Source organism: Acomys minous (genome assembly GCF_964271855.1).
Source record: "Acomys minous genome assembly, chromosome: 5".
Lineage (NCBI taxonomy): Eukaryota > Metazoa > Chordata > Mammalia > Rodentia > Muridae > Acomys > Acomys minous.
In genome coordinates, this window is record NC_140494.1 from 31,751,058 (window position 1) to 32,021,264 (window position 270,207).

Genomic DNA, 270,207 nt, shown 5'->3' on the forward strand with positions numbered 1-270,207 from the left:
GAAAATGGGTCTTTAGGTTGAGAAGATACCAAGACTAAAAGCTGGTGATGTCATTAGAGATCAACAAGAGAGAGTTGAGACTAGAAAGTAGGTTTGGGCCTGTGTAGGGCATCATAGGCATGGGGTATAAGCAACTGTCCTGTGTGCCTCGGTGTCGTATCAACCTTTTTCTGTGCTGGTCAAGAAGACCCAGTATCATTCTACCCAATCCTGGGATATTCATGGGAGTAATGAAGTAGTGAACGTCCTAATAACACCAGCAAGTACAGTCATGGAAAATCAATTTCATTACGAAAAGGATTAGACTTCTGGTTGGAATAAAACTCAATTCTTTGTAATCTGCTGCATCTAGCTCTCCAGTATTAGTTGTGTAATGGTCATGGTCTCAGAAACAGCAAATTGACCCATCTAGGCAGTGTTTCTGTATTCTTGCCTCTATCAAAGACTGAAGTCATTGAAGAGACAAAGAAAAGCTATGGAAGCACTTGGTGTGTAGGTATGTACAAATTCAGTATGTCCATACATACATGCATATGTATGTACTGTATGTGTATACATCCATGTATATGTGTGCATGTGCCCACCTGGTCACACCCACATGTGTAGACCAAAGTTTGAGGTTCAGTATCCTCCGCAGTTGCTCTCTATTTCCTGAGTCGGGGTGTCTCAATGCACTAGTGCTAGCTAACTCAGGCAGTCCAGATGGTGAGATTGGTACAAGGAACTGCCTACCTCTCCTCTGACTCCCAGCTCCAGTGTTACAACAGGCCTGTGGTGCCACACCCTGATCTTATCTGAGTACTGTGAATGGAACTCAGATCCTCATGGCCCAGCCACAAGCACTTTATGTACTGAGCATGCTCCTTAGAAAAAGACATACTCCAGGGGTGAGAAGGGACATCTCAGGGAAAGTTGACCACTCAGGCTTGGGGGAAGGGGACATTGCTCTAAATATGGAGACTGTGGTATATGGTAGGTAGTCTATTGTTTCACTACAGTAACTGAACAAAGCATTCTTATTTTATTTCAAAATGCAGATCAGAAGATCAGATGTGGGCTGGAGAGACTTTCAGAGATTAAGAGCACTGGTTGCTCTTCCAGAGGATCTTGGTCACAAGGTTAGACATTCCCAACAACTACATGGCAGCTGACAGCTTCCTATAACTCAGTTCCAATGGAACTGGAACCCTCACACACACATACAAGCAGGAAAAACATCCAATGCATATAACTTTACAAAAAAAACTTTTAAAAAATGTAGCTCTGATACTATCTTCCATTTAATATGAAGCAGAGCTGAATACATCTATCCCCACAAAAAGGAACAACAGAAGTTCAGTCTATAAGTTCCTGCTAGCTTACTCTTTTACTTATTTATATTTACTTTTATTTTGAGACAGAGTCTCACTGTGGAACCCAAGCAGGCTTGGAACTCACTATATTATCCACCCTGGCCTGGAACTCACAGAAATGCTCCTGCCTCTGCTTCCTGGGTGCCAACATTAAATGTCGCCCCCCCATGCCCTACTAATTTTACATTCATCTGTCTTTCTTCCTGTTGGCCCCTTTGCCAATAAAATTGGCGGTTGTCGGCTCCTTTGTTTTCATTATCTGATTCAGGCTGCTGATTTGTGTTTCACTCTTATTTGCTGGTCAACTGCATCAGGAGTTAGGTAGCCATTTGAGTGACACCTGAACCAAAAGAAGTAGCTATGTCCAAGACAGGCAGGGTCAACCTAGGTAACTGGTTTCCAGAAACCAACTCCTCAGAAAAGCCTTTGGGGTCTGACTAAAATAATGACTGAGCATTGACAAGAAAAATGTTCGGTGTCACCTCAGGTGTTAAATGTCATTTTGTGAAGCAACACTTTGTGACAGCTGTACTTGAGCCTTTTCAAACAAATGGCTGGTCTATGATAGGGAGCCATTTGTCAACACCCTTATCTTAGACACATTCAGTGAATGTTTGCAATAGCACCATGCAAGGGACAAAACTGCACTTGGCACCTGCAGAAGATAAGGAATAAAAAGAATTTGACCAATAAGATTCCCTGCCTCAGCTCATTCTTTGCCCTTGAACATGGAACAAACACACATGGTGACTCCAGGATACTCTGTGTCACAGGTAGAGTCAGTTCATTGGCACAAAAGAAAAAAATGCAGCTTTCTTGTGGATAAAATAAAGGCCCAAACAAGATGTCTCCCCCAGTACCTCTTTTCCTGCCATCAGAAACTTCTTGTAAGTCTATTGATCAGAAATGGATCATGCTCAGAAGATTTAGAGAATTTCTACAGAGCAGAAAAGATGACATTCACTGAAATAATGGTTAACTGTGACAGTTCCGGAAAGGAATTCTAGAACAAACACACAGCAGGAGTTTATCTTATGGAGATGATTTTGTGATGGCGGGAATTGATATGTCTGAGATCTCAAACGGGAATCGAACCCGAATCAAGGCCCTTTCCCACACGTCGCCATCTTGCTTCCACACGCCATGGCCTCCTTATTCCTAATACTTCTCAGGAGACAGAGGCAGCCTAGAGACCAGACATGCAGAACAAGACCCCGATATCACCACTGAGAGCCCAGCCCGTGAGTGAGGAGCACATCAAGCTTCCTAGAAGACCCATCACTGACCCCACTGCGCATGCACTTCCTGTGCTGAGCATGCGACCCTTCACGATTCAAAAGCAAGAAGGGTTCCTCCAGAGACCGCACCCCAACACCAAGCTTGTCTTCCCAAGATGCCTCCTATGCGGCATCTTCCCAATACGCAGGCACCATGCCACCACACAAACAACCTACAGGTGCCATCACTCTCTGGGAAGTATACAGGGCCTTAACTCGTTGTTGGGGATTCCATACATGAGGATTGTGTCTACATCATTTCCTCCTAATTAAATTACCTCCCCACCTTCTCATTTTCCCCACCACCTACCCCCTTCTATAGAGCACCCTCTTCCGCCACCACGGCATCTTTTTATTTTCCCAGTTTCTGCAGCTACTTCAGGTTATAAATTCACGTCTAAGGATTCAGAGATAAGATGCGTAAGGAGGAGAGAGTTGCAGCATGTGGTTTTCAGGGTCTGGGTGACCTCACGCAGCATGTGTTCTGCTTTCAGCCATTTACCTGCAAACTTCATGGCTTTGTTTTCTGTCTAGCTGCTTGTAATTCCATTGCATGGATGTACAACATATTCATTATCCCTTCATTAGATAAAATTCAATAAGGTTATGCTCATTCCCTATCTATTGCGCATAAAGAGGCAACAAGCACGTCTTAAAAAGTATTTGTGGAATAAGATATTGAATCCTTCAGGCCCGTGCTGAGGCATGGTGTAGCTGTCTCATTTGGCAAATCTCCTTTCTGGTTTTTGAGCATTTTCTACACAGCCAATTTTCAGATTGGCTACTCCAGTTTTCACCCTAGGAGCAGTGAATAAGGGTCCCTTTTTGCCCACACCAAATTTGTTGTCATTTTTTTTTTTCATTTCAGCCAACCTGACTAAAATAAAGTGAACTCGCAAAGTAGTTTTAATTTGCATTTCCCTAATAGCTAAGTATTTTGGACACTTTAAAATACCTTTCTTGGCCATTTTTTTTTTCATCTCTGGCATGTTCTGCCCATTTATAATTAGGTCATTTGTTTTCTTGAATGTTTGATTTTAGAATACTTTAAACATTCTAGACATCAATAATATATGAGAAGTATTTGTAGGCCTTAATTCTTGTGGGGTGAAGTGCTATTCAGAAAGCCCTTTCCTTTCCCATCTTGTCTGTGAATATAAAAATGAAATAGCAATTAGGGGACAACTTGGGGTGGGCTTCAAAAATACAAACATACCTCTTTCCCCCAGTGCTTATGCCCCAGAGGAAATAAAATGTATGCCAATGCAAAGGGCTGTCCACACGTGTTCTATCCATACCAACTAAAAACTGTGGAGGAAACAAATGTCACTCCATTAAAAAATGGATAAACAAAATGTGTGTTCATATAAATGACTATTTTTAGCTGCAAAGATATGCAAAGTACTGACCCCTGCTGCAATGCGGGTGGATACTATCTGTGTTTTCCTCCAGCATTTTAGCTTTGTAGGTCCCTCATCAATGTCTCTGTTCATTAGGAGGTGACTTCATGCAGGATGATAAATATGGGTACAATTTCATTCTCCTTGTGTGTGAACATACAGGATTTCCTCCTCTGTGTGGACTCCTGCAGCCCAGGGAGCACCGAGAACCAAACCAAAACTGAATCAGAATCATGGTTATTCTAGGGTGACCAAGGGCAGAGCCAAGTGACAAACTGTGAGACACCAGTTTGGGCAGAAACGCTGGAATCAGCAAGACACATGCCAACCATGATGAAGGCCAAGAGGTACCCTTAGCTGGAATATCACTGGTACAAATAGAAAAAGCCAGAATACTCATTTAATGACGTCCAGGATGCCATCGCATTTTCTTACTGTAATGTGGCAGGATAGACTAAATCTTATTTGCAGAGCTTCTCTCTACAAGTAACATGGAATGAGTAATGGAAACCACACTGTTCAAGGACTCTAGAAGAAGAGAAACGGCAATAGCAGTGGGAAGGAAAGAACTTACAAAAGAACATGCTGCAATGGGGGGTTGTTTTTCTCCATCGCTCAATTTGACTGTAGGCGCACCACATTCAAGAAATGAACTAGTATTTGGGTCCTGTTGTGTCTTCATCAAGAGAATGGCATGAAACAGACCCAAGAAGGTTCCAGGAAAGATGGACAGGAGTCACTATTTCCTCACACGTCAAACTTGTTTCCTTTTTCTAAGCTATTTGCCTTCCCAGCAACTGTTGATGTCACCTGCTTAGAATAAATATTGTACAGATTAACTGTATAGGGGATTATGAGAGCACTCTGTCCCAAACGTTCCCTAAAGACCTAGGTGGGAGGTTGCAGACATGACATTAGTGTCACTCTGGATTCAAGCCAATTCCAAAGCTAGTATCTTGACAATCACTGGCCCTACTTGGAGGACCTTGGAGTTTTTCAGAGGTTCTTGGAGACACCTTGGAGTGGACAGCATCCAGGAAGACAAGGAGTAGAAGGAAAACAGCATGCAGCGCTCCTTTCCTGGAGAGAGGGACTCAGTCCCCACAGTTTAGTGTTTCGGAAGGCTACTATCAGGAGTTCACAGGTCAGCCCAGTGTGTCACAGGACAACCGCAGAGATCAGGCTCAGCGGGGAGTCATGGATAAAAATCTGACTGATGCAAAATTTCCCAGAGTCATCAGATATTGCCATAGACTTCCTGTGGGTCCAGTGCCAGTTATCAAGGAAAGACCAACTTTGAAAAGAAAATGGTGGCTATGATGCATACATCAAAATGTGATACTTTCCACTCAGTCATATAGAGCTTTAAATTGTATCCAAAAATTCTTAGCTGATAAAAACAAGACCTAGTCATATCTGTTGTTCAGTCTTTATGTCTCTTGCAGCAGAGGCTGGAGTGACCAAGGCTCCAAAGCTGCTGCAGATGAGCCAGCACATGGGCTACCCTGAGGCTGCTCCTGCCCGTGGCTCCTCATTTGTGCTTTACACTTTCTTTTCAATGCTGACATTGCTGTCATAGAGTTTTAGAAAGGAACTCTGGAATATTCTGTAATTTGAGGTATCAAAGTTCAGAAATTTCAGCAAAATATTATTTGTGAAGTCTATTTTCCACCTCACTCAGAATAATTATAGGAATATGGGGATATTTCTGCATGTGCAGAAAGCAAAACACAAATTAAAATATCATACAGACGTGGAGCTCCTGTGCAAAGGGAAGGTCTGTGTGTCTCCCAGCACACAATGTGGGACCTGCCTAGGCAGCAAGAACTTGGGATCCTGTGCAGCTGGTCAGCCCTTCAAAAAAACCTGGGAGAAAAAAAGCAGAAAGTCAAACCCATCCCAAATTTTCTTCATTCCACTCTTGTCTGAAAATGTAAAGAGAAATCATTATTCGTGGACATCTAGGGTGAGTCCTCAAGAAGAAAATAGAATTCGTCCACCCATAGTTACACCAAGGAAAAAAAGAAAATATATGCCAGTGCAAAACCCCATACACAAATGTTCTATGACCATTATCCATAATATCCAAAGCTTGGGGGGAAAAACAAACAATCTTCCAATATATACTGGACACACAAAATGTGTGTCCACATGAAGGAGTATTTTCAACCCTGAAAGCAAGTAAAGTACTGGCACCATCTGCAGAAACGATGAACCATAAAAGCCTCTTCTTGACTACGCCAGACACAGAAGACTGCATGGTTTATGAATCTCTTTATGACATGTGTAGAGCAGACAAGCCCATTGAGAAAAAGGGGAGTTTGTGGAAGTGGAGAGAACGGGAATTCACACTACATGGGACCAACAAACCAGGGACAAATTGTGACCTGCTCTTAGTGTACAGGATCTAGATGACAGTGATGGATGCGTGACACTATAAAGATCATGTAGACACAGATATTCACCTTGAGATGGGAAATTTATGTTACATGCAGTGTGCTCACAAAAGTGATGATATATATTACAAATACACAAAGTACATACAAGGCCAAGATTGAAACCTGTGCCATCAGGGCCCACGGTGAGGAGAGTGGAGATGTTTATATGGAGACAGCCAGGTGCACACATGCCTGAGCTGGGTGTCCCAGGGAAAGAATGGCCCCACCTCTGAGGACTGGTTACTCTGGGCAGTGGAAGCTTTGCTAGAGGAGAATGCAGCTGTGGTGGCTCTAATACAGATGGTGTCAAACTGAGCCACACTGAGGCTCCAGGCACAGGTCTGAGCTCTTCACACCTGTTCCTCCTCCTGTCACTCTGGCAGAACCACTGGGACAGCACTTCACAGACAGTGGGTCAGATCACATGGAAGGCCCAGGAGCAATGCGTGCTGAGCTGCACGCTGTATCTGATCCTGGAGTCCGAGAAGGTGCTATTGTAGCAAGTTGCCAGGAATGCACACGCTGCTGATTGGAAACTTCACACCTAAGATCATTTCCATTGCACAGAAGCATCCTTGAGTGAAGCAGCTTACAGGTGTGAGTGGTTGCTGCCATGGAGATGGAAATGACAGGTGATGTTATACACTCTCTTAATAAGGGAAAGTAATTTCCATGCTGCCCAGAACAGCAGAGCTTAGAAACACAACCAAGCTTTTGAGTCTTCACCTGTATCTCTCCTCTCAGCCCTGGCCTCTTGCTTTGTATGTTCATCTCTGGAGGCATCAGGGCACCATGGCATGTGGGATGTGGATTCCTAGGTCCTAGGAGATGAATAACCAAGGCTCCCCCCCCCCCAAAAAAAAACCACTGCCGCATTTGATTAGGGCGAGTTCTCACATTGTTCAATGCTAGAGAGAGAGGAGAGAGGAACAGAGAGAGAAAGAGAGAGACAGACAGACACGCAAAGAGATAGAGACAGAGAGAGACAATGAGAGAGAGAGACAGAGAGAGAGACAGAAAGAGACAATGAGAGGGAGAGAGAGAGAGAGAGAGAGAGAGAGAGAGAGAGAGAGAGAGAGAGAGAGAGAGAGAGACTACGATAGAGGTTGTGAATTTGAGAGGAAGTACAAAGCAGAGGAACTGGGGGATGGAGAGGAGGTCCTGTTGTGAATGCAGTATGCATTTAGGGAATTCAGAAAAATGCACATAAATGTACATTTCATATGAATGCATAAATAAATGACATGGGAAGTGCAGCTTAAAGAAAACTTGCTCCAAGGGACTCAACAGCATGACTGAAAAGACTTCATTAAGGACCATGGGGACAGTCACTGCTGCCTTGGTGATGAAGGACTATAGTGAGAGAGCCATCTGAAGTAACACACACAATGCAGGGAAGGTGGGTTTGTCGCCAAGGGGCCCAGTGGGGCTCAGAACATGGACATACAAAGAAGAGGCATCAGAAATGAGGGGGTGCTGCTCAGCACAGCTGCAGGGCTATGGCTGCAGACAGGCCAGTGTGAGCAGATGCTGGGCCCATGGAGTAGGAAGATCCTGCTCAGAGAGGGTGTGTCATCAGACAGGTCTGGGGAGGAGGAGCTCCTGCTGTAAGGACATTCTGGCTCTTGACCATAAGTGGATGTGACAAGGAAGTACACAGGGGGACATCATGGGACTCGAGAGTGTGATGTGACCTGGGCGCACAATTGTTTCATAGATTTTGTGTGAACAAGTGTTTCAGTGACTGATGTGAGTATTGATGACTTTAGTTCCCCTGATTAAATTTCCTTCCCTATATCTCTAAAACTTGAGTTTCTTGGTACAATTTTAAAGTAGGATCCCTTTGGGCATGGTAAGGGTAGTTGTAATAGTTTTCTCCTATTTTATAGCTGTCACAGTTGACATGGGCCCCATGTTATTCAGCTATTTTGTTAAACTTTTATGAGTAAGTTTTCAGTGTTATGAGGAGAAACAAGCTCACAACAAAGACATTGATCCCCTAGCTCTTATAATCTTGATGAACTCCTCTTCATAGCTTCCCTGGCCTTTAGGTGTAGAAGTGGTTTGTAGATGTACCCAATGGGACTGGACTCCACCAACTGGCATTTTGGTTGGTTACAGTTTTCTAGAAATAAACAGATGCAAATACTTATATGCATATAAAAACAATTTATGAAAAATGGTCCATGAAGCTGAGGAACAAGGAGGGACACCTAACAGGGGTTGAAGGAGGGAAAGGGAGGAGGAAATGTAATTAAATTATAATATAAAAAAATAAATCAAAAGTAAAAAGAAGAAAGAGTAATATATGAAGGGCACAAGATATCTGCTTATTTAGGCAAATGTAAATGCTATGAGGAATTGAAACACTAAGGTACAAATGTCCAGGGAACCCATGTGTGAGCTTAGGTTTGATGAGGAACGCACAACCCTGCTGGAATGTGGTTTCCCAAAAGCTTCTGATTCCAATGGGAAAGTGCAACTAGGTGGGGCTGCTCAGCATCTTCCTGCCTCTATGCAGCATTCCTTCCTCCCAGGTGAGGGCAAGCCCTCTGGGATGCTGTCCTGCTGTTCTGCTCAGTGACAGGCCAGGTCCGAAAGCAGTGCTGAGGCAGCTCAGGGAGAAATGTTGCGTGTAAGGGTAGAGGAACACTTCTAGGGTCACATTGCTTGGCAAGAAATTGATGATTTTTTCCCAGAACCAAATGGAGCTGTTTATTCCCCTAGCCCAAAAACCTAGGGGTCCATCAGGTGATGTGGGATTTTGCAATTATTTGCGGGTTTAATATAAAGGTCATATGAAATAAGGTGGAATTTCACGAACTTTCAAAACATTGTTAAATAACAATTGCAACAGAGTACAAAATCCATCCATACAACTGGACTTATAAAAGTGTTTCATATGAAAATTAAATCTAATCAGGGTGTTATAAAACAAAAAGTTAACAAGATCTAGGACTGGCCAAATGACTCTGTGAACAAAGACAGCCCCCAACTGTTTATCATGGAAGGAATAGGTTAGACTGATTACCACAAATTGTTCTTTTATCTTAACTTGGGTGACATGGTACACATGGTTGCATATATATATACAGATGTATGAATATATATATATATATATACTACAAAAATGTAACATTGTAAAGACATCTAAAACTCAACAAAATAATAAAACAGCTCAGCAAGTGAGGACCAGGGACTGTAAGAGCCACTCCTCTGCATGCGATGAATGAACAGCCAATGAAGTAAACTAGAGGCCAATGGTACTTGTCCTCAGGAGACACAGCTAAAACCACTCCACACAGTGGGGAAGGAAACATCTGCCAGATGAGAAACAAGAGGCACCATGTGCCAGGGAGAGTCTGAAATCAGCACCCTTGGGCATGAATGGGGGTAAAGTGCAGTGGTGCCTGCTCTGTGGATCGTGGAGAAGACTGATGCAGAGAATTACACGCCCATCAGCTGCCCTTCTGAATGTGTGTCCAAGAGGACAAAAGGCAGAGGTTAGAAACACTTGTGTCACCTAGTGGGACAGCAAGCCGTGTGACTAGCAGGAGGCAGGTGTAAAGTCAGCCAATGGTCCAGCAAGGGCTGAGCAGATAAGCAAAGGGTGAGGTCTCCATATGGAGGAGGAACTCAGCCTCAGAAAACACGCTGTCTGGCCTGTGCATCCCTTAGAATCCCAAACTATCTAGTTCTAATAGCAAATAATTTTGAGCAGGGATGTGGCAGAGCCAAGCCGTCAGCCTGTAGCAATCCTCAAATTCACACAAAAAATAGGATTGGAGATGCAGAGTCTGGGGAATTTTATTTAGGGCAGAATTTCAGTTTAGGAAACAGACGAATAAACTCTGAAGATGTATGGGAGTGACATTTATAAGACAGCATGTTTATCACTAAGCACACTGATGCAAAGATCTGAAACTCTTAGGATGTCATTTCGGTTCAGACATACTGTACCACATTGAAAAAGCCATGGGCCTGATTTTATATTTGTTATTAATTGAATCTTAAGTAGAAACGAGATAATAAATAAGAATGCAATGATTGTTTTAATACTTTAGAATATGCTTAGCAGAAGTTCTTCAAGAAAGATCACACTAACATTTGCCTAAAACATGTTTTCTACAATGTACTTTATGTGAGTAAAGACTATTGAGAACATCTTCACTTTTCTAATCACTGCGCAAGGAAGCAAGATGGCGACTGTGTGGGGAAAGGCCTCTATTTGGCTTCGATTCCCATTTGAGATCTCAGGCATATGAATTACCGCCATCACAAAATCACCTCCATAAGATAACTCCTGCTGTGTGTTTGTTCTAGAATTCCTTATTTTATTTTAGTGAATGCCATCTTTTCTGCTCTGTAGAAATTGCCTAAATCTTCTGAGCACATTCCAATTCTGGTCAACGGACTTAGAAGAAGTCTCTGAAAAGTTTGGTTCTGTGTCCTAATAAGCCCTTTAAGTATGGCATGTGATGACAGGAAAGGTGGGCACTGGGAAGACATTCTGTTTGGGCCTTTGTTTCACCCATATGGAGTCCTCATTGTTAGTGACAATGAATTTATTGGACCATTTGTGGCTTATGTCAACTCAAATTCACTCTGTTCACCTCAGACTACAACAGGGCACATTCTCATGGATTCTTTGCCTTTCCTTTGTCTTGTCAAGCACCAGGTAAATGTCATCTCTATGCTTGCTGCTCTGAAAACTCTACTTGCCAGTGTCTGAGATAATTATGCTGATGCTTGGCCTCAGCCACAGAGAAGCCATTTGTTTGAAGAGGCTTAAGCTCAGTGTTTACATGATATTACCAACAAACACATGGGGCAAGAGAATCTTCTTTCCTGTCAGTGAGGAGATAACTCTGGAACTCAGGACAGGCTAAGTCAGCTGGAAAAGGGAACTCATCTTCCAACTACTAGTTGTGAAGAATGGTGATCTAGAACCTTCAGGTGACCATGAGGTCGGCTTGCAGGGTAAGCGACACTCCCTTCTTGAGTTTTAATAACATGCTTTAAGCACATATATGGGAATTTCTGCCTCCGTTTCTTTTCTCCTCACAGACTACCAGAGCCTGCAGAAGGCCAGAGAGCTCCTGCACATTTTTCCTGGCTGTCAATGACTCATGCTACTAAGGCTCCTGCTGTCAAAGACCAGCTTTGACACCACAGGATAAATGGAGGTGGGTGTAGAGTTGATGGGAGCCAGGGTTGATAGCGCATGGTGTTGGCCTTTGCTAATGGCAGCAGGCGGTTCAGGAAAAGGGAATGGGGAGAAACTGGCAACCAGAACAGGCCATAACTGATTGTATCTGGTGGGGGCCAGAGCTGAGAGCTCCAGGCATGGAGTGCTACTAATAGTAGCCAATGACTAGGGATTGTCAATGGTACCTATTAAGTGTTGTTGAAATAGTTATTAATTCTATATGGCTTTTATATGGTATGGCTAGTTCCCCAATAATTGAGACAGAAAACTATTGACTTGTTTACACAAGCTTTAAGCACAATAATTGGGCAAGTATGATTTCAACTGATTTTCTAACCCGGTCTGGCTATTTCCCAGCCATACTCCCAAATTCACCTGTCAATATTCATCCTGTCTGGGCTGGATCCGCTCCATCAGGCCACGCCTTCTCTCCTTTTTCCTTTTTTCTCTCTCTTTTCTTCCTCTATTCCTTCTCCTTCAGGCTCTTGGTCCGTACCTGAGACCTCAAGCCCAGGACCGATACTCTGCCTGTCTCTCTTCCGCCCAGTTACAGGCTGTCCAGCCTTTTTTCTTAACCAATGAGAGATAATTGTGGAGCAAAGTTTCGACAACAAAGACCAGCATACATGAGAACTGCAACCAGATTTGGGGGCCAGAATTTAGCATTTGTATATAGCACCACACCAACCCCCAAGAGTTAGTATGAAGAAAACTGAAGGAAGACCCATGTCCTTGCATCTGTATTGTGAGGCCCTGAAGGGTTACGAAAGTGTCATTTCATCATGCAAGCATCCTATGATTGCAGACCTGGCTACAGAGATGACTTCTACAAGCTGACAGAGCATCCAAGACACAGGACTGATGCCTCAAAAAAGGGTGTTAAAGCCCAATCCCCACCCAATGGAAAAGCATAAAGGGACCTCTAACTACAATAAATGGCAAATGATTTAAATATTGTAAACAAATGTGCATTAAAAATTTAAATTCTGGATCTGGAGAGATGGATTAACACTTGCTGTTCTTCCAGAGGACCTGGGCTCATTTCCCAGCACCCACATGGCAGTTCACAGCATTTTCTAACCTCAGTTCCAGGGAACTTGGTACCTATACAAAGACATATGTACAGGCAAAACACCAAAGAAAATGAAATAAAAATAATAAGGCAGTTATGGTGGTGCATGCCCTTAATCCCAGCACCTGGGAGGCAAAGCAGATGAATCTTTGAGCTGACTGGTCTGCAGAGAGTTTCAGGACTTCCAAAAGCACTGTCTCAAAAAACATTATATATATGTATATGTGTGTGTGTGTGTATATATATATATATATATATATATATATATATATATATATATATATATATTCTGAAAGTTTTACATATGTTTTCAATCCATGGTTGATAGTAACTACCTCAAAATAAGATTAAATTGTAATATTGGCCTGATGAAAACAAGAACCTTTCACCATTTCCCCAAGAACAACATTGCCACTTTCACTACCTCTGCACACTGAATTAATTGCACCTTTGACTAAGAGAAGACACCACAACAAAATAAGAAGCACACAGCATCAGTCTTTTAATGTAGGTTTTATAAAAAATTATGTACATCTTGTAAAAAGTGAAAGTTCAGAACTCATTGATACAAAGCAGCTTCCAGCAGTAGAGTAGCAGTCACATTTAACTGGAGTCAAATGTCCCAGAATTCAGACCGCAGAAAGGACCCTTCAGGGACCGAGCTTCCACGCCCCCCACAGCAGAGGCTGGTCTGTGAAGGGGAAAGGTCTCCTCTCTGCATGCCACGCCCCCCACAGCAGAGGCTGTCTGTGAAGGGGAAAGGCCTCCTCTCTGCACGCCACGCCCAGGGCACTCCTTCCTTCTCGCTGCCCAGCAGCTCACACAGTGGGGTAGATGGCGTATGTAGCAATTCCACAGTTGTTGTTCCGGTCTTTGGCCATCTTTATGTAGCCGCTCATGCCCCACTTTTCACCCCAGCTGGAAGAAGAGCATGTTGGCCGTTTAGTAGAAGGCACTCAGCACAGATGCCTCACTACACTACCTCACACTGACACGCAGAGACGGAGGCCACACGCAACAGGCAGGAGGAGAGAAGGCAGGACTCAACTCTTGGACACCACCTGTTGCATCACACATGACTGGGAATCACAGCAGAGAAAGGACAGAGCATCACCCACGCACATTTGGCTCACAACTAGACATGCTGTGGTTCAAGTTCCATCCTAACACTCCTTACACCATGTCGTACTGTGATTACCACACCTTGAAACTTCTTTTTCCAAATATGTGGGGTAAATTGCTGAAACCAGCCCCCCAATACTGCCTGCACACAGTGTTTCAAACATGAGTGTTGTGGGCTCTGTATACCTGTTCTTGACCAGCCAGTATTTCCTGCCATCTGACTCTTCACCATAGCCCACCACCAGCACAGCATGGTCCAGGTTACGGCTGCTACAGTCTGGCTCATAGTACATGCCTGGAAGAAAAAATCCCAGCAGAATGAGAGGCTCCCGTGGCCCACAGGTGCAATTCACCAACAGCCATGGAAACATTTTCAATTTCAGTGCAAATCAGGACTGAATCGGATTTGGCAAGGCTTGGGACATCAGCTCTTATGTAACCTAACAGAAGTAAAGGTTAGCGTAAATCCTCTGGGAAAACTCATAGGTGGAAGGAGGTAAGAAACCTCAACCCCCTGGAATCAGGAGTCTCCCCTAAAACTGATCTGGAAACGTGGAATATCTACGAAGGTTCAGCAACTTCAGAAAATCATTAAGCCATATGGAACCTGATTTTGCCCATTAAAAAACTAGGGATGAGCCGGGTGTGGTGGCGCATGCCTTTAATCCCAGCACTCGGGAGGCAGAGGCAGGCAGATCGCTGTTAGTTCGAGGCCAGCCTGGTCTACAAAGCGAGTCCAGGACAGCCAAGGCTACATTAAGAAACCCTGTCTCGAAAAACCAAAAAAAACCAACAAACAAACAAACAAAAACAAACAAACAAAACTAGGGATGAGCTAGTTCCCATGAACATGTATTTAATTAATGATTAATATATTAATATATAATAAAAATAATAATATATAAATTAATTAATAAACATTGTGTTTTTATTAATGCCAAGTAAAAATAGCACACAAATACTGCTCCTGTTGAACGTAAATGTCTACAACGGAACATATTTACATATCTTATATACCAAAAAGTCATCAAATCCCCAGGCTGTGGTGGAGCACCACCTGTCCCTATGACTGCTGGAAGGAAGCAGGCTTACCGCCTTTATAGAACCTGAAGGAGTGGTGACGAGTGTCGATTCCAACTGAGATGGGCCCCACAGTGGCCACGGCCTTCATCAGGGCATCCTCACTCAGTGGGACTCTCACAAAGCCTGTGACATTAGCTGCAGAATATTTAGGATCATACCTGCAGGGTCCATTCTTGGAAAGACAAAGGCAAAGCAACAACAAACATCATGGTTATTGCCATCCACCTCCTGGGGAGCACGAGTCAGGACTACATTTAGCTGAGTTGTCACCCACACAGGTGACTCAGCGTTTGCTGCTGAGGACCCCCAAGTGTATGTGCTTATCGCACGTCTCAGGACCCGACAAGCCGGTAGATTTCCCTCGCTGGTGGAAGCTAACTCTTGTGTCTTCAGTGACATGGAGATTCCTGTAGACCATAACTCTGTACAGTGGGAGGAATCCGTACTCCTTGTGCAATGCTTTACACGTTCTCCATGTGCCCAGCACAGTGACAGCTACATGAAAACCACACTTGGAACCCATGGGATCCACCTGCACAGGATGACACTTCCTGCCAGAACTTAGGGTTCAGTAAGAAGGATTCCACCAGGGAAACAAATTCTGGGGACAGAAGATTAACTTTGCAATTGTCCTGCTCTCTATACCTAGTCAGGAAAAACAACATCGTAGGGTTTGTACCTACCCGTGCTTCATATGCATAGGACGCCCCTGTGTCCAGGCCTCTGTTTTCCAATATATACTGGAAGGCAGACGCCATCAAGCCCCCATCGCAGCCTTGGTTGCCATATGACCAGGAGCAGTCCACTAGGTTCTGTTCACTCAGAGAGGTCAGGTTGCCTGTTTTCCGGAATATTTGTCCTTCTAGGGAACCAACTGCACTAAAAGCCCAACAAGCACCACACTTGCCCTAAGAAAAAAGATAAAGCTGTCACCTAGAAAGCAGAGCAGGTGTTTGGCAGCAATGCACATGACACAATAACTTTACAACCAATGGACTGTATGGAGCTCTACAGTCAGCAACACAAGGATGACATTTCCTCCCTGGCTTCCTGGTGGGCAGTGATGCCCGACCATGTGCCATGTCCTACCTGGTTTTTCACAGGGGTCACATAGCCATGCTGTCTCCAATCCACAGACTTGGGGACATCACCCAGCAAAGGCTCCTGGAAGACGCTCATCTCCTGGGGTCCCAGGCTTTGAAAGCCAGTCATCAATGCCCTGAATTCTGTGTTGGTCTTAAAGAAGAAGAAACCAGGTCATTGCAATGGGGGAGATGACCCACAAAGGACCCACGGGAGGAGGCATCACGTTGCGTCCCCCATGTCGCACTCACCAGATCCCCAAAGGCGTTCATCTCCAAGCTGAAGCCGTGCTTCCCGCTCACATACTCCTTGTTGTGCAGCTCGATCATCTTCCTGTTGTTTTCCCACACCGCTCTCTTCTGTCCCTCTTCACTCTGGAGTGAATGCAATGTGTGCTCGGACTCCGTGCCTGAAGCCCAACCCTACTTCCCTCCGTGTGCCCACTGCTACAGATGATGGGAGCTAAGTACGGGGCACACCTCTGGAAGCCAGACCCCATGCCAACAGTGTGGCTTGCCACCAGTGTCCATAAAGCATGCCATGTGGTCATGCCAGGGAGGGACTGGCTTCCACAGTGCAAACTCTCTATAAACTTGCCACAGCGAGGACCATTGTCTCTGTGCTGCCTCTGGACTTTTCTATGGTACCAACCATGCTGTATGTTTTCTCATGACTTGTCTTCCATTCCTGCCATTCAGAATCCAAACTGGGGTCACGTGTTGGGGCAGCTGAGATCATCCCCAAGCAAAGAGTTGCCAGGAAAAAAATTGGAATCATGCTTCCAAGACCTAGACATGATGAAGAAATGAGATTCTGATCATACAAACTCTTCAATAAATCCTTGTGGTTTTTTTTTTACATAAGAGATTAAAATCACTACGGTAGAATCCAATTATTTTAACTATCTTTCAGTGATTGTTGATATGCCTAAGAATGATGTTGGCTTACAGCACATAAATAAAAGAAATTCCATGAGTCAACCAAAATGAGGAGCAGCTGCCCAGGCACCCAGGATTTGGAATGAGTGCGCACTGTACACCTAGTTCACCATAGGGCCTGGATGAACTTGTGGTTCAAAGCTGAGAGCAACATCTAACTTCTTAAGAGACAATTGGCCCAGGTTTTGATCCATTGATAGTGAGGTCTCCTAAAGTAATCATAACTTATGCACAATATGATCCCTCATGACATGCAAAGAGATGTACAAGCCTTTGGAGGGCGTAACAAGACATTTTTTTTCTTGGTCAGTATGCATCTAGGGCTAGAATATGCCCAGGCATTTTCTCTTCTGAAATCTTACTGGAATGCCCTCCACAGAAAATATGGGAAGGAAAATATGAGGAATCCATCTGCTCCACAACTGTGATGAGCCTTTAAGAATTCTACCTAGTCTCAATGAGAAGTGTCCCATGGCTGACACAGGAGGCCCTAGCCACCAATTTAGGTGGCAAGCAAGATAGACCAATGCCAGATTTAGTCCTCTAAGGTTTGCATGGGACACTCCAGAAAGGACCATGCCAGAGTCATGCCACATGCTACTCTTGGGTACCTGCCAGATGAGACCAGAGGATAGTCCCCAACCTTGTTTGCAGGAGAATGATGTCCCCTTTTGCCTAGAGAGTGATGGTCATGGCAGCTTATATACAGAACAAACTGGTACTCCATGTGCCCCTATGACCAGAGGCAGTCCACTAGGCTCTGCTCACTCAGAGGTATCATTTTGCCTGGTTTTACATTATTCAGACTGCACATACTTTGTCTCCTGAAAGATCTGGTGTCCTCCTGGGCTTCCCCACCCAACCTCCTCTGCATCCTCCACTAAGGATGATACTGCCATTCGTGAGGGAGCTGTACCATGCTGCAAGGATGCTCTCTAGGTACTCCTCCAGCGTCAGTTCCCAGTCTGCGTGTTAGAGCTATGGGGCTCACCTGGGATGTCCAGCGGTGGGCAGGCGAGCTTCACAGTCTCTGGTCCTCAGAGGTTGCTGAGATCTCAGGCTCTGTCCCAGCTGCATGTGGATCCAGGCTTTAAAGTCCAAATCTGCAGCTCCAGGACAGTGTCCCTGCCCAGTTGCCCCTCCCTGCAATTGTCTGGGTGGGCAACTGGACTATACCTCCAGGCTGTGGGACACATACTGACACTGATTGCCATCCTGTCCTGGGGCACTGGGTGTGGGCTGCCTTGGTGGACTGTGGAGATGGGAGCGGTGGGTCCCTGTTTAGGACCATAGAGTGTGAGTCCAGTGACATTAGCTGAGAAAGTCCTGTTACAGAGAGCTTGGCTCTTGAGTCATGATAGAACGTTCTAGCTAACTGTGTGTAGTTTTCCAACCTAATGCCTCCTTTCCCTTAGAAGTGGAGATTTTGGTTAAAATCATAGGCAGCGCTGCTCTGTGAGCCATTGCATCCTAGCCTAGTGTCTCTCCTTTAACTGACAGCTGAGCTGGGCCTCCAGGTGGTTACAGACTCTGGGCTCCTTCTCCCCAGTGTCAGGGAGGAGGACAACTGGGTCTCTAAGAATCTTTAGGGGAAGGCGATCCCTGATCAGGGAGGAGACGGTCAAAGGCAAAGCCAGTGGCGGACCGTGTCCTGAGTGAGAGTGTCCTGAGACTGTGAGCACTTGTCACTCATCTCCTCCTGTCTTCTCACTCTGGGTCTTTCTTCTCTCAGATCTCTAGCTACAGCAGAAGTTGTGAGCTGTTTGCCCAAACCTTGGAGAAGAAATCAAAGTGAGCAGTATTGTGGATTCTTCTTTGATTTCACCTCTGAGTTTACATTATATTTTCTCAGTTGCTGCCCTAAGGTTGGAGTTAGGAGTGTTGCTTTCATAGCAGCTAACGCCACATGGGAGATTGGGTTTGGAAACTTTAGGTGAGGGAAACATAGCAAATAAACAATGTGAAGTAATAGCTCTTCTCATTGTCCAATTAAAGAAAATAAACACAACTGTTCTCACCCCTCCTTATACTCTAGAAAACAACTTTTAGTGAAATATCACTGTGATCTTTCTCGAACAGTCTTTACTAATCAGGTTCTGAGGTTGTTGTTTTTTTTTTAATTAAAATCTGTAGTCACATGACATTCTTAGCTGTATGATTCTGTCTGCTTAAGACTCTACTGATGATCTATTTAGAAACAAAATCAGACCTATAACATTTTCATGGTGATATGATAGACTTAACATGGGAAGTGACCTTTCAGGAGCACATATGTGAATCAGTGGCACACACAGTCTTGCAGCTGTCACCACCACTGGTCTTCAGAGTCTATCATTCCATATCTATAAACTGAAATTCTGTTCTCAGTCTCTCCTCTCTCATCCTGCATCCACCTCTCTGATTTCTGTGTTTGAGTTTGAGGCAGAAAGTGTGAATCCTCCTCTACCTTTCAGCCATGTGGAAAGTAAATTGCTATTTCACCTATAGAAAAAGATGTGACCATTACAACATGAACAGCTGCTTTCTGAGGCTGAATTCCTCCTCCATATGGAGATTTCATGCTTTACTTATCCTCTCCGCCCTTGCTGGCCCACTGGCTGACTTTGCACCTGCCTCTTGCTAGTAACATGGCTTGCTGTCCCACTAGGTGACACATGTATTTCCAACCTCTGCCTTTTGTCCTCTTGGGCACACATCCAGAAGGGCAGCTGATGGGTGTCGAATTCTCTGCATCAGTTTTCTCCACGATCCACAGAGCAGGCACCACTGCACTTTACCCCCATTCATGCCCAAGGGTACTGATTTCAGACTCTCCCTGGCACATGGCGACTCGTGACTCCTGTTTCTCATTTTGAAGATGTCTTCCCCAGCTATGTAGAGAGGTTCTGAGCTATGTTTCCCAAGAATCAGTGCTGTGGGGAATCTTTTCATGGTCTCAGTTTTCATTGGTTTCTTATTCACAGAAAATACTCTAATAATTCTTTATTAGTTAGTTTAGTTTTTTGTTTTGGTGAGTTTGAAGAGGTTTAAATTTTATATATGTATTTCAGTTATCCATATAAGGTGGTTACACACACACACACACACACACACACACACACACACACACACACACACAGAGACACTTCTTGTGTCACCAGTGAAGAGAACAACTTGTGGCAAGCCAATAGCATGTGGGTTCTGAGTACAGATCAAATTATGTTTTTTCTTATCTTTATGTTACATGAAAAAATCAATAAAAATTCCTCTTCAACAATGTGGCCCCTATTTATCTGCCTAAGTGGGTAAACAACCCACTTGGTTCTGGGAAACGATGACCCATTTCCTGCCATGCAATGCTACCCTAGACGTCTTCCTCTAAGCTTTCACCCAGCATTTCTCACTGAGTGTCCTCAGCACAGCTCTCTTAGCTGGCCTGTCACTGAACAGGACAGTAGGCCATCACCCAAGAGGGCTTGCCCTCACCTGGGAGGAAGGAATGCTGCAGAGAGGCAGGAAGATCCCAAGCAGACCCACCTAGTTGCACTTTCCCAATGGAGTCAGCAGCTTTTGAGAAACCACATTCCAGCAGGGTTGTGCGTTCCTCATCAAACCTAAGCTCACACACGGGTTCCCTGGACATTGGTACCTTAGCGTTTCAATTCCTCATAGCATTTACATTTGCCTAAATAAGCAGATATCTTGTGCCCTTCACATATTACACTTTCTTCTTTTTACTTTTGTATTATTTTTTATATTATAATTTAATTACATTTCCTCCTCCCTTTCCCTCCTTCAACCCCTGTTAGGTGTCCCTCCTTGTTCCTCAGCTTCATGGACCAAACTTCATGAACTGTTTTTATATGCATATAAGTATTTGCATCTATTTTTTCTAGGAAACCATAACCACCCATTGGGTACATCTACAAAACACTTCCACACCTAAAGCACAAGGAAGCTATGAGAAAGAGTTCATAAAGATTGCAAGAGCTAGGGGATTAAGGTATGGGTTGTGAGCTTCTTTCTCCTCATAACACTGGAAACTTACTGATAAAAGTTTACCAAAATAACTGAATAAACCAGGGCCCATGTCAACTGTGACAGCTATAAAATAGGAGAAAACTATTACAACTGCCCTTACCATGCCCAAAGGGATCCCACTTTACAATCAGACAATGAAACTCCAGTTTTGGAATGTAGGGAAGGAAATTTAATCAAGGGAACTAAAGCCATCAATATTCACATCAGTCACTGAAACACCTGTTCATACAGAATCTGTGAAACAATCGTGCGTCCAAATCACATCACACTCTCAATTCCCATGATGTCCCCCTGTGTACTTCCTTGTCACATCCACTTATGGTCAAGAGCCAGAATGTCCTTACAGCAGGAGCTCCTCCTCCCCAGACCTGTCTGATGACACACCCTCTCTGAGCAGGATCTTCCTACTCCATGGGCCCAGCATCTGCTCACACTGGCCTGTCTGCAGCCATAGCCCTGCAGCTGTGCTGAGCAGCACACCCTCATTTCTGATGCCTCTTCATTGTATGTCCATGTTCTGAGCCCCACTGGGCCCCTTGGCCACAAACCCACCTTCCCTGCATTGTGTGTGTTGCTTCAGATGGCTCTCTCACTATAGTCCCTCATCACCAAGGCAGCAGTGACTGTCCCCATGGTCCTTAATGAAGTCTTCTCAGCCATGCTGTTGAGTCCCATGGAGCAAGTTTTCTTTAAGCTGCACTTCCCATGTCATTTATTTATGAACTCCTATTAAATGTACATTTGTGTGCATTTTTCTGACTTCCCTAAATGCGTACTGCATTCCCAACAGGCCCTCGTCTCTCTCCCCCAATTCCTCTGCTTTGTACTTCCTCTCAAATTCACAACTTCTTCTTTCTCTTTTAATTATTATTGTGCCACAAACTCCAACTCTTTCCTAGTGTCTCCCTCTCCCTCTCTTCCTCTCTCTCTAGTATTGTAGAATGTGAGAACTCACCCTCATCAAATGAGGCAGTGGCTTTTTGTTTTTTTGTTTTGATTTGATTTTGTTTTTGTTTTTGTTTTGTTTTTGTTTTTGTTTTTGTTTTTGAGTCCTGGTGCCTTGATGCCTCCAGAGACGAACATACAAAGCAAATGGTCAGGGCTGAGAGGAGGGATACAGCTGAAGACTCAAAAGCTTGGTTGTGTTTCTGAGCTCTGCTGCTCTGGCCAGCATGGAAATCACTTTCCCTTATTAAGAGAGTGTGTAACACCACCTGTCATCCTCATCTCCACGGCAGCAACCACTCACACCTGTAAGGTGCTTCACTCAAGGCAGCTGCTCTGCAATGGAAATGATCTTAGGTGTGAAGTTTCCAATCAGCAGCGTGTGCGTTCCTGGCAACTTGCTACAACAGCACCTTCTCTGACTCCAGGATCAGATACAGCGTGCAGCTCAGCTCGCATTGCTCCTGGGCCTTCCATGTGATCTGACCCACTGTCTGTGAGGTGCTGTCCCAGTGGTTCTGCCAGAGTGACAGGAGGAGGAGCAGGTGCGAGGAGCTCAGAGCTGTGCCTGGAGCTTCAGTGTGGCTCAGTTTGACACCATCTGCATTAGAGCCACCACAGCTGCATTCTCCTCTAGCAAAGCTTCCACTGCCCAGAGTAACCAGTCCTCAGGGGTGGGGCCATTCTTTCCCTGGGACACCCAGCTCAGGCATGTGTGCACCTGGCTGTCTCCATACAAACACCTCTACCCTCCTACAATGGGCCCTGATGGCACAGGTTTCAATCTTGGCCTTGTATGTATTTTGTGTGTATGTTTGTATGTATGTATATGTGTGAAAATACTCCTTCATGTGGACACACATTTTGTCTATCCAGTCTATATTGGAGAGTCATTTGTTTTTTCCCCTCAAGCTTTGGAGATTATGTATAATGGTCACAGAACATTTATGCATGGGATTTTGCATTGGCATACATTTTCTTTTTTCCTGAGTGTATGTATGGGAAGAACAATTCTGTTTTCTTTTTGAGGACTCACCAGATATTTCCACAAGCAATGATTTTTTATTAAAAGACTGTTTATTGATACTCACAAGAAATGTATACCGGCTTGCACTCCATCATTCATTGGCTTATTTTATAAATATATTGAATTAAGGTATTTATTACCTTTTAATATATGTTTATTTTTGTTTAATTAATTTATTAAGATTATAACTCAGTTGTTATCCCATCAGTTGTATCTTCCCATTCATCCCTTCCTCCTGCTTTCACCCTATTCCCCCCTCCATAGGTCTATGACCGAGGGGGACCTCCTCCCCCCCTAAATGGTCATAGGCTATCAAGTCTCACCTGGTAGGCTGCTTATTCTTTCCTTGAGTGCCACCAGGCCTCCCCAACAAGGGGAGGTGGTAAAATATAGAGTACCAGATTTTATGTCAGAGTCAGTCCCTGGTCTCTACATAACTGTGGAGAATGTCCTGTCCATTGGCTCCATCAGAGTAGGTGTTCGTTGTTTACTATTGTATTGTCCTTGGTTAGCATAATAGTTTGAGCAACGCTGCCCCTGGGCCCTATTCCACCTGTCATGATGTTCTTCTTGTAGGTTTCTAGAACCCTCTGAATCCCTCTTTTCTCCCATCTCCTATATTTCTCTTCCCTAGAGTCCCAGGGGTATGTCCTTACATCTATCCCAATCTCCTGGTAAGTGAAAACTTTCATGGCACATGCCTTTTGGGCTAGTGCACAATTATAAGTGAGTGTATACCATGTAAGTCTTTCTGACTCTGGGTTAACTCACTCCGTATGATTATTTCTAGTCCCATCCATTTGTCCACAAACTTTGGGGTTTCCTTGTTTTTAATAGCTGCGTAGTATTCCATAGTGTAAATGTACCACAGTTTCTTTATCCATTCTTCAAGTGAGGGGAATTTTGGCTGTTTCTGCCTATTATGAATAAGGCTGCTGTGAACCTGGTTGAACATGCATCCTTGTTGTGTGGTGGAGCATTTTCTGGGTATATTCCAAGGAGTGGAATAGCTGGGTATTGAGGAAGCCCTATTCCCAGTTTTCTGAGAAAGCCCCAGATAGAGTTCCAAACTGGTTGTACAAGTTTGCATTCCCACCAGCAATGAAGGAGTATTCCTCTTTCTCCACATCTCGCCAGCATGTGGTGTCACATGAATTTTTGGTCTTAGCCATTCTGATGGGTGTAAGATGGAATCTCAGAGTCGTTTTGCTTTGCATTTCTCTGATGACTAAAGACGCTGAGCATTTCTTTAAGTTTTTCTCAGTCATTCAATATTCCTGTTGAAAATTCCAGAAACACTGTTTCAAAAAAAAAAAATATATATATATATATACTGTTTAAAATAGGAACACCCTTTCATTGTCAGAAAGACTCACATGGTATACACTCACTTATAATTGGGCACTAGCCCAAAAGGTATGTGCCATGAAAGTTTTCACTTACCAGGAGATTGGGAGAGATGTAAGGACATCCCCCTGGGACTCTAGGTAAAAGAACTATAGGAGATGAGGATATAAAAGGATCCTGAGGGTCCTAGAAACCTACAAGAAGAACATCGTGACAGATGGATCAAGCCCCAGGAGGGTCTGCTCAAACTATTTCACTAACCAAGGACAATACAATAGTAAACATCGAACACCTGCTCTCATCTAGCCAATGGACAGGACATTCTCCACAGTTATGTGGAGACCAGGGACTGACTCTGACATGAACTCTGGTGCCCCATATTTGACCACTACCCTTTGTTGGGGAGGCCTGGTGGCGCTCAGAGAAAAAATACGCAGCCTACCAAGATGAGACTTGGTAGCCTATGACCATATAGTTAGGGAGGAGGTTCCCCTCCACCATAGACCTAGGGGAAGGGAATAGGGTGAAAGAGGGAGGGAGGGTATCGAGTCTCTTCCTGGTGACCTGTTATCGTTCCTCTGAGTGCCACCTGACCTCCCCATCAAGAGAACGTGGTCAAAAATGGGGCCCCAGAGTTTATATGAAAGTCAGACCTTACTCTCCACTCAAAGGTGGAGAATGTATAAAGGGGGAGGTGGTCCCCCTCAGTCACAGCCATAGAGGAAGGGAGTAGGGGGGAAGCAGGAGGGAGCGAGGAATGGGAGGATACAAGGGATGGGATAACAATTGAGGTGTATATGAATAAATTACTAAAATATAAAAAAGAGAGAGGGAGGGAGGAATAGGAGAATACAAGTGATGGGATAATAATTGAGTTGTAATCTTAATAATTTAATTAAATAAAAATAAATATTTATTAAAAGATAATAAATACCTTAATTCAATATATTTACACAATAAGCCAATGAATGATGGAGTGCAAACTGGTATATATTTCTTGTGAGTATCAATAAACAGTTTATAATTTAAAAAATCATTGTTTGTGGACAACGAGGGTGAGTTCTCAAAAAGAAAACAGAATTCCTCCTCCTATACATGCACTCAGGAGAAAAGAAAATGTATACCAATGCAAAATACCATGCACAAATGTTCTGCAGCCATTATACATAATATCCAAAGGTTGGGGGGGGAAACAAATAACTCTGCAATATAGACTGGGTAAAGAAAACGTGTACCCATATAAAGGAATATTTTCAACCCTGAAAGCACGTAAAGTACTGGCACCATCTGCAGAAAGGATGAACCATAAAAGCCTCTTCTTGACTATGCCAGGCACAAAAGACTGCATGGATTATGAATCTCTTTATGACATGTGTAGAGCAGACAAGCCCGTAGAGAAGAAGGGCAGTTTATGGAAGTGTGGGGGAGGGGAATTCACACTACATGTGACCAACAAACCAGGGACAAATTGTGACGTGCTCTAAGTGTACAGGATCTAGATGACAGTGATGGATGCGTGACACTATGAAGATCATGTAGACACAGATATTCACCTTGAGATGGGAAATTTATGTTACGTGCAGTGTGCTCACAGAAGTGATGATATATATTACAAATTTACAAAGTACATACAAGGCCAAGATTGAAACCTGTGCCATCAGGGCCCACGGTGAGGAGAGTGGAGATGTTTGTATGGAGACAGCCAGGTGCACACATGCCTGAGCTGGGCGTCCCAGGGAAAGAATGGCCCCACCCCTGAGGACTGGTTACTCTGGGCAGTGGAAGCTTTGCTAGAGGAGAATGCAGCTGTGGTGGCTCTAATGCAGATGGTGTCAAACTGAGCCACACTGAGGCTCCAGGCACAGCTCTGAGCTCCTCGCACCTGCTCCTCCTCCTGTCACTCTGGCAGAACAACTGGGACAGCACTTCACAGACAGTGGGTCAGATCACATGGAAGGCCCAGGAGCAATGCATGCTGAGCTGCACACTGTATCTGATCCTGGAGTCAGAGAAGGTGCTGTTGTAGCAAGTTGCCAGGAATGCACACGCTGCTGATTGGAAACTTCACACCTAAGATCATTTCCAATGCAGAGCAGCTGCCTTGAGTGAAGCACCTTACAGGTGTGAGTGGTTGTTGCCGTGGAGATGAGGATGACAGGTGGTGTTACACACTCTCTTAATAAGGGAAAGTGATTTCCATGCTGGCCAGAGCAGCAGAGCTCAGAAACACAACCAAGCTTTTGAGTCTTCAGCTGTATCCCTCCTCTCAGCCCTGACCATTTGCTTTGTATGTTCGTCTCTGGAGGCATCAAGGCACCAGGACTCAAAAACAAAAACAAAAACAAAACAAAAACAAAAACAAAATCAAATCAAAACAAAAAAACAAAAAGCCACTGCCTCATTTGATGAGGGTGAGTTCTCACATCCTACAATACTAGAGAGAGAGGAAGAGAGGGAGAGGGAGACACTAGGAAAGAGTTGGAGTTTGTGGCACAATAATACTTAAAAGAGAAAGAAGAAGTTGTGAATTTGAGAGGAAGTACAAAGCAGAGGAACTGGGGGACAGAGAGGAGGTCCTGTTGGGAATGAAGTATGAATATATGGAATTCAGAAAATGGAAATAAATGTACATTTAATATGAATGCATGAATAAATGACATGGGAAGTGCAGCTTAAAGAAAACTTGCTCCATGGGACTCAACAGCATGACTGAGAAGACTTCATTAAGGACCATGGGGACAGTCACTGCTGCCTTGGTGATGAGGGACTATAGTGAGAGAGCCATCTGAAGCAACACACACAATGCAGGGAAGGTGGGTTTGTGGCCAAGGGGCCCAGTGGGGCTCAGAACATGGACATACAATGAAGAGGCATCAGAAATGAGGGTGTGCTGCTCAGCACAGCTGCAGGGCTATGGCTGCAGACAGGCCAGTGTGAGCAAATGCTGGGCCCATGGAGTAGGAAGATCCTGCTCAGAGAGGGTGTGTCATCAGACAGGTCTGGGGAGGAGGAGCTCCTGCTGTAAGGACATTCTGGCTCTTGACAATAAGTGGATGTGACAAGGAAGTACACAGGGGGACATCATGGGACTCGAGAGTGTGATGTGATCTGGGCGCACGATCGTTTCACAGATTCTGTATGAACAGGTGTTTCAGTAACTGATGTGAGTATTGATGGCTTTAGTTCCCTTGATTAAATTTCTTTCCCTACATTCCAAAACTTGAGTTTCATTGTCTGATTGTAAAGTGGGATCCCTTTGGGCATGGTAAGGGCAGCTGTAATAGTTTTCTCCTATTTTATAGCTGTCACAGTTGACATGGGCCCTGGGTTATTCAGTTATTTTGGTAAACTTTTATGACTAAGTTTCCAGTGTTATAAGGAGAAACAAGCTCACAACAAATACCTTAATCCCCTACCTCTTGCAATCTTTATGAACTCTTTCTCATATGTTCCCTGGGCCTTAGGTGTAGAAGTGTTTTGTAGATGTACCCAATGAGACTGGACTCCACCAACTGGCATTTTGGTTGGTTACAGTTTTCCAGAAAAAGACAGATGCAAATACTTATATGCATGTAAAAACAGTTTACGAAAAATGGTCCATGAAGCTGAGGAACAAGGAGGGGCACCTAACAGGGGTTGAAGGAGGGAAAGGGAGGAGGAAATGTAATTAAATTATATCAAAAATAATACAAAAGTTAAAAAAAAAGAAAGAGTAATATGTGAAAGGCACAAGATATCTGCTTATTTAGGCAAATGTAAATGCTATGAGGAATTGAAACGCTAAGGTACAAATGTCCAGGGAACCCGTGTGAGCTTAGGTTTGATGAGGAACACACAACCCTGATGGAATGTGGTTTCCCAAAAGCTTCTGATTCCAATGGGAAAGTGCAACTAGGTGGGGCTGCTCAGCATCTTCCTGCCTCTCTGCAGCATTCCTTCCTCCCAGGAGAGGGCAAGCCCTCTGGGATGCTGTCCTGCTGTCCTGCTCAGTGACAGGCCAGCTCAGAGAGCAGTGCTGAAGCAGCTCAGTGAGAAAGGCTGGGTGCGAGGTTAGAGGAACACTTCTCAGGTAGCATTGCTTGACAGGAAATGGGTCATTGTTTCTCAGAACCAAGTGGGTGTTTTATACACCTAGGTCAAAACATACGGGCCACATTGTTGAAGAGGAATTTTTATTGATTTTTTTCATGTAACATAAAGATAAGAAAAACATGATTTGATCTTTACTCAGAACCCACATGCTATTGGCTTGCCACAAGTTGTTCTCTTCACTCAGGTGACACAATACGTGTGTGTGTGTGTGTGTGTGTCTGTGTGTGTAAGGTCTGTGTGTGTAACATTCTTATATGAATAACCAAAATACATATATAAAATTTAAAACTCTTAAAAACTCACCAAACAACAAACTAAACAAACTAATAAAGAATTAATAGAGCCTTTCCTGTGAGTAAGAAACCTTTGAGAAATGAGACCATGAAAAGATTCTCCACAGCACTGATTCTTGGGAAACATAGCTCAGAACCTCTCCACACGGTTGGGGAAGACATCTTCAAAATGAGAAACAGGTGTCGTGAGTCACCATGTGCCAGGGAGAGTCTGAAATCAACACCCTTGGGCATGAATGGAGGTTAAGTGCAGTGGTGCCTGCTCTGTGGATCGTGGAGAAAACTGATGCAGAGAATTCGACAACCATCAGCTGCCCTTCTGGATGTGTGCCCAAGAGGACAAAAGGCAGAGGTTGGAAATATATGTGTCACCTAGTGGGACAGCAAGCCATGTTACTAGCAAGAGGCAGGTGCAAAGTCAGCCAATGGTTGAGCAGGGCTGAGTAGATAAGCAAAGCATGAGATCCCCATATGGAGGACGAACTCAGCTTCAGAAAGCAGCTGTTCATGATGTAATGGTCACATCTCTTTCTACAGTTGAAATAGCAATTTACTTTCCACATGGCTGAAAGGTAGAGGAGGATTCACACTTTCTGCCTCAAACTCAAACACAGAAATCAGAGAGGCGGATGCAGGACTTGAGAGAGGAGAGATTGAGAACAGAATTTCAGTTTATAGATATGGAATGATAGACTCTGAAGACCAGTGGTGGTGACAGCTGCAAGACTGTGTGTGCCACTGATTCACATATGTGCTCCTGAAAGGTCACTTCCCATGTTAAGTCTATCATATCACCATGAAAATGTTATAGGTCTGATTTTGTTTCTAAATAGATCATCAATAGAGTCTTAAGTGGACAGAATCATACAGCTAAGAATGTCATCTGACTATAGAATTTAATTAAAAAAAAAAAAAACAACGCAGGACCTGATTAGTAAAGACTGTTCGACCTGATTAGTAAAGACTGTTCGAGAAAGATCACAGTGATACTTCACTAAAACTTGTTTTCTAGAGTATAAGGAGGGGTGAGAACAGTTGTGTTTATTTTCATTAATTGGACAACGAGAAGAGCTATTACTTCACATTGTTTATTTACTATGTTTCCCTCACCTAAAGCTTTCAAACCCAATCGCACATGTGGCGTTAGCCACTGTGAAAGCAACACTCCTAAATCCAACCCTAAGGCAGCAACTGAGAAAATATAATGTAAACACAGAGCCAAAATCAAAGAAGAATCCACAATACTGGATTTCTTTGATTTCTTCGCCTATGTTTGGGAAAAGACTTCACAACTTCTGCTGTAGCTAGACATCTGAGAGAAGAAAGACCCAGAGCGAGAAGACAGGAGGAGATGAGTGACAAGTGCCCACAGTCTCAGGACACTCTCACTCAGGACACGGTCCACCACTGACTTTGCCTTTGGCTATCTCCTCCCTGATCAGGGATCGCCTTCCTCTAAAGATTCTTAGAGACCCAGTTGTCCTCCTCCCTGACACTGGGGAGAAGGAGCCCAGAGTCTGTAACCACCTGGAGGCCCAGCTCAGCTGTCAGTTAAAGGAGAGACACTGGGCTAGGATGCAATGGCTCACAGAGCAGAGCTGCCTATGATTTTAACCAAAATCTCCACTTCTAAGGGAAAGGAGGCATTAGGTTGGAAAACTACACACAGTTAGCTAGAACTCTCTATCATGACTCAAGAGCCAAGCTCTCTGTAAGAGGACTTTCTCAGCTAATGTCACTGGACTCACACTCTATGGTCCTAAGCAGGGACCCACTGTTCCCATCTCCACAGTCCACCTAGGCAGCCCACACCCAGTGCCCCAGGACAGGATGGCAATCAGTGTCAGTATGTGTCCCACAGCCTGGAGGTATAGTCCAGTTGCCCACCCAGTCAATTGCAGGGAGGGGCAACTGGGCAGGGACACTGTCCTGGAGCCGCAGATTTGGGCTTTAAAGCCTGGATCTACATGCAGCTGGGACAGAGCCTGCGATCTCAGCAACCTCTGAGGACCAGAGACTGTGAAGCTCGCCTGCCCACCGCTGGACATCCCAGGTGAGCCCCATAGCTCTAACAAGGCAGACTGGGAACTGACATTGGAGGAGTACCTAGAGAGCCTCCTTGTAGCATGGTACAGCTCCCTCAGGAATGGCAGTATCATCCTTAGTGGAGGATGAAGAGGAGGTTGGGTGGGGAAACCCAGGAGAACACCAGATCTTTCAGGAGACAAAGTATGTGCAGTATCAATAATGTAAAACCAGGCAAACTGATCCCTTTGAGTGAGCAGAGCCTAGTGGACTGCCTCTGGTCCTATGGACACATGGAGGACCAGTTTGTTCTGTATATAAGCTGCCATGACCATCACTCTCTAGGCAAAAGGGGACATCATTCTCCTGCAAACAAGGTTGGGGACAATCCTCTGGTCTCATCGGGCAGGTACCCAAGGAGTAGCATGTGGTATGACTCTGGCATGGCCCTTTCTGGAGTGCCCCATGCAAAACCTTATGAAGCCTAAATCTGGCATTGGTCTATCTTGTTTCCCACCTTAATTGGTGACTAGAGCCTCCTGTGTCAGCCATGGGACACCTCTCATTGATACTAGGTAGAATTCTTAAAGGCACATCACATTTTGTGGAGCAGGCAGATTCCTCATATTTTCCTTCCCATATTTTCTGTGGAGGGCATTCCAGTAATATTTCAGAAGAGAAATGCCTGTGCATATTCTAGCCCTAGATGTATACTGACCAAGAAAAAAAATGTCTTGTTACGCCCTCCAAAGTCTTGTAGCTCTCTTTGCATGTCATGAGGGATCACATTGTGTATAAGTTATGATTACTTTAGGAGACCTCACTATCAATGGAACAAAACCTGGGCCAACTGTCTCTTAAGAAGTTAGTTGTTGCTTTAAGCTTTGAACCACAAGTTCATCCAGGCCCTATGGTGAACTAGGTGTACAGTGCGCACTCATTCCAAATCCTCGGTGCCTGGGCAGCTGCTCCTCATTTTGGTTGACTCATGGAATTTCTTTTGTATATGTGCTGTAAGCCAAAATCATTCGTAGGCATATCAACAATCACTGAAAGATAGTTAAAATAATTGGACTCTACAAAAAACAAGGATTTATTGAAGAGTTTGTATGATCAGAATCTCATTTCTTCATCATGTCTAGGTCTTGGAAACATGATTCCAATTTTCTTCCTGGCAACTCTTTGCTTGGGGATGATCTCAGCTGCCCCAACACGTGACCCCAGTTTGGATTCTGAATGGCAGGAATGGAAGACAAGTCATGAGAAAACATACAGCATGGTTGGTACCATAGAAAAGTCCAGAGGCAGCACAGAGACAATGGTCCTCGCTGTGGCAAGTTTATAGAGAGTTTGCACTGTGGAAGCCAGTCCCTCCCTGGCATGACCACATGGCATGCTCTATGGACACTGGTGGCAAGCCACACTGTTGGCATGGGGTCTAGCTTCCAGAGGTGTGCCCCTTATGTAGCTCCCATCATCTGTAGCAGTGGGCACACGGAGGGAGGTAGGGTTGGGCTTGAGGCACAGAGTCCGAGCACCCACTGCATTCACTCCAGAGTGAGGAAGGACAGAAGAGAGCGGTGTGGGAGAACAACAGGAAGATGATCGAGCTGCACAACAAGGAGTATGTGAGCGGGAAGCACGGCTTCAGCTTGGAGATGAACGCCTTTGGGGATCTGGTGAGTGCGACATGGGGGACGCAACGTGATGCCTCCTCCCGTGGATCCTTTGTGGGTCACCTCCCCCATTGCAATGACCTGGTTCCTTCTTCTTTAAGACCAACACAGAATTCAGGGCATTGATGACTGGCTTTCAAAGCCTGGGACCCCAGGAGATGAGCGTCTTCCAGGAGCCTTTGCTGGGTGATGTCCCCAAGTCTGTGGATTGGAGACAGCATGGCTATGTGACCCCTGTGAAAAACCAGGTAGGACATGGCACATGGTTGGGCATCACTGCCCACCAGGAAGCCAGGGAGGAAATGTCATCCTTGTGTTGCTGACTGTAGAGCTCCATACAGTCCATTGGTTGTAAAGTTATTGTGTCATGTGCATTGCTGCCAAACACCTGCTCTGCTTTCTAGGTGACAGCTTTATCTTTTTTCTTAGGGCAAGTGTGGTGCTTGTTGGGCTTTTAGTGCAGTTGGTTCCCTAGAAGGACAAATATTCCGGAAAACAGGCAACCTGACCTCTCTGAGTGAACAGAACCTAGTGGACTGCTCCTGGTCATATGGCAACCAAGGCTGCGATGGGGGCTTGATGGCGTCTGCCTTCCAGTATATATTGGAAAACAGAGGCCTGGACACAGGGGCGTCCTATGCATATGAAGCACGGGTAGGTACAAACCCTACGATGTTGTTTTTCCTGACTAGGTATAGAGAGCAGGACAATTGCAAAGTTAATCTTCTGTCCCCAGAACTTGTTTTCATGGTGGAATCCTTCCTACTGAACTCTAAGTTCTGGCAGGAAGTGTCATCCTGTGCAGGTGGATCCCATGGGTTCCATGTGTGGTTTCCATGTAGCTGTCACTGTGCTAGGCACATGGAGAACATGTAAAGCATTGCACAAGGAGCACGGATTTCTCCCACTGTGCAGAGTTATGGTCTACAGGAATCTCCATGTCACTGAAGACACAAGAGTTAGCTTCCACCAGCGAGGGAAATCTACCGGCTTGTCGGGTCCTGAGACATGCGATAAGCACATACACTTGGGGGTCCTCAGCAGCAAACGCTGAGTCACCTGTGTGGGTGACAACTCAGCTAAGTGTAGTTGACTCGTGCTCCCCAGGAGGTGGATGGCAATAACCATGATGTTTGTTGTTGCTTTGCCTTTGTCTTTCCAAGAATGGACCCTGCAGGTATGATCCTAAATATTCTGCAGCTAATGTCACAGGCTTTGTGAGAGTCCCACTGAGTGAGGATGCCCTGATGAAGGCCGTGGCCACTGTGGGGCCCATCTCAGTTGGAATCGACACTCGTCACCACTCCTTCAGGTTCTATAAAGGCGGTAAGCCTGCTTCCTTCCAGCAGTCATAGCGACAGGTGGTGCTCCACCACAGCCTGGGGATTTGATGACTTTTTGGTACATAAGATATGTAACTACGTTCAGTTGTAGACATTTACGTTCCACAGGAGCAGTATTTGTGTGCTATTTTTACTTGGCATTAATAAAAAACACAATGTTTATTAATTATTTTATATATTATCATTTTTATTATATATTAATATATTAATCATTAATTAAATACATGCTCATGGGAACTAGCTCATCCCTAGTTTTTTAATGGGCAAAATCAGGTTCCGTGTGGCTTAATGATTTTCTGAAGTTGCTGAACCTTCGTAGATATTCCACGTTTCCAGATCAGTTTTAGGGGAGACTCCTGATTCCAGGGGGTTGAGGTTTCTTACCTCCGTCCTCCTATGAGTTTTTCTGAGGATTTACACTAACCTTTACTTCTGTTATGTTACATAAGAGCTGATGTCCCAAGCCTTGCCAAACCCGAATCAGTCCTGATTTGCACTGAAATTGAAAATGTTTCCATGGCTGTTGGTGAGGTGGTCACTGTTGGCCACGGGAGCCTCTCATTCTGCTGGGATTTTTTCTTCCAGGCATGTACTATGAGCCAGACTGTAGCAGCCGTAGCCTGGACCATGCTGTGCTGGTGGTGGGCTATGGTGAAGAGTCAGATGGCAGGAAATACTGGCTGGTCAAGAACAGGTATACAGAGCCCACAACACTCATGTTTGAAACACTGTGTGCAGGCAGTATTGGGGGCTGGTTTCAGCAGTTTATCCCACATATTTGGAAAAAGAAGTTTCAAGGTGTGGTAATCACAGTACGACATGGTGTAAGGAGTGTTAGGATGGAACTTGAACCACAGCATGTCTAGTTGTGAGCCAAATGTGCGTGGGCGATGCTCTGTCCTTTCTCTGCTGTGATTCCCAGTCATGTGTGATGCAACAGGTGGTGTCCAAGAGTTGAGTCCTGCCTTCTCTCCTCCTGCCTGTTGCGTGTGGCCTCCGTCTCTGCGTGTCAGTGTGAGGTAGTGTAGTGAGGTGTCTGTGCTGAGTGCCTTCTACTAAACGGCCAACGTGCTCTTCTTCCAGCTGGGGTGAAAAGTGGGGCATGGGCGGCTACATAAAGATGGCCAAAGACCAGAACAACAACTGTGGAATTGCTACATACGCCATCTACCCCACTGTGTGAGCTGCTGGGCAGCGAGAAGGAAGGAGTGCCCTGGGCGTGGCGTGCAGAGAGGAGGCCTTTCCCCTTCACAGACCAGCCTCTGCTGTGGGGGGCGTGGCGTGCAGAGAGGAGGCCTTTCCCCTTCACAGACCAGCCTCTGCTGTGGGGGGCGTGGAAGCTCAGTCCCTGAAGGGTCCTTTCTGCGGTCTGAATTCTGGGACATTTGACTCCAGTTAAATGTGACTGCTACTCTACTGCTTGAAGCTGCTTTGTATCAATGAGTTCTGAACTTTCATTTTTTACAAGATGTACATAATTTTTTATAAAACCTACATTAAAAGACTTATGGTGCTTCCTATTTATTTATTTATTTATTTATTTATTTATTTATTTTGTAGTGTCTTCTCTTAGTCAAAGGTGCAATTCAGTGGGAAGAGGTAGTGAAGGTGGCAATGCTGTTCCGGGGGCAATGGTGGGATGCTCTTTTAGTCTTAAAGTCACTATTCCAGCCCTCATCAGAGCTCTTTCCAGATTCTATGTACTCACTCACCATCAACCATGGTACAAATAATGAAAAATCTAAATGACAGTTATTGATATTTGAATTTTTTAATCCACACAAAATTTCAAGTTTAAATTTTTAAATTTTAATTCATTATAATTTATTCAGATTATATCCTGATTGTTATCCCTTCACCTGTATCTTGTGATTCCCACTCTCTGGTCCCTCTTCCACCCATTCCCCTCCCCTAGACCTCTGACGGAAGGGTCCTCTTCCCCCACCATATGATTACAGCCTATCAGGTCTCATCTGAATAACAGGCCTGCCCACCAAGGAGAAGTGATCCAGTCGGCGGCCCTAGAGCTCGTGCCAGAGGGGCTCCCCCCCCCCCCCCCCCGACAACTATGAAGAATGAGTTGACCACTGGCTATATCTGAACAACGGGTCTAAGTTTACTGCATGCATTGTCCTGGGTTGTGTAATAGTTTGTGCAGGCCCCCTGGGTCCAGACCTACGGGCCTCGATGGTCTCCTGTGGGGCTCCTGAACCCTCCAGGTCCTTCCATCCCCCCATCCTCCCATTCCACTCTCAGAGCTCCACCCAGAGTCCAGCAGTGAGTCCCAGCATCTCAAAGTTTAAATTATATGCCATTCTGGGCAGCGGGATAGCGCTGTGGGCTGTTCCCCTACATGGGGCCTGTGCCTCAGTGTTTGCTCCAAGCACATCAGAACAAAATCATCAATTTGTTTCATTCAGTGAGTTGTCTACACATTTTATCGCTCAAAAAATTTTTTACCATACATATTTCTCTGAATTTCATGTCAGGAGATATGTTGGGTCTGAAGGAAGAATGTACTACGATTCCAGGGAGGTTATTTATCTCCTACATCAGAGGGGAAATGGAATGTTAAAGAAAACATGTAATGTAGTATGATTTTACAAGCAGAGCATAAAATGTTCTCTCTATACGTACAATTCCTTTCCAAATATACGCATATATAAAGATGCATAAATTCTTGGAGGGTTTGGGACCAGCTGAAAGCGTGGTGGGGCTGGGCTGATGGCAGGAATGAAAGAAGAGTTTTCTGCCCCTGTCTTGACCAATGAAAGCAGTTGAACTAGATAACTTTATCATTTTTATTATTAGAGCAAGTTGTCACCATAACAATTCAAATAACACTGAATAACAAAAAAAAATATGATATTAAAAGCTAGCATTTCCAACACAGCTCCCACTTCCTCCCATGGCCAATGTCACTGTGAACAGTTTGCCATATATTCTTCTGTGTTTTCTTTAAGAATAAACACACACCTGTTTACCAGCTTCATAGATAGAGACTCTCATCGTATTTGCTCTATACTGATATTATATGACACACGTTGCTCTAGGTGTTTATTTTTGTACTCAGTGATGAATGCTGAACCCCTTCCATGTCTCTAGACATATAGTCATATCTAATGTTCTATGGTAAATATTTCATTACTTTTAAAAATGTTTAATTTGTGAGATTTGTAATACCGGTGCTTATGTGTTCACTTCCGAAAGAGTATGTTTACTCAAAAAGCGCTGGCCAGTCTTTGGTTATTGTCCATCTACAAAATCCCACACCATTCTCAGGAGACTACAGCCCCACCAACCTTAAACAATCCCTAACCACGGGTCACAGGAGGAGTTGAAAGCAAAGTCTTACCTAGCTTTCCTCAATAGATAGCCTTGTCCAAGCAGGCTGTCTTCAAAGATTACCTTAGGGCGGGGCATCTCAGAGGACAGCTATGGTAGGCTCCTGTGAGTACAGCGGAGTATTATTAATAGTGTCAGGGGTTGGCTCTCTCCCTCGGTGTGGGTCTCAGCTTGGGCCAGGCATTGGTTGGAAATCCCCTCGATCTCTGCTCTACCTTCATCCCTGCTCATCTTGTAGGCAGGGTAGATTTTGGGTCAAAGTTTTTGTAGGTTCGTTGGTGTTCCCCTACTTCCACTAGGAGTCCTGTCTAGTTACAGGGTGTCCACTTCAGGCTCCGTAACACCTGCTACTAAGAATCTCAGCTACAGTCACCACCATATCCTCCCAGAAGCATACTCTGTCCTGGGTCTCCAGCTTGTCAGAGATGCCTCCGCCCACCCTTGCTCTCCCCAGGTCTGATCTCCCAGCATAGCTATCCTCTTAGAGGCTACACCCAGCAGTGGATCCAAACAGATGTGGAGACTCACAGCCAAACACTGGGCAAAGCATAGGGTGTCTTGTGGGAAAGTGGGGAGACGAATAGAAGGACCTGGAGGTGACAGAAGCTCCACAAGAAGACCAAAAGAGCCAACTAACCAGGGGCCAGAGGGGCTTGTGGAGACTGAAGCACCAACCACGGACCATGCATGGACTGGACCAAAGCCTCTACACAGATGTAGCAGATGGGCAGCTCAGGCTTCGTGCAGGTCCCCTAGTAGTGGGAACGGGGCCTGTCTCTGACACAGTCTTGGTTGCCTGATTTTTGATCACTCTCCCCTGGCGAGTGAACACAGGGGAAGAAGATATGCTCAGTCCTGATGGGACTTGATGAGCTGGGGTGGGTGGGTAGTGGGGGGCTCCCCTCTTCTGAGGAATAGGGTATGGGGCGATGGGAGAAAAAGGACTGGATGGAGAGAAGAGAGGGGGCCATGACTGGGATGTAAAGTGAATGAATAAATAAAAGTTTAAAAAGAAATAAGTAATAGAAACAAACAAACAACAGCAACGAAACAACAACAACAAAGGTTACATTTGGGCAGGCTCCGGCCAGGCTCCTGAGTCTTTTGCTGGTTTCAGCTGTGCACTTCCCTGTAACACCAGGTTTCGCGAGGAGTCTTCTGAGTCAGTTAAGCAAAACTTGTGTTCCAAATACCTGTTAGGGCTTCGCATCTGATCACGTTCTTGCTCTTTCCCCCGCCATGCCCTAGTTGACGTCTGCTCGCTCTCGTCTTGTTTGTAACAAGGATCCAGCTATGGCATTTGGCCAGAACCTTCCTTACCTCTGAGGTTGCAACACGTGCTCCTCTGCCTCTGAACTACGACCATGCTGTAGTCTGAGTTAAGCCTATCTTCGTCCTCAGATCCAAGGCCCCATTGTAATGGTGCCTCTGTGTATCTCAGTGGTCCTTAATATATCTCCTTATTGTTGAAGGACATTGGTAACTCTTTTCTTTAGACCCTATACCTCATGGGAGCATCCTCCCTACCTGATTGCCTAAGTTCAGTTCTCAGAATCTATGTGGTGAAAAGAGAAGATGGACTTCTGCAAATTGTCCTCTGATCTGCAAGGGTGCACTGTAGCATATGTGTCCCCTCCAACACACACACACACACACACACACACACACACACACACACACACACACACACACACGTTTTTTTAAAAATCAAGCTAAAAATCAGGAAATGTAAGAGGAAATTTTCATGACATGAGATGTGGTTGTGATTTTCAAATATGACACAAAAACGAACAGTAAATCAACTGAATTTCATAAAAGTAAAAACCTTATTGCATTTAATGTTATAGAAAAACAAATGCTGAGAGAAAATAGCATTTGTCAGTCATAAGTCTTTAGGGCCAGTGTCTGGTGGACGCCTTAACATGGCAGAGGGCATCATAGGGCAAAAGAGCAACAGGAAGGTGAAGGCCAAATGTCTTTGCCAGGCATTCCACTCCCAATAACAGCACACTCTGGGACAGATTGGGACCAAGAAACACCACACCCAGAGAGGCCTGGAGGTCACAGCCACACCCATCAGCTGTAATAGCAAAATGCAATGCAGGAGATGGGGAGGGGGAGGCTGGACAGCCAGCAAATTTGTGATTTTAGAGCCAGAGGCCAGGTGGCAGTCAGGATTGCAAGACCACAATCTTTGAAGAGGTGGATTTGAGACTTGCACCTGTGCAGCCACAGCACCTCAGGTAACGTTCCTCAACCCCAGAGAGGAAGGCTGTAAGAGGGATTTGTAGAGGGGATCTCTCCCCCAGCAATGCCAGTGGAACCAGTAGGAGAGAGTGAACAGGCATATCCAGGCCTCCAGACCGCATGGGGCGGGGTCCCAGAATGTGAAGTCCTGTCAGGGCGTGGTCTGGCAACGTGAGACAGGAACGTCGGACCCTGCCCGTGACACTGAGATGTTCACTTCTTGCACCACCTCCATCAGATAATCTCCTCTCATCTCAATTAGCATGTGCAGGAGAGCGTGAAGCAGACAAGGGTTCCGCCCCTAACCAAAGGGCAACTGATACCTGCCGCCGGCAAAGCGAAAATCAGTTTTTTCCAATGGAGTGTCATTGTGCGTATCAAACACATTCCAGGCCAAGCCCATGTCCAGGATCAGCTAGCCAACACAGAATAAACTCAATGCTATTTTTATAAACTTTTTACTTTGTTTTGCTTTGCTTTTTCTTTCTTTCTGTCTTTTTCTTTCTTTCTTTCTTTCTTTTTTTTTTTTTTCTTTTTTCTTTTTGCCTTGCTGGTCTTTTGTCTGCCTGCTTTTGGGGAGGTGTGCAGCAGGGGGTAGGGGAGGGATGTTTCTTGCTTTTGTTTTGTTTCTTTTTTAAGGTGGGGGGAGCAAAGAGAACAAACTTGGGTGAGGAGAGAGGTGGGGGGGTCGGAGACAAGTTCTCGTTTTGTGGGGTTTTGTTGTTGCTGCTGCTGCTATTGCTGTTGTTTTCTTCTGAGACTGAAGGCTTTTGAATTACTTCTTTTCTTTTTTTTTTTGAGATCATAATATAACTATACCACTTGTCCGTTCCCTTTCTTTCCTCCCATATATACTCCTTCTTGCTCCCTTTCAAATTCATGGTCTCTTTTTCCCATTGCTTTACATACATACATACATACATACATACATACATACATACATACATACACACACACATACACACACTCCAAAATACACCCTGCTTAGTCTGTATAATGCTACCTGTTTGTATCTTTTCAGGGCTCAACATTTGGTATTAGATAACCAAGTGATGTGCCCTTCCATGGAAATGACTGTTTCTCCCACTCTCCACACTCATTAGTTGCTTGTAGCTTTTTGTGTCGTTTGAGGCTTCATGAGCTTTCCCCATGTACTTCAGTATGCCTTTTTGTTACCTTGACAGCCTTGGTTTCTTGGCTAAGTACACAAAGTTTATTAGAAGCATTGGCTTAATCAGACTTTCATTTCTCTTCCCTCTGTAGAGTCTTAAGACATGAGTCTTGCTCTCTGCTTGGCTCTCCTTTGCTGGGAGTGGCTGTTCTAATACTTGGATCATTTCAATGCTCAATGGCACAAGCAGGAGATGAAACACAGAGGAACAACATACAGTCTGGTTGGTAACCTGGAAATTGTCCCGAGGGACTCCAGTGAGAACAGCTCTTGCTGTGGGGAGCTTATGGCTGCAGTGTACGATCTAGGAGCCAGATCCTCCCCAGGCACAGCCTAATTGAGCACAGCGTGCACAAACATCCCTATTGCTTCTGGCCTCCAGAGTGGCTTCCAAAGTGTACAGCCATTCCTGGCCATGTGTCCTCTTTATCCGTGGCCACAGGACCACTTGGTGAGCTTAGGTTGGGTGAAGAGCAGAGGAGAGCCATGTGGCAGAAGAGCATGAAAATGATGCACCTGCACCATGGGGGGCACAGTGAGAGGAAGCACGTGTCACCATGGAGATGACATGGACCTGGAGATAGCAGTACGACACGGATGACTCAGTTCCACCTTTCTCCTCAGCTGTCTTTATACTGTTGCATCTGCTCTTCCTTGAAGACACTGAAGAATTTAGTCTGTTGAGGAATGGATTTCAGAACCAGAAACACAGGCATGGGGTATTCCAGGAACCTCAAAAGGAAGAGGTCCCCAGATCTGTGGATTGGAGAGAGAAAAGCTACGAGACTCCAGTGTAGGATCGGGTATGATTGTCACATTCTTACTGTCCACAGGGAAACCAAGAACGAATGGCCATCCCCATTTCATGGAGGGACACACTCAGACACATGACCTGCTGTTGACGTGTTCCTGTTGTGGGCGACAGGCCTTTCTACTCCCTCTTTAGGGTCTGTGTAATGCTTGTTGGGATTTTACTACTTCCGGAAGCCTAGTACAGAGGTTCTGGGAAACGGGACAGCTGTTCTCACTGAGCGAGCAGAGCCTAGTGGAATGTTCTCAACACAGTAAGGGCTGCAAGGCAGGGTTGGTGCACAGAGTCTTCCAACTCATGAAGAGAGTTGAAGGCCCAGACACAGAGAGCTCCTCTCCATTCAAAGTGAAGGTAAATGTCATTATTAGCCCTGCTCTGGTTTTCGAAAGGGAAACACTTCAGGAATAACACATCTGTTTCAGAATTGACACAGTAGATGTTAGAAGCCACGTCTGCCAACTGTCAGTTCTGTCATTAGGAATCATTACCGTCTGCGTGGGCCTGTTGTGAGCAGCTCAGCAGAGGTACAGTCCTATCGTTACTTAACAGGGAGCAAACACACATTAATCCATATTTAACACATTTCTCCATGATAAAACATCTTCTCATGGACTGAAGGAACTAGAAAGTGTCATTGAAGACAGAAGCTAATTTCCAGCTTAGATCAACCAGTGGCACTGAACTTCCTGGAGTGAGCTTAAAGAGCTGAGACTCACAGATGCTTAGCTACAAGGTGTAGACCACTGTGGCTCTAACTCATGCTCCCCCAGAGGGCGCCTGGAAGTTAATTGAGTCTCTTCCCCTTTCCCTTCAAATGGAAGTACCCAGCACGAATGACTTTGGTTTTCTGCTGCTAATTGCATGAGCTATGCGTTCATACAAGGCAATGAGGATGCTTTTAAGAGAGCTGTGACAATGGTTGGGGCCCGTTTCTGCTGCTGTTGATGGATGTGGGGTTTCTTCTGGGTCTATAAAGGAGGTTAGTAGGCTCTGGGGGGGGGGGGTTATTTATGTAGTAATGATGTAAAAGTTCCAGGACCTTCCAGCACAAATGGTCCTTTGAGAATTTGTTGGTACTTGGGTTCCACACAGCTGTTTCTTCTGGGTACACAGTAGTTGACCTGGTACACCCATTTGTCTTCAGCTTAAGCGTGGCCCAAAACGTAAGTATTGTGCAGATTCTTAAACCGCTACACTGCTAAATATAATAGCTTCATTGTTTAAGTTGTTAATTTGCGCCCCCCCCCAAAAAAAGAGCTTTTCACCTTACATTTAAACTTTCTCATCCAATGAACTGTGTTCTGTGTTGTCCTCCAAGATTGAACACATACAAGTAGAGCTACAGGCTGTCAGAGAACAGTCGTGAAGTTGGGCATGGTTCAACTCCTGGATTTACCTGGGAGACCGAGCCTACCTTGGGAAGAGTAGTGCAACCTATGTCAATAGACAAAAACCAAGGGTCACCATCTATGGCTCTCACCAAGCCCTTTACAAAAGGATGTGCAGTAGTTTGAACTGTTTTTGGTTTCAAAGTGGAGCTTATGTCTTGAGCTTTAATTTAAAAAAAGATAGATTCCACTTTCTTTTTTTTTTTTTTAAATTAATTTATTCATATTACATCTTGATTGTTAGCCCTTCCCCTGTTTCCTCCCATTCCTCCCTCCCTCCCACTTCCCCCCTTCTCCCCTCCTCTATGTCTGTGATTGAGGGAGACCTCCTCCCCCTATATATGCTCTAAGATTATTGAGTCTCTTCTTGGTAACTTGCTATCCTTCTTCTGAGTGCCACCAGGCCTCCCCATCCAGGGGACATGGTCAAAAAAGGGGCACCAGAGTTCACGTGAGAATCAGATCTCACTCTCCACTCAACAGTGGAGAATATCGTGTTCGTCGGCTAGGTCTTGGTAGGGGTTCGAAGTTTACTGCCTATTTTTCCTTGGCTGGTGCCTTAGTTTGAGGAGGACCCCAGGACCCAGATCTGCCTGTCATAAAGTTCTTCTTGTAGGTTTCCAGGACCCTGTGGGTCCTGTTACTTTCTTTTAAGTCTTTTGTAGTTTTTACATCATTTTTCTGAATTTAGAGATAGATGGCAGACTGTGTTACAGACAAGTACAGGGAGGTGCTTAGCTGAGCATTGGTTTTATTTTTCAGGCACTTACTATGATCCAAATTGCAACAAAACCCTGACTCACACTCTTCTCACGGTCAGCAGTAGCTCTGAAGGAAGAGAACTGGACAATAAGAAATACTGTCTGGTCAAGAATATGTGGAAACGGCTGAGCATGTCTACATCTGAACATTAAATGAACTTCCTGTTTGTAAATAGTACTTGGACAGGTCTCCAAAGGTCTTACACTCTTATATTAAACAGAGAACGACTCACACCTGATCATATTGCAATGATGCTACAGGTTTTCCAGGGCCATTGATGTTGTGTTGGTGCTGTTCCTGAACTAAATTCTGAACATTCCTCTTAATTCTGAAACACATCTACTTGGAAAGACATCCTATGCCGTTTCTTTCTCCGAAGTTTACACTCCCATGTAAGGTAATGTTTTGACTCAAGGATAGATGTTTATGCAGATTTAGACTCAATAACAGGAATGCCTGCCTCTACCATCTTTCCTGTAGCGCCCAGGGCAGGGAGTAGGGTACAGCACAGTGTTTGCATGGGGGCTAGGAAAGAGAGGCGCTTCAATCTTCACACAAAGTGGAGACGACTGGGCTTTCAGCTGGGATACAAAACGGGGCATGGCTGGCTGCAGAAAGATTTGCAGAGGCCTGAACACGTGTGGAATTGCATCAGAAGCAATATGTCCCTTGGTATGAGAGGATGCAGTGTAACAAAGAGGACTAGATTGGGGACAACATGCCCACTTAAGGGAACTCACCCTCATTGTGACCGGCCCTTGATGGATTGGATAGGACATAGGAATCACTTAAGACAAAGCTATGCCATGGCTTCTTTGACACATATTTAACTGTGCATAAAACAACTTATTTAATTATGAATAAAATTTATAGTTTTTTTTTAAAAGGTGAGAAACGTTTGATTTTAATAAAATGACTTTATGTATCAGCAAACATGTCGTTTAGTATCCAAAGACAAGCTGGAGTCATCACAGAGAAAGGAGCCTCAGTTAAGGGAACGTCTCCATAAGATCCAGCTGTGCAGCATTTTTCTCAATTAGTGATCACTGGGGAAGGCCTAGCCCACTGTGGGTGGTGTCATCCCTGTAGTCCTGGGCTTTATAAGATGGCAGGCTGAGCAAGCCAGGGGAAGCAAGCCAGAATGCAGCCTCCCTCTATGGCCTCTGCATCAGCTCCTGCCTCTAGGTTCCAGGCCTGCTTGAGTTCCTGTCCTGACTTCCTCCAATAAACCCTTTCCTCCCAAAATGCTTTGAGATCATGGTGTTTCGTCCCAGCAATAGAAACCCTCACTAAGATGGTACAGTAGGAAGCAGACTGGGTAACCTCAGACTCTCGTAGCGATGCACATGCAGATCTGTTATCTGCCTGCCCCTCGGGCCATATCTGAGCCAACCCATGACTGAAGCAACATGTTATGAAGCGACAATAAGGATAAACAGAAAGCACTCGAATAAAATAAGAAAGCCCTCACTTATTACACAGACAGAAAAACACAGAAAGGGTAGTTCTCACTTTCTCTGGAGATAATTACAGCCCAGTAAAGGTGGGAAAGTAGAGGCCATCAACCAGCCACACCAGGCTGACGACCCAGTGGTCAGTCTGTCATTGAGGGTGGACAGGATAACAGGGGGTTCCTCAGGGACCCCCCCACCAGGGCCTGTTTGTCCTGGGATCCACAAAGATAAGGTATAAACTCCTAGGCTTGAGGCTGGATTTTCAAATGGTGCTGGCCCCAGAATGCGGAAGACAGGTGTGCATCTAGGCAAGTGCCTCACTGTTGCAACAAACTAGGCCCTGGAGCAAATATCTTATTAAAAAGACAAATTTATTTGGCTCACAGTTCCAGAACATTCAGTTCTTCGTTAGTTGGGTTCAACACTTTTGAGCCACATAACATGGACTGGATGTGTGTAAGAGCAAAGCTGCTCACCTTGTGATAGCCAGAAGGCACATCCGCCTGAGCGATTGTGATTCCAGCACACCCTTCCATGGCCTGTCCCCAGTGAACTCACCCACATTTTCCCCCCTAGCCCCACGTCCAAGGTCTCAATTTTTCCTGGGAGCCTGTCTGGAGCCCAGCCTTCAATACGTAGACCATTAAAGAATATTTAAGATCCGAGCTGCAATCACAAGTTCGTGAATTGTTGAAGAAAATCATCCCATATGTCTTTGGATAAAATAACACTGTTTTCTTGACCTGTGAATTTTCAAAAGCCTCATGGGCCCACTGAGGAAACTATAAAGAAATGCAGTGCTTAGTGAAATTCTTACCTCCCTCTCAGGAAAGGAGGGAGGTACACAAGTTCGGATCTGCAGAGGCCTCTGTCCAAGTCCACCCATGATAGATAGACTGACTGTCTTCTTGCTTTTCTCTGAAGTTCAAAAAAAAATGTTATTTTTGACTGAAAATGACATAGATTGCATCTGGACTAATGAAATTCCTTGGGTTTTTATGATAAAAGCAAGCAGTGGTAAGGCAAGATCTTTGAGAATCCCATCCACTGCACTCCCCCCACGCCACACCCAAATCCCCTAAGTAGCCCTGCAGAGTCTGCCAGCCACTGCTTTGAACTGCAACCTTTGTGCTTCTTAGAGGATTTGCAGACACAGGAGACATCCTGGGCTCCTTCTAGTCTTCAACTGAAGGATAAGTAAGGCTCACCTGTGTGACAGAAGGCAGTCTGGTGTACACAGAGGCCACTAGCTTAGTTGTCAATCTCATTGAATAACACCATAACAGAAACACCCAGAATGCTGACCACGTCATGCTCGAAGGCCCCTTCGAGATGCTCCACAAGCTTTGTCTCCACCTCACGTGTCCTGGGCATCTTGTGGGCATTTTCATAGATTTATTTTGGTTTATCATGTAATAAGACATGGATGTTTACCCAGTCCATAGAAGATGAATCCATAGGGAAATTGTCAGATTTAGTGTAAGGGTGTTCAAGACATATCACAACACATACCTTCTAAATATTATCTCATTTACGAATGGTTATGCTCACTGAGCTAAGAATGACCACTAAAAACAACATATAGAGCAGGGCATGGTGGCGCATGCCTTTAATCCCAGCACTCAGGAGGCAGAGGCTGGCCAGATCGCCATGAGTTCGAGGCCAGCCTGGTCTACAAAGTAAGTCCAGGACAGCCAAGGCTACACAGAGAAAACCTGTCTTGAAAAACCAAAAATAAATAGATAGAAAGATAGATAGATAGGAAGATAGATGATAGATAGATAGATAGATAGATAGATAGATAGATGGATAGATAAAATGTTATCCAGCCAACTACCCATTTGCATCATGACTTACTGCCATTCAATGCTATGCAAAAATCTCCATGTTTATCAACAGATGCTCATATGCAACTACTTAAATAATTTAGGGCTAGCAAGATGTCTCCAGAGACAGAGATGCTCTGCAACCCTGACAACCTAAGTTGGATCCTTGGGACCCCTATAAAGGTAGAAGGAGACAACCAACTCCACAGAGGTGTTCTCTAGCCTCCATATTCATGTCGTGACATGTTTGTCCCCAGCACATGCATCATGCTTAGACACATGATAGTAAGTAATGTCTGCCTAAGATAAGATCCGAACTATGACAACACCAGCTGACATCCCAGTGTAGGTGGAGAAATCTCACAAAGCTGCAGGCAGTTAATGGCTGCCGACAGAAAGAGAATCAGCTCCTTTAGTGATTAGGCCACCCATAGGCTCTCCAGTCCCAGAAGGCTGGCCTTGAACACATGTACACATGGGCAACAACTTAACAGATTGTACTTCTATGTTTACATGTACATATACATAAAACAATGAATAAGACGCCATAAACTTGAGGAGTTGGGGTATACAGGAGAAGGGGAGAAGAGAAGAAGGGAAGAAATGATGTAAATAGAGTGCTCATCAAAAATAAATAAAAGTTTCTAGTCAAGAGAAATTGAGATGTTAGAAAATCTACAGTTTATACATGAGAAAAACAAAACTTCAGAAATCTCCAAATTTGACAAAAGCCCTAAAATTTCACATAGTTTTAGAAATGAGTGGGTCCTGAAGCTAGAGGCTCTTTAAAATAGCACTGGCTAGCCGGGCGTGGTGGCGCACGCCTTTAATCCCAGCACTCGGGAGGCAGAGGCAGGCGGATCGCTGTGAGTTCGAGGCCAGCCTGGTCTACAAAGTGAGTCCAGGACAGCCAAGACTACACAGAGAAACCCTGTCTCAAAAAACCAAAAAAAAAAAAAAAAAAAAAAAAAATAGCACTGGCTATGAGGACGGTTGGACTGCTTGAGTCTCCACGACAGTATGGAGAGAGAATTTCCTTTTGAATTTTGCTAAAAGTGTAATATCACAAAGTCTACCATATGTAAGGAAAGGGAGTCAAAGAGACTTAAAGTGTTGGCTTTATAAACACAATGAAATAAGGTTTTGCTTTGGAAAGCAGAGCATGATACCCTTTTTTTTTTTTTAATTAGAAGAAATGTTTTCCCTTCCTTGGTCTTAGCCATTGTGTGTCAGAATAAAACAAACAAAAATCAAAAAAATATATTTACATCTTTTTTTTCTCGTGTAATCAATTTTTATTTTTTTATTTTATTTTTTTAATTATTAATTTATTCATATTACATCTCGATTATTAGCCCTTCCCTTGTTTCCTCCTATTTCTCCTTCCCTCCCACTTCCCCCATTCTCCCCTCCCCTATGTCTGTGATTGAGGGAGACCTCCTCCCCCTATATATGCTCTTAGAATATCAGGTCTCTTCTTGGTGATTTGCTATCATTCCTCTGGGTCCGGGAAAAATATATTTATATCTTATGTGCAGTTCAAAATAAGTTAAAGGGCTGAGGGTGTCGGTCAGATGAGCATTTGTTACTATGTGTGAGGCCCTGGATTTTATCTAGAGTCACCAAAAAATAAAAAATAAAAAATAAAAATGTACCTGAAGATGTTTGTGGCAGCTGGATTTGTAATAGTGGGAAATGCCCTCATGGTTCAGAGAAGATGACAGGTAAGTGACAACTGCAGCACTTTGAACTGCTGTCCCCGAAAAGCTTCTAATGACATTGAAAACTAGTAATCCCATAATGGTAGGTTTAAAAACAGCAAGAAAAAAACAAACAAACATACAAACAAACAAAAACATACAGTCTGTATTGTTGGGCCATATCAAAATATGCCAAAAGATGGCTGAAAGGGGAAAACTGCAGCAATTTTTCATTGCCCCAGCATCTGAACGGCCCACGTGGCCAAGGGGGTCCTATGGGAGTCTGCAAAACACAGGCTGTTGCAAAGATAATGGGTTGCTCTCCGCAAACTGACAGAAGGGCCTCATTGCTGAGGACAGACACCTGCATGACTCACTGAACATGAAGAAGTAGAGCCGGTGCCCACATGGAGCTCTCACCCCACATTCTAGTGTCTTTGGTCTGGGAAGGTCCTCTGCGGGCTACTGAAAGAGACACAGAAACGCCAACCAGCCACAAGACCTCTGACCTACAATCTGTCCTGCCTCCAAGATACGTTAGGGCAATGGTGCCATGGGACTTCTGGGAGTAGTCAACCAATGTCTGGTTTGACTTAAGGCCACTTCCATGAGACAGAACCCATACCCAACACTGCTTGGGTATTGAACCAGAGATCAGAACCCAAAAACCTAGAGTAAAACCTAATACTACTGGTCTTTAAAAAAAAAAAAAAAAGGTAACAACAAAATGACTCCTAATGATACCTAATGATATTCTGCTCTACTCATAGATCAGTGCCTTACTCAGTCATCATCAGAGAAACATCCTCCTGCAGCTGACAGGAACAAATGCAGTGACACACAGCCAGACATTACACAGAGAAAGAGTCCTTGGAACACACAGCTCTAAATGGGATGTCTCCAGCAAATCCCTCCCCCTCAGAGCTCAGGGAACCCTTTGGAAGAGGAGGAAGAAAGAGTGTAAGAGCCAGAGGATGATGGAGGACACCCCGAGAACAAGACCTCCTAAATCAACCGAGCAAAGGTCACATGAACTCAAGAGACTGAGGCAGCAAGCACCAGGTCTTCTGCATATATATTATAGTCTTTATGGACCTCCTGAGTGTGAGAACTAGTGAGTCTCTGATTTGTGTGTCTGTTCTTGAGACTCTTTTCCTTCTGTTGGGTTGCTTTACCCAACTTCGATATGATTTTATATTGTTATGTTTGATTATTGTCTCTTAGAAGTCTGTTCTTTTCTAATGAGAGCTAGAAAGAGAGCTGAATTGGAGGGAGGGGATATGGGGAGAAACTGGGAAGAATAGGGGTAAGGGAAACTATAATCTGTATATTTTGAATGAGAATAGAGTCCATTTTCAATAAATGGAAAAACTAAAAATACATCAATGCGAGGCAGAGCCATATAAAGGGCCATCTGTGGTTAGATGACCTAATTAAAGCCAGAATTATGGCTGACTGAAGCATGCCACTTTGTCCAATTGAGTGCGTCAGAAATAGTCCACCTCTCAGTTGATGTTACTTGCAAACTCCATGGTTTCAATAGGACAAGATGGCATCTTCCAAAAAGATAGCTTGTGCTCCGAGTCTGTACTCCTTATGAGAAGAAGCTTATAGACTGCCATCGCAGCGTTGAGTGCCCAGCAGAGTCCCTGTCACTCTGGTGTCAACACTTGAGAGTGACTACACTTTGTGTAGGCCAGGGTCTGGGCCTTTCCCTGTCCTCCTCGCCACTCATGCATGTCCTAATCCCTTCTGACCGAGAAGTTGGGAGCGTGTGGTCACCAGCAAGCAATCACTAGGGCAAATGGCTCAGGGGTAAACAGCTAGGTCATCTACTAGGGGTATTCCAGGAATTCCCCATGGATCCCTTCCTGCCTGTGAAGGAGTGTGCCAGTAAGTTTTCTGTTACCATAACAAATACCTAAGATGCTCAACATATGAAGAGCAGAGGCTTATTGGAGGTTCAGAGTTGGAGTTCCACTGCTACTGGGCTTGTGTTAAGACAGAAGAGCATAATGCAGAACACGTAGGGAGCAACCATCTCTGACCCCCAATACTGGGGTCAGCTTTTGACATGGATGCTCGGGATTCACAGTCAGGTCTTTTAACTTGTGGAACAAGCTCTCTTACTCACTGAATTATCTTCCCATCCTCTCCTCCCACTGCTTAGAGGCAGGCTGTCATGTAGCCCAAGCTGGCCTTGAACTCACTATGTACCCAAGGATGACCATGAACTTCTTCTGATCTTCCTGTTTGTGTCCCATAAGTACTTTGATTGCAGGATGTATCCACACATGTGGTTAGGCACATCGAATGGTTCCAGCATCTTCTAATGGTACATGATCATGATGGGGCTCCAAACCTTTATGGACCTTTGTGGGGAAATGTCAGTTAGCAACTGCAATAAAAAGGTGATGATCACACCTTATCACCCCTTTTCAGGGCATCTTTTTGGTTCAGTCTCTGTTCAGAGGCTACACTGAAGACAAGGAGCCTCTTCCTGGCTGAAAAGCATTTCTGGAAGCTGCTCAATTGTGGGACTCATGGCTTTGAAGGCTTGGGCCACTCTTCAAGTCTTGACCTCTAGTACCAATGACAAAGGTACCTTATCAGCTTTCTTACCAGGCAGTGTAGGCCTACTGTTTGGGGGGCTTCCTGTCCCTGCAGGTAGTGTATGGCAGGTCTTCACAAACCTTGAGAATGACATAGCAGAGGGTGCCATTCCTCAGGAAGGCCTGAAAAGTCTATGAATCCAAGTCTGAAAGGGCCAAGGGGCCATCCCACATAGGAGTTCGAAGTAAAAAGAGAGCAAAGGTGAAAAAAAAAATCACCCAGGCCCTTTGTATTCCCTCTGCCACCTCTAGTTCTATAAGTAAACAAGCAAAGCCTGGTGCTTTCCAAGTACTGGAAATGAAAGGTTACCTGGATTCGAGGTTGGTCGATAACGTGGTACAGAATACCAGGAGTGGAAATCCAACAGAGAGCACAACTCCTTTTAAATCAAGGACTAACCAGTCAAATGCAATAAGCAACAGTTTATTTATAAAACAGAAGAAAAGAAAAAGACTTAATTATTTTACGACAGCTTATAGATTGAGTAAAAATACCAGTATTAATATATATGTATATACATAGTGCATATATATATATATGTACAGATGATGTGGTAACATTACATGCTTCTCAGGACAGAAGAATTAAAACATGTCCCCTCAATAGATTAAAACTTTGATCGCAATCTCAATCACAGTCTCTCTTTCAGACTTCCAGTACAGGAAGTGATCAAACCAGGGGCCTAAACGTAGAACCCCTCTGCTATGCAGCAAGGACAACGGGCTGCCATGGGTCATGAGCAGGGTCTTCAGCATTCTTAACACAGGGGTCTCCACAGCCCTACACTGTGTCACCTTCTACCTGAGATGAGACGGAGGGATGAGGCGTGACAGTCGTAGGTTTCACGTGTATGTTCACACGGGTAACAAAAGCAACTAAAAAAAAGGTCTTCTTACAGCAACACTGGCCATGAACACTCAGGGGAGGGGACTCCTTTCTCCTCTTTCCTTGCCAAGTAAAACACAGAGCCCCCTCCTTAGAAAAAGAAAAAAAGAGAAAGGGAAGGGAAAAAAAAAAAAAAACAACAACCCAAAACCAACAACTCAGAGCGAAGCACCTCTGTCGATGATCAGCACACAGCAAGGAACAGAGAGGTAGCGTTTCCGTGGTGACAGCTCCGGGCTGACTCAGATGATTTCAACACACCCTCTTCTGCAAAAGGCACTCACATATTGTCTGTTTACAAATCATACAGTGGGGTCCAAGCATGGGAGTCTCTCCTACAAATATAAAAGAGATGAGCTGAGGAGCTGGCACAGCAGAGAAAAGGGCAAGAGATACACATTGTGGATAAATGTGTCTTTCTTTTCTTTTTCTTTTTCTTTTTTTCTTTTCTTTCTTTTTTTTTTTTTAAAGGATAATCAATAAAGGAGTTTAAACATTTTTTTTTCTCACTGAAAAGTTTGGAATTCCAATTCAATTATGTGTAAGAAGCAAGGTCTGAGCAAGGATGAGAGATGGAGTCCAAAACACTGACAGAGGGACACCAGCTTCCCCACGTGGCCAAATCGGAGGATGTGGTCCACGCTGGACTAGGGAATGTGTGAGAGGGAGGGAGATGGGAGGCTGGGAAGCAGGGGGACACGGTGGAGGGTGTCTTCAGGAGCAGAAGGGATGCCCGGGGAGCTACACTGAGGATGGGTGACTCCCTCCCCACCGCCCTTGCATCTCAGTCCATACAGACCCTGCCCGAGCCAAGGCTGCCCTCACCGGGACACCACTGAGCTAATGGAATTGTAGGATGTGCCACTGTTACAGCTTGAGGCGTAGGCCTCCTGGCCACTGCCATCAAGGTTGATCTTGAACACAGAGGAGGCCTTCAGTAAAAAGTCCGCAGCATCTCGGCGTCCCAGCTCCCGAAGTTTGGATATCAGGATGCCCACTGTACTCTCAGGGTAGGAGGTCCATTCCTGTAGCAAGGCATGCACTGGGCTGGGAAGGAAATCCCTAGAAGCCTTGGTGTTGGTGTTGTGCTTGGCCACCATGTCCGGGAGGCCCAAGTTCATGGCCAGAAGGCACCAGTCTTTTCCCATGGGGTCAGGTGGGTCAAGAAGGCGACTCAGTTTCCTCCGGGTCAGGAGACTCAGGTCGGACGCGTGGATGTCCATGCCAAGACTGGCCTGTGAGTAGACATCATGACACCCAAAGCATGTGATACTGCTGAAGCTCTCCTTGTACCCTCCCATGGTGTTGGTAAGAGAGCTCTCCTTCAGGGTCTGGGCACGGAAGAAGTCCCGGGGCTGGTAGACCATGACTGGCTCATGGTGTTCCCGTAGCTGCTGGGGGCTCAGGTAGTGCTTCACCGTCAACAGTCCCGGCAAGGTGGTGGCCATGACATTCTCGATGGTGCTGCACACCGAGTCCAGCAGCAGGCAGCACTTGATCTTCTCTGTCTCCAGCCCTCGCACCTGCACCTCGATGCCCTGACCATGACTGACCAGCAGCACCAGCAGTTCAGCCCCACGGTTGGTGATCCTGCAGCCACTCACCCACAGACGGATGTCCGCGTCGCCCTCGGCGCTCTGTTGGTGTATCCACCGGCACAGGTTAACTTGGACTTTGTGGAAGATGCCACAGGGGAAGGGGGTGATATGCTCTACAGGGACAATGCGCACCCCACCATACACCATCACCTCATCCTCCTCATCTGCCCAGGAGCGCTGCAGGCTATCTGTTTTGATCAGAGCAGGAACATCCACCATAGTCCCACTGCTCAGGTCCCGGGCGCAGATGTCCATGGCGTCCAGTATCTGCAACAGCTCCTCCACGTCACTGTCTGGGACCAGGCGCTGGATGTCTTCCATGGTATAGCGGCCCCGATAATGGTGCAGGGCCCTGGGTGTCTCCACAGAGAGCAGCTTCCCCAGGACGTTGGTGCAGAGCCATCGGGGATCCAGCAGCAACACATCCTGAACCGTCTCACTCTGCATGATGTTGATCTGCCAGAGGGGAGAACCCACAGTCATCAGACAGAAAGGAAAGCCAGGCCAGACACATTCATTACCCAGAGATCAGGGGCAGGGGGGTGGGGGGGTGGGGGGGGAAGGGCACCTTCCACGGAGACAGACACACTCTGAGACAATGGATGCATCAGTAAACCAAACCTGCCCACCCCAAGCTGGTGCGTGACTATCAGGAGAATTTCTCAGAGCCGAATCCCATGGAGGTAAGAATTGAAAGTATGTAAAGACAGAAACAAAAGCAACAGCAAACCAAAGCAATAAAGAAAAAAAAAGATGAAGAAAGACTTGGACAGGAGGTGAGACAAGAGAATGGAAAGATTGGCTTCTGACGGGACCTGAGTCGAGAAGAAACCCACAAACGATAAAAGCAGCCAACAAAAGAGATCATCAGGGCAAACAGAAACCCCAATAGGAAGAGAATAAGCCCAGCCGCTGCTCCAAACCCGCGCTGTGCTTCTGGGTGGTGGTTGTCATGTGTTTTACTACGTTTTGTGTGGGAACAACTTGTCTTTGGAGACACTCAATGACTTAACGGTAAAATATGATGCTGTCTGCAAAGTAAATGAAAGAAGATGAGAGAAAGGAGGCCAAGGAGTTAAAATGTAAAGAGTTGGTCAGTGTCAGTTGTGGTGTTCAGTATGTGAGGATGCACGGTAGAGTCTGTAGTTTTTCTGAGACAAGATGTCACTCTGTGGTCCAGGCTGGACTTAAATTCTTCTTCTCCTTGCCCCAGCTTTCTGAGTGTTAGAATTATATATAATATATATGTATGTATATATATATCCCTTGACACCTAGCTTCCATGGTAATGGGATTTTCCCAGGAAAAGGCTCAGGATATTGTAACTAACATACTAACAAGATATAGTTTAAAGACACTAAACATTTTTGTATACAATTTTTATGTTTGCCAGTATGATAACCCCTCAACTGAAAGAGGGAACAAGCCAAGTATGACATCCAATGGAGACTACTTTCCATTTCTTTACAAGCACAAAAGTTGGAGAGAAAAAAAAATGTAAGGAAAAAAACAAAACAAAGCCAGAAATCCCTTTTCTTCTGGGCCTTTTTAGGATAGTCTATGAGTAATGGCGACTCCAGGTGGGCTTTCCTTGCAGGGAGCTCTGGCGCCACCTGCTGGCTGTGGGACTCTACTGCTCTAGTGTGGCTTTGGCCTTTCACGGCTTTCGCCTTTGAGCCTCAGACTTAACTTCCCCAGAGCAGTCAGTCTTTTTTCAACGGGGCATTGAGTGGACCTCCCTTTGCCACTACAAGGTAAGCAACTATTGTTACTTCTTTACGGTTGAGAAAAACAAGACTTGACCCACAGAGGAGGGAACTAAGGGGCTCGTGATTTGTAACCGGCTCGGGAAGGCTACAGCTGCACAGAACTGGCCCACACCACCAAGCTTTCCTCTCCTTTTCCCTCTTTCTTTCCCTCTTTATTTCTTAAAGCCTCAAGCTCAAGGGGAGAGGGCATGTGACATGAAATTAAAAGAGTTATACATCATTTACTTAGAAAATATCTGGTCTAGAACTATACTATAAGAGAAAACTGTGGAAGGAGAGGGAAGATGCCTTTCATCTCTAGCTTTGTCCCACCCCTGTCCTCTTCCTTGCATTCCATAATTTTGCAGCATTAATACTCAGCCAGACAATCAGATGGCATTTTACTGGGAGTTCGAAGGCTGGCATCATTGTTTGAGACCCTTCTGGACCACTAGCTCTCGACTCGGTATTAGTTTCCAAAATTAACAACCCAAGACAAATGCAAGCCCGATGTGACACCCAAAAATCAACAAACCCAGCTCCTGGTTTTTAACATCCTCCTCGGAACACACTGCTTCTCCCTGTTACTAATCACAGCTATTACTCCTGACCTAGCCTGGCTCATAAGGCCACTTGATTTCAGAGGAGGCAGGAGGTGATGGCCCTGCCATTTCCTGAGGCCAAGCACACAATGCAATTAGAACAGAGCTCCCATACTGGGCCAAGTGTCACACAACCATGAACAAAGACCAATTTCTGTCATTTCTGGTGGGCATTGCTTGCTGAGCGGTCTTTAAATGTGTGGTCCTGACTTCAGGGCACTCTGCATATCACAGCGTCTCACTGTCCACAGGCACCGTCTCCATAAAGACACCTTGTGGGCTTTTCTCGGTATGTGTCAACACAGGAGCATTTCAGGAGCCTCTCAGTTCCCTCAGAGCAGCTAGTCTAAGGCCACCAGGAAGAGCAGGAAGGCAGTGGGTGGCTAAGGGAGCGGCAAAGACCCAGTTACCCCAGACAAGAGCAACTAACGGGACCTAGAAGACAACTACAAAACAAACAAACAACAACAAAAACAGAACACAAGAGAGACGTGCACAGGGAATAGCTGATTCCACCTGATATAAGCATCGCACACACTTCACTTCTAGTAATGCAACTGGCACCCTGAGACTCTTACCAGAAGGTTCTATGCATGCAGGTCACACCCCAAACAATGCATCTAGCAGCGTGTTAACATCCTAGGACTTCAACTTCCATCAAGCCACACACACACACACACACACACACACACACACACACACACATACACACACACTGAACAATGGAATAACTTTCTCCTCCTTTTAACAACCAGGAAGCATATAGATTTTTGGTGCAGCTAAAATAAAGGAAAAGTGTGTCTTGCAGGTCAACTTTAAAGGAGAACCCCTCACTTGCCACATTATGCCTGTGTGCATAATTGGGCACGCACATGACAAAATCAGATGCATCAAACAAAGACATAGTCACAGTCAGCAAAGACTCACATAACCCAAGCCTGTCAATCAAAATAGAGAAACTCCCAAACTTTGTCCCCTGTAACCCAACTTACGCCTCTTTTAGGCTTCATAAAGAAGCCCCAGGCTCTTGAGCAGTTTTACTCGTGTAACCTGCTGTCACTCTGGTCAGTGTATTGCTTTCTGATCTGCACTATTGCTTTCCTTTGAAACCATGTGAGGTTTTGTTTTGTTTTGTTTGCTTTTTGTTTTTGTTTTTTTGTTGTTGTTGTTTTGTTTTGTTTTGGGGGGGGTGGAGACAGGGTTTCTCTGTGTAGCCTTGGCTGTCCTGGACTCGCTTTGTAGACCAGGCTGACCTTGAACTCACAGCTATCTGCCTGCCTCTCCCTCCCGAGTGCTGGGATTAAAGGCATGCTCATGTGAGCTTTTATTTCAAGTCCTTGAATAAAAGGCCCCAAACCCAGGGACATCTAGCCCAGACTCTGCCCGCTGGTAAGACTGCAGTGAAACAGAAGCAGACGACAGAAATTCTGAAGGCTTGGCGGGATGAGGAAAGCCTCACGTGACGAGGCATTATAGGCAGCAGGGTCGTTTCTGCTCTGCCACCCGGGGCTCAGCCACCTGCAGCCTCACCTCGCCCGTGCTGTGCAGCTGCTGTGCGATGCGCCGGAGATCATCCTCAGAGGCCAGGGGGTTCAGCTGGTCCTGCACATCGTATACAAACTGCTGCAGCGACATCAGCTGGTTCGGCCCGTTGAGCTTCCGCCAGGAGGGCAGCGTGGAGATGATCTTCTCACACAGGTGAGTCATGGGAGGGCAGCCCTGGACAAGCACGAGGGACAGGTTAGCCACTGCATAACTGGGAAGAGCTAAGAAGCTGGATGAGACACCATTCATCCGACCCAGAGGAAGAGGTCAGTGCTTTCCTGGCTCAGCACCAGGTCAGTTCCTACCCTAATGTTGTCCTTGGGCAGAATCTAATCATCAAACGCAAGGGGTTTGGTTTTACGTTCACGAAACAATCAGTCCTCCCAACAGCTTCCCATTCATAGAACCCTGCACCACCCTAGTCGGAAACCACACACCACAGAGGTATTACATCATTAATTACACAAAATGAATGCATCCTGTGTCTCCTTAACTCCACTCCTTAATTAAAGGAAGCAAAGCTGCGGGGCTGGAGGGGTGGCTGAGGGGCCAGAGCATCGGTTACTCCTGCAGAGGACTGGGCTCCACTCCCGATAGGAACAAAGTGTCTCATGACCTTCCCTAACTCCAGTTCCAGACTGACGTCCTCTTCGGATTGTCGTGGACACACACATGCATGTGGGCAAAGCATTCAAATACTCAGAATTTGGTAACAATTGAAAAAGAAAAAGAAAAAAAAAAAGCAAAACGGTCAAGAATAGATTCGGTCATCTGAGGCCTGACCCGCCTGACCTCAGGACTTGGGGTCAGGGTTGGTCTGCAAAGTAGCTGGCCATGCCATAGTCAAGCTCAGAGAAGACTTCCTGTTGCCTGAGGGATGGGCACATTGATCCAGACCTGGGAGGGGACCCTGGCTTCTACACCGAGTATCTGTCCCCAGATCACAGCTTGCTGACCTGTGAGACGGGCCTGCCAGACCACCCTCATACATATGACAACCGAGACATGGCGCCGCCCTAGCGGGAAAGCAAGGGACCGTGTGAGGCACAGGGGCTGGCGTGCTTGCTAGGTGAGGGTCTTCTGGGTTTCCTGGGGCAAGAGCTGGTGACAGAGGCCTGGGTGTCGAAAGAGGGCACACGATACAAGGTGGCCCTGGCGAGGCAGAGATGAGCTGTATCTTCAGGCAGGGTGATGGGAACCTCTCTGAGGCTGTCTCAGTCTCTTCCATCCTGGTGTTCTTTGTGACTTTAGCAGCCTCACTCTAGGGAATCCTCCATCTGCTACATGACTGACATCCTCCCTCATCTATGTACCCCTTTCTACTGTGTGACTTTTTTTTTCTGACAAAAATACTAATTTTCAAAAAGGTCTAATTCCTTTGAAAACCTGTTAGAAGGATTGCTCGGTCCTGAGGGACATATTCCCCAAAGTTCCCATTTGTGGTCCTTGTTATTCAGCCTTTGTACATTTGCAAGCTTTGGTCCAACCTCTTTGGGGATAGATCATGAGGAGAGTGGTGCAACTTATTTCATCCCAAGCAAATAGTCAGCTGTGCTGGTTCACTAAGTAACCATCCTCTCTACATACAGGGCCAAAGACCCATGTCTACTGTCTTCCTCAGCCACTCCGCCTCAGATAGGAACCTCACCGAGTGGCCAGACAGGGTCCCTCACTGCACCTAGAACTCACTGGCTAGCTGAAGAGCTAAGGGGTCCTCCTGTCTCCCTTGAGCCAACCCCCCTGGTGCTGAGACTACAAGTGCACCCCTACATGCTTGGCGTTTGTGGGTGCTGAGGACGCAGGCTCTGTTTGTGCCCTGAGCACTTTACTATCTCTTTGGCTCAGCGTCTTTGCTTCACAGAAAATGTCTATGGACACTGTGATAACTCTCCAAGCTGCCCTTAACTGTTTCGATCGTAAAACCTTTGAAACGTGTTTTTTCCTTCCACTTCAGTTTTAAGATGAAAATCCCAATGCCCTCCATCCTGCTCAGAGTCTGGGTAGAATTATGTGATAATTGTGTAAGTGGGGAAACGCAACACTCAATCGTATTTGACCTGCAATGAGACCACATCTCATCCAATGTGTTCTCGTCTGTTAGCACACGTCATTTGTTAGTGACTATTTTTCTTTTCTGAATTTGTCACACGTACTAAAATAAAGCAGATTAGAATTGCTGTTGTAATTTGTAAAAAGAAAATATTATACTTAGAGAAGCCAAGGAACACTCTAGAAACTTGATACTCTCTGAGGTGGCCCACTGTTGCCCATAACAACCACCTCCTATGCTGTCTGTTTCTCCCTCTTCCTGCCTCCCCCAGAGCAACAGCAGACCATCACCTGGATAACAGACCTTAGTCCTGGCTCCTACTGTCAACCTGTCTCCCTAAAAACCAACCCAAACTGAGGGCAGTACTAGGGCCAGCACTCTGACCAATGCTAGCATCTCCACAGTGGGGTCCAGGCCCCTCAGTGTGTACTCACCGAGACAATCTGACTGCGTATTTCTTGCAGGTGATTTCGAAGAACCTTAATGTCCTTAGACCCAGATGCCCCCGCATCCAGCACAAACAGCTTATTTGAGACATGAAGGTCATTCCCGAACCTACGGCAAGAACAGGAGCCACATCAACTCTCGATCAACTTTAGTGCTTCCGATTCAGGGGTCGGGTTCCTACTAGCCCCAGTGGTTGATGGGAGGAAAAGGGGGAGGGTCCTGGTGACCCTAAAGAAGCCTCTCAGTCCCTGACGTTGGGTGGACTCTGCTGGTCCCTCTGGGTGCTTGGGAAGTTGGTGTGCTCCCTTGGCCATATAAACAGGACTCTGGGGTTTCAGCACAGGTGCAGAAAATGAATATAGAAAGAGTCAGACCCTCGTGACGTATGGCCTAAGTGTTCACTTTCCAAGGGAGGGGATGAAATGCTGGGCATGGTGGAGGCCAAGACCACAAGCAGAATAAGAAAGGTCCAGCCCTGACCCAATAATATCCATGGAAGGCCTCTTTAGCTCTCGCTGATAACTCAAGACCTGAGTGCCAGCATGTTACAGGAAGCTGCAAGTTTAAATTTTGTGTTTTAACGATTCATGTGGGGGGGGGGGGGACAGAGAGAGAGAGAGAAACCTGTTTTTGGGTGCCCAGAGACTAGATCCCCTAGAACTGGAGTTATAGGCAGTTGTCAGCTCTGTGTATGGTGTGTGTGTGTGTGTGAGTGTGTGTTTGGGTGCCCAGAGACCACAAGAGGGCATTGGATCCTCTAGAACTGGCACTAACAGGCAGTTGTGAGCTGTGTGTGTGTGTGTGAGTGTGTGTGTGTCTGTGTGTATGACACCTGTATTTGGGTCCCCTAGGACTGGAGTTAAAGGCAGCTGTGAGCTGTGTGTGTGCATGCTGGGAAACAAATTCGGGTCCTCTTGCTGATGGAGCCTTGGAGCCTGCTATGGTTCGGGTGTGGTCTGTGCTCCAGAGTGCTGTGTCACAGAGGCTCTGTCCCTAGTATTGTGATAGGCTGTTAACAAGGCTACTTCTATGGGATCCGTGAAGTCTTTCAAGAAACCCTAATCCCTGGATCCCTTACTCCTTCGCCACCATGACGACACGTAGCAGGAAGTGATGTGATCAAGGGGACCTCCCGGGACTGATGACATGGAGTTTAGACTTCTCGCCTTCTAATCTAAATACATCTTTTCATTACTAGCTACTCAACCTCAGGTATATCGTCATAGCAATGAAAACTATTAATAGGTCATAAGTAAAATAGTTATTTCTATACTCCTCTATAAGAGAAACAAAGGGCATATATGATAATGCTGACAGAAAAAGCACTCTTCCCCCATCTCACCAGCAGGCCGCCCTCACCTGTTCCTGATCTCTTTCAGCAAGGCTGTATCCTTATCGTATCCAAACTCGCCTCCAGCAGGCCGAGGGATGTTCATGATGTCAGCATGTGTGGCCACCAGGACAACCCGGAGTGGGTTCTTCAGCTTGCCTCCGAACGCTAAAGGGACAAAGTGTAGCCTGTGAGAGCCTGGTGTCCTTTCTGACTGACCCTCCTGCCCCAGAGGAGTGTTGTGCAACCTGGCCACCCACAGCCTCAAGGGCTACCATTGCGGACTGTGGCTCCTGGTCCTGATCCTTCCCCAGAGCTCTCTCGGAAGATACAAGAGCAGAGTGCGGCACAGCAAACGGCTCTCGGGGGCTTCCTTAGATAGGCTTTGGCACGCAAGGGGAAGCTTGCAAACAGGGGCAGCCTTCACGGGAACAAAAGAAGCCTGAATGCAGCCAAATGCCCGAGCCAGCCCAGAGAGAAGCTGTCTTCAACTCACGTAGGCAAGGCTGCTCCTCCCAGGAGTGTTCTTTTTAAAGAGATATGACAAAATAAAAGGCCAAACAACACCCTCTGGGCGGTCAGCCCAGCTGATGTTATGAGCTGGGCTTTCTGGAGCAGGAAGCTGGACACTGAATATCGCCCTGGACCACGGACAGCTGCTCCTGCCATGGGCAAGGGCCATTCCATCACCCTCTCCTCCAGCCAGTGAGCTGAGGCCAGGCCACCTGGGCCTTTTCACCTGGGCCGCATGGAGCTGCAGACTGAGGGATAAGCCCTTCTGCTGATGAATGGCAGGCTACTTTGCAGAAGGGAACAGGACCCGTGCACGGAGGACCCCACTGTGCACCCAGCAATGACGACCTTGGTGATGAAGTACGGAAGAGAGAAATGGCTCAGGACAGCATGGAAGCCACAGCTGGGAATGCCATCCTGTAGGGCCTGAGTGTGGCCAGCAGGAGGACCCCCCCCCAATAACAGCATCGCAGGGGCAAAGGAGGAAGGACCTCGCTCACCTATGGGTTCTTCAACCGGGACCAGAGACTTCAAGAAACTAAGCCAGAAAATCACTTGGTTCAGCTGGATCTCGTAGGGCTCTTCTAGGCTGAAAACGATGACGTGAATGGACGTGGGATCATTGGCAGCGAAGTAGTCATAGCAACAAAAGTACACAGGGTTGCCAGAGAACTCCCATACGCTGAAGTCACCAACGCCTGCAGGAAGAAAACAAAGGCTGCAACATCCCACACAGCTTCAGTGGCTGATAGCACCGTTGTCAGGTCTCTGCACAGGGTTAGTGACATCTGCGGCATGGTCTGCGTAAGCGCACAACGTTCCCCATATCCAGTGCTCCCCAGCCTCTAACACACACACACACACATCCCTGTTCTCTCCTATGTGGGATGTTGCAGCCAACACTAGAACTTCAAAGAAAAGCCTGAGAAGCCAGGCAGGGGCTGTCACAATGGCTGGATCACCCGTGGAAGAGACCAGAATGCCTAGTGACCTCATGGGATGGGCAGCAGCTAGGGCTAAGGGAAGGTGGAGCTGCTAGCATCCTGCATCAGCTCGCAAGCGCATCGGCACAGGACGCTGGAGTTGGAGACTAAGGTTTAATGTCTGCTTTGATGGAGCCACGTCTGCCTTGGGCCAGCTAGCTTTTCTTTTCCGCGTGTCATCCTTTCGGACCTGGAAGGTTGGCCCCATCCCACCACTGTATCTTAGGGAAATAGCTAACTCATTTACTGACTCACATAAGTTCTTAGCTGCATGGAGGTTAAATCCGAGATGAGACTTGGACTCACTCTCTAGCTCAGGCTGGCTTTGAGCTTGTGGTAATCCTCCTGCCTCCTGCGACAGAGCCTGGTTTGGACTTGGACTCTGAGCTAAGATTTTTGGAGCCTGAGTGTGGTTCCTGCATGAGAGCCTTGCTCTATAATGTGGGGTGCTAAGAAGTGGGGAGCTACTAAGGTACAGTGGTAGAGGAAGGGTGGTGAAAGGTCACTGGAGGGTGGTACACAGAGGCCTGCCTAGGTGACATGAAAGCCCTTGTCTCATACACAAACAGACCACGCCAGAGCACTCAAAGAATTCCCTGTGTGTACGTCATGGCATTAGGTACAACTGTCAATGTGTTTAAACGTCACCTTTTTGTACTTAGTTTATCAAACTATGACGGGCTGTGCACGCCATTATATCTCCATCTAAATACAGCTCTACTTTTCAAAAGTTACTATTCAACCAGCCACTACTTATTAAGCACCTACTGAGTGCTAGGTGCTTCACTAGGTGCTGATTTATTAAGCACTTACTGAGTGCTAGGTGCTTTACTAGATGCTGATTTATTAAGCACCTACTGAGTGCTAGGTGCTTTACTAGGTGCTGATTTATTAAGCACCTACTGAGTGCTAGGTGCGTTACTAGGTACTGATTTATTAAGCACCTACTGATAGCTCCCAACCATGTAGTTTTGCCTTCAAGCTTGTTGGCCTGGGTTGGCCCATTACTAGTGTGCACAGGACTTTGTTTGGATGCAGAGGATACCACTTGGTAAAAGCTCCGTTTAGGTAATGACTTGAAGCTCTGAGGAAGGAAAACCCAAGCTCCTTCCCTCAGGGTAGGTGGGGCATACCATTCAAATACGCATTCTGGATGTCGATGGCTTTGGTGGACTGGTCATCAGTCGAGCAGTGTAGGTGGTGAGACGGGGCCACGAACACTTCCAGCATCCCTTTGGTGAGGCCCGGCTCGAACATCATGCTGCGGCTCCTCACGCTCACATTCTCACAGCCGGGGTACAGGTTGTTAATGCTCACTGAGACTGCGGGCCAGAGGATAAGAGTCAGGGCGTAGTGTGGCCATCCCAAAGCGGGCAGCCAAGAGGAGAAAGGTGGATGGGGAGGTAAGGTGGGTAAAGGAGGCAGACATGGGTCCAGGGAAAGGAAGGAGTGCAAGATGAGGAGGACTCGATACATGTGCATTTCGATATATCTTTCCATCCTTTCCAAGCCTCGCAGGACTACTAGGGATCCCCAGAAATGTCTCATGCCCAACACCTGTGTCCAGGACAACCACCTGAGAGGAGTGTAGGCTGAAGGCTGAAGCTAGCAGAGGGAGGCAGGCAATATTTCACAGGTGGCCCTTCCTTCCTACACCTCAGTCATGTGGCATGCACTAAAGGCCAGGACAGGCTTTTTGGTAGCAGGATAAAAATAATAGGCTATGAAATCACAGGGGGAAAAAAAAGTTGCCTACTGCCCTCTAGTGGTCAAAGGAGGCAGATTTGGAGGGAGAGCCTGTTTTGTTTTCCTCTGAGGGTCATTAGGCAGTTCCCTCTTTCTGTACAGACTGCAACATAACATCCACAGCCCCCCACGGGAGCCATAAAACAGAGCGAGACATGTAGCAGCCAGTGACAAGTGTATGTGAGGTCCCCACCAGCCTAAGTCACCCCAATGCTTGTCTCCCTTCAGGAGGCCTGCGAATTCCTGCCCTCATAAGTGAGGGTGGGTGTGCCACACCTCAGCTGCTCCCTCCCCGCCCTCCTCAGCCTTTGCCTCAGGGGCATCCTTCACCCTGGAGAATGCAGAACCCAGCAACTTCAGGAGCTGTGGCCACCACCTGGAGGTCCTTACCTGTGGGCTTAGCAGCCAGGGGCGAAGGTGGGAAGCGGGTAGAGTTGGTGGAGGAGAGTCTGGGCCGCCGCCTTCTGAAGAAACTCCTTAACAGCCCACACTTGAGAGATTCCACCAGTGTGGATTTCCCTGATCCCGAGTGTCCGAAAAGCTTGAGCTTGATTCTTGGCTGGAGATTCTGTGTGGGTCGGAGCTGCTGGATGAAGAGTCCTCGGTGTGTGTCCTGACAGGAGATGAGAGGCCGTTAGTCATGCGAAAAGTGAAACCCTGGGCAGGCTGCACCCGTGAGCCCCAGGCCTCCTGGTTCCTGGGTCTGCACTTCCTACTCGAGTTAGGAAACCTACAAGATGAACTTTATGACAGGTGGACCTGGGTCCTGGGGTCCTCCTCAAACTATGGCACCAGCCAAGGAAATTATAGGCAGTAAACTTCGAACCCCTACCCAGACCTAACCGATGGACACGACATTCTCCACCATTGAGTGGAGAGTGAGATCTGACTTTTACGTGAACTCTGGTGCCCCATTTCTGACCACGTCCCCTGGATGGGGAGGCCTGGTGGCACTCAGAGGAAGGATAGCAAGTTACCAAGAAGAAACTCGATACCCTATGAGCATATATATGTGGAGGAGGTCCCCCTCAGTCACAGACATAGGAGAGGGGAGTAGGGGGGAAGCAGGAGGGAGGGAGGAATAGGAGGATACAAGGGATGGGCTAACAATTGAGATGTAATATGAATAAATTAATTAAAAAACTAAAAAAAAAAAAAGAAATACATTATTTTGCTGTTTCCACAGAAATGTTTTTAAATTCGGGAAAACACAAGGCATTGCAGTCACCATTCTGGTGCGTGAGGTTCGGGGACCATGCAGTCAACCATCTCTGCTCTCTTACTCGAGTCCCAGCCCATTAGCAGTCACTACCTGGCAACCTCTGCTCTCTGTCCCTGGATCTGCCTGTTTCCACGGCATCTGGATCCTAACAAATTGGGTGGGAAAACCTGTGAAGCATCAACTTAGACATGAAATAAGATGAGGCCTGTCAGACCAGCTAGGGGCCTGTTCCTCTGTGAAGAGAGGCTGTGGCATCGGTGGTACCGTCTCGGCATAAGAAGGTAGCGCCTGCCCCTCTCTGGGCTGTCAGTTGGTTGCTTGATGGCTACTGTCATGGTCCATGTAGGGCCTGTCTCTATTAGCATGAAAGGTCTGGTTCCTTTATGGCCATAGCACGGGGGCAGAGCCTACTTTTATGAGACTGGTGAGAAGGCACCGCAAACCGAGGCCAGCCAAGTGTGGTCTTGGACCTGTAGGAGAAGCATGTGTCTCCCAGCCTAGAACAACTCTGAGATTCACTCGTTAATTTTTCCATAAACACAGAGTGTTAAGCTCAGTGCTGAGAACCAGGCAACGTAGACGGTCAGATCTGGGATCTTGAAGAGATACAGTCATGTGGACAAACTGACGTCGGGTGTAGCATATGTGGCCTGAGTGGGATGTTTTTGTCAAGAGGCACAGCCCACTCAGAGATCTCATCTCAAATCTGTCCTTCATGCCACAAGGTCTCAACCTGTCCCCAACACTTGCCTCATTTTTATCATCTCGTGCTCTGTCCCTAACCAGGAAGACCTGTTTGAAGCTAGCACGTGCAGTATTGCACGTCTCCTCCTTCGTTGGGCCGCAGGAGTTTCCTCTCTGATGTCACCTAATGCCCATCCTGTCTCTTCGTCTCTAGCAGGCTTGACATCCCAGCCCCAGCACACGGAGAGTGAATAACAAACAGAGCTGGTACCTATTAGAGAAGATCCATGGCAGGACATCTCACCAGAGACGTGCACCTGGCTGAGTTCTAAGTCCTGAGATGCTCGTTCTCTGCTGACCTTTTCCCACTGTGTCACCATTGCTTTTCCCGTCAATTACCCCGTGCTACACAGGTGCATAGAACTCCTCAAAAGGTTGGAGCCAGCCCTTTCTCAGCACTGGTGGCACTGACCCCTGGTGGGCACTATGGAGAGATACATGTATTTAAGATGCTACAAAAAGAGATGGATGGCGTTTGGGCGATGGACGGAAGGTGTGCCTGCATACTCCTACAGTGAAGAACATTCTGGTTCCCCGGGACTTCTGAGCACCTGATCAGGATTTACACAGGAGAGAAATATTGTTTACAGTCGTCTCAGCTTAAGACTTCGCTGCATTTTTGCACATAACCTGGGGTGGGGGTGGAACGCAGAGTTTGCCAAGGTTACAAGTGTCTTACTAACTTGGTGGCTGGCTCATACGGTATTTACAACTTCCATTGCTTTAGTGCATTTATCTTGTGTGCATGTGTGCGGATGCTGTGGCACAAGTGCAGAAAGAAGTCGGAGGGCAGATTGTGAGGGGCAGTTCTCTCCTCCCACAAGGCAGATACCTTTATTTACCATGCCATCTCCCCGGATCCCATTAGTCATCTTTGTACCCCAGTGCCCCCGACCGGCTCTGTGGGGGATAGGTCCTTGGGACTGGGAGGTCTTGAAGCATTGGTGAACAGAGATAGGCAAGTGACAAACAGAGCAACCCAAGGTTGAGTTTGCGTCTGAGTGTATTTTGCAGCTAAGTAGTCTAGGTTTTTAAACCTACATTTCAAAAGCAAGGGGGGAGGGGTTGTGGTTACATTTTTCCCACAGAGCAGATTCAAGGAAGTCAGTGAGGAATCAGGCACACACAGTTCAAGTGCAGAATGTGAAGTTATTGTGTTGTCATATTTTGACGTATTCATTGAGACCCTTAGGCCCCTAGCAGCCCTGACACCATGCTGTTTGAGATTTCAGGAACTCCAAGGCCATGGCAGGCTCTCCCTACCTCACTAGCACTAGGCCCCACGTTCCTGCATGCTCACACTGCGACACATCATATTTCCCTGCCACTATTTCCCTCCCACGTTTCATCTCCCCACTGGTGAGCGTCTACTGGGAAATATTTGCATGGTTTTCTTGCGTAAAAAAAAGTCACTTCTGGTCAGTGAAACGCCATTACAAAAGCTATGCTGTGAACTCCACTGCTGACTGGCCACAGAAGCTGTGGCTCATCCTTCCCTTTGCAGGTAGGAAGACTGAAACCCAAAACTGTTGCCCAAGGGCACGGAGCAAAGCAGAATCTAACATTGGCTCCTTTATCCTTCCAGGAGTGTGAAATGGAGGCAAACGGAGGGGAGAGAGAGATGAAAACGACATGCAGACAGAAGGCAGAACCTCAGGCTGTGTGCTAGAGGCTCACACACAGAGGACCACACAGCCATCCACACAGCCCATCTCACTGAGAAGACACAGCCTCACCGGGGCACTGTCTCAGGCACAGTGTAGCTGTGAGGACTTCCTGACTTCAGAAAGACTTATAAACCATCACTAGGAAAGTATGCCATGTCACTTTGGCACCTCATTTTAGTTTGTTTCCGAGGCAAACCTATTCCCTGCTGGGAGCATGGTGGGTCACCTGCCTGTCAAGAGCGGCAGTGCTCTTTTCGGAATCTCTTGACAAGAAGCTACTCCTCGGTTAATAACTGACCTCAACACATTCTATTTTATCAAAGGAAGCAGCGTTTCGCTTAACTTACACCTTGGTTTTTCTGAGGCCCTGGAATCTGGGTGTCCACACAAGCAAACACATCTTCTCACTTCTCAAGTCAGGACCCAGGGACAACAGACAGGAGTGGATTTCCAAAAAAAAAGGAACCCTAATGTCGCCCGCTTCCTGCCTATGTTCAGATCCCTTTCATTTTCCTTTTCTGTCCACAAAGAGGTGGCAACTTTGGTTGAGAGGTTTTAGTGGTTCTTGACCTTCCTAGTGACCCTTTAGACAGTGTGGTGACCCCCAAGCAAAAAATTATCTTTGTTGTTGCTTTATAGCTGTAATTTTGCTACTGTTTTGAAATGTATTGTAAATATCTGTGTTTTGACGGCTTTAGGTGACACCTGTGAAAGAGCATTTTGAAAAACTAAAGGAGTCTGAACTCACAGGTCAAGAACTGCTGTTTTAGACCCTAAGCCAGAAGGACCACTTTCCTACTGAGATGCGCAGACCACACTACAGTCTTGAAAAGCAAAGCATCCTCAGGTGCCCTCGTGTCTGAGGGAATCCAACCTCATCTTGCAGGAAGATCCCTCACACTCTTCACTGTGAACCCTGGAGAATCTAAATCCAATGAATCTGACACAATCTTCCCCAGACAGAAGTTTCCGATTGCCCTCCACACAGGCAGCTGGCGCATTCTCACTTCCGGCCACCAGATGGCATAGCAGACACAAGCTGAGGCGCTCCGTAAGGCAGTTTTCACTAACCCAGTGCACTGTTTTCCTACTCTAAGGAAGGGCAACAGGCCAGCTCTAGGAGGTGCTATGCATGTTAATTGGTTTGAAGGGACTCACAATAGTCCACCAACGTGAACACATAGCTGAAGTGCTGAGACTAGACCTGACCGCAAACCCCACCTGGCCAAGCCCTCAGTGGCTGTCTAGGTAGAAGCTTGTCCATGCAGCATGGACGGCAGTCGCAAGCTGGGGTAACCGTGCTACTGCAGTTTTGCTTAGGTTCTATGATGTCCTTTAATGTGTATCCCTCGGGTCTGTGGTAGCGACTGGCGCAGGGGGGTCAAAGGTTTGGGTGAGTCCTCTGCGCAGGCTGGACATGATCTGGTAAGAGAGTACGCCTCCTGACACCAGGTGTGCAGGTTTATGAGGAAGAACCTTCCAGATGGCTGTGAAGGTGAGGTCTATAGGACAGTCACCCTCAGCATTAATGAGCATCCATCGCTTGCTTTAAGTACTTGCTCAGGAAGTTAATTCAACTTGTTTTCTTGTCCCAGACTCACAGAACAATTGGCCTGCATGGTCCCAGATCCCAGCCAAGGCTGGTACCACAGAGGCTTCCACTAGCAGGGGCCTCTGCCTCTCCCCCAGATCCTGACACCACAGCTGGAACCCGGCAGCTCCCTGGGTTTGCAGTTTTCTTTCTTCAGCAAGTTTCCCTTGGCAAATTAGCTTTCACATTACCACTGGGAAAGATGGACTAAACCCACAGGCTGGAAAGGAAGTGACCAGCAATCTGGAGAAGCCAGATAAGAGCCCTAAGAATAGACGCTGGTTTACTGCACGTGCAGGAAGCTGTTAGCCCCCAAATAGAAGGAGTGAGAATCCTAATTATGCAAATGTTCTTCACTGCTGGTGAATTTTAATTCTGGGCAACTCCCACTACTGTCTGTTTTCCAAGGCATTCCTGAGCAATCTTCAGTGTATTATGCTTAGGTTTAAGAGAAGTAGGCTCCCTTTAATATCGGCTTAAGGAAAAAAAAATATCTGGCTAATGTGACTAACCAAGTAAACCAAGTGCCCAAGCCATGATAAACATGGGCCTTGCAGAGACAGAGGTGATGAAAATGGACTTCGAAGCCAAGTCTAACACAGCACACTCCTGTGGCCTTCCTTCCCTTCCCTTGCATTTAGGTGAAGAGACTGGGTCTGGCTAGTCTGCAAAGTCCACACGGATTGGGTGCAGGGACTGAACAGCTGTTTCCTGGTAGAAATCTGCATGAGATAGAAGAGAGGACAGCTACCTCCTGTCCAGCCTCAGGGGAGGAGCAGCCAGAGGTCAACAAACAACAGCATGCTGGGAACTAGCTCCATCGAAAGAGAAGCCTCACCCTTGGTACCTACAGGCTCTTATGCTGAAGCAGTCCCACCAGACCTTACTGTAAGAGCCCAGAGTGATGTCATTGAGCTGGCAGGAGACTCAGAGCTGGTACCAACTGTTCCTAGCCCTCCATATTGAACTGAGCCAATGCAGACGCCACACAGCTCAGCTGGACCTTGTGTCCTTACCACTAATCCTGTAGTTACAGCCTTAGCTTGGGTCCCTAGCAGTTCTATCCCTTCCAGAAGGGAGGCTCCTGAGCCCCCCTGAGCACAAGGCTGCAAAGCCCTCCCTGGTCCTGTGTCAGTGATGAGCACAGTCTCTCTGACTCTTATGGTGGCTTCCACTAGTGCCGGTGACAGATGGCTTTGGTTCCATTTCCTCCACAGCAAAGGTTCAAAGCTACATTCCTAAGAAGTGAGAACACAGATGGTGGCTTTTGACAACTCCTTAGGAGCAAGTAAGAGAGGCCAATGCCCACCTCTCCCCTGGGTGGCTCTAACACAGCAGAGACCACAACATGGTGTGGAGAGGTCATACCTGGTTTTCAAAAAGAGAGAGAGAAGGAGACACTACAACAGGGGCCTGGAAGCCAGGGACCAAAATATTCTGCAAAGACAGGACTTGCCACCCACCGGCAATGCCAGGAGTACCCTGGTGAGAGGTACTGAGGAGTGTGGCGGGCCAGGCAGAAAAGCACAGTAGACACGCTGTAGCCTCCCTCTTCCCACACGGTACTCTTTTTAAAGTCTCTCCTCCTGGTGACCTAAGTGACAGCTGCAAACAAGTGCAGCCCCCCTGCCTTTCTCTGCAGGCACTGGAGGCTTCTGCAGCAAGCTGCTGCCCTCGCTCCTCAGTCCCCAAGGCTCTTGCTTTGACTTCTGAAAGCAAGTCTCCTAATGGGGCATCTCCAAGTGCTGGTGGTTAGGCAGTTCAGGACTTAGTCTTTCCATCTGAGAGAATGAAGTACCAGGACTCTGCCTCACACCAGGGGACTGAAGTCTAGAGTCATGTGAAAGACAGTGAAGGCAAGTGTGGGTCCTGTTGAACGACAATTCTATAAAAATCCTGCCTGAGGAACAGAGACCCCCAGCTCAGTACATTGGGGAGTTATCTGGCCTGCTACACGACAGGGTAGCTCAGCACAGACTCACTGAGGTGTCTCCATGCTGACTAGAAATGCACACTGCGAAGGCCCCGTGCCCACAGAAAGACCAAGGAGGCAGACATATCACGAGATGGGACTCTCAACTCTGCCCTAACCCCTCTCAGTTTCTTTGAGGTGAGGTTTCCCTGCATGAACATCCTCTGTGAACCTTGGGTATACAAATGACACTGCCTGCTACAGGACTTCAGGGTCCCCACCACAATCTCCATGGTCCATTATAGAATAGCTCTTCAGGGTGCCATGCCAAGCACGAAGTAAACCAAGCAGTGCTGTGTGCAGGTGCTGTTCTGAGGACATCGTTTCTCTCAATCTTTCAGGCCTCGTTATCGTTCTCTGAGGAGGCACCTCTTCCCACGGGTCAAATGCAGAAGCTGAGGCACAAAGCTGGTGAGCGATGGGCCACTTCATGCAGTGAGAGCCTCCAGGCCACGTGTGCTTGTTAGTTCTTATTAACTTGATATAAATTAGTCACCTCAGAAGAGGGGCCCTCAATCGAGGGATCGCCTCCATTAAAATGGCATGGCAGGGAGGCATTCTCTTGATTAACGATTATTTTGGGAGGGTCCAAGCCACTGTGGGTGGTGCTACCCCAGGGCAGGAGGCCTGGGGTTCTGAAAGAAAGCCAGTAAGCAGCACCCGTCCATGCTAGGACTGGGCATCATGTCTTCTCGAATGCTCTGTAATGGCTCTGCCAAGTGAGCTACACTCCCAGCCTCAGGGTAAGATTTACCTTTTTAATACTTTTGCTTCAACATCCCAAGCATTAAAGTCGTGTGTTTACTATCTCCTTGTAAGTATTTTGTAAATGCCAACCACCATCCTGTTCTCTCTGACCATTTGCTATGCACTGGTGTTGGTAGCCTGACGTATCTAATTTTTGCTACATTTTAAATAGACCTGCAGTGAACATCTTTGTGTGTTAAGGAATAGATATCTTAGCCAAAGGGGTTAGGGTGTTTTTTAAGTCTCTTGATTCATGATGTAGGTTGCAAACCTTACACCTGTATTTATTTATTTTCATGCTTTTTATATACTTTATAGTGCTGTGGTTTAATAAACAGAAGCTTAACTGATACCTGGGAACTCAAAACAAAAGAGAGAAAGAGGCATCATGGTCAGTAGTCTTCCCTCTCATGGGAGAGGGTTGGGAAAACAAGGCCAACACAGTGATGGGGGAAACATCAAACTAGTTTGTGTGTCTGTGTGTGCATCATCTGCATGCCCAGTGCCTGTGGAAGCCAGCAGAGAGTGCTGAGTCTCCTGTAAGCATGGGACTTTGTAGATAGTTGTGATCTGCCATGTAGATGCTAGGAATTGAACTCTGGTCCTCTGCAGTGTTCTTATCCACCAAACCCATCCCCCCAGGCCCCCACATTTGTTTTTGTGACAACTGTAGAAGAAACTCCATAGACACTTAGGCATGTGTGCCAAAGACAGGACAAGGGCAGATGATCTTTCTACGCCTATGTCCAATGCCTCTTTCCTTTTCCACAAGGAAAACACCAAGAACTTCCCACATAAAACCAGGCTGAAAACCTCAGGTGAAGGCTCACCTTTCGCAGTCTTGCCAGGAGCCCCGCTACGTGCTCATGCTGCTCTGACTTGGCGAGGTCCTCGGCCGTCTTCCCATCCTGTAGGAGACAGATGATCAGTGTCTCTCCCCTGAAAAGCAGAGCTGCTCGACACACTAGCTCGACGCAGAAACAGGCACAGCGGGGTTAGAAGAAAGGCAGGTAAGTAAGCAGCATGCCCTGGCCTGTTTCCACTATTTTATTTGGTGACTCAGGAAAGAAAGATACCAGAGCAAGGAATGCAAGAGTGTCCAGAGGTGACAACAGAGGGATGCTCAATCCACAGGCACAGTGCACACTCACTCTCTGGCTGACTGTTCCCTGCCTGAGCCCCTGTCTCTACTGCAGCAGCCACGAGTGTCCGTCTGCCTCAGTGTCACACATACAGACCTGGCCTTCAGACTACACCATGGCTGGTAACCACTGTGCCTTCCAAAGAGTGCTTAGTCTAGCACAGTTTGATTTAAGGTTGTTGACAAAAAAGGGCCCACAGCACTTTGATATTTGCTGTTTAATTAGAGACTTTTCACTGAGCTATAGTTTCCTATGGATGGATTTGTTCTTATTTCTGTACCATGGACATGCATATCTCCTGAGAGCCTTCTGGTCCAGACCTGACCCAGGCCGCAGTGAGGCCCAAGCATGGCCTCACATTCCCTCATGTGGACAGGAGCTGTGGCTCCCACATCAAGGGAGATAGATTCAACTTTCGGCTGAAGTTTTATTCAATCCTAAAATGCAATTTTCAAAAACAATAAGTCTATGGCTTCATAAGGCAAGACAGGACGTGAAGGCCTGGGACACCCAAAGTCTGTCTGCCTGCCAGTCTCCTAGGTCCTCAGCTCAAGCTGCTCTTGAGCTACACATATGGTCTCTCTGGCCCAGCAAATCTTAGTCCCGGCCCTACTGGACTGTGTAGTTCTCTGCTGTGGAAAGCCATCACCAGCCTCATACAGTGTTAACAACACCGCTACCGTCTACCAAGGAGCCAGCAACGTTCCATGACCTCTAGCTTGAAAATCCACCATGTCTCCGGATAATTCCATGTGTCTTCTGGGGACAAAGTTGCCAGGCCGAGAATGAATGCTCACTCCAGGCTAAAGCTGTGGTTCGGGGGGGGGGGGCAGATGGGGGAGGAAGGTGTAAAGTCAGGGCCACCCTATTCTTACTACGTCCCTAACGTCTTGAGATGGATCCAACAGGCTGGACTCCTCCTTTGCCTGGGCTGAACGGAGTTCCTTATTGGACACTGTACCCCAACTAAGAGGTGCCACCGAACTGTCTCGTGGCTTCAATTGCATGTGAGGCCTTCAGTGAGGTTGAGCACTGACTGAGGGAAGGGCCACAATAAGTACCTCGGGCTTTCCAAGGAGGCACCCAAGGCCGAGCTCTGAGGACATGCAGGTTCTAAGACATGGAGGTGGGCCTGGGTGTTCAAGGTGAAGCTGCAGGCCTGGGGCCCAGAGAGTAGACAAGGACGGCTGGACAGTAGGGCAGGTGTCCAGGAAGGAACAGGGCAGATGAGCCATGAGCATGCAGAGGAGAGGTGAGTACAGGGGAGGCAGGAGGGTGTCAGGACTAAGAAGCAGGACTAACAGGAGCCGCTGGCACTTGGTGAGCAGGAGAAGGCAGCGAGAATAAAAGAGAAATCAGAACATGGTCACATCCAGAGAGAGCAGGCACTGTGGAGTCAAGCTACCAGCTCCTGGGGTGGTTCTCAGGGTTGTTTCATGGCCTGGGTAGATACACAAAGGTCCCATAAATGGTTTGTCACACTTTGATCATGTTGATCACATGCTATTTAATTTTATTTTTGAGATAGGGCCTCATTATGTAACTCTAGCGGGCCTAGAACTTTCTATGTAGACAAGGATGGCCTTCCTCTGCCTCCTAAGTGCTGGTATCAAAGGTATGTGTCACCATACTTGGCGACCATAAATTTTGTTTTAGTTTATAATAAAGAAACACCTCCCGAGAGGTAACTGGTGCTTCTGCTGAGTCTAAGGAAAGTGAGGCTGGGAAGCACAAGTACTCAGAAATCGATCAGTCCCCGTGAGATCAGACCAGGAGACTAAAGGTGACACTAGGAGGCACTGTGGGGCCAAGTGTTAATTGTACAGTCTTCTCAGAGGCCAGAAAAAGTTCCAGTTCTGGCTGACTAGCCGTCCCATAGGGCAGCAACCTCAGGTCTGAAATGTGGCCCAAAAAAAAGATGTCTGTCAGCTCAGAACACACAAGGAACTAAGAACTTGGTAAACATAAGAAAATATGAAAAATATTAATAATCTCAAAATATTCCTGCTAAAATGATATCTTGCATGCAGTGTTGAAGTTTGTTTCTTCTGCTTCTTTTATGTGGCCGCTAGAAACTATGAACCGATAGACATGATCCGGGCTTTGTCTTTTGGCGATGTCTCCTGTGCATGCACAAACACAAAGTCATCACCACTCTAAGAGGAAGCCGCTTGCCTTCCGCTGACTAGGAGGCCAGAGGCCCACAGTTTCTGCTCAGGGATGGGAGGCTCTCAATGCTGTGTCTCCAGCATGGTCCCTGTAATCCTTACAGGAGTGGTGGCGACCAAGCTCAGGCCTCTGTATTTGGTGCTTTTCATGAGCCTCCTCCTACTCAGGTCACAGACTCCAAGACCAACTCCTGCAGAGAGCTCTGCTCTGCCCACATCCCAGCCCTAACTAACTCTTGTCTGTCAGCACTCTGGCTCCATCCAGTGACTACAAGTTTACTGTCAAGACTCTGAGCACTATCCCTCTCTCGTTTTTTTTCTAGAAGTTTCCCCGTGTCTTGGATACACCTGAGTAAATTATGAGGTTAAACGAAGGACTATGAGGTACAGACAGAAAACACTAAAGAGCCAGCCCCTCTAGAAGCTGGAAGAGGTGGGGAGACAGAGGAAGGTGGTATGAGCAGGGAGCGGGGGGAGCAACAGAGAGAGCCACTGTAAGAACGAATGAGCAGGGAGAAACACGCGCTCACGGGGGAACAAAACGGCCAGAAGCCACACACACTTTCGCCTCATAGCATCTTCAGAGTCACCCTTGTTTTCATCTTATCCCATGAGGCATCATCTGAGACAAAGAGATACCCTCCCTCTTTAAAAATGGAGATGAGGATTTATTGCAGGATAACTGTGGGTAAAGTGTGATGAAGGCACCTCAGGCTCAGCAGGCCCTTGGGTGGCAGGGGTAGGCGAGTGCCCTGAGAAGTGCACCCATCCTGTGCACAGCACTGTTAATGTCCGTGCCTGCAGAGAGGCCCGGCACTGAACAGAACAGTGTGGAGAGTGAACGGCACAGCAGAGACCGCCACAGGGACAGAAGCAATTGTGCTGCACTACCATTTGGAGGGCCACGCCAGGGGCTTGGGACTCTGCATCACGCAGAGCCAAAGACAATGGGTATACAGGAACGGGCATGGCTGTGCTTCAGGGAAATTTCATTTACAAAAACAAGCAGCAGGCTGGATATAGGGCTCTGTGGGCCAGCTTGGTTAAAGGCCTTGAAGATCTCCCAGAGGCTCAGGTGAGCTACCGCGTCTCCATGTCATCTCCTTCGTGGTAGGCTGTCAGTGAAGTGCAGATCTGTGAAGGCCAGGAGCTGAACCCACAAGCAATTAGCCCACCACTAGGCCAGCAACAACTCAGGCAATAGCTCATGGCGACAGTCAAACTGCCACCTCATCTCTTCCGCCAAATTCTTTTTATCATTTTATGAAATGTGAAGGAAAGGGTTTCTTCTGCTGGGGTAGGGGTGTGGCGGGGGTGGGGGGTGGGGTTGGGGGGGTGCTATGCCTGAAACGAAAACTCAGAGGAATGGACCACGTCTTGCTTAAAAGTAATTTTCAGGCTCAGCAGAAAAGGCAGACTCTAAACAGTAGAGACTAGCCCTTTGCCTCTAGGCTGCTCATGACCCCCAAGGCCACACAGGGGGATCCAGCTCTTCCCACAATGCACCAGGCCTCCTGTGCCCTGGGGCCAACAAGAAACACTTATGAAAGAGAAATCCATACGTGGAATAAAAAGCCAAGTGAGACTGTTGTGTAACAGTAAACAAAAGGCCAGTGCGAACCAGCAGGTCGCCGGCGGGAGCAGGGCTGGCGAGATGAGAGAAGGATGAAACATTAACTAGATATTAAACTGGGTCTGTGTGGGCAAATGTTTATGTAACTGCAGTGGAGGGTTAGGGCCTAATCGCAGCCTGTCTGCTTTAGAATGCAGTTGCCAGGCAATGCCTTTCTCCCCGTGCCCTTGAGGCATGAGAAGTTTCCATGGCTCGCTGCAGCCAAACACCTGCACCTGCCTGTACTCACCGAGGTCAGAGCCTCCACATTGGCGCCCATCAGACAGAGGTAGCGGACCACATCCAGGATCCCGTTGTTGGCTGCGAGGTGGAGAGGAGTCCGTCCATACTGGGAAGAGAGAGAAAAAAAAAATACCACAGGCGTTCTCATGGTTGCTTTCTGTGAAAGCCCTTAGTTCATGGCTGTCCCTGGGAGGCAAGCGGAGTTATGTAAGAACTCAACCGGAGGTTCTGGCTCCCACTGAGGCAGGCCTGCCAGGCAGAATATTTTCAAGCACTTGGACGTTGAAAGGCTAGCTTCAAACGCACCTTCAGAGGATGAGCGAGGAGGCTAGCGACTCAGTAACTATGTTTCCTGCTGTGCTGGCAGGGAGCAAGGCAAGCAGCAAGAGTGTGAACACCCAGGCATCCGAGGCGAAACTTTGAGGCCAGGCCGACTATGATCTTGATGCCTGTGGTTCTAAAGCTGTCCATCAACACCTTGGGGTACTGTACTGGAACCCCACGGATAGTGAAGGCTATCTTAAGGTCCAAAACATATGGGATGAATATGTCCTCCAAGCATCTCAGAGCCGTGGGACTCGCCGGTTGGCTTTCTGCTCAGTGACACTTTATCTTTGCAGGTCTGCCCTTAGGAGTCGGTGGCCGCTACACTAAATGAGAAACAAAGTCTTGAAAATAGACTCTGGAAGGCCAGCTCTGGAGTTAAGTGTAGCAGCAGCTCTTCCAGGGGACCTATCACCCACAGGGTGGCTCACAGCCATCTGCCACTCCCATTTCAGGGGATCCAACTTCCTATCTGATCCCAGCTGGCAGCAGGCACACACGTGGTGCACAGTCACACATGCAAACAAAATACCCCCACACATAAGGTAATAACATTTAATGTTTATGTTTTGAAAATGATCATGTAGAACAGGGAAGGGAAGGAGGGAGGAAGAGAGGGAGGGAGGAAGAGAGAGAGGGAGGAAGAGAGGGAGGGAGGGAGGGAGGGAGGGAAGGAGGGAGAGAGGGAGGTACCCAATCCCGGCCTCAGTCAGGGAAGCTGTGCAATACCCAGCAATGCACACTCCCTGGTGACTGTGGTCATGAAAGGAAGGCAGAAGAGCAGGAGCTTCCTCTCCACAGATGCTTTGTCTTTCTCAGAGGCTAAGCTGGGCTACCATGCTCCACAAAGACAACAGTGAGCCAGCGTGAACTCATTGCCCGGCAGGAGCCATGAATACAAATATGGAGACACAACAGAGGACATGACTGGTCAAGGCTTTGGGAATCTCTGCGCGCGCAGTGTTTATTTTTACATGGGTCAATGCGTTGTCATTTTTGTGTTTAATATAGAAGGAGGGTAGCCTATGAGGGCCCTGCCTCAGTGGCACATGGTGTCATCCCTTCCTCTCCTTCTCTCATATATGCTTAATAACTCAGCTAGGTTAACAAGCAACCACACCGACCTTCAAATAAAGCTTGAAGAAACATCACCACGGAGTGACAAGTCTCTGCCTTCTTAGTCTGAGAGGAGTAGGGTTTGAGTGGGTCAACCTTATCTCTGGAGGAGTCCAATCTAGCAAAACAGCACCATGGGAAAGAGTGGCAGCCTGCCCAGGAACATGGACGTCACTGTGCTATGTCCACTCTAACGGCTACCCAAGTGGGCCAGAGTTGGGTAGATAAGTGGGGCAGCAGTGGGTGCCACTTACTTTCTTGCATGTAACTTAAACATCTTTTTACTTCCCCACCTGAAGAAAGAGAGAGAAAGAAATGGGCAGACTGTGGGAGAGGGCGGAGGAGAGGGAGGAAGCAGAGGGATAGAAAAAGAGAGCCAGGGTGAGGAGGAGGCAGAGGGGAAGAGAGAGACAGGGTTTGACTATCATTTGTCATCTTAAGGTTTGCAGGATAGACTCTGTTCACAACATGATGTGGGGTTGGGGGGCGGGGGGTGGAACCTCTGAAAAGGTCAAGTCTGGGGCAGGTGAGTGACTCACCAGGGCTTTACCAGGAGTAGGTCAGGCCTTGAAGGGCTGGGTAGGTTCTAAAAGCAGCTCTTCAAAAGCCAAGTCAGCTTCCTCCCATGGCCCTCCCCAGTGTGATGCCATCAGGCACACCAGAGCACAGCCATCGCGTGCCATTCCACACAAGCCAGAACCTGCTGCAGATCACAATCTGACAGTGCGTACGAGGCTTTCCAATTGGCTGAGCTCAACGTAATGACAGAATCGCCCACCGAAGGCCCTCTGTGCTCTCCCACATTGTGCGTGATGGAAACACCAAGTTCATTAACCAGTGTGAGGAGGTTCCATCAAATGAACCAGGTTTCCGGTTTGTCCACTGTTGTGGTGCTGTGAATAGGACCATGGGCCTTATAATGCAGCTGGAGATCCCCCACCAAGCCACAGCCCAGCCCAGGCCAGTTGTTTCCAAACTCATAAACCTAGCCTTGTCTTGTTGGATGTTTATTTGTGTTGAAGACAGGCTCTCAGCATGTAGCCCAGGATTACCCAGACTCCCCATTCTGCCTATACCGTACAGGCGCTGGAGCACAGGTGCTGCCACACACTGCCCAAGAAAGCTGGACCTTTTAGTGAGCATGTTTAACAAGATTTTGCCTTTAGGCACAAGCTGAAACATGTTTTGCTTGTGTTTTCTGGACAGTGAGAACTGAACTCACGACTTCTTGGCTCAACCTGAGAAATCAGCTAGTGCAGCCCAAATGCTGTGCCTCCCCAGGTGAGATCTGTAGGCAGTTTAATGAGCACACGTTCGTTGAGGCCACTTTTAACTCACTGAGGGAATCCTAGAAGGAAAGCCATGTGGCTTCCCCCTTAAGCCACTTATGTGGATCAATTAAAAGAGCAAGAAGCAGCTAAAGTAAAGACCCAGGCTGTCGCCTTCTTAGGGTCCCACAGTATGAGGATTACCGAATTCAATTGCCACCACAATTAACCTACTAATATGCAGGAGGAATGGCCAGACAATTCTCCAGCTCTCTCACATATTATTTTACCTCACACAAATCGCCATAAAACCCCATGGCACCGCGTACACCGTCTGTACACAGACACTTCCCACAGTTAAAACTAGCTCCCTCTAACTGCCTTTTCAACATGCCCTTAGAAAAGTGTGCCCACATTTCATATAATTACACGCTGAAGTTACACCAATATTTAGGTGTTCTTATTTTGTACTGAAAATCTGGATGGGATTCAGTGAAATGCAGGTGAAAGCTAAAGTCCAGAAATCTGCACTTGGGGCTTTTTTTTTTTTATGGGCTGAGAAAACATTATTTATTTTCATTGCTTTCTTATTTATAAGGTGGCAGTACTGCCTTGGCTGGTTTTACCAGATTTGCTTAGTGCACATGCGTGCACATGTACACAAACGTGCTAGAAACTTTTGCCCACAGGCAGCTCAACAGAGACAAGAGAGTCAGCGCTCCCGGGAACCTTGATCCAACATGGGGTTCAGGAGTATTTACTTAAGGCTCAGTGCTTCAGAGGGGAGTCTACATTTGTACTGTGACCTCTGCTGACTCTTCTTGAAACACACGCATATGTATACGTGTGTACACACACAGGTGCCCCCTACTCCTGCATGTTCACACACACACACACACACACACACACACACACACACACACACACACACAAACACTCATTCATTCTACAAGCACAACTGTGGGAAGCCAGGATAGGCAAGAAGTGAATGCTAATGTCTCAACTTTCTGTTACTCAGCAATTGTCTGTCACAGCTCAAGACGGCACTGTCCTCCGGAAAGCGAATGCATGCGAGCGACAGCAATCCTCAACTAAGATGTGATGATAATGACAATATGGCAAGAACCCTCCACGCGTACCTTGTTTGAGATGTCCAGACTGCAGCTGGCTTCGCAGAGGGCCACCACGATGGGTGCGCTCCCATCTTTGCAGGCCACGTGCAGAGGTGTGTTGCCATGCCTATCTTGGAAATCCACAAAACACCCGTGGCCAAGGAGGGTCTTGATGACCTCCGTCTGACAGCGCCTCACAGCAAGATGAAGGGCAATGTGTCCATCCTGGAATCAAACCCAAGCCCATGAGTGTTGCTTCTGGCCTAGGCTTTCAGCCCAATCTCTCCCCCTGGGTGACACCTAGCTGTAACCAGGATGGCTACTACACACACGCAAGACCCTCAGAGGTCTTCATGGCTGGCCTCTGGAAGGCCACTGTGCAGAAGTGAAACCTGAGCCAGCCACCAGCTGATTCGTTTAGGCTGAGGCAGAAGATCAGTCAGAAAGACTCTCAGAATCGATAAGACATAACTAACTATTGGTAAGCCAGCTGCCGGTGAACAGATTTGAAAAACGCTTACGCGTTTCCCCAGCAAACCCTGCTAAACACCTAAGCAAACAAACTACTACTTTATTTTGCATCGGAAAAATGGTGAGAAAGCAAGGAGAAATAATTTCCCCTAGGGCTGTTGGATGCTCAGAAAGCAGATGCAACTCGCTTAACCTCTGCACAACACAGAACTTGGCCTGGGAATTAACAGCAGCCGGAAGAGGATGCCTGGGGAACAGAGGTGCTGAGTGCTAGGGGCGAGCAGAGCCTTCCACTCCATCTCTACAATGTCTGTGTGAGTTGCCACACTCAGCACACCGGACATCCGGGCTTGTGATGTCTACCTAACAGAACACCACTTCTGACTACTAGGGGCCCAGAGCAGGTACTCAGCCCAACCGTGACAAACAAGCTATGTCTCCAGAGAACCACACACGGTTCCAAGGCCCCACTCCACAAAGGGCAGTTGCTACATGAACTACAACACCCCCATCCTAACTGCACATGGCACCATCACAGTGTCTGTTTAAGTACAAGATCAAACAGAGCGTGCTGAATTTGCTTAGATAATAAGGGAACACCTGGTCTAGAAGTGAAACTGTGAAACAAATAATAGTGGTTTATTGTGTTTTTACGGAAGACTGGGTGGCAAAATAAACACCCACTTCTGCATGTGTCTAAAACCTGAGAGTATGCTGCCGCCACTGCCCCTGCTTCAGAGTTAAAAGGACTGAAACACTAGCCAAACTGCCTTGGTAAGTCATAAACTTAGTTACACACTAAAAGGAAGACCCTAAAAAATTCCAGAGAACCTTTGGAGCCCACGAAAAGAAGACTAATCACAGTATACTGAGTTCATGTTTGTTATCTCGGGGAGGCAAGTAGGCAAGCGTCGTGGTCTCTCCAGCCCAACAGATCACCTCACAGTGAGTGGCGAGAATTGCCCGCCCCCCCTCCGTAAAGCACCTTGTCAGAAGCGTTCAAGTCAGCTCCATGTTCAACCAGACACTCCACAATGTCATGGTAGCCCCTGGCGGAGGCTGTCAGCAGTGGGGTCTCTCCCTCCCGGTTCTTGATATTCACATTGCAGCCAACTTCACAAAGGGCTTTAGCCACAGAGTAATAGCCATGCCAGGCAGCACAGTGCAGAGGCGTTTCCTCTTCCTGGTCAAGGTCACGAGTGCAGAGGAGGAAAAGAGACAGGAAAGAAAACAGAGACCAAAGTCAAGGCCGTGGAGGTGGAGGACAGAGATTACAGCCAGTGCGGCAAAAAAAAAAAAAAAAAAAAAAAAAAGTAATCTGTTATTGCGTGGGAGTCGCTGCCATTAAGAGGCAGACTCAAGTGCTCTCCCTGGTTGGTCTGTCCCCTCAACAGGTATGCTAAGTGAACTTGGCTTTCTCAGCATATTACAGACACCACAGGAGCCCCACAAGGGCGGGTTCAGGCTGCTGAAGAGTGAGCAAAGCCCCCACCTGCGTAAACTTAGAACATTGTTTAGCAAAACAGCCTCTACTATTTGTCTCTCTAAAGCTATTACTGGCAGGGCAGCACTTCTCTGGGCAAGAATCCTTGCAGCAGTTTTTGCGCTTTGATTTCTGCCCGGATGGAACTCCAGGATGGGTCAGAAGAGCCCACAGTGAGCCAGCCAGCTATCATGAAGACCTTTCTGGAACTAGTCAAACAGGGGCTGGCCTGAGGCTCTAAGACGGCGGAGAGGTTTGCACTCCATCAGCATCATCAATCACGAATCTGTCTACAAGGTTCCCGGAGAAAGCAGTGCTTATATGGAAAAATTCTAAAGCAAGACTGGGTGGGGTTCGATCCCTGGTCCCATCACAGATAGCGTTAAGCAAGCCGTGGAACCTTCCTATGTGGGTTTCCTCATCTGCAGAGCAACAGTGCTTGGTAACACAGGGCTGTCCTAGGGATGAAACAGGTGAGTGAAGAGGGCGGAAGGGAAGCTGGCTGCAGAGTGCGGACTGAAAGTCAAGAGGCCTCCTAAGTCATCCGGGTCACCTGGCTGCCGCACAGCAAGGCCTGGGGGCAAGGATTTGTTGCCACAGCCTACCTTATCTTGGGAGTCAGGATTGGAGCCGAAGCTGCACAATAGCTGTACCACATCCGCGTGGCCGTAGCGAGCTGCCACGTGAAGGGCTGTCTCTCCAGACTGCAGAAGACATGGGGCCGCGATGTAAAGACCAGAATTCAAGACCGCTTTACGAGATCCAGAATACTGCATCTTGGTGGCACCTTCACACACACATCCCTCAAGCCATTTGCTCCCCAGTGATTAAGGGCAGGACCTGTCTGTAGTCAGGCAGCCCATAGGCAGCTAGTGTTGCCTCCTCACACCTGGTTCACCTTGTTACTGAAAACAACTCTGTGGGAATAGTAAGTTCCTTTATCATGAGGGCCATGTTTTACCTCCTTTCTGAACACACGCTTCTAGCCATTAGACTCAAAACTAACCCTCCTCACCACCCCCCACCTCTCTCTCTCTCTCTCTCTCTCTCTCTCTCACACACACACACACACACACACACACACACACACACACACACATACTATCCCCCTTTAAGAGCAGGCTCATCATCCTGCCGTTATTCAAATATGTAGTTTGATTTGTTAGCAACTTCCTCCCTTCACCGTCTTACCTGAGCTCAGAAACTTAGTGCTTACACTCCTGGAGATTTTTAAAGGGTTTGCTCCCTCTCTGTAACAAATACAACTCCGGATGCTTTGCTCATATCTGCACCTCCCCGTGTCAGGCTAAGCTACAGGAAAGACACTGTACTGTCAACAGGCAGAAAAGCTGCTCCTGTCCAGACCTTATTTGTCTCCTGAAGCCATGTGCAAAAAACGTCGGTCACCAGGCTGGTGAGTGGTGGAATCGGTAGGAAGTGGGGGCTGGTGGAAGTTAGGTTACAATAAAGGAGACAATGGGGGGAGGGAGGGTCTCTGTCTCCCTCCTTCCTGGCTGCGGTGAGGTGAACAGCATTGATCCACCAACAACGCTAAACGTTTGGCTTCACAATGAGCCCAATAACGGGCAGAAGCATCTAGGGCAGAAACTCCGACTTAAATACCGGGCTCAGCCATGGCCAAGCAAGCACAACAGTGACAAAAGAAAAACATTCAACTTTAACCCCTTGCTGGAGGATTTGACCCCCTAATCTTTGTCCCTGGGTTCAATTCTGCTGCACCAGGCAGGACATTCACACCAGCGCATCATTTCCTCTTCCTCCTCCTGAGATGCATAACCTCACCTTGTCTTTAACATCCAAAGGGCATTTGTTCTCATTGAGAAATTTCAGAGTGTCCACGTGGCCATGCCGAGAGGCCCAGTAGATGGCATTGGATCCCCCCTGCAGGAAAAGCAACGTGGAGTCACATCTAAGATTCTACTGGACCTGGACCACGCACCTTTAGAACCACAGTGCTTCCCTTCTTGTGTGCTAACAACAAGGGAGCCTCTTCCATTTGGCTCCAAGGTTTTGATAATTATACCACGGTCGTGTACCACATTAGTAGCAGAGGAGGCTCGCCGGGGAGCTGAAGGGGTTTTCTGTAGTATCTTTGCAACTTTTTAAAAATAGGTAAGTATTTCGACGTAAAAGAAAAACATATTTTTTGGAAGCCCTCGTATCAACCTCAGGCTAGAATTCCTAACAGTCCCCTCGGGATTTGCACAGAATGATTTAAGCCTCTATACAGGTGTTACCCCCCCCCAAACGCCCCACCCCTGAAAAAGAAATCCATGCATGTTTGAGACGTTTCTGCGAAATGATACAGCTTGCACAGAAGACCCGGACACATCCTCCAATGCACCCTAAGTCACCTGTGAACTACTCATCACCTGATGTGGCTGAAACACCATGGGGACAGTTGTTATTTTCCATTATCTAGACAATAATAAACAGGCAGACTTTTCCCCCCACAAACACTCTTAATCCACATTTGACTGGATCGGGGATTGAGCTCATGGATTCTCAGGGACAAATTACAGTTTTTATGGCAGCTGACGACAGAGCCATTGACTACAGACATCGACTGTCGCTCAGTGACATCTGCATTTATAATGCTGTCTATGCCAGGACACGTGTCCATGTCTGGATGCACAATAAACATGCAGGCTAATTAATTTCTGAATAGGTTAACTACACAACAAGAGTTTTCCCAAGTATAACTTGTAACACTGCTGAGTAAACGTGGCCTGCAAGGCATAAGGCGGCACAAGCCAGGAGTTAGGGATGCGCTTTCCCCAGTGGCGTCAGACTGTCATACAGCTCCCTTCTTATAGGAAATCTCGAAACTAGACATGCTCTCCCACTTACTGCCCTTACGATTAGGAGGACACTTGGGAACACGTGAAATGAATTCATTTTTAATGACACAGAATTGTGACCTTATCCTGGACATCAATCCTTGATCCTCGCTTTATGAGTAACTGTAGCATCTGGATGTTCCCACAGCCCGCAGCAATCAGTAAGGGAGGCGTTCCGTGCTGGAAGAGAGAAAGAAAATGCTCAGCTTCTCAGGTTTGTTAGGAGCGAGGCCACCCACAGGGCCATAGATACCCTCCCCACTGTACGCACAGCCTTCTCTACAAGCACAAAATGGCAGCGTGGGGGCAGGATGGGCAGGCTCTCCTCTTTCACATTTACACTCAAAGATGATGGTGTTTGTAGGGGAAAAGCCGGAATTTTTTTTTTTCTGGTTTTTTCAAGACAGAGTTTCTCTGTGTAGCCTTGGCTGTCCTGGACTCGATTTGTAGACCAGGATGGCCTTGAACTCACAGCAATCTGCCTCTGCCTCTGCCTCTGCCTCTGCCTCCTGAGTGATGGGATTAAAGGCGTGGGCCACCATGTCCTGCTGAAGAGCCAGAATTTCAAAGGTGCGGGAGCAGCTGGGTGTGGAAGAAGGGCCCTCAAACAAAAAAAAACTCCTTATTTGCAACTCAAATCTCTCTATCCAAAAAGGATTGTCCCACAGAATGGAGGCTCTGTTTGCAAGGTGGGGTCTCTCTGAACTTGAACTTCTGGGTGCACAGTCTGCAGGGCAACCCTCTAGCACCCCCTGCAGAGGAGAGTCAGACCTTGTTGGGCTGGTTGACGTCATAGCTGGACAAAGAGCCCAGGAGGTGCTGCAGGCCTGGGACGTTGTCATCGTTGATGGCATGGATGATGGCTTTCATCACAAAGGAGTCTTCCTCATCCTGAGAGAGATGAGGAAGGGATGTGTTAGCATACCTGCCTGGACCCTCATCAGCACTGTGAACCCCCGGCTTGCTTGTCATGGGGTACTCTACAGAAAGAATGCCACTTAATACCCAATCCACACAGTCAGGAAGGGAGCAGGGAGGTGAACACCCACCCTTTCGTGCTGCCAACCGTTAGCATTTCACACTTAACTGAGCCTGCCAGTCACCTGCACTGTAAATTGTTTTTAAGGTTCAGCTTTTGAACAAGAAGGCTGAGCAGCGCTATCCTCTTTGTCTTAGGAATCTGTCACAATACAGTAAGCACTGGGCAGAGGCTCCTTTGTCACATGAACTCTCGGGCTGGATAAGGAAGAAGAAAAACCACGGACCAAGGAAATCCACAGGTTGTTAAAAGAAGAAAGTCTCATTTGGTAAATTTTCCAATTATACACCTGACTTTTTTTTTCTTTTCTTTTTTTTTTTTTTAATTTGTCACTTGAATGTCTTCTTTCTCTAGGTCTAAAATGGCCAAGGTAAATTTTTAAGTGTTTGCATGTGGTGGGGGTGGGGGATGGGGAGGGGGGGACAGGGAGGAAGTGGCCTTAAAATGGCAGTGAGTGATACTAAAAACAGAGGCCAGGAGAAAAAAAAAAGACAAAGGATGCACTTCTAATTCCAAGAAAAGATAACTATGAAATAATGAACAAGTTTGTGGTCACCTTATTATAGCTTTCTTGCATGATATTTCCAAAATATAATACAGTAAAACTAAGGAGTGAGCTAGAAAAGCCCCCAAGAAACTACAGAGGGACTGAAATGTCAAAGCCTGTGAGGACAGAATGGAGAAGCATTTCTCTGAACTCCAGGAGGACTTCAGCAACATTGGCAAAGGGCACGAGTGAGTCAAGGCAGTAAGGTGTGGTCTTCTCTCTCAGGCCAGGCTAATGATTAGGAGCCAATGTGGCTCTCTGGCTTTTCTTCACCCTGTGTGTGTGTGTGTGTGTGTGTGTGTGTGTGTGTGTGTGTGTGAGAGAGAGAGAGAGAGAGAGCGTGCACCCGTGAGCGCATGCATGCGTATCTTCTTCCTCTTTTTCCTCTACAGTTGTAGGCTAGAGCTGAAACATTAGTGCAGAGAGTAGCTTCAGGAGAAAAGAAGAGCCAGTGTCTGCTGTCATGTGATCTCTGCCCTAGGAGTCCCTAGCTCTACCCAGGAAACACCAACTATTGGGTTACAGGCCAGGGTGATTCCCACAGAGTCACTGTGTCTGCCTTTCCTGGAGTTCCCTTCACCGTTGGTGAACAAAGCCCTGTTGTGTGGCTTGCTGGGGACACTCTTGCTGAAGTGAGAGGTGTCTGACTACATCTGAAGAGCTCATCAGTGATTAGGTTTCCCTTTGGACCTGGAAAAAAATTGGGATGCCATTCTCAAGGGCTTTGGACCATCAGGACAATGTCAATAAGCCAAGTGTATATGGCCTCTGGACTACCACGAAACACTGTCACTGTGCTGTCCTTGGTGTTGGTGGGGGAAGGAGGTGAGGGCTGTCCTTTTGTGTCACTGTGACTCCACATTCTCCTATTGGTAGCAATCAGGGTTCTTATGTTCATTGATGAGAACTAGTATAAGCTCTTTCTTTTTCCATTGGTTAATCTCTCTTTCGTGTGTGTGTGTGTGTGTGTGTGTGTGTGTGTGTGTGTGTGTGTGTGTACATATGCATGTACAAGCATGCCTGCCTGTGTATCTGTATGGATGCGTGCGTGTGTGTGTGTGTGTGTGTGTGTGTGTGTGTGTGTGTGTGTGTGTGTACATATGTGTGTGTACATATGTGTGTGATTACGTGTGTGTGTGTGTGTGTGTGTGTGTGTGTGTGTGTGTGTCTATACACAGTGTTGAAGGAAGAAGTAGTGTTAGAAATAGCAGGGATGGCAGCTAAGACAATGCCAAGTAAATGACTCAAAATCAAGGCCTAGAGGCAGGGCGGGGACAGAGTCGGCACATCTTAGGAGTAAGTGTAAGGCTGACACTTCTGTGATGTGGCGCTTTCCGGACTGATGAACAAACAGGACAATGTAAACAGTCTAAACGCAGTTCTGAGAGAAGCTGGCCAAGGCAAACAGGATGCTTACCAGAGTATCATCGCTTCTGGCAACGCTCATATTACTTCTGGACAAAAATGATCTGGATAATCTTTGGCACAGTGATATCAGGCGAACAGATTGCTAAAAGTAAAATAAACAAAAAGTCAAGGGGAGGGGAAAGAACTTATGAAGAAAGCATTGAGAGCATGCGCCTTGCCAACACCCCTCATGGTGGGGGGCAGGGCACACTCCACGGCAGGTCAGACTATCTGATTAGGTGAGCATTCAAAGGTCAGGAGCTCATAGAGAAACACAGCAAGACTCCTGTGTATTCACTGTGACCTGCAGAGTGGGTTGCCTCACGTCCCATCTCTCTCTCTCTCTCTCTCTCTCTCTCTCTCTCTCTCTCTCTCTCTCTCTCTCCCCCCTCCCCCCCCCCCTTTATTTTCTGATAGCCCCCTAGCAGGGTCCTCCTGGATCCAACACAGGATGCAAGGGCCTTGCTGTAAGCTCTCTGGGCCCAAATCAGCTAAAGAAATATATGTCACTGTCAATGTGCTCAGGTGGAAGAGATACTTTAGTCTGTAGCACAATTTCCTCCATATCATCAAAGGCAGAAATGACAGAGAAACGAGGAAACAGGAAGAAGGGAAAGAAGTGGGAAAAAGGAGAAGACTGAGACATAAGCACTCAGCCTATTGAGAGTCTAGTCATAGCTTAATGGGTATAACCCTGGATATATCCCTGGACCAGCCGGGCAGAGGAGGCAGGTGCGCACTCCCTCCAGGTTTGACATAATCTTGGGCACTGGAAGCCATGCCATCACCTTCTGATGCTTGAATTTTGATCATTTCAAATATGTCTGAACCAGTATCCCACCAAAGTCACAGGGAAGCTACCCACGGTGCAGAAGGAGAGGCCACACTGCCGGGGCCCCTTCCCATCCCAGCCCCCTTGCAAGCCCTGCAGGGAGGAAGGCGGATTTCTCCTAGGAGCTACTTGTCAGGAGAAACAGGTTTATTTAGAGTGTTTGTTACGGTTGGAGAAGTGTTCACTATAAGTTTATTGTATTGATTTTAAAATTTCGCCTTGGGGATGATCTGAGAAAAGAGCATGCAAAATTACATTTCAAGGAGAAGTTAAATAGCACTGAAATATGGTTTATGTTTGTCTCTGAAAGTAAGTAATAACAGCAGAGAAGATTACAGCGTGGACCTTTTTTTTTTTTTTAATGAATGCATTTCCTGATTCCCAGCTTGAGAAGACAAGAGCCCTGACCGGACCAGACAGAGAAAATCAAATTCAATGTGTTGGCATCAGCATCTTACTTTCCACTTTTTCCGAGCTGCAAACTTCTTGAATTTCTCCATGTTTACGGCGGAGGCTTTTCTACTAAGTGCTTGTTGTGTATCTTTAGGCTAAAACAAAAGTTCAAGGGAAAAAAAAATAATGAAAGTTGACTACAGAAATGGGTTACACGGCAAGGTTATCCCTCTAAAAGTCTTATACACCCGCTACCCTCAAATAGAATAAGGAGGGCGGGGGGCGCGATGACAGTCAAGATCCAGGAGGCAGGCTGGGAAGTAGCTCAGTCAGTGGAGAGTTTTCCTAGCATCTGGGAAGCTCTGAGCTGGACCCTAGTATCACATAAACCAAGCAGGGTGGTTCATGGCCACAACCTCAGCACTCAGGAGGGTGGAGGCAGAAGAATCAGAAGTTCGAGGTCATCCTTGGCTATAGTCACGATTGAAACTAGCCTGGCACACTTGAGACCTTCTTACAAATACAAAAAGAAGATCTAGGCTCAGGCCTCTCTACCTCTTGACGGTTGGGTGTTTTGTATAGGTGGAGCACATAGGACAGGAGGCGAGCTTGTGATCACACTCAGTTACGGTCTTCCACAGTGACAGTGTGGAAAGGACAAGATTCAGGGGAAGGCCACTTTGTGATTTCAAGTTGGGAGGAACCCTAGAGGTATGTGCATTTGGTCCTTCTAACAGCACTCAACAAGTTCACTGCATCTTGCTCAGTGGATACACTTAGGCACTGGAAGGAGAGGCGGAGCACCGCGGTCTTCTGTAATGACCACTGTTGAGGCCCATGGTTTTGTTTTCGACTACTAGGTACCTTTATTGTGAATTGGATCTCAGATGCTCCCAATGCCTTTTATGCTAAGGGCTTGGTGGCCAGCTTGTGTAGCTGCTAGGAGGGAGAGAAACTTTCCTAGCCTAGCGGAAAGAGGGTAACTCCTTGAAGGAAGCCACTGGAACCGTGGTCCCTTCCTCCCGCCATGCTGGCTGCCCTCCAGTCAGCCGCTCTGTTCTACCACACTCTCACTCTCATAATGAGACACTTGCTTTAGGCCCCCCAACAACAGTGCCCACTGACCACAGACTGAACATTAAGAGTGACAGAAGGTCAGCCTTCCCTTCCTCACAGGTCTTCCCTGCACTCTGCCACAATGACAGAAAGCTAACACACTCGTCCACCTCAGGCTCCTGATTTCAGGCTGAAGCAAATTCAGTGTCATTAGCCTAAGTGCAGAGAGGGAAGCAGTGTAAAGGTGCCCTGCGTCAGGGTTAGGGCTCCGGCAAAGGAGCAGCTCCCCTACAGTTGTATGTAAGAAGCATGTGGTGTCTGCAGACCTTCAGAGTTTTCAAAAGATTCTGAGATTTGAAAAAGCCAAACGATGGAAAATAACTCAAGTTTGAAAACGTTGCACGGACTGTAACCCCACAGGTGGCACCAAGCACGTCTGTTCGGGAGACTTGACTTCTCTCTGCTCCCAACAACTCGCTGTTCTCCCTCTGTAATCGCTAGACTAGACTCCAGTCTACCACTCTGTCTTAACCCTATGGTATCAGTAGCCAGCTAACACTGCAGCATGACCAATGCGTACTCACACCAATCTCTTAAAATGATTACAACCCCAACATAAGAAGCAACTCACCTTGATCCAAGGATGCTGCAAACTGTCCTGGATTGTCATCCTCTTCCTTTGGGGAGAGAAGGAGAACGAAGAAAAAAATAATCCCATGTCATTGAAACAATGCTAAGGTTATTTTCATGCTGGTTCCGCCTACCAAGCAGATACAGATGCAGTTTGGGGCCCGTGTCAAAAACAGAAAGGGGGAAGGGAGGGGGAGAGGGAGAAGGGAGAAGGGAAGGAGGGAGGGGAAGAGAGAGAAGAGAGGGAGGGAAGGACGGAGGGAGAGAGGGAGGGAAGAAGGGAGAGAGGGAGGGAAGGAGGGAGAGAGGGAGCAGCAACATAGGTCAGTCTCGATTTGGGTGAGCAAGTGGGAAGGCCCTGAATGCATTTTTCTGGCACTCTTCTTTTGACAGGTGGAAGAGCAAGGGACTGACAAGAGGTGGCCCCCACACAGAGCAGGTGGTAGTCTCTGGTCTTGGCCACATGAGGCTCCGCCTTACAGGAAGAGGGGACACTTACTTTGGATCCTTGACCAGCAGTCTTCTGATGAAATCTTTGGCAAGGGCACTGGTATTACGGAAGAATTCCTCCTCAAATTCGTAGTTGACAGCAGACACGTTCGCTAATGTTTCTTGCTTAGTGTCTCCAAGAAATGGGGAGGCCCCACTTAGGCTGTTTAAAACAAAGCAGGGCATTGACAGAACATTGACAACCCCCTCGTATGCAATCACTGCTTCTTCTGAGTCTCAAGTGGGGACAACAAACAGCACCAGTGCGGGCCCAGTCATTTCAGAATCCACCACACTTCAGAGACTACTGAACGGTTATGAACACAGGTGTCACCCCCATGCAAAGGAACCCTGCTGAGGGCTCTTCGGGGTTGGAGAGATGGCTCAGCTATGAAAGCGTCTGCTGTATGAGCATGAGAAACTGAACGTGGATTTCCAGAACCCACATAACAAAGCCAGGCATGGGGCATGTGGCCAGGACCCTAGCAGTGGATGGCAGAGGTGAGTCCATCCCTGAAGCGGACCAGCTAGCCAGTGTAGCCAATCAATGAACTTGAGGTTCATGAAGAAACCCTATCTCAAAAAAATAAAAGTAACAACAGAGTGCAGATTGATCATTCATACCCATGCATACATACTGGCAACACACACACACACACACACACACACACACACACACACATGCCATCATGCACACCATCACACACCATCACACGGTCATCTGAACCAGTGTATAGTTTAAAATAAAACTTTTCTCCCTATGTTCTCAGCAATGGACAGCTAGGATTTCTCACCATGATTATGTTACAATTCCTGGCAACTCGTTTTGACTGAGGGAGAATAAACCTAATTAGCATAAAATAAACATGCGCAGGATGAAGATGCCTAATGGAGAGCATGAGCAAGCTGAGGGGGCCAACATGATCTATGTATGTGGTTGCTCCCAGACAAAGAATGACCAGATGAGTCGTAGACTTGATACTTACAGAATATAGGTTATTACCCCAATGCTCCTGCACACAAAAATAAAAACAAAGCCAGGTTGGAGAACAGTCAAACAGATGAGAAAGATAACAACACAAGGAAGGGCATGCTCCTTACCACATGTCGGCCTCGAGACCAAGGGGCTCATAGTTGACTATCTCCGGAGCTAAGGGGAAATAAAGACACGTTAGCTTGGGAAAGCCGCAAGCCAACAGACTTTATCTTCACGTAGCAGGCAGAGGCACAAGCAGGGAATGGTCTTGGGGCCAGGGAGACTCAGCGGAATGTGGATGAGACATTAAGTGAGCACAAGAGCAAAGAAAACTCACCCACAAACTCTGGTGTCCCAAATATGTTTTTGAATTCATTTCCGAAGTCAATTTTATGGGCCAAGCCAAAGTCGATGATTTTGATCCGAGGTTTGGGCACATTTCTATCCAGAAGCATTATGTTTTCCGGCTTAAAGAGAGAGAGAGAGAAAGAGAAGTAAAAAAGTGGCAGAATGGTTCTTCGATCCTTAAGAAACAAACAAACAACAACAACAAAAAAAAAAAACAGAGAAGAGGCAGATGAAAGAGAGCACTGAGGATAACAGGTTTTGGCCCAGAGTCTTCAGAAGACAAGAATTTGAGGCCAGAAAACCCTGGGTGAGGAAACAAAGGCAGGAACCAGGGGCAGGTCTGAGATGTCTGCTCTGTAAGGTAGGCTCACTAGAACACAGCCCTTCTCGACAGCATAGGGAGAATGGGCAGCACTCAGTCATTCCCACCAAAGCATGGGCAAGTAGAGGCTGCTGCACCTGTCGTCTCCTGCCCTCTGGTGCGGACAGCTGTCCGGAAGGCACTTACTCATTGGCATTGCCATCTCCAGGATCAGAAACAAGACATCAAGCAGATGGGCAGTGGCAGAAATGCACCTTACGGTGTGTGTTGGTAAGTGCTGGGGACACAGACACGGGTTGGACGGCTCTGCTATAGTGAAAGCCACAGGAGACTTCGGTCCCCTGCAGCTCAGTGGCCTGCACCAACCTGTGGCTCCCCTCCAGTCAACCATTCCTTTCCATTGGCCCTGCGTTATCTTCCTTTTCCAAAAAGAGCACGCCTCCATGGCAGCTGGAAACGAGGCTCACCCGTGTTTTAATTCCCCATACAGCCCTGTCTCCAGCGAGGCAAAGACCCTGCACTTGCCAAGGTCAGAGTTGGGCTTGCTTGGTAGTAAAAAGAGTCAGGCCTCAGGCTTGTATAAAAAGGAAAAACACTCAAGATTCTTTCCACCCAATATCCACAGCCACGGGAGGATGAAAGCTGTGCCAGCCACCAGCCAAGATTAGTCCAGTGTCCAAGAGCAGGCATTGCATAAGGAGCTGGTGAGTAAGCCCCCTGACTCCTTGGGGGGCGGGGGGGCGGGCGGAAGGGGGAGGGGGAGTTCTGACTGTGACTATTGATCTCTGCACCACAAAACAGAAGTTGGACAGCCCAGCCACAGGAAGATATTATAGTGATTCACATGAATAATTCCATTTGTTAAACCACAGGAGGGAAGTGTCTTTACTCAGGGGGCTCAGTTTCTCTTGGCCAACAAGCCACAAAGGCCAGGGAGGCATACGCTTCCATCTGGCTTCCACTCACACGGTGTTACCTTCAGGTCGAAGTGGGCGATCTGAAGCGAGTGGAGGTAGTAAACACCACTGAGAATCTGCTTGAGAAATTCCGTTGCTTCCTCTTCGGTCAGAGATTCCTTCTCAGCCAAGAAGTCAAACAGCTCACCTCCTGCAACACTGAGAGCCAGAAGCTAGGGTTAACAGACGGAGATCCTCCTTCCATGTCTGCAACTTGCCATCTCATAGGTGATAGAAAACTTACAGACATGCTTTCAGGAAGATGTGCTGAAGACACGTACTTTCCTAATGTGCCACATTCACAAATGAGGGGATAGAGCCCAGAGAGGTTGTAGGAAATTAAAAAGGAATTGAGGTATCATTAAATCACCACACAGGTGCAGGCCTGTGTGGATACCAGAGAGGAAGTCTTCCTCGGCCTCTTCACCTTACTTTTTCAGACACAGCCTCTCTCTGAGCCGAGAGTCCTCACTTTGGCTAGACTGGTTGGCCAGTGAGCCCCTGTGCCCTGCCTGTCTCTACCCCACAGCACCAGGGTTACAGAAGCCAGGGGCCACACATGGCTTTACATGAAGCTAGGAATCTGAACTCAGGACCTCAGGCTTGCTCGGGAAGCCACCACTCCAGCCTCTAGTGTTCCTTTTACAGCATTCTAAACTGGCCAGGGATGGGGAGCTACACCCCACCTTTGTATAGAACCCAGAATAATCCATGCTGTCTGTTGGACAGTAAACAGAAGGTTCCTAATTTGTATTTCAAATGATTTTAAATTGATTTTTAGTATGATGTCATAAGGATATTCTTTGGTCTGGTATTTGTTTATAAGTGCATATGTACACATTTATAAATACAATTTCAAAATATATTTACTGATGAATTTAAGAAATATTTTATCAAAGAAAGAATAAGCAGGCTACCAAGAGGAGACTTGGTAGCCTATGAAATTATTGTGAGGCAGGAGGTTCACCTCAGTCATATACCTAGGTGAGGGGAATAGGGTGAAAGAGGGAGGGAGGGAGGAACAGGAAGATACAAGTGATGGGATAACAATTGAGTTGTAATCTGAATAAATTAATTAAATAAAAAACAGAAAAATAAAAAAAGAAATATTTTAGTTGCTATGAATGAATTTAAGCAAGACCGCAATGCACGTGGCTGGTGGAGGATTTATTGAGTCAGCCTGAACTGCCAGATAGTAAGCATACTGAGGGCCGCAGTCAGAGCCCAGAGCTGTTGGTGACTCTGGTACACTGCCCTCCCGGCCTCCAACAGAGTACCAGGCTCACAGTAAGACTCAAAACTTTTCTATTCAGCAAAGAGAACAAATTCCTCCAAAGCTCCACAGTGGTAATTAATGGTAAATCACAGTGCGCATTTAATACGAGTTCTTGTAAGGTAATCTTTATCAAGTTTACCCACTCACAACATTACAATTAAATGTGACTATGCACGTAAAGGCTATATTCTTTATTGTTCAGCAAGATGACTCCATAAACATCAGACCTCGAGAATCTACACCTATTCCATGGAAACAAGCTAGTGCTTGTGAGTTCCGTGTCTTAAAGGAAAGCTTCTCCCCACCACCTTCAATCAGAAGCTGTCTGCTTACACAGCTCCAGCTCCACTGAGCTCAGAACTGGGGACACCTTGGCAATGCAGATCCCAAACCTTTCCAACCTTCTGCTTCCAATAATTCAGACCGGAAAACTGAGCATCCCAAACACCAGAACCTACTTCTTCATTCATTCGTACATTCCTTATGTAAGCCACACTCAGTCACTGGAGGGCTGGTGACCAGGCCTGGGACTCCAGAGGATAGCAGGAGCCAAGGGAGGGCGTGAACCCTGTCAGTGAGGTGCCTGCCTCTCCCCACTGCACGCTCAGCCCAGCTCTGGGAGATACACTCAGCCCCGCCCTCTCAGCTCTGCAATGCTCTTGAGCATTATTGCCCTCCACTTCTCCCCACTGAAAATGTGATGACCTTTGTGTTACTGGGATCAAAACAACGAGAGAAGGAATCTCCCAAGTACAGGAAGTAGGAAAATACAGGAAAAATAAGAAACTGCAAAGGAGCCCACATGAAGAGAAAGTGATGGACCAGCCTGTCTGCTCCTCCAGCCTTTTCTGCACTCTCTGGGTTAGACGTCGCTGTGCGCCTCTCCATCCAAACAGAGGCCATCCATCCATACTGTGTACATCCAGACTCAGGGCATCCAGGTTAGGTTCTTACTTTGAGAAGTAAACTTTATGCTTTATTTATTTTATTCTATGTGTGTGAGTGTTTTGCCTGCATGTATGAATGTGTACCACATGCAAGTCTGGTATCCATGGAGACCAGAAGAGAGTATGCAATCTCCTGGAACTGGAGTTATAGACAGCAAGCAGCTATGTGGGTGCTGGGAACCGAACTCTGGTCCTACAGAAGAGCAGCCAGTACTCTTAGCCACTGAGCCATCTCTCCAGCACCCAGGCTAGACTCTGAACTCTTCCAGCTAGCCCTGCATCCTGAAGTTATCTCTTCTCTCTGAGCTTTGTTTTCCCATCATCAGTCGGGAGCAGCCAGCTGAGGGCTTGGGGTTACAGATGTTGGATAAAGATTAAACACTGCCCAAGTCCTAAACAATAAAAGAAGAAGGCCTCCTCCCCACAGTGCTGGATGCAGGATGCCCGGCAGGCCCAGATCTGAAAATTCTCCCTCAGCTGCCCCTCCGCTGGCCCACACCGGGGCTGGAGAAGAAAGCACAGTGGAGCAAACACAGCAGGGCCTCTCCCTGGGAAGGCATTGTTCCCACCTCCTCCTTGCCTTTCTTCTGAGCGCCCCACCTCTACCTGACACTGGCTATGCACATACACCTTTTCCTGCCCACAGTGTGCTGCTGCTGTTGGTGTCAGTCTTACTGCACCTACAGGGCTGGGTACAGCACACGGGCTGATGGGTTCTCCTAACTTCTCTATAGACCCTTGTTCCTGCCTGCCCCAGGCTTTTCCTACTGCCCCAGGCTTTGGGTTCTGCCCTCCTCAGTGGCTGGCCCTCCTCAGCACCTCTCTGCTAATCTAATCTTTCTTGTCAAAACCAAGCCTCTTACCCCCCAGGAGTTTCAGCCTCTATGAGGCAGGATCCAAAACGTGAGGTGATCCCAACCTGTACCCTGCGGAGCCACTGAGCCCCATAAAGACTCTGGTTCTTTTTCTGTAAGGGGGCCAATCACACTTTTTAATAGAGTTGTCGCGAGCTTTCCAGGCACATCTAGGCTCTCTGTGGTTAACAAACACTGATGCCTTTCTTCCTGCTTGGCTTCTAATTAAATCTCTCCGGAATTGGGATGAGACAAAAGCTGTTCCCATGTGGCCATCACAAACCGCACACACAGCACTGTGGGGTTGGAGAGGTATACACACATCAAGCCCCTATCACTCGGGTAGCTGGCTCTGGCATGGTGCTAGCCACTGTTTTCTTCTAAAGGTGGCTAGGCAGGACCTTACACCTTGATGCTATGCACATGAATCCCGCCATCTTCCCTGGAGAGGTGTTATCTACAGCTCCACTGCTACAGTGCCGCAGCTCCGTGACTCAGAAGTGACTATGTGCCAAGCCTAGGGTGGTCCTCACAGGCAAGGGGGTTCGTCCCACATGAATCTCTTCTGTAAGACCACATGCGTGGTTATCCACAGAACACACAGAGATGTCACGAAGTAGAACCACAGAGGAAACCAAAGAGTCCCAAGTGAAGAAAATCTTGGAGATGCATCATCCCACCCAGTGGAGAGCATGGACATCGGACATTGCCCACACACACATTTCCAGGACTCATGAGCAAACGGGAATAGCCATTTTAGGCCACTATAGCAGATACCAATGGGAACCGCCCATGCCCTGGTCCCTATGTGGGATGGCTCCGTGGGCAGTCCATTGACCTCCGCCACCCCAGAGCTCTTCTTTGCTGCAGAGAGACCCTGAACTCAAGGTCATGTCTCTTCCGGGAAGCTACCCAGTCCAGCAGCTGATCCACCTGGGGTCATGAAGCAGGAACTGCTACACTTATAAAAGACTACATATGAAATACTGCGCGCTTCGAGGCTGCACAGCTGCTTAACTCAGCCAGCTCATTATCAATGTGAGAGAGAAAAAGCAACATGGGAGTGATTGTGTGGGGCTGTGTTCCAATAAAACTTTATTAACAAAAGCCGGTGACAAGCTGTGTTTGGCTGCTGGACAGTAATTTGCCAAACCTTGGTACAGTGCCCAAGTCATCACAGCACAACCTAGAACAGCTCTCCAGGGAGACCCCCTCCCCAGGGCAATCCCTGCTTCAAGGATCCCTGCTGACCTGCTGCAGCTTAGCTCAATCCTGCACACGACAGCTTGCCTTTTCCATCCTGTGCCCTCCCCCTTTTCAAGTCCAGATCTTAAGTGCAGATGTCACACTCCTCCACCTCAGAAACCCCCCTCCCGACCTGCACCCCCACTAAGTTTGTGTGCTCATAACTAGAACATCCACCACATTGGTCAAGGTCTTGTTTCGTAGGCTGATCATCACCTGCTTTATTCTGGCTTTGTGTGAAAGTCCTTACCTTCCGGAGCTTTGGGACCACAGAGCGCAGAGAATAACCTGACCCCTAGGCCTAGAGCCGGGTCCTGGAATGCACAGGGGCACGGCTTAGCCACAGCTGAAGGGAGGCAGGCCCCAGTCTATGATTCACCCAGGACACTGCTTCCAATCTCATGTTGTACATGGCATGGCCCCGTGTTGTGGCTTGTCTGGGAAACCAAATGTCCCCCTGGAAAACAGACCCAGCACTGGTGCTCGGAAGGCCCTGGGTTTATCGCCATCATCCGTCACCCCATCACCCCGTTCAGTCCTGCATGCCTACTGACCCCTGCTCACACGGTCAGCTGCCTTCGCTTCCGTTTACGCTCTCATCAGCCTTCACAACAATGCAGGAAAAGCAGAGGCTTCGGAGATGAGCCCCCTACTTATAAAATGCGTAGTCGCTTATCAAAGTGACTGAAACTAACTGACTTCAGCAAAGGTCTGGACGTGTGCACAACGCACACTGTTTTAAGGCCCCTCCTATCTAAGAAGGCAGCATGTGGCTGGATGGTTGGCTGTGTTTCTTCTCACACAGTCCCCTCCACCCACATGCTCAGAGTCAGACCCTCCAAACAAGGCTAAGAAGGAAGTCAGTGCAGTCCTCAGTGCTTGGGCTTTTTGTTCCAAACGTTATGTTTTGCTTATTATGAAGGAAGATTGATGAAGGAAAAGGAGATGGGCAATCGTAGAGCAGACAGTGAGAGCAAACTGAACCTTCTTTATTAGGCCTTTGAGTTGGAGAGCTGCAAATTCCAATGCTAACCAAAAAAAAAAAGTGTGAACAGCAAGCTCACAGGCACTCTCTGTCTCCACCAATATGGGAACAGAAGCTCTCCCTCACCAACAAGGCCTCCTGAAAGAGTTCTTTACAGTACAATTTTAAAAGCACCGTGGGCTGCCAGGTAGGTACACAGTCAGTGGGTTGTAGGAAAATTCATTTTAAAGCTTCTCCCAATTATTACTTTGCAAGATTCCAGCCTCTAAATTAAACACGCCTGAAAGTCTCTGACTCAGTAATTGCACTGACTGTAACAGGATTCAGCTCTGGATCAGCTCCGGCCAGCCTACAATGCAGGACTCAGCTGCAGGCTGGCTACCAGACGTGGTCCTTTCTAAGGCAGTGCTGGATTCCCCCAGGTTGGGGTGCCTGTCTTCATCTGGTGCCACAGACCAAGTACATGTGGCAGGTGGGCTAGTGGCAGTTAACAAATTGGGAACCACATGCACTCTACTGTGGACAGGCTCCAAGGCTCGTGTCTGGGAGTAGCCTGCCAGGGGCCTGAATGGCCCCTTAGCACAAGAACTCCCAATGCTAACTGTGGCCTCAGGTGTGAGCGACTGGACCCTAACTTCACTATGAGTGAGGGAGGGAGCGATTCAGTCCTGTGGTTCTCTTAACCTAATAATTAGGGACACTTTTAAATGCAATTCCTTCACACCTGCTTTACTAGATCCCAGAATCTGCATTTAACGTGGTCTTTAAAATAACCTTGGTGCACACTGACCACACGCTTAAGACAAGGATGTCTCAGCTCCCATCTAGCTGTGACATTTTAAGATTCTATGAGCCTGCATGCATACACACATGTGTGCATACATGTGTGCGTACATGTGAAGGTGCAGATCCCTTGAATCCAGGTCTCCGTCTAGCCAGAAATGTGGCAGAAAGTGATGTGTGTTGTACCACTTCAGCCATGGTCCTTAAAACACCCCACAGGAGCCTTCATCCGCAGTCTCTTGATAAATTAGAACAGAATGTCTCTGTGACGGCTCAGGAGATGGTTTGCTGATAAAGGCGTTGTCACCAAGCATGATGAGCTACATTCAGTCCCTGAAAACTCACATGGTAGAAGAGAACTGACTCCCAAAAGTTGTCCTCTGAACCTCCAAGCACGTGTGGTCCACATGTACACATTGTGCACCCCCATAAATAAGTAAATAAATAAACGAACAAATCTGATTTTTTAAAAGAGATTCCTGTGTTCTACAGGCATGGATGAAGAATCAGTGATCTAGTAGTAAAACATGAGCAAAGTAGAAAACTGACAACAGTTCACAGTGGTCATCTCACTCATGGATGAAAAGACAGACTCATGGCTTTTTTTCAGCATCAAGAAGACAATGCCAGAAAAGCATCACGGTTCAGCAGCTGCTGCAGGCACCACCCATGCGGGCCAGACCATGCCTCTGAGCTGCAAAGAGGACATAGCAGCTATACTATGTCCTAAGCCACAGCCTAGGTCCCATCAGCTCCTGGAAAAGTCTCCTCAAGCTCTGACTGAGATGACCACACTCAAGCTCAAGGCCAGGCAATAGGATGCGATTAGCTGAGGCAGCTTCTTAAACAGAAGGCCACATGAGGCCTTAGCTAAATGAGGTACTTTTTAAAAAATCCTCACTTGAGGAAGTGAGACAGTTATAAAACAAGCCAACAAACCCAAACCCAATTTATTTCTCTCTTCCTCTTTCAGCAAAAGTCTCCTCTTTCAGCAAACAGGCTCTACACTTTATCTACCCACTGCACAGAGAGATCACCAGGACACGTAACCCTGAAAACTGCTTTGGGCTCAAAGACAAGCTGTGTGAGACATCTTCGGAGGAGATACCCTTCCTAGTTCCTGGGAGTCATCACACCAGGCCCGCTGCACCCTTCTTTCTGCGTGCTGCTCACACTGGGTAGGTGGTTGTCACACCTACAGTGGATTGCCATGAACCACAGCCCCTCCTACCCGGGGCTCAGAATACTTGCTCATTTTCTGATTCTCCGTTTGCATTTTCATTTCTACAAGGGATCAGGAGAAAGGACACATGGGGACAAGGAATGAATGGGAGAGCTGGCATGAAGTAACAGATGAGCCTAAGAATTTGTTTAAAGCTCCCAGAGATGACGAGGGAGCCCATCAGTTCATCTGGGGATCAGCAAAACTACAAAGAGAAAGTTCACAGTTCTGCAAACAGTGGCCTGGTGTAAGACATATATGGCCTTTCAAGATAGTTCTTGGAACCAGAGGATGCCCTTGAGAGAGGGACAACTGTTAGGAAAGGGCCCTGAGACAGGTGAGGCCTTCAGGGTTGCAGTGGTGTGAGGGGAACCTCAAGTTTTTGGTTATAGCCTCTAGGAGCTTTGGACCTGGCCTTCCGGGCCTCATTTGCACTGGAGGTAGGGAGGGAAGAGGCAGCTAAGGGTTCCAGGCATCTGTCAGGTGATGTCACAAGCAAATTCAGATGAGAAAAAAAAGCAGCCAAGCAAGCTTTCTTTCTAGCTTAGCTGCTCATCTGGGGGTGGGGGGGTGGGAGTTTGGGGCGGGGGCAGAGTGTACATTTAATTCTCAAGGCCCCAGGCTGGGCCACCATATCCACCAAACCCAAAGACTAAAGATGTCTTAGGCAGTAAGCATACCTTAAGAGAGATGTAAAAGTGGAAAATGTTCAGAAACTGTCACATTGTGAGTGTAGCTCAGCATTAGAGACTGAAGAACTGTAGGCCCTGGGTCTGTTTCTCCAGCACAGAAGAAGGGAGGAGGGAGGGAAAAAATGCACACACAAGGTAATAATGGCTATCTCCTCTTGAGAAATTTAGATGCAGAAATTCATAGTGTAGTTGGCCTCAGGAAAGAGGGAAATTTTGACCAGCAGGGTGTCAGACAGGAAGCCCATTAGGAAACACATGTCCCTCTGGGTACCACATCTTAAAGTTAAGTGGCTGTGTCACTGTGCATGGGGTGGGAGTGTATAGAAAGGTGGGGACCCTTGGTGCTGTATAACTTTCCCTGGGGAGATATAAATAAACATCTATTAATCTATTAAGGTACAGGTGACTGACCAAAGTCAAGACCAACCAAGTCCAACTTAGTAAACCAAAAAGTCTACTGGGCTTATCTACAGGAGCATGGGTGACTGGAAAACCCCAACATCACCACGTACTCCCCACCTCATCGTGGCAATGACATCATGAATGTTGCATCACAGGGTCCTACTTGTAGGTCGCCTCCCTCCCACCTCTGACATACTCCAGCACCTCCCAATAGCACTAGAGCCGGGACTGAGGAAATAGTAAAGGCTGGACTCCCATGTGAGGGGCCCCAAGATGGCAGTGGGTTTGTGTTATACTGAGAGGAAAAAACCATATCACAATACAACATGGTGCCCTAGCCTGACCCTAAAGACCGTCACGTCCAGGCAGAGATAGCCTCATCCATTTAACCTGGTGACCTAAATCAATGGTCATGTACAATGCCCCGACAACAATTTTCAGGAGCAGCACTGAGGTAGGCAGGACTGTGGAGGCAGTGAGTGAGCGAGAAAGCTGAGAGACAGGCTCCCCTTTGCCCTTGGGCCATGTAGAAAAGTACTCATTCCAGGGGAAATGAAAAACCCAACAGCCAGAAATCCCTGCAGCATATGCCAAGCCTCTGTTCGCTTTAATGGCTTCAGCCCAAGCTTTGGAAACCCACAGAAAGAATTAGGCCAATCGAAAGTGGGGCAAACGGAAAAGCTGGGGCAGCCAGACCTCTCTTCAGCTTGGGTAATTATAACCCATATTAGAACAAAAGGCCAGTGGGGCATACACCGAGCTAGGACGACCATTAGATGGAGGTTGATTCCCAGTGCAGCTTATCTTGTCTAGCTGAAAACAAGGGGAAGTGATTATCCAGGGCCCTGTGACTTCAGCCCTCCCTCCCAACTGGCTTGAACTCTGCAGTGAAAGGGCTAAGACGGCAGCAGCTGATGGTTCCTAATGATCTGGAAGCCCAGGCCAAAAGACCATCATCCTGTCAGAGAGCACGTGCAGCCAATGCAAAGGAGCAGGCTGTCCCTGAGACATGGATGTTCATACACGAGGCCCTCCCCTCAGTTTGAGGAGTGCTTTAAGAGGAAGATGAAAAGCTGGAGGAAGAGAAAGATTTTAGAACCGAGATTCGCTTGTGGTATGGAGGCATCCCATCACTTCCTCCCTGTTAGCCATTTGCGTGCCAAGAAGCCCAACCCCTGAGGGTTAATAACGGGGTTCAAGGCTGGGGCAGGAAAGGACTCACGAACCCTGAAGAGCAGGTATGGAGTGAGGAGAGCCTTTAGCTGACCACTTATGTTAAAAGGAAAGAGAAGAAGCAGCCTGCAGCCCTGCTCTGCTAGATGAAGCTGAAAGTAAAGCCAAGAAGAATGAGTGAGCTGAGCCTCGATCCCCCAACCTGCAGCCTTCAAGCCTCAGGGAAAGGTGGGCACACTGTGAAGAGATCTGAAGCTAAAACAGCCTCCCCAAAGCAGGGCAGCCTGTGACCAGGAGGGAGAAGACAACTGGGGAAGCTGAAGGAATCAGCAAAAGGCAGTACGGGGTCTGGCAGGGGCGGGGGTGGGCAGCAGTGGTCAAGAAAGGCAAAGTTCCATAGCTCCCTTCAGTCCCAACCTCATGATGTGCAGCTTTCAAGAGAACCAAGCCCTGTGACGTGGCTGTGCATGTCTCAGAGGAGGTGTGAAGAAATCATGGACACCACACGGTGGGCGGAGCCTACAGCCCCTGGACAGAAGAGAGACACTTGTACCTTAAGTTTCCAACCCCTTAGAGACCATCCCTTTCTTGGCTATAAGCAGAGGCTCCCCATAATGGAGCCAACCAGCTCATGCAGAGCGCACACCACACTAGAGAGCAGAACAAGAGACAATGACTGAAACCTTCCTTCAAACTACACACCCAAGAGCTCAGCCAGGTGGTCATCCACGACTCAAGTCATCCGCCTAAGTGAGTAAAAGTACCAATTACTAACATGAGGAGCATTTTTCAACCGGTCTGGCAAGAAAGGGAAAAAAAATGTTTAGAAACACGCACCCAGGGTTTTTATTTCTCAAGAGTACACCTGAGTGGAAAGCCGCTGCTGTATGTGATTTCATCTGTTGTGAAAAGCTAAAGCTGCCAACAAATGCTCTTGAATTCTCTGCTGTTGCCTAACAGGAGCTATCTGAGGGGCGGGGTGCCAGAAGAGCTCTTGAAATTTGCCTTGGTGAAGAAAAGGAAAGGTTCAAAAAAAAGTCATAAGAGCTCAATCTCAGGGAGAAACGAACAAGTGTGCCAGCGGGAGGAATCACCCTGAGAGAAGTCTCAGTGCTCCTCTGTGTCACAGGCACCAGAGGGAAGCAGGACGGGAGGTGTCTGAGGGATGCTGGGCTCCAACACCCCTCCCAATCAGCCCCCCCCCATTTTTCCTTGCCTCTTTGCCTAGAAGCATGACTTTACTCTGGACCTTTGTCTGGGCCAGCCAGGCAAATGTCTGTACCCCACACCAGTGCATGACCACGGGAATGCTCAACTCCTGCGCCGCTGGTTTCACCTCTAAGTCTGGCTAAGGAATAAATAGGCTGAGCAATGAATGACCTTACAGAAGGCATCGGGATCACGCCAACGTTGGAAGACAACCCATCTGCCAGGAGCAACTTCATCTCAGAACTTACTACCTCAGCCAAACCCAAAGAGCCAAAAGAACTGCGGTTCAACAGGGGATGAGTTTCAGACTGTCACAAAGAACTGTCCAGAGATCTGGGCACAACAGTGTGCATACAGTTAGTACCACCGTCCAATATGTGTAAACATGGTTAGGACAGTAGATCTAGGCATAACAGGGAGCATGCACACATATCAAAATATGTGTAAATATGTTTAGGATGGTAAATCCTGCATTGTTTTTTTTTTTAAACCATGATTATGGGAAGCAATAAAGGAAGACACCCATGCCAAACTCTGACCTTACACACATGCTTTCACCTACATATGTGCTCCCACATACACAGGAACACATGCAAAATACATACACACATAAAAGTTTTAAAATACAATGAATAAAGCCTAACCATTTAAATGAAAAATGACCTGCACTTGGAATGGAATCACACACACACATACACACACACACACACACACACACACACACACACACACACACACACACACACACGTAGAGAGTGGAGAGCTTAACACAATTTACCATCTTATGTGTCTAGAGGCCATGAGTCCCAAATCAGCACCCATCTCCATTGCTCGCCTGGTGTGGAGGAGTTCCCAGCATCCCTTGGCTGTGAGCACATCTCTCCCAGCATCCCTTGGCTGTGAGCACAGCTCTCCAAGCACCCTTGGCTGTGAGCACAGCTCTTCAATGCCCTATCTGCCAGCATCCGCCCTCCGCCTCAGTCTGCCCAGGGCCTTCCTATAATGCCACCAACCATACCAGGTTACTGCCTTGCTCCACTCCAACATGGCCTGGCATTAACTAACCACACTGGAAATCACCCTTTGGCCCAATAAGGTCTCATTCCCAGAAACTGTCTACTAAGAATTTCAATATATTTAAGCGTGAGGCATACGGCATCTACTTAGAACACATTAAAAAAGCACCAGTGTTTGGCTAGAACCATGGCTGAATGCTTGCACGCAGCTCAGCAGCTGAACGCTTGCACACAGCATGCATAAGCCCTGAGATGGATGCCCAGCGTGACACAAAGCCAGGCTTTCCCCACACGCGGTCCAGTGCTTTAAGCTGTTTCCTAGTGCCAGCTCCATGTCTTGTCTTTCCAGGGGAATCTGGAGCCTCTAGGGCTTTCCATCTCTACGTTCATCAAGGGACTCCATGAGGCCATTGCTCACATGAAATGTCCTCGAGTCGGGAGGTCTGCTAAGGCCACAGTGGCTTTCACATACTGTTTTAATCTGCTTATGAATATTATAAACTGACTGCACTGCCCACATTAAAATCCTAGGTTAGACTTAAAAAAAAAAAAAAAAAAAAAGAAACAAACAAAAAAACCCAAAAGATCTGGCCAGTCTGAATCCCAATCTCCAATGTGAACAATCAATCTTTGTGTTTGTCCCTTTGAACTACTGTTGACATACAGAACTGGGCAGCCACGGGTCCACTACTCCCTGAAACCTTCCCAACATGGAGGTGTTGTGGTTGCAGTGGCACTCATGTCCACCAATCAGCTGGACCCTGAGGATATTTAACATGTGTGGTCCCTTGGGGTCAGAAGACAAATGGAAGAAAAACTGCATCACTCTCCAAGAACCAAAATGTTTAGGAATGCAATGCTAGAAGCCAGTATCTCCGGCTCACACCATCATGCACACTTACAGACAGCATCATACATGGACCAAAAGTGTCTACCAGAACCCCGTGTGTTCCCTGTGGTGCTATAGGCTGGTGGCTGGGCCTTTAGGGGGTGCTAATTAGTAAAGGAAGTGAGGTCACTAAAGGATCCCCTTCAAGGGTACCTTTCAAGTTGCTCCTTGCTCTCTCTACCTACTTCCTAGCCACCATGAAGGGAATAGACACGCGTCAACACATGCTCACCTGTGTGACGTGCTGCCTATCTAGGTCTCCACAAGGCCGAGTCAAGCAACTGCCGACTGAAGACTCTGAAACTGTGAGTCAAAATAAAACCCTTCCCTTCCTTTCAAATCGACCACCTCAGGTATTTTGTCACAGCCATGGATAGCTCAATGCTAAGTTCTCTGATTTGGCTTCCCCAAGCGCCAGGTAACAAAGTAAGTTATAGAATGATTCAAGCACCTATCAAAGTTTAATAGTGGTTTAACCATGCAACAAGGTGGGTGGGCAAGAGCGCGGGCAGAAGAGATCTTTGTCTCGGCATGACTTAACCGGAGAGCAATGATGTGTGGAGGATGTGAAGTCGTGACTGCGAGATTTCGCCTATGGCTCCCTCGTGTGTGCACTCTGCACTGAGCTGCGGCAGTAGGTCTGCCATAAGAAAACTGTTCTACCATGGAGGGGAAGCTGTTCCCTCGAAGCTATTGTTCAGGGTTGCAAAGCAAGCAAGGGCAGGACCTAGCCCAGGGTCTGAGCACTGTGCTTTGAACACCAACAACAACAACAAAAAAATACTATGTACACTGAGGTCAGCAGAGGTAGCTTCTCAGATCCCTGCAGGGTGGTTCCAGAAGTGTCTCTTACTCTAGAGAGGGATGGTTGCTTCATTCTAGCTGGGCCTTCAATTGATTGAATGAGGCTCACACACCCTATGAAGAGCTGTCTGCTTCACCAGTTCTAACCAAATCGCATGTTGATCTCATTCAAAAATCACCCAGAGTGTGGGTGAACGACATCAGAGCATCTAACCAAATGTCTGAGCAGCCCTAGGACTCAGCCAGTGATGCATAATAGTGACCACCAAAGCTGCACATATTCCTGAGGGTGAAGAGGTGAGACCGTCAGCCCCAGGGGCTGCTGGGATCTATGAGGATGTTCCTAACCTTGTGAAGAAGAACCCATCCTTCCGCCCACTTCCAACCTCCTGCTGCTGCTCCGGCTGAACTTTCTCAAGTTGTACTAGAGGTCACCACACAGTTAGCAACATAAAGCTACCAGGCACCTAACCACATTCCTGCAACTGAAAACACCAGCACTGCCAGTGTTGGGGCTGACCCGGCAACTGAAGTTACCTGCTGCCGGAGAGGATGAAAAGTAAAACTGAACGATTCAAGAAACAAACCTGGCAGTTGCTTATAGGATTCCTGCAGGCCCCAGCAACCCCACTCCTGTGCGCTTACCCAGGGAGTGTGGAGCCTTGTGTTCATACGAGTCTGGGAGTGCTGGGGACAGCTTCACTCCTGACTGTGAGACACTAGAGACAGCCCAAATGTCCACTGGGTAATGGAAGAGTAAACCAGCCACTCCATCCAGGTGATGGAGTACCACCAGGCAGTTTGAAAAGGAGCAGAGTGTGTGCAAATCTGACACTGTGTTAAGGGAGCTGGTCTCAGAGCACAACATTTTGGGGGTTAGGACATGGAGATGGGTATGATTATAAACATAGCCCAAGGGATGCTGGGGTGTCCAGGAAGTGTAGGGTGAGCTTTCCAGAAATACGAGCTGGGAGTCACCTGACTAGCTTGTTCACTTCACCACAGTTGCTCAACCTTCCTCCAGGCATCATTTACTACAGCACACAAATTTCAAAAAAGGCAAAAGGTTAAAAGAGCTGTATGGCATCCAATTTCTATACAAAGAAAGGGAGTTGTCAAGCAGTGGGCGGGCACATCGGAACTCAGCGAGCTCCCAGGGAATGAATGGGACTTGTGACCACTGGGGGCCACCCAGGATCAGCTGTCAGGGCATGAGCCCCGCCCATCCCTCTTTCCTCAGGAGGACCTCCCAAATGCCTACAGAGAGCCTCTGAGAATCCTTAACCGGCTTCTTCCTCTCTCCTGCCTGACGGGCTGCTGGACTTGGTCACAGTGGGTCCCCACACAGCACACGCAGGCAGGAATCCAGGAAAAGGAGGCACAGGAGGTGGAAAGCAGAAACAGCTCAGAACAATGCTTGTCAATCAGCTGCCCACCACGACACTGGATGATGGGCAAGACGGAAAAGCGGCAGCATGCTTGAAGAATCCTGTAATCACGCCTCAGAGCTCAGCGTCAACTTCGCCCGCTCCTGTAATTAGCTCTGACAGTTGCACAGTTAAAAGCAGGGTGTGTGTGAAAGATTAAGAGGAAGGAGGAAAGAGAGATGAGAGAAAAGAGGAGGGAGGGAGGGAGGCAGAAGACAGTGGGGTGCATGCGTACAAAGTTTATGGAGAAACCCCTAAGTAATATGCTTACTGCAAACAAAGTTGAACCTCAGAAAGGAGATGAGCCCCCAAGATTTGGGGACCTTCCTGCAAATCAAGTGTTGCTTAGTTACTGGAAGCTGCTCTTCAAAACACCTTCCAGGCCCCTAAGGCTCAGGCAGCTCAGGGCTCATCTCAAGGATGGCCCCACTGGGCTAAGCATGGCCAGTGCAGGCCATGTCCCTCCCACAGTCTCTTCCAGACACACAGGGACACTCACAGCTCCAGGATCAGAATGACATCCGTCTTGTTCTCATAGACCTCATGCAGGGTGATGACATTTGGGTGCCGGATCTCCTTCAGGATGCTGACTTCCCTCTCGATGTCCTCTCGGCTCACACCCCGCCGGCTGGACTTGGTCCTCCTTTTCTTGATGAACTTGGCTGCATACTGAAGACCGGTGCTTTTCTCACGGCATTTCTTCACAACGGCGAACTGTCCACTGGCAGAGAAAGATGGGACAGCATTTAGGGTTCACTGAAGACAGAATCTGGGCAGGGACATAGCATGGGGACAAACAGCAAAACTATGATTGGGGAAGCTCAAAAGGTCGACAATTAACAACGGAGGTGGACAGATTTCCTATTGGGCGTGGTGCAGCTCTATTGCGCCTGTTCCTTCTGAACTATGTCACAAAGAAGAAAATTCATTCATTCATTCCTTATTTCTTTCTTTTTTTAGTTAGTCTGTCTTTAGTTAGACTTTTTTTTTTTTAGCTGTATACACTTTTTTCCTCCTATTTCAGGCAATCACATATGACCTGTTTCAACAAATTCTTTTTTTGCATGTCTAGACATAGAACCAAGAAAAGGGGGTTGGACTGGAGAGCAGAATATTGGTAGATAATATGCAAGACACTGTCTGTGGAGATGCATTTTCAGCATCAATAATAAACAGCACAGCGCACAGAAGAACAAGGCCCTCAATGCTCAGAGCCAAAGGGCGGAGGAGTGATTCCTTTACTCTGCTCATCTTCCTCCGACTCCAACACTCCTTTCCAAGGATCTCTGCAGTTCTGGACTGCTGTTCCACCCCCCCAAGCACTGAATCACCATGTGATCTAGACCAAGCCAATCAGCGCAGTGTATTCTTCTGGCTCCAATGACAGACATATGACCTATATAAGACCTTCCAGACAATAGGGAGACAGAGCATTTAAGACTCTTTCATGAATACTGAACTATATATAAAACAGCAAAGTGTCTACCAGCTATGTGGGATCACTAGGGATCAGCTTGTGGTTTAAGGGCACCCACTGTAAAGGGGTGCCTGTGGAGGGAAAGAAACCAGGCCTGTGGGAATACCACAGAGTGGCCGAACTAATGCCTGAAACCATGTAACTGGATTTTTCAGTACATAAGCCTTCTTACTAAAGAAGGTTGATCTGGGCCGTCTTTTTCCCACAGAAGGAAGCGTCCTCAGTGCACAGAACACAACAACCAGATCTCCTTCACACACATGAAAGAAATCAGAAAGGAAGTTAGCAGAGCAGCATGTGGCTAGAGAACAGCGAGGCTGCGACATTAAGTAGCACTTCCCAAGGACATACCGAGACACAAAAAGAAACATCTGGATCAATCTCCACCCTTTCCCTCCTTCCCCATTGAGAAAGGAAGGGCCCGGCTACCCCTCACAGGCTCTGTACATTTCTGAGAGCCTGCTGAAGAACAGCGAGTGTCTTTGCTTTATTGTCTCACTGAAGACCAAAGGGGGAAACCCAAACAAGGCATATTTTGATATTCAGGAAGGGACACTTCACCAAATGCACCTTTGCTTTAGCAGCAGAAGCCACTGAAGAAAGCACACACATACACACCACACACACACACACCACATACACATACAAACACACACACACATCCCACACACATACACATATACCACATGCAGTCACACACATACATACACACACACACCAAACACACATACATACTCACATACACACACACACAAACACACACATTCACACACATACATACACACTTGTGGGGCCCTGCTGGAATGTCAAAGTCTGGCATTTCTGCGTAGCCTCTGAACTCAGTTCAAGAACAATGGACTCCCTTTCTTAGGGGGGGTTCTCTCTTTGCCTGATTTGGGGGACCCTAGATCCCCTAAGGAGCCTCACATAGTCATCAGGGAAGATTACCTGGTAAGAATTTCCTGATAAGAAACTCATTCAGCAAGTACCTGGGTATTCCTGGAGATACCCACCCTATGCTAATAAGATGTCTTAGTGTCTGAGCTTTCAACCAATGATCTTTAACTGTACCTAGAGATTCTCCCCTGTCCAAAGGATAATTAAGTACTGATTTTTTCCCTCTTACGATAGGGGCTGTTTTGTTACACCTAGACATTAAGTATCCCTGGCACCTCTAGCCCCAGTGAATCAGACACATTCACCCTCAAACCCCTCCCCACTGCCCTCTGTTTATAAATCGCTGGTTCCCAGATGAAAGTAGGCTGGCTTGCCGTTTCACTGCACTCCTCCCCCACGACCCTCTGAGACTCATTTGTTCTGGGGCAGAATCACCACTGGGCGCCACGGGCTTGACAGCCAGTCACGCAGTAATGGAGGAGCTGCCTCGACAGCTGCTGAAGCTAGGTCCATCTCCTTCAGCTCAGCGCTGAGCACCCGTGAAGCACCTGTTGGGCCTGCATTTCACCATAGCTGCCTTCTGGCCAGTTTCAGGTGCCTGCCCACATTCTCTGTCATGCTTAGAATGGCAGCCTAACAAAGGGCTGGAACGCTTTTGGTATCATCACGGGTCTTTGGAATGCCTGAGTTTCCACTGATAACAGCAAGAGCTAATTGTAACACGAGTGGAAAACTCACTTCCACCCTCACCCCCCACCCCATCCCCCCCCCCCGTGAGATCAGAAGCCTCGCCCTGAGTACTCGAAGCTGCACTTGAGTGAGAAACGGAACCTTTGATCTTGGGGTTCCTGTTCCCATCTGGAAGCAAGCAGCACCTGAAATGGCCCACCGGATATGGAACCCAGGCCACCACCAGAAGATAAATGACACACACTCACACATACACACACCACAAACACATACATACACACTCATATATACACATATGCATACCACACACACTTATACATATGCACACATGAATACACACACTCACACACACCACACACACATCACACACTCACACATATACATACACATGCGTGTGCGTGCATACACACACAGGGATTATTTTTGTAGCATCTTTTGCATAATGGGTTAATCCCCATTTCCCCCGGCCTGCAGCCGAATCGAGCGCAGATACACTGGAAAGGCAGGATTGGCTGCTGTGAACTTGCTGGATTAGTCAAGAGACAGGATGTGACCATCTCAATCATTTTACAGCTTTCCTGGGAATCCAACACTGCTCTCCATTGATGCATGGTGGAGGGGAAGAGAGAGGAGCTTCCACAACCTGTGTAAGGAGCAGGTTTACACCAGCTTTAGAGTCCAGAGAAGAAAAGCCAAGTGGCCCTCACCTCACAAAGACAGCATCTGGCACCACCAAGCACACTCCAGAGGACGCAGGATGGAGAGGCCCAGCTGAGACAACCAGAGACTACCCCAGGCCCTAGAGACTGGGCCGTGCCTCACACATGGACACAGCGATTCAGCTCCAGGATGCAGGATCCAGAACAAAGACATAAAAAAACAACAAAAGCAGGAAACTTCTTGCAAAGGGGCTACAGAACCCCAGTGGACAGTGAGACTCAGAGATTCTCCTGAATGTAGCTTCACTCCACATTGCCCCAAGATTAGACAATGTCCGGAAAGCATTAGCCCTGAGGCCTATGATAAGACAAAACAGCCAGTGAGCTCCAGCTAGACAGAGCATGCGCGAGCATGCCCAGAGCAACCATGAGCAGGACATTCAGGGTTCATCCCTCAAGTGACAATGAAGGCAGCATACAACAAGAGAGGAAACGAAAGGCTGGTGGTCATGAAAGGTCCTATCACTGATGAACCCGGGGGACCAGCAGGTTGCCAAGAAAAACCCACACCCAATGACCTTCCTCTAAAAACACCTTTCCTTCCCTCCCCTCCCCCCCTCGTGTCTCTCTCTCCCTTCTGTGTCCTCTCTCCTTTCTCTCTCTCTCTCTCCCCCCCTACCCACCTTGGCAATCTGACTTCATCTCCCTTAGCTCCAGGAGTTGTGATTATGGTACACACCTTGTGTGGGATTTGTCATTTTCTGAGTGCTTCTTTTCTCTCCCACCTTCCCAAGGCTGTGGTTCCCCCTCTCCATCCTCTCTCCTGCCCTGGATGCAGACAGCCCCACGGGGTTGGTGCACACCACTTATGTGCAAGGCGGGCATCCTGAGCACCAGAGTATTAAGTGGCGTATACTGTGTTATAAGCCAATGGACCTGTGTAGCAGCTACAAACCCAGTCGGCCCACAAGCTATTAACACAGACTCATTTCCAATGCCACCAAGTGGCGATAATATCAAGATCACACTATTTTGAAACACTGCTGAAGCCGAGGGATGTGTTAATTTGCTTTCCGTTACTATAACAAAAGACCTGACATAAGTTATTGTAACAGCGCGGTCTGGTGCGTTGTATTTGATTGCTAATTATTTTGCTTCTCCAGGACTGCTTACTGACCGAAAATGATACTGTGAAACCTTGCCTCCAAAATTATCCCTGATTGGACAGGGCAGAAACTAGGTAGGCGTGGCCAAGGTTCACGTGCTTGGAGGAGGAGAGTAGAGGATCACGGGAAGGAGGGGGGACAGGCAGAAGAGAGAGGAAGGAAGCGGGACCACCATGAGTTAGCATGGAGAGAACCACGTGGCTGGCGCCATGGGTTTGGAGAGAAGCAGCCCAGATGAAAAGCATACGCAGGTGTTTATGGAATTATCGATGGAAGTAGCCCAGGTAGGAATCATTAAGGCAAATGGCGTGGAGCTGAGTGATAAGGAAGTAGTTTGGGGGATTAATATCTGCCAGGTAAATTAAAATTTATCAAGTGTCTGTGTCTTTTATTGTTTCTTAGCACCTTAAACAAAACCACTGTAATAATTATAGGCTTCTATAATAAAAATTATTAGCAGTTTATGTTTTCTGCAATAAGTTATAAAAAGAAGAGCCTTGCCTCATAATTTCAGAGGTCGCGCTCGGGCTCAGAGGTCTCGCTCGGGGCCATTATCAACTGGCCCCATTGCTCTGAAGCCTGCTGTGGAGCAGTGCCTCATGATGGGAGCAAACAGCAAACCAAAGCCTTTCACCCTGAGGACAGGAAGTAAAGGCCAAGGTCTCATAACCACATTTAGAGTATGTTCCCAGCCGAGCTGTGGTGGCCTAAGCCTGTAATCCCAGCACTCAGGAGGCAGAGGCAGACGTATCTCTGTGAGTTTGAGGCCATCCTGGTCTACAGACCGAGCTCCAGGAAAAAAAAAAGTAAGAAGGAGAGAGAGAGAGAGAGAGAGAGAGAAGAGAAGAGAAGAGAGAAGAGAGAGAGGAGAGAGAGAGAGAGAGAGAGAGAGAGAGAGAGAGAAGAGAGAGAGAGGAGAGGGAGAGAGAGAGAGAGAGAGAGAGAGAGAGAGAGAGAGAGAGAGAGGAGAGAGAGAGAGAGAGAGACAGAGACAGAGACAGAGACAGAGACATATGAGCTGCTAGCAAGCAGATCCTCGCTAAAGACCCCCAAAGTGACATTGTTCCTTCCTTCTTTATTGGGCTCTCACCTTGACAGCCAGCAGCCCCTCTGTCCTCTATTCACAACCAAATTTGGGGAAAGAGGGTCACTGTTGTATTTTTAGCTTTTTGTGGTATTTCACTATCATAGATGGTCTCCTGTGCTGTTTATTACGCCAAGAAGAGAGACGTGCCTCACAGAGAAAACGGGCATATCAGTTCAGCATCACTGGGGGAAAGGAGCTGTTACCTTGAGTTCAATGTCAATGAAGCAATACTGCACGTTAAATAAGGTGCCTGTAAGTGGAAATGCACATGAAAAGGGCTCTGCAGCGTGCTTGCAGAGATGTTGTGAACAGACTCACAGGAATCTAGAGCTGCATTTTCCTGGGAACAACAGCTCAACGCCTGCCACTAATTAACAGGCACAAATGTCCCTGAAAATGGAAAATTTTCATTCTGTCAGCACACTAGCATTCAATTGCAGCCAATCACTAGCAGAAGAGCCTGCTGCATTGGAGATGAACAGCCAATTGATTCATTAACACAAAACCTTTCAATTAAATGTAATTAACAGTGGCCATCTGGTGGGCACACAGTACTGAGATACATCCCTACCTTAAACAGTTTCATACGTTAAAAATAAAACCACTCAAGCTGCGGATGTGACTCATCGACAGAGCACCTGCCTAATGTGTGCAGGATCCTAGGCTGGCTCCCCAGTGCTTGTTGTGCAGGCCTAAGGACCTCAGTTCGTAACCCCAGCACCTGCGTAAGAAGCAAAAAGTTAAACAAGGTGGTCTCCAACCTTGATACTAAGGACTAAAGACAGAAGAGTCCCCAGAGTTTGCTGGCCAGCCAGTTCACTGAGACCCTGCCTCACAAAATGAGGTGAAAAAGCTACTGAGGAAAACACTTGATTCCACCTCTGGCCTATTATATGCAAACATATGCACACACTCATGCACACACACAAACACTATTCTTTTAAAAACCACAAATCTTATTAAAAAGAGGAAGACCTTCGCTTATAAAAAAAAATAACTGCTGTCAAGGTTCCCTGTCCCACGTATTAATATATTCCATTTGGCCATGACCCTGATCAGTAGTGTACCCACACCTCTGCAAGGCCCATGACTTAGATCCCTTGTGGACTGCAACAACGCTCTGATGATCTCTCCCAACAGTGAGAAAAACAGCACTCAGGAACATTTATTAAGTTTGCTTATCTATCACACATGGGTAAAGCTACATGACTGTCACACCAGCCCAAGTCCCAAAGCCCCACTCCCCAAGCCCAGTGGCTGGGCTGACACCCCACTGAGGGACAGATCTTTCCTGGGAAGCTGCCTAGGAGGAGAATGCAAGCTGAAGGCTTTGTAGATAACTCAGTAACTATCACCTCTCCCTCTCTGAAAACCAGATGTCTTAGTTAACTAAAATCAAAATCTGAAGATGCTCTGAGGAGCTCTGCAATAAAAAAAAAAAGCAATCGGTGTTTGTGTAATTGCTGAACAAGCAATCTGCCGGTTGGGCACACCTAATCAAAACAAATATCAAAAATTACCCAAAATCTTTGAGCAATTTTTGTGGCAAATCCTATACCACAAAACTTTGCTTCATGGACAAAATTATTAACAATGTTGCACAAAATATCACCTGGTCATCTATGTGTGGTACATATGAAACAAATGAATCTCCTGCTTCCTACTGGGTCCCATCCCAGGATTCATCACTGTGCCTCTGCGTGTATTCTGGAATCTGAAAGAAGAGGAAAACACTGGGCAAGGAGTGCAGTGTCTACGCTTGAAACTAGAGTCAGCATAAGCAGAATCTCGTGGCACACCTACTGGTGAAACTCTGGCCTTTCTGTAGGTCTTACATAGTTCACTAAACACTGAAAGAAAGCGAATCCCTAAAATTTCAATTAGCCCAAACAGGTCTAACCTGCTCACGGGGATGGAGGATGAAAGAGGTACCTCGCTCTGCTAGAAAGGTGTTAGAGGTGCTGTGGGTATGGCTGGGCGATAAGGACCCTTCCTCATCGTGTAGGGAGAGGTAGGTGGCAGAGTGGGGGAAAGGCAGAACGGAAGAAGTGTAGCGGGGAGGGGGAAGGAACAGAAAAGTGGGGAGGAAAAGAAAGGGGGAAGGAAGGAAGGAAAAGCAAATGGAAAAAAAGAAGCCATACTAAGCAGAGAAAAGGCACACTACAAGGAGGGGTGCTGGTGTGCAACCCAGGGCCTGCCCCGCCTCTCCAGCTGCTCCCCAACACCATGCTCCAGCCTGGCTTGGGGGTGAAGGTTCACAACTGTGACTCATAGGGAATACCGCTTTTTACCTTTGATTTTAAAGCACACCCACTATGAATGCGTGAGCAGCCTGTGTGGAAACTTACTAACGGCGGCCCCAGGTGGTTAGCATTCCCTTGGAACACCTTCTTGATGTAGTCCACACTGGGGACCACTTTTGGCCTCCCCATTAAGAAGCTATAGTGAAAAGCAGTCGAGATGAATGTCGGCAAGAGGAAAAGCTTGTCAGTTTTAAAATTCTTACTGTAAAGAAAGGAAAAAAAAAAAGTATGCGATCTGCTGTGGGGGCTCAGGGAAATGACCTGGAAAGTGAGGGGTCCCCTCATGAGCAAGCAGCTTAGGTTGCCATGACACAGGGAGTCACAGCCTCCCAAGTGGATAAACAGCATCCTGTCACCCAGGGAACCCCAAGGACACCAAGGTCAGGAGCAAGGCGGAAAAAGGAGCCTGGAAGGGGGTGGGGCATGCAAATAACACAGTGAGTGGAGGGGAGTGGGGCAGATTCCAGTGGCTGGGAACAGCAGCAGCCTAAGGTCAGGATCACACAGCAGAGCACCCAGAACACCTAGGGCTTAAGGCCAATAACAGTGCTCCAGCCTGGAGTCAAAGAAACTGGTAGGTGGCCAAAGCCCTGTCCTCAGAACTGCTGTTGGGTTGCTAGCTACTGGAGACAGTCCCTCCTGTAGCCCACACAGGCCTGGGACTCCTGATCTTCTGCCATTTCTCTTCCATCAAAACAGAAGGAAGGTTCCAGATCCTAGAGAATGGTTAGGGAAATCTGCTAAGCAGTCTTGATAGGCTGCTGTATGCAGGATTAGACCTGGGTTGTCACAACAGGGTGTGGTATGTGGCAGTTCCATTGCTTGAGGCTGTTGTTATCCACAAAACCCTTTTTTTAAAAAATGTATGGTTTGGTTGTGGTCGCTGTTGTTGTTTGACTTGGAGCATCTTGAAGTCTGGCGTTCTGGAGGTGTGCTGGGTCCTTTCTCCCAGTGACACTATTTGGAAGTGGGAACGGACTGTACCCACTTATGGGCTTTACGGCTCAATGCAGAAACACATCTAAGGCTGTCCCTAACGTGCTTGTGGCCGAGCCCCTCTGTAGATGGATGGAGCGAACGTAAATGTGGAGGTGGGAGATACCGGGGCAGTGTGGATCCTTCTGGAGCGCTGACACTTTAGAAAGTGGGGCTGGGCTGGGTCTGGCATCGGAGAGGAGGTCACTGCTCCCTTCTGGCTGCTGGTCAAAGGACTGCCCTGAGGAAAGGCGACTCCATGACAGTCCCGGCTGATGGAGTGCCTAGCATACCATGGAGTCTGCCGTGGTTTTCCTTTTCCGGTCAGTTGTGCTGGAGATTTTTGGTGGTGACTGAGAACAGACTACGATGAAGAGAACAGAGACAGAAGCAGAAAGTGTTGGACCCTGGCCAGCGGCCACACAGACTGGATTTGATTTTGGTTTTGAGGGGGAAGGCTTTTGGCAGTAACTGTGGGTTGAAACTACGACCTTGCTCATTGCCCCCCCCCCCCCGAGCTATAGCCCAGCCCTTTTAAATTTCATGTTTTGATACAGGGTCTCTCTAAATTGACCAGGCTGACCTTGAACTTGTAACCCTTCTATCTCCACCTCCCAAACAGCTGAGATTACAGGCTTGTGACACCACGTCCCACCAGAGCAACTCTTCAGGCCTCAGAGTAACAGTGGACCATGAAGGAGAAGCATGGGTCCTGGGAGGCCATTCCACACGCTACCCAGATGGGAGCTGATGGATGCAGTGCCATTTTTTTTTTCTTATTCATGCTTGGTTTGGTGGTTTGGCTTTATTCAATTCATTTTTTCAAACAGGAACTCTCTATGTAGCCCAGGATGACCCTGCACTCACAAACCACCTGCTCCCACCTCCAAAGCCCTAAGACAAGAGGTGGGAATCACCATATCTGTCCGGCTTACATTGTAGGCTCCTTTGCCTTGGGTACGTGCTGCCTAAGTAAACAAAACTGGCTCAGTTAAGGAATTTCCAACCCACAAGGGTATCCAAGACATTTCAAGAGAACATCAAATTGCTCCAAGACTGGGTGAACTACACAAAGACAGTGGGTCTCTAAGTCAGCTAGAGGCTGTGGTGGATCTTCAGTGCACAGCGCCACCCCAGGCACTTAACAACACGGTGCAAGCCTGGAGCTCATCTGTTTGTTTGTTTTTCTTTAAAAAGCCAAAGGAGAAGGAACAAAAAGTTATTACAAAATGTCAATCCACACAATCCATACAGGGTCTCCAGTGAACCAGACAAGCAAGCCCCACTCCAAAGGCAGTAAGCACCGCATTAGAATCACACTGGCCCCCGGGGTCTAGTTTCCTGTAAAGAAAATGCATCTGCAGATGACTGTCACATCGCCGTCACTCAGTGGACATGACCACATCACATGGACAGAGACTGGGGCTTCCTGCCCCAAGATCGCATTCCAGCCACGGGGATCAGGGCTGTGTGACTACTCTGAGTTCACCGTGTTAATCCCTTGAGCCTTTCCTATTACTTGATCACGTTGACTCTATCTTGCCGTCTCCTTTCAGCTACTGGGACAAAGTTAACCAGGCCAGAAGGTATAATCTACCCTGAACTCAGCAGGGCGCTCTCAGGGGAAAAGTGTGAAAAGGGAGCAGTGTTCATGTGTCTGCATGAAGAGAAGAGAAAGCCTGCCAGGAGCAGGCAGAAGCCTGCCAGGAGCTCAGCTGAAGTTCCTTATTCCAACAGGAGGAGGGGGGAAAAAAAAATCAGATTTCTTCACGGTGCCAAGACGGAGAACAACCGGCTGGAGGAAAGAACGTGCAAAGGCCTCAGTCGTCTGCTGTGCACAGCTCAGAGGTAACTGCAAGCACCACAGCTGCGAGCTAGGCTGAGATGAGACTTGCAGAGCTGGGGAAATGGCTTGGTGGATAAGAGCACTATGCATGCGTGAGGGCCTCAGCTCAGATCTCAGCACCCGCATAAAAGTCAGCATGACCACAGGCGCCTGTAACGCCAGGGCTTGCACAGGTTCGTACAGGGGGGGGGGGTTGTCCACGGAGGCTTTCTGGGCAGCTAGCCTACTGGAAAAAACAGTGACTTCCAGATTCAGTCAGAGACCATGTGTCAAGGGACTAGGGCAGAGGGTGGTCCTGTCTGAAGGGACAAAGGCATAGGGCATGTGGCCTCCTCCTCTGGCATACAAGTATGCACGTGTGCGCACACACGAAGGGAATCCCTAGTGTGTATACCACTCTGTTCTGGAACACATGAGTGGGTCTAACAAAGGCGTCAGTTTTCATTGTTCCCTCTCTGTTTAGGCAGAAAGTCAGCCTGCCTGCTCTTACAGAGAGGCTGATGGCAGAGAGTCCCACAGAGAACAATTAGGCCCATCATACCCCGAAAAGATCAGGTGCAAGGGGGTGAAGAGTCAGACCTGAGTGACTTGGAAGACATTCTGGTGCACCTAGCCTATGCACGGCTGTCAGCACAGTCGCATGGCCTGTAGTATGGTTCAACCATGCTCTGCTTGGGCCAATCTAGTTCTGCAGACCTGGACACCTGCAAGCAAAGGCTTCTGCCGCACTGTCCTGCTCCGGGCACTGGAGCCACAGGCTCAGGTCTGCAGGAGGCGGAATGGCTGGGTGACTGGCTATCTGCATGGCTAGGACAAATCCTTTCCACAGAGCTCTTGGCCCGGTCCTTGCCTGTGCTGTCTACTGATCTGTCAGCCTGGCTCTGAGTCACAGAGGAAGTCTAGGGGTAGTAAGGGACAGGTAGGAATGGAGAGGTTCACTTCAGGCCAGGGTAGGCTAGGCTGGCACACAGCTGCCCTGCTGGAGTTACAGAAGTTAGAGCCACTCTGATAAAAGTGAAAGCTGATCACCGGTGAAAGAGAATCCTGAGCTCCCCAGAAGCCTTCGCTCCATGCAAGCACAAGTCTCTGGAAGCCTCCCAGGAGGGCTGACCTCACCCAGGGATCTGATCCCTGCACACATGAGGTAGTGGTGAGAGCCAGGAACTGACTCTAAATTCCACAGCCAGGAGACTAGTGGGTGTCCAGGAGCATATGTATCTTAAGCCAAGCAATAAAGGAAAACAAAAGATAATTGGTGTGTATTAAACTTTCAAGAAACAATGTCTAAGGGGAGGGGGGGAGGACACGAAGCAAACCCAATGACTGTTCCTATGGAGATGCTTCCTAAAAGAAGGCATCTGACTTCTGGGAGATTTGAGACGATCATCTCGTTTTGATGAGCGCTCAATGTACAGAATCTGCCAGAGCTTCCAAGGAGCATAATCAGGCCCTGCATTGGTTACTTTTCTATTCCTGTGACAAAAACACCATGACCAAAAGCAACTTACAAAGAGTTGGGTTTGGCTCACAGTTGCAGAAGGGACAGTCAACAACAGCGAGGGAGACATAGCATCAGGCAGCCGGAGCAGGAGGCTAAAAGATCACATCTTCAAAGACAAGGAGTGAACCAGGAGTGGTGGCGTGATGCTCTAAACCCTCAACGCCCACTCCCAGAGATACACTTTCTCCAGCAAGGCTGCACCTCCTAAAGGATCCATGACCTTCCCAAACACTACTATCCACTGCAAACCACATGGTCAAACACATGAGCCGCCACAGCCCCAGTGGGAATGGCTGAATTTTGTAGCAATGGACAATCTAACAAGGACCTGGCATGCTTTGAGGGAGCGCACACGTGAGATGCCTGTTAGCCTGCCCTTGTCACTGGTGAGAAACTGAATCAGGGAAAGGTACTCTCCTTTCCCTGGGGTCTTGACAAGAAGCTGAACACTGTCAAAATCTATCAGAGTTATTTTATGTGTTTATGTAAATTCATTGAGTTCTTACTCTAAACGCTTATAATGTTCACTTCCTTATAAGCAAACAAATATGTTGAGGCAATGAGTCAATCTGACTCCTAGTTGGTAGCTGCTGAAGTCCGCCTGGCTGCTCTATCTACCTCAAACAAAATAACTGCATCAAACTGCCAGCTAGACTGACTGCCCTCTTGCCAGCAAAACCCATGTGAACACTCTGCAGAGCCTGAAGAAAACTGCACAACGATTGCAGCTGATTGGTCATCTCCTGAAGGCACAGGCTCAGCCAGGCCTGTTGCAGTTTAAAAGATTTAATTTATCATGTACACAGTGGTCGGCCTGCAGGCCAGAAGAGGGCACCAGATTTCATTATAGATGGCTGTGAGCCACCATGTGGTTGCTGGGAATTGAAGTCTGAACCTCTGGAAGAGCAGCAGCCAGTTCTCTTAACCTCTAACCCATCTCTCCAGCCCCTACCTGTTTCAGTTTATACCACCCATTCTGCTATCACAGGCCTGGATGGACCTGCAGCCATTTCCACCTAGCCCTGAGACAGAGCACTTCCCCCTCATATAGAGGCAGAGGGGCCGCTGTGATTAACAACTAGAGGCAAGGCTGTGATTGGTGCAAACACAAGCCTTCATTTGCATGTGAGGTGTGCTGTGATTGGCCCACACAGCTTCTCTGGATTCTGTGGTGAGTGGGCTGCCTCCCTGATGTTGCTGCATTAGGTTCGCTGATCTTGAGTAGCTTTTTTATTTTTTTATTTTTTATTTTTGACTACTTGAGTGGTGTTGGCCGAAATGGTTAAATGAAGAAAGAGGCAACGGAATAACAACAGTGATGGAGACAGGGAAGCAAGCAGTGGTAGCAGCAGGTGAGCAGCTGGCAGGCCAAGCTGCTAAGTGGGGAAGCACCTGACTGACAGCTGATAGAGTGGCTACAGCAGGAGCAAGGGGTGTGGCGGAAACAAAGCAGATAGACAGATGAAGCTGGGATGGAGAGCCATTTGTAAAGATAGTGGACTACAGGGTCTGCTTCCTAGGGCGGTCCCAAAGAGCAAACTATCAAGCTTTGAGGGACAAGACCCTGCCTCTGCCCAGGAGCTGGACCACTGGCCACTGTCAAAGGTTGAGCACTCCTAATGCCTAAGCCCACTGAGAAGCTCTAACACCAGCTATTGGCAGTGGCCAGAATTTCCCAGCCTCCAAGGCCTACACAAAAACTGTAACACTTCTAGAGCTAAGGTCCTAGCGTCCTGGGCCTGCACAGGGAAGTGACCCTTGTGGTGTCTGAGGGTCCTGACACTGCCTACAAGATGACTGTGTTAACACTAGGGGTGCCACCTACTGCTGCTCCCACCTGCTTGCCTGTTGCTCCTCTCCACTGTCAAAGAGCTGAGGAAAAGCTTCACTTCCCAAGCAGATGGTGAACTAATCACCCTGCTGTGAGGTAATCGTTCAGGAACAGCATTCAGTGTTCAGGGAAAATTCAAGTGCCACTCTCCTGAGAATAGAGAAAGCCAGGCATCAGAAGCAAGACCAAGCCAAGGGACTGAGGAGGGCCTAGCTTTGCTTTGCACTCTGGTTAGAATGAAGTGTGCTGCGGGCTGCGTCAGAGAAGCCGTGCAGCCCGGAAGCTCATGTTCATAGGCCCTGCATTGAGTGAGGTGACTTGCAGAGCCTTGAGCAGCACAAGAACTTGCAAATCTGTGCTTCAAGTGAAGGAGCGGGTCTCCAGTGTACCGAGGATGCAAATCAGGAAACGCAGAAGCAGGGGCTTCATCTTTCCACCTCAGTAAACTCTAGTGCTGGCAGAGTGGACACTTCAGTCCTAGTCCTTGGAATCCCAAGCTCTTGTGCTGTTTGATTGACTGGCCCAGTCACTAAAAAGAACAATAATTGGGTGGGGTTGTTAGTAGTAGTAGTTGTTGTTGTTGTTGATGTTGTTACTATTGCCTTAGAATATGAGAAAGAAACAGATGCAGAAACATCAGAAGACAACGTGTCAGGGGCCCTGGAATCATATTTTAAAAGTTGGGTGTCAGTGCTGGGATGAAGGTCAGTGTGCAGAGTGCTTGCCTAGTACTCACCAAGCTACAGGCCCATATAAACAGAGTTCAGTGGTCATCTTAGCACCTCAGAGTGGAGTGGCAGGATCAAAAGCTCAAGACCATCCTGGGCTTCATGTGACCCTCTCCTAGACAGATGATTGATTGATAGATAGATACATAGATACATAGATAGGGATACATAGATAGATGATAGATGGATTATAGGCAGACAGACAGACAGACAGATAATAGGATGTACAGTCACTATCTCCCTAACTCAAAATAGTCACTGTGAGTGCTTCTGAGTAAAATGGAATTGAATTTTGCACTTGGTCAGGTTCTGACTCTCTTAAACACATGTAATTAAGTTTCATACCGGAAAAATCTTGAAGACTTTACTCTTACCGTGGTAAAGTTAATCCAGTATATATACCCTTAGCCTATGTAAGTCCCCAGTAGTGTCAATTACCTATTTATAAAACTTGCCTAACCATATTTTGCTGTAGAATGTGGAGGACAGCTATGCAGCCTTCGTCATTGGGACACACACGTTTTAGTTTTAAGTAACAAATATCTATGAATGCACTGACTTCGGGACAGAGCTTCCTGGCAGAAATACACAGCGAGCCACAAATGCTGACAGTCTATGCAATTTAAAACTCTGTAGCCCCCCACCTCAGTGAAACAAAACAGGCAGACCAAATTACATTTTATTCCAATACTTCAAAATTTATTTATGTTTTTATTTATTTATTTTTCTAAACAGGATCTCATTGGATGGCACTAGGTGGCCTAAAACTCGCTATGTCAATCAGGCTGGCCTTGAACTCACAGAGCCCCAACTGCCTCTACCTCATGCACCATCACGTCTGGCATTTTCCCCCGTTTCTGCCTGAGTCCAGTGTGCATTTGCATTCACAGCAGGTCTTTACTCAGACTAGCCACACTCAGTGCTCAGTAGCTACAAATGACTGGTGGCTGCTGTGTGCAATAACGCAGCCTGAGAGGCTAATTTTATAGCTATAACATAAAACTGGGACACAGCACGAGTATTTATAGATGGGAGGTAGATGGGATCCTTGTGAGGTGGCTGAGATGTGAGCCACAGCTAATTCAGCGCCTTAGTCACCACAGGGGAAAGTGTGAAGGCCTGGGAGAGCCGGGCTGCGTATCCAGGATAATAGTCTCTAAAATGCATGAAAATCAACAGAGGAAGAGAACGAAGGGACGGCCCACAGGACGGGAGAAGAGCTTCACCAACTATAAAACAGGCGGCTCTAAAAGGAACTCAAAATTAAAATGAAAAAATGAAGCAGACCAAACAATCAGTGAATGGGCAAATGAGCTACATGGACCGCTCCTGAAAGTAGAAAGACCAACGGCCGATAAACACGTGGGAATGTGTTCAATACCCTTGGCTGCTAAATTAAAACTACATTAAGATTGTACCTCATCCCAGTCAAAACGGCTGTCACCAGGCACCAGTGGCCACAAGCCCTGGTGAGGATTCGGGTAAAGAAAGAGGAATTCGGCTCACTGGCTGTGGGAGCGTAAATCTGTGCAGCTCCACTGGAAATCAGGCCAGAGCTCCTCAAAAAAACTACTATGTCAGAAAGAGGGCTCAGCAGACGAAGGTACCTGCTACAAAGTCTGCAACCTGGGTTTGATGCACAGCATCCACATAATAGAATGAGGCACCTCCTGCAAGCTGGCCTCTGACCGCCACATATATGACATATATGATATCACAACACACACACACACACACACACACACACACACACACACACACAGAGCATAATTTTTTAAAGATTTATTTATTTATTATGTATACAGCATTCTGCCAGCAGGCCAGAAGAGATGGTTGTGAGCCACCATGTGGTTGCTGGGAATTGAACTCATGACCTTTGGAAGAGCAGTCAGTGCTTCTTAACCTCTGAGCCATCTCTCCAGCCTCATACACACACACACACACAGCTTTTTAAAAGCTGCCGTGCACTCCTGGGGACATCGCTCAAGGAATCTCAGTCATTATCCCACATTACGCCTGCCCATCTGTGTTCACTGTTGCATTAATCACAGCAGACAAGCCATGGAGCCAGCCTAGACGTCCATCAACGGACAAATGAGTAAAGAAAATGTGGTGTGTACATACAGAGGAGTTTCAGTCAGCCACAAAGAAAAAGGAAATTGTGTCACTGGCAGAAAAATGAAACTGGAGGTCATGTTAAATAAATTAAGCCAGGCTAAGAAATACAAACATTTCATGTTTTCGCTCATATGTAAAATCTAAATGTACGAGTCGGGGGAGGGGAGGGAGCCGCATGTTGGTGTGTGTTATATACATGACAAAGCAGAAAGATGGCTATTAGAAACAAGAAAACCTGTGTAGACTCAGAGGCTGCAAGGGGACAAATATAAGTAAAATAAAATGCTGTAACATTTGCAAAAATATCATAAGCGGTTGTTGAGGTAAGAAAGTGACTTTTTCAGCCCTTTATGTGCACTACGACAGTTTCCTTTTTAAATATACTCTGCCACTTTGCCTATGGAGGTCAAGTCATATCAGGCACAACGCAAGAAGCATGAGTGTGCTAGAAGGCGTGGGCCAAGTTCCCACACAACCCTCTCCGCCAACGCCTGCTGCCATCACCGCTGGTTCCTGCAGACTAGCATAAGGCTCCAAAAGAGAGAACATCAATTTATGTGCAGCAGTTTACAAGGCAATGCATGGGTGGCTGGCCTCAATGTGGGAGCAAATGCATATTAGAATTCGGGTGCTTTTGAAAGTTTGATCCCAAATGGTAAGTGGATTTTCCATACGATCTTGTTTCAAATCCTGTCAAACCCACCTCTTCCCCACACCAGGGCAAGGCAAGGGAAGGGGAGAAGTACAACGGCAAGTGAGAAAGGGAATCTGGAAAAGGGGGTGTGGGGCCATTTCTGAGGTGGTCAGGAAAGCAGGAAGTAGGTGCTGTGATGTCTTGAGCAGAGAGGAGGAAGTTAAAGGTGGATAAAGAGAATTTAAGAGCCAGTTTTATTATTCAGGGTGTCTGTCCTCTCCCCATGTGTCACGACTCCTGTGTGTACATGCTAGTTTATATTTATTCAGGCGACCACGTATGCACATGTCTATGTCTGTGTGAGTGCATGTGTGTATGCAGGCCACAGAACAACTTTAGGTATCATTTCTCAGGTGCCATCCACCTTTTCTTTTTTTCTTTTTTTTTTTTCTTTTTTTTTAATATGATTTCCTAGTCACTGTTCTATTGCCACAGTGACCAAGGCAACTCTTACAAGAGAAAACATTTCATTGTGGCCTTGCTTGCAGTTTCGGTGGGAGCATGGTGGCACTCATGATGCTGGATCAATGAGAGAGAGAGAGAGAGAGAGAGAGAGAGAGAGAGAGAGAGAGAGACAGAGACAGAGACAGACAGAGACAGACAGAGACAGAGACAGAGAGAGACAGAGACAGACAGACAGACAGACAGACAGACAGACAGACAGACAGAAAGGCAGAGAGACAGAGACAGAGACAAACACTGAGACTGGGCCTGGCATGCAATTTTGAAACCTCAAAGCCAACCCCCTGTGATATACTTCCTCAAGCAAGGCCACACCTACATGAGCCTATGGGAGCCGTTCTTACTCCAACCACCACACATGGTCTCGCACTGGCCTGGAGCTCCCCAAGTAGGCTAAGGAGGCCTGTCATCAAGCGCCAGTTATCCACCTGTCTCTGCCCGCCCAGCGCTAACAAACACACACCGCCATGCCTGGGTAGTTTATGTAAATTCTGTGATATAATCCAGGGCCTTTACCAACTGAGCCATCTCCCCAGCCCCCCATTTCTTAAGCTGCTATTTCCCTCTTGCTTGTCAAAGTCATAAAAATGAACAAACCTCTGGCATGGGACTCCCTGAAATTGCCATGGGAGTGCACGCAAGGAATGCTAATGCTGGTCCAGGCTGCTGAGGAGTATCCAAGGCAGCTGCCCGCATACCCTGGGCTGCTGTCAGTATGCAGTCGTTTGATGAAGACTGTCAGGCTCACTATGCTGAGAGACCAATTCTCTAAATCATCACAGAAAAGGGAAATCTATAAAATAACAAACTGCTCTGCCCTCTCCTCACTGAGGACCACAACCTCATAAACGTCTCTCCTCTCCTTTCCACTGTTTCTTTCCTTCTTCCTAACCGCATACAGAAAGGGAAAGGCACGCCATTTTTGACAATGCCCAAGCCTACCCACAGTTGACTTCGAAAGGATAAGTTCTAAGATCCCCAGGACCAACTACTTCTGCATGGAGGGCAGCAGGCTCCAGAGGCTACACTTAAAGCTGCAGAGCTGAGCATCCAACAAACAGCTCAAAGTCACTTCTAACAGGAAGAGCTGACTGAAACTAGGGGCAGCTGACAATGAGACACAACGGTAAGGAGAAACACAGAGCCACTGGGAAGTGTGACAAAAGCAACCAAAGTGTGAGTCTGTCTCATGCCCAACAGCACTCCTTGTTCATCACGCTGAAGAGCAGTGAGCGCTGTCAGCATCAGCATGTGCCCATCACCTCCATCCCACAGGCTGGGGTCACAGGCACAGGACTCTGTGATGGCCACTGACCCTTTCTGGCATACCTAACCTTTTAACATTTCACCTATGACCTTTTTTTTTTTTTTTTTTTTTTGGCTTCAGCCATGAACCTCTTCACTTTAAATCATTTGATACAATCACGGGAGCTGTCAAGATTTCAGCAACCTTTCCGTGTCGTTCTGCAGGCACACACTTCTAGTGTCACTGACAAGTGTAGCTCGTTAAGAAAGGAATGGAGCAGCCCCCTCCTGGTACAGGGCCACAAATAAACCTTCGTTAAAAATGGTAGGGTTGACCTCTTAAGTATCGTCGCTTTAAAGCACTTCTGAGTTTTCTATTGTTGTTTTTAAGGTTAGTGGGTTGTTTGTCTTACTGCCTAACTCTATACGTGGTCCCACATAGTCAAACCTATTATTATTTTAAGCCCAAGACTCTCAGAAAGAAAAAGAAAGAAAGAAAGAAAGAAGAAAAGAAAGAAAGAAAAAGAAAATGAGAACAAATCATGTTGAAAGCTGCCCAGGACCCTGGAGCAGGGCACGTGATCCCTGGCAGGTGCCAGGCTCAGGATGAATGGCTGGCTTGTTCGTGGCAGGTCGGTGAAGGTTTTCCACATCTGCAAGCCAGTTTAGTCAGGTAAGCCCCACAGCTAACTGTTATGTGGGCTGGTCATGTGAGCAAGTCGCTTTTGACCCAGAACAGCTTATCTTTCACAGGGCCCATGGGGAATTGGGGAGAGACAGGAGAAGGAATCAAATTCCAACCTGGTCAGAACCACACAAGAGCATGGGATTTCCGAGCTTAAAAGAGGCCTCAGGTCTTCCAAAGCCCACAGCCTCCGGGGCCACTTTTCTGTTACATGTCATGAAAACATACCATTTTCAACACATTGTCATTTCTAGATGTTGATCTGTATAAAATTAACTAAGAAAAAAAAAAGAAAAAAGAAAAGAAAAGAAATCACAGTCATCGTGGTCCTGCACACCAGTTCACTTGTCTGTGATTCAGTCATGCCTAGCTTGCAGTAAACCCCAGGCAGCCACAACCAATGAGTATCTCAGCTTCTCCTCTCTGACAAGCAGAAGAATCCAAACACAGCAACTGCCACTCTGGTGCCAGGGGTTTCTGCTGGCCACATTGAACAGTGGAGGGAATCAATCTGAGTTTGAGAAGATTGCACTGAAAGTGGTTAAGGAAAGAAAGAAAGAAAGAAAGAAAGAAAGAAAGAAAGAAAGAAAGAAAGAAAGAAAGAAAAAGAAAGAGAGAAAAGAAAAGAAAAGAAAAGGAAAGGAAAGGAAAAGAAAAGAAAAGAAAAGAAAAGGAAGTGGTTAGGGAGACTGAAACCAAGCAGCCAGAAGCAACTCAAGCTGGCTAAGTGCCTCAGCTGTCACCTGAGTCACAAGTTCATTTCCTCCTGCTGCCTGTAGGTGAGAGAGAGGGAGGGAGGTTAGGGGTCCACATAGGTCCATCTAATCTGTCTTTGCAGTAGAGTTGACACCAAGCTAAGCAGGGGGCACACACAGAAGTAACAGTCACATGTGCACATCCATCCAGTGTCTTAGGGAGTTTCCGGAACTAGACCCCAGCACTGCTTGCCCCCTAAAACTTCAGAGAATCTCTATGGAGCTTAGCCCTTTGATTAGGCCTGATCCAGGGTACATGTCTTTTTCTGAGAAGCCCCATGGCACCAAAAGGACGGACATCACAAAAGAAAACAGGGCAGGCGAAGACCTCATGGCCATAGTTTTTTTAGTGGGTGGATTATTTTAGGCAGGTCTCTCTTTTCAGCCTGCTTGTCCTGGAACTCACTGTGTAGACCAGGCTGGCCTCAAGCCATAACGTTAGTGGTGTTATATAAGAAACTCCTTCAGAGATAAGGAGACTCAAGGCAGAATAAGCTCTGTGTGATTTAACATGGAGATTCTAGTTTTCAAATTAAACACTGAGGCAAAGGGTCAAAGGACAAAACCATACGCACGAGGACAGGACACCGAGACCACTTCCTCATTCAGCTCGGCCTCCAGCCCATGCAACCCTGCTGTTGTCACACTGTGAAGTCCCTTTTCCATATAAAGCCTTTTATTCACAGATTCCAGAGTTTACGAGGAGGAAAACAGTGCTGGGGCATCGTCCTGCTCACCACTAAAAATGAGCTGACCAGACCACTATCCCTCTTGGTTCCCTATTTTCAAAATTAGGAACTAAAAGGAGCAGGTCTGGGACACCAGCCGGGGAAGTTCCCTAGCTGTGGGCCATAGGTAAGGAGTTTCTCTGCTCAGCTCTCACAAACGTCATCTCCCACACCCCATTCATCACCTTTGAATAAACGTGCCTCGTCACTGGCAGGCTCTCTATAAGGTTTCCATGATAACCTAGCTTTGACAAGAAGCTTCTGTCGAGGCCATCCCCTGGGTCTTTAGACAGGACACGTGACGACAGTAGACACCATGGTTGTCCTTCACAAGCCAAAACCCTTCCAGCAGCTGCTTTAGAAGTCGGCTGGGTGATACTATTTGATACATTCTCACTGGAATATTGGGCGAGTGGCTGGGTGAATGGACGCATGGAGGGAAGGGGGGATGGATAAGTGGGCAGATGAGCAGGTGGATGGATGGAGCGGCACATAGCTAGGAGACTTTGAAATGATCGCAGTCGTGTGTCCATGTCAGCAGCACATCTTTGTTGATTTGCTGGGTTGAACAGGAAAGTTGGACGACTCACTGTGCACAGACCAAGAGGAACATGTGTGGGAACCTGTGTGTGGCCTTGACCCTAGAGAAAAAACATTAAGTCCGTCTTCCAACACACCTCCTACTCATCGGGGGACCTGTGTTCATAGGTCCAATCAACCATAGAAATGACATAGGGGGTAAGGCTGCACCAGTACCAGGCAGGTAGCAGCACTGTTTTATGCTAGATTAGATGAGGGCCAGAGGTGAACTCAAGCATGCAAGAGGATGCTCACGGGCCATATGTACACATTACCAAGGGATTTTGCTGAGCACTGGCTCCTTTCAGCTTTACAGGGGAGAGGTGATGGCTTCCTGGAAGGAATCCTCCAATGGATGCAGAGGAATTCTGTATAGATAGCAGGAACCTGCCTGTCCATCCAAGAACCTGCCTGTCCATCCAAGAACCTGCCTGTCCATCCAACACCCAAGCAGGCAGGATGCAAAGGCGCCTTCCGCAGAACCCGGATGTGTTTCCTACCTTGAAACCCTCTCCTAGCAGAAGTTTCTCTACAAAAGTCCCCAGGCTAACTCTATTGGCCTGTATGACCTTGCCATTGTGACCACCTGGGGCAGCTTGAAGACGTTAAAGAGTGGGATGTCCTCTCTCTACCTAAGTAAAGCACCCTTACCTGGAAGTTATATCTTGAATGATTTTAACTCACTCTGTCCTTCAGTCACATGTCAGTTGCCAAAAAAAGCCAAGAAAATGGATTCTCTCCCATGTTTCAGGTGGGCCCTCGGGGCGAGGGAGGTGTGTGCAGCATGGTGTCTCATCAACAGGTTACATACGCTGTAGTATACAGAACAGTCTAATGACAATACTGTGCATGCTGTTTGTTATAATATCCCAGAGAACTTTCCATGTACCCTTTGAGATCCTGTCCTAAACGCCTCACCTTTCTACACAGATGTAGACATAAGTAGATTACAACACACAATGGAGGCCAGCCTAGACTACATAGTGAGTTGCAGGACAGCCAGGGCCGTGTTGAGAGACCCTGTCTCAAAAAAACAAACAACAGCAAAAAAGAATCACAACAGTAGTAAGGATAAAGCCTAAATACAATGGAGATGAGCTGACAGGAGGGCATTGAACTCCAGATGGTCTCAAATGGCAAAAGAAAATGAAAGGCCACCACGCCACTGCTGTCTGACTCTGGAAACTAAACATGTCTCCTAAGATTGAGTAAAAGGGAGATAAAACCGCAGCATACAGGGCTCTACAGTGACATCCTCAGAGAAGGACAGGGCCCAAAGCTCCCCCTAGCAAACTGACCTGTGGGTTGTTAGACAAGGTGACAGTTTGGGTCTGGGCTTTGGTTTCTTAAGATAAGAATGTCTGGCCAAGTTGAAGACATTATGTACTCTCTCATCCGAGGAGAGAGAATGAACCGGCAGGCCCTTATGGAAACAACTCCAATTCTATCCAACCCGAGCCTTTAGAATGTAACGTTTGGCTCAGTGAGTCAACTTCTAGGAATCTATCTTAAGGGAATTATCAGAAAAGCACCGAGAGCTCTTCGCAGGGCTCTTACACTTGCCACAGAAAACAAGAACGGAGTTAGCCGAGGTAACGGCTGAGCGAATCACAACAAACCCACACAGCGTGACCCGATGCCAGCTTCCGAACTGAAATCATCGCAATATAATTTTTGTCTTAAAAAAAAAAGGCACGTGGCTAGATATATAAGTATGATTTTCACTTATGTCACAAGGCAGAAGACTGGCAGCTAACACAGCAAACGCTGGCCTGGAATGGGATCTTGGAGACAGAAGGAGGGTTGGGGGGGAATCAGGAGGGTTGGGAGGGTCAGAGGGATCTTCGAGACAGAGGGAGGGTTGGGGGGGGGGGTTGAAGGGGGTTGGGAGGGTCAGGGGGGGGTGGGGGATGCCGACTTCCTCTTTCCTATTTCCTCTCTCCAGTTTCCTTCTGGGTTTTTTGGGGGGGTTTTTTTGTTTTGTTTTTTTCTTTTTTGATTTTGCTTGTTTGTTTGTTTTACTTTTGGCATTGCATGGGCTACACTTAAAGTCAGAAGGAGGCTGCCATCAGAGACATCAGATCACTGCAGAAAATGAGGTGTGGCCTGTGGGATTCAGTCTCAGCTGCTCCCTTATATCCTCTGAGCTCCGATTACAGAATAATTCTTCCTTCGATTCCCATCTCTGCCCCAGAGACTAAGTGAAGGAGAGGAGAAAAGAGACGAGAGAAAACAGCAACTCTTCTAAGTGGGACCATCTTGGTGGGGGAGGGGAGGTTACAGTGAGGTACACATACCTGTGGCAGCCAGAGGTCAACCTTGGATGCCATTTTTCTTTTTTTTTTTTTTTTTTTGGTTTTTCGAGACAGGGTTTCTCTGTGTAGCCTTGGCCATCCTGATCTCACTTTGTAGACCAGGCTGGCCTCGAACTCACAGCGATTGGATGCCATTTTTCAAGGTGCCATTCACCTTGTCTTTTGAGGTAGGGTCTCTCGTCGGACTGGAATTTGTAGATTAGTCTAGGTGGGCTGGCTAGCATCCCCTAAGGACCCACCTATCCCCTCCTCTGGGATCACAGACACAACCAACATGCCCTGAGTGGATCCTCGGGTTTGCACAGCAAGCACTCCACCTACTGAGCTATCCTACCTCCCCTGCCCCAGGGAGTGGAGTCCTATTTAAAGTCTCAGCCTGAGCTGAGGCCCAGAATCAGAGTGGGAGTGAGTAGGGGTTGGGGGCAGAATGCAGGGATACACGGTAGCTTGTACTTCTGAACCGAACCGTTGTAAATAGCTTTGCGTTTATAATGGTCCCCAGGGAAATCTAGGCTCCAACAAGGTCTGAGAGCAGCCCCAGCTCATGGATGATAATGTGCAGTCAGGTCCTCTCTGGACATCTGGTAAAGAACTGATGGCTGGGCCTCCAAGGCTGCGCGTGTCGCCATCAAGTGCTGAGGACGAAGCGCTGAGGGCTTGTGTGATTTCTGGAGCAGGAACTCAGGCCACTGGGCTTGCACAGTAAGCACTTTGACCAGCTGAGCCACCTAGTCTAGGCCTTTAATTCTCGTTCGTGTGGATGAAGGGGCGGCGGCGCGTTCGGTGCGGGAAGACTCTTGCTCTCGGCCTGCCTTTAAACACAAATTCTACCGTATTGTCATAGACTCTCCCTCGGGGCGTTGGGGGTGGGGGAGGTAGACATGTGAAGAATACAAAACCCACTGAAGTTTGGAACATGCAGAATGCCAACTAATGTTGAGTCACACTAAAAAAAAAACAGACACCCAAGTACCGCACAGAACCGGGTCCAGAAAAGCAAAAAGGCTGAATGACCAAAATCACTCATAAAGCCTGTGAGATGTGGCTGCGTTGGATTCAGAACTTACGGGATTCTGGCCCTCCTTCCTGGGGCAGGCCTGGGTCTCTGCCGCTCCCTCCGCCCATACAGTCAATCCGTGCCGCTGCTTTGCCCTGGACCAAGCACGCTAGGCAACTCCTCGGTGCCTGAGGCCGTCAGGGTTGTTCTGTTTTTAGTTTGGCACCATCAGGTTGAAGAAAATTATTTTTATTCTTCTCAGGGTACAGTGCCTTCTAAAGGGAAAACACGGTTTGCTGTTAGGAGAGGGAGAAGGCAGGCGAGGGCGAGAGTGGGTGGGTGGAGTGTGAGCTGCCAGCGCACTTATAAGTGTGCACCCTCACAGACACCTATCCTAAGTGTTTTCTAGGCAGCACACGAAGCAACTTAGGGCAGGGACTCTAAAAATGTATCTGAGTCTTAATTTCGACAGGATAGTGACACCTGGCCTCAACTGCTACAGTGGTCAGGAAGCTGCCACTTGAATGTGTGGGCCGGATCCAACCATAAGGACCAGGAAGGTTTAACTGGCCTGAAGACCCTAGTGAGGCATTTGACCTTTCCTTTGCCCATAGTCACTGACCTACCATTGTTGTGGTGAGGGCCTGGTCACTTGTCTAAGCACTCATTTTGTCGCCTACCTTGTGGCCATATGACCATGTTCTGGGCAACAGGGTGCCAGCAGGAATATCCCAGTGCCCGACTCCCACTGGGATGGCTCAGGGTATCAGCAGCCATAGTGACAATGACATCAAAGTCCTATGCTTAGAGGGGCAGAATGGTGCAAACAAATCCTACAGGACAGACAGATAAACTCCTATTTTCTGTAATCCACTGTTTTTGGTGGTGGTGGTGGTGGTGTTTGTTTGTTTGTTTGTTTTGCCGGGGGGTTGTTTTTTGGTTTTTTTTGGGGGGGGTTGTTTTTGTTTTTGTTTTTGTTTTTGTTTTTTTGAGACAGGGTTTCTCTGTGTAGCCTTCACTGTTCTGGACTCGCTTTGTAGACCAGGTTGGCCTCAAACTCACAGAGATCTACCTGCCTCTGCCTCCCAAGTGCTGGGATTAAAGGCATGCGCCACCACCGCTCAGCTTGTAATCCACTGTTATGCTGGGCTGTCTCTGACAAGCAGAACAAAGCAATCTAACTAAGTACCTTGTAATGAAAACACATCCAAAGCCTCACTCACATGGACAAAAAGGAGCCCTGGCACATTCCATCACTTATTACATTTCTGGACTTATTACATTACACAAAGCGCGGATGGCAGCTGGAATCATCTCCTCCATCCAGGTGTCTGAGCCAGCCTTCCTTCCAGCCATCTGGCTCCAGGTGCGGTGCCCACCTCTTTAGACACACTTCTCCCCTACCCCAGGCTCTTCCATCCTCCCATTGCCTCCGAGGTGGTATAAACAAATGGCTCTGCGTCAAGCACACTCCCCTGAAAGTACTATTTCTACCCAGACGCAGCCGTGTCAGCTCTTGGGTCACCAATGAGTACCATGCTGAGGATGTGCACACAGGCTGTTCCAAGGTAGGAAGTGTACTGGCTCCCACAGCTGCCCAGACCCCAAGAAAAAGAAAAGATACAAACTTGTGTGCACCCTTGTGCACACAGCACCATTCAGTTTTAAAATGGAGGCAGCATGGGGAAGGAAAGTTGGCATAAATTGCCTGGCTTTGTTCAGACCATAGACACTCTCAGGAGGCCGGTTTTGTTCAGTGGTCTAAAAGCAAAGCTTATGTCTTCACAAACTAAGTCTCAGAGTTGGGGTTTTTTTGGGGGGGAGTGCGGGGGGCTGTAACTTTTATTAGACTCTTGATCCGGACTAGCTATCCCCAACATGGGAGCCTGCCACCTAATGCATTCTGGGATCAGCAGCACCAGTATTAGAAATACAAGGCCTCAATTCAGCCTAGACCTGAAGAACTAGAATTTGCATTACCTGGAGCCTCACAGATTTACAGGCGCACTCAGTCTGAGAAATACCGGACTTCTACTCAGCCACTGCTGGGAATCCAATCTACATGCTTGCTTTTCATCTTCCTTTGTTAATAAAAATAAAATCATTGATTGTGAGATGGAGAGGTGGTTATGAGCACTGGCTGCTCTTCCAGAGGTCCTGAGTTCAATTCCCAGGAACCACATGGTGGCTTACAACCATCTATAATGAGATCTGATTCCCCTTCTGATGTACAGCATACATGCAAAGCACCCATATATATAAAATACATAAACAAGTAAACCTTTGCGGGGCATGGTAACACATGCCTTTAATCCCAGCACAAGTTCAGAGACCAGCCTGATTTTAAAAGCAAGTTTCAGGACAACCAGAACTATACAAAGAAACCCTGTGTCAATAAACCAAAACTAAACCAACCAAACAACAAACCTAACAAACAAAAGTTACTCATTAAAAGTGACAATGGCCATGTGAACATAAGACTGTATGGAAGGCCAACGGATGTCAGTTGTGTTCACATAATGCTAACATCGTTAGCTGCTACCTTCACTGGGGCATTATCTACTAACCCGCAGCAGAACCAATGAAGAAGAGAAATTAAACTCCACACCACCCTCCCTGATGAACAGAAGACACTGGAAATCTTGGTCATGACTGACATCCTGAAAGGCACAAAAAAATATAAGCACCCCAGCCAGGCGTGGTGGCACACGCCTCTAATCCCAGCACTCGGGAGGCAGAGGCAAGAGGATCGCTGTGAGTTTGAGGCCAGCCTGGTCTACAAAGCGAGTCTAGCACAGCTAAGGGTACACAGAGAAACCTTTACTCGAAAAACCAGAGAGCATAATCTCCGAAGAGAAAAGACAAAGGTGGTAGATGTTCACTAAACCACTGGGGGCCGCGAGTCCTGCATGAGTTCTCACACACTCCCTGCACATGGCTGCGCTTACAAATGGTGTGAGGCCTTCAAACCAATTTCACCCAAACTGAAGTGCAGTTGCAGACAGCTGAGCAGCCTCAAGATGCTACCCTCAATTAGTGTCTCTGGAACTTCCACAGAGAGGCAGCCTGGACAAGAGGGCAAACTCCCGATGTTCCTCTTTGAACCTCCTTCTGGATAATGTCTGATGCTCCCTCCCTCCCTCCCTCCCTCTCTCTCCCTCCCTCCCTCCCTCCCTCCCTCCCTCCCTCCCTCCCTCCCTCTCTCTCTCTCTCTCTCTCTCTCTCTCTCTCTCTCTCTGTTGTGGGTGGGTGGAGAATAGTTTCAGGACTAGATTCTGTGTGTCTTTAGAGTTGGTCCCCACAATGCCAGGTTTACCTTTCTTAGACTTTATTTATTTTTACCTCTTTTTGCAATATTGGGATTGAACTCAGGACCAGACCACCCCCCATGCTAGGAGAATCCTCTAACACACACACACACACACACACACACCTCTCTCTCTCTCTCTCTCTCTCTCTCTCTCTCTCTCTCTCTCTCTCTTTTTCTCTCTCTCTCTAAGCTCTGGGAAACAGCATTCCATGGTCAGAATTTCACAGGCAAACAGTTGAACTGTTCGCTCCAGTGTTCTCAGCCACTGACTTTGCAGAAAGGAAAGTCTGAGTTGCCCCATCTTGACCCAGGTAGCGGCCTTTGTTCTCCATGCACAATTAAGTCACTGTTGGCTTTGGATGCATGCGTGCCAAATACACAAAGCCTTCTATTCTGGGGCTTAAAGAAAACAGGCATTGGCATGAGGTGTTGCATCTTCCTTCATGTGCTGGACAATCCAACCTGAAATTCAAGTGCTAAACTTTCATCAACAAACAGAAGTCTCGTGTTCCAGTGTGGTTCACTGAAACCAAGAGGAACTCTGGGAGTGTTGACTTACTTATTCTTCGCTTATCAGCACGTTTAGGGGTCAGTTCCCCATGTAAGCAACAAAAGCAAACGGAGAACATAACACTTTATATAGAGGAAAATAAACACTTGCTCTGTGCTGTATGCAACCCAGACGGCTACTGTCCTTCCGTGTCTCCTGGTCCCTGACTCTGGGACTCAGTATCTATACACGTACGCAGCCATCTCAACATTTGGAGTCAGTAGCCTAAATTTCAGCCATGACAAGCCAGCTCCTCCCGTGGGAAAGGATGTCTTTGGGAAGCATGTTTCTCTCTCCCCAAGCAAAAGTGGTCTGCTTGTGTGTCACATGTATGTCGTGTGTGATGAGCTGTTTCTTTGCATAATAAATGAGTGGAATGAAAAAGAGCAATGGCCCAATGGGAAGGTGGCGCTCTCAGAGTAAACCACGTGAAACCAACTCACACCAAAGCCACTTGGGATGTGACAAACCTGGCTCCTTAAACATGACTTCTCTACCCCTGGCTACCGGGCAACGTTAACAGTTAGGCTGAACTCAGAATCGGAGTGCGAACCAGGCAGAGAAGCCTAGGGTAAGAATGACGAGTGCTTCACACTGGCACCAGAGGGGAAAATGGGGTCAAGTCCTTAAGACCCTGGTGCTATTTGATCAACCATGTTTGTGCTTTCTCTCCTGAAGTTGACAGATTCTTGCCTTATCACGAGATGACAAAGAAAATATTAACAGGTGACTCAGTTATGCAACGAGCAGGAGCAGAAGTGCAGCAAGAGAGTGAGATAAGAGAAGACTTGGCTGTGAGAAAAGCAAGCCCAAGGGTGGGCCCTGAGCTATCTTCGCCAACTAAGAACCGGAAATGCAAACATTAGGTTGTCAGAAATAAAATATGACATCCGGAAGTCTGGATGTGAACCCTAGTGTGATTTCGTTAACCAAAAGAAACTATGGCATTTCAAATGTATTTGCTATCGTCTTGAAAGTTGTTTTGTGTAGTCGTGTGTGTGTGTGTGTGTGTGTGTGTGTGTGTGTGTGTGTAAGAGAGAGAGAGAGAGAGAGAGAGAGAGAGAGAGAGAGAGATGGGGGGGAGTGCACCAGGCACCACATCTGGCTTAGGGAAAGCTGAGGAAGTGTCTAGAACGAGGCCGGATCTAGCAGCAATTCTCTCAGCCCCTCCTGCAAATCACAGCCTAGGACCCATGCCCCAGCTGACACAGGTAATGACAGGCTCTGAGCGCAAAAAGCACTTGTTTCCAAATCGGCTTCCTCCTCAAGCATTTGTCAAACATGGGCTTCTAAGGCTGAATCACAGCACTCAGAAGACAGAAGCAGAATTGCCTCAAACTCCAAGTTAGCCTGCTTTACATATAGTCCTGCAACCTGCTTTACATAGAGTGCTCAGACCAACCCCAGCTACAGACCCCACACACACTCACATCTGAGTGGGCCCCTGAAGAATTTCTATTTATTTCTCTCTCTCTCTCTCTCTCTCTCTCTCTCTCTCTCTCTCTCTCTCTCTCTCTCTCTCTCCCCCCCCCCCCGTGTGTGTGTGTGTCAGTATGTTTGTATGAGTGCACACATATGTAGAATTTGAGCACATGTGTGCAAATGTGTGTGAGGGCCTAAGACATCTAGAATGTTATTCCTCATACTCTACCCATCTTTTCCCTTGAAACAATCTCTTCTGGCCCAAAGCCAGCCAACTAGGCTGGGCTACAGCCAGAGCAAGCCCCAGAGTTCTGCCTGTCACCATTCCCCAGCCCTGGCTACAAGTGCACACCAGCATGCCTGTCATGGGTTTGGGGTTTGAGTTGATGCCCTACAAGTACTTTATTCAGAGAGCTACCTCCCCAACCCAAGTGTTTCTGTTTATTAATTGCCAATAGCACACCAGCGTGTGTCAATTTAGGTGCCTGAACTGCAGTTGAGTCTAACCGGAGGAAGGGCTTTAAAGAATCCTGGTTCCGGGGCCCTTAGGTTCTGACTCAGCTCCCAGGGCCAGGCATCTTCAGTTTAATAAGTGGCCTAGGTATGTCTGACTCACTGTGAAGCTTAAGTCAGGCAGCTGAGTGGGTGTGGTGGCTCCCTCCTGTGATTGCCACTACTTGGCAGCAGAGGCAGAAGGATCAAGAGTTGAAGGCGAGTCTGGGTTACATGAGACTCTGCAAAAATTGAAAAGACGGTGAGGGGGCTGAAGAGATGGCTCCACAGTTAAGAACACTCGCTGTTCTTCCAGAGGGCCTCGGCTGGGTTCTCAGCACTGACATGTGGCTTCAGTTTCAAAGCATCCAACACCCTCCTGTGGCTCCACAGGAACCAGGCATGCATATGGTGCGTAGACACACATGCAGGGAAGGCACTCATGAGTGTGTGTGTGTGTGTGTGTGTGTATGTGAGAGAGAGAGAGAGAGAGAGAGAGAGAGAGAACCAGCAGCTGAGGACATGGCTTTGTGGGTAAAGTGTTTGCTATGCAAACATAAAGACATGAGTTCATTTTTCTTTAAATATTTATTTATTTATTATTATGTATACAGTGCTCTGCTTGCATGTACACCTGCAGGCCAGAAGAGAGCACCAGATCACATTACAGATGGTTGTGAGCCACCATGTGGTTGCTGGGAATTGAACTCAGGATCTTTGGAAGAGCAGGCGGTGCTCTTAACCTCTGAGCCATCTCTCCAGCCAAGACATGAGTTCATAATCTCAGCGCCACATAAAAGCTGGGCCTGGCAATCTCAAGACCCCAACCAGTGGAGCAGAAATGGCTCAAAGTAAGTTCACTGAAAGTCACACACACACACACACACACACACACACACACACACATACTCACATATAAACACACACACACACACACACACACACACACACACATGCACACTCACATGCACACACACCTCATTAAACCTAAAGTCAGACTTCACTCAGTCTAGCTAAGCAGAGGCCCACTGGCAGTGACTTCCAACATGCTCAGAAGCTCTACAGGCAGCCTGGCTGAAACAGTGGGGCTTGTAAGAGCTGGGCTACTTACTCAAATCCAAAAGCGGGCTTCCTGCGCCTGAAAATGAGCCAAGTTAGCAGACAGTTCGCCCTCTACAGCCAGTTCTCCGTTCCTTAAAAGTCCTCTCTCATAGTCCGCGCATTTTGACAGTACCACGAGCACACCAGGCGAGTGTGAGGTCAGTGCTGTGGAGACACACCCCCCCACACATCCTCCGCATACCCTGGAGGAAGTGAATTACAACCACACTCTAAAAGTGGGCCTTGATTTTTGAGAATTACAAAACAGGACAGCTCAGTGGATAAAGCCTGGAGACATGAGTTTAATCCAGGGCTCCACATAAAGGGGTGAAGAAAAAGCAGATCCCACAAATGTCCCCTCGCCTCCACATATACTCATGCACACAGATCCATCAGTAATTCAAAAACTGTAAAGCTCGCACAGCTCAATGGAATTTTGAAAGGTTTTCAGAAAATGTCTGAAAATTTTTCTAATGACGTTGGTCCAGGGCACAATATGCATCGGGAGAGCCTTCCCCCTTGGGATAGCTTTCCGTCTGAGGTGGAGAACGAAGAGTACAGCTAAGCTGTAAATGTAATCCAAGGCCCACAGCAGCCCAGCTCCCACTCTCTTGAGCCTTGAGGTTGGGGACAGGGCAGACCTAAGAAGGTACCTTACACCATCACCCATCTCCCCAGGGTCTGCATTAACTCAGAACCGAATTGCTTCAACAGTCTTCTAAGTGCAAGTGCCCTCAAAGGAAATTAAGCCCCAATTACCAGGAAGTGTCACTTCCATCCGCTGGTTACCATGGGAAGCTTGAAGGCTATTTGTTGGACCTACGGCTCTGAACCGCTGTGTTTTTGAAGAACTGAGTCCAATCTCACTAGTTTAACACTCTGAACCCTAGCATTGCCAAAAGACTCGGGAGAGCTGGCAACGCTGGCCCATTGTTCCCGTGGGCAACGAGGACCACAGGGAGACAGGGCTGTCTCTGTGGGTGGCCCTGCCCCCTCTGGCTGGGCACAGAATGCCTCAGTCCTGGTCAGCTTCACCCAGCCCTGTTCTCCGCAGAGTCACCTCCTCACAGAACAAGAAGCTGGATCTGTAACCATGGTGTGATCTCCTTACTCATCGGCTCTAAGACCTTGGACAGACACTGCCCGCTCCTTGGAGGTTTCGTTTCCATAGTGCTGGTTTCCAGAGAACAGTGCCAGCTTCCTGGTGTGTCCGCGTGGACTAACAGGAACCGAATGCGAACCCCGAGCACGATGGGAGCAGCATTTGAGAAACAGTCGCTACCCCCACAAGATTCCTGAGCACAGCTCTGAACTCTTGAGGCACCCCTGGATGTGATGTCTCAGGTGTACCCTCATCCGTAGAGACCCTGGGGACCTCAAATCAATCATGCCAACAGAGAGATGTTGACAGCCCCTGGGTCCTGAAGGGGCTGCCAAACGCACTCAGACTGAGGCAGACCCCGCCATTACTTCCAGCATCTCCAGTCTGGCCCACGTTCTCCTGACCCACAGCTGGTCTTTCTCTACCTACAAGACACCACAGGCAGGGAAGACCTAGAGGAGGGGAGACAGACACAGGGCTGCCACTCCTCCTCATCTGTCCCCCAAGTCCCTCTTTGCTCTTATCAGCTTAGCGGACTGTTTGCATTCTGGCAGGGTTTCCCTTTGCCAGCACCAGTCACTGCAGGCTGAGGGAGACGGCAGATGGCTTACCCACAGCTAATGTGAGCCCATATTCAAGACAATCATCGGCTACAGATTGACTTGGCACCCACCACCGTGGGAGTGGAGAGGCCACCAAGCATTGCTGAAGTCTACCCTGTCCCTGTGACTTGGTCCATCATTGCTTCACCAGGAGGCAGAGTTCTAATGTCGGAATAACTTGTATGGAAAGAAACTCTGCATTTCATCAGCGGTCCGTCTACGTCTTCAGTGATTTCTAGAACGTTTCCCAGTAAATTGTAAAGCTTCGTTACTTGGCTTTCTGGATATTTTCCCATCCACCTAGGCAGTCAAATGTGTAGGAATCAGTTCACACACTTTCCACACTGACCCCTGAAAGGACATGCAAACATCAGCCCAGTCAGTGGTGGCCTCGTACAGTGACTGAGCCCTTGAGGTCACTGCTTTGGAGACAGCAAGCCATTAGAAATGCAAAGGGCACAGCATTAGCCCTTCTGCCTTTGGCCAGCGGCAAGTTTCCATGACTCTTGAAATCGCCTGCAATAGCAAAGCCTCTTCCACATGACTCCTTGGCTTTATATGATGACAAAGCAAAGCCAATTCCTTACTTCAGCTGAGATGCAGGCCAAGCATCTATAAATGCTCTGAGTTGAGCTCTCTGTCATCAGATAGAGTACACGAATTACCGCCCCAGACCTGTGAAAAACCATTCTTGACATGTCTCACTGTGCACACCCATCTAGTCTGTTTTCTTTGAAATAAGAGGCACCTACTGTCACCATATCCTGACACTTAGGGCTGGACCTTATCCTGTGTTCAGTGATCTCGGACAACCCTGCTTCCTCCGTGAGAGCTCAGGGCAGCTGTGGGATACCCAGGAGTGCTGGTCCCTTCATCTTTCACTGGAACCAAGAGCAAAAGGCAGACACTCTCTTGCCACACATATTCCCTTAGTCCTTTGCCTTCCCGCTCAGAACTGGAAACATGGTCACTGTTAAAGTACAAATTTTTTCTGGCGTGATTAGTAATTATTTCCTGGGTGAGTCAGAAGTGGGAACAGTCAAGACAGATATAAAAATACTCTGTTAAGGTAGAGACACCCTCATTAGGGCCTCACTCCTTAAAGGGAAGTTTCTACACCAGCCAATAGGAAGACAGCTGGGTACAGTCCCAGAAGCCAGCCAGGAGACTGTTCACAAACTCTCAAGAGTCCTGCAATGGATACAAGGTTCAAATCCCAGCTCTGACATTAATGCTATGCTCCCTCTGGCAAGATGCTTAATGACCCAGTTTCATCACTGGTTAACATCAAGAGAAGAAGTCTCCAGAGTGAAATGAGATGGTATAGAGACAGGCTTCACCAGAACGCCCAGCCTGTGGTGGACACCAGGGTGTGTACACAACTAGGAGCGAAGAGAAACAGCAAATGCACAGCAGTAGGAACCAGGAAAATGAAATGATTGAGGCAAAGAGAAAAATCAGTGAATTTCTAGTAGTTCTGCAAACAGATAAGAGTCAGTGCACATCTCATCCTTTATTTCCCAAACTGAGGCACAGACCTCTTAAATTCAGAAGCATTCAAGGACTTTACTGTCCTGTCCACCTTTCCACCACAGCTTCCACAGCTCCTATACTGTGAGAGCTTAATAAATTTGAGCCATGGGGGACGTAAAATATCACAAATCCATACACTTACACACTAAGGGATGTCCCAAAAAGAATGTGCCAATATAGGCTCCCGAGCGATCACTGCACGCTCAGCAGCTTCTGTGATGATGTTCCTTCTCCAAGGATGCTACACCCATGACACTGCTGTGATCATAACAAAAAAGGAGACTGTAGTGGTGCACACCTGTAATCCTAGCTCAGGAGGAAGAAACAGACAGATCTGTGAGTTCTCCATCAACCTGGTCTACATAAGAAGTTCCAGGCCAGCCTAGGCTACAGAGTGAGTCCCTGTCTCAAAAAAAACAAAAAACAAAAAAACAAACAAACAAACAAACAAAAACAGACTTAAAGCCAGAGAATAAAAACATAACCGTCTCACAAAAAGGAGCCTCTGCTTTGGACCTGCGGGCAGGCTGCTGCTGGCCTCGCCTTCCCTAACCTCCTTCAGATCACATCACTGGTCAGGAAGGAAGCAGAGGAGTTTAGGAAGTCAGCACTCAGCTTAGGCTCCATCAGAAAGCAGAGCAGAGCATCATGTCTGAGAAGAGCTCTCTTTACATCATTCTTCAAGCCTGAGGCAGAAAGCAGCCTTATTTTGCAATAGCAGCTAACTGGATTCCAAATCTGGACAGCTGACATGCTGTTACTGTGTGAGCCAGGCTTAGTGGGATCTATTAAGTTAGTTCCCTCTGGACGCTGCTTGAGATGCAGCAAAGTGCAAGGTGTTAAGATTACAGGGGCGCCGAGCGTGGTGGCGCACGCCTTTAGTCCCAGCACTCGGGAGGCAGAGGCAGGTGGATCACTGTGAGTTCGAGGCCAGCCTGGTCTACAGAGAGAGTCCAGGACAGCCAAGGCTACACAGAGAGACCCTGTCTCGAAAAACCAAAAAAAAAAAAAAAAAAAAAAAAAGATTACAGGGGCAAGCTCATCTCCTCCAGGTTACAGGGCAAGGCCACCACCACCACCACCACCACCACCACCACCACCACAAAGCTATAGGGACAAGCTCAAGCCCTCCAAGTCCACAGGGGGGAAACTCAGCCCCTCCAGGGTTGGGTGTGATCATGTGACTTATTTTTTGCATACATGGATGCTCGTATTCTCTTCTATAGGGGTGTGTGTGTGTGTGTGTGTGTGTGTGTGTGTGTGTGTGTGTGTGTGTGTTAGGCTGAGGTTGGTGTTGATTCCAGACAAAAACCTCAAAACCCAGTTCTAATTTTGCTCATCAACAGGACTTCCAGTGGGAATTCCAATGGCTTTGGTCCTAGACTTGGGGACATTAGACATAAGGCTGTTTGTTACAACGGCATGATTCAGCCAGTCCTAAAATTATAACTACAGTGAACAGAGACCTAACCTTCAAGCTTCTGTACTAGCACACAGGAAAGCTGCTTTTAAATAAGATGGTACCAGGCCTTTTGAATGGTAGTAAATACACACTCCATACATTCATAATCACTATTCCGTTTGTTTGTTGGTTTGTTTATGTGTTTGTTTGTTTTGCTTGCCTTCCTTTTGTCACTGCAAGCTGTCAGAAGGTACTGGGTGTAAGGCAGAGTCCAAGACACGCCAAGTTCTTCACCTGCCATGGGACCTTTTTACTGACTCACTTGATGAGCACTGCCAGGCCTGCAGTTCTAAGATGGGGTCATGTCTCCGCTGTCCATGCAAACACCTCATTGCAGTGCTGTTCCAGAGGAGGAACTGCCTAGGGACTGTGGCAAAGCAGGTGGAAGTCACGGGCTCCTTCCCTAGCTTCATTCCTGGTCCAGGCCCCCACCGCTGTCTGTGTCAAGTCTCCTACTCTCTCCTCTGGAATGCGAAAGCATCACCTGACTCTTTGCTTTCCACCTGAGGTCTCCGGGGCCTGATCTCCACGGCACCAGGAGCTTTATTCTCCATGGCCCTATAGCCGGGAACACGTCCCCAAAGGCCTCCAGATTCTATGACCTCATCTCAGAGAGGCTCAGAAAACCTACACTGGCCCCTCTTACCTCACTGAGCCCTCCAAGCAGCCTCCTCCTGCTGCTCTAGTCCCAGGTTCTGAAGAGCCAGGAAGACATCAGTCCCCAGATCTCCCAAATCCCTTCTTCTCACAGCCAATGAGGAAAGAGGAGATACAGCCTTGGGTACCATTGGAGCCATCTGCGATGGTGTGTCGGGGTGAGGTTTTTGTCTGGGAAGATTCATATGCTGGAGGCTTGGTACGCAGAGAGTGCTGATAGCCTAGGACAATAAATGGGTAGAGCTAAATGGGGGCTTGGAGGTCCTGTGGCACGTGACCTGAGAGGGACAGATGCGAAATTCAGTCTTGTATGAGCTTGAGTTAGTTCTTGTGAGAAGTCACAATGAATCTAAACTCACTCTGAGTAGTAGTGAGGGTACCATGCAACCTCACCTGCCTGATAGAAGACAGCAGACCCTCTGGAGAGCTCAGGCAGCCAACGGGACAGGAACATGTGCCTTTTGCCCAATGTTTCCATGTCTCTTTCCTGACTCATGCCCTGAAGGGGATGGAGGGGACTAGGAGTCTTAGTGATATCCTAAGGCTGAGGCTAAAGAGCCACAGTGTCAGCACTATTCACAGATCTCTGCCTCTGTAAAAAAAAATAAAAATAAAAAATAAAAGAATAAATTTTAAATCACTTGTTCAAACCAGACTTCAAGGGCTCCAGTTCCTAGCATCAGAACAGTGTGATCTGATAGAGTAGGCCTTGCCTCTGTAGAAAGTCAACCACCCAAAGAAATCAAAAATCAATAGAAAACCCACCCAGGCTGAATGCAGTTGGTATTTTTGATGGAATCACTTTGATAAAGTGTTTGCCTAGCAAACACAAAGGCCTAAATTCAATTCCCTAGCATCACATACAGTGCCCATGGCTTCCCACACCTATAATCTCAAAGTCCAAGAGATGGAGGCAGGTGGATAAATTCAAGGCCAGTCTGGGCTCTATGAAACTGTCTCAGAAACAAAGATAGGTAGATAGATGATAGATAGATAGATAGATAGACAGACAGACAGACAGACAGATGGAATAAATAATAGATGATGATTGTACTGGCTGGTTTTATGTGACAACATGACACAAGCTAGAGTCATCAGAGAGGAAGGAGCTGTTGAGAAAATGCTTCCGTTGGATCTAGCTGTAAGGCATTTTCTCAATTGGTGATTAATGGGGGGAGGGGCCAGCCCATTGTGGGTGGTGTCATCCCTAGACTGGTGGTCCTCGGTTCTATAAGGAATTGGGCTAAGCAAGCCAGGGGAAGCAAACCAATAAGCAGCACCCCTCCATGGCCTCTGCATCAGCTGCCGTTGCCAGGATCTTGCCCTCTTTGAGTTCCTGCCCTGACTTCCTTCAATAAGGAACAGCAATATGGAAGTGTAAGCCAAATACACACTTTTCTCCCCAACTTGCTTTTTTGGTCATGGTGTTTCATCACAACAATACAAATCCTAACTAAGACAAAAATAAATAGATGATAGAGAGATAAATTGATGGGTGGATGGGTGTATGAGTGGGTGGATGCGTGGATGGATGGATGGATGGATGGATGGATGGATGGAAAGAATAAATTTAGGAAAAGGAAGACGGAAGAGCACACAGAGAGCTGTCCATGGTAGACTAGATTACAGCGGGGGAGGGCAGGCAGGGATTTCATCCTATAGCTTCTGAGCCTGAGAATGCTACTCTAGTGAAATAAGGGGCCACAAAAGACAGACAGTGTCAGTGTTGTTTCAGATGAAGAGCCTCTGGTCACAAAGCACAGAAACAGAGAACAGAATGGCAGCTACTACAGGCCAGGAGGGACTTCTGTTTAATGGGGTTCCTAAATTAGTGTTTGTTTCTTTGGGTTTTTTGTTTGTTTGTTTATTATTTGGTTTTTCAAGACAAGGTTTCTCTGTGTAGCCCTGGCTGTCCTGGAACTCTCTCTCTGTAGATCAGTCTAACCTCAAACTCAAGAGATCCACCTGCGGCTGCCTCCAGAGTGCTGGGATTAAAGGGGTGCACCACCACCTCCTGGCTTAATGTTTAATCATTTCTGCAAGATGAGAAAGTGTTGAGTTATGCATATGTGAACATTTCCACAATGCTGAAATACATACTCAGAATGTTTAAGATGGTGAAATTTAAAGTTATGTTATATGACACCACAACTAAACACAAGAATAGAATTGGGCATGTAATTGAATGGAAGAATGCTTACCTACCATGACCAAGGTCATAGATTCATTCCCAACACACACACACACACACACACACACACACACACACACACACACATACACACACACATTTTAAAAGCTACAGGAGAAAGGAGAGAGAGTGGAGGCCTCTCCAGTTGAGCAGGGGCAAGAAACAGCAAGGCTGAGAGGTAGGAAGAGTGGGTGTGGCTCTGTGGCAGGCATCTGAACCAAGTCACAGAGTCTCATTGTGGGGCTTCAGGCCTCAAGCTGGGGCCTTTCCAATCTCCAGAACTATTACAGACATCTGCCTGCCTGCTGGTCTAGTCTAGATGCCAAGCAGCCATGGAGAGAGTCACTCCTTCTGTGGAAACTGCCATGATGCTCAGAGCATCCAGGTATCCAACAGGGCTCAGCAAGCCTCAATCTTTTCGGTCAGTCTGACCATGTGCAAGGCTCATCACCTATACAGGGGTTCTAGAGTCCTGAGAGAGCCCACAGTGCAGTCTTGTCAGAGATAATACAAGTCACCAGCCCACAATGGGACTACTGCAATTAAACCTTAAAAAACAAAAATGAAACTCACCTCAGGGGCCCTGGTCACATTTCACATTTGGTGCAGCCACATGGATTAGTGGGCACAAGAAACTGATTCTCTAACTTTGGAACGTTCTGCATATAGTAATGGTATCGTAGCCATCCCGTCTGACAGGTTCGCATCCCACCCCCCTGTTCCATCCTGCCTCTTGATGGAAAGAGGCCTGAGTGGGTAGCAGACGCAGACTCCCTCTGCCTTGCTTTCTTCACTGGAAAAACAAGGGTGATAGAGTCCACACTCCACTTACCAGGGTCCAACCTGGGACTCTTCAACTTGACAATGGGACTAAAGTTACATACATTCGATAGAATCCTTACTTCAGCTGGTCATGGTAACACGTGCCTGTAACATCAGCACTCATGATGCTAAGGCAGGAGGATAGCTTTGAGCTCAAGGCCAGATGGACAAATAGCAAGAACCTGGTTCAAAAAAAAATCAAAATGGGGTGGGAGTGGAAGACAAGACCAGACTTTACTTCAAACTTCCATTTTTTTTTTATTTTAGTCTTTTCCTAGGCTATCAATACGCCATTTGAAGCCCTCTCAGTACACTGTATGGCATCAAAAAGCTAGCAGCCAGCAGCCAGCAGCCAGCAGCGTGGCCATGACCAGTGTGCTGTGTGGCTAAGCTAGGCCAGAAGTCTAGTAGGCTATATGTGGTTGCTACATTTTCACTTAAGTCTTCAGCTCTCCACGTAGTAATCTCAACCTGAAGGGTATCTATGTTGCCACCTAGTTCGGAGAGTGAGTGAATCTGACTCGTCAGCACCCAGGTGGTGTGGGGACCCATGACAAATTCTGCCATGTCAGAAAGCCTGTGCTTAGGCTGTATGCTGTGACCTTCAAGTTGCTGACCTTTACCTCACGAGGTCTTGTGTTATAGGCTATCCTTAGACTATTTACCTTTGAAAGAAGTAGAGAAGTCCCAACTTGGAACCACCCAGAGGATCTAGGAAGTTCTTACAGGGAACTACTCAGAGAACTAGGAAGTTCTACAGGGAGCGATTTAGGCTATTGCATTCTTCTCCAGGGGCTAGGGTGAGTGAGATAAGAATAGATCCTATTGACCTTGCCCTATATATGTTCCTGCTAGTCGGCAATAAAGTGAATCTTGATCAGAAATGTCCTGACTTGATTCATTATTTCTCGCATCTCTGTATCCTACTTTCAATCCCCACTCCCTCTTTCAGGTGAACCCTGATTCAATTTTCCCCGCGGGCCGGGATCCGACAAGGTGGCAGCTTAGTTCTCTGAGTGCTGGCTGTTATTTAGTAGGATATAAGAGGGTCTGCTCAGCAGTGTGCCCGTACCTCACAGTCATGCCTGCACTTCTTCAAGAAAGGTAAACCCTCAGCTCCCAGGGATGAAAGATTCTCAATAAACAACTGAAATGAGTGAGAACCCATGCCCCCCCCTCCAAGGCAGAGGTGCTGTGGCCAGGCTCCACACAGTGGGGTTCACCCCCTCCTCCTGCCAATCAGGAATCCATTCATAGACAATGGGAGTGGGAACCACAGGACTGCGTGCAGCCCCGAGATGTGGCTTTCACAGGCGTGGAAAGGGTCCATGAAGAAGCCTGCCACCCTGACAAGGGACCCTTTCAGTCACAACCCCTTCTATGCAATTGCCTTGAAGACGGGAGAAAGCCAAGGACAGCTAATATCTAGGAATTGTCCATTTCTACATACATGAATGTTTGTATGCAATGTCCTCTCATGGCTCAGATATCTGCACACAGCGACAGACATCTCTCTGTGTGTATATACATATTTGTAAGAGGCACATTATTAATTATCCATTCTCTGTTAGGTTTGCCCATCGGTTGGTAGATTTTTCCTTGGCTTTTGCAGTGTCGCCCAATGGGCTGCTCGTGCCAAAAGAATTTAATCTATTGTGTGTAGCGTCTTCCTGTGATGCCTCAGAGAGAGCAACTGACAAGCCAAGCTAGATGAGCATCAAGCCAAAAAGACAGCAGTCACCTTGAGGTTCTGTAAGCTTCACAGGAGACCAGTCAGTCAGTGTGCCTTCTTCACTAAGCTCTCAAAGGCCAGGAAGAGGTGACAGCACTGCCAGGAGCGACCAGCCAGAACACTGGGCTCTTCCTCACAACTCTGAAAATTGAAACTAAAATGGAAGATTCATTGCGGCTGAGTAAACAAGAAGGCAAATACTCGAAGCATCACTAGTTACTTACCCAACAAAACAAGGGACTTTAAACATCCAATATACTTCCCTTCTACCAGACCCTCTCTCAATGGGTAACGCTTAAAACAAGGGGCGGGGACTCTGCTGCAGAGAGAATGAAACCACCCAAAGACACTGCACTATCAAGGGACAAAGTCGCATGAGTTTAGTTTAATGGTCTTAATTGGCTGCCTTTCTGATTCCAGAATCAGGCATTGTAAAAGGTCTTAAGGGACCCAGCAGAAGAGGAAAGCTCAGGAACACAGAAGGATTGTTTCAAATAGGAGATAAGAGGGTCTGCTCAGTGGGGTACCCACACCTGATAGTCACACCTGCGCTTCTTGAAGAAAGGTACCCCCTCAGCTCCCCAGGTATGAAAGATTCTCAATAAACAACTGAAATGAGTGGGGAACGCATAGCCTCCCCCAGGCAGAGGTACTGTGGCTAGGCTCCACACAGTTGAGTTTACTTGTTTCAAATAAGAAAATAAGAGATTAGTTAGAATTGAGTTTTGCAGGTGACAAGTATGTGAGAGGTTGCACATATATGTGGAGGCCAGGGAACATCTCACACGCCATTCCTCCGGCACCATGCTCCTCCCTTTTTTTGGTTTTTTGAGACAGGGTTTCTCTGTGTAGCCTTGGCTGTCCTGGACTCGCTTTGTAGACCAGGCTGGCCTTGAACTCAGTGATCCACCTGCCTCTGCCTCCCGAGTGCTGGGATTAAAGGCGTGCACCACGATGCCCGGCTCGCTCCTCCCTTCTTTAAAGTAGTGAGTCTTGCTGACCTGGAGTTCCATTGGGAGGCTGGTCAGTGAACCCTAGGGATCCTCCTGTCTCAGGCACTCCAGAACTGTATTACAAGGTTGGATACCATGGCCTCTTTTACATGGTTTTGAGGAATGAACTTGTTGCTTATTCACAAAGCAAGCACTTTCCCACTGAGCGCCCTCCCCAGCCCCTAGTTATTTCTCTGTGTGGGAACTTCACTACAATGATGAGAGACACTAGTGTATTTGGGGCTTTAGCTCGTCCTCCTTCCCTCTTATCCTGCTTTGCCAAGAGGTTGGACAAACAGCCTCCATTCAAGACTTTCGTTGGTGAGCGTTGGTTGCGAATGGCTCCATTTCGGTTTTCAGCCTGGTCTGTTGGGGACCAGTAGAGACTCTCAGTCTTTTCAAAGTGATGGTTGTGAGTATTCTAAAACAGTCTCCAAGACTGCCTAGACAGGAAACAGCTGCAGATCCAGTATCACCTTGAGGTTACAATTTCTTGATCCCATGACTTACAGGAAGACTGTACAACCTTATTTGGAAGAACAAGACAGGATATAGGGAACGAGGTGGGGAGGTGAAAGGTACAGGTTGGCCTCAGGCTCAGCCACAGTCTAAGTCTAAGCTTTCAGACTCCGCAAATGACTCTTGCATGTCCTTGGGCAGAAGTGACGCCACCAGGTGAGCTTCACTTTGAGCAACAGCACTGAGACCAGAGGCTTCATCAATAGAGAACTGACAAAGCCACTGAGTTTCAGTCACCACACCAGGCGCTGGGCCCTGGCCCTGAACGGCAGCTGGCAAGGAAGGGGAGGCTTCCTCTTCTCCAAGCTTCAGAAGACAGTTGCCCTTAAGGCCACCCCAAAAGCCACAGGCCACCCACCCACCCCGATTCCAGTGCTTTAATGTGTCTTAGATGCTCTTCTCACTCCACGGGGCCCCCTCCTCACGGAACAGCCCCAGCTCGACTCAGAAAGAGGACATGGCCGAACCCAAGCCTGGCTTTCCACCCAGGAGGGGAAACTAGCTCTTAATCCCTCATTGAAAACAAAGCAAGGAAAAGCCATCCCATCATCTCCTCCAGAACAACTCAGGTCCAGGAAGATGCCTCATCAATGAAGCCCCTATCGCCCAAGTATAAGGAAACAACACATCAAATGCCATGGCGCTAGGGAACAGCGGCAGAAGGATGGGTAGTAGGGCTTGCTGGCCAGCCAGTCTACACAAATGTGCAAAGTTGGAGTTCAGTGAGAGACCCTGTCTCAAAAGTGTAAGGGAGAGCCATTGAGGGAGACACCCAGTGCTGATCTCTGGCCTCCATGCTCACTGACATGGGTACACACACACACACACGTTCAAAAAAGGAAACAACTGGAAGCCCATCTGGCATGGAGGCTGCCTAGTCCACTGTGTGTCAGGGACCGAGAGAGCCAACTGAAGCTACCTGTCCAACACTAGCAGCATAAGGGACACATGGATGGTGATGACAGGCACACAGGCGGGCCCTGTAGGCAGCTCTGTGGCCTCTGGGGACGCTTGGTCTGTTCCTCATCGGTGTGCCTCAGTTTCCTAAACAGTAAAATCAGTACATCTGTGCTGACTACACAGGGCTACTGTAACGGGGCATAAGATGACACCAACCCAACGTGTGCTCAGGCACTTGGGTTATCATGAATGGACTGTCCACCGCAGATGCCTTCTATCTGGGACTCCTGAGAATGCAAACAGCTTCCTCCACTCCCAAGTGGTAATTAGGATGGCCCATTTACCCCTGCTGCTTCTTTCATAATGTCTCATTTTCCCTTTTGTCTTTTTAGAGCAAAACAATACCTCACAGAGACATGAACTGCTGACTACCTCCACTGCTCTAAGTAACAATTTCCCCAGGCACCGTTGAATCATATTGATATGAAACTCGACCACCTTTTAGCTAGCCAGTAATTGTTTATAGTGTGCATTCGCAGGGTGCCTACTTGATTTAACAATAAATAATCTTAAGACACATCTAATTTTCTGTGGGCTTTTAAAACTGGGACATGGCTTTTTAATTATTTGAGAAGGTTTTTTGTCCTTTTTACTATTGTGCTGTATTTGACGTAGAGTAGCAGGTGGTACCAGGGTCTTTCTGTTTTCTCTCTGGTCTCCGCATGGAAAGGAAAAGAGGGAAAGACCCAAGGAAAGGCAGATGTATTACTTTAAAAGGTTTATTCCAGGCTCAGCCTTGCTTCTTCATTCCACTTAAGAAGGGTACCAGTGGCCTCTCAGCATGGCTGGACCTAGGTCCTATGGGATGGTGAGCTTTCTACAGATGTGCAAACTCCCTCTGGCGAGAAAGGGATACTGAGGAACCCCCAGGCTCTGAGTCACCCTGTGAGGCTTGGGTGCATGCAGAGAGCTCTTGCCATCAGCTCTGTGGACTCTGGGGTTTGCAGGCTTAGTTGCTCTGCCAAGCCAACAAGCACCCTGGCTCGCAGAACCTCCAGAGAACTACGCATCCTCACATCATCACATTTGACAACAGCCATGGCTGGGAACTTGCCACCTGGCAGTGTTCCTCCTTCCTCAAAGACCTCTTGGAGCACACAGGAAGCAGGGACAGAAGCCCTGTCACTCTCTAGTGTCTGATGCGGTCACCCAGAAGCCTGGGCAGGAAATAGCACTGGCTTCAGTGTATCCTCCTGGTGTAACCAACTAACCAGAGGCCATCTGAGGTCATGGTGCTGTTCTGGGCAGTCCAAGCGCCCATGAAGATTCAGACTCTCTCAGGATGCCTCCTGGCCACATAAGCAATCAGTACACCCCTGCTGATGGACCCAAGGGCACACACCCCTGCTGATGGATCCAAGGGCACACACCCCTGCTGATGGACCCAAGGGCACACACCCCTGCTGATGGACCCAAGGGCACACACCCCTGCTGATGGACCCAAGGGCACACACCCCTGCTGATGGATCCAAGGGCACACACCCCTGCTGATGGATCCAAGGGCACACACCCCTGCTGATGGACCCAAGGGCACACACCCCTGCTGATGGACCCAAGGGCACACACCCCTGCTGATGCATCCAAGGGCACACACCCCTGCTGATGGACCCAAGGGCACACACCCCTGCTGATGGATCCAAGGGCACACACCCCTGCTGATGGATCCAAGGGCACACACCCCTGCTGATGGATCCAAGGGCACACACCCCTGCTGATGGACCCAAGGGCACACACCCCTGCTGATGGATCCAAGGGCACACACCCCTGCTGATGGATCCAAGGGCACACACCCCTGCTGATGGACCCAAGGGCACACACCCCTGCTGATGGATCCAAGGGCACACACCCCTGCTGATGCATCCAAGGGCACACACCCCTGCTGATGGACCCAAGGGCACACACCCCTGCTGATGGACCCAAGGGCACACACCCCTGCTGATGCATCCAAGGGCACACACCCCTGCTGATGCATCCAAGGGCACACACCCCTGCTGATGCATCCAAGGGCACACACCCCTGCTGATGGATCCAAGGGCACACACCCCTGCTGATGGATCCAAGGGCACACACCCCTGCTGATGGACCCAAGGGCACACACCCCTGCTGATGGACCCAAGGGCACACACCCCTGCTGATGCATCCAAGGGCACACACCCCTGCTGATGGACCCAAGGGCACACACCCCTGCTGATGGATCCAAGGGCACACACCCCTGCTGATGGATCCAAGGGCACACACCCCTGCTGATGGATCCAAGGGCACACACCCCTGCTGATGGACCCAAGGGCACACACCCCTGCTGATGGATCCAAGGGCACACACCCCTGCTGATGGATCCAAGGGCACACACCCCTGCTGATGGACCCAAGGGCACACACCCCTGCTGATGGATCCAAGGGCACACACCCCTGCTGATGCATCCAAGGGCACACACCCCTGCTGATGGACCCAAGGGCACACACCCCTGCTGATGGACCCAAGGGCACACACCCCTGCTGATGCATCCAAGGGCACACACCCCTGCTGATGCATCCAAGGGCACACACCCCTGCTGATGCATCCAAGGGCACACACCCCTGCTGATGGATCCAAGGGCACACACCCCTGCTGATGGATCCAAGAGCACACACCCCTGCTGATGGACCCAAGAGCACAGTACACCCCTGCTGATGCATCCAAGAGCTCACACCTGAGTAGGTAGTAGGACTTGGGAAGGGGGTTCCTATGGGTGATCCCCTCCATCTTCCCATCCTCGGCCACCATCATATAAGGTAAAATTCATTAAAACTGAATCTTAACTGAGGTCCTGGAGTGGAGCAGACGCCTCATGCATACCACTTACCGCTACGCTGTACCTTCCAGCTCCTGAATATTCTAGATGCAATGAAGATGGCACAAGTTTGGTATTACATTTCGTTTTGGCAACTGCTTCCAATATTTCCCTGGACTTTAATGATTGCTATCAGGCCAAAATAAAAATAATTCCTTAGGGCATTTGCTGGAGGTAACAGCCATTCTGTAAAGCACAGTCAGTAATGCAGATCCTAAGAGCATCACCTAAGAGCACTCTAGGGATAACTTCCTTTGCCGGCTATGGTGGTGCATACCTGTAGTCCCAGAAAAGGGAAGGGCTGAGGCAGGAGGACCGTGAGGTAAGAGGTCCTGAGAAAGGAGAAAGAAAAGCAAGCAAGGAGTGGGGAGGAAAAGAAAAAGAGGAGTCAGGGAGGAGGGAGGGAGGGAGGGAGGGGGGAGGATGAAGGGAGAGAGAGGAAAGATCCTTATAAATTACCGAAAACAAAATCAAATGCATATTTCCCAGGACCCAGTTATTCAGCAGTTCTTTATGTACAGGGCAACTTGCATGGAGATAAACATGCTGTCTCTATATATATAATACTTTGGAATGTGATTTTCTTTTCTTTTTTATTTAATTTTCACTTATTCTTAGGGGTGTGGGTACGTGGGTGTACGCGCGTTCACACACCACACACGCACGTGCATATCTGTGTTTTTGTGTCTGGGGTGTCTGTGTGTCTTTATGTGTCTATATATGTCTGCAGGGGTGGGGTGGGGGAGGAGGTCTGTGTGTTTCTGTGTCTGTGTCCATGGAAACCAGAAGAGATTGTTAGATCCCTCTGGAGCTCAGGCAGTTGTGAATACATAATCTAACATTATGTATTGGGTGTTGAAAACTAAAACTTGGGACTTCTGCAAGAAAAGTATGTGCTGTTGACTGCTGAGCTATCTCTCCAGTCCCTCTGGGCATATTTTGCCAGGCAAGTCATCCCTGTAGCTTGCAGAGTTCACGGCAGGGTGAGACTGATGACTGTTTTTCTCCTCTAGTAGAGCACACAGTATCTTTTGCCTTGTCTAGTTGAGATGAAGTTTCCACTGAGGACGGAGGAGATTTTCTCGTGTTCTATGACTCAAGTATGTGGTGCCGTCAGCAACAGGGTCTTGACGTCCAGCTATGGAGGTCACAAGTAGCAATGGCCATGACCTGGAATTGTTGTCTGATCAATGGGATGACGCTGGCTACAACTCAGAAAGATGTGACCTGTCTGGGGTTTTATTTGGTAGCACATGGTGTCCTGTTGGGGTATCATCCTTCCATTTAAATTCTCAAGTAAATGAATGGGACTGGAAATAATCATCCTGAATGAGACCAGACCCAGGAAGACTAGCATTGCATGGCTTCGCTCAGAGATGGCTGTGTTTCTTAGAGGTGAGGTTGCCGGCAAAGGGCCACTGGGGGAAGAGGAGATCTTTCAAGAGTTGGGAAATAGAGTTATAAAGAAGAAATGAAGGGAACCTGAGGGGTTAGAAAGGGTAGATGATAGGAGGACGAGGACGAGAAGGGGCCATGGTGGAGGATGACTAATACTAAGGGCCTATTGCGAAAGCCACATGGAGAGCCACTACTGCAGCCGCCTCCTAAGTATATACACAGATCAATATAAACAGACTTTAAATGAATTTTCCTCCTTTTCCCTAAAGGCACAGTCTCAACTAGAAAGCCCAGGCTGGCTTAGCATCCTCCTGCCTCTCAGCCTCCCATATACTGAGATCGCAGGCTTTTTCCACCACAGCTGACTCTGGGACAGGAGTCAACCATTCTCGAAGGAACTTCTTAACTATTGAGCTAGAGACTGCTTGGTCTGCAGTGAAGTTTCCCCATTTGGTTCCTTCTTTTCACTCTGCTGAATGCATTAAAACCCAGTAAGGAGCCTACTAGGAGTCCCTCCAAGTCCCTCCCTGACATGAGTGACAGATCACATACTTTCTCTTCTTCTTTCTCTCTTTGATTCTCTCAACTGTGAAATGTTTTTAATTTTTTTTATATATTTTGTATGTATATTATGTATATTTATGTATATTTTATGTATATGTATATATATGTATATGTAATACATTGTGTATTTATATATCAATTATTTTAATTAGCACTGTACATAGCATGCAAATATATCCACATATATGCAAATATATAAATATATACTCAAATATATAAAAACATATATTTATATGCCATGTACAGTGCTTAGAGACGAGACTGTATCAAAGAGGACAGACAGGCTCTACATTCTTATGGGACTCACAGTTAGATGGAAGATCACATAAACTGATAATCAGTGGCAATCATTAGATTAATTATGTCTTAATATAATTACTAAGTATATTATAGCAGCTAAAATGCACAATATGTTAACTAAGAGTCAGAGACTGTGCAGATCAAAAAGATTTTCAATCATTTAGTTCTATACTATGACATGAGAAAGCCAAGACAAAAAAATACCCCATAAAAGCTGGGGGGATTACTCAAATGGTAAAGCACACACTACATTAGTGTAAGGACCCAAATCAAATTCCCAGAACCCACATAAAACATGGCATCACAGCTCTGTAATAGCAGTCCTTCTACAGCAAAACAGAAGACAGACATAGGAAGATCCTGGATGCTTACAGGCTGGCTAAGCTGGTGTGCTCACTAGTGATCAACAAAGAAATCCTGTGTCAATCAAGGCTGAAGGCAAAGACTGACAGACAGACTGTCCTTTGATCTCCACACCATGCATGTGTGCCCCACAGTCATACACAGGAACACGTCTGTGCACACATGAACATGCACAAAAGAGTCAGACCACTAGGCTTGTGTTGGTCTCTTGCCTAGCTGCCCTATCAACAACACCCAGGACTTGATGTCACCTTTTGATGAACTTAGCTTTAAATGCTGGCTGAGCCCGTGGAACGGCAGCTGACATAGGTTCGCAGCATAGGCTTGGCTGGTGCTCAGTGCAGTTTCGTTTTAAGAGGATAATACAGCCCTGTAGAAGGAGGATGGTAACCCCACAGACAGGCACATGGTTGACTGCTCTGCTCACCACATCTCTTAAGGTCAGGGACTCTGTGGCAAACACCACCACCAGGAGCAGCATAGGAATGAAAGGGTGTGTTTCCACTTGCAGCTCTCAGTCCACACTCTATCGCTGAAGAAGACAGGACAGGAACTCAAAACCAGCAGGGACCCCGAGGCAGGAGCATCCTTGCAGAGCCGGTGGAGGAGGAGGGATGCAGCTCACTGGCTCGTTCCTCGTGGCCTGCTCATCTTGACTCCTTAGACAAACCAGGGCCATCTGCCCAGTTATCACTGCCCACACCAAGTATTAAAAGACACACCTACAGGCACCAACCTGGTGGCGACATTTTTCTTAGTTGAGCTTTCCAAATAACTCTAGCTTGTGTCAAGTTGACAAAAAAACAAAAAACAAAAAAACAAAAAACAAACAAACGCTGGGCATGGTAGTGCACACCTTTAATCCCAGCACTCAGGAGGCAGAGGCAGATGGATCGCTGTGAGTTCGAGACCAGCCTGGTCTACAAAGCGAGTCCAGGACAGCCAAGACTACACAGAGAAACCCTGTCTTGAAAAACCAAATGAAAACAAACAAACACCTAACCGGGACATCACTTAATTATAACACTTGATAAACAGCTGCTTCACAGAGGAAAGATTTATGTGGCTCAAGGTTTAACTGACCAGATAGTCATGACAGCAGAGGCATGGCAGCAGGAGCGTACAGCTTTTGACTCCTCACCTCCCCCATGTCTCCGGGGAAACAGGAACCAGAGACTAAACAGGAAGTGGGGAGAAGCTATAAACCTCAAAGCCCAGTGTGACCCACTTCCTCTTGTAAGGCTGGGCTTCCCAAGGTTCCACAGCCTCACCAAATGGCATCTCCTGGGGACCCAAGTACTCAAACGCATGGGCCTGTGAGGAAATGACACTGAGCCATGTAGTTTAAAGAAGCTAAAATGGTATGTTTCACCATAGGAAAACATCTGCTGATCTGTGTGCCTACTGCAGAGAGGTCACCATGCTGGTCTCTACCAGGATGCTTCAGAAACCAATCTGCAGCTTTTAAGTATCACCCACCCTATATTAGAGCTGTTTCCCAATCATGGGTGGGGCTGGAACATTTCCTCTTCCTGTAAAGTCCCTCTCCTCCTCATTTGTGAAGTGCTTGGCGAGGTTCAGAGAAGGATCCCAGGTCCGGAGAGTCAAGAGCTGCACTGAACAACCAGGTGGACATGAAGAGACTCCTGTATGGGAACAGTGACTTCCGACTGGCCGTCTCGTCAAGGCTCCGGGCTCCCTACCGAGCCTTGGAGAATGTGGGGCCACTGTTAAGGTCAGGCATGCCATACACAATATCACATCCCCCAGGCTAGCAGGCTGAAAGCTGAGCTGGCCAGGCAAGCCTCCTCCTGGTTGTCTTCGAATCTGATCTGGGGTATATCACAGGAACCTCCTCACCGTCGAAACCCCGCGGCTTACTGGCTGCAGAGATTATGCCAGAGGGTAGTTGCTCATCTAGATCCCGGCTGTGATGGTCTCAGAGCCAGCCTCGCGTCTGGGGCAGGCTACACTCTCCTGTGTCTCCTCTCAGCTCCTCGCTCTGGTTTGGTTACAGCTTCTCCATGTCACCGTATCAGGACCCACTCTGCCCTGAAAGAGGTCACGGTGCTCACTGCCTGCTGATACTTGGATGCTGAGGCCTGAGCTCCGCCAGGATTCTCTTCTCCTTTCCTCTGCAGTTGCGGGCATTTTTTTTTTTCTCCTTTCCTGTCATCTTTCCTCAATGGCCTGGGAAGAAAGGAAACTCTCCACAGCACCTCTTTTCCTTGCTGTCCCTGATAACAGCCTGTCAGGCTTTGTCTGTTCAAGAAAGTAACTCCTCAGGCCCCAGTGCCTACTCAAATCACGCAGCCCACTCAGGCCAAAGCCAGCTTCCCTGCCTGGCCACTCCTTTCTACAGAAACCACAACAGAGGCTGCTGTGTATGCTTTGCCTGGCTCACACTGCCTCCTGATCCTCCATGCGTGATGCACAGGGCCCTGTCCTGTTGGGAGCTGTGGGCACTCTTCCCCCAGGGAGAGAGGCCTCCCGACCTACTGGCCTCACTGTCCCTGAATTAAAAACAGAAAGCTACAAGAAGGCAGTTTGTCTCCAGCACACCTTGCCTCTCAGACTTCTCACGGGAGTCCTGCAGGATGACGGGAGAGCAGCTTCCAAGCGTGCTGCTACCTGTGTGCGGCAGAGAGGCATTTGTCTCAATGGGGCTGCCAGAGATTACTAACTTCAATTTGGTGGTCTGCTCCAAAACCATTTCTAAAGTTCATTATGCACTTCCTCACACCTCCCTCCAGAAAGTTTGGTCTGCAAAGGGCGGGGGGGGGGGGGGGGGGGCTCCTGGAAACTGAGAATTGCTGATAAAAGGTGCTAAGTGGTTTGGCGTAATAGCACAGGCCTCTAATCCCAGCATGCTAGTGGCAGAGGCAGGCAGATTTCCGGTGAGTTAGCCCAGCCTGGACTACCCAGTGAGATCCTGTCTCCAAAAAAAATAAAAACAAATAGAAAGATTTGTAACGGTGGTTAAGTGCTCTTAAAGGCCTCAGCTGGTCTGAGTGTTCCGTATTTGCGGCAAAATTAAAGGGGAGCTGACAGCCTATTCAAGGTAGGGAGGTAAATAGCCAAGGCAGCCAATCATGTGCTCCCAGTCGCCCAGGGAAACAGCTCCACCCACAGTGCTGAAGGCACTCAAGTCTACAAGATGTGTGCAATGGCTGGCCCACAGAAGAGCAGAGCTTAGAAGCACAGAGAGACTTTATACATCCTCTATCTTTCCAGATAGCAAAATGCTGCTCCTGCATTTTGGAGCGTAGGAGGGAAACTAACATTACGTCACTATTACGCACTTACTGAAAAAGTATTGCTACAATTTTTCCCAAATTCCCAGTCTGAATCCATCTCTTCCCAAGGAGAGGCCGGGAGAGCTCTGTCCATGGGGACCACCAGAAACATACTATAAACACAGAGGCATGGTGACACATGCCTTTAATGTGAGCAGAAGAGGGTCACCATGAGTATGAGGCCGGTTTGACCTAAATAGCAAGTTGCAGGCCATCCAGGGCTATCCAGTGAGATCCTGTCTCAAAACAAATACATAAATAATGTTTCAGTCACTAGCACTGCAAAATTACTTACTTTTAAAAGTGTACAGATTGTATCTCAAAAGAAATGCAGCCAGGAGGGGTGGCGCACACCTTTAATCCCAGCACTCGGGAGGCAGAGGGAGGTGGATCTCTGAGTTCGAGGCCAGCCTGGACTACAAAGTGGGTCCTGGACAGCCAAGGCTACACAGAAAAAACCCTGTCTCAAAAAAACCAAACAAACAAAAAAAAAACAACAACAACAACAACAAAAACAAAACAAAAAAAAAAAAACAAAAAAAAGAAAAAGAAAAGAAATGCTCGGTAGGTTTTACAGGAGATGTGTATAAACATACTACTCCCACAAATAAACCCAATATTAGTATCCATGTGTATACACAATTGTGCATACAAATACGCACATGCACACATGATCACATATTCTCATACACCACAAAGTATTAATTTACAGACATTTGTGACCTTCCAAGTGGGTGCTGGGATAGAACTACTCACCTATTAAAAAAACAAGGAAATCCTGAAATTTATGGACAAATGGATGTAACTAGAAAGGATCATACTGAGTGAGTTAACCCAGATCCAGAAAGACTCACATGGTATATACTCACTTATAATTGGACACTAGCTCAAAAGGGATGCCCCATGAAAGTCTTCACTTACCAGGAAAGTGGGATAGATGTGGGGACTTCCTATTGGGACTCTAGGTGAGAGAAGTTTGGGAGAATGGGAAAATAGAAGGATTCAGAGGGTCCTAGAAACGTACAAGAAGAACATCGTGATGAGCGGATCTGCACCCAGGGGGTCTGCTCAAACTACTGTACCAACCTAGGACAATACATGCAGTAAGCATTGAACTCCTATTCAGGTCTAGCCAAATAGACAGCACATTCTCCACAGTTGTGTAGAGAGAGCGGGGACTGAGTCTGACATGAACTCTGGTGCCCCATATTTGACCACTTCCCCCTTGGTGGGGAGGCCTGGTGGCATTCAGAAAGGAGAAGCAGGCTACCAAGATGAGACTTGATAGGCTGTGACCATATGGTGGGGGAGGGGGTCCCCTTCTGTCACAGACCTAGGGTAAGGGAATAGGGTGAAAGAGGGAGGAAGGAAAGAAGGGAGGGGCAAGAGGATACAAGTGAAGGGATAACAATTGAGATGTAATCTGAATAAATTTTAAAAATACATGAGTAGACAGTATAATTCAATGTGATGTACATCAAGATAGGAAATTAAGAAAATAAGTTGTTGGCAAAGTTCAGCTTGAAGTGAAAATTAAAGAAACAATTAAAAAAAGAAAGAAAAAAGAAAAAAGAAAGGAAAAGAAAAATAAATAAATAAATAACAGAAGCCACTAATTAGGATCACACAATGTCTTCTGAGTGCCCAGTTCTTAAAAGACCTCCGGCACAATATTATAATAAGGATCCAAGCTCACACAATTATGATGCATTAATTCTGGGCATTTAAAAGGGGACTCTTAGCTGGGTAGTAGTAGTGGCAGCAACAGTGGCACATGCCTTTAACCCCAGCACTTGGGAGGCAGAGGCAGGTGGATCTCTGTGAGTTCAAGGCCAGCCTGGTCTACAGAAAGAGTTCCAGGACCACCATGGCTATGTAGAGAGAGACTCTGTCTTGAAGAGCCAAAAAAATAAAATAAAATAAAACAAACAAAAAGGGAATCTTTCATATTTTTCCTGAGCTGGTATCACCTTACCCATAAACTGTACTGTAGAATTCCTCAGATAAGGACATGTGACATCATGAAAAACACAGTGGGGCATGGTAAAACAATCCTGAGAATAATTTTTGGGTCCATTATTCTTATTAACTGTGTCAGAATGCACTTCTGTCTTCAAAAAATAATGGTCAATGCATTTAAACACTGGGCTCAGGGTTGGAGGTGTGACTCAGGTGATTAAGTCCTTGTCTCACATGCAAGAAACCCTGGGTTCTGTGACCAGCGACATGTAAGCTGGGTGTGAGGAGACATGCCTGTGACCCCTGGGTTCTGTGACCAGCGACATGTAAGCTGGGTATGAGGAGACATGCCTGTGACCCCTGGGTTCTGTGACCAACGACATGTAAGCTGAGTATGAAGAGATATGCGTGTGACACCTGGGTTCTCTGACCAGTGACATGTAAGCTGGGTGTGAGGAGACATGCCTGTGACCCCTGGGTTCTGTGACCAGCGACATGTAAGCTGGGTGTGAGGAGACATGCCTGTGAGCCCCGCACTTGAGAAGTGGAGTTAAGGGGTCAACTACAACTACAAAGTGTTTCAGGCCAAACTGGACGTCATGAGCCCCTGTCTTGCATGCGGGAAGGGGATCAAAAACATCCCCATAAGACGTTGTTAATTGTAACTAAGTATGCGGAAGGAAAACTATATGCCCACTAAGCTGTGGGTGTCACCTCCTACTACACGCATCCCTCTTTCCTGTGACGCAGGCCTCTTCCTTACTGGATCTTCGGTTCTTCAGAGCCTTAGCTGAACCATTGCTTTGAGTGTAATCAAAGCTAAGTAGCATCCTCCAGTGTCTTTTACATTGCATCTCAAACTTGCTTCATACACCATATGCTATATCCTAAATCATAGCTGTTAAAAAACAACTCCCATAGAATGTCAACATGATTCACTGTAGGAGCAATGACATCACTCATTTTCTCCCGCCGCTATACAGTCTGATTACAGTATTTAATTATAGGACAACATGCTAACAACTAGCCAAGTTACAAGAAGCTCTGTTTGTAATTATGACATCATTTCACAGATGTCCATGGGCTCTGCCATGGTGAGGGTGAGGAAGCATTTCATTTGAGGTCTGGCGATGGCTCTGAATGCATTTACATTTAAATACAGACCCCCAAATTCAAAGCTAGGATCTGCACATGAGAGAGATGATACATTTGTCTTTCTGGACCTGGGTCACCTCATTTAGTAATTCCAGTTGCATCCATTTTCCTAAAAATGTCATAGTTTCTCTTTTTCTGCTGGATAGAATCCCGGTTTGTATATGCAACCACATTTTTATTATCCAATCATCAGTTGACAGACATATAGCTGTTTTCACTTCCTAGTTACTGTAAATAGCACAGCAATTAACCATGACCATGGACATGCAAATATTGTTGCCATAGGGTCCACTGGGCATATGCCTAGGAGTGGTATAGCTCGGTCATACTGTAGCTCTGTCTTAACCTTTTAAGAAACCTTCATACTGTTTTTTTTTTTTTAATATTTATTTATTTATTTGAGTGTTCTATTTACATGTATGTCAGAAGAGGGCACTAAATCCCATTATAGATGGTTGTGAGCCACCATGTGGTTGCTGGGGATTGAACTCAGGACCTCTGGAAGAGCAAACAGTGCTCTTAACCTCTGAGCAACCTCTCCAGCCCCTCATACTGATTTTCATAGTGGCTGCACCAGACTTACATTCCCACCAATAGTGGACAAGGATTCTTTCCCCAGAACCTCTCCAGCATCTTTCTCATTTGATTTCATGAGCGGAGATAAAAATCTCAAAGTGCTTTTGCTTTGTACTTTCCTGAAGGCTAACAACAGACAACATCATTTTAGTGCCTCGCCTGAAAAAAATACACAAGCAACAAATACCAACAAAATTTAATCGCATCAAATTGGGAAAACACTAACAAATATGCTACACACACACACACACACACACACACACACACACACACATGCACATGCATGCTCAATAGATTTTAACAACAAAAAAGCTATCACATTGGCACCACCAACAGCTATGCCAGTCACAACTGCACGCTGATATGCACACAAAAGATAGTTTGGGAAAGCGTGCCCTTGAGAGAGAGACTCAAGCACCCTTGACTCCATGTCAATCTGAGGATGAACCCACACTTCTCATCATCTGATCTCTGCTTAAACACCACAGGCCACTTCCAAATGTCGCATGATGCTCTGATGTACACCAGGCTGTGACCGTCCCTCTCCATCCCATTCTTCAGGGTAAGTGTGAGCCAGAAATTGATCCTCGGGGCTTAAGACAGGAAGCAAGACTCATTTAACTGAAAGATGGCTCCAGTGGTTTAGGGATCACACTATTATTACCGAGGACTTGGGTTCTGTTGCCAGCACTCCATACCTGGCAGTTCACAGACCATCTGCAACTCCAGCTGGGGGGGGGGGGGGTGGAGAGGACCACACACCTCTGGCCTCCACTGGCACCTGCCCTCACATGCAGATCCCATGCGCAGATGCATATTTAAAACAATTAAGAAATTTTAAAAACATCTCTCTTCATAGGTTCATGCAGCTCGCAGACTTCATCAGAGAAATTTCTTGGCACGGCGGATGGTGGTTAATGCAGAAAGTCGTCGCTGGTCGAAGTGCAGAGAGTAAGTGACTGTGGAGTGCTCAGCCACAAACGGGTCATCAACATCCCATCCCTTCCTCAAGGCTCAGGGACGATCTCAGAAGAGAGGGCAGAAAGATTTAAGAGCCACAGGTCAGGGAGGACCAGAGAAAAATAGTGTCTTCTGGAGGTGACAGGACCGCTTCACTGGTGAGCTCACAGTGTGGTCACAGTGTGGTCACCTGCACACGACATACACAGATCTAAGCCAGACCACAATTCTAGCATGAGTGAGAAGGGCTCATGGGCTCCACGCCCCACTGAGGAGCTGTGGATGGGCCATGGTTCCTAGGAGTGTGGCTTCTGGCCTGGCAAGTAGACCACCACAGCAGGTGGCCCCACAGCCAGCAGGACCTAGGAAGCACCAAGTGGAGGCAATGGGTCCTTAAATTCAAAAGTGAGGGCACTAAGTCAGAGGGTAGGGGCATGAAGACAGATCTGGGAGGGGCTAAGGGGCAAAGTTGAGGCAAACATAGTCAACATACACCTTACAAAACTCTCAAAGAAATAAAAACATGTATTTTGAAAAAAATCCACTAGTAAGAAAAGACTGATTTTTACTTATCTCTATTTTAATCAAAATTTACTTCAGGTTTTTTCCTTTATACTTATTTATGTGTGTGCTCGTTCTGCCTGTGTGTCTGTGCACCACATAAGTGCCTGCTGTCTACAGGGGCCAAGGGCGTCAGATTCCCAGGAACTGGAGTTACAGGCAGTGTGTAGCTACAACATGGGTGCCAGAAACAAACTCAAGCAAGTGTCCTTACCTGCCGAGCCATCGCTCCCGCCCCATTTCAAGTGTTTTTAATGGGTTAGATATACAGTAATAGCCTTGGCCCAAAGGCCCATCTGGGCTCTATTATTAAGTAAAAATAAATTGCAGGATTTTATATATATATTTATATATATATATATACTTATATATATATATATGTATATGTATATATGTAACGTAATCTCGTCCCCACAAGCACACAATGGGGCTGAACATGTGTGTGCATGTAGCAAAGAGTAGAAATGAGCACATGAAGGTAAAACGTGTCTTCAAAAAGGATGTTCTACTTGATGCTATAATTTCGTCTTTCCCTAAAAATAGGTTTGACACGTACATATGTAAATATTTTTGCTGTTTGAAAAACCCAGTGTCTTAATTAAAATGCAGCAAGCTCTGAAGTACATTCTTCCAAACCATGCTTGTTTCTGTGTGAGATTCGTTTTATTTTAAACACTGAAAATGGATTTCTGTGATCTATCTACTTCAGCCTAAATTGTTATTCAACAATTAATCATGTGTCAACTATGCCCTAAGCATGAAGAAGATAACGACACAGGCACTCAAAGGCTCACAGAGTGGGGGAGTCACGGCACAGCATGGCACAGCACAGCACAGCACGGCATGGCACGGCACAGCATACAACATCCTGTCAGCAACCATACTCGAATGACTTAACAGCAGCCGGGAAAAGGCTTGACCCCACTTTCAGGAGCATGTGTAACCTAAGCACCCTAAACTACACAGCTCTACATCTTAAATCAGAAACCAGACACTGAGCCTGGTGACCTGGAGTCCCTGCACAGTGGAGGCTATGGCAAAAGGATCCTGAGGGATTAAAAAAAAAACAACCCGGCTCACAACAACAATAATAACAAAACAACTGCCTTAAAATTCAATAATTATTTGTTTGTTTAGAGACAGGGTTTCTACGTAGTGCAGGCTGTCCTAGAACTCACTATGTACATCAGGCTGGCCTCACAGAGCTCTCCTGCTTCTGCCTCCTGAGTGCGAGCATTAAAGGCATGCACCACCACACCTGCCAGTAACTGTTCTAATATTCTGTAATTCTCATTTCCAAAATAACTTAATCTAAGCTAACACATAAAGTGTGGCTTCTCCATGTGGCTCAGTGGGGTAGCAAGACATAATTCTTAGGATTTAGACAAATGGGTCAGTACAGTTAATTCCCAAAACAGAATAAAGTCAGCACACTGTTTATAAAGATGAGCAATCCATTGCTGTCATGTGAACTATTTTACTATTTGATTTCCATTTCCATTAAATTAATGCTTAGTTAACGGGATGGAGAGTCTACGCTCTGCATCCACAGTTTTTTCTGCAGTATGTGACGGCTCTCAGAACTTCTGACCAGGAAGCTGTTGGCATAAATGCTGGGTCTTACTGGCTTAATGTTTTCAAAGAACTATGTTCAAACTTCTGCCCTGATAATAAATTTCGGGACAAATGAGCCATGTTGTCGGAGGCTTGGGAGCTTCATAGAGGCCTTCAGTGAGAAGATAGCAGTCCTGCAGGCGATGGCCACCCCCGCCTTCCCACCTACAACAGGACAGTGCTCAGCTAAGGGGGGGAAACACCCGGACAAGGATGACCATCCTCTCTGGATGCTGGTGGAATGAGAAGCGAAAATTACACCAGTTCTCTTCCTATGGCTGCTGTGTACAGGAGGAAAGTCTGTCGTTTTACAATGGACTTCAAAAGAGCAGACCCCACGCCATTCTCTACAGCTATTATTTGGCTCAATTATTAGACAACACTCCTGTGAGAAATTATCATCTTGGATTTCCTCTGCAAAGATCCCGAAAGGATGGCCTTGGTGCTCATTTAAATGCTGACACAGAGATTACAGCTTTGGCTTTAATTAGAATCCTTTTGACCTTAAAGTAAAGCTGGGAAGATACTGAAGTCTTTAAGCAGCAGCAGCTACAAAGCATTTTAACCAGTGAAACAGCTGGGATCCCCATGGGGTGGGGGAGGGGGAGTTGCAAGCTGCAGCCACTACTTTCATAAGCAGGATGGAACACACCACACTCCCCTCCCCCAGTTTGCCTGGGGCTTTGCTCTCTGATGTTTATAGCTTTAGGGGCCTGATACGGCCAAGCTGCAACTCCTTGGCCTGGAACCAATCTGGTCCCCACCATGGCTGTCTTCTAATATACGGATGCACCTTTTTTTTTTTTTAATAGCTGCTTTGGAAGCCTCCTCCATCAAAAGCAGGTTTAGACCAGCATCCTTTCTGGACTTCTCCAGGGCTTCCCTGAAGGCACACAAGCATACAAGCATGCACGCCGTAGCCAGCACATACACCTACACATAGAAACAAGATGCTCCACACATGTACATGGGTTTTGCATACATGCATGCACCCAGAACATGCATCATACACTCCAAACATGAACGTACAAATTCATATACACATCAATCCAATTCACACACACACCACTTACTACCACATGCTATATAAACAACATACTTATGAAATCATACACTGCACACGCCGTACACAGAAGCCACACAACAAAGCATAAACATATAGGCACTGCACTCAACACACACACACACACACACCACATCTGCCTCGCACACACAGCATGCCAAGCAAACAGGTTACACACTTTCTGCATCCAGGTTAGTAACAGCACATCTCCTGGGCTGCAGAGATGACTCAGCAGTTAAGAGCACTTGCTGCTCCTCCTGGGGACTGAATTCAGTTCCTGGCACCCACAAGGTAGCCTGTGACTGCCTGTAACTCCACTCCAAGGGACTTGACATTCGCTCTGGCCTCTGCACCCACACACGCATGCCATTCACTCACACATACTCAAAAGTAAAATATTTTTTAAAAAAAAGAGGGCATTTCTTTAACTTCAAATTTGTCGAAGTATAATTTAATTTAAAACAACTATTCACACCTGAGATGATAAAGCTCTACCAGCACATAAGCGAATCATAAAAAGACAGAATGATTAAAAACTGTCCCTGTTATTGCTTTACATTGTTACTGCACCCAGTTAAGACAATCAAAAACTAAATAAAGGTAAGAAATGTAGAATTCTGAAAAACAAAGGAAATGCTGTCCAATGCTGCCTTCATTTAAGACTCTGAAGGTCTGTGGGCTGGAACCAAGGAGCGGAGCCAGAACTTGATTGGAATGCTTTATTTATTTTTAAATTATTTATTGACTCAATTAAAACTATTGTCTCTAAAACATTTTATAATTCCCGTATGATTTGTGGACTTGTTCTCTTTTTTTTTCCAGCCAATTCAACCATCATAGTTTAGGCTCTTGGATTTTACATCCATCCAGACAGATAAAAGCTTTGACCGCCTCAGCATTTCTCCTGAGGGAAGAGTCTGTCTCACAAGCTCCCTCCTCTGAGCCACAAGCTTCCTCCCCCCACCCCACCCCCACCCAAGAGTCTCCTCACTCAGGACACCTGGGTTTGTAGACAGGGGCTGTGACTTACATAGTTGGCTCGTCCTCATATGAGGATATGAGGATGTGTTTGTAAACCCTCTGTGCTACGTGGACCCAAAGAGAAAGCAGGGAAACACGCTCAGCCTTGGAGGAACTGCAAGCTGAGACCTCTGTCCTTAACCCAGAGGCTGTTTGTCCCATGGCTCCTGACCCGGAAGTCACCCTGGGCCTCAACTGAACAAAAGGAAAGCAGGAAGGTGTGACCCTCTGTTCATTCCTCCTGGTGTAGAAATTGTGCAACATTTACAGGCAAGAGGAAGAAAACTGTAAACACCTAAAATTGGAACTGAAGATGGCTTGGTTGTACAGGGCATGCCTAGGACCTAGACCCCTTTAGGCCTGATCTCCAGAAATACCAAAAGAAACAAATAAAAACAAATCACACCAGCCTTCTACTGTATACTGCCTGCTCTCCCTTACCCCAGCAGACACAGAAACATATGAAAGGGCCTCAAACAATACCTCAGGAGAAAGGTATTTCACAACTGTCTCATCTATTTATTGAAGAGAGTATATATTTATGTAACAATTCTGCAAAGAATTGGCAAACATAGTTTATTTATGAGCCTGTATACCTCTGCCACATCTGCAGCCACTCCCGCAAAACAAAGGCACATGTGACTATGGCAGGGGGGGGTGGTGGACGGGACACATGTCAGTGAACCAGAGACAGGTTCCTTGACAGAAGTAAATCACCACATTAGAGTGAGCTGCACGTGGTAGGTTAAGAAGTGTCAGTCATTTGCAGTGGGAGATGCTGACCCTCTGAAGAGCAGATTCAATTCACATCCTTTTAAAAAAAAAGTCACGCCCCAGATGTGGTACAAGTTAGATCTGTTCAGTCCCTGTACAATACAAACACTGGGCACTAGAACCTGCCTGAAGAACCTGTGTTTGCCTGGGTGATGCTGAGGGACACCAGCACCGGGAAGAGACAGCCAGCTAATGGGGGTGTCTTTGTCTGGGCCAGCAACGACCACTACCATTACCACAGGCAGAACGCAGCAGAACCTCCCCTGAGCAGCACAACCACCAAAGAAAAGATGTCTCCCCTCGTCGATTATCCACCACACCCATCAGGAGCTTCAGCTTCTCATGGTAGGAACTAACAGAGGATGTGTTCCCTAATCTCCTGAACAGCAAGTGCCTTTGGCAGTGGAATCAATTATAGCAAAGTGGATCAAGCGAGAACACTCACTTCCCATTCTTCTAATAAGGGTCTGGACAGAAAGGCACATAAGTCAAAGCCGGTTTACCCATCCTAAGGTGCCCACTGATGGGATCTCTGGGTACACTTAAGCCTGTGCTTGCTGAGGTCCTCGTAATGACTCGGAACTCTAGGGAAGAGAGAGCGCTGGAGGAGGAGGAGCTATCTGGGGTCAGCATTCTTGTTAGCAGCCATAGAAAGAGACAGACGTTCCAAGCTGTCCCGACATAGGGATGGGTGTCATAAAACCTGCCATGGTAGCTTGTACTACGAGCAATCAGAAATGGTAAATGTATCAAAGAAATTATGGAGGGAAGAGGAGGAGGAGGGGGGAGAGAGGGGGAGGAAAGGAGAGGGGAGTTGGGGTAGAAAAGGAAGGAAGGTGAGAAAAAAGAAACTGGCAAAACTCCAACAGTACAGGTGGAGGCTGTGACTATGCATTTGACTAGACCTTCAGGGCAGGCCTGAGAACTGCTGTGAGAAAATAAGTATGCACAAGGATGTTAAGGATGGCCTGCCATTATGCAAAAGGCACCTCATGGGTCCCTCCCACAGCAGGTGGCTAACACCTCCCCTCCCTCAGGTGCAGGCTAGCACACTGTGGGTACACGCTCACTCCATCCCTAAGCTGCCAGAGGGACAGTCTTGCCTCAGGACACTGTGCTGGAGCAGGCCTAAAAGGCTTGGCACAACCACAGCCAATGTGTCCAGTGTTCCTCTGTGACTCTCCCTGAGGCAGGAAGGAATGCGGAGGCCACCATGGCCCAGAAGCCAAGCCTGGACAACCTGGCCCAAGCCCACATCCTCTCTCCCTGTGTCACATGCTTACCTGAATCTTAAGATCTATGTACCCTCCACATGGCTGTTTCAGCTCCCCTACGGCTGCAGGGCACACCTCTCCTAACAAAGTTTCCTCTTTCTTCCTCTTTCATTTCATCTTTTCTTTTAACGTTTATTTTATTTTTAAGTGTGTGTGTGTGTGTGTGTGTGTGTGTGTGTGTGTGTGTGTGTATTGCATGGTGCAGTTATTCTGGGAAGGCCAAAAGAGGGTGTCTGGTCCCCTGGAGCTGCAGTTAGGGGAGGTTGTGAGTGATGGATGCTGGGAGACCTGCATCCTGAGAACCACACTGGAGTCCTCTGTAAGAGCAGGGTGTCCTTCACGACTGGGCCACCTCTCCATCCGGCCTAGCAGGTCCTCAAAGCCTCTTGCTCTGTGAACAATCTCATTCCTCTACACATACAGTTTGTATCCAGGACCATCAACTTCTTTGTATATTTGAATTGTTTTCACAAGAGGGTGCCAGAAAAAGAGAGAGAGTGCGCGCTTTTCTTTTTCGTGAATGTCAAAAGGCTTTTCTAAATAGTGCTCTGTGTACTGAAGTTTATACTCTCTCACTGTTTAACACTTTCAGATTTTCATGTGTGATCAGAGTAAGAGCTTTACTACACAAAATGAAATGATTTGATACCTCTTAGATCTCAAAATTCAAACCAAACAATACAGGACAACAGTACGTACTTCGCCCTAAAGATAAAGCACAGAGTTGGCAAGCTTTTCCTGAAGCATCATAGACAATCAATATTCGTACCCATGAGGCCAGCACGGGCCCTGTCACAACCCTGGAGCTCTGCCATTGTAGAACAAAAGCAGTGACAGACAGGAGAATGGTACAGCTATGTCCAAATACAGCTTTATTTTTGAATACTAAGATAAATATTCTTATAAATATTGTATCACAAAATATTCTTTATATTTTTCCCATTTAAAAATGTAAAAAGCCCTTCCCTGCACACTGTCTTGCTACACAGCAAGAGCAGCCAGAGTTGACTAAAATCACTGGCTCTCGGCTGACTGCTGGTGAAAACTTGTCCACGGGACACGCTGTGACACCACAACATCCTTACTAAAATGACAGAGGATAAAGCATGTCATCAGTCCCAACCTGGCGAGCAGGAACACAGGTCTTAGCAAGCACTAAGCAATGCCTGTGTGGAAGGAGCAACCAAGCACCAGGCTTGTACTCTCAGCATTATGTGTAACACCCTGCAAAAAGAAGAAAAACGCCAACCGAAAAGGCACCTGGTCAAGACTCCTTTCTAAAAATGGGCTGCTAGGATTCTGGCCTTTAAGGCCTACAGAGGCACATGCAGAAGACTTCACCCCCAGCTGGTGGTACTGTGGGAGACAGTAAGAACTACAGGAAGGGAGAGTCTGGCCAAAGGAAGTCAAGTCACTGGGATATGGCCTTCCGGGGACACTGGGACCCCATCTCTTCCTTTCTCTTTCTCCTCCTGACCTCCACAAGTAAGCCAATCCCTCTACCACACACGTCCTACCATGATGACCTGCATTAACCAGGCCCAAAGGCAAATGACCAAAACATTTGGAAGGTAAGCCAAAATAAATATTGCCTTCATTTGTTTTTATGAGGCAGTCTTGCTATGTAGCCCAGAGTGGCCTGCAACACATAAGACTTAACTACCCAAGCCTGGCAAATTCTGAGATGCAAGTATGGTGCCATCAGGTCTCCCTCTCTCCCTTTTCAGGTATATCTCTTGGGGATTTTTTATTACAACAACTGGAAGCTGAGTGATGCCTCGGGGCTTCCTCTAAGCTGATCTCATCTATGAAATCAGGTATCTTGAATCTCAGCATTTGCAACATTCTGTGAACTTGCATTTATGCTCACTGTACCCACTGAGAGATTATTCTAGCCCATCAGCATCCCAACAGAGGCGTGTGCCTGCTGAAATGCCACCCAAAGCCTTTGCAGCCCCAGACTCGCCCTCGACCGTGCAGGCAGAGCCTGCAGATGGCTTCCACCGTAACTGCTCTTATTTTCTCTCTATTCTGTGTTCCCCAGTCACAACCTAATGCATGCTTAATAAGGCAAACACAAGAAAAGCCAAAAGGAAAAATTCAGGCCAGTTTTCAATTACCATGTCGCCTTTGAATAAGGCAAGTAGAAGGCCATCCCCCTCTCCAGAACACACGCTCAGAAGGGCCCTGGTGAATATGCCAACCCTGACCCACACAACACTGGACATGACAGCACTCAGGCCACCGCACCGTATAACAGAAGCATCAGATGTTTGGTTTTTCTTTTTTTTTTTTTTTTAATTATTATTACTAACATTTCAGGCAAAACTCTCCCTCCTCCTCCTCCTTCTCCCCTTCCCCTTCCCCCCTCCTCCTCTTCCTCCTTCTCCCTCTCCCATGGGGCTTAGGTAAATACTTTAAGATATATCCATGCCTCCAGTTGACTGTTCAGAGGGTAAGCGTTTCTGAAATGCATCAGCCTCTATTTTTAAAAGGCCCGATGCTAATGTTTGGCTCACAGCTGCTCCATTCCCTGGGGAAAAAAATTACTTTAAAACCTCCTTTGAAAGGAGCCTTGCTTGAATATGGAGGAGTCACCAGTCTGGCCCTCACGGCAACCTTTGTTCCAAAGAGGCTGATCTTCTAAAGGACCCCATAGGGACTTCCCAGGAGGCTTGTCCCCACCCACCACAGGACGGTTTGCTCTGCACATCCTCTTCAGAAGGCCCCATCCCTGGAACTGCAGTTAACACAAACAGACATTGCTTCACTCAATTTGTCCCCAGATGTCACAATCCCCAAGGAAGGTGGGGTTTAGAAGTGAAATAAAGTTGATCTTTTAATTTTTGTATTTGTCTCTGTGTATGTCTTCCCTGTGTGTGCATTCACATGTGTGTGTACATGCATGTAGACATGAGGAGTCAAAGGTAAGTGTCTTTCTAAGTCACTCTCTACCTTAGTTTTTTGACCAGTTCAGACAGAACAGCTAGCCAGCAAGCCGTAGGGACCCTCCTGTCTCGGCCTCCCTAATGTTAGGATTAGCACGTGCTGCTATGTTCAGGTTTTTACATGGGTGCTAAGAAACCTTAGGTCTCCACCCTTTTGTCTCTCCAGGCCCTAGAAGGAAATAACTGTGGAATTCCTGAAGATACAATACCATGGGCGGAAGAAGTTTTCACCAGTTATCAGAGGGCATGCCTGGAGCCACATACTAATAACTTTCTCCTCCAATCTCAAAAATGGGTCAAAAACAGCAGGTGCATTACCTGACCCTCAAAAAGACTAGTGTGGTCACTGTGCTTCAGAGAAAGCCCCCTTAAAAGCTAGCTATAAGTCAACCCAAGCCCCTTCCAGGGACGTGAGCTGGGATGGCTGGAGAGTGCGGACAGGGAGAGTCAGCTGCTCCGTCTGCCTGCTTCCTGCATTGAAGGGACATGTGCATGACTCAGTTTACTCCTATTTTGCCATCTTTGCAAAGAAGAAGAAGTACTTCTGATGGAGCCGTCAGTGGTAGCTTCTCTGAGTAAGAGACTGCTGAGCAAACTTGAAGGAGGTTAGTGCTAAGGGTGCGGGTTCCTGAGGGAAGGGAAGAGCACTTAGGAAGACAGACTAGATGGTGCGCGGTAGCACAGGGCTCCTACCGGAAAAGGTATCAGCATGTTTAGCGTAACAACGGTCTCTTCTCTCAGACCAAATAGAGACAAGGGTCAGTCAGCTGTCCTTAACTACCCTGCTCATGTGTTAACTAGTTTAGCATCGGGCTTGCTGCTTGAAATTCTCATCATCAAATGTGTCTGAAATACTATGGGGTGGGCTGCACACGTGCAATAGCAAATGTTTCTGAAACTCAGTTTTCCATTTCCATTTCCAGGTCAGCAGCCTGCAGCCTCCAAGGAGAATCAGCTATTTCTGCATTCTGGTCAGTAAAGGATCAGCTGCAGACAAGACCGTCGCCATGAGATCGCTTCCCAGGCTAGGTTTTTCTCCAGGCTTAATGTGCTTCCGTGTGTAAACGCTTAAGATGTCACTTGTAAGAATAAAGAGCTGGGAAGACTCGCCCCGGGGGAAGTCCCAATAACCCAGCCCAGTGTCAGCTCAAAAACAGCTCGGTGCTTAGAAAGGCTCCAAGAAAAATACAAGGTTGCTGTTTTAAGACGCTTGTTAATGGAAGTCGGTACTAAATGTGCATCCACTCAAGTGTCTTTTAAAGGCTTTGGGGATCCATCTGCAGATCACCCTCCTTAGAGACCTGGATTCAAAAGATATCAAATTCCAGGAAGGGAGTCCACCTCAGCTGGAGCAAGTTCTATTCTGTGCTTGCTAGGGCTTAGCTGCTGCAGGCTGTACCTGTGCAGAACACGGCCTTCTCCGCCAGCCCACAGAGCAAGGTGATGAAGCAGGAACTTTCCAGCAGCACCAAAAGCCATCGTGAACCCATCGTGCTTCAAGGACTATCACGGCTAGGTTCTGAGAGAACACACTCAGCACCACAGATCAGCAAGCTCCCTGGGCCTCTCTAACCCACTTTCCGTTACTATTACAAAATGCCTGAGGTGAGATGCTGATAAGATATTTCTTTAACTTGAAGACTGGAAATCTCCAAATTGGTGGCCCTTGTCGGCTTTGCCTCCGGTGAGGAGCTTCCTCTAGTTACATCTCAGTGGTGGATGGCACCATGGCAGGAACACAGGTGGGAGGGAGAGCTCATAGGGAAAGGCAGGAAGGAAGAGACCAGGGAAGGGTCAGATAAGCCTCCCTCTCTCTGGAACTAATCCCTTCCCATGAGGCCTGATCCACTCCCACATGACAGCATAAAGATGGAGCCCTGCGACCTTACTACATGTCACTGGCCCTGATTTATCAAAGGTTCTAACCACCAAAACACCACCATGCTAAGGACTGAACTTACAAGACATAAACCTGCCACGGGCCCTAGCCCACTTCATTTGACCCCAACACACTTGTTCCAGAAAAATGTAAGTCTTGGTCAAATGGTGATTGCCTTCCACACCCCTCTGGGCTTTGGGGGGGGGTGCAGGGGGGTGGTCACTAGAACACCAATACCACATCACCAGAAAGATATAATCTGCTAAGGAAGCCAACAGACACCGTCCTTGCTGACATTGGAAACCATACACTTAGCTTTTGGAGAGTGCAAATAAAATTTATTTTCATAATCCATGGACAACAATAATCAGAGACAATTAGGGCCTGGAGAAATGGCTCACAGGTTAGGAGCATTGGCTGCTCTTCCAAAGGTCTTGAGTTCACTTTCCCACAACCACATGGTAGCTCACAACTATCTACAATGAGAGCGCTGTATACATAATAATAAATAATACATCTTTTTTTAAAAAATCAGAGACAACTAACAATACCATGTGCCCCCCTTCATCAGTGTCCAGTCTCCTACCTAAGGTGCACATGCTCAGTGGGCCCTGCCCTGCTCTGCCTCCCCAGCTAGCAGGACTGTGGAGTCTTGCTGTTGCCTGACTTGTCTTTGGAGTAGAAAGCATCATAAAGCGATGGTTTAGTTTGGACTCTGCATGTTCAGAGAAATATTCGTGTAACATTTCCAAAGTTGCTCAACACCCAAAGAAGGTTTGTCAATCATGAGACAGCACAGTAGAAACCAGCTGGGGATTGTATAATGGCAAAAATATCCCCCAGCATGCTGCAGCACAACAGTGATACCACCACCATCACCATAAAGGGCACATGCTGCACTGTTACAAGAACTGGACAATACGTAAAAAACCTTTGCCCTCAAGAGAGATACCAAACACATCCGGTTAATTATCTAGAAGGCATCCCATCCACTAGTAGTGGGAAACCAAATTCCAGTACAGTTATCCCTGCTTACCCTCAGAGAACAAGACCCAGACCCCCAGAGGATGCCTGGGGGCCACAGGCAGCCACGGGAACACTCAGCACTGATTCTGCATCCACTACAATCTTCTTCTACACACATTAAGGTCACTTTATGAATCAAGCATAGTATAACACTTATATAGCTAAAAAGGAAGTAGAACTATTTAAAGATAATAAATCTTAAAATGCTGAAATTTGCTGAGCTTTGATCATGGACAACCGATCATTGTAATAGGCTATAAAAACCCACATGCCCCACAGCTGTAAGTGGATAAACTGTGCACAACGGAATACTATTTAGCAATCCTATGAATATAGGTGACTGTAAACACAAGCCCAAATGCTTAACGCCAGCCAAACTAAAAAAAGGATAAATGCTGTGATTCTCTTTCTAGATCTTTCTGGAAAGAGACAGATTACCAGAACAGAAAACTGACAATTATCTCCAAGGGGAGGAGGATGGCAGGTATACACAGCTTGGATGGGAAATACTGCATGTCAAGATCACAGGGCGGGGAGCAAGTTACGTGATTCTATGCATTTATTAAAACTCAGAATTGGGGGGCTGGAGAGATGGCTCAGAGGTTAAAAGCACGGACTGTTCTTCCTAAAAGGTCTTGAGTCCAATTCTCAGCAACTATATGGTGGCTCATAACCATCTATAATGAAATCTGGTAATCCTGGTAATCCCCTTCCAGCATGCAGGAACACATGCAGGCAGAATACTGTATAAATAATAAATAAACAAATACTAAAAAAAAAAAAAAAAAAAAACCTCAGAACTGTACAGTAGAAAGGATGAATGCTACTATATATAAGGTACACCTTGGGGCTGCAGAAATGGCTCAATGGTTAAGACCCCTGGTGGCTCTTGCACAAGACCAGGGTTCGGTTCCCAACACCCACATGGCAGCTCACATCCTTCTGTAACTCCAGTTCCCAGGGATCCAATGACTTTTTCTGGTCTGCATGGACACCAGGCACACACATGGTGAACAGGCATACATGAGAATAAGACACATAAAATAAAATGTAATTAAAAGAGACAGTTGTGGGAAAATTGAGCAGTAATTAGCAAAAAGCAAAGGCCAACAAATAATTTAAACAGCTGCTGTTTTAGTTAAACTGCACTTTGGCATCTTAAAAAAACAAACATAGAGGCTCTATCTACATGATCTCAGTAACAGCACACTCACACATGGAGATGGCTAGCGGGATGGCTAACTGAGCTCTCCTTTCTGCCCATGCACACAGCCACACTACAAGGAGCAGCCATGGACACATCTGGGGTGTTCACAGTGCAGGAAGGATGTAGGTCAGAAGACCTCCAGGCCCCCAGAGGTCATTCCAGTCTAGAGTCACTTCAGGTTCTATTGGGAGCCTAACTCTTCTGTCACTCATTTGTTCAACTCATTTCAGTGATGCACTGTGTTGGGCATAGTATAAAGCAGGTACACAAAGTTCTGGCACCAACCCACTCACACACAGGACGAGCTCTCCCACTTTAATGGCTTCCTGCTAAAGTCTCCTCTGAGCTATAAAGGATATGTGGACCTTGGAGGTGCACCAAACAGTTTGGAGTTTGGAAAGGTCTTGCTTATTTACTACAGTGTCCCCTAGAAACGTGTGCCTCCCCTGGAGGGCTATGAAGACGTGGTCCTGGCAGGTAACCCATCCCAGCTCCTTCAGGCTCTGAGAATCTTGGAATTTCAAGGTCTTGTGTATGTGCCTCTCACCCTCTTCCACATCAGCTGACAAACCACACAGCATTAACACTATGGTGCCTCCATGTAGAAAAAGCAAACTCCAAGCTCAAAGCTTTGGACTCTTCCCAGGTGTCCTGAAGGTCAGAGGATGGAGGACCAAACACCTGGAATGACAGAGAGAGGCTTTCACACAGCAACAGAAAGCAAACCAGAACATTGTGTGGATGGAACAGGAAACCACTTACTCATGAGTTCACTGACTTGCATATCCGCGGTGTAAACCTGGCCAGCTCCCCAGGAAGGGGGCCACGGAGAGCAGGGTAACCTCTGTGGACGCATCGCCTCCTTAGATGCAGAACAGGTAAGGGTCCTATCTGAGAACAGGTGTATGAACCCCTCATTCCTCGTAACAGGCTGTTCCAGCTCAGTGTGGGTGACAGCCATAAAGCACTAACCTTGCAGACAGCAGGCCTTCCCATCCACAGATGGAGATAAAAATGAAGCTGGAAGAAACAGACACTGAAGAGATAGTCCTCTCTTCTCTATGTGTCACTGCCTGAGGGCTGATGTCCCTGAGATGGCAAGGTCATGGCCAGCCAGTTTTGGACCAGTCCAGTCCCTCGCAGCCTTTTCCCATCATATGATCTTTACTTCCCAGCCAACCCTGTCCTCCTGGGGCAGGAACTGCAAGTACCCTCAACCAGCTCTGGGTTTCTGCTTGGGAGCCCAGCTCCTCCATTGCACCACTGTTCGCTGCTCTCTCGCCTCCTTGAGTCCAGGAGCAAGAATAAGACGATGCTCAAGATGTCCCGGGCCTGCTGGTGGCTGGAAAGAGCCAGCAGGCTGCTTTTTAGGAGCTGACTGCTGAGTATGAACACCGTTGGGCAAGACTAAGTCAGCCAGTCATGAAAGGACAATGGAAGCTAAAAGGACAGCATGAGCCACTGCTGGGGCTGAAGGCACAACCAGGCTCAGTGTAATGAAACGGCTCCATCTGAGGTACAATCTGACAGTGGTCAGTTCTCAGATGTGACAGCAAAAACTGTTAGGGAAACATGAATGGTGGTGGCGCATGCCTTTAATCCTAGCACTCGAGAGGCAGAGCCAAGCAGAACTGTGAGTTTAAGGCCAGCCTGGTCTACAGAGCAGAGTTCTAGTGAAGCCAGGGCTACACAGAGAAACCCTTTCTTGAAAAACATAAAAAAAGAAGGAGGAGGAGGAGCAGGAAGAAGAGGAGGAGGAGGAGGAAGAAAAAAAGGAGGAGGAGGAGACAAATTGTTAGAGAGTGGCCAACCATGGGTTGGTGACTAAAATAAAATGTAACCACTGTGCAAATACTTCTATCTCTAGTGTATATCACACACATTGTGTGCCTATGCATCTATGTATACAGCTACATATACATGTTTGCACACCCAGGTGAGCTACTCCTTACCAGAAATGCTAACAAGTATAAGGATTTCAAGTTGCCAATTTGGAAGAAGGGATGGATTTTGAAATATGTACATGAATTTTAGCTGCTAAACAGGTTAATTAAGACCATAGGAAATCTGAGATTTTTTTAATTTTTCAGATGTGGGCCTTTCCATTTCAAAGTCTGCTCCCTCAGACCTAGCTTCTTTGACATCTGTTTTCCTGATGTACCAAAGCACAAAACCACCACCAGCAGCAGCAAGGGTCAAAAAGAAACTAAATAAGCCACATAATTATTACCAATATCAGAATTCTCCCCTTCACACCCCAAAATTATCTGTAAATGCTTTCTCCCAATCAGCTCTTCCTGTGTTGTATCCTCCTGTCTTCCGCCCTTTTATTATCTATCCGAGGAAGAGAGGAGAAGGGATGAATGGGGCTGGAGGCTGCTAGGCCCCCTGCTGCCCCTGGCCATCTTCCCAGATCCTTCTGCAGGCTCTCAGAGGACACTTCATTCCCTTCTCCTGGGATGCCTGCAAGGGACTCCCAAACCCAAGCACCAGATTTTCCCAGCTCCTCACCTCACAGAGCGTCAAAGCTCTTTTCCCTGGATGCATCTTGGGGCGTGTCCCATAGAGCGCCTCAGTCCACAATTACACCTTGTGCTCTCAGAACCCACCACACACACCTTCCTACATGTCCTAGGATCCATTAAAACGTACCAGGAAACCCACTCAATACTAAGATCTTCCCTTATTGACACCTCAGCTTCAAACATGATTAAAATAGTGTGATCTGACAGGACTGCAGGGCTGGCCAATGGCTGTGAGATCTCAGAACACACAGGCTTACACCATGTTGCTCGACTCATCTTTAAACCTGAAGATATCCAGCAACCAGCCACTGAGGAAAGGATGGCCACAGCTGTGTGGCGCATGCATGCCAGGAGAAGGAGCCCTTATCCCTTCTGCAATAACAACAGGGTTGAGCACATTGCATTCTGATGGGGCTTGCCTCCTCTGTGGGACCTGGAACTTAAATGTGTTTGTTAGGAGAGTCACATGGTGAGAAAGACCACTGTGTTTAGGGAGGGATTCCCCCACCACCTTAACCACCCTCTAGCATTGTCAGCACAGAGCTGAGTGCTCGCTCACAAGCTAGTGTCCCCACAGGTACTCTGAGCAGGGAAGCATGTACAAACAGATTATGCTTTTGGAAGTTGTTTTCAGAAATGACTTCATTGCACAGTGCGGGCTGGCCTGATCAGCTGAGAACCGGTACTTCTGAGCTAGCATGTACATTCTATGGAACGTCTAGTGATTACAGTCAGCCTCCTTAGATCCAGCCTCTCTCAGGTCATACATGTGCTACATAATCAAGCCTATAACAGCCACATCTACACCAAACATGTGCAGGCCTTTTCCCCGATCACTGTTTCCTAGACAATACAGTACAAGACAAATTTTCATAGCATTAGCTGTTAGCGATAGCCTAGCAGTGATTTTCAGGAAGATGTGCATTCAGTGTGACATATCTTCCCACTGTGGGAGACTTGAATGTCCGTGAGCTTGGTTATTTGCAGGGGATCCTGGAACCAATCCACATGAAAACTTTGGTACATCTGCATGTGTCACATCTTCTTTGCCTGTGCATGCATTCATAGACAATAGGCCCATCCTGCTATCCCGGCTCTGTGGACATTACAGTGAACAACGGGCACGCTGAGCTTAGTCCCAGTGAAAGCTTATGGGGAGACTGACCATAGTCACTCTACTTTTTTTTTTTTAATAATTTTATATACATTGGTGTTTTGCCTGCATGTATGTCTGTGTGAGGATGTTAGATCTTGGGGTTACAGACAGTCGTGAGCTGCGACGTGGGTGCTGGGAATTGAACCCGGGTTCTTTGGAAAAGCAGTCAGTGCTCTTAAACGTTGAGCCATCTCTCCAGCCCTGGGTCACTCTTACTTTTAAGACTCCTAGGAATCATTGCAGCATTGATGAGGCTAAGACAGACAGGAAGACCAGAAATTTCAGCCTGTGAAAATCAGGTCTCCCAGAAACAGAAGGAGTCAAATGGTATATACTCACTTATATTTGGACACTAGCCCAAGGGGCATGTCCCATGAAAGTCTTCATTTACCAGGAAAGTGAGACAGAGGGGAGGACATCCTCTTGGGACTTTAGCTGAGAAAAGCATGGGAGAATGGGGAAATAGAAGGATCCAGAGGGTCCTAGAAACCTACAAGTAGATCATTATGATGGGCGGATCTGGGCCCAGGGGTCCTGCTCAAACTATGGCACCAGCCAAGGACAATACAGGAAGTAAACTTCGAACCCCTACCCAGATCTAGCCAATGGACAGGACATTCTCTACAGTTGAGTAAAGAGTGGGGGCTGACTTTCACACGAACTCTGGTGCCCCATATTTGACCACGTCCCCTTGATGAGGAGGCCTGATAGCACTCAGAGGAAGGATAGCAGGCTACCAAGAAGAGACTTGATACCCTATGAGCATATACAGGGGGAGGAGGTACCCCTCAGTCACAGACATAGGGGAGGTCAGTAGGGGGAAAGCGGGAGGGAGGGAGGAATGGGAGAATACAAGGGATGGGATAACAATTGAGATGTAATATGAATAAATTAATAAAATATTTTTTTAAAAAAGAAAAGAAAATCAAGTCTCAAAAAATCAAAACAAACAACAAATATGAAGAGCTATGGCTTCAGTCTTTCAGTTCAAAATGTCCTGGTTGTATCAATTAGCCAAGGTGACTGTCAACCTGCCACTTCTGAAGTACTTTCTCCTTGCAAGAACTAATGGCCTATGACTCTGACCGTGGGTACTGCCACCATCCAGGCAGTCATAGAGACATTCTAAAGAGACGTTTGTGTCCTCCTTGGCTATCAGACTCTTGAGACAACGGAGCCCAAGAAATGGAATTTTCACCCAGGAACCTCGTATGTGGAAAGGTTGAAGCTAAGGGGATCAAGTCTCTCCCTCAATGGTATTTACAAGTTGTTAGGCTGCCATGAAGAAGACTCTCATTAGACAATGGTGACAGGCTAAGAAACAACAGCTTGACCCAGTCAGCTTCTCTGCTTAAACCTAAGCCCGCCCCACAACAAGACTGGGGGCCTGAGGGTCACAGGATTTCTCTGTCCCTCTTCCCAAAACCGTCACATTGAACAGACTTCTTTGCTTAACCGCTTGGCTTATTGAGGCTGGGTGGCTCAAGCTGGCACAGAAGGGCTGCCGAGGCTCAGGTTCTGGCCCTCGGGAGTCCAATAACAGTACACACGTACCCATGTACAAACACTCAGAGTGGGAGCAGCACACACTTGCTTGAGGGGTCACTATGTTGATGCTCAAAAAAGAACTCTGTGCAGGACGTCAGATACAAACTCAGTACGGAAACAGAGAGGAGTCCAGGGAATTGACAGCTCAGATACCCAGCAGCCGCACCCACAGAGAGAAGGACAGCAGAGCAAGCAGGTCATCCTTTCCCCTCTATCACTGGGGAACACCCTTTCCTGGTTCTCTTCCCTTCTGCCCACCCTTCCCCCACCCAGCTATCTTTCCTTCCCTTTTCCCTACACAGGGCGTCACCCTGTTCCCTGCAGAGAATTCCTGTTACGTCCCGGGTGGTGGGACAGAGTCAGATGATGGTGTCACTTCCTCAAAGCGGCATGTACTGGTGGCTCTAGCTAATCCACTCCCTGAGTTGCCAGAGGGATGCAGTGTGCCCTTTAGCATCCCTGACCTGTGGACCACAGGGATAGAGTCCAGTTTCCCAAAGCAACCCCCCTTCCCCTTAACAGTCTTCCACGTTAGCCCCTCGCAACCAGCTGCAATCCACTCCTACATAAAGTGCCTTCCAGGGTTTTCTCAGTAGACCTGAAACAAGTGCCAGACCCCAGGGGTCAGCCAGCGGGAAGCACACTTCATCCTACCTGCCAGAGACCCTCAGTGTTGAGCAGGTTACCTTTAAAAGCCTCCCCCGCCCTTCCCCCCTGTATGGGGCAGCTGAGGAAACAATGAGACTGTGTGGGGCTCCCCATGGTTACCCCATCCCACTTGCTAGAAAGACAGAAAGTACAGAGTTATCCAGCTTTAGCTGAAAAAAAAAAAAAACGGTGAATCAGCCGGTACAACAGCAACAAGCCCACAGAAAAAGTAACTTGAAAGGAGTCATGAAAATCAGAGCGATACATCCCACTTTGGGAGACGACAGTTTGGAGCAAGGAAAGCCAGGGAGGGACAGGCCAGCCCTAGTGAGGGCCTCAGACTCCAGAAGCACACCTTGGCTTGCAGGGAACCCACCCTGCGCCTGGAGGCTGGCAGCAGGCAATGAGGGCTGGCCACAACCCAGCCAGTGCAGCTAGAGAAGGCAGTGGAGCCAGAGACCTCTCAGCCAACTTCCACACAAGCACAAGGGCAGAATCCGGGGCCTGTTCGGCCGGTGGAAAAGGGCCAGTTTATCCACATCCCTTCCCGTGCAAGGAAGAGCCGTTGGGAGACACTAGTGGGCTTCCCTGCTGCCCCAGCCGTACTTGGCTAAGTGAGAGGCAAGAGCCTGGGCCCATGAGGAACTGAGGCACTGCTGATATTGCAGGGACAGAGGGTTTCTGAAACTGGGAGGAACTGAACCGGGTGGGGCGAATTTTATCAGCAGCAAGGAGGAAAGCTCAGCAGGGTGGGCCCTGACACTAAGAAGCAAACAGGCTCGACTCTGAATCTTAGCTCAGACCATTAATTACTCTGGCACACTGAATTACGTGCGCTCTTGGGTTAATGTGTCAGTAAAACCTCTGTTTTATCAAGTCGGCTAATTATGGTACACAGGCTGAAGACCGAAGATGGCCCTGCCTGCTTTATCAGGAAACAGCCACAGGCGTCCAGACACGGTTTCTCTGTGTACCTTCTGAACTCCAACCAGTGTTGAAACAGAAGCCATGTGGCCCTGAACTCTTCAAATATTTATCTTCACAGAAAAAGTTTGCCAGGCCTGAAACAGAAGATCTCAAGAGGCACAGGTCTGCCGGATTCAATTGAGCGGATATTGCAAAAAGGCGCTCCTGGTAGATGCCCCGATAGCTAAACAAAATGCATTGTTCTTGCTTCTTAGTCATTATTACTCATTCCTCATTATTACTTTCACCTTCTCACCTAGAAGAGAACACCTTCATGTCCCTCCCATACATAGAGTGTCCGGTGCCTTCTTGACGGGGATGTGACATTTCCTGTCAAAGCCGAGCTGTCACTAACGCACTCCCAACCCTGATTCCCCAGACGTTTCGTGAATTGCCAGAGCACAGCGATTCTCACCCAGTGGCCTATCAGGCCTCCCGGAAACTGTGTGGGGAAGCTGCTGTTTTACTCTAACTTAATTCTCCAGCCTCCTGATTGTGTCTGTCCCAGTGAATCACTCAGTCAAATACTGAATGAGACCCATTCCAGGCCAGGTCATGGGCAGATGTGACCACAGGAAAAGAGACACAGACCTGAAACACAGATGTTTCTGGTCTTAAAGAAGAGAGAGACACTTTAAAGTTGTCACTCGGAGATGTAATTGACACAGCACTCTGTTTCTAACAGTCAAGGTTTTGTTGTTTTGTTTTCGTGATATGCTCTCAGTGGTGTTGACAAAAACCTTCTCAGAAACTCGGAGACTTGGTTTATACTTTTACTAAATAGGACATTTACAGCCTGGGCTGTATTTCTCTAAACGCCAAATAAATGTCTGAAAGACAGAAAAAAATCAGTTACAAAGAATCAGTTATTCCCACTTGAGACATTCCAAGTAGATTATAAAGGGCTCATAAAACTTACCTTGCTGGACAAATACTTAAGTCTATAGAAACCTAGCCCATCACACAAAATCTCACTGTACCTATGGTCATCAGTCTTTTATATTGATAGTTAAGTAAACACCTGCCACTGGCTGTGGGTCCCCCACAACACCTGCCACTAACTGAATTCCCCACAATAAACTCATGGAAAGCAAAGACGACAGATTTCATTGTTCAAAGGAGACCTCCCTCCAGCCTAAAGAAAGGTTTTACTTTTATACTTCTTAAAACCTGTCATGTTTAAAAGATGCCTAAAATTTTGCTCAGTATGTACGTAAATGATAAGAGTGATATTCTTGATTTGGTACAAGTAAAGATGATTTCATGCCTTTATTTTAGTCTCTTTTTTATACATCTGTTTATTTACCCAGACCCCCTACTTTGTTTAAACCAAGTTACCATATTTGAAAAGATTCATGTGTGAGATCCTTTAGGATGAAGTGCCCACTCCTTTTTTGCAGAGGACCCAGGTTTAGTTCCCAATACTCATGCTTGCTTTCACACAGTCTCCTGTAACTCCAGTGCCAGGGGATGGGCATCTGCAAGCATATACCTATTCAAACACAGGCACACACAGACACAGAATTGAAAATATTTAAAATAAAAATGAATCAAATGTTTCCACTATTTTAAGATTTAGGTGTTATAACTGTCTTTGTAAAAAGAGTTTTCTTACGCAGTATAACTTGGATGAAAGAGATTGAATCACACACACACACACACACACACACACACACACACACACACACACACACACACACAAACGTCCATTTAGGATTACTTGCACTTTAATTCTAATCTGCATGCTGATTCAGGTCACTGTCCAGCATGCTACTTGGACTTAATTTCATCCTCCTGATAGGAAATACAAATGCCAGGCACAGCCCCCCATGTTCATCCCTCTCCATCTTAGAAGGCGGCTGAGTTAACACCTATGGACTCTTGGGTCTCGTCCTCTACCTCCTTTTTTGGTGAAATCGTTCCCGGTTCTTTTTTAATATAAACAAAAGGCTGGAATGTAAGAATGTGGAATCCGAACTCAGCGGCAGGCCAGGCTGGAACAGCTGCAGAAGCCCTGACTGACAGGCACCCTAGAGAGACATTGTCTGCCAATCTCTAAATAGCAGACCTCCTGGGACCAAGATCTCTCACCTGGGGGGGGGGGGGGCGGGGGGAGTCTGGGAGCCCCACAACCAACTGCCCACCCTCTTCCCTGCCTGCTGCCTAGGAAGCCAGCCCAGCTGCAGGTCTGTCCTGTGACCCTCCCCACCCCCCCCACCCTCACCCCCACCCCCGCCTCCTCAGAGAGGTGTGAGGAAAGAACATCCATTTCTGCCCTGAGAGCCCTGATTTCCGGTCTTCTGAGCCCCAGCCACAGTCAGCCTCTGGTGCTGGGGTCTGAACTCTCCTCAAAGATTCGCCCATGCTGGTACCTATCTGCAGAAACTTTTCTAATGAACTCCATACCCTACAACAACCCACCCTAGTGTCCTTCCTTTGGACCCCTCCATCCAAGACCTTCCAGGAGCGACTGCACAACCATTACAGCAGTATGTGCACAAGGAAAGTAAGCCCAGCTTTGCCATCCAGGAGGGTGAGTAGCAAGGAGTCAAGCTGGCAAGGTCTCTAGGCCTTACTCTCAGTCCCAGTCGAGCAGTGACAAAGGGGACAAGCACTCAGGAACAGGCAGAACAAGGCAGAGGAAACTGCCCCAGTCCTTGAGTCTATATGTCCCAGCCCTGGACCTCCCAAGTTCAAATCCTTCTTTTAATACACTCCACCGAGGTTCAGAGACATTCTTTTCTTTTTTTGCCTATAGGACACGGGACCCCCCGTGCCTTCAGCCCCTGTAGCTGTCAGTTAAGACTCCTGAGTCTTGCTCCTGTGGCTGAATGGTTCCTATTGGATAGAGAAAGGACTGTGCGCCCATAGACAGCCATGTCGACAGGCATTTCTTTGTGTTACAGGCAGGGTTGAGGTTCCTCAGGGGCCTATCTATGCCAGGTAGAGCCAAGCGCAATGCACAGGAGGCTCCACCCAACAGAGGGCTCTGTAGACCACACTGAGGTCTGAGGAAGAGAATCCTGGGCCTGGAGAAAGTCATCGCTCTGGATGTTGAGCTGCACTCCTCACCAGCTCCTAGGCACTGGGTGGCTAGATGAGGGTTTTCAGACCCAGCCTGGGTCCTTTTCAGAGCCCCAGTTTTCTCAGCTGTAAAATGTTGACTTCTGCTCCACCTCCAGCTGTCTGGTGGTAGTCCCTAGTAAATCTCAGGCTCCTTGTGCGTTTCCCTCACATCTTAACTCCAGTTCCTTACAGGGGATATGTAGACAGACACACACTGCATATGCTCCTTAACGCGACAGTGTTCCTGTCTATCTCCGGCAGGAAGCTGGATGGATTAGTGGCGGAAATGAGAAAACAATCAAATCCTTCAGATCAGAATGACTTGACCAGACTCTAAAAAAATATTTCCACCTTTCTTTATTTCAATTTCTTTTTAAATATATATGTATTTTTGTTTGTGTCTAGGTGTTTTGCCTGCCTGTATGCCTGTGCATCAGGTGTGGGCTCAGTGACGACAGCAGCCAGAAGAGGACATCAGATCCCCTGGAACTGGAGTTCTAGATGTTTGCGAGCCACCATGTAGGGGGCTGGAGACTGAACCCAGATCCTCTTGAAAGAACAGCCAGTGTTTTAACCGCTGAGCAGACTCTCGCCCCTGCACAGCATGGCTGTTATAAACCATGGTTATAAACCAAAGACGAGCCCACAAATAAGGAAGAATTCTTTAAAGCAGTGCATCTTTCAACAGCAGGTCCCTAGACAAGCCATATGCTGCTTGAGGCCACTCAGCAGCAGCAGTGGGCATCACCAGCAGCTGGCAGAGCCTGGCCATTCAGCCAATCTGAACAATTCAGCCTTTCAACCACCAGCCTAATGGACTTTTCTTGGCAAAGGCAGAACTGAGTTGGCCAAGCACCCATTTTCACATCCCAAATCAGTAATGTGTCAGGAATAACCGGAGCCTCCGGATCTGTCCTGTGTCTCGCTTTCCGTGGCAGGTTTGTCTTGGTCGGGGATGCAGGTCCTCATCTGAGACTCCCCTCTGCATAAAGATCCATAGCAAACCAATCCAGTCTCCCTTCGTCAAACCCCTTGGGTTGTATCCGGCCGTTAAATGTAAGCTAGGAAAAGTATATCTACTTTAGAGAAGTTAGGAATGCCACATTAAGCCAGGCCGTAGTGGCACACACCTTTAATCCCAGCACTCGGGAGGCAGAGGCAGGCAGATCTCTGTGAGTTCTAGACAGCCGGGGCTATACAAGAAACCCTATCTCAAGAATGTCACATTTTTTAACAAATGAATTTAGATGCTGACATACCGTCTCAGTGTCACCAGGCCACAAAACAGGTTCAAGACCCCTTCTTACTAAGCAGTTGTTCCTGGCTGAAGGCAGCAGGATATTTCTTCTCCCTTTCCATCCTCTCCTTTTCCTCCGTCTCCCTCCCTCTCCCTCTGTTTCCCTTTGTAGCCCTTCTCTTCTTAGTAGAGCCCCCTGGCCCTGAAGTTTCCTGGCCCTTTCTTTCCTCTTACTAACCCTGAGGCTCACTGGTTCTGCTAGGCTAACTGGCCAGCAAACCCCAGGGATCCTGCCATTTCTGACCCTGCACTGCTGGAGTTATAGACACACCCCCCGCTGCTCACCCAGCTCCTACTTAGGTGTTGGGGATCCGAACTCAAGTCTTCATGCTTGCACAGCAAGCACTTTACCAACTGACTCACCTCCCTGGCCTGAACAGCTTTCTGCATCCCTTCCCAGGTGTACAGAGGAAGGGTGCTTTCCATCTCATTGATGAATCAATAAGATATTACAAGTTGAGTGTCACCTAGCTGTGACACTTGAGGCTGGAAATGTACCAGATGTCACAGATGTTTTAAATTTTGGAATAGTTGATGAGCTCACCAATTAATCTTTCCTCGTGTGAAAATCCAAAATAACACTTTGAGCATCGCGTCCATCATCTAGTCGTTGGAATTCCTGAACACACCAGATTTCACATTTTCAGACCAGTGAGGTTCAGTTGTAGTTTGTACCTATTAGTTCACAGGTGTCTAGGGCAACATCTGTGACACCACGTGTGAGTTCATCTCTAACCGTAGCCATCATCTGTGAGGTCCGTCTGCTACAAGACGCACACACACTCTGCAGCTCAGGCTCTCCTGTAAAGCAGCAGGCTTAACTCCATCCCTTTGCCATAAACTCACGCTCCTGCTACTCAAAACAAAACACAGAGGGGCTGCGGTGAGCTCGACGGAGAAGACAGTGCAGCACAGACCCTCTCAAAGGAGGACACTATCGGAACCGAGCCAACATCAACACTGATGGCTTCGCTTCTCCCCAGCAGAGCTCAGTGCCTATTTTTTAATTCTGTTACTTAAATGGCACAGACCCTGCCTCCTGTGCGTCTGGGCAACATACAGACCTCAAAAAGCGTCAACCTTCCTCAGGAGAGTCAGAAGAAAGGCATTGATCAGTCTCCTTCGACTTTTTCAACTGGAAAAAATCCCACACTGTAGGCCAAGCATAGGAGACAGTCTAGACAATTTTCTACTGTCAAGGAAAAGATATGGCCAGGGTTTTTGTGCATGCCTTTAATCCCAGCTAGCACTCAAGAGGCAGGGGCAGACCAGATCATCCTGGTCTACAAATGAGTTCCAGGCCAGCCAGGAATACAAGGTGAGACACTATGTTAAACTTTTCAAAAGAAAAAAAAAAGTAAAGATGGAATTTGGGGAGCTGTCTCAGTCAGTGAAGTGTTGGCCACACAGAGTTCGGTCCCCAGCACCCAGCCAGGCATGGTAGTACACACTTATAAAAGCAGAGCTGGGGAGGGAGGGACGTGTGGCTAGATCCCACGCCAGCCACACAGCACAGCCATCAGTTTCAGGTCCCTGTGAGAGACTCTGTCTCAAAACACAAGGTGGACAGCTCCTTAAGAATGAATGACCTGAATGACCTCCACACACAATCACACACCCATGTGCCTACATCCACATAAACATGCACACATGTGCACACACATACACCAAAACCCAAAAGTAAAAAGTGGGTTGGGTGTGGCTCGGTGGAACAGCCCAAGACCCAGGGCTCATCATCCAGTACTGAATGAAAGAAAGAAAGAAAGAAAGAAAGAAAGAAAGAAAGAAAGAAAGAAAGAGAAAACGAGAAAAGAAAAAGAAGTAGAAAAATACACTGCTGACAGAAATCCTCAGCAATGGACATCTGTTCATTCTTGCAAGTGAAAATAAAGAGTTTGAGTGACCCTTCTCCAAAATGACCAGGACCCTAAGTGTTTAGGATTTCTTTTTGTTGTTGTTGGTTTTGTTCTGTTTTCAGATTTTAAAAGACTTGCATATACATAGAGAGTTGGTTAATGAAGAAACACAAGTCTAAACATAAAATTCACTTGTTTCCTTCACATCTTGTACAAGTAGCCTAAGGTGCTGTGGGTGATGTATGCGCGATGCATGCACAGGGTGTGTGCTTGCTTATGCTTTCGTGGAGACCAGAGAAGGACACTGGGCATCTGCTCCATCAGCCGCTACCCTATTCCCTTGAGGCTGTTTCTCTCACTAAATTGGAACTAAGCTTGAAGCCAGTCCTAGAGATCCTCGACTTCTGCCCAGCACTAGGGTTACAGGACCACACCTTCCATTTTTCCTAAGAAAGGTACAAGTCAGGGAAGGTTCTTACTTATATCCTTACTTAAACTATTTTAGTAGGAGGACAGAAAAACTTTCTCTCCCCCACCTCATCCTAACTCCCCACTTAGAGGAATTCAGGAAGGGACATGAAGACTTGTTACTGGGCATACATTGCTATGCAACCTACTTGGAGGCCAAGAGGAAGATGCACTTTGCCCTTCTGTGTTATCCCCAGAAAAATCACAGCAGGTCAATCGACTGCCACCTTCCCCATAAGTACCCAAGTGATCACACATTAGTTTTGAGCTAGAATGACCATGAAATGAAAATACTGTAGGTCATTTAGGAGGCAGACCAGAGGAGGGAGACCAGAGTCTTCACACTGCAGTACGAGAAACTAAAATATAACCTAAGAGCTTTGTCAAGTTTTTAAAATACTAAACTATTACCTTGACTAAACCTTATGTTGTGTGCTGGTGTCACTGCTGAGCACAAGACGCAAGGGAAGGTGAGCCTCTCAGAGCATCCTCAGACCTGAGAGAACACTCACATTCAGAAGACCAAGGGCAGCTACACCCAGGGCCAGCTTTGGCACGCTTCTGTGAAGTGGATGCTGTGACTGAACCTGAAACATCTCCCAGGGACTGAGGAACTTTAGGGAGGAGGGGCCTAACTGAAGGAAGTAGTGGGTCACCAGTGGTGAGGCTTCAAAAAGCTGCGTACACCCTGACCTATAGCTGCAGCCTAGACTGGCTGCTTCCTGATCCACCAGTACCTGAGCAGGGAGGGCTGCCACACTTTCGGAACCAGTTGCCGTGCGCTCACATTCTCTGCTGTGGTGGGCTGAAACTTGCAAAACCATAAGCCAAAACCCTGTATGTGTTTTCATCAAGTATTCTGTCCCCGGAAGGCCAAGATAGCCCATACATTCAACCATCTTCTGCATTGTGTCTGTTGGGGTGCACAAGCATACTGAGCTGTCTGAGATACTGCTCTCAAATACCAACTCAATTTGGCTCTGGGAAAAGGGAAACCACCACAGCCTAAACATTATAGACAATAACTCAGGCCTGGGCCACAGCCCTCAGATGGTCTCTTGTCACGTACTAACCAGCTGTCTTAGGAAAGCTACTGTGACTAAACCCTGAACAGAAGGGAGGATGCTGAACACCCAGGCTCCCTCTACACTCCAGGCCCTGTGGCCTCAGGCTGCCTAATACCAAGAGAAGCCACCTGTGCCCAGTCAGGACATGGTTTTTGTGTGTGTGTGTCTTTTTGATCAGAAACACATCTCTATGACACCATGTCTAGGTTGGCTCAGCAACCGGCTCAGAATTAAGAACACGTTCCCCTGCTGAGTCAGCCGATAGGCCCTTGACTTTGTCTCACTGCACCCAATTCCCCCATGCCATCCCAGCACAGCATCTCAGGTGGTACCCTGAAGTGAACATTGTGCCTCTCCACCCATTCAGCCACCTCTCCCCACCAGACCTGGAGGGAAACAGTCCATGACTTCAAGAAGTGACAACTGCTGGGAGGCAGAGGACATGGAGCAGGAGATGATGCATGTCCCCGGGGAGCAGGAGATGATGAACGCCCCCTCTCCTGGATGCACTTAGAGCCTAGAATGAATCTGAGCATCCCTCAGTGTCCCCGGTTTCCTTAGTTCTCCTGAGGTGTGTCAACACAACTGACCTGTCATGTTCCTAGAGGCAGGATAATAAGACACAAGGCCAGAGCGAAAGAGCATGCATGCAGGCCGAGAAGGTCGGGGCCACAGACTCTGCTGCACACAGGCCCTGCCATTGGCCACACTGGCCCAGGGCCAGAACACAAACCTTCACCACCCTCACTCATACACCAGGCTCATGCCTGCCTTCCCACTATTTCGTACTTTCAATTAAAATGCCTATGGATTTTATGCCAAATGGGGAAGGAAGGTAATAAATCTGAATTATAAGCCTCTAACCACCGTCCAAGCCCAAGTGAAATACTTAATGCTTCGCTCCATTTGTTTTGCTTAAAACTGATCTCACTCGTGGAAATTCGGGCAGCTATGCTCCTCGCTGCTGGGTTGCAGAGAATGCAAATGTGAAGGCTTCACTTTCGTGAGCTGCAGCTTCGACACCTTCATCAGTGTCTGTCTTCATCCCTATCACGGCTCATTGAAGGCCCGTGTCTCTACTTCTCCCATTCAGTCAACCACCACATGTTCGCTGAGCATCTACAAGGTACCATCCATCTAACTCAGCACTAAGAATGAAGACACTATGAGAAAGTCTAAGGTTGTCACTACCTGAGAAATCAGGCAGGCTATTCCTGCGCAGGGTGGCGCCTGCCGTATTAAATGAACGAGATCAGGCGGTGACTATGTTTCGTAAATCCAGGGCCACTGACTCTAATTCACCTAAGACCATACATGTAGGTGTCCAAAACAGTGCAACGAGGAAAGCCTATTCTGCTTTAGCAGCCGCACTTTAAGTCCAGCTAGCTCTGAGCTTCTTCGCTCATGGATACATTGGCCTTGTGTCTTCAGCACACCACACATCCTGTAGAGAAAGGACCACAGTGACACTGGACCACAGAGCAGCCTCCAAAAGAACTCCCAAGCAAACTGCAAGGATCGCGATGAACAGTAATGTAAAACCCAGGGGCCCTGACCCTGCAGACAAGTCATCTATCTGGCTTCTGTAAACCATGGAGTGGCTGAGCCGTGCTTGCTGTGCAAGTCAGGGGGCTGGGAGTTCAAATCCCAGCACTCATACAGCCAGCCAGGCATCCCACCTACTCCAGCTCTGGAGAGAACACTGGAGGAAAGAGAATAGCTGAGGCTTGCTGACTGCTGGTCTACATAAGAAAATGTGGCCACCAGGCGTGGTGGCACATGCTTTTAATCCCAGCACTCGAGAGGCAGGGGGATCACTGTGAGTTCGAGGCCAGCCTTGTCTACAAAGCAAGACCAGGACAGCCAGGGCTACACGGAGAAACCCTGTCTTGAAAAGCCAAAGGGGAGGGGTAGGGCATGGGAAGAGAGGAAAGAGAGAGAAGAGAGAGAGAGAGAGAGAGAGAGAGAGAGAGAGAGAGAGAGAGAGAGAGAGAAATGTGAGCCCAGGTTCAAGGAAAGAGCCTGCTTTAAAGGAATAGGCAGAGAAAAGGAAGGCACCTGACGCTCTCACTGGACTCCACACATGTGCACAGGTAAACGCACCTGCACAAATACACATGCACCTGCACACACACACACACACACACACACACACACACACACACACCTCTTTGAAAAGCTATCGTAAAAGAGTTATTAAGAAAATAGGTTTCAGTAATACCAAGTAAGATCAAACCATGAAACAAAAGACAGTGACAGAGTCCCTCAGCAAAGCAGTGGATAAGGAGGTACCCAGGAAACTCATGGTCAAGCTCTGTGATGCCCAAGAGTAAAACCAGGGCTAGTGGTGTGCAAGCCAGCAGGCAGCTGTACACCGTCCCAGATGAGAGAAGACGCCAGGGTACACTGGGCGATTAAAATGACATAACATAACAGCAGCTGAAAGGTGCTCTCATCAGAACTCCTCTTGGAGAGCACTGTGCGCCATTAAAGGAGCACTATGCTCAGACTCTCAGGAAGAACAAGAAATGCTAGACCAACCTCCCATTAGCACTGAAGGGTACCAAAATCATCTGAAGAAAATGCCTCCCCAACCTCCTGCTTCTGTCTGGAGGGCAAAGTTCTAGCCCAGAGCTGCATTAATCTGAATCTGAGAAGCCAACCACAGTCAGCCACAGAAATGGTCTCCACCAGGACCATTTTCATATAGTGGCTCCTCCTCCTGAAGCAGGTGAGCAGGATAAAAATTCCTAAGGGGTCCATCAGCCTATCTCAGACACTTCCCCACCTGGTCAGTCCTACAGACCCTCTGTTTCTTCTTAGGCCTTACAAACTGTTGGCACACCTTAGACGATTTAACCTTCACAACTTCTATGAAATACACGTTGGGCTTATTGGTTATGACCTGGAAGGTCAAAAAGCCATGAAATTGCTAAGATGGGTTTTGGTCTTATCTGTCCAGTGGTTGGTCTCATCTGTCACTCCTGCAAAACCCATGGTAGTTTGAAAGTTCTCAGCAATCAACAAGAAGATCTACAGTCGTGGGCAATACACAGACACGTGCACACACATTCAAAAGTTGTACTTGCTCAGTTTTTCCAAGTAACATAACAGCAGTGTGTTCTACTGTCCTAAAAACACATCCTTTCTCTTCTGGGTAAGGATTTTCTCCACCCACTTATGCAATGAACAGCTGCATTTAAAGATTACTAAAGAATCCCAGAGATGGCTCAGGGGTTGAGAACTGGCTGGTCTTCATGAGTTCAATGCCAAGCACCCACATCAGGTAGCTCCTCGGTGCCTGAAACTCCGGCTCTGGAGGAGCCAATGCCCTCTTCTGCCCTCCATGGGCACCTGGACTTCCATAGCAGACACACAGGCTCATAAATAAAAGTTTTAAACTCCGCCTGCCAGTCTACTTAAGAGTTCTTCTTAGCAGTTTACAGCTCAGAGCTTAGCGTCACCCTACATTCAGGCCACCTACCTGCTTAGTGTCACCCTGTATTCAGGCCACCTACCTGCCCAGTTCCATTTCTCTGCCCGTGAGCCCCTCCCTTCCGCTACCAGTCTTCCAGAGACATACGATGACATCATGCATGTCTCACCTTTTCTATCTATGCACCTTTCATCAAAGCTTCTTTGGCAGAAGTAATAACATCCAAGACAGACTAAAACCATAGGACTTGGAAGATGCTTAGAAAAAGCCAATCGTGTGTGTTTCATCTTTTGGCAAAAACAAGAGCAGCTATCACAATAAATGGGTGGGTGGATGTTTTCTTTCTTTAAAATCCCAACTCTCAATTTCTCCAGAGTACCTCTTCAAAATTCCTAGGCCACATAAATTATTAAATAAATAAATAACTTATCAATTAGTCTTTCATGGAGAAGAGAAGGGAATTACATGCACAGAAATGTAGACAGAGACCAAATCAAAGCAAACCATTAGTGACAAATGAGCAAATCACCTCCGTTGTCATCACACCCACGCAATGAAGATCAAAAATCCACTTGCTAAGCACAAGGATGCCTCCCCTCCTTAATGCATAACTCATGAAAAGATCTTAAGAGAAACAAACTCAGTATATTTTGTTCATAAAACAATCACATCATCTAATTTTTACAACCCCTTTTGGCAAGATAATTTACAGAATTTGTCAACCTTACAGAAATTATATCAAAATCTTTTTTTTTCTACCTTTTTAATTTTTTAATCCCCTGAGACAATCCCACACACACATCTTGCTGTAAACCACAGGATGGAGAATGGTTGAATTCCTGTTAAGCCAAGTATTTCAACTGCACACTCTCAACCTCAGTCTTAACCACATCCATGAAATGTGATCTTTCAGAACCTTGCCTTATTCACTCACTATGATTTAAGATAATGGCATTGTCTTCCTAAGCACAGGATCACAGCTGCCTCAAGGCTACACTGGGCTTAAGCACTCTGTGTGGTAACTGTTTAGATCTTTTCATCCCTAGGCTATCTGAACAATTTTAAAGTTTGAGTTAGACATCTTTCAAAATCAAATTAGGAAATAGAAGATGTTGGTCTTTTTTCCTCTTTTAATTTCCTTTCCATGAAGAAAAAAAAAAACTTGGTATGAGGCTGTTGGGTATGTATGGAAAAATACAAAGTTCAATACACACTGTGCAAGAAACTGTAACTATGTTTATAAATCCTTTTGCCTACTAGAGTCACAATGCCAATACACAAATTCCACAAAACAAATTGTAATTTTTGAATGGTATGGATCCTGGGCTTTTTGATCACAGAAAGCAGAGATCAATACACTTAGTGCGTTAATGGAAAAAGACACCCAGTGGTCGTCAAGTGCTCCCAGAGAAATCTTTGTACACCTACACACTAACACACTCCATCCCGAATCACAGCTCCCAGTGTGTTGGTACGCCCTGAATCTAGACGGCAGCCATAAACGACACCGAAGCCACCACTACCAAGCCATTTATTCTTGGCTGGAAGAAGTTTCAAAATCCAAGGCCAACATCTGGCAAGTTCCACACCTACTACCAATCCTGGCTGGTGTTGCACTGAAAATTCAGCACAAGGGGGAGTATTGCATTTTAAATGCCCATTAATTAACTTATACTCTGCTGAAATCACACACTGGCGGTCCCTCCAGTTGCAGTTAGACTCTTAGCGACTGCCTCATTGTTTCAAAAGGGCGAAGGCTAACAGGAGTTAGTGCACACAATGAAGTCTGTTCTTGACCAGGGGTTCTGACCGTACTCTGTGCGCAGTAATTACACTGTAGGCTCCCTCTCCACCCCTAGGATCGCAGTTATTCCTGGTCCCTGGCCTTTGCGAGTAAGGCACTGTTTCCTCAACCATCTGAACGTCTCAGAAAAGGGCTAGAGGAATGCCTGGTTTAAGCAGCATCTGTTTACCGCCCCCCCGCCCCCCGCCCCCAACACACACCCACACCGCGCGCTTCCGCTACCCCTTCCTGGTACCTGCCCAGTTCCTCGCCGGTGTCGTAGTAGTCGTCCACGTTTTCCTGCCTGAACACAGTCATGATAGACTGTCACGCCTCACCAGAGCCCAGGCCACTCCGGCTCCGCGGCCCGAACCATCCCCACCGCCGCCGCGCCGCTGCGGGCCCCTCATGCACCAAGCCGCAGACCTCTGAAAGAAATGGGGAGAAGAATGAAAAGGCAAACCCTTAAGAAATCGGGGTCCCCGGGGCTCGGCCCCGATCTCGAGGCCTCCGGCGGGCTGGGACCACGCGCCCTTTGTTAAGCCCCGGCTGGGGGACCCCCACACGCCCCGCACTGCCTCGCCCCAGCCCCGTGCCTGCTGTCCCCCGGCTCCCACCTCCGCCTCCAGAAGACGCGAGGACAGCGGAGGGAAGGGACACAAAGCGCCTAGTCCGGCCACCTGTTCCCCCGCCCAGTGCGGGGCCGCCCTCCCGCTCCTTCCGTTGCCTGCGGCGGCCACTCACCCAACCCCGCAGCTCTCTCTCCGTGCACCCTGAGCCCCGCGGCGGGTCCGGGTCCCGGACAGCTCGGAGCGGCCTCCGCTCCTTGCCTCGGGCGCAGCTCGGCCCCGCGGGGACGCAGCCACCTCCTCCTAGGCCTCCTCCTCCTCCTCCTCCTCCGCTGCGCTCGCGGCTCCTCCCGGCTCCGCGCTCCCGCCCCGCCGCGCGCACCCCGCACACACCCACTCGCCCGCACCGAGCGCGCGCCCCACCTGTGACTCGGCGCCTGGCTGCCCTCTGCCGCCCGCTTCGAAGAAGCCGAAGGCTTTCGTCCCCAGATCCGCGTGGGTTAGGTGGCGTGCTCCGCACTGGGGGAAAAAAAACCAACAACAACAACAACAAAAAACAGCAGGTTTAAAGCATCAATAAAGTCCTGTCCCGGAGACGCCCACACCCTGATGGAAACGATAGCAAATAAATAGCTTATAAATGAGGTCGCTATGTTCTTCTGTGTTGACAACAAAACCCAGAGAAAATAGCAGGGGCCTCATCGAGTGGGGCGCCTCTGTGACAGATGTTTTGAGCTGGGATGAAGGCAAGGCAAGAAATTCACGAAGGAAAAGGTTGAGGTGTCAGAGGCCCAACGAAGCTTGAGAGTCTTGTCTGTACTGTCGTGGGCTGCTCAGCTGAAACACTGCGAGTCCAGCTTGAGCTGTATTAAGCGTACAATACACACCAGAATCCAAGACAGTGTGAAAATAAGAATGAAAAATGCCGTAAGGGTATCCTTATGTTAGTGACATTCCAAATAATGGGTCTATCAGGTTGAATAAAACTTTATTAAAATAATTATAATAATTACATTATTGTTATTATTATTACTATTTTACTGTTACAACAGTACGGATGTGCCTTGCATTAGGTTGCTGAGGACTGGGCAGTCTACACAGACACTCACGGTCCACCAGTGAAACCAGCATCCATTTACCATTTTTTCATTTAAGTCTCTCCCTGCGTTCCAGCTGAACAAAGTTCCTAAAAGAGTCTATCCTACAGTCTAGAGTTGCCAAAATTCATCCATGAACCTGCCGAGAGTTCAGATCCACACCACTGCTTTTGATTCAACAGATATTTTCAACTGAGGACGCTAGGGCCTAAAAGAACAAAGCAAAGCTAAAGAATGTTCCCCGAGCCACGTGTCAGATAGTAATCTTAAATATTTCTCCAGCTAGGAGTGGTAGCACACTCCTAGCTTTGGGGCGCGGAGGCAGGAAGAGCAGAAGCTTAGGGCCAGCCTCAAAGACGCAGCGAGTTGGAAGATAGGCTGGAGTATTTGATGGGGGTGGAGGAATCAAAGAATTCCTGCTGGCGGAAAAGAAAGAGCCCAGCAGACTTGATTTAAAAAAAAAAAATATGAGAGGTAGCGCTGGCCTAAGTGGTAGGTCTGAGAATTAGTACAAAAGGATCTTGAGAAGTGAGAAATACAACACAATTAATAACAGCAACACCCCTCCCAAAAAGTGATTCATTTGGAAAGCACACAAATGAATGTATCTGTTTTAAAAAAAAAAAACAAAACAAAAACAAAATTTTAAAATAAAATTGGTGTAATTTCTTTTCCAAGGCCACTAAAAGAATTGGATCTACTTGGGGCCCCTCAGGCTGGTCAGATTACATTTTTCTGGTGCCATGAAAAAGCAGCAAGGAATTTTGAGTTATAATTTTTTTCATCTAGTATCCTGAGGCCGTCTACCAGCTGAACAAGCTTGGGGAATCACTTAAGCGGATCTGCACTAATTCAGGCCAATGTTTTAGAGAAGGGGATTGTGGTAGTCTAAAGCAATGTCCTTAAACTATTTGGCTTTCCTCCAGTCAAAAAGGTGTTTAGTGCTCCTTTGCAGGAAGATGGGCCTCGCCCCTCCCTCACCTTGGTTGCTTCTAAGAAAATATGGGGGTAGACACACTGGTGGTTTCTTCCCACCAATATCTCTCTCTCTCTCTCTCTCTCTCTCTCTCTCTCTCTCTCTCTCTCTCTCTCTCTCTCTCTCTCTCTCTCTCCATTTCAGCCTTTCAATGAGTTTCCCTGGAACTGCCAAGTAAACAGATAAAGGCAGAGATCAGAGAAAGCATAGGAGATGCCCTAGCCAGTAGGCACCACCCACCCACCCACCCAGCCAACCATGAACAGCTAACAGCTCTTAGCTCAAGCCACCATTGTGAGGTGATCGTACAGTGCTAGGTAACTACATAAGAAAATCAGGAGAAGCTAAAAGAATTAGAAAAGTATAAAGAAAATGTAACTTTGAAAACACACCGGGGTTGCCGGGCATGGAGGCGCAGGGCTTTTTTAATCCCAGCACTCCAGAGATAGAGGCTGGTCTACAAAGCAAGTTCTAGGACAGCCAGGACTGTTACACAAAGAAACCATGTCTGGGGGGCGAGGGAAAGCAAACAAAAAAGAAGAGGAAAGAAAGAAAGAAAGAAAGAAAGAAAGAAAGAAAGAAAGAAAGAAAGAAAGAAAGACAACACCAAAGGTCAAGGCTGGACAAATTATTCTCTCAATGAATCTTTACACAATTATGGAAATTAGCTTTTTTCAGTTTGTATTTAATTTTCTTAGTCTCAGTTTTATCACCTAAAAACGGGGACAAGGACAAGTGAGATGGCTCAGCAGGTAAAGGCTCTTGCCATGCAAGCCTGACAAGGTGAATTTGATCCCCAAAAACCATAGAAGTGACTGCAGAAAGTTGTCCTCTGACCTACACACACACACACACACACACACACAAGTGAACAAAATAAAAAAATAATAATGTCTATGGGGACAATGGCATACTTGGGTCCTCTGAGAGAATCTAAAGAGACGATCTGTAAATAAGAGCTGTGTGCGTTATGGAATACGTCAGAATATTTGGCATTGGTGATGTGTAATGTTCTAAGCAAAAACAACTCTAAGGGACACATCTTGTTCATAGATTACGAGAACCTTCGTGTAATGAGATTTGAGCTGCAAAGGACATCCACACAAAAGATTGATTACAATACGTACTGTGACGATCACGAGGTAGACTTTAAACCACAGCACAGATTTCAAGCTATTATTTCATGGCTGCAATAGTCTGAGTAAAACAACTCGCTATAAAAATGTAACAGATCTCAGAGATTTATCACATTAAAGAGTCATCCCCTGTTTGCAGGGAATTGGAAAATTTCTGAGCTCCACCCAGGAGCGTAGGGGCTGACGGATTTATTGCACCCCAGTGTAGGCTTGTTGAGTGGTCTTTTCCAGACGAGCCGATGGAAACAGGGAATGCACAGAGCAATGTCCTGGAGGTTTGTTAGGTTTAAAGTTAAGGCTTAAATTTCTTCTTCTTCTTCTTCTTCTTCTTCTTCTTCTTCTTCTTCTTCTTCTTTTCTTTTTTTCTTTTCTTCCTTTATTAGCAAGATGGTGTCAGATCAAAAAAAAGATACTTTCAGGTTAGTTTTTAACAATGTAACTTTGGTTTTTTTATCAAAAGTGTACATTTTTAAAAGATCTATTTCTTTTTATTTTATGCATGTGAGTGTTTTACCTACACTTATTTATGTGTGCCGTGTATATTCCTGGTGCCTGTAAAGGCAAGAAGAAGGCATTGGTATGCCCTACAACTGGAATTACAGGTGGTTTGAGCCAAAATGAAGGGGCTGGAAACTAAACCCCAGTCCTCTTTAAGAGCAGCCAGAGATCTTAACCCCTAGGTCATCTCTCCAGCACCAAGAATAAATGATAATACCATACAGAAAACGTCCACACCTTGGTTCATTGTTGAACACCCCTTCCTGGGAACTGGAAAGATGGCTCAGCAGCTAGGAGGGTTTGCTGCATTTCCAGAGGACTGTAACCCACTTCCCAGAACCCACACCGGGCAGCTCACAACCATATTATCCAACACCCCGCTGAAGCCTCCAACAGGTGAGGGAGGGGCACGCTGGAGAGATGGCTCAGTGGTTAGGAGCACTGGCTGATCTTCCAGAGGACCTGGATTCAGTTCCCAGCGCCTCACATATCAGCTCACAACCATCTGTAACTCCAGTTCCAGGAGATCTGATGGTGTTCTCCTTTGGCTTTTGAGAACACCAGGCACACACTCAAAGGGCACAAACATGAGTGCAGGCAAATGCCCAGACATAAAACGAAAGAAAGAAATCGTTAAAAAAAAAAAAAAAAAAAAAAAACACTACTGCACTTATGCTGCTACAGTTTAACATGGGTTCCAGAAAGCATGTGGCAATTTTACAGAGCACAATCTTTGAGCAAGCACGAGTTACCATATTCACTGACTCGCTCCACAAGTACACCGACTGTGCATTAGATGCTAAGGATGCCCACAGACATCAGAGTGGCTTTTTCTCTCCCAGGGAATTCAGGCTGTCCGGAGAAGCTGCTGTGAATGAACCCACATGAAACTGTGCTAACTGTGACCCCCACCACCACCTTCCATAGCCCTTGTAGCTCTCTTCATCCTCATAGCTGAAATACAAGGCTATTTAACCCTTCCCTGTTCTCAGATTGATATTGGATCTGACCAGTGGAAAATCTCAGCCTCAGGCCAAAGAGCAGGGAGGAAAATAAAGACAGAAGAATTATTTCCCAGACCTGCCTGCAGGGTTACCTCACCTAGGGTCACACAAAACCGGGCCTCGCCTCTTCTGCATGGTTTTAGCTTCTCACTGTCTCTTGTTTCTTCAACCCTGAAAGCCTTGGCAACTCCACTCTCCCGGGTCCGTGTGTTCTGCCCTAACTCTCACGCCTCCCCTTCAGTCTTCCTAATATGAGCATCTCTCTGCCTCCTGCAGAACCCTGATGGCTAATAGAACAAGAAAATCATGTCAGGGGGCTGTGGAAATAGGCAAGTGTTAGATCTCAAACTTGGACAAATGGCCAACTGAGAGATGCCTAGTGACATATCAAAGCAGACTCTGGCCACCAGGTCCTCCCAGCATCCCTCAGTCCCTACCTGTTACCCGGTCCCCCTGGCTGACATACCCTGCCCCCTACCCTGAACTGGCCAGCCCAGGGGCTAGGCTGTCTTTACCCCAGCTGCTTTTCCCTATATATTTCAGCCAGTTCGGCTATGTGTTCCTTTTTTTTTCTTTCTTTCTTTCTTTTCTTTTTTTTTTCTTTTGGCCCTCTGGCCTGCTGGCCTTTGAGTCTCCCCTCGCCTGTGCCCTCCCCACTCTCCTCACATGGGCCAGCTCACAGCCTTGTCCACTCTTGACTCTCCCAGATGCCTGAGCCTCTGGCTATATCTCCCTCATATCTATAATAAACTTTCTCCTCCATCATACCTAGGACCAGTCATGTCCTCCTTTTTGTTTCTTTTTTCCCATTCAGCAGGGAGAAGTCAGGGGTGGGAGGAGTTCAGGGCTTTAAGGGAGCTGGCATTTAGTGAGACCTTTGAAAGATAAAGAATGAGGAGAACAGAATGGTAGATAATGAAAATGGAAGGTGGCAGGGCAGAAAGTCAGGGACAGCAAGGTCTAGAAAAGATGCAGAGGGTTCGGACTGTGGCTGTCAGGCTTCTGTAAGCAACTGGAACCCAGGCAGTGAGAAGACAGGTTACCATGAAGAAGTGATGGAGGGTTAGTGAAGATGAATCATGAGAAGCCGTCAAAAGACAGAAATCACAGGCCAGGGTCCTTTATCTCCTGGACAAAGGGATGCCCAGTTGACTTGGAGTCTAGCTGGGTGATTAGGTGCTGCCACCATACAGGCTGCTTTGAAAGAGTTTCCATATTATCTGCCGAGCCTTCTGCCTAGGCGTGTGTGTTCCCGCTGTGGAGACGCTATGGGCTTTCGCCTGCTGTGTTCCTGTGTCCTCATTTCCCTCTCACTCAGCTTCTGATTTTCATTCACTATTGAAATGAAATCCAGAAAAAAGTGCTCAACCGACACCCTCATTAGAATCGGACGTGCCAGTCACACTCACATGTAAAACTGGAACTTACATCCGCATTGATTTAGTGAAGAGGGTTACTTTCCCCACCCCCCACCCCCCATTGACTCTGCTTTTTCTCTTCCGTGGTGACTAATGCAGCTCTTTAAAGCCATCAGACCTAAGACCATCGATTTCTATTTATTTTCCTTTCAGCAGAAATTATGGTTAAAATATTTTCGGTCCACATCAAAATGTCCCCTTTTTTTGCGTGGATAGGTATTAAATATTGCACGAGAGTCAATCTCGATGAAAGCCTCTGGGTGTCCTGGCACGATCCAGGAAATGAAAGCCTCGTTACTCAGCCCAGTGATATAATTTACGGTGCCATTCATGGCACTTCGGTAGGATTTATAGAAACATAGCTTTTAAAAAAAGACAAACTTGCCATGAATTTTCCCGAAAGCTCTTGTCAGGTTGAAGATTTGCAAGGGGAGCAAACACCGTTGACGTTGTTGACGGTACTCAATGTAGCATCCTCAGGCCGGGAGCTCTGTTCACATAGCTCTCTCTGAAGCTGCTGCTGTTCTCTGTTCATACAGACTAGATTCAAGCACCCTCACGCGTATGTAATATATACACTGCCATGTATTTGACATTTAACTGTTTCTTCTATTTCTCTTATTTCTAAGAAAATGTTAATGATGAGATACTGTGTGGACATGCCCTTAAGCACACGCCTCGGGGAGGAGGGATCAGCACTGACTGCTCTGACAGTGGCTACTCATCTACTCAGCTTTCTCCTGTATCACGTGAACCCAGGTCTCAGCGGCTGCTCTCTATGGCTGATCTATGAAGCCTAGTTAGGAGAAGCAACAGCACTCACTGCACATGTCACCGGGCGCCTTATCGTTGGCAGGTAGGTATGGTGTCACACACAGTGCGACTTCACTATATAAAAGGTCTAGTTAAGACAGTATGCTGATGCCTGGTGATGCACACCTAGAGCCTCTATACCTGAAAGGCTGAGGCAGGAGGATTCTGAGTCCATCTTGGCTACATAGTGATTCAAGGCCAGTATGAGAGACATAATGCCACTTGTCTTAAAAACATGAAAATAGAAGAGTGAGCTATATAGGATAGACACTAACCATATTCATAACTGTGCGGGCCTTAAGAGTTTGGGATCACTTGGCATGGGCCAGTCACTAAACATCTGTCAAAGAAAGTGTGACCTAATTTGCCTTACTTTCTTAGGAAAGCTCTTCAAAGCAGTGAGTGTCTTCCAGATTTCTCAGTACAGCTTGGGAGGACTCACACCATGTGTATGCTGTTCACATCAATGGTTGTTGGACAGGGACCTATTCTTTTGACCAAGACTTAAATGAAAATTGCTTTAACTGTTCCTCCCTCACTTTAATTACAAATTCCTGTTTTTAAATATAATAAAGGCCTCACGGGACTGGAGAGATGGCTCGGTGGTTCAGAGCACTGGCTGCCCTTCCAGAGGACCTCGCTTTGATTTCCAGCACCCCAGATAACAACTCACCCCAACCATAACCCCAGCTACAGGGGATCAGATGCCCTCTATGGCCTCTGTGGGCCCCAGGCACCCACATGGTACACATACATGTCTGCAGGCAAACATTCATACACATAAAATAAAATATTTTAAAGGTTCCCCTCCCATAAAATAAGCAATGATCTTTCCCAGGTCATCTGCAAAGCCCACTTATAATTGATACAATCTTCAATAATGATGCCTATAACCAAACTAACAAACTGAGCTGTTCTGATGAAAAATGAGCCAGTACATGACAGGTGCCCGGAATCTGGACGCATGGTGAACCAGTCCTCTGGCTGTGAAGGACTAGACACACTATTACGTGCAACAAACATCCTTTTTTTTTTTTTTTTTTTTTTTTTTTGGTTTTTTGAGACAGGGTTTCTCTGTGTAGCCTTGGCTGTCCTGGACTCGCTTTGTAGACCAGGGTGGCCTCGAACTCACAGCGATCCGCCTGCCTCTGCCTCCCAAGTGCTGACAACAAACATCCTTGAATGTCCATCTACATCTGAAAGAGTAGATGAGGCCATAGCCCTAGGCCCATCGGGTTGCTGATGCCTGCTGTCTGAGACTGCTGGCACAAGAGGAGAACAGATGCCCCAAGACACAAACTGCTTCAGTAAGAGACACTGATAAAAAAATTCACCCGCCCACACTGATAACTACTCACAAAATGCATGAAAATTAGTTCTCAGGCTTTCTCCTAACATAGAATTGAGTTATAAGCATTTATTTAATACTTCGACCAGAATCTTCTAAATCAAGAAAGTTGTCTGGTTGGGATGTAATTGGATTCCAGTAGCTACTTTTTGTTCCCATGGAAAAACACCATAATGAGAAGTAACTTATAAAAGAAAGAGTTATTGGTCTTACAATTCCAGAGGGATGAGCATTCATCACAGCAGGGAAACATGGCAGCAGGAAGCTGAGGATGCGCATCTTCAGTCTGCAAACAGGAAGTAAGGAGAGCAAACAGGAAGTAAAGAGAGCAAACAGGAAGTAAAGAGATGGGAGAGCTGGAAGTGGAGCATGGATTTTAACATCAAAGCCAGCACCCAGGGACACTACCTCCAGCAAAGCCACACCTCCTAAAGCTCCCCCACAAAGCACTAGCAGCTGCCAGCTGGGGACCAAGTTATTCAAATTCCAGAGCCCGTGGGGGACATTCTCATTCCAAGCATCACAGTGCTCGGTTATCCTGCAGAAGGCCCTGAATTTGATATGCAGCACTGCATAAAGCAGGTGTGGTGTTGCGTGCACACAGTCCCAGCACTTCAGAAACAGAGCTAGAAAAATAAACTTTTAGGTCATCCCTAGTTTCTTAATAAGTTTGGGCTACCTGAGATTCTGTCTCAACAAAAAGAAACTTTCCTATCCTGCTCCACTTCTCTGGAGGGAGTTTCCTTTGTCCTGTGCCAAGCACAGAGTAGGGGGGGCCCACTAAAAATGAATGGGGAAACTGCATCTCCATCAAGGAAGCAGTACAGCATAGCTATCAGCAAATATAATATGTAACAGTGAGATCTCACTCTCAAAAACGTCAGTGGGAAGACAATTGAATGGAGGCTATAGACCAAGACTGTTCAGAAAGACTAAAGACATAAAATAAGAGTTGGAAAAAAACCAACATTTGCCTGAAGGAAATGCAGGGGCTCAACACAAAGGGAGAAGATTTATGGAAGTTCTGGGTCTCACACAAATGCTCGGCTCTGTGCTGGGTCTACAGACTACATCCTCCTGAAGTTCATCACTTCAAACTAAGAACAGGGTTGAGGCACTCTAGTCCTAATAGGGAAAGAGAGCTGCAGGCTAAGAGGTAGACAAGAGCCAACGGTGGTGGCACACACCTTTAATCCCAGCACTTGGGAAGAGAGGCCAGCCTGGTCTACAAAGCGAGTCCAGGACAGTCAAGACTACACAGAGAAACTCTGTCTCAAAAAATAAAAATAAAATAAAATAAAATAAAAGAGGTAGACAAGATATCCCTAAGGGAACAGGTTGTGATTAAATGTTTTTGTTGAGACTGTTCTATGCATTTGAACAATTTTACAATTTTAAAAGATGTTTTAAATTTCATGTACATGCATGTGAGTATACATAAATTTGGATGGATGTACATAAAATTGAATGGATGGATGTCATATTTGGGGGGTAGGAATGCCTTCAGGGACCAGAAGAGAGCCTCAAATCTTCTGGAGATAGAATTACAAGCAGTTAAGATCTACCCAAAATGGGTACTGGGAACCAAACCTAGGTCCTACAGAAGAGCAGCAGGTGCTGTTACCCACTGAGCAATCTCTCCAGCCCTAATTTTACATTTTTTAAATCATAAAGGATTTTTATTTTATTTTAAAAACTCAATACTAAGCCATATCATAGTTGGTCATCTTGATGGATTTTATTGTTGTTCCTTTTTCCTTTCAAGACCACTGTGACATTTATACAATGCTCATCTGTCTTTCTGAGGACTCCACAAAGTAGGCAAGGAAACTTCTGGAAGATAAGACTTTGTTGCATGATATTTGATCACACTATGAACCCTGAGATTGTGTTGTTGTTTACTGGAAAATCCTATTTTTATTTGTGGTGTGGCTCAGTCCTAGTACACACCTTCATTCCAAGTGCTTTCTGCTTGAAAACAGGATTAAATAAAGTCAGCCATAGGTCAAGAGGTGGAGCAAGAAACCAATTGACAGGGAGTAGACATAGGAAAAAAAAAACGTAGAGAGTAAAGGAAGTCAGGAGGATGGATAAAGAGGCACTCAGCAAATAGAAGGAAAGATGTTTAGTTTGAGGATTTTGGAGACAGAATGGTGAAGGTGGATTCCTTCTTTTGGGGACTTCCGCTGAGGAACAAGACCAGCTTTCTCTGCCTTTCTGAGCTAGCGTGCTTTCACCCCAGCATCTAGAGTCTTTATTGGTAATCTCAAACAATTAAGATTTCATTACAAACAACAGGACTTTGTAGAATATACTTCAGCTGGGGAGACCTATGTTCTACATTTCACTCTACCTTGGAGCTTTGTGCAAATGGCATGGCTCTTCTTCTTCTTCTTCTTCTTCTTCTTCTTCTCCTCCTCTTCCTCCTCTTCCTCCTCCTCCTCCTCCTCCTCTTCCTCCTCTTTTTTTAATTTTATTTATTTATTTTTTTTGAGACAGGGTTTCTTTGTACAATAGCCCTGGATATCCTGGACTCACTTTGTAGACCAGACTGGCCTCAAACTCACAGAAATCTCTCTGCCTCTGCTTCCCAGTGCTGGAATTAAAAGTGTACACCCGCACACCCAGCTGGCATGACACTTCTTGATGCCAACTCTGCACCCATTTTTTAAACATCGGTAACAGATGGGTAATATAAGCAAGTACAGCAGTCTAAAAAGTGTGTGGTCCAGAATCCACTGGTGTGTAATGTTCATCTGAATGGATTACCAGTTGGTCTGTTCGTTTGTTTATTTATTGTTTTTTTTTTTTTCAAAACAGGATTTTTCTGTGTTACAGCCTTTCCTGTCCTGGACTCTCTTTGTAGATCAGGCTGGCCTCGAACACCGCCTCCCAAGTACTGGGATTAAAGGTGTGCCACACCATGCCCATCTTAAATTTTTATTTATTTATTTTTGAGGCAAGATCTCACTATGTATCTTGGCTATGCTGGAACTCACTACACAGATGAAACTGACCAGAAACTTACATAGATCTGCCTTCTGTTTCCCAAAGCTGGGATTACAGATGTGTGCTACCGGTTTTACTGTGGCATACATTACTTTTTTGAGAAATCTATAGTTTCCAGACTGGGCAAAAGTTACAAAGTTTCCTTTATATAACACTGAGTCAGCACATGGCAATGTCCCCCGCTGGAAAACCTACCCTCACCCATCATCACTAAGAGTCCACAGTTAACTTCAGGATCCCAGCTTTCTGTGTACCAAAACGCTGGCACAGATTCATATTGTGAACTCATACAATGCTGTGGTTTAAATAGGTATGGCCTCTGTTAGAATTCTCCTTCAGTCTGCCTACCTGTGATGTCATTGCTTACCCGGTACGGGGGCATGGCCCTGGCCAGGACCATATAAAAGGACAAACTCTCCACCTGGTCTCTCTCTCTCTTCTTCTCACTCTTCCTGTCTCTGTCTCTGTCTCTCTCTCTCTCTCTCTCTCTCTCTCTCTCTCTCTGGGGTACCCTTCCCTCCTTTCCTCCCCCCCCTCCATACTCATTTAATAAACTTTCGTACAACATAATATCTGGCATCTGGTACCATCTGGTTTCCTTCTGCTGCCTTTGGATCCAGATGTAGAACTCTCAGCTCCCTCTCCAGCACCATGTCTGCCTGCATGCTGCCATGCTTCCCGCCATGATGACAATGGACTAAACCTCTGAACTGTAATTAAATGTTTTCCTTTATAAGAGTTGCCATGGTCACAGTGTCTCTTCACAGCAACAGAACCCTAAAACACCGTAGTGGGGGCCTCACAAATGCTCCAAGTCCTCTGTATGTGCCCAGTCATTTCTCTCTCTTCTCTAGCCTGCAGAACCATTGATTTTATGACAGTTTTTGCTCTCCCACAATATCATATTACTGAAATCAAAGAATGTATCATCTTCTTAGCTTAGTAATATGCTTTTAAAATTCCTCCATCTTTCTTCAAGGCTTGATAGCTCATTTTTTATTGATGAATAATAAATATTCCATTCTCTGACCTGCCTGAGTTGGCTTACCTATCACAGGTAGGTCATCAAGTTTGGTAACTATGAAATACAAATGCTAAAAATATCCACGTGCTGAAATGCATTTTCGACTTAGTTGGGTTAAAAAAAAAAAAAAGAACAGGTTGCTGGATCGCACAACAAGAGTGCATTCAGCTCTGTAAGAAAGTGGCAAAATGAGCCACACCATGTTCAATGAGAAAGGAAAGAGACTTCCACAGCCTTTGCCAACACTGGTGCTGCCCGTGTTTGATTCTGGCCGTCCTAGCCATCGTGCAGTGCTCTCCGTTGTTGTGGTTGGTTATTTCCTGTTGGTTTGTGGTGGAAACATCTTTTCATATCCTCGTTCACTACCTGTCCATCCTCGTTGGTGAGATGTCTGTCTTTCAGGAGTTTAGCTCGCTACGAGCTCCTAAGCTGTGCGGAGCTCCTCCTCAGGCAAACACCAATGTTCTGTGAGAAAAAAGTGTTCCACATTGTATCAGCTACTTTTCTGTTCTTGTGGTGAAACACCATGTCCAACAGCAACTTTAAAAGTTTCTTTCAGGTTATACGTCCCTAACAGTAGAGGAGGCCAGGCGGCAGAGGCAGGAACCTGAGAGATCACATCTCAACCTCACGTAGGAAGCAGAGAGCTGGAATGGAGCGAAGCTCGGGACTCTCACGGGCGGTCCCAGCAAGGCTTCATATCATCAAAGGGCCCACACTCTTCCCAAAAATCACTGCCAACTGAGAACCGAACGTTCAAAAATACAAGGCTATGGGGACGCTTCTCATTCGAACCTCTCCACACATGGTCTCTACAAGCTGGAGGAATTCTAAAATAAGTATCCAAGGGCTGGGAGGATGGCTCAGCAGTTAAACGCATGGCTGTCCCGAGAACCTGAGCTCCGTTCCACACTGGGCAGCTTACCTCTGCCTGTGCCGCCCAGCATCAGAGGCATCCCGCATCTCTGCTGCACACGCACGGGCTTCCTTCTGCTCCTGCCCTCATTTCCTAGGCAGCATGGCATGACTGTTACGAAGCATTCTTATAGCATAACTAGTAGAATCAATGGAGAAGGAGATAAAATGGGGTCCCCGGGCTCCACACAAGCTACAGAGGCAGGAGCAGCCAGGGATTTGGTGTCACAAAAGGCCCTGGACACAAGGTGTTACTGGAGCTGCAGCTGGGGTTTTTTTTGTTGTTGTTGTTCTTGCTGTTGTTTTGTTTTTGTTTTTTGCCTCCTCACCTCTCTTCCTGTCTCTCTCCTTTGGCTTTTGATTATTAAATATATGCTCACTGAAAATGTAACAGTTCTCTTCACAGAGCGGCTCTCCGTGGCGCTGAGTTAGATCTGCTGGCTTTGAAATTATAGAGCGCGCTGTTTAAGAAGCCCGTGCGAACGTACCGACTTCATGTCCCCTTTAAAGTATGAACTGCAGCAAGCTTTCCTGATGACCAATAGGTTGTACAGCTGCCAAGCGTCAGAGAAGAAAAATGCCCTGACTGTGTTAGGTTTTGCTAGTGTAATATTCATCCCACTTTGATCTCTGATTACAACAGACTCAACAACAAATCTTGGGAGGGGGAACATTGTCATTGTAAGTAGTGCCACTGGGTAGAATTCTCAGTATTCTGGATGTAGGGTGGAGATGACCAAATATTGTTAAAAATCTTCCCAGGGGATAGAAGGCCTTTCAATCAGAGTTCCAGGGAATGAACACTGGTGTTCTGCACAAATGTGTAACCTGGGAACCGCAGCAACCATACAGCTCCACAGAAAAGCCACATAGGCCTGGAATAATCACTTTTCAGAGAAGATGCAAACTGTACTGAGCATCACTGGATTGGCCACTTAAAACGAGCGAGTTTCAATAAAGCCTTAAAAAGACACAGATGTTCTCCAGAGTGATGCTGCAAGTGTTCTTGATTCTTTAAAGGGAGGACTGCTCAGTGCTGCAGAACGCAGCACCAGCTACTTAACTGACTGCTAAGCACCCTTAAGAAAAAAAAAATCTCCCAGATCTGTGTGAGAGTCCTTAGAGAAATGGCAGAATTACTACTCCCTCAATATTATAACAAATCTGTTTAAAATAGCTGCCCACACTTTATGCTGAAGGATGTTATCAAATACAATGACACACAAAAAAACATTTTAGTAAAGTACAGTTGTCTTGCCAAAAGCCATCCTCATCTGATGTTTATACCATAAGGAGTTTGGGGGCAAGAACGTATTCATCAAACCGTTACCACCACCAAGGCCACAAACATGTTTTTTAAAAAACATTTCTTCTTATTTAATGGAATGTGCTTATCTGGAAGCAAGGCTATTGATAAAGTACCTGAAAATAGACAAGATGCCACATACCAAGGACTAGAAACACGCAGACACCTGAAGAAAGCATCTGTTAATTGGCATGGGAGACTTTGCTTGGCCTGTCACAATCACAGGGCTTAGCTTAAAGAGTCACATGTGAGTCACTGGCAGTGGGACTGTCAGAGCAACCCCTTAGGCTGCTGATATCAGGTCCCATGGTCCCGCCTTCCCACAAAGCTTTCAAATCAGTGTCCTCAGCAACTAGGAGTGGGTGTCACATGTCCCTCAATCCATGTGTTTGCTTGTGAGGCAGTCTCATTTGGTAATCTAGGCCAACATCAAATTCATGGTTCCCTGCCTCAGCTTTCTGGGTATGAGAAGCACAGAGTGCAGGGCCACACATGATTGAACAGGCAATTTCAGGAGAATTGTTTCTGCTATGTCCCATGATGTGGACACATGGTGACTGAACTGTAGTGAGAATTCTAGAATTTTGTTTTCTTTAAACACACACACACACACACACACAGAGAGAGAGAGAGAGAGAGAGAGAGAGAGAGAGAGAGAGAGAGAAACATTAAAGGATATGTTTTAGTTTTAATACCAGGAGTAGAAATATGGAGCTGTTTCACAGCAGCTGACTATGATTTGCCTCATGTTCTAGCTTTTGCCAGCTGCAGATAGTTTCTGTTGATTATGCGACGTTTGGAATTCTGCAAATTTTTCAGAAGGTATAAATGTGAGAGGCCCTTAGGTGGAGTGGGTGGTTGTTGGTCATTCAGAGGGGGCTGTTTTCAGTTTGTTAGTGGTTGTGCTCAAAGAAGAAACAGAAGAAACAAATTAGATTTTAAAAATCTCTCTCTCTTTCTCTCTCTCTCTCTCTCTCTCTCTCTCTCTCTCTCTCTCTCTCTCTAAGATGAACCCATTCTAGGCTGTGGAAAGTTGCTCCGAGTCACAAAGACTACGGCTTCTTGAGTTGAGTATCATCTGTCCTGCTATTGGCCAAAGTGGTGACATGACTTGGTCACAGGGCCAGATTCCCAATTTCCACAAGTGTTTAAAAAAAATGGTAGTCATTCTTCTTTGTGAACAGGGACAATGGAAAGGTGTACTCTGAGGCATCCTTCTGGACCAGGAACAGCCACTTGGTCAAGGAAATCCACAGGGTCTCTGTCATCATGACAACTACATGGGTGACACACATATGTAAGCTGTTGCTCGTGGCTTGGGTGAGGGTGGGATATTCTGACATCAGGTGTGTTATCTGTAACATATGCTCTTGCAGATACTTTGTACATAGAGAGAGGTATTCACATGCCACTGTGTCTTGGACTTCCATCTTGTCTTTGACAGGTTTGCTCCTGTGTATACCAAGAGAGCTGGCCTATCGCCTTCTAGAGATTGTCAGCCCCAGTCAGAACAACAGAACTACAGATATGTGCTGCTGTACCCAGCTGTGTGTAGGTTCTAGGGATTCAAGTTCAGGTCCCCATGCTTGCAGGGAAAGCCCTTTTCCCACCGAGCCATTGCCCTAGCCCTATAGGTAACACTTTACAGGCAATGAGTATTCTAGGCTGCAGACCTAGGGAAATGTGCCCCCCCCCCAATACACACAGTCTTGTGAAACACAAAATCATATGTACCCCTGAGTCTTCCTACTCATGTTGGCATCTTCCTCCTGTGTCCCTGTCTTGCAGCTGTTGAAACTAGGGTGTTTTTTGCTCATATTCTGCCCCAAGCTCCAGGTTTGCTCTATTCTCATATCCAGGAGTGAGTTTATGAGCTCTGTTCCTTACACTGTGACTCAGTGGTCTGGACCATCCTGCTCCATTTCAGGGATTTCTGCATGCTTCCAGGGGAAACAAAGCTGGGGCCTCTGTTCTACAAACAACCATCATCTTCTCTCTCTCTCTCTCTCTCTCTCTCTCTCTCTCTCTCTCTCTCCTTTAAAATTTTTCTTCTGACAAATTCTCATGTAGCCCACACTGGCCTTGACTTACTGTGTATCGAAGGCTAACGGAGACCTTTGCATATGGTCCTCCACTAGGACCATCCTGCTACCTCAAGCAAGTGTGAGCATCTTTTTATGGAAGTTACCAGAGATTTGAGGCTGCATGAATACTGCTGAAGCCTGCCTAAGTGCTGCAGAGTGACCGCCACATACATCACATCCCTGTATTTAGCTCTAGCCGCTGCATTAGCATGTTAAAGACCCCCACTTTTACGCACACACACACACACACACACACACACACACACACACACACACCTAGAGTCCTCTGTGTGGCTAACTGTTTTAACTTGTTGTGGCTTCTCTGTGAGATCCCCTGCATCTGGGCAAGCTGCATTTTCACCTTACATCTTTGCTGCCACTTTGATGAAAAGAGGCCCCCAGTCAGTGTCTCGACTCTGCCTGTAATTTTACATAAATCTTATTACATCCGATCAATCCTGTCAGGTCCCCAGGGGGCTTGGAAACAGCTGCCCAAGCATCACCATTCTGCTGTAGAGCTTGCTGTCAGGACTGGATTCATGGCTTACCTTTTGCCTGGTACCTACCCTGAGTCATTCGGGGGCTTGATCTCGGGGCCGCTCACTTGTTCCTGGAATTCAACCTCTGTAGATCCTTCTGTGTTCCATTGACCTCTATAAACTTACGCTCTGAACTTTTAAGAAGAGAGAACAAAACAAGAAAACAGAACCTGGTTATGATTTTGAGGGAGTGGCACAGGTACACAGGACCCAAGTGGTCTGTGTGGGTAACCGTGGCATCTTAGAGCTCAGCTCCATCCTGCGCAAACAGAAGCAAGTTGCTGCCGTTACACGAAACTTAGCTTCGTCCTTGGGGAAATGGGGGTGATGATTGCTACATGTCCCCCACCCCTGGCTGTTGCTGTTGCTGTTGCCAGCCTAATGTCTGTGGTCTGGTGACTATGTCTGCTGAAACTATGAGGGCGTGATTACTATGATTTATAGAGATAGCTATGATTAGGGTAAAAGTGACACTTGCAATTACAGAGTATCGTGCTGTGTGTGTGTGTGTGTGTGTGTGTGTGTGTGTGTGTGTGTGTGTAAATGCACACATGAGCATGTAGTACACATGTGGAGGCCAGAGACTGACACTGGGTATCTTCTTCAATAACTCTCAACCTTGGTAGTTTTTTTTAAAGATGTGTGTGTGTGTGTGTGTGTGTGTGTGTGTGTGTGTGTGTGTGAATGTTTTTCCTACATGCTCCTACAGTGCCTGTGGAGGCAGATTCCTCAGAACTGGAGTTATCGATGGGAACTGAACATAGGCCCTCTGTAAGAGCAGCGTGTGCTCTTAATGGCTGAACCACTTCTCCAGCAACATGTTTGTATGTGTATGACTTGGCTTGTCTGAATGTTAGTGTGGGTACCACACGTGCCTACAGTGCCTGAAGAGGACAGAAGACGGCTATAGGGTCCAGAACATTGAAGTCACATGTACCTGTGAGCCACCGTGTGCGCCCTGGGACCTGATCCCAGGTCCTCTTTAAGGGTAGCCTAAGGTCTTAGCTGCTGAGCTATCTCTAGTCCCTTGATTTGTTGTTTTTATCTGTTGGGTTTGTTGTTTTTTTTTTAACATTTATGTATGAATTATTTTGTGTGTGGCGGGGTGGGAGGGTGGGGTGGGTAAGGAGATGGGGGGGGTTGAGAGCATGAATGTAGAGATCTGAAAGACAACTTGCAGAGTTCAATTCTTTTCTACCACATGGCACCCAGGGATCAAACTCAGATCATGAGATTCTGTGGCAAGCATTTTTACATGCTGAGCCATCTTGCTCAGCAGACTTCCCAGCAATTCCCTAGGATCGGCGTCATCTATCTGCGGGTCTCCATCTCCTGGCACTGGGACTACAGGCACAGGGCCACCTTGCTGGGATTTTTGTGTTTGGTTTTTTTTTTTATTTGTTTGTTTGGTTGGTTTGTTTTGTTTCGGTTTGTTTGGTTGGTTGGTTTTATTTTTTTGAGACAGGGTTTCTCTGTGTAGCCCTGGCTGTTCTGAATCAAATTCTGTAGATAAGATCGGTCTTGAACTCACAGAGATCCACCTGCCTCTGCCTCCTGCGGGCTGGGATTAAAAGGCGTTTGCCGGTAGCAGCCCAGTTCACCCCGTTGGCGTTTTAAGTGGAGTCTGCGGTAAACTCAGGTCCTCGTGCTCGCACTTTGCGCCTGCGCTACCTTTTCAGACCGGTTGCCCTTTGCCTCCAGTTATTACGACCGCAGGCAGCTGGGAGGCTTAGCACGGGCTACAACATAAAGGTCTAGAAGAAGAAAAACAACAGATAGAGAATAACTTATGAGTTCAAATTCAGCCCTCAACCGGAACAGAAGAGTAGAGAGTTCTCAATTGCTCTGTGTTCTGAGAGGAACAGCTAGCTTTGAGAGGAAGGGTGGGGCAGCCCAGGCGCGCTTCAGAACTGAGGCGTGGGGAAGGGGAGCCCGGGACAGCCCATTTGAAGCCACACTGGCCTTAGTCTGTTCCCAACTGGGAACTGAAGGCGTGGTTCACAGTGTATTTTTAATTTTGTTTTTTAAAAAAATGTAGCTAAGAGAGAGAGCCAAGGAACTATTTTCATTTAAGAGACGCCAACTCTGATGTTGTCTTCTGTGTGGGAACAAAGTGCTGTTGTTTTCCTTCTTGCCGATCAATAACCAAATTCAGTCTCAATACACATTGCAGGTCGTCTGGTTTTTAGGGAGATTAACTTCTCTTCCCCACCTCCCTCTCAGCCTCTTTCCTCTCTTTCCTCTGTTGGGGATTGAACACGGGGCCCTGTTAAGCACCCACACTATCGCGAAGTGCCCCTCATCACAAGACGAATAAAGTCACCCAAGTCCTCGGGAATTTTCCCCTCCACAGTCGGTGTGTTCGTTTCCCTGGTGGATGACTGGGAATTTACTTTCACTGTCCTACCAACAGTTTTTACGTCTTCAGTTTAAGCCCCATACCTCTTGGTTGGATTTGAACATAGATTCCTGTTCAGCCTTCTTTCTGTTAGAAGCTGAGGCAGGATGTGTTGAACGCAAGGTTCACCTGAAAACAAAGTCAGAATCAGATAAGCCAGGTTCCCGGCCAGTGTGGTGCTCTGGTATTCCAAGCTTCAGTCTTTTCACTTATAAAATGGAATTCATAAGGTACCCATCTGTGGTGGTTTCAGTCAGCTCAGTCGTCAATTAATGGATTGGATTAAGAGGTGTGGCCAGGGGCTGGAGAGATGGCTCAGAGATTAAGAGCACTGGCTGCTCTTCCAAAGGTCCTGAGTTCAATTCCCAGCAACCACATGGTAGCTCGCAACCATCTATAATGGGATCTGGTGCCTTCTTCTGGTGTGTAGGTGTACATGCAGGGAGAATACTGTATAAATAATAAATAAATAAATATTTAATTAAAAAACAAACGAGGTGTGGCCATACTGGAGTAGGTGTGTTCCTGTTGGAGGAGATAGTTGCTGGGAGTGACCTTTAAGGTTCCAAAAGCCCACAGCCACGTATAATCTCTCTCTCTCTCTCTCTCTCTCTCTCTCTCTCTCTCTCTCTCTCTCTCTCTCTCTCTCTCTCTTCTTCCTGTGGATTGTGATATAAAGCTCTCAGCTACTACTCCAGCACCATGCATGCTTGTCTGAGGTTAACAAACTAACCCTCAAACACTCTAAGCAAGCCCCCTGTCTTTTATGAGTTGCTTTGGTCATGATGTCTCTTCACAGCAATAGAATGGTGACTACAATGCTATCCCATAGAGTTTTTGTGAACATGTGAGGTTCTCAGGTATGAGTTATGATTTCATGGAGGCAAGCATAGGACATTCAAACTGCCTGAATGGCCTTGCAGCCATCATGTGGTATTGGAAATATCTTCTAAGTTTAGATTTATTTACTTTTTTATGCATAGGAGTATTTGCTTGAATGCATGTATGTATACCTAGTGCCTGCAGAAGTCAGAAGGTGGCACTGGGTCCCCTGGAACTGGAGTTATAGAGAATTGTGAGCCACCACGTTGGTGCTGGGAACTGAACCCAGGTCCTTTGTAAGAGCAGCCAATGCCCTTAACCCCTGAGCCATCTCTCCAGCCCTGATATTGTGGCCAGCATCTCCACCTACAAAATGGGAATTCAAACTGTTTCTGGCCTATTATGTTAGTGCAGATGATTAAAAGGAATATTCCACACTAACAGGTTGGCTAACAGGACTTGGCTACTGCTGATAAAGATAATTTTCTCTTGGTCTTGTGAGAAAGTCACTAATTCCTTAGTCTTTTACCATGGGGATGATTTTCAGTCCTTCAGCTTTCCTTGGTTTCTCTTTGCCTTGACACCCGTGGAACCTTCTGTACCTCTCCTAAGCATGCCTCACCTTGGTTGTGCTACCCTCCCTGCTATCCAACCCAACACTGCTGTATGGAGGCGCTGTCATGAGATGTTGTGTAGCTAGGCAAACCTCTATAATCAGCTCCTTTTAGCACAGATTCCCTGGGTGATGTGGGTGTGCACTTCTGCCCAAGTGAAGCAGAAAGAACAAAGCCCAAAGTGCCTTGGTGAAGAAAGATTTGGCATCTGAAGCGCAGTTCTGGCTCCTGGTGTTTCCAGCCCATTGCCTGCCCTGTAAAGGACTCTCTCTAGCCTCTGCCATTTCACAAACCACTTGCATAAAAATAAATCATCAATACTCTTTTTACTATTGCTTTTTTTTCCTTATATGGAATCACATTTATTATATCTATTTTCCCATTTAAAAATGCTGTGTGTATGTGAATATGTACATTTGTATGTGCACATGTGCTGGAGAGCAGGGTCAACGTCGGAAGTCTTCCTCAGTCACTCTCCATATCATCATCATCATCATCATCATCATCATCATCAGCTCATCACCATCACCAGGAACAAGGTCTCTCACAGAACCTCGAGCTTTCAATTCACTTAAGCTGGAGTATCTAACCAGCAAGGCCTAGCCATCCTCCTGCCTCTGCCTCCCCGTGATTGGATCACAGGAGTGCTCACTGTCCTCGGTGTTTATGTGGGTACTTGGGGTACCACACTCAGGACCCCATGCTTTTGAAGCAAAGTGCTTTGCCACTGTGGCCATTTTCCTAGCCCTACCTACGTTACAATTAGAAAAATCAATATAAAAAAATGGGCACCTGTATCATTTCCCTCCAGGATGGAAGCTGCTAGAAGGCAATAGCTATCATGCAGATGTTTATGTATGTTCCAGTTAGCTCTGGGCTGTGTTTCATGGCAGAACCTGGGTTCACATTTGGCCAGTGAGTGTAAATTCCCCAAAGAGTTTGTAACATATTCAAATTAGTTGCCAATGTTAGAAGCAGAACTATTTCTCATAACAATTTGGGAACTGACTACATTTTGTAAGGTCAGTCTTGTAGGTTGGAAATATGGAGCTGTTACCCAGCACACTGACATAGCAGACAATGCTCAGTGTTTCAGGAGCATTTGTGATGATGGGACTCAGACTCAGGGCCTTTCCATTATTGATGAGAAAGTGTCTTTTTTCATTTCTTTCTTGCTTACTTTCTTTTCCTTTTAAAAGTATTTGTTAATTTATTATTATTATTATTTACATATTTTTAACACAAAGTTTCACTATAAAACCCTGAATGACCTAGAATTTGCTTTGTAGACAAAGATGACATCCAATTTGTAGAGATCTGTCTGCTTTTGCCTCCTTTCAGTCCTGGGATTAAAAGTGTAGGCAACTACACCAAACACCCCCTTTTCCCTTCCTTCCCCCCCCTTTAAATAATTAAAATTTTATTATAAAGAACGTGCAAATTAAAAAAAAAACACGTAGTGAGATTAGCCATATTCAAAGATTATAAGTCTAAATGAAGTTCCCTGCAGTTAGAGCAGCCATTCTTTTCATAAATACTTGAGATAATCAATGTTAGGATTCTGCTTCAGTTTGCCTACCTGTGATGTCACTGCTTACCTGCCACGGGGGCGTGGCCTGCCCTGGGCCATATAAAAGACAGACCATGTATCTCTCTCTCTACTTCTCTCTCTACCTCTCCTCTCTCTATCTCTACTCTCTACCTCTCTCTTACCTCTTACTTCTATCTATCTATCTCTCCACATGTGTCTCCAGAGATGGTCTCTGTATCGCCTCATTAAACCTCCTAAGTGGATCTGTTGTGTGGTGTGATCCCATCCCTCTGTACAGCTCCGCTGTCCACCTCTAACCTCTGTTGCACTTTTAATAGACACTGTTGCTAAACAGGAAGGTTTGTTTACACTGTACACATGCTGGGCTACTGAGCTGTGTCTCCAGGCCCAGTTTTCTTCTTATGGTTGTGGTACCCAATTTGAGGGCCCAATTGATACCTATTTGTCTGTCCAGATGTGCATGTATCTATGTATATATTTAAATAACATAATTGGATTGCTTATAACCTCAATGTTCTGCTTGCTGTGGTCCAGAACTAATGCCCTGCAAAGGTTCATGTTGACATTACCCGCTTGGTGGTCGCTGACCTATGGAACCTGAGAAGCTGAAAACAGAAGGAGGCGTTAGGCCACTGGGGGCATGCCCCTGAAGGAGTGCTGGGACTCTGACTTCTGTCCTTGCTCATTGATTTAGTGAGGTGAGCACCTTCTTCCATTGCTTCCCCACCAGTGTCTGCAGCACAACCAGCAAGGTGTGGAAACCAAGAAAAAAAAAGAAGCCTTTCCTCCCTTTGACTGCTAACTGCCTCAGGCATTTTGTCACAGTAACGGAAGCTGACTAACACATGTCCGTAAATTACCTACAACTTCTGCACTGCTTTAATTCCAGAGGGATGAAGGAGGCAGTGGACGGACGTAAGCTCTAGCAATGAGAGGTTATGGAATGGTGTTGACACAAGTCCTCCAAATAAAACCACAGCCTTGTCCAAAAACAGAGGTATGTCTTTATGCAATGAAGCAAGCTGCTCCATGTTGAGTGCCCCAGCAGCCGTGTATCTCCCTCTCCAACTGGCTTACCTCTGCCTTACTTACCTTACCCCACCCTGCTTAATACAATCATTCCAGAACCTTTTCAGATTGATTTCAAACTAGAACCAGGCTGAATTAACCCACCCAAGTGGAACGGCTGTAATCTGGACCCAGTGAAGAGACTTATTCTGTGTGTAGATTCTTCATGAAAGTCTTCCAATGCTGCAATTTCAGGCCCGTGTGCATCAGGGGCAACCCAGAGCCAAGGGTCAGGTCAGCTATTGTGGGAGTCTGTGTGGTAATAGAGAAACTGTCAGAAGGATTTCTCTCAGTATCCACCCAATTAACACACAGGAAGATGCAGGCCAAGGGAAGCATCCCATTGGGCAATGCGTTTTAAAATTATGATTTTGTTTTACACTGATAAATGATCATCATGTGTATGTGCAGGGTATCTGTTGTATGGTTATGGAAGAAATGGAACTGAGGGTGTCTGGTTATTTCTTGAAGGAGAGAAGAGGGTCTCTTTACCCTCTGAGGGCTTCATAACTGAGTCTGCAAAGTACACTGACAACAGACAAAAGGAGGAAAAACTACACAAATATATTCTATACATGGAAACATCACAGAAAAGAAAAGTGGATAATTTAAAACTCAGAGATATTTAAGAGACATGGGGGAAAGTGGAGCAATGTGGCAATGTAGGGGCAGCCAATGGCTTCCAGAAAAGAGGACAAGTGTGGCTGGGTGTGCTGCTGACTCCAGCTCCTCTGTTAGTCTCCTATAGTTGATGAGCACCTAAGGAGCTGACGACAGACAGCAAGCTCCTTTAGAGTGTCTGCCTTAGGTAGAGCAAATAAATCTGTTTGTTGCTTGCCAAGCAATGTCAGCTAAAAATCATTCATACAGTGATGGCCTTGTAGTGCTGTTGTTTTGTTTTGTTTTCTTTACATCTAGTCCTCAGCCTATATCTGCTTTGGGGTAATTGAGCCTACACCAAGTGGTCTCCAGCTGATGTCTGCCTCCTGGATGATGCCCTGAAACTTCATGGGGACCACAGTCACGAATCACACACAGATAGAGCTGCCATACAGATGCCTGGGCTGCCCGCTCTCCTTTCTGGCCTCTGGTCAGGTGAGCCTGACGCGAGAGTCCCTAAAGCCACCTAGCATCTCAGGGTGCTTATTTGCATGAATACTGCTTCCTGGGTTTGGGCTGCCAGTCATGGTGAAAAACAAATTTAACCAACAACCCTGAGATAACATGGGTATTCAGGTGCATGAGCCTGTTGAATTTAAATTAAATATCAAATAACAGTGAGGCAGTAAACACTGATCTTAGACTAGTTGCGTTTTTGTGGAGTGGTCAAATTTGAAGAGATATATTTTGTGTTACTTTGCAGATACTCCCTCCTAACTGGCAGTGGTCTGAATATACTTACAGGGACCCAATTGCATCTTGCCAAAATGTCTGTCCTGATTTGCTGTGGTTGCTTCTGTTTGGAAACCCCAGGCTCTGGTGCATGCTGAGTGTCTAACACTGAGCTGCAACCTTAGCTTGTTTTACATAATAAAGATTCTTCAAAGCCAGATAGCTGTCCTTTAGGGGTGGAGACAAGGAGGACCACAGGCAGCCACAGAACAAAGGAATTCCTTACTATTTGTGGACATTAGAGAGTGGAGGTTTTAGCATTTTAGTGCCTAGCAGGGTACAGGGTGCTAACTCAGGAAGCTAACTAGCCCTCTGTCATATCCGCCTTGGGGGATGAGTTTAGCTCTTTTAGGAAAGTACTGGGCTAGGTAAGATGGTGGCTGTGATTTAACTGAGCCCACCAGTTGCTCTCTGTGACTTCTTTAGCTTTCAGATCCATGTTCACGATGGAAATGCCGGAATGAGCTCATTGCAAGATGAGGTTATAGTTTGCAGGTTTGCAATGAGCAGCCATGCATTGGGAGTGGGGGAGAGAGAGAGGGGGGGGGGGGGGAGAGAGAGGACAGATTTTATCAGGTCTGTTTTGTTGTTGAAGGAGAGGAAGGGGTGGGATGTTGGGTCTCCCCTAGCTGGCTGGCCTCGTTGCCGGTGCACACTCCGCTCCGTTTAGCTCCAGATGGCTGGATGTGGTCCATCAGTGATGCTTTCTCCAGCCTTCAGAGGCAATCACTGAGGCCCATGCCCTGACGAGACAAGGTCTCCTCTGGTGGCTGGGGCCAGCAAGGGCAAGGTTGGCTTGACAGAGAAAAGAATGCTCAGAGAGGAGCAACAGTGTGCTGGGGTACACAGGCTCAGAGAGGAGGGGCATGCTGGGGTACACAGGCTCAATGTGAGGGTTCTGCTTCAGTCTACCTATGATGTCATTGCCTACCTGCCATGGGGGCATGGCTCTGCCCAGTGTATAAAAGGACAGACCTACCTCACCTCTTGCTCTCTTACCCCTTCACCCCCTTTCCCTCTCCCTTTCTCCCTCCTCCTCTCTGTCTCTATCTCCCTCTAGGGTACCCCTCCCCCTCTCCTCTTCTCTCCATGCACATTTAATAAACCTCATATAATATAATATCTGCTGCCTGATATCTTGGCATCTTATTATCTCTTTTTTGCTTTGTTTTGTTTGTCGAGACAGGGTCTCTCTGTGTTAGCCTTGGCTGTCCTGGACTCACTTTGTAGACCAGGCTGGCCTGGAACTCACAGCGATCCGCCCACCTCTGCCTCCCAAGTGCTGGGATTAAAGGCGTGTGCCACCACGCCCGGCTTTTATTATCTCTTATTGACTTATTTCTTATTATTGAACATAAAACTCATCCTTCAGGAATGTGACCTAATGTCAGATGTGAGACCTCTCCAGAAAACAACATGGTCGTAACTGTGCCATGTTCTGTGTTCTGGAACAAATAACTCAAGAGACTGTCACCCCACCAGCACACCTGTGGTGCTGGCCTGTGGCTTCCCTGGGTCTCTCCGGAGGGATACGTACCAACAGCTGGATGCTTCCTTAGCCAAACATGCTTGGGGAAGAGGGAACTGCACACAGCCATGTTCCTAGTGAAGGTTTGTGCTTGTTTTTGAGGCAAGGTCTCTGTAGCCCAGGCAGGCCTGGGACTCACATCACTCCCTGGCCTTTCTTTCCAAAGTGTGGGGATTACAGGTGGGTGCCACCATGCGGCTCTCCTGTGAAGTTTTTGATTCATAGAAAGAGTCTTGGAAATCTTGCACACGAGTGCACAAACAAATGAGGGTTTGGATTTTCACACAGAGAATGTTTTTGGCCAGCAACTGATGTAAGGAAATTTTCAGACATGCACGTGACACTCAGAGAGGTGTTGTTTGGGGGGATACCTCGTAATTAGATCCAAACCCTTGCCAAGCGCCAACGCAGGACTGTAATTTCAGTGTCAACGCCATACATGGTCTGAATCATACTCCGTTTTGTGTTTTCTTCTGTGCTGTTCAAGGCTTGTCTTGCCTTACAGAAGCCAAAACTTTCACTGGTTGTCCAAAATAGTCACCTTAATTTGCCAGAAGGAAAAGCCGGTTTGTGGGTCAAGCAGGGATACAAAGAGTCAGTGAGGAGGCTCGCGGCCTTCGCTCAGCCTCCTGACCACGCCCTTTCTCAAAGTTACTAAACTACCACTTAGCAACATATTCTCTGGGGGTTAGGGTGAAGGTGAAGTGGGGGGTGCCAGACGGTGACCTTTTGCTCAGTTAATGCTGTTTCCTTTTATCTCTGACTGCTTTCCAAGGGCCTTTTACATCTGCCTGTCTTGAGCTTACATGAGGAAAAAAATGTTGTTTTTCCTGATGTCAATTTTCTGGTTCCAAATATTCATAAAACATAGAATTTATAAAAATAAAAGTCATTCGAAAGCATTCTCTCTCAGCAACACCGCGGCCTCTGTCCCCTTGCTGTATGGGCATGTTATTAGCATTCAGGCACCTCCACAGCCAGCCCCAGGAACATCGTGACTGTATACACGCCATCACCAACGACACCGTTCTGGCTTGCTGTCTGCAAACCATATGTCCTCTCCTTACACATGCGCTGGGTCACCTTATAAGAAGACTTGTGTCCCTCCCTCCACTCCGCCTGTCTCTTTCCCTCCACCCTCACCCAAAAACTGTTTCTGTGTTCCCTTCCCTAATAAATCACTCACGTGAGACCTGCTGTGTGGTGTGACTTTGCAGATCACACCGCTTAGCTCCACTACCTAAACCTCCAAGATTTGGTGCTGTAGCTTGGATAGGTTCTCCCGGCGCCCATGCATCCCCAGCATGGGTAGAAATCACGCTGCCGGAAGCCTATTCCTGGTCCGCCTGCTTGCAGGCTCACTTTCTAGCTACCTGATTGTTACATTCCTACACGAAACATTGGCTAGATTGGTGAGTTCCTCTTCTTGGTCAATGTAAATGTTTCCTTAGGTCTGAGGGACTGACATATTCCTGCCGCCGCCCCCCCCCCCACACACCAGTAAACTTTTGATAAGGTACCCCCAACCACAGCCATCATGGCTACAGCAGGCCCTTGCTCTGACCTTCATTTAGGACCTTTTCCATTGGCCATCATGGTTTCATCTATCCCTACCTTTCTCACACCAAAAATCCTAGTACTAGATAAACCATGTCGGTCTGGCCTATATTTGCCTTTGGTTTCTTACCAGTGACTGACGAATCTCTGGAACAGAATTTACCACTTCCTTGAGTCAAACTTCGCTCTTGGGATGCCTCAATGAGTCACTGACTCCACCTCTCACCCATGGGAACGGTCCATTCATCCGTCATTCCACGTTCCCCTCTGGGATGCCTTCTGGAGAATCATAGGTCACTAAGCCCAGTGGCTGCTTTAAGGGCTTCTAAGCTTACATGCCGCTGCAACCAAAGTTGACTTCAATATCCCTTAGGTAACAGATCCAAATGGCCACTTAACAACACTTTAGACCCCAATAGTATACAGGACCTTTTAAAATTACTGCCAGGGATCTGGCAAATGGAAGGAAGTTCCCTATGTTCAAGCTTTCTCTTTTCTTCACTCCAGACCTTCCCTCTGTTCTTCTGGTCTCCCTGCTCAGCTCCTTCTAGCTATAAAATCTCAACCTCGAGAATCCTCTGCTACTTTTGACGCTGCTAACAAATCGCCCACTTTCTGGCCCCAGCCCACAGCTCCTTCCCCCTCTCCAGCTTCTTCAGCCTCCTCACCTCCCTCTCCGGCAACAGGCTGCTCTAATCCTACTCTGGCACCTACTCTCACCCCACCACTGGCTGCTTTGCAGCAACTAGCTTTGTCAAGGCTACTCCTGAGGTGTGTGCAGATCACCTGTCTGTTTATTTGGTTCCACTTGTCTGTGAATTTGATCCCAAATTTCTACCTAAGAGTCCAATTCTTCCACATGGCTCTCTTTCCACACGGACCTGCTCACCACTGGCCACCACCAACCCCTCTCCTCTCCCGTAGTAGTCCTGCAGGAGCCTCAAGCTCGTGCTTTCTCTGTTCTCTCTTCCTTTCAATTGACTCGATTATGGAAACTTGGCCTCATTCAAAGCCAAAAATTGGCATACCAAATTTCCAAGTTCTCACAGACAAATGATCCATAGATATCTAAACTCTGCCCTATGCTCCCAAAGCCTTTCATCTATAAGACTCTACTTCCCAACTCTTAAAAATATTTTCTTTTTGATTGCTTTACATTCTGCTCTCAAAAATAACTCTTATCTAAGGATTTGTATAATTTGTTTATTGGGTGTGATGTTTCAAATCTAAGTTCAACTCTGGTTGTGAGAGAGAGGGGGGGAGAGAGAGAGAGGGAGGAAGGGAGGGAGGGAGGGAGGGAGAGAGAGAGAGAGAGAGAGAGAGAGAGAGAGAGAGAGAGAGAGAGAGATCTATAGAAACAGATGTTTTTAAATAGCAACCATGTCAAGTCACATGGCTCGCAATCTGCCATGTGACTCCATCATCTTAAAATGATCATATGGTATAAAACAACAATTATAAAGCCTCTTAGTCCTAAGGAATACTCTGTTTATTATTTTATCTCCTTTTAGACTAAGAAAGCAATAAGCCTCATTTTTTGTTGGTATTGATTGTTATAGAAATTCAAAATTATATTTTTATAGCATGCTACATATATAATTCAACCCTGGTTCAAAAATATTCTTTATATGATGGTGAACTTACAAGGTTATAAAGATCTATTCAGATAAAAAGAGTTAATTTAAAATGTTTATCTAACTACTTATGTCTTTACTAATTCTTGAATGCTTAAATGAATGAATGCTGTTTCTTTGTCCTGTTGCCAGCTGTCTGTGCTCTGGGTTCACCTCCAGGCTTCTCGGCCAACGGATTTGATATAATAAATTCAAATGTAAAATTAAAATTATTTTACGATGTTCTACTGTATTTCTGACTCTGAAAATGGGTGATTTCAAAGATAGTTTTAAATTGGGTTATATTAATTCTAGAGACAGTCATTTGTTTACAATATTAGAATTTTGTTTATTATGCTCTAAATTTACTCTCAAAAGATTAATAATCACTGTCTTAAAATGTTTATCTTTGATTTTGCTAATGTTACTAACCCATAATATGGCTTTAGATTTCTATAAGTTATAGACTTTCATAAACTATATCATAAAGGAAACTGTTATACTCTCTTTATGGACTGTTTATAACTTTTAAGACTCCAACTTAACAGGGGTGAAACCTAAAATTCTAGTCTTTAATGATTAAGAAATGCAAGTTCATAGTCACTCATCTTATGAATGAGCAAATCCTTTAACACGTCCATAAATATATTTGTAGTCATGCTAAGAATCAGTGTGCTTGATTGCAGAATTAAGCTTTATTTAGACTCCTACACACATTTTCAAAGTTAAACAAGAACTAGAAACAGGCAAAGTTCACTTATTTAGATCTATTTGAGATAGATCTAACACTTCTCTGCAGAATATTCCATAATTACAGATCATTACATTCTGTTTTATATTTGCAAGGTGTAGTTTAGACCAGATAACTAAAGACAGACAAAGATTACTTAACTTAGATATGCTAACCCTCAAGCTTGACAGAGGTTTGCTGAATATGGCATTACATATATTTAAGTTTATTATGACATACAGAGATTGATTTGGGAACAATGACAAATGGCTTCAACTGTGAATTATGGTACTCTAGCCACTGGGCAAGACTGCCCCCAATGCCTCGCCTGCTCCTAGGGATCAGACTGAACTGTGGACAAACTTGACACCCAGAGAGTTGTTGTCTCACATTGCTGAAAATGTGAGACATTTTCTCTAGCTCTAGCTCTCTGGACAGCTAGAGAACAGGCAATTAGCCCCTTATTCCAAGGTAATCTACCATGTTAGCCTATTAGTCAATTCATTAGCTAGTTCAAACCACTAACTGCTGGATCTCTTACTGAAAGGGCAAATGGGTTTTCCTTACTCAGAGACCTTATATTTGAAGATAAATAGGCTTCAGGTGCCTTCTCAGTCCTCTTCATTGTTTAAAAATCAGACCTTAAGCGCCATTATTCCTAAAGATGCTACCGCTAGGTCTAGATACAGTCTACCTTGTTACCAGAGTCAAAAAGCAGGTCTCAGATGTAACACTTTACCATTCCTTTAGCTAAAGTAAAGTGACTGCTCCTAGCAGTGACAGCTAGGTCTCATGGTAAATAATTATATAGGAAGAAAGATGTAAGGCTTATGTAAGGCCTAGGGATACATTTTGAGGACCAGGACCTAAGAAAATAGCTTAGGGTCTAAGAAGGTGTTTTAAGGATAACAAATACAAGTGAAAGCCTGGGCCGTTGTAACAAGGTGATGCTTCAGATTTCTTCCTGTTGCTGTGCTACTATGGTATTAACACTGTTCAGAGCTTGAATCAGTGGAGTTTCTGATTTGTTAATCTAATTCTTGGGGGTGGGGGGGAATTCCATGATATGATCCACTGTCATAGTTCCAAGCTCAAGAGTTTTTAATTTCCTTTGATTTGTACAGACTTAAAATTGTTTCTCATTGTGCTAAATTTGTATACATTCAGTCTTCTGGGTAGAGGGGAAAAGCCCTCTTTCATGATGTACGTAGTTAGACTGAAAATCAAAATCAAGTGAACTTTTGCCTCTTCTACTTCATGGAAGGCTTCTGCCTTCACTGAGCTCACCTTAAAGAGTGTTTATGCTGATAACACAAAGATGTATATCTAGTGCCTTTTTCTACCATATGTATTTCACTATAGATTACAAACACCAGCAATGCTAACATGTCTAAAATTTATCTCCTTTGTAAATTTAGAAAGGATTCTTATATGCTACAGAAAATCCACCAAAATCCACCTCTCAGGTCAAATGGACTACAAGTAACTACAGCCTAAGTTTTCCTCCTGTTGCCTATTTACGAGGGTGGGATTCCTCCCTGTTTCCCTAGTTTTGAGACTCCCATCTCATAACTACCAATACCATGTGTCCAAAAGTTTCAAATGTGCACATACATACAAGGAGGAGGAGGAGGAGGAGGAGGAGGGGGAGGGGGAGGAGGAGGAGGAGGAGGAGGAGGAGGAGGAGGAGGAGGAGGAGGAGGAGAAGAAGAAGAAGAAGAAGAAGAAGAAGAAGAAGAAGAAGAAGAAGAAGAAGAAGAAGAAAAGAAAAGAAAAGATAGAAAAAGAAAAGAAAAGAAAAAATTTTCTCCCTAATTTACTTAACTTTGTCTTCGGCCCACACATAGGTCCCAGTATCGTGTCAGGCCCAGGTGTTTTCTGCATCCAGGACAGCACTGAAGCGGGTACCTCCAAGTGCTCCAGTCTAACCTGGCAGACTTGCAATAAGCTGAATCTACACTTTTCTTCCTAGCCGCACATGTTCTCATAGACCCTGAACAACAACAAAACAGCTGGCTCTCCCGGAACTTCACCAGCCCATCCCAACCCCATTTTCTTAGGATACCCAAAGATTTCATCACCCCCAGCTTCCTGCTGAGGAAGCATCCATTTTAGAACATAACACCCTCACTCCCACCTCACCTATTCCTAGTTCCTTATTTTTCTAATTAAACAAAAAGGGTCGGATATTAGCAATCAGGCACCTCCATAGCCAGCCCCAGGGGGCAAAGGCTACAGTAGGATATCAGGCATCTCCACAGCCAGCCCCAGGAACCTCATGACAGCAGGACACGTCATCACCAGGCACCAAGATGAAACACGTTTCTGACTTTACACAAGCCACATGTCCTGTCCCTGCACATGCACTGAGCCATCTTATAAGAGGACTTGTTCCTTTCCCGCACCTCTTTCCCACCATCCTCATCCAGAAACTGCTTCTCCATTCCCTTCCCTAATAAGTCTCCCACGTGAGACCCTCTGTGTGGTGTGACTTTACAGATTACACCGCATTGCTCGGCCGCCTAAACCCCAACAAGTATCCTGAGCAATTCTGTGGAAACCCACTCACATGTATTTTTCACCTCTACATCTACAGAAGTTTTACACACCATCAAGTTTGCTCCCTCGCAGGTTAGGTAGGTCCATACTTTACCATGTCAATATGAAATCTAATCATGTTAAGAAACATGGATTTCTATGGTCATTTCAGTGGCGTTTCTACATTCTCTCTGCTGAGTTAGTCATTTATATAATTGTTCCCTAGTGAAGGACATTGAAGTTGCTTCTATTTATTTGCCCGAGAGCAGAACTAAGAGGACTGTCTTTGCATAACCATTTTTATATTCATATATGGCACTGTTATTATCTTCCCTTTAAGGTCAGTCCCCAAAAGAAGGAATTCTGGCTCAAAACTTGTCCAGGGTGATGGAGAGATGGCTCAGTGGCTAAGAGCCCAAATTATCCTTGAAGAGAACCCAGAGCTACAGGTATTTCACAACTGCCTATAACTCCAGACCCAGGGAATTGGACAATCTCTGGCCTCTGTGGGTACCTGCGCTCACATGCACATACCACAGAGACATGCAAACATACAATGCTTAAAATTTGTAAAAAAAAACAAAAACAAAAACAACCCCCCGAAAAAAAACTCAAAACAGTTAAAGAAAATGTCACCAATTTATGTTCTCACTGAATTATAAAGCAGTCATTTCTCTCAACTGCAGTTATGCTAGCTTCAGCATCCTCTCTGATTTCTAATGCACAGTGGCTTTTCTCTCTGCAGATAGGGTGGCAATTGTTTCTAAGTAAGCCATGTGAAACAGATGGGCGGAATAGTTCTACCTTTAATGAGATACTCTTTTGTTGTCTCCCAGAATTCCTTCCCCTTAGTGCAATCCCTAATCCATAGGCTTGGCTGGGTCTGCCCACCTTTCTGAGTTTGGGCTGAAATTCTTCCTTTTCTATATCTTTGTTCAGAACGTAAGCATGCTCTTTCTGTACTCTGAGTTCTCAGAGATCATGAGTTCTCTGAGAAGGTTCCCTCACTGCCGCGTGGCAGACCTCCATGCCAGTAATGCAAACAGCACGGAGTTCCCTTCCCTCCCCCATCCTCCCTCTCTGCAGCTGCTGAGACCTGCCTGCTCTGCGGGCTTCCTTTCAAACGCCAATAAAATAGCCCTCCAGATTCCACTTAAGTTCCATACTAAATTCCCTATGAATGAGCCTAGGAACCTCGAGTTTCCTGATATCAGATATTGACCATTTTCTCTTTTTTCTTTGTAAACTGCCTATTTATATCTTTGTAGTGGTTTTACTAGACATGACCCCCATGGACTCATGTGTTTGAAGCACTGACCCATAGTGGGTAACACTATTAGAAGGTGTGGCCTTATTGGAAGAAGTGTGTCATTGCGAGGGGAGGCTTTAAGGTCTCCTATGCTCAAACTACACCCAGTATGGCTCACAGTCTCCTTCTGCTGCCTCAGATCAAGATGTAGACCTCTCAGCTCCTTCTCTAGCACCATGTCTGCCTGCGTGCTGCCATGTTTCCCATCAGGATGACAATGGACTAAACCTCTGAACTGTAGCCAGCTCCAATTAAATGTTGACCTTTATAAGAGTTGCCATGATTATGGTGTCTCTTCATAGCAATAAAACTGTAACTAAAACAATTTTTTTCCAAGTTTTAACTGAAACGTGAGTCGATCTGTTTTATAACACTGTGAGGAAACCTAGAAGAGTCTTACTCAGCTAATTGCTTCCCAGAGGCCCTTCTCACATCACCATTGTCCTAGTTAGAGTACTATTGCTATGATGAAACACCATGATAAAAAGCAAGTTGGTGAGGAAAGGATTTCTTTGGTTTACACTTCCACATCGTAGGCCATTATTGAAGGAAGTCAGGACAGAAACTCAAAAAGGGAAGGAACCTGGATGTAGGAGCTGATGCCGAGGCCATGGAGGAGTGCTGCTCACTAGCTTGGTTCCCATAGCTTGCTCAGCTTATCAGGCCCAGGGTGGCACCACCCAATATGGGCTGGGCACTCCCCCATCAATCACAAATTAAGAAAATGTCCTACAAGTTCTCCTACAGACTGGTCTTATGGAAGTATTTTCTCAACTGAGGTTCCATCCACTCAGATGACCATAGCTTGTATCAAGTTGGCATAAAACCAGCCAGCACAACAGTGGAAGTTGGATTAAGTTTCTAGCTGACTATCCATATGCCTGATTCATCATCAGAGGCACTAAATTTCAATAATGAGCCCATGGAAGAGATACTTAAGCAATATTCAAATGATAGTTGAATGCTTATCACTGTTCTTACCATTGGCTTTTTTGTTTATTTGTTTGTTTGTTGTTTTTTGTTTTTTGAGACAGGGTTTCTCTGTGTAGCCTTGGCTGTCCTGGACTCCCTTTGTAGACCAGGCTGGCCTCGAACTCACTATGATCCGCCTGCCTCTGCCTCCCAAGTGCTGGGATTAAAGGCATGCGCCACCACGCCCGGCCTTACCATTGTTTTATAAAGTCTTTCTATATTAAGGATATTCTTCAAGGTCTAATACAGACTATACTCCTTCATTCTCATATTGCTCTCTGTCACTCATCAATATGTCACTTACAAAGTCGATGTTTATGGCTTGTTAGGAAGACTAGATCACTATTTGGAGAAGGTAGAGACGTACTTTCTTTGCTGTTAACATTGTCTCAAATCCTTTTCTCTATGACTTTTACCCATTCCTGCATTCCATCTAGCACCTTTCCTAAGTCCCCAGCTCCAACATCAGCATCCCAAATGAGGCGGTTAAGGAGCCCAGTGATTGGAGGATTTAAACACTTTGAAAGAGAACTGGGTGGTGATAGCAAGCTATTGAAACTTGAAGGAAAGCCAGAGTGATACAATTGAAACTTCACATTGGGAGTGCATCACTATGGAAACAAAGGACAGATCTGGAGAAACAAGGCACAGCATGAGAGAATTAAGGAGAAAATTGATCAGGGAAAATAGAGACTGTGTATCTTTTGTTTTACTCTCAACTCATTTCTCAAGGCTCTGCATTAGCACCTGAGAAACATATTTCTGCTCTCAAAAGCAAACGTGTTTTAATTATGTTTATATGCTTAAGGCCACAAGGAGGAAATCCTTTTGGCAACATTGTTTGTAGTAACAGTGACAGGATCTCCGCAGTCTTTTATTTGAGAGGGAGTGGTTTAATTTAAAATACACATAGCTTTGAGATTTTATCTTCCTAAGTTAATGTTTTCCTCTATCTATTTACTCAATAAATATTCACTGAGCCATGGAATTAAAAATAAAGTTTACAATCTTGAGCAAATTTTGACCTGGTGTGTAGTCTCATCTCACATCCCCCAAGAGACAGTTCCCCTGTCATTAAATAACCTTGACCCTGAATTCCATTACGACTTACACACAGGTTTATACATGTGGGGATCCTGTAACCCCCCCCATCCTTTGACATTTGTACTGATTTTGATTTTTCACTGTAATAACTGATGAAACAAGAAGCAAATCTGTGCTAAGACATTTATGACTCACTGGCTCTGTGAGGGATCCCTAGCCTGACATACTTCAAATCTTAAACAAACAAAAAACAGATAAAAACCACAGCCCTAAAAGAGAAAAGATCTTCCCATTTGAAACCCTGTTTCCCACAATAGCAGAACAGGGCAAGAAATCCCTCAGATGTTAGTGCTTCTAAAGCAAGTGTTGACTAGAACATCACTTTGGAAATTAAAGCAAAGCAATGAAATGTCGCTGTTCAATGCCACCCAGTGAGAAGACCCTTGATAGAGAAGAGCATCTCTGATAAGAGAGGGAAAAGATGCTGGATCTGTGCAGTAAGGCCATATGTGGGAGAGCCATGTCCAGTTCTGAAGTGAGTTTTCCTCTGTGACATCAACCCCAGAGTGACATCAACAGTGGAATTAGGAGCTCAGAACCCAAGAGTCTAAGACACAGTGCGGGGGTTAATTGCCTTCATGGTCTACTGTCTCCTGTTATATCTTCTGTGGCCAGTGATAGCTTTCTGTCAAAGTGAGAGGCCTTATATTTTAGGAAGACTTGCACTCCTATTCATCATGCAATTTCCCAGAACATAAAGTCTCCATACATGGAGTGCATTTTATTTATTGAAAAAACATTAAAAATACATGTGCCAACATCATATTCCATGGGACTTGAATTCATCATATTTGTAAGATCCAAGTGTTATAAATGCTGTTGCATAGTTCATAACACATTTGCTCCAGGGAAAATTTCTCCATTACCCCACTTCTCCCTAACGATGAAGTGAGAAGGTCAGTGTCAAGACCTGGTTGAGCACTTGTGTCTGACTCTCATTTATAAAGAGGCTGGAGTAGAGTGGATGGTCCTTACCTCCCTCGTACATATGCATGTACCTACTCACAGTGTGGTGATCCACGTGTGAAATGTTGCCTATAGGCTCATGTGTTTTAATTCGTGTCACTAGCTGGTGATACTCTTCTGGAAGATTGTGGCGTATTTTGAGGTTGGAGTAACACTAGAGGTTTGATAACTTGGTCCCATTTATTGTCCGTTCACTTTCTGCTTCCTGACAGCAGGTGCAAAGTGAGCAGTCACCTCATGATGGATCCTGATGCCAGTCTTCCCTGCCATGATGCCAGTCTTCCCTGCCATGATGCCAGTCTTCTCTGCCATGATGGCACCTTCCCTGCCATGATGATGTCTTCTCTGTCCATGAAGGCATCTTCCCTGCCATGAAGGCATCTTCCCTGTCCATGATGGCATCTTCCCTGCCATGACAATGCCTTCCCTGCCATGATGACACCTTCCCTGGCATGATTATGCCTTTCTTGCTATGTTGACACCTTCCCTGACATAATGACATCTTCCCTGCGTATGGTGATTAAAGGGGCTCTAACAGGCCTGAGCATGGCAAACATGGTTCTGGCAGGCCTTGCCCTTCTGCCATGCTTTCTTACTTGCCAAAAACTATTAAATTACATTCCTAGAGCTAGACACAATGGACTATCCCCTTATTTGGCCACTTTCTCCCTTTGAGAGTGACTATCAAGGTCCAGCTATCAAAGTACTGACATACAGCAATCAAAAGCTCCCTTTTGGCTGCCCTAATTAACCTATCCAATCAAAATTAAACATCTCATCCAAACACAGGGTTTCCTCTTTTACCCTTATAAACTATGGGCCACAACTGTCTCCAGGACAAATATCGCTTCCCTTTTCCCCTCAGCCTCTATCTCCTCTCTTGCTTTTGTGAGGCCTTTGGTTTCAGAAACAAAAGCTGTACCACAGCCTTCTCCTGACAAGTTCTCCTCCCCTCCCTCTTCACATTCCTCCCTTCTGTCTGTCCTTTGTTCTCCATCTGTCCCTCGCTAACCTCACAGTTCTTTCTCCTTTCTGTTGGAGGTTGGTCTGATGTCTTTTGATGCTAATTACTGCTTGCTGTCTCTGTGACCCACCTTGCCTAAGAGCCTAACCTGTTTGACCAATAAAAGGTTATCACACCTGGGCAGGGCAAATTGAATGGGCATGGCTAAATTCCAAGGCTTGGAAAGACAGAGAGACTCTGGGGAAGAAGAGAGACCCAAGAAGAGGGGAGGAGAGGAAGATTGCACCATCATGGATTAGGTAGAGGAGAAGCACATGACCAGCATGAATGGAGAACTGGCCCAGATGGTGATAATTAACAAGTGTTTGGGATTATGGATGGGAGGTATCTTGATAGAAATTAGTAGAAACAGATGGCATGGGATTCGGGCAGGTATCCCACACCTGCCCTACTATGGGAAGTAGTTTAGGGGATTAATATCTGCCCCGCCCCAGGTTAATAAAGGCTATTTTAAAATCTAGCAGGCATCTGTGTCTTGATTTATTGCTAGCGGGTTAAAAAGTACTGCCATAATAATAATTATAGGCCTAATGATAAACATTATTAGCCATGCTGGTGCTTTAGGTGCTTTAACAGCAACACCTTTCCTTCTTCCCCTCCAAGTTGCATTAAAGTTTGGTGCCTAGAAGGGGCAGAACTAGATGACCTTGGGTGAATCAATATCTTCGGGCTCAGGGCTGGAGAAATGGCTCAGCGGTTAAGAGCACTGGCTGCCCTTCCAGTGATCCCGGGTTCAATTCTCAGCAACCACATGGTGGCCCACAACCATCTGTGATGAGATCTGGTGCCCTCTTCTGGTGTGCAGGTGTACATGCAAGCAGAACACTGTATATATAATAAATAAATCTTTTAAAAAAATATATCTTCGGGCTCTGCTCTGGTCTCCTTTTTCACTTTCAACTCTGAGGAGTCCCTTGTATTCATGGCTCAGGTACACACACACACACACACACACACACACACACACACACACACACACACACACACACAGAGCCAACTAGAACCAGTCTCTTCACCCTCCTGACACATGGCTTGTGAGTTTCTTTCTCCAGACTGGAGCTCACAGCCCTCTAAGGTGCTCTGGTCTGAACTATAAGCTTCAGCCTTCATTTGTGTGACCTCCCTCAGGAAACCTTCCTCCATGGCAGTCAAAGCAGCTCTGTCGTTTCAAACATGTACAAGTGCCCTCCTAGCTCTAGCTGTGAACACAGACTGCTCATAGAGGAAAATATTACCCAGGCATACCACAGAGGCATGTTTCTCTCTTAAAATAAGATGAAGATGGTTTAATGGAGAGAATAGGGTGGAAACACAACAAGCAGGATGACCGGCTGGGAAGCTTTGGGTCTGAGAGGAAGGTGCAAAACTGTGGGATCACTGGGACCAAAACCCCACTGAAAATAAGAGACCGAGTCAGGCGTGTTGCCTCCAGCTGAAGACACCAGGCATCCCTGGCCTCCAAGCAGGACGTGCAGCATCCATATGCCTGAGCCTCGGCATCAGCAGGGAGTCGTGGAAGCTTTACTTTGTAAAGGAGCTCAAGGCTTAAGAGCGGTCAACCTCACTACCCCTGACTGCTGGAGCCCAGGGATCTGCGAGAGCTGGTTCTCTAGGGAGACACAAAGGGGTCGCACTTCCTGTAGACCAGGAAGTAGCAAAGCTGCCCAACATGTGTCTGTCTGTTTTGTGCTGCTCTAAAAATACCTGAGGCTGAGGCTGAGCAAGATATGGAACTTTATTTTCTTTGTATGTGTGTATACGTGCATGTTTGCATGTGTTTGAACACGTGTGTGTGTGTGTGTGTGTGTGTGTGTGTGTGTGTGTGTGTCTAGAGATCAGAGGTAGATGTTCAGTATTTTCCTCCCTCCCTCTCTACCTTACATACTGAAGCAGGATTTCTTATTTGAAGTCAGAACTCATTCGTTTGGCTAGTCTAGCTTTCCAGCTTGCTCTAAGAGACCTCTGCCTCCACCTTCTAAGCACAGGGGTTATTGGTGGCCAATCATTCCTGCCCAGCACTTATGTGGTGCTGGGGATCCGAACTCAGGTCTTCGCACTAATACAGTTAGTGCTTTACCCACTGGGCCATCTCTCAAGGCTCAGTGATAGTTTTACTTGGGCTGGGCATGTGGCATGCACTTTTAATCCCAGAACCCAGGAGACACATGCAGAGATGAGTAGATCTCTATGTTTGAGGCCAGCTTGGACATAGTGAGTTCTAAGATAGCCGGAGCTACATACTGAAACCCTGTCCTTAAAAATAAGTCATAATTATGGAGAGTAGAAGGTCCAAACAACATGCAGCCGGCATCATGGTGAGAGTTGGTGACTGTGTCACAGCTGAGCAAAGACACACACACACACACATACACACACATACACACACACACACCTGGCTGAGGGCCAGCTCCACACATCATAATGTTCTTCTTGTAGGTTTCTAGGACCCTCTGGATCCTTCTATTTCACTATTCTCCCTTGCTTCTCTCACCTAGAGTCCTAATAGGAAATCTTCCCCTCCATGGGACATGCCCCTTGGGCTAGTGTCCAGATATAAGTGAGTATATACCATATGAGTCTTTCTGCTTCTGGGTTAACTCACTCATTATGATCATTTCTGGTTCCATCCATTTGTCCACAAATTTCGGAAATTCCTTGTTTTTAAAAGCTGAGTAGTACTCCATAGTGTAAATATACCACAGTTTCTTTATCCATTCTTCTACTGAGGGACACGTTCCATGTTCTGGCTATTATGAATAAGGCCACTATGAACATGGTTGAGCAAATGTTCTTGTTGTGTGCTGGAGCATCTTCAGGGTATATTCCAGGGAGTGGAATAGCTGGGTCTTGAGGAAGCCTTATTCCCAGTTCTCTGAGATAGCGCCAAATAGATTTCCAAAGTGGCCGTACTAGGCACACATGCATCTTTCCAGCCTGGGGGATAGTATGGCTGACTTTTCAACATCTAAACATTGGGGTATTTGGACTAGAGGTGACTCTTCATCACACATCTATGGGCATGGTCTAAAACCTTTTCTTGTCTTTCTTGGTAAATAAATACCTTTGGAGGCCTTGCTCATCTCCTCAGGAACAGCTTAGCAAAATAACCAAGATGAATTCACTGTTTGATCTTGAGGATTGTTTGTAAATGAAGACAAATATTGACTTCGCTTTTGAACTTGATCCTCGCAGTGCCCACATGACTAACCCCCTGGATAGTGAACACCTGTTATCAATGGCTGCTAGGAAGTGCGTTTAGGTAACTAAAGGTGACCTCTATTAACTTTACTTTGCTGTTTTAAACAGGGTTTTGCTTATCGGAAATGACTTTAAGACCCGTAAAGGGGAATATGTTATTTGTTAGATGAGTCCCAAATCAGTGTTTTAGGGGGAAAAGAAAAACAGACAAAGGCACCAATAGTAAGTAAAACTGTGACTTATTCTGATCCCCAGGCAAAAGGTTGAATTGAGATGGTTTTTTAGGATACATATGAGGTCTTTGGGTCTCCATCAGTATTGATTAGCTGCGGTGGTAGCCCACACTTGTCATTAAAGCACTTGGGAGACTGAGGCAGTGGGTCAGGAGTTCATTATCAGCCTTGGCTATCTAAGACCCTGTCTCAAAAAACAAAAATCAAGTAAAAATGGATGCTGATGTAGCAAGCAGCAAGGAAAACAGGGATGGGGTCTCTAGTGCTTACTGGGGCCCGACTACTCTATCAAAGGATTACAGTGGTTTTCAGCCTCCCTTGTTGACAGTAGCTCATCATGGAGGGCTGGTATGTGGAAATAAGGGACTCCCGGGCCCTCTCTCTGATGAGACGCTAAGTAGGTTTCAGGGTATACTTGAATTAGACTAATTTAATCTGAAATAACCATGGGCAAAAGAACAATTATATTCAAAGCTATATAAATCTCCGTATAAATTGTAGCTCTCAGACCTAGAATCTCTTGAGATTTGCATATTTTTCAGCCTTAATATAGAACATAAATTTGGCCCTAATTTATATTCTCAAAGTCTCCCATTGAAGACTCCTTAATTATTAATGCATGAAAACCAAGACCACACATGTATATTAATGGGTAGGCAGTTATTTAATTGCTAAATAATTTTCTACCTCATGTTTTAATTATGCATTTTATTGGCAGGTAGCTTTTAGACAGTGCTTTCTGAAAACAAGACTCCACTCACTAGCCACATTTAACAGAGCAATGAGGTATAGCAGCAAAGAATGGCTCAAGGTCACAGAAACAAGGAGGGTGAAGAGCTCAGCCCCCAGGGTGAGTCTCGCCGTGGTGCTTGGTTCTGCTCCGTTGCCTAGAAACTAGGATGCTTCCTCACCTGACAGCATCATCTCCGCAGAGCAGGCTCTTACCAGTGTAGACTTCTTAAGTGAAAATTCTTGTTAAACTAGTTCTCTGAATTATGTATATAGAAAAGAAAGTTCTAAGAAGCAATCCTACGTTGAGGAGATTCAGTTCTACACCGAGGTTTGAAAACTGAATTGTAAGAATCAGCTTAGGGTCAGTTTTGTTTCCCAGTCCCCTCCTCTGTGGCAGTTCTAAAAATCTGTTTGTTTTTAAAAGATGACATCAGACAAGAGTGGTGTTCTCCTTCTGGGAGAAACGGGAACAGAAGAACTTTGGAAAAGAATCACTGACAGTAATTATTTATTAAATTCCAGGACTACTTGCAGGATGTTACTTTAAGTATTGGCCTCAGGGCATACACCTCTAATTCCAGCCCTTGAGAGGTAAAAGTGGGAGAGTTAGAAATTTAAGGTCATCTTCAGCACTTCATGAGTTTTAAGTCAACTGAGGTATGTGAGACCTTGTCCAAAAAAACAAATACCGGCTCTCCCTGAGTTAGCTCGCCTTTATAGCAATGATATTACTAAGGTGGTTAGAATTTAGGCTCATGGTTTAATCATTCAACAACATCAATGGCAGATGACTCCATAACTTTAGGTTTGGGGTGAAACATCATAGAAGACTGTGTAGCACGGCAAAGCTAGACAAAGAGAGAACAAGAGGGACAGGCTGGGTTCCCACATCCCATGGAGGGCAATCCCACCCCTAGTGATCTTCAGACTTTTCAGAAGACCTCTGCTTCTAAAGATCCACAGTTTGCCCTAACTGTTCCATCTTGGGGTTCAAGTCTCCAAGACATGCACCCCTGAAACATGCTCATCCAAGCCAGAGTAAGTAACCTCAGACTTTGACCCTAGAAGCCTGGCATCGATTCCCCATCAGGAGAGGCCTGCTTCCGACTCGGTGGGGAGGAGTGCAGGGGTTATGGCCTGGACCCTGGACTCAGACTCAACTTCCTATGTCCATTGTACTCCTCAGCTGTGGAATGATACTCTGGCCTTCACTGACCACGGTGGGACAAATAGCCCTATTCATCTCATGTATAGAAGTGTTAAGAACCAAATGGCCACATGCAAGTGAGACACATGGCACTGTCTGCTGGCCCCGGTGGTGTTTATAAAGGCCATGGTTGTGATCGCTGCCTACAGGCCTAGGTGGGAGGCAGAATATTGTGGGGTGCTCCTGGAAAGGTTAAACTCTGGCATATCCACAGAACACACTGAGCTCAGTTTATTCTGATGGACTCCCTTTCTCAGCAGGGTTCACTCTTTACCTGATCTGGAGAACCCCAGATCTTGTAAAGAGTGTCACATAGCCCTGAGGGAAGATTACGGGCCCAGCCCTCTCCTGATAGAACCTATTTAGCAAGCACCTGGGGGTTACTTGTAGTACCCCCCACCCTATGCTAAGGGGATCCTAGCTTTCAGCATATAACCTATCATCATACCTAGAAGTTCTTCCCCCACTCATAAGATAATTAAGTCCTGTGTTTCCCTTCTTGTGACAGGACCCCTGTGTTACTGCATGTAAATGAGGTATTAAGTATCCTGACACCCATAGCCCCAGCAAATCAGACACATTCACCTACAAATCTCTCCCCACTGCCCAGGGTTTATAAATAAAGGTTGGCTGGCTTTCTCTTTCATGCTTGCACCATTCCTCCACCATGACCATCTGAGACTCCATTTAATCCGGGGCTTGACTGCTGGTCAGGACAGTCAAGGCAGCAATGGTGATGGTAGAGCTGCCTTGGCAGCCACGGAAATCTGCTCCATCACTGCCACTTTACTACCATGCTTGCATCACACCAGACCCGGCCTGCTTCCTCTGCTGTGTGGAGCATGGCACAAAGGGATGTAACACTTTTGGTATCATCACAGGTCTGTGAGTTTTAATCCTGGCTGTGAACAAATTTTCTGGCTCCATCACAATGTCTTAGGATGAATCACACACTCTGTTTGAAAAAAAGCCCTGTTCATGTTAGTGTTTGCTCAGTGGAGATAACTAGACATTATAAATATTTCTAATTAATACAAAGTTTTGTTTGTTTTGTTTTTTTTTTCTGTCATCAGTCTCATCTTAAAAACAAAGTATGGTTGTGTTGGAAGGACCCTGCTGTGTGAGGTTGCAGTTCTCCCAGTCTGGATAGCCATTCTGAGCTCAGGTGCAGGACTCCCTCTCCCCAGCAGAGCCTCCTGCCCTCTGCCTTACTGGAGAGTGGCTGTACACATAGATGTCCCTAACCACATTTGATAGATGGCCCTTGGCACAGCTCCCCAGCTCTCCCCTCCCTGCGCCTATAGGATAATTAGATACTGTGCTTCCATTCATACGATAGGAACAGCTGCCAAACACAAAACAAACATCCTAAAAGGGCCTGATTTCAACCAGTTATGTACACCTATCCTGGAAGGCCCTCAAACACTCCCCAGGGGCTATACAGCCTTTGTTCTCCCTGATTAAAGTTGAACTAGCTCCTGAAGTGTTTCCTGGAGTGTTTGATCTCCGTCCTGCTTGCAGCCTTCCAAGCTCTGTGCCTTGTCTTCTGCTCCTCTTGCTTTGGTGACCTTGTGGCCAACAGCCCCCCACCCCAGGATGGAGAAGAACCACATGGTTGGGCTGGATGTGGAGGGTTTGGTCGTCCCCTCCCTCCCCACCCCCACCCCCCCACCCCCTGCCACACACTGGTAGATGATCTGTGGCATTGAGAATCTCTCCCATCCCAATCTCCACTACTCAGATTAGAATAAACAATGGAATTTCCCAATGAGTGAGCACTTCACTCACAGAGCTCAGCAGTTGAGGAATGCCTGTCCCTGTCATGTCCCAGCTGTCTGGTAGGGATTCTGCCATTGGCCACATCAGATTTCTAAACTCCTATCACTGTGTGGCCATCCTGAGTAGAAGCTTCACCTCACCCTACTGAGGCTTCAAATTAACTGACAAAGGCACACAAACAGGAGAGGGTTGTTTTCACACACATAGAGTGTTTCCTAGAATGGAAATTCCACTACACTACTAAAGCAGGGGCCTGGAAAGCGGTGCGCCACCTTGAGAAGGGTGGAGAATCGAGAGAGGGAAGTTAGGCCTCGTGAGAGTGGTGAGCTGTGGGGATGTGGCTCTGTGCCAGCCTAATAGAAGATAAGGATTATTCTGGCAAAGGTTGTTTATGTAACCTGGTCTTGGTGCCGGACTTTCTGTCTCCAGGGAAAAGGGAGGTTCTCTTCCGCCTGATGAGAAAGGCTGGGAAGGGGCATGGGCACAAAGGGAAATTTATGCCTGATTTAGGGCAGATAATTCTGCCTGTATTTGCTATTTCCTAGTTGTCTTCGGTTCCAAATAGCCCTCATGCCAAAGCATCACATGGAGGGGTGGGTTTTCTAATTCCCTTTAGGGTCCAAAGCTAAGAGCCTTGTGAACATCAAGAGTGCAACTCAGCAGTATGGACATGCTTGCCCTAAGGCCCCTTCCAGCCACTCATGCTGAAGACTCAGATTCTGGAATGCCACCAATCCAGGCGGATGCAGTGTTCTGACCTTGCCGGGACTGAGGTCACAGGGCCTGACTGGCAGTTTGACAGAACCAGGAGGGATGGAATGGGAAATGTGGTACAAAGATGAGGGCAGGAATAGACATCATAAACTGTAAGGTCAGGGGTCACAGGAAACGTGGCTAATTAGAGTCAGCCCTTGAACCCAAATGGAGGAAGCAGGTGAATGCCCCATGTCTGCTCCAGTGTCAGTCTAGGGACCCAAGAGCTGCCTGCCTGGTCACCATCTGTAGGGAGGATGCAAGGTGCCATGCAGGGGGGGGGGGTGTCTTGGAAGAGCTGTCACTGTGGCTGGCTTTGTTTGTTTCTTTGGTAAACTCCCTGACTTCAGCCCATGATCTCCTGTCTCCACTTCCTAACCGGTAATGTGTACCACGCCCAGCTCATGGCTATGGCTTTGAACAAGTTTAAGCCTTATTTTTAAAATGCTTATTTATTTTACTTTGTACCTCTGAGTATCTGCCTGTATGCATATCTGTGCACTTCATGTGTGTGGGGTGCTCAAGGAGTCCAGGTGTCAGATTTTCTGGGACTGGAATTACTGTGGTGGCAAGCCTCCACATGGGTGCTGGGAATCCAACCTGGGTCCTCTGGAAGAGTAACCAGTGCTCTTTATCGCCAGCCCGTCTCCCCAGCCCTCACACTGAACCAGTTTAAAGAGAATGAAATAAGTATGAAAAGGAGCTGGAGAGATGGCCCATCAGCTAAGAACAGTTGCTCTCTTGCAGGGAACCTGAGTTCTGTTCCAGGCACCAATGTTGGGGTACACCACAACTGCCTGTAATTTCAACTCCAAGGGATTGGAAGTCTCTATCCTCCACATGCATCTGTACTCATGTGTATACACACACACACACACACACACACACACACACACACACACTTAAAAATATACATTTACAAAAAAGGGAAAAAAATCTGTGAAGAATTGTAGACATAGGATAAGCTGGTCTCATAGCCTGCAGCATTTGAAATGTGTCTCAGACTTGGCATTTTAATCCCAGATGGGCAATAAAACTCAGCATATTCATAATACTGTGGTCACAAGGCTCCATAGTGTGGTCAAGGCTAATGATCTCCAAGTAAAATATGTCAGGAGAGGAAACATTTAAGAACATTGTGTATAGTGAGCTGAATAAGTGTCTTGTGCTATTTATAAATCAATGCTGCTGCTATCTGAATTCATTTGTGATGCTGTGTTTACTTTGTGACGTCGGTTATTACCTTAGATGCTTGCACTCGCCTTTTGCTTGAGGGTCTGTGGCTGTCTCTGAGTTGCCAGGCTTTACACAGTTATTTTACTGGGGAATGCAGAGTGGAGTGGGTCAGGCGAAGCGGTGTGCTTCTGCTGGTTTCATGGGTGAATTCTTAGAACCTTGGACTGGACATTGCCTTATCCTACAAGGGACAGTAAAGCAGCTAGAATCCAAATTACCAAAGCTACTCCAGAGGCGAAGTGAGACTTGCTTATTTCACAGTCTGAGTGGTGTATCATTGAAAACTTGGGCTCTAACCAGGGGTCCCAGGCACGGGGCTGGGTTAGGTGGAGAGATTTAAAGGAACTTTAAGGACCTTGTGAGCTTTATAAATACCTCAAAGAGCCTTTTCCTTGATGGAGGAAATCGTGTTTCCTACAGAGAAGAAAGACAATAGCTTCTTCCATGCCTGTGTCATCTCTTGATTCTCAGGGCACCATGGCCCAAGCCTGAGGTGCACAGGTATGGATACAAAATTCAGATGTGTATTTTGTTCAGCTTCTCCTAACATTTGCTTATAGCAAGCGTGGCTAACTGAAGTTGGAGAAGCCACTAGACATGAGGAAAGATGATGTACACTAACTTACTTGGGGTTTGACGTGGATAGTGATGGCTGACATCCGCTTGGCAGGTGATGGAGGCAAAATTCCATCTTGCGGAGAATATTCAATTATGTTGCAATCAAACATTTGAATAGACCTTATAATGATGTCCAACGCCCCCCCCATTATATTTTCTAATTTAGCCAGTGCAAAAACCAAAACCAAACCAAACCAAACCAAACCAAAAGCCCTAAAAATAAAGCCTCATCCTGTATGATTACGGTAGTTAAGACATTTAATAAGATGATGCTTTGTATTGAAGATGTACATCTGTTGAAAGTTTTATGAATGGAGAAAAAGTAAATAAACCTCTTGTATGTAGCAGACACCTATTCTAATGTGGTTCTTGTTTGATACTATTTTATGAGAAGTTCAGTAACTCTGAGAACAATCAAATAGCTTTGTGGTCTCTGAGCTATGGGGATTGTGCCTCTCAGTGGCCAATGACATTTACCCATTCCATTAAGTGGAGGAGAACACTGGAAATCTTCACTTTCACCTGATGAGAGCAGCAGCACATTGTTGCCATCCCGACTCAGAGCGCCTTCAACCCTGACTGTGCCAAGATTGGGTCTGCAAAGGCACAGCTGAATCACGGTTTGAAAGCACGTGCATGGTCCTGGCTTGCAGGGTGACCTTACGCTGTAGACCCGGAGTGCAGGAGGCACCAGGCTCAGCTGCTGTTCTAATGAGAAAGGAGTCAAAGATACTTCAAAACACAAGCTTCTGGCGTGGCACTACGTCATTGTAGTTTCCCATAAAAATACCTATTAGCTGCTGTTCTAATGAGAAAGGAGTCAAAGATACTTCAAAACACAAGCTTCTGGCGTGGCACTACATCATTGTAATTTCCCATAAAAATACCTATTACTGAATACTGTGTCTTTTCTCACCAGGAAAGAGGCTTGGTGCACAGTGAGTCTCTTTGGATATTGGGTATTTCCTCTGGACCAATTAAGCAGGGGCTCCAAGTGCTGTTAGCCTGGTGTAGACACCAGAGATAGGACCTTCCTGTGGGCCTGCTTCTCTCTTCTCTTCTGGCTCACAATTGTCAACAGTTCTTATAACACCCACAGCAGGTCAGGAAGTGTGACGGTCCTATGTGATGCCAGGCAGTAAAAGTGTGACAAGGACTCCAAGGACTGCAGAGCAGCAACACGCGACTGTATGGAGCGAAGGACTTCTCGGGGAAGGGAACCCGTCTTGCTTGTAAATTTGGTATAGGTACATTACCATGGGCTAACGCTGTTTAGCACAGCCAGTCATGGTGCTGACCAGACCTTTGATGCTTAAGTCAGCCCTAAGGGATGCTGTTTCCACAAGTGCATGGTTCACACTCCAGACATGCCTCCCACGGCTGTGCCTTTCTGTCCAACCCACACTTGCAAGTGTGTGGAGAACTCCTGCAACTGAGGAGTTCCTAAAAATTGCCACCCCCACCTGAGCGGCCAATCAAAGCATTCCAACAAAAGAGCAGTGAGGACAGAGAACCTTCCTAGTGGGCAGAACCGAAGTTGTCTTGGTATCAGCCACCTGAGATCATCAATTTAAAGACAGACTTTAGTTTTGTCTCACAGTTTTGGAGGACTTAGGCCATCATCAGTTAACCCTTTGCTTAAGGTTTATGATGGGCCAAGTTGGAGATAGCACGGGTTCTTTCGGGGACATTATAGACCCAAACTCCAGCTGTCTCTCTGCCCTAGAATGGAGAGTTGCCTGAAGCCATACGGTTGTGGGGCTTTCAAAGAAGCACAAGGGGAAGATTTGAGCAAAAGGGTCAGTGTACGGACCTTCTGGAATAAGCACTAGGAGTGTGAGGAAAAACATTCCAGGCCTGGGCTTCACTATAATCCAGACATTTTGGTGAAAATGTGTCTTTTATTTGCCTGTTTCAGTTGTCTTGGAGGCTTACTGTTTGCATCTGCTAGCCAAGGCTACTCCTAGAAGCTTCTAGTCTCCATACAGTTTAATCTAGGCCTAGGATGTTTTCAGCCTCTGAGACTTACTGCTTAATGAGCTCACCATTACTTTTTCTTCCTGAGCTTTGGGCTGGCTGGTTCAACTCAGCTGTTCTGGCTCAAACTCTTCTCCCAGCTGACTTATTTAATCTGGCTTCTCTCTCGGCCCGGAATTGCTCTGCTTGGCCTCAAACTAACTCAGCAATTTGCTCTAATCTTCTGACTTCTCATTTTCTGGCTTATTTTGTCTTCACCTGAGTTCTCTCTCTCTCTCTCTCTGCAATCCATCTCTCTATTATTGTCCTGGTAAAAAAAAAAAACTTCCCCCTCTCTCTGTAAAACTGCATATCCTATTCTGTGAAATCTCTAATTTGTCACGTTTTCTGCCACTCAATGAGGCATCACTTTCACGGGAGTTTCCTTTTACAAACTCTCTTTACCTTCGTTTGAGGTTAATGGCATGTACCACCGCGCCTGGACCTAAGCATTTCTTTCCCTGACACTTGCTCTACATCAGGCTGGCCTTGAACTCAGAGCTGTTTGTCTCTGACTCCTGAAGTAAGGGCATGTTTGTGTTCCAGCCAGAGCACATGCACCCACACCTAGAAGATCTTTGGATGTGATCTCTTGCCAGGGCAGCCATGTTCTGAATCAACATTCCTTTACACTTTGGTTCTCTCCCCTTTCTCTTTCTGAGCCCCTGTTTCCCCATGCCCCTCTTACATGCATCCCTTTCTGCATCCCCATCCCCCGTGTCCCCTCTGTACGTGCACCCCAACCCTTTCCTGTCTCCCCCTGAATGGCGGCTTCCCTGGCCCCATTCCTTAGGACCTGTGAGCCTGCTGAGATCTGCTCCCAATAAACCTGCATTTAAATGCTTTAGCATATCTGGAATTAGCTTATTTAACCAGGAAAGAACGATTCCTATCATAGAAAATGAGGATCTGTGTGTCATCCGGGTCCTGCTCTCTGGGCAGGAACTGACCAGCCTCCTGGTCCTAGGTTTCCAGTTGGTTAAACTGGTTAGAGCAGAGTCTTCGCCAACAGTGGGGGAAGATCAGGTTTTGAAATTCAAGCTTTCCGCCCTATCCTCCCTTCCCAGCTAATCAATGACAGTTATTGCCAACAGTAATATGCTATAGGGTATTTCCTATTAATTTACTGATTTTGACCCATAGTAGAGAAAGCTTTCCTGCAGATCTGTCAGGGATGTTTTATGCATGGGGCTGTCACCTTTTCCTGCTTTAAAGGGTACTGTAGCTTTCAAACACAAATCCAAATCAAAACCGATTTCCTCAGGTGCTTAATTGAATCAAAAGAAGAGTTGCTTCCAATTACCATCTGTCTCCTGATTACAGGTTATCTGTATTCAGCCGTGACTAGTAATTCATAATTTATGAGCCCTACGTTGCCACTTGCCTTAATAGGCCCCGTTTTAGAAAGCTGATGTTGTTAAGGATGCTTTTTTAAAAAAATTAATTTATTCTTGTTACATCTCAATGGTTATCCCATCCCTTGTATCCTCCCATTCTTCCTTCCCTCCCATTTTCCCCTTATTCCCCTCCCCTGTGACTATTCCTGAGGGGGATTACCTCCTCCTGTATATGCTCCTAGGGTATCAAGTCTCTTCTTGGTAACTTGCTATCCTTCCTCTGAGTGCCACCAGGTCTCCCCCTCCAGGGGACATGGTCAAAGGTGAAGCACCAGAGTATGTGAGAAAGTCATATCCCACTCTCCACTCTACTGTGGAGAATGTTCTGACCATTGGCTAGATCTGGGTAGGGGTTTAAAGTTTACGGCCTGTATTGTCCTTGGCTGGTGCCTTAGTTTGAGCGGGACCCCTGGGCCCAAATCTGCCTATCATAGTGTTCTACTTGTAGGTTTCTAGGACCCTCTGGATCCTTCTACTTTGCCATTCTCCCATGCTTCTCTCATCTAGAGTCCTAATAGAATGTCCTCCCCTCTGTCTCAGTTTCCTGGTAAGTGAAGGCTTTTGTGGGACATGCCCCTTGGGCTAATATGCAGATATAAGTGAGTATATACCATTTGAGTCTTTCGGCTTCTGGGTTAACTCACTCTTTATGATCATTTCTAGGTCAATACATTTGTCCGCAAATTTTGGGAATTCCTTGTTTTTAATAGCTGAATAGTATTCCATAGTGTATATGTACCACAGTTTCTTTATCCATTCTTCTATTGATGGACACTTAGCTGTTTCCATGTTCTGGCTATTATGAATAAGGCTGCTATGAACATTGTTGAGCAAATTTTCTTGTTGTGTGCTGGAGCATCTTCTGGGTATATTCCAAGGAGTGGAATAGCTGGGTCTTGAGGAAGCCCTATTCCCATTTTTCTGAGATAGCACCAGATAGATTTCCAAAGTGGCTGTACTAGTTTTGCATTCCCACCAGCGATGAAGGAGTGTTCCTCTCTCCTCACATCCTCGCCAGCATGTGGTGTCGCTTGAATTTTTGATCTTAGCCATTCTGATGGGTGTAAGATGGAATCTCAGAGTTGTTTTGATTTGCATTTTCCTGATGATTAAGGAGGTTGAGTATTTCTTTAAGTGTTTCTCAGCCATTTGATATTCCTCTGTTGAGAATTCTCTGTTTAGTTCCAAGCCCCATTTCTCAATTGGGTTATTTGGTGTGGTGGTGTTTAATTTCTTGAGTTCTTTATATATTTTGGATATTAGACCTTTGTCAGATGTACGGTTGGTGAAGATCTTTTCCCAGTCTGTAGGCTGTCGCTTTGTTCTCTTGACAGTGTCTCCTGCCTTACAGAAGCTTCTCAGCCTCATGAGGTCCCATTTATTAATTGTTGACATTAATGCCTGGGCCATTGGTGTTCTGTTCAGGAAGTTGTCTCCTGTGCCAATATGTTCCAGGCTCTTCCCCACTTTTTCTTCTAAGTGACTTAGTGTCTCTGGTTTTATGTTGACAAATATGAGTCCAGTTGCATTTTTTTACACATAGACATCCAGTTAGACCAGCACCATTTGTTGAAGATGCTATCCTTTTTCCATTGAATGGATTTGGCTTCTTTGTTGAAAATCAAGTGATCATATGTGTGTGGATTCATATCTGGGTCTTCGATTTGATTCCACTGATCAACCAGCCTGTTGCTGTGCCAGTATCATGCTGTTTTAATTACTATTGTTTTATAGTACAGTTTGAGATCAGGTATGGAGATTCCTCCGGAGCACCTTTTATTGTACAAGATTGTTTTCGCTATTCTGGGTTTTTTGTTTTTCCATATGAAGTTCAGAATTGAACTTTCAATGTCCTTTAAAAAATGTGTAGGTATTTTGATAGGGATTGCATTGAATCTGTAGATTGCTTTTGGTAGGATGGCCATTTTTACTATGTTAATTCTCCCAATCCATGAGCAATGAAGATCATTCCACCTTCTCATGTCATCTTCAATCTCTTTCTTCAGAGTTTTGAAATTTTTTTCAAACAAGTCCTTCGCTTGTTTAGTTAGAGTAACTGCTAAATATTTTATATTGCTTGTGGCTAATGTGAAGGGTGTGGCTTTCCTAATTTCTTCCTCTGCAAGCTTGTCATTTGTGCATAGGAAGGCTACAGACTTTTTTTTCTCTGCATCTAAAGAGATGATCATGTGGTTTTTTATTTTCAGTTTGTTTATATGGTGGATTACATTGATGGATTTCCGTATATTAAACCATCCCTGCATGCCTGGAATGAAGCCTACTTGGTCATGATGAATGATATCTTTGATGTGTTCTTGTATTCATTTTGCAAGTATTTTATTTAGTATTTTTGCATCGATGTTCATAAGAGAAATTGGTCTGAAATTTTCTTTCTTTGTTGAGTCTTTGTGAGGTTTAGGTATCAATGAGACTATGACCTCATAGAATGAATTTGGTAATGTTCCATCCATTTCTATCTTTTGGAGTAGCTTGAAGAGTATCGGTATTATCTCGTCCTTGAAGGTCTGGTAGAATTCTGCACTGAAACCATCTGGCCCTGGGCTTTTTTTTGGTTGGGAGACTATCAATGATTGCTTCAATTTCTGTAGGGGAAATGGGACTATTTAGCTTGTTTATCTGTTCTTCACTCAACTTTGGCAAGTGAAATTGATCAAGAAAATCATCCATTTCCCGTAGATTTTCAAATTTTGTGGCATATATGCCTTCAAAGTAGGATCTTATGATTCTTTGTATTTCTTCAGTGTCTGTTGTTATGTCTCCCTTTTCATTTCTGATTTTGTTGATTTCAATAATGTCTCTCTGCCTTTTAGTTAGTTTGGCTAACGGTCTGTCTATCTTGTTGATTTTCTCAAAGAACCAGCTCTTGGTTTTGTTGATTCTTTTGGACTGTTTTCTTAGTTTCTAATTTGTTAATTTCACCCCTGAGTTTGATTATTTCCAGATGTCTACTCCTTTTGGGTGTTTCTGCTTCTTTTTTTTCTAGGGCTTCCAGTTGTGTCGTTAAGGTGCTTATGTGCGATGTTTCCAATTTCTTTTTAAAGGCACTTAGTGTTATGAATTTTCCTCTTAGCACTGCTTTCAATGTATCCCACAAATTTGGGTATGTTGTTCCTTCATTTTCATTGAATTTCAGAAACTCCTTGATTTCTTTCTTTATTTCTTCCCTGACTCATGTGTCATTTAGCAGAGAGTTGTTTAGTTTCCATGTACGTGTAGGCTTTTTGTTATTTCTGTTGATGTTGAATTGCAGCCTAAACCCATGGTGATCTGAGAGGATACAAGGTATTATTTCAATCCTCTTGTATCTGTTGAGGCTTGCTTTGTGACCTACGATGTGATCAATTTTGGGCAAGGTTCCATGGGGTGCAGAGAAGAAGGTATATTCTTTCTTGTTTGGGTGAAAGGTTCTATAGATATCTGTCAGATCCATTTGACCCATGGCATTGGTTAATGATGTTATTTCTTGGCTTAGTTTCTGTTTCAATGACTTATCCTTCAGTAAGAGTGGGGTGTTGAAGTCTCCCACTATTATTGTGTGGGGATCGATGTGTGGTTTAAGCCTTTCTAGCAGATCTTTTACAAATGTGGGTGCCCTTGTATTGGGAGCATAAATGTTCAGAATTGTGATGTCATCTTGGTTGACTTTACCTTTGATGAGTATGAAGTGTCCATCCTCATCCTTTTTGATTAATTTTGGTTGAAAGTCTATTTTGTTTGATATTAAAATGGCTACCCCTGCTTGCTTCTTGTGACCATTTGCTTGGAATATTTTTTTCCAACCTTTTATCCTGAGGTAATGCCTATCGTTATGGGTGAGATGTGTTTCTTGAATGCAGAAGGATGTTGGATCTTGTCTATGCACCCATTCGGTTAGTCTGTGTCTTTTTATTGGAGAATTGAGACCATTGATGTTGAGAGATATTAATGACCAGTGACTGTTAAGAGTCTTAATTTTGATGTTGGTTCCAGTCGAACATTTGTGTAGTTGTGTTTTTGCCATGGTATAGTTATCTATTTCCTGAGTAGTTTTGGTTGTAGCTTGACCCTTTGGGATGGAGTTTTCCTTCTAGTACCTTCTGTAAAGCTGGATTTGTGGATAGGTACTGTTTGAATTTGTTTTTGTGATGGAATATTTTGTTTTCTCCATCAATGGTTATTGATAGTTTTGCTGGGTAAAGTAGTCTGGCCTGGCATCTGTGGTATCTTAGGGTTTGCAGGACCCTAAGAGACCCTTCTGGCTTTTATGGTCTCTGCTGAGAAGTTGGGTGTAATTCTGATGTTATTTGGCCCTTTTCCCTTGCAGCTTTTAATATTTTTTCTTTGTTCTGTATGTTTTGTGTTTTGATTATTATGTGACGGGTAGTTTTTCTTTTCTGGTCAATTCTATTTGGTGTTCTGTAGGCCTCTTGTATGTTTATAGGCATCTCTTTCTTTAGATTGGAGAAATTTTCTTCTATAATTTTGTTGAGAATAGTTTCTGGGCCTTGGAGTCTGATATCTTCTCTTTCTTCAATGCCTATTATTCTCAGATTTCTTCTTTTCATGGTGTCCTTAATTTCTTGGATGTTTTGTGTCAGGAGTTTTCCAGATTTGGCATTTTCTTTAATGGTTGCTTCAAGATCTGTGATTGTATCTTCTAGACCTGAGATTCGTTCTTCCATCTCTTGGATTCTGTTGGAAAAGCTCACCTCTGTGTCACTTGCCTTCCTCTCTGAGGTCTCACGTTCTCATTTTTCTTCTGTGTGTTTATCATTGAATCCATTTTCATCTTCAGATCTTGAACAGATTTTTTGGTTTCTTTCATCTGATTTTTTTGTATATTCCTGAGTTTCTTCCATTGTCGCTTTATAGGTCTTCAGAGCTTGAACCGTTTTATTTATTTCTTTCATCTGGTTGTTTGCATTTTCCTGAAAATTTTCCAGTTCCACTCTATGTGCTTCTTTTATGTCTCTCACTTGTTTGGCTGCGTCTTCCTGCATTTGCTGGAAACTGGAGACGCCATGTTTTTTGTTTTTTGTTTTTTGTTTTTTGGCGTATGCTTTTACGCTGTCCTTTAGACATCTTGCCTTCTCTGTTTTTGTTGGGTAACTTCCAGAGTTGGATGGAGGGAGTGTGATGATTCACTTGTTTTCTCACAATTTCTGTAGGCTGGAAGCTCTGATGCTTCACTGGTGTGGATGGCAGGAGGTTAGCCCTGTCGTTTTGGGCTCTCACAGCCAGTGATCCTCAGCTCCCCTTTGCTGTGGGTCGTGCAATCGTTCTGGGTCTCTGAATGAGCGTTGGGTCAGGCTAAGGTATCCACAGCCTTCCGGGTCCCCTGCCAAGTCCATCCAGGGACACTGGGACCGAACCACGCGTCAAGCTCAGCTAGATTCTCAGGGCCTGAACCATCTGCCACAGCAGGAGAACTGCGGCTGCGCTGAGCTAGTGCCTAGGGTGGAACTGAGCGCTCTGCCCAGCCTGAGTCACAGCAGGAGAGCTGCGGCTGCGCTGAGCTCGAGACTCCAGTGAAACTGAGCACTCCGCCCTGCCTGCGTCACAGCAGGGGAACTGCGGCTGCGCTGAGCAAGCGCCTCTGGTGGAACTGAGCGCTCCGCCCAGCCTGCGTCACAGGAGGGGAGCTGTGGCTGCATTGTGGTAGTGCCTCTGGCAGAATTGCTTGCTGAGCTGAGCCAGTGTCTCCACGGCACAGCGCACTGAGTGAACCCGGGACTCTGGGGTTGAACTGTGCGACGAGTCCAGTTTGGGTCTTAAGGCACCACATGACCCAAATCCTGTCCAGAGTCCCCTCTCCCGAAGCAACTCCCACCAGCCACCACACCAATCGCCTCCACCGGAAGGCTCTGAGCTGCAAACCTCAGCCGCTGCCACTGCCACTGCTGCCACTGGTGCCCCTGGTGCCGCTGCTGCTGCTGCTGCCTCTGCCACTGCTGCTCCAATCCGAGAAAATCCGCGCTCCTCCAGTGTGCAGGGGCATGCAGATCCTCCGCACCCAGGTCCCTCCAAACCATGGAGCACTCCTGTTGCCATGGTGTGGGGACCTTGGTGTTCCTGGCTCAGAAATCTGTGCAATTCCCTGAATTGTTCACTGGAGCTTCCAAACATGGTCCACACTGCTCGCCGCCACCTTGGATCTCAAGGATGCTTAACACAATGTTTAGTCATGGTGATGAGCCTCAGTCAATTATTCCTGAAGTAAGTCATGTAGAAGAAAGCCATTTCCCAATTTTTCTAAGCACCCTCTTCTAGTGCTGGCTTCTTGCAGAAGCAGGAGCCTGGAAGGTACAAAGCACCCCTGGTGAAGCCACACTTCACCGAAGATGCTTGAACCATTCAACAGAAACTTCTTTCTTGGCAGCAAGCATCCAGCTGCCCAGTTTCTCAAGGGCATCTTGGGAATGGTACCATCAGGAAGATGGGTTCTGGCAAGCTTTGAGCCAGTGTTTACAGCAGGTGATCGACATTAATTGTTCCTATGAAGAGACTGTGGACCTGAAGGCAGCTGGACATCTGCAAAATTACAACATGGACGACAGGAGTACCAAATAGGATGAGATGCCTAAACAAAACGGCTTGGCTTGGTTGTTCATCTAAGCCAAGATACAGTCTTGGGGCAGAGAAAGGGAACCGTACTCTGTGTGATGTCAAGGGTAGACACTCCTGAGTGACCTGGCTTAGACTTTGTGAAATGAGGTAAGCCATTTAACATTTTTTAAAAATGTGTTTTCCAAGGAAATTAAGTTGTGCAAAAAGCCTTGGTTAGCTTACTTCTGGCTCTGAGCTTCTGAGTTTCAATTATGTACACTCCTTTCTGAAGCCTCTGGTGTACCTATTAAATTATACTTGTATTGAACATGTCCAGAAATTAATGGCATGAAAATGAAATTAATGAGGCTTAGGGTTTCTAGGGCCTGATTCCTCCCTTCCTTGGGCATTTCAACAATTCCTTTATTTACCTTCTGGGCTTAGAGTTTACTAGCTGATATATAGGTCATACTTTCATCCACTTCTGCTTGGCTTTAACAATAAAAATGGAATGCACAGAGTGCATTGCAAGAATTTAATAAACTTCAGACCCAGATGAACTATGGTTCAAATTCAGCTCAACCTTCCACTCCCAGTGACCTTATGCAATTATTCAAAATACCTTCTTGTATACAATGTGGGTAAACATGTCATGTCATGTAGAATTCCTGAGATAATAAATCCTGCCATTCAGAACTCAACCCCACCCTGTGAGAATTTTATGACCACATGGAGGTTTAACCTTGGACTGGGCCGTCAATCTCTCTACTTCTTTCATTATTTTCTTTTATACTGCTAAGCTGCTCACTACCGTGACTGCACTGTGAACATTCTGCCATGACTGAGCCATGAGCCCTCACAACTAGCTTTTGTACTGAGCTGTTTCGCTGGTCACCCTCTGTCTCTGATTCCATCCCAACAGGTTCCATAACTTCGATTAGTAGTGTCGTTCTTTTCTTTAAGGTTTATTTCATTATTTACTTCTGTGTACTTGTGTGTCTGTGTGCACGTGTGGACATGTGCGTGCAGATAATCCTAGCATCCAGAAGAGGGTGTTGGACTTACAGATGCTTGTGAAATATCAGATTGGTGCTAGGAATCAAACCCTGATCCTCTGCAAGAGCATCTAGCGCTGTTAATCCTGAGCCGCCTTTCCAGCCCAAAGTCATTCTTAGGTCCTGATGCGTGTTTACCTCCAGGAGCTCTATCGTGTTCTCACTGCCCTTTCTTCTCACGTTAGTTGACAGCTCATTCTTGCAGTCACCTCTTGCACATGTCAAGATTTTGTACGCCTCCTCTTCCCGGGGGACTTACTCAGTAAGTGAAGAAGCAACCATGATGAAATGTAAAACCTCACCTCCTAGGCACCTTGCCTTAACCCATTCATTCCTGTTGGATGCTGTGCACAGCTGTGTTGATTAGTTCTTGCTTTAAATCACAATCACCCAGGTCAATGGGACAGTCAGTGCCACTCGGGGTCCTTCTTAAGCTTCCCTGGAAGATGACTTGTTTTCCTGTCTTTCCCCAGAACATCAATTCCCGTGTCTCATGTGACCACTACGTGCCCTCCTCCTTTTCCTCAAGACTCTTAAATTCCTCTCCTTCTGTCAACGAAGCCATTATCACATATGGACCCCTTCACCAGCCTCCGCTTCCTGTCCTGATCCTTAGGAGGGAAGGCGGCACCTCCAGTCATCTCTCAGCCGCGGCGGCGAGGCTCTATTCCTGCGTCTCCTCCCTATGTTACATCCACACTGTGGCAAGCTTCACGCTGCTCTCGGATACAGTGACTAATATGGCATCATTGCTTTTCCCAGAGCCTCCCAGGGACTATCTGGAAGACCTGGTAATAAACAGACTCATTCCTTAACAGAGTGTGCGTATGGGTGATTCCGGGATTTCTGGTGTGAAATGTGGAATGCAGAAAACAGTCCTAATGTCCACTGGGAATTTAATAGCCACACAGCAAACGATTTTGCTTACTTGGAACTGATTGTTTCGTTTTTTTAAAATTACGTGTGTGTGTGTGTGTGTGTGTGTGTGTGAGAGAGAGAGAGAGAGAGAGAGAGAGAGAGAGAGAGAGAGAGAGAGAGAGAGAGGACAACTTGTAGGAGTTGGCTGCAAGCACATTCACCCACTGAAACATTTCCCTAGGCCCTGTTTGGTTGGTTTTGAGATAAGATCTTGCCATTTCTCTCAAACTATCCTTGAATTCACAATCTTCCTGCTCCAACCTCTCATCCTGTTGGAATCTAAGTCCGTGTTTGACCTTTTATAACATGGGGCCATCTTGTTTGTGCAAGAGCAGCCATTTTGTGTGGCAGAGCTACATGAATGTATCTATTATAGGTCATATGTATTCCAAGGATTTCTTGTGATTTGGGGGTGCTTGTATTTTATCCTATAAAACTGGTAAACTGTGATGTTAAGCTTATTATTTTCATTCTGTGGTTTTAAAAATTGTCTTAATAAGACTTTCCACCTCAAAGTCACCCTCTTCATTCACATCACTGACACGTGTATGAGAATCTAGGCATTGCTGTTATTGTGGGCATTCGGAGAGGGCAACCTCCCTCAGTCAGAAAAGAGACAGCTCTCGAAGACCTTCACTCATGACTTCAGGTCATGAGGCTTTGGGCAACATGAGCAGAATCATACAACTGATAACACATGGAGAAAGGATGTAACGGACGCTGCAGCTAGGATATTAACAGCATGAGGAATCTAGAGGGGCCAACCATGGCTGGGTGTGCAGCTGACTTGCCTAATGTGTCCAAAACCCTGAGTTCATTCGTTTCCTTCCTTCTTTCCCTTCTTCTTAAAAAAAAAATCCTTTCTTTTCTCTTTCTTTCATTTTAATTTTTTTTGTCTTTTTGTTTTGATTTGTTTTTTTGAGACAAGGTTTCTCTGTGTATGTAGCCTTGGCCATCCTGGAACTTACTCTATTAATTAGGCTGGCCTCAAACTCAGAGATCTGCCTGCCTCTGCCCAAGTGCTGGGATTAAAGACATGTACCACCACCACCACCCCCAAGTCTGGGTTCATTTTCTACACCAGAGGAAGAGGAATAAGCAGTCAGTTAAGTCTCATTCCAAGGAAAAACACTCAAGCAGAGGGATGAGCAAGGACAGTTGCTGTACAGCCGGGAACATGGTGTGCAGAAGGCAGAGAGCAGGCTGTGGCAGACAGAGATGTGTGGGTACAGGGAAAGTACCATGAGCTGATATAGGGAAGTTGAGCAGGACCCTACCATTTACTGTGAGTCCTCAGCTAAACTCTGCATAGGAACAATGAAGCCACCGATAGATCTTACAGAGAAGAACATAGCCCCCAGCCCCTGAGAGCAGGTGGGACTGTGGGTATGCTCAGAGGACAACTATTTAAAAAGAGTTGGAGAGATTTCCTAGAACATTTCTGGTAGGAGAATCAAAACCAGACTTTCTATTTCCCCATGAACTGTTAGGATCAGGGTGATGCCATGAGAGGGCATGATGCCATCTCTCTGCACCAAAAGAGACATACTGAAGTTAGTGAGCACATTAGAGGTTTCTTTAAAATACATGAATTTTCTCAGCTTCATGAAATGTTCAACTTTAAACATGACTTAAATGTCCTGTATGTACCATGGACTCAAAAACAAGACGGGCCTTTATTCTTTTAACAAAGACATGCAAATGAACACAACTAACAAGGTGTTGTATGCAAATATAATTTCACAGAGGGGGATGGGGTTCATTTGGTAGAGCCCTCACCTAGCATGCACAAAGCCCTGGATCCCATCCCTAGTACCCCGTAACACTGGGCATGGTGGTGAATGCCTATAATCCCATCCCCACAGAGCTGAAGACCGGGTCATTCCCACCTACATAGTGAGCTTGAGGCCAACCTGGGCTACCTGAGACTTGTCTCAAACCAAATAAAACAACAAGCTAAAGGCCAATGGGGAAAGAGGAGCACAAACATTTGTAATAAGCCAGGCATGGTGGTGCACATCTTTAACACCAGCACACAGGGAGACAGAGGCAGGCAGATCACTGTGAGTTTGAGGCTACCCTGGTCTACAGAATAATTCCAGGACAGCCAGGGCTACACAGAGAAACTCTGCCTTGAAAAACAACCAACCAAACCAAAACAGCAACAATAAAACACTAGTAATAAAATGTTTGAGAACATCCCTCAGAGAGTAATGTCGCTCATAAGGGAGCTGTTGTAACTGCTGGCATGGCACCAGCTTTGGAGCCACACCCTGGAGAAAAAAATGCATTGTATCAAAATGAGTGAGATCATTCATAGCATTTGAAAGTGGAAAATATTAAGACCTAAAAAAAAAAAAAAAAAGAGGATTAGGCATATTTGGGGTAAACCAACTGTGAATCTGGATACAGGTCAGATAGATTCAAGGTACTAGGGAAAAGTATGGCTTAGTGGAGAGTAGCTAAGGGCATAAACCTCTTCTTGCTTTGCAAGGCTATGGACCCCGAATTGGGGCAGATTCATGGGAGGGCATGGATGCTTCCTGTCAGACCCTCGCTGTACTGGGCACTGTATCTCTCTTCCACCACCACAAAGTACCATTCTCTATAGGTCATCTGTGTGCTTTGTCCTCTTATGTCTCAGATCTGCATCTTTTCCAGTGCACTGCCTACAGATGCCCAGGGCCACCCTTCACCTGCACAACTGAGGTGCCAGGAGTCCCTTATTGCTCATGTCACTCATGAAACCTCTGCTCCGTGGCCTTGGGGAGGCTGAGGTCTGCAACCTAACTTCTGCTCACAGATCCCTTGTGGAACCAGGTGGGATGCATTCCATTTGTCTTGCTTGGAAACTGCGTCCTGCCCCATTCTGTTTCTTCTTCCTGATTTTTCTCCCAGTTTTCTAACCTGGATTCTCTTGAGAAATCTCCTCATCAAATCATCCAGACAGGAATTCTTCCCCAAGTTCCTGTGTCTGATAGCCAAAAAGCATTTTAACTTCCCAATGTAGACACAGGAATGCCTCATGGATGGAGAAGCACATTTACCCTAATGGAATAGCTTTAGTGAAATGGCAGGCCATGGCCAATTGCAAAGAGTGTGAAAAGAGTGGGAGTCATAGACACTGCCATTCTTTTTGGGTAGCTTACATTTTTTCAAAGCCTTTATTATGTTTGGGTTATTTCCAGATTTTTGTTTCTTGCTCCATCAAAGCAGAACTCAAAAATTAGAAACTTCTAGTGTTTTGAGCAGGTTCACTGCTGCAATGTGATGTCACAAACATCAGACACAGCTATATCAAACATTTGCTTGGCAGCTGGCTTGGGGACGGGACTGTTCAATTCATAAAGTTCAATTCATAAAGCCTACATGGTAGAAGAAGAAGACAAGTTGTCTTCTGACTAGCACATACAGGCATAAACAAACAAACAAATGTCTTATTTAAAGGGAAAAGGCCCTGCTGAAATAGAGGAGGGACAGAGGGAGGAAAGGAGGGAGGGAGAGAGGGAGGGGGAAAGAGATGGAGGGATGGGTATGGAGTATGGGGTGTAGCCATGTTGTTTGAAGGAGCTCAGTAGAATGTACTGATGGTATAGGGAAGCAGGGATCATTTCTTCTCGGAGTGCTCTGGGGCCTGGTTTTAGGAGTTGTCTCTGAAGTTCAACATCAGCAACGTTGCCTTTCTGGCTCTGCCAATGCAATTTCAATGACTTTCTGCTATGAATACTTGGAGTCAACCCTAGTTACTTGTGTTACAGGATATTCTATCCCATTGTTTACCCTAAACTTGCAAACTGGAAAAACCTGGTTTCTTGTTGTGGTGTGGCTCAGCCTTAGCATACACCTTTAACCCAAGAGCTTTCTGTAGGCAAGAGCAAGCAACCAGTTGTCAGGGAGTGAACGTAGGAAGGAGGGACATTGAGTTGAAGGATATTTAAGACATATGTTTTTTTCCTTCTGGGATGTCAGCTGAGTAGAAAGGTCAGTGGGGTGCTTTCTCTGCCTCTCTGAGTTAGTAGGCTTTCACCCCAGCATCTGGCTACTGAGTCTTTATTGTGTTAAAGTTGAATAATAAGGATTTTCTTCCTTTATAACAACATGATCGCACATGGGAACTTTGCCTGAAATCATACTCTCTGGTGAAAAGCAGACAGAACACTAGCCACATTCTCAGAGGGTCCCAATGGCCATTGCCTGTGGAAGTTTGAATGAGAACTGTCCTCCTAGGTTTTTGGACACTTGACCCTGGGTGATGATGCTGTTTGGGGATGTTGTGGGAGCTTCAGGAGATGGCGCCTTGCTGGAGGAGGTATGTCTCTGGGGAGCTTCTGAGAGTTTGCGTTCTTTCTCTCTACCTCCTACATGTGGGTGGAGATGTGGTCTCTCAGCCTGCCATGTCATCCCTGCCCTGATGGACTGTCATCCCTCTGGAATTGTAAGGCCAAACAAGTTGCTTTTGATCGTGGTGTTTTATCATAGCAACAAAATAACTGATTTTTTTTCCTTCAACTGTCTTTTGGAGCTCCTGTAGTTCAGTTGCCCACATCTCTGTAGAATCAGCACTATGTGTGATCAAGTGTCACCAGCAGGCAGAGCCCAGACAAGGGGATTCCAGGTAATAATAACATGTGGGGAAAAAAACGATACAGATTGTCTCTATTTTATGCCTCAATTTTGTAAGATAAAGGTTATTATGGGTAACAGCACCCAGTGTGTGCATAAATAAAAACTGTAGCAAGGTATTAAGTGTTAAGTATGTGGAAATTCTAGTGACTTTAGCTTTCTTTGCTGTAGCTCTCTGGAGCCATTGGGGACTCCTACTGATACTTGGCTAACAGGAGCCGTGAGAGAAAAGTGCTTCATGGAACAGTTTATTATGTAGCAACAGATAATGAAAACATGATGTTTAAGGTCAATTTGTTGCAACAGGGCAGGAAAGAATTGCTCCCAACAAAAAAGGAGGGTGTCTTCCAGGAAAAAAAACTACTCATCTAAGAGAGAGGTGACCTGAGAAAGGTTCCAAGCCAGAGGGAGGGAAGGACAAAAGAAGGAAGAAGGGAGGGAGGAAAGGGTGAAAGAGGGAAGGAGGGGAGTTGGGGAGGGGAAAAGGAAGGGCACGGAGCAAGGAAAGGAGGGAAAGGGGGAGAGAGAAGAAGGGAGATCTAAAAGGCAGGGTTGTCTTGGCATGGACGAACGTCTTCCCTTCAGATAGAAATAGGAGGTGAGGCTGAGGCAGCCAGGATAAGCAGGAAGGCGAGTGGAATAAACATCTCAGCAAGCAGGAGTCACGTGGGATCATGCGCAGGGGCTGAGGGGCTGGAGTAAGGATGTCTGCTTTGTAAGATGACATGTATTTAGTGTTTATTTTGTGCCAGGCATTGTGTCAAGGACGTTCAATAACAATAACTAGTCTCATTGCGTTGTTGGATTGGTCTTACAAGACAATTGCCATTAATCTCTTGAATTCCCCCCTTCCCCTCCTCCCTCCATCTCCCTCTCCTTACTGAGATAGGGTCTCGCTATACATTCCTGGATGGCCTGGAACTGGCTATGTAGACCAGGCTAGACTTAATCTCACAGAGATCCTCCTGCCTCCCTCCTGAATACTGGGATAAAACTCTGGGTTTATTTTCTGAATTTTATGCATGGAGAAACAGACACCACTGTGACTTAAGGAGGTAACTGGATTCTGTCAGGTACCATAGGGCAAGCCCCTAGCACTCCCTGATGCTGCTTACAGCATTTTCTCAAGAGCAAGTGTTCTACAAAATTTAAAGAGTGAGTCAACCTCAGATGAGTCAAATGGAAGAGGGAAACACAGGATACTGGGCCTTCTCAATTTCAGCCCCTAAATAGATGCAAAGATAGACCGCCTTTGCTGTTTAAATTGTGTTTTTAATAAGCACTATCCACAAATGTCAAGAAACACTCAGAAGGCAGACAGCGTTTTACACAGCTCCTGCTGGAAAGGGAGGCTTTCCTGCTGTGGGTGTGGCCTGGCTCAGCTTCTGGAAAGCATTTCCCTATTGGATATCCACAAAAACATTCCACACAGTTCGCTTTCTTTTCTGGGATGGCACAGCCATGCAGGCAGCTTGTGGGTGGCTTGAATGTGCTGTCATTGTTATCTTCCAATGCTTTCGCTTTAAGAAACGAAGGAAAGCTGCAGAGATGTGATGGCACAGCGGTTCAGAGCATGGCCTGCTCTTGCCTTGCAGAGATCCGGCGTTTCATTCCCAGTACTCATGTCAGGCTGCTCACAACTACCTGCAAGTCCTGCCTCAGGCACCTAACACCTCTGGGCTTCCCCCTCCCCCACTACATGTAATAAAAATTAAAAAAATAAAAATCTTAAAGTAGCAGAGATGCTACTGGCTGGCTCTTGGGTTGGAAAGTGGATTTCTACTCTGGGGCCAAAGTGGTTCAAGTAATAGTGAGGGAGCCTGTTTCTAAGGCTGAGGTCACTGTGATGACCACTGAACCCCGATGACGTGGCTGCTGAGAGCTCAGAGGGGCAGGGCATTGGCCTCGGCGCTCCACTGGGGAAATAGTTTATATTTAAAGGGAATATCATGATAAAGAAACAAATGAAGCAATTTAAACTCTGAAACAAAAGGAAACAGAAAGAGTGGGGGGGGGGGTTAGAGACACGCTCAGTGGTTAAGAGCACTGGCTGTTCTTGCAGACGACCCAGGTTTAATTTCTAGCATCTACGTGGTGGCTCACAACTGTCACCAGTTCCAAAGGATCTGATACCATCGTATATAACATAAATGCAGGCAAAATACACACATAAAATAAATAAATACAAGAAACAAAACAATTACTGGTAGAGGAGACAAGAGCAAGGCTGTGGGCATGGCCTGGCTCAGTGCTCTAAGAAGCATTTCCTCTCTGGATACACACGTGGTACGTTGATGTTAACCCCAAAGACATGACTGAATTTTGAGACAAAAGTCCTATTCAGTCATTAACTGGTGTACACGGGAGTTAGACATCACTCAAGCCCTCCATTAGAATACACTGACACCACCCTCCCAAACAAACCAAACTACACCAAAAGCTTTGTGCCGCTCGACCTGTGCTTCTGAAACTCGAGAGACCGGGTGTAAAACCAAGGGAAAGCCTGAGCACACCCTCCAGCTGCATCTGCTGTGAGCTGCTTAGAATTACCACCTTCAGAGGTCCTGTCAGGGTTACCCCCATTAGCTTTGCTTTATGTAACACCACTGACCTGGGCTGATGACAGCAATGGCCGCCTAAGCAGTCCTTTAGAGGAGATAGCCCAGAGTGTCATAAACTGTCAGAGGCCTTCACTTAGACCCATGAAAGTGTCTGTTAGGAGGTTCCCCCCCACCTCTTTGAACTAACTACATAGCCGAGGATGTCCTTGAACTCCTGGTTCTATTTCTTTAGTGCTGTGGCTGCAGGCAAACATCAACACATTATGTAGTGGCCAGGCAAGTATTCTGCCAGCCTTGCTGCCTCTGAGCTCAGCTGGTGATCATCCTTTAGGAAGCTCTCGGGCATAGTGTGTGGCATCTTCCTGATGTGCTTATGCCAGTGGTGACAAAAAGCACGAGCCGCCAATTCTTTCTCTTACTTTTTCTTCTCTCTTTTTCACAAAATCTCTTAGCTCTGTGTGTGTGTGTGTGTGTGT

The 270,207-nt window shown here is 46.6% G+C and overlaps 3 protein-coding genes across 6 annotated transcripts; 1 reads left to right on the forward strand and 2 right to left on the reverse strand.

The window, feature by feature from the left end:
- Positions 1-13,566: 13,566 nt before the first annotated feature.
- On the reverse strand, positions 13,567-16,813 carry LOC311598754 (procathepsin L-like; the record flags this gene model as incomplete). Its single annotated transcript, XM_084784095.1, has 7 exons — positions 13,567-13,666; positions 14,057-14,165; positions 14,963-15,125; positions 15,637-15,861; positions 16,043-16,189; positions 16,288-16,410; positions 16,688-16,813. 7 exons carry the CDS (start codon positions 16,811-16,813, stop codon positions 13,567-13,569), a joined length of 993 nt encoding a protein of 330 aa, XP_084640221.1.
- Positions 16,814-31,870: 15,057 nt separating this feature from the next.
- Positions 31,871-34,925, forward strand: LOC311598753 (procathepsin L-like; the record flags this gene model as incomplete). Its single annotated transcript, XM_084784094.1, has 7 exons — positions 31,871-32,002; positions 32,280-32,402; positions 32,501-32,647; positions 32,829-33,053; positions 33,563-33,725; positions 34,328-34,436; positions 34,826-34,925. The coding sequence occupies exons 1-7, from the start codon at positions 31,877-31,879 to the stop codon at positions 34,923-34,925; spliced, it is 993 nt and encodes a 330-aa protein (XP_084640220.1). The 5' UTR covers positions 31,871-31,876.
- Positions 34,926-51,461: 16,536 nt separating this feature from the next.
- Positions 51,462-203,064, reverse strand: DAPK1 (death associated protein kinase 1). 4 transcript variants are annotated; one of them, XM_084784059.1, is made up of 27 exons: positions 202,929-203,064; positions 202,193-202,364; positions 110,668-110,889; positions 95,265-95,403; positions 93,956-94,085; positions 93,744-93,792; positions 93,629-93,655; positions 92,653-92,805; positions 92,155-92,200; positions 90,533-90,622; positions 89,253-89,345; positions 87,021-87,140; positions 86,331-86,429; positions 85,192-85,290; positions 83,994-84,092; positions 82,891-83,088; positions 81,462-81,659; positions 77,622-77,720; positions 73,280-73,357; positions 64,897-65,119; positions 63,894-64,082; positions 62,278-62,475; positions 61,294-61,432; positions 59,922-60,042; positions 57,423-57,611; positions 52,770-53,998; positions 51,462-52,279 (listed from the first exon to the last, which is right to left on the reverse strand). In XM_084784059.1, exons 2-27 carry the CDS (start codon positions 202,252-202,254, stop codon positions 52,240-52,242), a joined length of 4,329 nt encoding a protein of 1,442 aa, XP_084640185.1. In that variant the 5' UTR covers positions 202,255-202,364; positions 202,929-203,064; the 3' UTR covers positions 51,462-52,239. The 4 variants fall into 4 exon arrangements, with proteins under 4 accessions (XP_084640185.1, XP_084640184.1, XP_084640186.1 ...); XM_084784058.1 differs by lacking the exon at positions 202,929-203,064 and adding an exon at positions 202,681-202,865; XM_084784060.1 differs by lacking the exon at positions 202,929-203,064 and adding an exon at positions 202,554-202,628.
- Positions 203,065-270,207: the final 67,143 nt, after the last annotated feature.

What these genes read in the sequence shown, in the direction of transcription:
- DAPK1 (XM_084784059.1), bottom strand. Translation starts at nt 202,254, where the DNA reads ATGACTGTGTTCAGGCAGGAAAACGTGGACGACTACTACGACACCGGC. An exon ending in ACCGGCGAGGAACTGGGCAG is followed by an intron (nt 110,890 to 202,192) that starts GTACCAGGAAGG and finishes TTTCTCTGCCAG; the next exon opens with TGGACAGTTCGCCGTTGTGA. An exon ending in ACGTCAACCAGCCCAACAAG is followed by an intron (nt 86,430 to 87,020) that starts GTCTGACTCTCC and finishes TCTCTCTTCCAG; the next exon opens with CACGGAACGCCTCCCTTACT.